General features: G+C 45.2%; 17 protein-coding genes across 31 annotated transcripts in view; 8 read left to right on the top strand and 9 right to left on the bottom strand.

Moving 5' to 3' along the window:
• Positions 1-50,833, top strand: part of LOC134036407 (receptor-type tyrosine-protein phosphatase mu-like) — a 102,023-nt gene extending 51,190 nt beyond the window's left edge. Inside the window, exons 8-34 of one of the 3 annotated variants that reach the window (XM_062481344.1) lie at positions 960-1,268; positions 2,188-2,297; positions 5,060-5,261; positions 5,444-5,546; positions 12,669-12,942; positions 14,966-15,002; positions 15,935-16,009; positions 17,791-17,926; positions 19,309-19,338; positions 24,960-25,177; positions 25,759-25,836; positions 26,255-26,281; positions 29,435-29,628; positions 34,200-34,287; positions 34,790-34,866; positions 37,091-37,127; positions 41,018-41,115; positions 43,516-43,632; positions 44,024-44,178; positions 44,376-44,511; positions 46,146-46,295; positions 46,625-46,798; positions 47,038-47,169; positions 48,698-48,823; positions 49,146-49,309; positions 49,612-49,747; positions 49,912-50,833. In XM_062481344.1, the coding sequence (XP_062337328.1) occupies positions 960-1,268; positions 2,188-2,297; positions 5,060-5,261; positions 5,444-5,546; positions 12,669-12,942; positions 14,966-15,002; positions 15,935-16,009; positions 17,791-17,926; positions 19,309-19,338; positions 24,960-25,177; positions 25,759-25,836; positions 26,255-26,281; positions 29,435-29,628; positions 34,200-34,287; positions 34,790-34,866; positions 37,091-37,127; positions 41,018-41,115; positions 43,516-43,632; positions 44,024-44,178; positions 44,376-44,511; positions 46,146-46,295; positions 46,625-46,798; positions 47,038-47,169; positions 48,698-48,823; positions 49,146-49,309; positions 49,612-49,747; positions 49,912-49,965 (3,437 nt within the window). In that variant the 3' untranslated portion in view covers positions 49,966-50,833. The remainder of the gene's footprint in view (positions 1-959; positions 1,269-2,187; positions 2,298-5,059; positions 5,262-5,443; positions 5,547-12,668; positions 12,943-14,965; positions 15,003-15,934; positions 16,010-17,790; positions 17,927-19,308; positions 19,339-24,959; positions 25,178-25,758; positions 25,837-26,254; positions 26,282-29,434; positions 29,629-34,199; positions 34,288-34,789; positions 34,867-37,090; positions 37,128-41,017; positions 41,116-43,515; positions 43,633-44,023; positions 44,179-44,375; positions 44,512-46,145; positions 46,296-46,624; positions 46,799-47,037; positions 47,170-48,697; positions 48,824-49,145; positions 49,310-49,611; positions 49,748-49,911) is intronic. The other 2 variants (XM_062481346.1, XM_062481345.1) reach the window with 2 other exon arrangements.
• Positions 50,834-60,409: 9,576 nt separating this feature from the next.
• On the top strand, positions 60,410-64,637 carry LOC134036422 (transmembrane protein 200C). The gene is made up of 2 exons (XM_062481370.1): positions 60,410-60,506; positions 62,472-64,637. Exon 2 carries the CDS (start codon positions 62,500-62,502, stop codon positions 64,036-64,038), a length of 1,539 nt encoding a protein of 512 aa, XP_062337354.1. The 5' UTR covers positions 60,410-60,506; positions 62,472-62,499; the 3' UTR covers positions 64,039-64,637.
• A 940-nt stretch (positions 64,638-65,577) lies between these two features.
• Positions 65,578-94,341, top strand: LOC134036872 (band 4.1-like protein 3). Of its 5 annotated transcripts, XM_062482023.1 has the most exons (27): positions 70,116-70,256; positions 74,482-74,660; positions 75,787-75,930; positions 77,977-78,081; positions 78,240-78,282; positions 78,378-78,453; positions 78,714-78,932; positions 79,134-79,221; positions 80,409-80,561; positions 80,672-80,769; positions 80,898-81,073; positions 81,960-82,165; positions 82,718-83,305; positions 84,533-84,586; positions 84,976-85,011; positions 85,530-85,595; positions 86,097-86,282; positions 86,781-86,843; positions 87,445-88,164; positions 89,119-89,166; positions 89,391-89,769; positions 90,121-91,505; positions 92,012-92,104; positions 92,227-92,325; positions 92,441-92,521; positions 92,895-93,010; positions 94,125-94,341. In XM_062482023.1, exons 2-26 carry the CDS (start codon positions 74,493-74,495, stop codon positions 93,003-93,005), a joined length of 5,385 nt encoding a protein of 1,794 aa, XP_062338007.1. In that variant the 5' UTR covers positions 70,116-70,256; positions 74,482-74,492; the 3' UTR covers positions 93,006-93,010; positions 94,125-94,341. The 5 variants fall into 5 exon arrangements, with proteins under 5 accessions (XP_062338009.1, XP_062338010.1, XP_062338008.1 ...); XM_062482024.1 differs by lacking the exons at positions 70,116-70,256; positions 82,718-83,305 and adding an exon at positions 65,583-65,710; XM_062482025.1 differs by lacking the exons at positions 70,116-70,256; positions 82,718-83,305; positions 84,533-84,586; positions 84,976-85,011 and adding an exon at positions 65,578-65,710.
• A 1,094-nt stretch (positions 94,342-95,435) lies between these two features.
• Positions 95,436-98,322, top strand: LOC134036547 (zinc finger and BTB domain-containing protein 14-like). The gene has a single exon (XM_062481539.1). It carries the CDS (start codon positions 96,208-96,210, stop codon positions 97,381-97,383), a length of 1,176 nt encoding a protein of 391 aa, XP_062337523.1. The 5' UTR covers positions 95,436-96,207; the 3' UTR covers positions 97,384-98,322.
• A 14,131-nt stretch (positions 98,323-112,453) lies between these two features.
• LOC134036716 (protein APCDD1-like) lies at positions 112,454-120,923 on the top strand. The gene is made up of 5 exons (XM_062481770.1): positions 112,454-112,939; positions 116,631-116,814; positions 116,940-117,471; positions 119,640-119,961; positions 120,096-120,923. Exons 1-5 carry the CDS (start codon positions 112,900-112,902, stop codon positions 120,557-120,559), a joined length of 1,542 nt encoding a protein of 513 aa, XP_062337754.1. The 5' UTR covers positions 112,454-112,899; the 3' UTR covers positions 120,560-120,923.
• A 3,358-nt stretch (positions 120,924-124,281) lies between these two features.
• On the bottom strand, positions 124,282-132,801 carry vapal (VAMP (vesicle-associated membrane protein)-associated protein A, like). 2 transcript variants are annotated; one of them, XM_062481161.1, is made up of 7 exons: positions 132,640-132,801; positions 127,763-127,915; positions 127,070-127,173; positions 126,460-126,540; positions 126,003-126,287; positions 125,428-125,607; positions 124,282-125,226 (listed from the first exon to the last, which is right to left on the bottom strand). In XM_062481161.1, exons 1-7 carry the CDS (start codon positions 132,695-132,697, stop codon positions 125,065-125,067), a joined length of 1,023 nt encoding a protein of 340 aa, XP_062337145.1. In that variant the 5' UTR covers positions 132,698-132,801; the 3' UTR covers positions 124,282-125,064. The 2 variants fall into 2 exon arrangements, with proteins under 2 accessions (XP_062337145.1, XP_062337146.1); XM_062481162.1 differs by lacking the exon at positions 126,003-126,287 and having other exon boundaries at positions 132,640-132,799.
• A 1,174-nt stretch (positions 132,802-133,975) lies between these two features.
• rab31 (RAB31, member RAS oncogene family) lies at positions 133,976-137,856 on the bottom strand. The gene is made up of 7 exons (XM_062481890.1): positions 137,672-137,856; positions 136,973-137,052; positions 136,605-136,686; positions 136,169-136,240; positions 135,914-136,020; positions 135,526-135,635; positions 133,976-135,400 (listed from the first exon to the last, which is right to left on the bottom strand). Exons 1-7 carry the CDS (start codon positions 137,705-137,707, stop codon positions 135,303-135,305), a joined length of 585 nt encoding a protein of 194 aa, XP_062337874.1. The 5' UTR covers positions 137,708-137,856; the 3' UTR covers positions 133,976-135,302.
• A 1,293-nt stretch (positions 137,857-139,149) lies between these two features.
• ralbp1 (ralA binding protein 1) lies at positions 139,150-144,861 on the bottom strand. The gene is made up of 10 exons (XM_062481042.1): positions 144,787-144,861; positions 143,277-143,579; positions 142,127-142,558; positions 141,490-141,839; positions 140,939-141,100; positions 140,629-140,760; positions 140,344-140,454; positions 140,064-140,185; positions 139,840-139,960; positions 139,150-139,701 (listed from the first exon to the last, which is right to left on the bottom strand). Exons 2-10 carry the CDS (start codon positions 143,521-143,523, stop codon positions 139,402-139,404), a joined length of 1,977 nt encoding a protein of 658 aa, XP_062337026.1. The 5' UTR covers positions 143,524-143,579; positions 144,787-144,861; the 3' UTR covers positions 139,150-139,401.
• Positions 144,862-145,414: 553 nt separating this feature from the next.
• twsg1a (twisted gastrulation BMP signaling modulator 1a) lies at positions 145,415-152,380 on the bottom strand. Its single transcript, XM_062481893.1, has 5 exons — positions 151,896-152,380; positions 151,250-151,406; positions 147,939-148,038; positions 146,359-146,619; positions 145,415-145,886 (listed from the first exon to the last, which is right to left on the bottom strand). Exons 2-5 carry the CDS (start codon positions 151,373-151,375, stop codon positions 145,705-145,707), a joined length of 669 nt encoding a protein of 222 aa, XP_062337877.1. The 5' UTR covers positions 151,376-151,406; positions 151,896-152,380; the 3' UTR covers positions 145,415-145,704.
• A 1,483-nt stretch (positions 152,381-153,863) lies between these two features.
• Positions 153,864-172,699, bottom strand: ankrd12 (ankyrin repeat domain 12). Of its 5 annotated transcripts, none has more exons than XM_062481156.1 (13): positions 172,511-172,699; positions 163,579-163,692; positions 162,594-162,744; positions 161,425-161,496; positions 160,869-161,018; positions 160,394-160,597; positions 160,137-160,279; positions 159,607-159,823; positions 154,896-159,463; positions 154,689-154,787; positions 154,434-154,581; positions 154,223-154,314; positions 153,864-154,126 (listed from the first exon to the last, which is right to left on the bottom strand). In XM_062481156.1, exons 2-13 carry the CDS (start codon positions 163,636-163,638, stop codon positions 153,941-153,943), a joined length of 6,090 nt encoding a protein of 2,029 aa, XP_062337140.1. In that variant the 5' UTR covers positions 163,639-163,692; positions 172,511-172,699; the 3' UTR covers positions 153,864-153,940. The 5 variants fall into 5 exon arrangements, with proteins under 5 accessions (XP_062337140.1, XP_062337144.1, XP_062337141.1 ...); XM_062481160.1 differs by having other exon boundaries at positions 159,676-159,823; positions 172,511-172,698; XM_062481157.1 differs by having other exon boundaries at positions 154,223-154,318; positions 154,405-154,581; positions 159,676-159,823; positions 172,511-172,697.
• A 1,253-nt stretch (positions 172,700-173,952) lies between these two features.
• On the bottom strand, positions 173,953-177,092 carry ndufv2 (NADH:ubiquinone oxidoreductase core subunit V2). Its single transcript, XM_062481165.1, has 8 exons — positions 176,935-177,092; positions 176,326-176,388; positions 175,629-175,691; positions 175,300-175,416; positions 174,958-175,126; positions 174,471-174,580; positions 174,300-174,376; positions 173,953-174,122 (listed from the first exon to the last, which is right to left on the bottom strand). The coding sequence occupies exons 1-8, from the start codon at positions 176,974-176,976 to the stop codon at positions 174,029-174,031; spliced, it is 735 nt and encodes a 244-aa protein (XP_062337149.1). The 5' UTR covers positions 176,977-177,092; the 3' UTR covers positions 173,953-174,028.
• A 495-nt stretch (positions 177,093-177,587) lies between these two features.
• Positions 177,588-185,281, top strand: acss2l (acyl-CoA synthetase short chain family member 2 like). The gene is made up of 17 exons (XM_062481915.1): positions 177,588-177,862; positions 177,961-178,156; positions 179,611-179,702; positions 179,861-179,964; positions 180,690-180,762; positions 181,145-181,220; positions 181,732-181,954; positions 182,090-182,260; positions 182,422-182,555; positions 182,925-183,057; positions 183,278-183,334; positions 183,623-183,703; positions 183,839-183,947; positions 184,077-184,145; positions 184,239-184,415; positions 184,517-184,591; positions 184,678-185,281. The coding sequence occupies exons 1-17, from the start codon at positions 177,730-177,732 to the stop codon at positions 184,803-184,805; spliced, it is 2,031 nt and encodes a 676-aa protein (XP_062337899.1). The 5' UTR covers positions 177,588-177,729; the 3' UTR covers positions 184,806-185,281.
• A 4,601-nt stretch (positions 185,282-189,882) lies between these two features.
• Positions 189,883-223,934, bottom strand: LOC134037055 (microtubule cross-linking factor 1). Of its 4 annotated transcripts, XM_062482348.1 has the most exons (16): positions 222,598-223,934; positions 220,653-220,877; positions 220,302-220,460; positions 206,494-206,553; positions 204,987-206,390; positions 202,538-202,672; positions 200,980-201,084; positions 200,478-200,702; positions 200,155-200,322; positions 198,915-199,082; positions 197,201-197,491; positions 196,432-196,779; positions 196,230-196,306; positions 194,127-195,750; positions 193,929-193,952; positions 191,043-191,182 (listed from the first exon to the last, which is right to left on the bottom strand). In XM_062482348.1, exons 1-15 carry the CDS (start codon positions 223,459-223,461, stop codon positions 193,935-193,937), a joined length of 5,871 nt encoding a protein of 1,956 aa, XP_062338332.1. In that variant the 5' UTR covers positions 223,462-223,934; the 3' UTR covers positions 191,043-191,182; positions 193,929-193,934. The 4 variants fall into 4 exon arrangements, with proteins under 4 accessions (XP_062338329.1, XP_062338330.1, XP_062338331.1 ...); XM_062482345.1 differs by lacking the exon at positions 193,929-193,952 and having other exon boundaries at positions 189,883-191,182; XM_062482346.1 differs by lacking the exon at positions 193,929-193,952 and having other exon boundaries at positions 189,883-191,182; positions 194,127-195,714.
• Positions 223,935-224,218: 284 nt separating this feature from the next.
• Positions 224,219-230,765, bottom strand: rab12 (RAB12, member RAS oncogene family). The gene is made up of 6 exons (XM_062482349.1): positions 230,181-230,765; positions 228,927-228,987; positions 227,502-227,640; positions 227,266-227,355; positions 226,810-226,914; positions 224,219-226,555 (listed from the first exon to the last, which is right to left on the bottom strand). Exons 1-6 carry the CDS (start codon positions 230,398-230,400, stop codon positions 226,448-226,450), a joined length of 723 nt encoding a protein of 240 aa, XP_062338333.1. The 5' UTR covers positions 230,401-230,765; the 3' UTR covers positions 224,219-226,447.
• Positions 230,766-231,068: 303 nt separating this feature from the next.
• On the top strand, positions 231,069-234,571 carry napgb (N-ethylmaleimide-sensitive factor attachment protein, gamma b). The gene is made up of 12 exons (XM_062481163.1): positions 231,069-231,251; positions 231,623-231,690; positions 231,775-231,859; positions 231,963-231,980; positions 232,070-232,100; positions 232,255-232,364; positions 232,576-232,642; positions 232,727-232,797; positions 232,902-232,980; positions 233,116-233,195; positions 233,368-233,497; positions 233,637-234,571. Exons 1-12 carry the CDS (start codon positions 231,196-231,198, stop codon positions 233,772-233,774), a joined length of 933 nt encoding a protein of 310 aa, XP_062337147.1. The 5' UTR covers positions 231,069-231,195; the 3' UTR covers positions 233,775-234,571.
• A 1,477-nt stretch (positions 234,572-236,048) lies between these two features.
• On the bottom strand, positions 236,049-276,700 carry LOC134036489 (piezo-type mechanosensitive ion channel component 2). Its single transcript, XM_062481471.1, has 54 exons — positions 276,058-276,700; positions 271,265-271,360; positions 268,353-268,478; positions 264,513-264,555; positions 261,590-261,755; positions 260,658-260,919; positions 260,275-260,488; positions 257,904-258,072; positions 257,199-257,318; positions 256,315-256,350; positions 256,005-256,137; positions 255,702-255,904; positions 255,321-255,551; positions 254,877-255,000; positions 254,425-254,615; positions 254,002-254,150; positions 253,446-253,619; positions 251,476-251,732; positions 251,143-251,303; positions 250,784-250,960; positions 250,547-250,660; positions 250,217-250,417; positions 249,788-249,992; positions 249,590-249,691; positions 249,312-249,477; positions 247,865-248,108; positions 247,520-247,637; positions 247,188-247,344; positions 246,699-246,788; positions 246,166-246,290; positions 245,864-245,932; positions 244,370-244,473; positions 244,090-244,188; positions 243,382-243,502; positions 243,217-243,294; positions 242,815-242,981; positions 242,431-242,624; positions 242,096-242,269; positions 241,318-241,860; positions 240,961-241,219; positions 240,683-240,865; positions 240,303-240,600; positions 239,999-240,131; positions 239,739-239,886; positions 239,340-239,554; positions 239,080-239,238; positions 238,848-238,995; positions 238,389-238,577; positions 238,183-238,278; positions 237,911-238,080; positions 237,702-237,827; positions 237,429-237,517; positions 237,143-237,353; positions 236,049-236,922 (listed from the first exon to the last, which is right to left on the bottom strand). Exons 1-54 carry the CDS (start codon positions 276,119-276,121, stop codon positions 236,670-236,672), a joined length of 8,844 nt encoding a protein of 2,947 aa, XP_062337455.1. The 5' UTR covers positions 276,122-276,700; the 3' UTR covers positions 236,049-236,669.
• Positions 276,701-280,790: 4,090 nt separating this feature from the next.
• Positions 280,791-283,213, top strand: LOC134036888 (cathepsin Z). Its single transcript, XM_062482054.1, has 6 exons — positions 280,791-280,951; positions 281,119-281,282; positions 281,514-281,693; positions 281,807-281,957; positions 282,124-282,289; positions 282,391-283,213. The coding sequence occupies exons 1-6, from the start codon at positions 280,812-280,814 to the stop codon at positions 282,502-282,504; spliced, it is 915 nt and encodes a 304-aa protein (XP_062338038.1). The 5' UTR covers positions 280,791-280,811; the 3' UTR covers positions 282,505-283,213.
• The last annotated feature ends 208 nt before the right edge of the window (positions 283,214-283,421 follow it).

Below are 283,421 nucleotides of genomic sequence, written 5' to 3'. Positions count from 1 at the left end.
CACAAAACAGTTATATACATAAGTTTGCAGGTTATAAATTATTGCTCACCAAAACACACTTCAAAACGTATAGTTCAGACAGCCCCAGTCTACACCAGTCACCTCCAGTCTTCCTTCAGTCTCTGTCCAGTTCCTCCCCCAGTGTGCCCCTGTGTGTCCCCAGTCTCCCCTCGTCCCCTCCTGCACCTCCAGAATGTTAAACATAGCGACCGCCGCTGCCTCCGAATTTCTGTATCTCCTGGGGAACGGGGGGAAATTGAGCTCTGGCTGTTCCTAATAGGTGGTAAAGTGTTAAGTTCCAGAGAAATGGACTGCGAATTTAACCTGGAATGGAAATTGATCCCATTACCTCGTGGCTCCGGCTGCTCTCCTCCCGTAGGAGCAAGGGAGAGAGGGCCAGAGAGAGGGCGAGAGAGAGCGAGAGAGACAGAGGCCGAGAGACAGAGGCGGCCGAGAGAGAGGGGGCGAGGAGGCAGGGAGAGACGGAGCGTATGTGATTAGAGGTGATAGGATGGCAGTGGGGGTTGTGGCCTGCCTGGACAGACAGGAAGCTTGACTGTGTATCAGGGTGGAGCTGATAGCTGCCCGGGACCGACTGGGATGGGAAAGGAAGGGAGGAGGAATGGAAAGGAAAAGGGGGAAGCATAGAAAGACATGCTCTGAAAGGATGACATGCCTCCCACTGTGACAGCTGCACCAGCAGGGCTGGGACGACGGGGGTTGTGATTGTGGTGCCTGCAACGGTGACAGGCCGCTGGCTGCTTCTCTGTCAAACTGGCCCTTTGAAAAACGGACTTATCACCCTACAGCATTGGCCACAACAAAGGGTTTCAGTCCAATCCATTGTCGAATAGATTCCCCTTTCGATTCCACCACATGGCCGGCCCTAAAGAGGAGACAGATGATCGATGGTGATTGTCCCGGGGTCTCCTCACGCTGCCCCCCTGTCCTCCCCACAGAGCCCATGCACGGCCCCAGGAAGCTGGAGGTGGTGGACATCCAGTCCAAGCAGGTGACGGTGCGCTGGGAGCCGCTGGGCTACAACGTGACGCGCTGCCACAGCTACAACCTGACGGCGCAGTACCGCTCCAGGGTGGGCGGCAAGGAGGAGACCCACGAGGAGACGTGCTACGCCACCCAGGGCCGGGATCCCCAGCACACCATCCTCAACCTGACCCCCTACACCAACCTCAGCGTCAAACTGGTGCTGCGCAACCAGGAGGGGGTCAAGGAGAGCCAGGAGATCGAGGTGCAAACCGACGAGGACGGTGAGCTGGATCAAGTACTTGTGGTCATGACGACGTGTTGATAACATGTTTATAACAGGTCATTAGTATGGAATAAAGTAAGGCATTGTTGTCATTGTCATTGTCAGCCAAGATGGTACTAAGCTTTCCATTGTTATCGAAGAGAAGATGACTAGAAGAGAACGGATGCAGCTATTTTCTTGCGTTTCCCTCCTTTCTTCAAAGATCAAATGGGAACTAGTGTGCCTCTACAGACTTAGGAAATGAACCGGCATAACTCTCAAGGAACCCTGTGCCAAATAACAAGAAGGTTTTACTGTCGAAAAAAAGAGTGTTGCCATGTCAACCTCAGATAGGTTTGTAAGAAATCATGAAAGGGGCGCCTGTGTGTTCGCTATCAGACTTGTACGGGGGATAGAGTGTGTTTAGGCTCCCTGTGGAATTTAGGAACAGACTCAGTGTAGCTGTAACTTGTCTGTTCCCAGAGATAGCTCCCTATGACAACAGAAAACACCAACTCATTCCGTTTCTTTTAAGGAGTAGAAGCAATTCACATCGGGGTGAAAGGTCCAGACCTCTTTGGCAGCCTCTAAGAACATGTAAACAGTGTGGAGAGATTGACATGCCCGATATTTCCCCGGGGGGGGGGGGGGTGCAACTTTCTTCCACAGGTCTAAGCTCAGCGGGGCCAGTTCCAGTTTGGTTTGGTGAAGATTTGTATACTCTATGTGAAAATGCTGTTCCTTCTCTCTGTCCAAAAGCAACCTATCAGTATGCTGTGTCTGGATTAAAATAGATGGACTCCAATGTTATAGTAATAAGAGTTTGAGAGGATCATTTGAGCCTGTGAAAGGCCCTTTGACCACTCACCGTGTGGTGTCACCTGTGGGCCGATGCTTTATGTGTGCGTCTGATATCTTTCTGCTTGTTTGTCCATCAGTGCCTGGGGCAGTTCCTCTGGAGTCGATCCAGGGCAGCGCCTATGAGGAGAAGATCATCCTGAAGTGGAGAGAACCAGCTCAGACGTACGGTGTCATCACTCAGTACGAGGTGAGCGTGGCTGGCATGAGATCGTTTTAGACAGTTCAAAACAATGTCACACTGTAAAATACAGCTTGCAGCGGGACGGAACTCTTACCTGACTTTGTTAAGCTCACCAGCCCTAACGGATCAGAAACACTGTACGGAATCCTCCTATCACAGTGAGAGAAGATTTGCTTCACATACATGTTCAGTACAGTCTTCTACCATTCCCCATGCAGCTGTTGACATAACAGCCTCCATAGCGTGATGTACATTCATCTCCACAAGCGTTAGGTGGAAGTCATCCTCCAACCTTTCCCCAGCTATCGATTCTCCATTGTTTATTTTTGCTGTTGTCCCCATTTGCTCATGCTTGGCATTTTGACTGGGTTAGCATTCATCCACAGAGCTGTTTGGGTCATGAGGAGGCAGAGATTGAATGGTCGGGGTAATACAATCAGGCACAGCAGCATAGGTCGCTCTGTCTGCAGACGCTCTATCTGTGGAGCAATGGTACTAGAAATAATGAGATATTATCTCTTCAGCTCCAGAACATCTCAATCATAGCTGGAAAGACCTTAACAACAGTTGATGTCAACAATACTATCAGACACATATTTATATAGAGATGAAGACGCTGCAACCTGCCCATTCACACACTCCAGCCTTCACCTCCCTCTCTCTTTGTGGAGCTACAGTACAGTAACACTACCGTTTCCCCATGCATGCAGCTAACAGTGCAGGGAAACGGTGGACATTTGAAAAGCAGACCAACACCGTATAGATATTCTTTACCACAGTTGAATTTACTATCTGAAAATCGAAGGTCGAATTTAATACTATTCACATCCCCTGGACTGAATCCGTACTAATGCAGGTCAAGAAAATGCAGCAAGTTGACCTCGGTGTGTGCGTCTTACTCCTCTGCAGTCTGTGCTTAGCAGACACCTAGTCCTGCTCTGTATCTACCTTGTCAGTGTTCTCATGATGTCGGTTCCTTAAAGTCAGGAAATGTCTTTGATTTGACACTATCAAAGGGCTCAAAGTGAGATTCTTCTGACAGGCTGGAATATCAAAAAGACACCTCATCTCCTTTTCCGAGCGACCAAGTGGTACTGTATGGATTTGGCATGGGCAATTCCCCCTCGCTACCAGGTCTAGACTGCCTCTATCCCGCTCAGACAGGACCATACTGCCTCTATCCCGCTCAGACAGGTCCAGACTGCCTCTATCCCGGTAAGACAGGACCAGACTGCCTCTATCCCGCTCAGACAGGTCCAGACTGCCTCTATCCCACTCAGACAGGACCAGACTGCCTCTATCCCGCTCAGACAGGTCCAGACTGCCACTATCCCGCTCAGACAGGACCAGACTGCCTCTATCCCGCTCAGACAGGACCAAACTGCCTCTATCCCGCTCAGACAGAACCAGACTGCCTCTATCCCACTCAGACAGGACAATTTTTACAACAAAGATAAAGGGAACAATGAGCCCCTAAAAATCCATCTAAACACGGTGTGTCCCAAATATCACAAAGAGCTCATTGGACAGTTCAAAAACGAACCAATAATAAGAGCCTTTATCTGAACAATTAATCACAGTTTTTCCCCATCAGTTGAATTGTAATACCCCCAAAATTGTCCAAATGCCCAGTGTTGACGAGCCATTTGTAATTCCCTCTCCCTGGAATGTATGATATAGTATTTGGCATTGCAGAGTCATTTCTTAGACAAAGAAGAAAGGAAAAAGCCTCTAGCCATTTCAAACTTGATGGACAGAAATTATGCAGCACTCCAAACTCCCTTTGTGTTCTTTAATTGGAATTATAATGGGAGCTTTGTGTTATGAGCAGAGGCATTTTCTTAAATGGGCTTCACAGATATTTAAAATGAGTATTAAGAAAAACACTCACCTTAATGCTTCACTCTAGAGCTGCTAGGTATATTCATGAAGGATGAATACATTAACCGTTTTCATCAGCAACATCCAGTACAAAATGTGTGATGTGTATGTGATGAAAGATAAGCACTGTTGTCCATTCAGCAGATCTCATACCTGGTTACTATACCTGGTGTAACTGTATTTTTACAGAGCCATCACATTCAATGTCGGAGAATTTCCCTCAAAACCAGCTAAAAAGATAATCTCATAGAGCATATTGCTGTGATTGTTTGTCAGCTGACAAAGGCCTTAGGAGTAGGGTGGTATCACCAAAGCCCTTTCCCCAGAAGCTAGTAATGATTAGCTAGTGCTGCATAGATCTCCACAGTTACAGTTTGTTTAGTAACACTGTGTTGTTGTTGGAAATTTTTTGTTTGAATTTTTTTTGAAAGTTTTTTATTTTGTATTTTAAAATTGGACAAAAGCTCGTAACTTTTTGTAAATGAGCCAAACACTCTCGGGCGGTTGCCGAGCAACTTGCTGAGTAGAGGCAGGACATTGCATCTTGGGCCTTGATGTTTGTCAGATATTAAAAAGATAGGATGAACCAAGGATAGGAGATTCAGCATTTTACCAATTATTTAAGAAAAATAAAAATGTATTACATTATTAAAAACTCAGTTTCTAAATTGTGCATGAATAATGTATAAAGTATATACTGTATATGCTCTGCCCGGTTAGAGGTTTCGTTAGGCACTCCCAGTCATCCATCAAGTTAAGGGAAGTAGTCCGACATGTTTGAAAAGTGTTTGGGTACTGGAGCGGATACTATTCATGAGACGAGCTCCCATTGCAGACGACGTGCTTGTTATCTAATGTCAGCTGTGATTGACACATCCCTTTCTCAGATCTCCTACAAGGCGGTGAGCTCCTTTGACCCGGAGATGGACCTGTCCAACCAGAGTGGAAAGGTGCTGAAGTTAGGCAATGAAACGACCCACATGTTCACGGGCCTCTACCCCGGCTCCACATACTCCTTCACCCTGCGAGCCAGCACAGCCAAGGGCTACGGCCTGCCCATCATCACCCAGTTCACCACCAAGATCTCAGGTCAGCACTGGGACACTCGACCGGCAGTCTGCCAGGGCTGGAAACTGTCACTAGTGTCATTCGTATTATAGCTAAGTGGTTTGATTTAGCTTGCCATCGCGAGAGGCTCAATAACATGGCCTTTCTGTTGAACGGTGGAAGCGTCTAATGTGTCGTATGTCTTGGTTGACGTGTGTTTTCAGCTCCCTCCATGCCAGCCTACGACCTGGAGACCTCCCTCAACCAGACTGACAGTACAGTGACTGTCCTGCTCAAGCCTGCCCAGAGCAGAGGAGCGCCAGTCAGGTGGGCTTGGACACACACACATGCGCACACACGCGAATGCACACACTCGCGCGTACACACAATGAGGAATATTTAAATGGATTCTCTGGAAAGGCTAAAGCAAACAGTGATCACAGAATGTGTCATCGTCAGTGCATTGCACACAAAGCATCAACATGTAAGCAGTGGGATTTCAGTGGGCTACCTTATTTTACATTTAGTCATTTAGCAGACGCTCTTATCCAGAGCGACTTACAGTAAGTACAGGGACATTCCCCCCGAGGCAAGTAGGGTGAAGTGCCTTGCCCAAGGACACAACATCAGTTGGCACGGCTGGGAATCGAACTGGCAACCGTAAGATTACTAGCCCGACTCCCTCACCGCTCAGCCATCTGACTCCCACCTTATATATCTCATTTTCACAAACTTTATTTGTTTGTTTGATTTTGATCCTGCGTAGGAAGACTTTGCCTTTGAAGGAGACTACAAAGCCTTATACTTCCTTTAACATGTCTTTGTTGTACTGGGTTTCTCACCCCAAGCCACCAGGCTGCTGGGAAACACTGGAATTCTCCCTGCTGGACCTTTCCATTCGTTAGTCAGTATTACAGTTGCTAGGTTGTGGCTCAGCTTTAAACTGTTTTTCAGTTCAGAGCCAACTGCCCATCTGAAGGAAAACCCAATCGGTCATTTTGTACCTTCCTGGCTTGATGTGTGCATTGGCCGTGTCATGCGGTTGCAGTAATGTATTGCCTGTACACATCGCCCACAAGACTTTAACACAGGACTGCATGAAGATGAGAATGAGAAAGACAGACAGAGAGTCTCCATGTGTGCCCTCATTTGAGGGTGAATAAATGCTGCTGCTTGGTGTTAAACTGGATTGTACATTTTATCAGCTCATCTGAGCCCTTTAAAGATTACAGCTAGACGTGTTTTAGTCAGGCTTGTCAACTCGTGTTTACAGTGTGTGTAGCTGCCCAGTTCAATGCCTGTGGGAAAAAAACTAAGATGCCTGAACAGAAAAGACAGGCCGATCTGTTTTTAATCTTCTTGCAGGTACAATTCCAAAGGCCTTATTCAGCCTGCCATTCTTTCAGAGGGCTAATTACAAAGCGCTAATTATAATTAACACAGCAGCATGATTCAGAGCTTCCATTAATTAGCATGCTGAGTTACTCTTTTGTTTACCGTTAGAAGGCCTGCTCACCCCACTAGAGATGAAAGACTCAAATTTGTCTTTTGAGATATGAACTTGAGTTTGGGGCCCACTTCATCCTCTTTGCATTAGCTAAAGCATAATTGTACTCTAATTTCTTACAACATAAGTCCTGCATATGAATATTGTAATCTAATTTGTTTTACATGGATACAATCATATCAATAGTGCAATTTCATGGTGTTTGCTGTTAGAGAGATAATTTGTGTTTTGATATAGAAAGTTGATATTTTGAGGGACAAATTAAAGAGTCTTAAAAGAGACTTGAAAGCATGCAAAGAATATTAATACTCTAATTGTTAATAAGGTACAATTAATGTTTACTCACTATTGCTTATGGTGAAAGTAATTTATTGAACCATCAATTGATACCACCATAGAAACTCTGTAAACAGTTTACAAACGTTCCAGTTCTGTCAACTCTCTTTTGACGACAAGGCAAGAAAGGCCCCTTCATCTGTGCAGCCGATGTCCAGGAAATATGAATTTATAAAGAAACGGATAAAAGTGAAAGATAGCAAAGAGGGGGAGTCAGGATGCTGGAGCCAGACAGATAACTACTGGCTGCTGAAGGGGTTTCCTCTACCTCAGGTGACACAGGGGAGCTTTAAAAGATTCAGATGACTGGGAAGCAGCTTGTATTCACAAAATATTGAACAATATTGTTTTTTTTTTTTACTTATGTGTATTTACTTTATCTATTAAATACATAAACAGTCATTTCAGTGTGACATCGTAGCATCAGGTTGCATGGCTGGGTGACGTTTCCTAGGGCTGATGTAAAATTAGTTTTAAAGTCCCCTATATTTGACAGGAGAGTGGAGCGAGCAAGCGAGCAGCACACCACAGCAGTGTGAGGCATGATTTGATAACGCAATCTTCCACACTGATTGGATATGGGAGGTAGTATAGCTCCAGACGTTTGAATTTTAAATAGCAGATGTTTTGCTGTGATAGAGGAAGGGTTGGAAGCAAGGAACATCAAACGATGGCATCAGTTCATAAAAACCCAAGACATGTTGGACCACATGTCAGGTTTGCTTCAATGTACTGTAGTGGAGTTAAATCTGAGATACTGTATATCTCCTCCAACGTTGTCAGACATATTTAATATATTTGTGTAATTACTAATCTTTATAAAAAAAAAAAATCCCAAGTTGGATTTGAAGACTAATCTCAACATCCGTAACTCGGAACAATTTTTACCAGAGGGGACGCTGTTCCTTTAAGAGGATTAGAGATCTGTCTATCAGTCATTTTGTGTTAAACTAATGTTTGAAATGGCCCCTCATCGGGGCCAGAAGACGCCTCCTCACTGCAGAGCATCCAAATAAATGTTTACATGCCTCGCTGGAATGAAAATGATTTGTGATGCTTGCCACGCTCCTCCATCGCACCCTGTTCCCCTCTCTTCCGTCACCTTTGCCTTGAGCTAGAACCAGAGCTCACACACGTACAGAGAGAGAGCGCTCCCACTTGCATACACATTCTTTTACGACCTCATTCACACCTTTTTCAAGTGAAAGTAAGTGGAGTTTCCACAGCAATTTCTGCCCTGTAGCATCACATTATCTTTTCCCAGCTATAGCCTTGAATCAGTTAACTGATTTTCTACAGTACTAAAATAGGCCCTAATTTTCTTTGATCCTGGCATCACAGGCACTAATGGCAGGGTATAAACGCAGCACGCAATGCAGTTTACAATTTAGTTGCGAGTGTAATCTATGGCCCCCACTAATTTGTTTGCTTGAATGCTTTATGGACACAGGGGATAGATAAAGCATTAGAGGACAGGTGCATGCAAGGAGGATGCTGGGTCAGGAGATAGGTGTTACTTACGACCCCTCTTAAATCAGACAGATATAGGGCTTCCATAGCACCTCTCACTGGTTCAATAACATGAAACTGGCTGCTAGGTAAGGCGATTAGCATTAAAGAGAAAGATGGAGGGAAAGAGTGGGAGAGGAAGTGGGATGGGAAGAGAGAAGGGGGGGGGGGAGTGAGGAGAGGGGGGCGGGGGGGTGATTGAAATGCTCCCCATGCCGTTCCTTCATCTGCTCAAACAGCCTGGAGTTCTCCCCCTATCAACCCACATGAAAAATAAATCTGAGTTTCAGGTCACAATTCAGTCGATGCCAAGTCAATCCGCTCTAATTGGTTGGCGTCACATGGCGGCGGGGCTGAAATCTATCGGGCAGTCGGTCTGGAGGAGGCCTAATTGGTGTCAGCTCAGGTTGCAGTAATGCTGCAGGAATACAGGTCCACCCTGCTGGTCCCAATGGCGGACCACTTTTAACAGCTTATTCCATTCTTCTGAGACTACTTTCCCTCGATTGCTCTATCTTCCCCCTTCCCACCATTTTTTGTTTTGCTCTGGGGGAGAGATGATGTGGGATTGCATCCATCTTGAATTATCTGCAATTATGTGATTCAGAGGGAGTCGTGGTGTCAGCGCTGGGGTTCTTCACTACAAGGCACAGTTTACTTGTGGAAAGTTAGGGTCTGAAAGCAGTGTCTCTAAAGATTGATCTGAGAGGACTGTGGCAACAATCAGCAGTCTATGACAAGAAATTCTTGTCCAGCATTAAACTGTGCCTAGAAACACTGTTATAGATGGCCTCAGTAGTGTAGTGTAGTTTCTCATGAGGTGCTCGGAGATTTAATATTTGTAGTGTCTTAAAGATCCCATTTTTGGATGCTTTTATATAGGCCTTAGTGGTCCCCTAATACTGTATCTGAAGTTTCTTTCCCGAAATTCAGCCTTGGTGCAGAATTACAGCCACTACGAGCAGTCCCACATTGAGCTTTCCTCAGGACGTGCTGTTTCTGTGTCTGTAGCCATGCCAATTGACGTTGTGTCCTTGGGCAAGGCACTTCACCCTACTTGCCTCGGGGCAATGTCCCTGTACTTACTGTAAGTCGCTCTGGATAAGAGCGTCTGCTAAATGACTAAATGTAAATGTAAATGCTATGAGGAAGAAAGAGGCGGGGCTAACTGCCATGCTTCGGTCGTTTGCAAGCCATGACGTCTCGAGGAAAACCAATATCGCGTTCGCACGGTCGTAGCTCATTTTCTCATTGGTGGGCCAAATTCTCTGCGGGAAAAGCAGAGAAAGGGGAGGTAACCTTCGGTTTTATGACGTCATAAAACCAGCATTTTCAAAACCGAGCGTTTCAGCTTTCATTTTCTCAAAGGGGGAGAAGAATACCCAGGGCTTGGTTTACACCTATCGAAATTTCTAGCCACTGGGGGACCAAAGGTAGGCTAGGGGAACTCATTAATGTTAAATAAACTCCGAAAGTGAACATTTCATGGATGTCATGGGACCTATAAGAAATTGCAATTTCTAAAGGTCTTCACTCGACGTACAGCGTATAGGCATAGTATCAGATCAGCTGTGGAGTTTGAGGTCTTGCTTTCCTTTTCTTTCCTTTCCTTATAATCTTTTTGTTTTTGTTTGTTTATTCGTTTTTCATTAATGTCATGCTAAATCAAGCATAAGACTAAATGACTTGGGCCTGTCAAAGTGACTCATAATGTAAATTGTGAACTCAGCATGTGGTGACAAGGTGTCAGCTGCTCAAAAGGACATTAACATGACAGCAGTAATTACACAAGAATTATCATACCGAATCAAGATAGCCTTAATTAGTTACAGCAATTGTCAGCCCAAATTGCACTGTACCAAAACTAAAGGTGAAGATTGTAACTCAAAAGTTCCATCTTCCTACCACTTTGCACACCACACACTGCAGTCATTCGGCACGAATCGTTAAAATTCATCATTTTCAATTAAACAAAACATTCTGCAGGGCTGAATTTGGACTATACTGCATTCAATATTTGTGTGAAAAGATTAGTGATTTCTACATTACAAGTGTGCCTCAGCCTTGGAGCCTCATAGCCTTCGGCACTCACTATCTAGCCTGAGGAAAGAAAAGCAAAACTATTCATTGTGTTTCTATCATTAGGTCACACCAGAGCCACATCATCACATCATAAGGAGCTTCTCTGGGGGAGGCATCTTTTGTTCTCATTTAAGCAAACTCTGATTGATGGAAAGTTCTCTGGCAACACAAACTGATTAAAAACATCAATCAAGGCATGGATGCATTTGGACAAGACCAAATGACCATAGGTGAGGTAAAAAGTCCTCCCACAGAACTAATGATTCAACAAGCTTTTGGAGCTTCAGTTGAAGCCCCCCTACTGGATCTCACACCGGCCCTATGAAATGGAGTCAAATTCCTATCCACGACACATCTTTCATTTCTGTCGCTACTTAAGTGGCCCATGCGTACTGACTCGTTTTGCCCCTTGACCCTCGGTTTGGATAGGGAACAGTAATTAAGGTCTAATCTTTCCTGCAGACTCTCAGTAGGATTAAATATTTCATCACTTCCGATGTCATCACCACATAGGGAAGCTCTGTGGAACTGAGACACACCCACCCAGAGATCCAGTGCGGGGGATTCTATAATGACTTGACAAGCACCCAGTGATAAAGTACGGGCTAAAGAGCACATACTGTACCATACATTGGAGACATTTAATCACCGTCCTCCAACCATGTGAAACAATGGATCTGCTGTGAGGGGCTTTCGACTATTGGAGACTGTTGCTGAGTCCTCTGCCTAGGTTTGAGACTTTCTGTTTTAATAATGAGAGTTGGGGAGAAAGGCCAGCGGAGGCAGTCCTGCTAATGCAGACTTATGTAATTTAATTAACTATATTTATACATCCTGCACTTTCTTTTCTCAGATAACCTTTTCATATGGCCTCATACAAAACTGGAACAGAATTTATTGCAGATTAGCAAATCCAAAGGTCAGATTAACATTAGTCAACAACATTCATCTTCATGGTTGGGTCGTTGCATGTCACAAGCTCACGGCAGTCATCTGATCAAAAGGAAATATAATTCATGTTCCAGCATTAGTTTCTAGCTCTGTAAATCTATAAATCCGCCTTATACATCAACAAACCTTAATGTGTATTTAAGCACAGTGTGTTAAGGAGAGTAGAATGGAAATTAACTTTGGATGTCTAATTATTTTAAAGAACGCAAAGATTAGTCTCAACACTGCAATCTGTTTCTGTGTAATTCAAACACGACTAATTAACATTTCTAAACAAGCCGATTACATTTTGTCTACTTTCCTTGATGAGAGGTGCACTGTGCGGGGCACACAGGTAGACGGAATAGTCACGCCTCAACTCTCAATCAGTCAGACGTGACTCGGAGGTGGCTCCACTGTTAAGTTTCTGATGGAAGATGTTTATTGTATTTTGGAAGGTATCTTTGGTAAATTAATGTAACACAAGCCTCCAATCAAGGCTAGTAATTCTCCATGTCTGCCCCAAACGGCCTCCCTGTCAGTTGGTAACTCAATAGATTTAGCAGGCGGATGTGAGGTGAATACTAATGATGCTGTCAGTGAGAGAGGCCCTCTCTCCCACCACCACGGTGGACAGTCTGAGACAGACTCATCTCTGTCAGAAAGGCAGAGCTTGTGATTGGACTCCAAGTAGGACTCAGACAGAGGAAATGAAAAGAGGTGTTGACCTTTTGCGATTTTGAATAATAAAGGAGGAGATAAGAGTGGAGCCCTGTGCTGTGATCTGCTTATTTGTCTGGCGAAGAGGCGAGGCAGCGGGGCACGGAAAGGCAACACCAACACGGCCTTTGGTCCGTAGAATCCCTTTCATACAACGAATCATGTTCAAAGGGCCCCATTACTTAGCTTGATGAGAAAAGCAAACAACAAGTTTGACTTATTCCTTTCGGCTCAGTTCTCAGTGAGTCAGACTGCGGTTTAGGGTTCCATTAGATCAACTTTCTTTTGAATCATACATGTATGTGTGAGTACCCTCTCACCCCCTCTCTGTGGCCCCTGTGTGTGTATGCCGTGCGTGTGTGCAGTGCCTACCAGGTGGTGGTGGAGGAGGAGCGGCCCAGACGAGCCCGAGGCACAGCTGAGATCCTGCGCTGCTACCCGGTGCCCATTCACTTTCAGAACGCCACGCTGCTCAACTCCCAGTACTACTTCACTGCCCAGTTCCCCGCCAGCGGCATCCACGGGCCTCAGCCCTTCACTGTGGGAGACAACAAGACCTACAGTGGCTACTGGAACGCCCCTCTGCTACCCCAGAAGAGCTACAGCATCTACTACCAGGCTGTCAGCACAGCCAATGGGGTGGGTGCTTCTGGAGACTCGTTTTAGTCGTAGAACAAGCGTTAGTTTAAAATGTTATATTATGAAACGTTTGCTTTTTTTTGTACAGCCCCGGTTGAAACGCATTTACTCTGCAGGGGCATTTTTACATTTGCTTCTGAGTGCATCAATCAAACATTGCTTAATATGATGTTGCCGTTAAACTGGCAGGCTGAAGTGGGATGCTCAAAGAACTTTCCGTGGCCAAACTTGTGGCTCGCCCTGCCCTCTACTGCACAAATACACACACACACACACACACACACACAAATAGACAGACACACACTAATGGACGTGGCAGTGCTGTGGTCGGTGCTCCAGCGGGCCTGTCTGCACCCTAATGGACTGTTGCACGGCTGTGCTGGGAACACAGCCTCCATGACTTGACTCTTCCCACCCCCCCCCCTGGAATACTGAGCCTGCTTGCTTGCCTTTTCCAATGCAGCTTTACACCAAACGCCCGACATGCCTTTGATCAAGTCCGTTTAAGATACAAGGCCGACCCGGTCGCGGGGAAGTGTGGGAGGCAGGCAACAATAACAGGCTCAGCGATCGTTCAGGGTTCAGCCTCTGTCATCCAGTGGCACTCGGCCTGGCCCTTCCTCCCAGAGACGGTTCAATGGTGACTTGAAGAGCACTTTCATTGTGGTCTGGAATGAGAATAGCCGTAAACAGGCTCCATTAATAACTCCAGCACGTCTTAAAAGGAGTGAAAACAATGTGTGAGAAAGGACAGAATACAATTAAAGGGTTTTCTCCTCTAGGCCAAAGTAAACTTTTCAGGGTGAATCAAAGTTAGTCCTCTCCATGGTGCAACAGTATTGCACGAACGCTACAATATGAAAGACGGCCATCTGTCCATGAAGAGTCTAAACCTTGTGCTCTTTAAAAGTGTACTTCAGTGTAGTTAATTTTTTTGTCTGTTTGAAGGCTCGTGTTTTGATGAACAGAGGTCCTGCCCCCAGTGAGCCATTACGCAGCTATTGTCAATGTATGTTTTCGGGTTTGAACGGACAGGCTAATTGATGCTTTAGTCATTTGTTTTGGACATTTCAAAAGAAATGAGCACTTAGTGAACCAATCCAATTGTGAACCAGTCCAAATGAAACACACTATTTGGGTTTGCTATTCAATTAAGTGGTCACATATGACATGTTTTAATGCACCCAAGCTATTACAGTGTGTTTGTGTTGGTAGCTTGAAGCCACAGTTCCATAAACACACATGCATACACACACACGCATATGAATGTTACATATGACATATATAACCATATCACTCTTTGTATTTTCTCTTCTTTGTTGTGTCCCATGGCCTCCAACGCCTCTTATTCTATTCTACTCTCTGGGCCATGCTGTACAATAAACAGGGACACCACACTCAGGTCTTTTATGGTCGCTTTCTTCTTAAGCTGCACTGCTGTCCTTGCACCATCCCTTCAGGAGGTCACCGCGGATAGCTAAGTTTCCGCCAAGTAACTTGTACTCGAGGGATTAGAATGCCCAGGGTTGCTGCCAGGACTCCAGCTCACCATTATTGAATTGGAGGCGGCGCTAATGCTGGCTGTTGTTCTGGAGGCCTTCTGCAGAGAGGAGCCAGTTGTGTTCTCTGGTGTCACTGCCAGTGTTGTTGTTTCCCCACAGTGACTTACTGTAGATCCCGCAGACAGAGATGGGCTTTTTTTTTTGAAGACCACTTATCTGTGGTACAGCTTCTATCAATCCACCAGCCGACTTTGTGTCACAGTCCATGAGTCCCTCTGATGATAGGTTACAGTATGTAGGCCCGGGCCTTAACCTGTTCAGCCATGGATTCTCCTGGTTTTGTGTGTGTGTGTGCACCATACTAGCACTGATGCTTTTTCTCTCTCTCCCTGTCTCTCTCTCTCCCTGTCTCTCTCTCTCCCTGTCTCTCTCTCTCACTCTCTCTCTCTCTCGCTCTCTCACTCTCTCTCTCTGTCTCTCTCTCTCTCACGCTGTCTCCCCCTTTCTGTCTTGCTACACAGGAGACCAAAATCGACTGTGTCCGAGTCGCCACCAAAGGTAAGCTCCCGCCAGCCAGCTCTCCCCCTCCGTCTGAGTGGTCCACCGGGGACGTTAGCCGACACCGCTGAAACAACACGGCCGTATCTAACGTCATCTTTCGGAACTAACAGCGCATTAACGTGTTTTGAACACGGGCCCCCTCACTAGAAGAAGGAACAGGGCAGCCTCGCCACAGGCAGAGGAGGGCAGTGTTGGGCTCTGTCTCAGGAGACAGAGACCACGTGCCGGAGCAGCCCTCATGGCCACTTAGTTATTCCTCCTAGCCTGTCATGCTCCGGACATTAAGGTGAAGCATGCTAAATGAAGCACTATCGATCAGGAGCAGGATTGATAAGACCTGGGAGAGTCCTAGTCACACTCTGTGCTCTGCTCCGCCGGGCCCCGGCTCATCATCACACCGTCCTGTATGAACTCACATGCTGGCCCGCCATAGATTTCCAATGAAAAGTTCCTATCGAACATATCTCCATCTTCCACCGTGCCTGGATGAAGTACTGAGCCTGGGCACTGATTGGGTTTTTGGATTCTAATGACAGTAATGTTGTATTGAACCAAATTGAACAGACAAAACCTGTATAAACTCCTACAGTCCAATTATTGGCAATACTTTACAGCAAGGTTACATGAACTGCATAGCAATACCTATAGTAAAAACACCACCATCAGAACACTCAGTTGAATTTAAATAGAAAAAGTCATCCAATAGATGACTTCACACTTCAGTCACCAAGCCAGGCCAGCCTGATAACCTCTCTAATAATGCCTCAGTATTGCATGGTGACTGGGGGCAACATCTGTGTGGCCGTGTTACGCTTCGGTGTGGACTCTCATTCTGTCTCTCTCTCTGTCTCTCGTTTTCTTTCTCTCGCTCTCGTTCTCTGTGTCCTGTCTCTGCTGCATGCTCTCCTGGACCCACTGACCTCACTCAGCCGCCATACTTGTGACTCAGCTCACCACCCCCTACGTCCGTATCGCACCTGCGGCTGGTGACAACCAACTAACAGGTCAGACCCTTATCCCCTCGCCACTCTCCCTGTCCCCACTCAGCCCACTCACATTACTCTGCCTTGTACTAGCTATTGTCTAGGCACCAGGGGCATAACTCACTTCCCTTAAAGGGACATTCAGTGCGTTTGCATGTGAATGGGTGTGTCGTTTGCTGTGTGTGTGTTTTATAGCCTCAATAAACTCGTAAGTGCAGACTCTATGATCATAATGCACCTTCCCAGCTTTGGACATGAAAGCTTGTTTGAGGTCCGACTGAATATGTTGAAGTTGAAGATTTACGGCAGGAGATTAGTCCCTTTCATGAATATTTCTCATTATTTCCTGGAGGTAAAGTGATTGATCTTATGGATATAACAATACAAACACCAAATTGCATTTTTTGAGTGTTCATCATAGATGTAGAAACACTCGTTAGAAATGGCATATTTCAAAAGATATCCTTGGATCTGCTCGAGCACGCATCCCACTGTCCATATGTCTGCTTGGAAATGGAGAGGCCATATGGGTCTTGTCGGTTCCAGCAAACATATGAGAATTCTCAATTGCTGCAGGATTTCTTTCCAAGCGCCCCATCCAAACTAGGCAAAAGGAAAGCATCATTCCGCAGAGGGAATCCAATGTGCCTGTAGTGGGTAAGCTCCTAAAGCATTGTTCAATTCCACCAGTGTGAGTTTAACGCAGCTATCTAAACAGAGGCCTGCTGTCTGATACAGCGTGTCAGAGCTAGGGACAATACGTCTCTGCCTGCCTGGATGGATATCCACTGTTTGATAGGGAGACAGAGGCACAAGTGAAGAGAATAGATCTAGTCAAGCACATTTGTGTGTGACATAACAATTTGTCATTCTAAATTTACCCATCGCTGACAGGGAGTAATGTATTTTTTTCAAGTGGGCAGTTGAGATGCTGGAAACGTCCTGCTGCTTATAGTGCTGCTTATCGCAAACGGGAGAGAGAGAGAGAGGTAGAGGGAGGGAGGGAGGGAGAGGGAGGGAGGGAGGGAGGGAGGGAGCGAGAGAGAGAGAGAGAGAGAGAGAGAGAGAGAGAGAGAGAGAGAGAGAGAGAGAGAGAGAGAGAGAGAGAGAGAGAGAGAGGGAGCGAGCGAGCGAGCGTTGTTAAAACAAGCAGCTTTCCTCAGCGTTCCGGCTATCTCTCCCCTGAGCTGATACTTAATGTTTTGGTTATTTCTGGGTGTTTTATCTCTGAGGGTATTATCACAAGCGCCTCACACTCACGGTGTTTCCACAGCCCAACACACATTTGACTCTGGCGTGATTAGCCAAGGGTAAAGACGTGGCCTGCTTATCTCCCTCAGCACTTTGAACAGTCCACAGCTTGCTAATGTAAAGTCCACTGTGTATGATACTGGAGTGTTGCCTCTCTGAGAGGACAGTGACTTGCTGAAAGTAGGCCGACCCTGGTTGTGGGCCGTGCATGACAAGTTCAGCACTCTCTCTGGCTTTTTTTCATTTACCTTGTTATGTATTGGAGATCCTTTTCCATTCAATAACACAGACGACTAATCGTGGTCATAACCTGCTCTACCGCCATAGTAATTCAGCCTGTCACAATATTGACAGTCAACCCTAATCAGTCTCCCCCAAAACATTCAATATAGTCAATAAGCAAATTTGGTGCAGAACAGACAGGATATAGACAGAACATGTGTCTGTGTGTGTGAGAGGCTAGGGGAGGACAGGGGTACTGTACTTTACGTGTCTGTGATAACCTTGTGCCTTGACTGCTGTTTGCTCCGTTGACTGCGTGGGCGATGCAGGGGCAGCCACCCACAAGCCTGATGCGGTGGAACCGGAGAAACAGACCGACCACACGGTCAAGATTGCCGGGGTCATCGCCGGCATCCTCCTCTTTGTCATCATCTTCTTAGGAGTGGTGCTCCTCATGAAGAAAAGGTAAGCCCTTGTTATTCACACCTACATGTTAGAGCTGGACGCATGAACAAGTACTGTAGTCCAACCGTCAGACAGAAGTTCATTGGAATGTCGCTGAAATGTTGAAACACTAGGCGTGTTATCGTTATTGGGACTGTACGCGTAAGGAAAAGCTGTTGTTCCTCTATTTTGTAACTTCCCTCTCAATAGGCTGCATAGTCAGTGCAATACTAAATAATTCATTTGATTATGTTGTACCCCCACTATTAAGCCTGTTTACAGCAATGAGACACAGCGTAGCATGAAAAATGAATGCCCCTCCATGACAACCTCGAGCAAACGACATTGGAATGACATTGGAACGGGAATAAGGAGGATCTTTTTAAGGCCTATTTTAACAGAGGAAGACGGGAGATAAGAGGGGAACTGTGAGAGATAGAGGTTCCAAGGGAGATGGCTATGACCACATAGCTGCAGGCAAGGTTTACATTAGATCCAGACCACATACTGGAGGAAGGCCTCTGTACGTCTCCTGGCAACCTGAGGAGCTAAAGCTCAGCAAATATCAAACCTCTTTTGTAAACACGGAGGCCTGAAATAATACCAAGTCAGTTTCTTTAGGTTTGCTCAAGATTAGTTTGGTTGGCTCTGGGTTGCTTGAATCGGTACTGTATCTCCACTGAGGACGAGAAGGGCAGCTGAAGGGAAAATGCCTTGACAACTCCACGGAGCAAACTTTTCAATAAAAATTTCATTACTTGTAGTTTCCATTCGGCTGTTCTCTTTCGACAGATTATTGGAATATTAAGTTAAGGTCGAAGAGGTTGTGTGGGAAGGTGCAGTTGCTCGGTAATATAATCAGTACGACTTAACTTATTCAATATTTATTTTTCCAGTAATATAACATTTATCATTTTTCGTGCCAACCCTGGAATTTATTTTCTTGAACAGTGTTGGGAAATGATTATGCAGACACTGTTCTGACAAATTGAATTGTTTTCAATTTGACTTAATCAAGTGAGAGTGGGCTATGATTTCATTGGATGTAAATGTTCTGATTAACAGTTACAGAGAAAGCATTGGAAGTGTGTTTAGACTCCCTAACTTCTCATTTACAGTCACCCCTACAGGTTACAAACGTTAATTGCCTTATATCTATAGACACAGGCAGAAAGCTAATACCTGGTGCGACGAAACAAGTGTGTACAGAGGCTCACGCATGACATGACTCCAAGTAATCACCAGCCCTCACGATCACAAGTTACCTTCACGTATGCCACCATATCTACTTTTGTTCATTTTACTCCTTTTTCAAAACATTAATATATTTTTTACTTTTTCTTTCCTTTCATTCCATTTCCCCCCCTCCACTGCTTATATTCTACCACCACCCCACTCGGCAGAAGAACCTATCACTCCTACACTTACTACCTGTAAGTAACCACTTTGTGTAATGTTAGTGCCATGCTTCTCACCCATGCATTGAGTGTTCCATGCATGAGAAGAACCATGTCATCCTCCTGCCTGCAGCTATTAGCAAGGGGTCTTCCATCTCTGTTAGCAGAGATGGAAGACCCCACAACTAATACATTTCCACATGATAATTACATTGATGTCACCTCTCAAACCTCTGCACGACTTCTTATGGACGGGCGCTGCAGCTAGACAGGCCATCTAGGGTACCACAACAGCAGTAGCAGCAGTCAGAGACTACTGTATAATGCATATTCTGTGACAGAATTTACATCCATTTGACTTTGAAATTGTCTTCTATTTACCCGATGATACACTAAAATGTCTTCATGTTAGTTTGGCTTCAAAACATCTTGTGGATTTTTTTTTTAATCAACAGATATAGTTGTTTGTGCAATTTTATTCAGTGTGGAATTTCATGTTGCCTCCAATAATTTTCTCTCTCTGGGTTTTCAGAGTAAGATTTTGAAATGCCTTCATTGCCAGATATTCCATATTATATTATATTTGTTTTCCAAAAACTAAAGCAATCAGCAAAAAAAACATACTGTATGTTGACCATCATACTGAGAGAAAAGCTCATTAAAGTATTTGCATTTAAAAAAAACAAGGCAAGAAATTATGCCATTACCTATCCAGAGGCAAAAGCATGTGATAAAAGAGGAACCTTCTCCTGCGCTGTGCACAGCCCTGCACCATCCATTCCTCCACATCCTCATCCCTCCATCCGCTCATTCTCTCGTCACGCCACATGACCTTTCGGGCTCTGGCACCCCTGTCATCACACGCATGGTGCGGCTATATTGCATGTGAGATCTGCCTTCCATGCAGCGGCGGTGGTGGTGGAGTCTGACCGGCTGCCCTGCCTGACCTGACAAGGCTTCCGCATCTCCATCACACCAGACAGACACCGAGTCACCACCACTGTTAATATTAGTCTGAGCATTATAAAATAAGAATCTAAATCACCATTAAATCCCATTGTCCAATTTCTCTGAGATCCTGAATATGTGCCTTGGTACAGTACAGGAAAGAGGCTTAGTCCTCCCCATGCTGGGGCTTGTAGTCTCTGTGACGGATGCTACAGCAGCTAATCTGTCTTTAGATGAGTGAGATCAGGGACTACAAGGGGAACCAGGCACACTTCAAAGTAGACCCCTGAGTACACCTTGAAATAATAATGCACAGAATGTCAGTCAGAGCATGCCAGAGCCTGGCTGTCTGAAGCTGGAGAGTGAATGATGAAGCGGCCCAGCGTCGGGCTATGATCTTTACATGTGAACATACGGTGTGTGTGTGTGTGTGTGTGTGGGGGGGGGGGGGGTTGTGTGTGGGGGTTGTTGATGATAACATATTGTACTCTTTTTTTTTTTAAACAACCCTGCTGCTGATAAGGTGGTGAAGCCTTTGTAGCTGACGGTATTTATGAGAACCTTGTTGACAGGATCTGGCTCATCGATGATGGATGGAGCCCATTAATGCTTTTATGTATTCATCAAACACATTTAAGGCTGTACAGCCTATTATGGGCTGCCAGAATATGAGGTTTAGGTAGACTGCCGGGGGTAGAGCTCTGAGTTCACACACACACATCAGTCAACAGTGTTCAGGGATGCAGTTGCATGTGTGAGTAAATATGTGAGCTCAGTTCTTTAATCAGACGTACTTGGGCTTTGGAATGCTGCAGTTAGATGTGGCAGGGTTGGCCATGTGGCAGGGTCGGGCTTGGGCTAGGTCTGTTCCCATGACAATCTTAATGATCGAGTGAGATCTCATGAGAGTCTATCTGATTTCATCAGATAGACTCTCATCACTCTCTGACTGACTTGTCAGTCACTGTTCTCCTTTCTCCCTGCGGGAGTGATACGTGATCTTGAATCTATGTATTTCCTGTGGATACACAAAGACAGGCAAACTATATGTAGCTCTCAGTCTGGATGTGAATAGGGGAATGATTGATTGACACATGCAGAGTGTCGGGAGGATTCCGAAACAGTGAGAGCTCAGCTGTGAGATATCCTGGTGTTGCTAGGAGGCTAGGAGTACTGGCTGTGTTGTCATGTCATCAATACCAAGGACATACTGTACTGTGTGTCAGACTCTTATTACTAAACCTGTCAATGCACACCATTAGAATGTACCCTCCAAGGGCATATTTGAGACAGAGAAAGAGCAAGGAGGAGAGTAAATAGGTTCGCAAAGGCTCCAAGTTGGAATTTCTGCTTGAGTTCAACATAATAAAAAAATAAAAAATAAAACAGCTAGCTAAGCTGGATGAAAAGTTCCAGAAAGACTTCTGCAGGAGAACAGAGAAGGGAGGAAATAAGTTGTCTGCCGTTTTTTTCTCTGCTGCGTGGGCATCGCCCCCCAAACCCCCCCCCCCCACCCCCCCAGCCCGTCTCCTCCTGTCTCATCCCAGATAATAAATCACAACCGTCATGGCAGTCTCCGCTCCACCCAGTGTCAGAGCTCGGCGAGCGCCGGGCCTCGCTAAACCCACAGCATTTAACGGAATGTGCTGAGTGCACAAACACCTTCATTAAACCTTACAAGGCTGCCTGAACGTGGAGCAAGAATCACATTAATTGGAACAAGCAATGCACATGTGTTGCTGTGACGGGGCCTGCATTCGGATGAGGGCGGGGGGGGGGGGGGGAGCTGGAATCAGCGGGACGGATGTTACCCTGGACTCCAGTGGTTCTGACGAGGATGTACCTGTCACTGCATGTATACAAACAGTTGTGTTATCACTAGTATCACCCTTCAGGGCAATATTTTCTAGAGTCTTACCTCACCATCTAATCTGGGTCCCAGTGGAACCATAAACTGCTTTAGTTTTTTACTGTACCGTCCAAATTTGAAAGATATTGATCTAATGGCCAATCACTTTGTTCACATTGTGTGGTGTTGTATGGCTGTGCAGTAGAAAAGAGACCATCTTAATCGTCATCTCTCTCTCTACAACTTCTATCTGACAATTCATTGACCTCCTCTGACAGAACCACAGAAATGAACACTGTGTTCATGGTTGCTCTTGATTTTGGAACATGATGGTCAGTGCATTATAGCCATTTCATTGCGCACAACTAAATTGAGCTCATACTGTCATTCCCTGTGGCCTCATACCATAAAAATCAGGGTTTCGGAAGTGGATGAATGGATAGAACAATGGATTGATGGATAGATGGAAAAGATAAGATCAAATAAAACTTGTTGTTTTTAAAATAAACTTTTTTTTTTTTTTATAAAACTGTTTTTGCGTTACAGCATTCGATAGAAAGATAGAGATATTGAAGTTACAAAAAATGCAACTAACAAATATTAAACCCATCGGGAATACTGTGGCCTGCTGGTGAGGTTGTGTGTAATCCAGGCCATCATGTCGTTGCCTGGGCCCATTGCTTTGTTGATTCGGAGCTTAGACAGCTCTCGTCTCACCTGGCTGGATGTGATGAATGAGCTGGTGGAGTGGGAGGGGGTCGTTACGAGGTCCTCTGGTGTTAGGGACAGCCTGTGGGGGGAGGTGTCAGTCATGAGGTTGTCTCTGGTGGCAGTCGGGGAGGAGCGGGAGGGGGAGGGATGTGGGGCCTTCTGGATTGTCTTCAGTAGCAGAGGGGGGTCATGGAGAGGGGGGGGGGTACAGCTGAGGTGTGGATTGGGGCAGCAGGGGTCTTGATTGGGGTGGCAGTGGAAGGAGACCCAGACTGTCCTGTTGAAATCCTGTGTGTGGGGGGGGGGGGGGTTAAAAAACAAGTTGAGCTAATTTGCACATTCCTGCACATTGGTGGATGGATGGAATGATATGGATAGGTGGATGGATGAGTGGACAGATAGAGGGATTTTATGAGCCTACTGTAAAATCCCACCAGTCTATTCAAAGCTTTTAGTGCATTCCTTCTGCTTTTGGTGTCAGCAAGTCATTTGACACGCAAGGCACAGCAGACAGACACACAAAAACACGCCATTCTCTGCGTGTGAATCGTCCTAATGAACGCTTCTTTGTCCTCGTGTCCCGAGGTTGATGTTCAGCCGCCACCACGCTGAGCGCGAGGTTTTGAAGTTCTGTTTCAGATGTTCTGGCAGCCTTACCTCCCCCAGACACTCTGACAACACGCATGCTAGGCACTGTTTCACTCAGTTTGTCTTGTGTTGAACCTAAAGCTGTAATCAGAGTTACCATATATAGTCCCCTGGAGGGTTGGTTCTATCTTTACCTTCTACTTGATCAGCCAGTCAACCTCTTCTACTTCGTAGGTTGTCGCAGTTCGACACGTGGCGGGGCAAAAACGGGATATTGTAGCGCGACTAAATAGACAGATGAAGTGTTTTCTGTGAATAGAGGACTCTTAGAGGGCTAACTATTGAGGATTATGATGAATGGTCACATTCATCAACACGCACAAACACTTATACTGCACACATGCTCGCACTGTCTCTCTCAGCACATCATAGTCTCTTGGTAATATAGCAATCTATCACTGCTTTCCCGCCTCTTACAAATGAGAGGAAAATGGCACGACGATTAATCTTCATAAAACACCCCACCGTGCCTAGAAAACATCCCCATGCTGGCATACTGGCAACCAAGTATCCCACATCACCTCCAAATCCTGCGCTTAGCAGAAATGTCTGACTAGCCCCCCAAAATAGGGTGAGACACTGATACAGTATTAAAGATGGATTAAGAGTGTTTTTAAATTGGTTCCTCAAGAACGGATCCTAGACTGCTGTACTCACCACATCCTAATACTGTCACAGTCGAAAAACTTTGCTCTCCTCTCTCAGTCTGTTATGAAACTATACGGGAGAAAAAATGACAGGATTGCCATTTTGTTCTCCACTCTAATTGCAGATTAAAGACAAAAAGGGCCCAGCAGATGAAAATGTCACTACTTTGTCACTCAGACAAGGAAGAACAGTTCCACTATTAGCCTCACGTCGGGGCCTTCACAGCAAATGACTGTTTGAAGGCAGCAGGGGCATGTCGCCATATGGCACGAGACAGCGGCGAAATTGAATAAACAGGGGAGTCTCGCGAAAACAAAGCAGCAGGGGGGGGGGGGTCATTAGCCCAGCGTTGTCCGCTAGAGAGGGCTCCGTTCACATCCGTGGACGAGGACTCGCAGTGGGTTCCAAAGTGGAGCAAGCTCTGTGGAGACCGCCGTCGCTCATTCTTAACGCAGACGCAGTCCTTCACGCCCTCGAGGTACAGCAACAACCAGCAGCGGTAGCTACAGTACTACACCACATTCACTCTGGCTGTTTGACAGCGGTTTTTGTGCCAAGGAAATTCAGTTGAAGAAGGATGTAGTAACGGCAGCTGGAATCCTTCCTGTGGATAGGAGGCCTCTGCAAGGTCAATTGCAAAAGAAAAAGAAAAATGAAAAAAAAAAGAAGATGAATTCAAACACTTACGGCCGACGTAAAAGAAAACGAGCGTAGCGCCACTTATCGACTGCTGCCTTTTCTCTTTCTTTGTCTGTCATCCGGCGCACGCGTGCACCAGCCTGCCCACGTTCCTCACACATCTGTTTCAGGCGCAGTCATTGTGTCCTTGCTCTGTCTTTGTCTCCTAATGAAGGAAGCTGGCCAAGAAGCGCAAGGAGACCCTGAGCAGCACGCGCCAGGAGATGACGGTGATGGTCAACTCCATGGACAAGAGCTACACAGAGCAGGGCACCAACTGCGACGAGGCCCTGTCCTTCATGGACACTCACAGCCACACCCTCAACACCAGGAGCGAGTGCGCCCTCACCCTAAACGGCCGGAGCGAGTGCGCCCTCACCCTCAACGGCAGAAGTAAGTCTTCACAGGTCCTGCTCGTGAGACCACGTGATACTGTATACTGACCATGTGATACTGTATACTGACCATGTGATACTGTATACTGACCACGTGATACTGTATACTGACCATGTGATACTGTATACTGTCCATGTGATACTGTATACTGACCCCCCCCCCCCGCCCCCGCCATTTGTGACCAATAGGATTATTTGTGGGTTAGAGATCAGGTGTCAGGTGTTTGTAGTCTGACCAGGCAGCTGCCTTCCAGCTGTCTAATCTAATCCACAACATGGTTAGTCAGACGTCTTTTTGTCTGGGCAGTTGGGCTCAGTCTATGTCCTGGATTTGACCCAGTCTTATCTGAGCCAAACTGAGAGATTAAGGCTGCTCTGTCGTCTGTGTCCCTCTGTTTCTGCAGTCGACCAGACTGTGGCTGATATTCAATTGTTATCAGTTTGTGAATCTCCTAATACCCCAAAGCCTTGCTCCTTATCTGGTCATCCACTGGTGTTCAGACCCTTGTATCTTGGTTAAGTGTAGAGCTTGTGAAACTTAACAGAGACACTGTTAATGAGATTTCTTGTTTCCTCCAGCTGCCTCCTCGCCCTCATCCTTTACCCTGACTAAAAGCAACACTCTGAGTACATCCATCCCCAACTCCTACTACCCAGGTAAACGACCACCCTAACCCCTCCTCTTTACCTCAGCAGTCACACACAGATATCACAATGGACAATATTTGTGAGTGGAGAATACCAGAAATATAAATATGATCATATGTGTACTTATGTAACTTATACCTAAGTGTATGCGCTTCCAAAAGCTACTGTCGCCTTTTATCTACACTGCACACCACCACATACTAAGTCATTTCCTGAATATCTGTTCCAATGGTCCAATGGCGAGCTGAATATTCTTCTTCTTTTGTGTGAGGTTTAATGGACCCCATTCCCCTCGCTGTGGGACTTTCTCTCTAATCACATTACAGGGCTGTTGCTTTGTTATTGGGGTCCGTCCTTATCTTACTGCTTTTTATCTCCTGTGATTCTCTTTCCCCGTCCTCTGCTCTTGTTTGGGCTGTATGAGCAGATCCCTTTGTGCCCACTGCTATCTTAGGTGAGACCAATATTCTTTTTCCACTTACCCTCTTCTGCTGTTGACTTTATTATCGCTCACCCTCCTCAGATGTGCACTGTGCATATACACACATACAGTATATATTATATATTCGTGTGAACGTTAAGCACATGGAGTGAATAGTGAGACCAAAGACAGTTTATTTCTCCATGTTGGTTTGGGTTGCTCTGTCACTGAAGATGGCTCTCTCACCTCCATACCTGCCTGCTGCTTCCCTACCCCCCCCACCCCCCTCTCCTCTCCCCCCCCCCCCCCCCCCCCCCCCCCGTCCAGCGTGGGGCTCCCCTGGGCTGAGGCTGGCTTCACTCCATCCCATCCGCATTGCGTGTCGTGCGTGTGATGTCACATACGTGTTTGACCTCTCATATGCATGGACGGACATGTGGACTGGATGTGGGGGAGTGACTATAGGGGGGAGGGGGGCGGCTGTGGGCGTGGCAGCTCACCCCATTGCCATGGCCACTGTACTGCAGATCCAGCCACAGCAGCCACAGTACAATATACCGTCTGCACCGAGAAACAACATAGATCAACCACGTGCTGACAGGGAGAGATACTAGCAACTGCTTTTCTCTCTCTCGCACACACAGACCTCCCATGCTTAAAGCTGGATATGTTTGGCCTGAAATTTTAAAGATGCAATTAGATATGCCCCCCCCCACCAGCACCAACACCCTCCCCTGATCCTCTCGACACATTTGACTACCCCCCCCCCCCTTCCTCCCAACAACAACCTTTTCTATTATTCTTTTTAATGTTCCTCCCCTGCCGGCTAACTGCTAGTGACCTACTTGTTTTTGTTTTTGTTTCGCCAGTGTTTATTCATCCTGTTCAATGATAAAATAGAATAATAAAAACATTTTGTTTTCACATTAATAATGACTGGCCTTTGTCGAACGTGCAAAGCAGCCTGGAGTACACACCGTTTATATCACTCTATACTTTTTACTCAACCTTCTTTAGAAAACATTGCTTCCACAGTATGTGGGGCACCAGAATTATAATAATTAAACTTACTTATGCAGTAAAGCACCACCCCATTAACTTGGCATAAAGTTTACCTCAGAGATAATGTAAACAATAATACAATCCACTACGGAATATACAATGCACAAATTGCGGTAAAGTCTAGGATGAATGACATCTAAACATCTCAAAAGGTTTACAGATGTGCGGTTTTAGCATAGTATAGTATAGTAATACTACACTGTAATTGTTGAGTTTAAAGATCGTCAATAAGTAAAACAAGCGACATATGTTTTTCATTTCACAACAGTCTCATTTTGCATCAATTAGACTCACTTTAAAACTTTGATTGTTCAATTGTTAAATAGATTCAGAAATGGACATATATCATATCTCAAGCCATAAGCATATATAAACCATGACCAGTTTTGCTCCCAAATTTGCTGTCGTGAAGTTTCTCCCTTTTTCTGTTTTGTTTTACAGTAAATCCTGTCTTGCACTGTTGTAATAGCCCAATTTAATTTGATCCATCCACTAAACATTCCCAGCATAGGCTTTACCAGTGCCAGAGAAAAGGCATGTGATCTTGCCTAGCCTAGATCTAAACTCACTGTACAGGTACTCATGCTGTATTGTTGCTTATCCCCTCTCTTCCTCTCCTCCTCTCTCTCTCTCTCCTCTCTTTCTCTCTCTTCACATACTTAACCTCTTATGTATCTGCTTAAAAAGTGCCCATTAATGGTAAGTTCCCAAGTGGGCCCTGGGTTGTGGGGAGGAGGTGGTGCCGCTCAGACGGCAGGCTGACAGTGCCTGCCAGGCTGCTTCTGACATGGACATTCTGACATTGCATGGCCAGTGGACATGTTGTTAGCATCTCACCACCTTCCGTATCCACCACAAAGCCATTAGCTTAGCATGACCACGTTCAGTGCCTTACCCCCCCCCCCCCCAACCCCACCCCCCCATCGCAAGCATCGCCTCATGCATTCGACTTCCCATCACCGCTTTTGTCCTTCCCCAGTCTCGTATTTTCTTTTTTTTTTGGGGGGGGGGGGGGGTTATGAGTTGTGATTTCATTTGAGGTACCGATTCAAGACGTGTGATGCTTGATCGGTGCCTGCAGGCTGGGACACACTCACCTCGGCCCTCACACCCTCCTCCTCCATGTTTCTGGGCATCCTCATCTGTGCTCCCCGGCACCTCACAGCATCAGCATCTGGGCCTCAGGAGGGCACTGGTGGGATCACAGCGGGAATGACTCAAAGTGGACTCCATATTTTAATCAACCCCCCCCCCACAGAATTACTACTCTCTAATTGAATGTCTAGAAGCATACCGCGGTGGACACGCGCACATGTTTTGTTTTCTTGCCACCTATTCCTGATGCGTGCGAGCATCCTCAGTACTGTTCCTCACAGTGTGAGGCCAGGTCACGCCACGAGTCTGCATCTCCACTCTCAGTTCAGTCCCGATAGCGTCTCTTCCTCTGACAAAGGCCCCCACATTGGGAACTAGTACACTGGAAGTGCGCTAGAAGGGGGATCTCAAGGGAGAGTTGGGGCCAGACACACACACATCTCACGTAGGCCGTCTCTCCCCCCCGTGTTCTCCACGCGCCACACTGAGACAGATGGATCCGAACCACCCCGCCGCACTCACTCACCATCCGGATCGAATGACGTTGAGTTGTGACCGTTCATCACAGACACATTGCTGCAGACGGCTGTGTTACCACTCTCTTTTGGGTCATACCATTTAGCTGGAGGAGGGGGGATGTCAGCCCCCCCCCCCCCCCCCCCCCCCGTGGGATAATTTAACAAATTGGACATAGACAAAGTGATTGGGGCGACGGCAGTCACGGTATAACAATGTGATATGTACAGGCATAACCTGGTTATGATGCATGAACGTCAGCATTCATTGTCACCATCTCATGCCTCATAGTACCTCAGACACACAAGTAGCTATGTCTAATAGACTGTCATGAACTGCCCATCATCATTTAGTACATGACAGGCGCTATGTCACCCTTACGACAGCTTATTGCAGCCTAACAGTATCATGATCTGATATTGATCAATCAAGTACAACCAGGGGGGGGGGGGACCTCCATGCTACTGTGTAGTGACCTGCTGGCCCTGGTCTCTCCTTCTACATGCGTTCCAGATGAGAGCCAGACGATGGGCAGTGACACCAGCAGCCTGGTGCAGTCTCACACCCACTCCCTGAGGAAGAGGGAGGGGGTGGACGTGCCCTACCAGACGGGCCAGCTCCACCCCGCCATCCGCGTGGCCGACCTCCTCCAGCACATCACCCAGATGAAGTGCGCCGAGGGCTACGGCTTCAAGGAGGAGTACGAGGTGAGACTACCTCTGCTGCTGCCGCACCGCCGCTTCCAGCGTGTGCGCGTGTCTGTACGTGTGTGTGTGTTGTTTGTGTGTGTGTGTGTGTGTGTGCGTGTGTGTGTGTGGGGGGGGGGGGTCTTGTCGGTGGTTCGGCACCCCAAAACGGTAGTCCTGTGTCACGAGGTGAACTGTCACTCGTCCACAGTTCACGCGTAGCTCTCCTGTCCCTGTCTGTGGATGGCGTGGCTAGTCATGTTGCTCATTCGTTGCTGCCCGTGTTACATGTCGAGACTGAACTCGACATTTCTGTGTCGTGTGTGTACATGCGTGTGTCAAACCACTTTGTCCCAGGAACTACATTCCAACTCCCCTCGCAGTCACGCGCTTAACTGGAACTATAAATCAGCTTCAAAAAATCCAAAACACATCTGTGTGAGCGACGTGTGTGTGAGTGTCGCATCCTCTGAATCCGCTCCGAGGACTCTCCTACCGCCTGGCTCTCTGCTTCGGCTCCCCCCGAGGAGAGCCTTGTCACAGAGCGGCGTTCCGCCTCTCGCCGGCCAGCGGTAATCTGACACGGCGCCTCTCACTGACAACCAAACAAAAGATTCTGGGCGGCGCACCGGGCATCACTCTCACATCCTCTCATTAAGCTAACGTCTGCTGGAGCTTGGCTCGGCTCCAGTCTCTCTCGATGTCCCTCAGCTGCCAGTCAGGCAGACTAGGTTAGGCTAGGCTAGGTTAAATCAGGCTTGGCCAGACAAGGAAAGGCTAGGTTCGGACAGAATAAACTAAACCAGACAAGGCTAAGCTAGATTATCCCAGAAGAGCGCCATGGTGATAGAGGAGTCCTACTTGATGACCACCACCACACCCTCCTCTCTCAGCTCTCAGTGCTCCGGCCGTTAAAGCAGCTGGGTTTGTCCCCCTCAGTCCTTGCTCTCTCCTCATCTCCCCCTCAGTCCTTGCTCTCTCCTCATCTCCTCCTCAGTCCTTGCTCTCTCCTCATCTCCTCCTCAGTCCTTGCTCTCTCCTCATCTCCTCCTCAGTCCTTGCTCTCTCCTCATCTCCTCCTCAGTCCTTGCTCTCTCCTCATCTCCTCCTCAGTCCTTGCTCTCTCCTCACCTCCTCCTCAGTCCTTGCTCTCTCCTCACCTCCTCCCCCTTTGACTTATTTCCTTTGCACACGCTCACTCTCTTTTTTTTCTCCGCTTACCTCTGTGTAGAAGACATTTAGGACTAATTCGATTATTTTTTTTACCCCCGATGCTGAAAATCAGAAGACTTAAATAATGTGGCCCCTTGAAGCTACCTGCAACAGCTTGTGGAAGGTTCTAGGGGTTTGGGACGAACCCCCTGGCCTAATCCATTATGGATCAAAGTGTTGCGGGCCCATGTGGCACACACCACAGAGACCACTCTCCCGTCACAAGCCCAGTGACAGAATTACTGATTGCCCCCTACTCTACTGCCATCAAACTGTCCACTGACGATTCCTAAAAGCCCGAGGACAAGTGGGTGGTGTGAAGGAGCTCATTCTCTCTTGGCTGGAGCAATTCATTTGTATGTTGTGTTCCGATGCTGTCTCTTCTATGATCAATCTGTGTCAGGTTAATGCCCTTTCTACTTTTGGAAGATGAGATTGTAGCCCAGTGAACTTCTAAACTGTTGACTTATACTGTACTATATCTCTCTCTGATCCATGCTTCTTGTTATTCTGTACGTTTACTTTGGAACAGATAAACGAGGTAAGACGATATTTTTGGTTATTTGTGCGTTTCTAGACATGTATAGATAGTTTTGAGTCTGAGTGATGGTGCTTGCCGGCTATGGTTTTGGCCTTGAACAGTAGGATAGCAACACCTTAGGTCGTTTTATTATAATCTGATGAGGGCCTTCGCCAGCAGTATGAAGTACGTATGTATAGTTGTAAAAGCATTTGACAGTACACAGATTTTTTACATAGATAATCTGATATATATCATTCTAACAAGACACCGAAAGACTTTGGAACCAGTTATTTACTGCAAGTTTAGTGGCACTGTGAGTTCATGTTGTACCCCTGAGAATGTGACTGTGAAATGTTTTCTGTTTGGGGCATTGTTTCAACACATACTCTACCAAACATTCATGTGGCTTTGTAAGGCATCTGCCAAGCATACATACAAAGGTAATAGGAGTAAAATGAGGCTAGCACAAAACAAATCATTTCGCAAAACCTCTAGTTTCCAACCCTGCGCCAGTGCCATAAGAAGTATGTCCTTACATCGTGTCCAGCTGGCTCAGTGGGCAGGCACAAGGTTAGTGTCATATGCAAATGATCCCTCTGATCATGTGGCCCTCACGGTGGTGCCATGCTGGTTATTGATGACGTCCCAGTAAGCAGGAAGAACCCAATCTTACACATGATACTAAACATCATGCTGTGACTCATGCTGGACAGGACGCTTCATTAATATACTAAGTTAAGGCCTCTTTCTTGGGAACTGGGTATGTATGCTTGACAAAGGCTTTATGAAGTGATGTTTGATATTGAGTGTGACAGAGTAAGTATTGCATGCCCAAACTGTTCTGCACGCGTCACACAGTGTGTCGGCACCTTTGATGGGGTTGGAAGGATACCAGGGCAGGTTTATTCAGGCCAAATTCTTGTCTGCGCCAAAACTTTTATTGATTAGTTTGGTTTTAGAATTCATTGTCTAGGATAGGTGTGTTGTATCATGTGAGTAATCAATTCCAAAAATATATAATAATATACTTTGACATTTTCACAGCTCATCGGAAACCACAAATGAATTCTAGTCAACTTGAATGAGTCCCTCTTTCTTAAGATGTGAATTATTAATCAAAAGTGGGAAATTATTCTGCTTCTCTGTTCTCACATCCCTTTTTATCTTGTTTACATTCCAGTATTCTGTTGTAACGTTTCTAGTGCTGTTAGAACATCCTTTTTCTTTTATCCACTCTCTCATTGCCCAAACTGAAGGAGCAAGGACAAAACTGAGCTATAGCTTGAATTGTACATATATTTAGCAATTAAAAGTATATCTAGTCAGTATATACTGTAGGCACACAGAGAGTATCTATGAACAAAAGCTCTCTGCAGGAGCCTTGGTTGGTGTTCTTTTTCTTGATAATTCTAGTATCTGCCCTCTGTGTCATCCCTCTTTCCCTAACCACTCTATTATCACCAGGCTGTTATTAGGAAGCCATAATTCAAACAACTTTCAAGTGAATTGTCTTTCCATTCAGAATGCACTTCTAAAACACTGTGAACAATGCATTCTGTCTTTAAGTGTTGAATATTAGACCTTCATACCCACTGCTTCAGACTGAAAGTGAGAATGACATTGGCCAACGCATTCTCCTGACAGACTACTGGGTGAAAAGCTCACGTAATACATCCACGAGACACATTTCCATCTTGGTTTAACGGAGGGACAGCTTTTTAGCATATTAAAGCTGTTTCTCAGAGAGAACGCTTCCCTAATCCCCAGGACTTAATACATAGAAGTATGTCCTTGTGTGCTGTCTGAAAGGCCTCCATTTTCCAGACAAACTGCCGCTGCTTGGGGCTGAGATGAATGAAGGCGTCTTGCACAGCAACATTGAAGATTGATCAAGACTTTGTTATCACCCTTTATATACCCGCAAAGTGTGTCAGGCTTATGACACATAAAGGGAACTCTTCCAAAATGATATACGCATTCGAATTGCTCTTGAGTCTATATTTGAAGATTAGTACGTGGTCTGAGTCTTAATGCTTTGGTGTAATTTCCCGATAACCATTGTTGATTACCCCAAAATGAACAATAACATGCTTTTGTATAGAGCCAATCTGCTGAGAGCCACCCCACCCAGGCCTTTGAACATCAGTGAGCTGGTGGAAATGTATTTTCATAATTTGGCTTAATTGTGCCTGGTGTGCCGTCAGAATGGAAATCTCCCTAGCGAGAGGTGATCCATATTTCATGAGGGTAATCTGAGCCCATTTTTGGAGGGGTAAGAGAGTACTTTAGAATAGGTTGACTGACAGAAATGTTGGCAGACGGACAGACAGACAGACAGACAGACAGGCAGGCAGGCAGAGAGACAGGCAGGCAGAGACAGACAGATATACAGACAGGCAGGCAGGCAGGCAGAGACAGACAGATATACAGACAGGCAGGCAGGCAGAGACAGACAGATATACTGACAGGCAGGCAGGCAGGCAGAGACAGACAGACAGATATACAGACAGACAGGCAGGTAGGCTGTGCAGACAGACGGGCGGGCAGACATGCAGACACTGTGGGACCAGTTTGAGCGCAACACACACAGCCTGTGCCCTAATGGTCTCTCTGTTTGACATCCCTCCCAGGGACCCTATCCTCACTGCGTTTCATGTCTAATAATGATGGGGGTACATCTCTCCATTTCTGCTTCTCTTTCTCTCTCTTTCTCTTACAGTATATCGCTCTAGTGTCTTTCCTTTTTGAGCTTAAAGAGAGGATTCTATTCTTTACTTTGTCATTGAAAGAGCTGACACATGACACCCCTTTTCATCTTCCTCTTCTATCTGTTTCTTTCTCTTTCCTCTCTTTTCAGAGTTTTTTTGAAGGGCAGTCTGCACCCTGGGACTCTGCCAAGAAGGATGAAAACCGTATGAAGAACCGATATGGGAATATCATCGCATGTGTGTACAACATCTCTCCTCTCTACTCAGGAATCTATACATGTCATTGTCTACTAAATGATTTATTGAGTCTGCCTGACACCTTGGTTGGCTGATAGCTCTTCAAAGACAGTGTTACTGTATGATCAGTTATCTAGATAACTTGGACCTTTGTGCTCTTTCACGCGTGTCTTCTTGAAGTTATCTGGCTGTAGGAATTGCACTATAGCATTAGTTCTCCCAAGGATTCCAAAACATTGTTGTAGAATCCCAAACATCACCTCAACTAGCCTTGGTCAGGCCTAATCCTCTAAGCCTCTAGTTACCACGTTTCATCTGTCTATCTATCTCCAGCTGTAGTAGCAACCAGGTCTGGGCCTTCTGCTGTCCTGCTGTTGCACTACGATGATGACATTGTGCCCCAGCCTCTCCCAGCTTCCTCCTTCCTTCCTCCAAATCTCCCTGTGCCCTCGTTAATATGATTAATTCAGCGCTGGTTTCTTTTTTCCCCTCTCTCTTCCAGATGATCACTCCCGTGTCAGGCTGCAGGCCCTGGAGGGGGAACAGAGCTCCGATTACATTAATGCAAATTACGTTGATGTAAGTACACACACCAGCCAGAGCCTCCGACGTAAAGGTCACCGCGCTCGCTCTCCGAACGGAAAGGGTGCTGGTGCCGTCATCGCCGGGGGCCCTGAGGGGGCGACCCCACCCCCCGTCCCACCCGCTACCCACTCGCACACACACACACACACACACACGCTTGCCTTCTTTTTTTCACTTCGGAGGAATGCGGTTTTCTTGAAGAGGATGTGTTGCCTGAAATGAACGTCAGCGTTTGTCAGCGTTGGGATAGAGGAGGTTAGACGAGTGTGGGGCAAGCTGAGGTTGGGGGTTTTTTTCAATAAAGGGATGAAAGGAGGAATGGGAGGCGTATCAAAGACCGTTGTCAGGCTAATGTAAGAGAAAGGAACTGCTTTTTCGCGGGTACTCTGGGTAATAGCACGAGTGGCGACTGTTAGCTCCCACGATACAATGGTTGTTCACACTTAGGCTCTATCCTCTCTGACCTGATTTGCTGATAATAGTAGTGTTAGTAACAGGACGCGACCAATCAGGGCAACCCGACAGCCTCTTTTAGCCAACATTTCTACCTCAACGCCCATCGTAACGGCTCGCTGATGTACCTGACTCCCTAAGTGGGTTTCCACTCAGGAGGACTACTGCCTTACCCCCCTCTTCTCCTTCTCCCTCCGACCCTCTAATGTGGTCATTTGTAATCTCTTGTTACGCCTTAAAACGTAAATTCATAATGCAAGGTGGGCCACTGGAAATGCAGAGGGCTTAAATTATTTACTTCTCCCACCATTCAGTTTATGGTCCATTATGTTGAGAGTGCTGCAGAGAGGGCTCCCACAATGGCAGGGCCCCATTATAAGATAAGAATACATGCATATTAAAGAGTGCCCTGATTGAAAAGGATTTTCCCTAGCACTGTGGGCTTCATTGGAAATGTACTTAGCAGCAATGCAGACAGATGGATAATGATGTTTCTGCTCTTCAGAAAAGCTTTTTAACCCATCTACAAGCTTGTCCTGGCTAATAAACTCTTATGTTTGGAATATTTCCTACAATGCTTATTGTTCTGTTGTATAACTCTAGCAATTATTCACAACTCACAACGCAGGACCTTCAGGACATCTTTGCTCTGCCAGGAATTGATGGTTCTTAGCTATTATTCTTAACTCTCAAGGTAAACAGCATAATGGCCTGTTGCCAACATTTATATCAACTAGTGTTTGTGTGTGTGTGTGTGTGACTGTTTCAAATACCACAGGCATACCTCTATTTAGTACCACCTACATTTTATACTACAGAAAGTAGCTGATGGTGGCCATACCTTCTTAATTATTATTTTCCACAGCACTTTACCAAATGTCTCTATTGTCCTCGTCCCCTTTATAATAACACACTTCCTTAATGTGAAGGGACTGTTCTAGAAAATTGTGTTCATAGAACCCCTACCCATCCGGAAGTCCCTGTCAAAAGATCCCCTTTCCTCTTTAATCCACTCCTGTGCTAGCCGGCTCCCCTGTTTGACAGAATGCACATGAAAGCACAAACAAATCTCCTCTCAGTCCAGAGATAAAGAAGTCATTAAAAATGGAAGACAACTGAATAGCTGAAAGAAGTCAGTGGATGAGAGAGGAAGAAAATGTTCTTTGTGTCTCTTCCCTTGGTTGAGGAACCGTTAATCACAGTCCAAGTTCAATTGAATATGACGGAGATAAGACAGTGGCGAGAGCGAGGAAACAATCAGGAGGAGGCAGGGATGGGAAGAGCTTTTAAGTCCTAATGTTTTGTTTCCTGCCTCCTATCTCAGGAGAGAATACAAGGAATTGGACAAATAAAACTTGAGGGGATTAGACTAATCCCTGGGAGTAGAGGCCTATTGTGGGGATCAGTGCAGCTAGTTGTATCTGAGGGATTATCAACACTTTGGCAGTGTTTGTGGAGGTGTGTACCGTACAGTACGTGTGCTTGTGTTTACACATGCAGTGGGTTTTCTTTTGCTATCCGGTGATATGACATCTACGGTATCTTGCGTAAAGTTATGTGCGTGCATGTAAAAGACGGTCCATTTCCATGGGTTAGTTACTATTTAAAAATGAATCGGAGTGTTACAGTCCCAGTGCCTTTACAGTCACAAAGCAGTTCTGTCCAGCTAGACATTTCACACTTGTGATGCTATGTATTGAGCATTCATAGTGATCTGCTGTGATTCTCAACATTCTTTCGTTCTCTTTTTCACTTTTTGTTTCAGGGCTATCACAGACCAAACCACTACATTGCCACCCAAGGTAAGAAAGATGCCTCATGCCATCTTGTGTTTCCACGCGTCTCTGAAGTCTGTGTGGGTGTGTTTTCTTTTTTAAAGCTGTCTGTCTCTGTTTGTAAATGAGCACATTTGCAGGTGCGCTCGGAAATCGCAACGTGTATCGTATCATTGTTTACAGATTCTCCTGAGATACTCTTTGATGCTCAGTCAAGTGTGTGTTCAGGGAATCTGGTACCGCTCACTGTGAGCGCACATACGCTCGCATGCACACACTATCCCACCTCTCTGAGCTCGCTGAGCACAGGTTCTCTCTACCTCGCTCCTCCTCTCTTTCTCTCTCTCTCCCTCTCTCTCTCTCTCTCTCTCTCTCTCTCTCTCTCTGAGTCTCTCCTGCTCTCCCCTCCCTCCCTCTACCTCCCTCACTTTCTCTGGTGGGGGAACGATTAATCAGTCATTCAGGGAGAAAGCTGAATAAATAAATGGATTAGCCGGCATGTACAGGCACATTTTGTCACTGTGTTAATCTGTCCGGCAGATTCGTGGGGCGAGGAGCACTTACCATGACCCCAGAGGTTAAGTCTGATTGATGGTTAATTGTTATGAATTTCGTAGAGAACCCCACTCCCACACATCACAGTGCCTGCACAGGGATTTCAGCTCAACATTACAGGGGGGAAAAAAGTAAAAGGGGAAGAGGCGTACGCAATGAGGCCGTAATGGATTCACAATCTGCTTTGGTGGAGCTGGGACTTGCATAATTACCTGTTTATTAGAGCATTGCCTCCCATCCTCGGTGTCTCAATTAAAACAGCCCTCTGCCAGCTCTTACTCCAGTAACAGATAGCATACCAATCAGGGGACTGTCTGTGTGTCTGCCTGCCTGTCAATCTGTTGGCGTGGCTGGCCCTGTTTCTGTTGGTCTGTTGTGTTCCTCTGTTATGTCCAGTCTCACAGTGGAACACGTATCAGGTCCTCATCCCTCTTGAGTGTCTTTAGGACACTACGAGCCAGCCTTGGTACAGATTATATTCAGCCTATAGTTGAGTTACTTTTAAAAGATGATCAGGATTTGTATGGAGCTAGCCTTTGTTTTAGGAGAATTCCATAGAGTATCCTTGCTCTTTTCTCATCCAAGACATTAGCATGCAGAGAGAGCCGCATTCAAAGAAATATCGCAGATGGACGCCCGTCTTTAAGATGAAAAGTGGGTGAAACTGCGTTCGCTCCACTCAAGATAATTAGCCTCTTTCTCATTTGCTGTGTATAAGTAGACATTTGTTATGAAGCACAGGAAGTGACTTCCACTGGGCTGAGCTTTACAGGAGAAGCGGTGTGAAAACATCTGTATTCTGGCAAAGCAGAGCGCGCCTCGGATGCTTCATAATTTATCATCATCCTCAGGAGGAGTGTGACAGGAGGAAGGAGCCGTCTGCTCCTAAAGCAGAGAGCTGGAGATGATAGCACCCACACACCAACCTGTCTCCTCCAATCAGCCAGGCTGCATGTAGCAGCATCACCTGAGAAGTACACCTGGGCATTGCACAGTTGTTTCAAATGAGTCACCCCCCCCCCCCTTGCTATATTTCGCTAAATTGTTCGAGCGAGCACAGGAACCCAATGGGAATGGCAAGCTCAGCAGCAAATTATAGGGTCCATGTAGTGGGAGGGGGGGGGGGGGGCGGGTCGTAAATGTGGCCTTTCGATAAGTCTTTTTCTAAGTGACAGCGTGTGGGACAACACTGGCACCGTCCCATGCACTATAAACCACGCCAGCACGGTGTAGACCCCCTGTTTATTGGCGAGTCTCTTTGCTGTTCCAAGGTGGCGGGGACAGGTAAAGCAGCTGTCAGTCTATAAAAGCCTCGTCACCAGAGCCTTAGTCCTCATTATCTAGGTCATTCTCTCATCACGGCTCCTGAACAAAACAGGTCAGACACACTTTTAATTCAGCCCCCCCCCCACCCCCCCGCTCACCACATAGTGAGCAAGGTAAGCTGATTGAGGTTTAGAAACCAGCGTAAACCCGTTTTGCATCATGCGAATTGCTTCCCTGAGCACGGCACGTATATGATCTCAAACCTTTCAGATGTTTTTTTAATGACAGCAGGGTGGGTCTGACCCCCCTGATATTCTCTGGAAACGCCCCTAGCGATGAAGGAAATATTCACAAAACAGGAAAGGCTCAATTTCATCCAGCCAGCCAGACTGACGCCCTCCCCGCACCCCACAGCAGACCCGGTCGCCAAATGTCACCAGTTTTATAATTTACAGGTAACATTGCAAAGCCCACCGGGGGCGAGAAAGAGAGAGAGCACCGCAAATCAATGATGAGTGAGTGTACATAATGCCAGAGTCTGCTACATGTAATATTAATAGGGTGAGCAGGGAGAGAGCGGAGGCTGGCGGTGCGTTGATCAGGAGTTTGATGGCGTCTGGCGCTGGCTGGGGGAATTCTACAGCTGTCACACTCCTACTTCAGAGTGGAGAACTGAGGGCTGAATGTCAGCAGCAGCAGTATTGCTGTGACAGCTGGAAGTTGGGCTCCTCTCCTTCTGAAGAGGCTTCTCCAAACTCCTCCAACTACTAAGCTTCACACACACACACAATACAGCACACTGCTCCAACTTTGCCGTGCTGTGTTGAGACTCCTCCTGCGTGAGACTCTTAGACCCTCCAGCCCTGCTAACCTGGGTACAGTATAGAGCCCCCCATACACCGGCCCACTGCTAACCTGGGTGCAGTATAGAGCCCCCCATACACCAGCTACGGTGCTCTGCACTGCCCCCTCACAGCTAGACCGTTCTGGGTCTGATTCCAGCGTGGGACACTGTTGGCATTGGGGGGCATAATTCTCCCCCAGGCCTGTGGGTGCTCAGATGGGTATCTCCAGGTGTTTCTTTGTGGAGTTGGCATGTTCTGCCCTTCCTTCTGCGTGTTATATGTTTGAGTTTGGAACGTGGGCTATTCAGTACTCTCTTTTGCCGTCTGTTGTACATTGTATTCCCGTCTCTTGCAATTCTCTTCCCTATACTATATCCATTCTACATCGAGGATTGAGTCAAATCGAGCTTTCAGTCTGTATTCCACTTGGCATGGCTCTTCAGTTGGATCGTTTTACCATAGTAGTGTACCAAGTATAATTGTGTTTTTTTGGAAAAAAAACCTACACACCAGATGTCCCGTTCAGCTCAAAAAACGACCCCCCAAACTCCTCAATAGTCGGTATGATCCCACAGGGAGGAGTGTGGGAGGGACTGGAGTGGGAGGGCGAATCAGTTGGAGGAGTCAAGGAAACGAGAGGAGGTTTAAAAGGGAGATTGTGTGTCTGCATGGAGATGGAGCCTCACAACATGGCTGAGCCCGCGCCCTGGGAGAGGAGAGGGAGGATGAGAGGGTAGTCAGGTGGAGGCTTACTGAGTTTTACCTCTCCACACAGCAGCTGTGTAATGACATTTTTATGAGTGGGGCCCAGTGCGCTTTACCCTGTGTGTATGTGCGGGAGTGTGTGTGTGTATGTGTCTTTGTGATGCTGTTCTCAACGTAATTTGCTGTGGCTCCAGGTAATTCGCATTAACTATGGAGGATGCACAGGGATTTGCACTCACTAATTAATTTGTCAGAAGTAAAAAAAATTCCAGTTGGCGGTTGATTAAAAACAATGTTAATTTGAATTAACTATATTCATAATTGTATTCCTATCACTTCACAATTATTGTTTAGTCAAGTTTCAAATATGCGACAGCCTGGAAGCCTCCTGATTTGATACACAGGTCTGGAGTCCGGAAAGCTGAGGAAAAGGGAGAAAAATCTTTTGAACGGCTTTTCTGTTCTAATGGATGTTTCATCTCTCTATCCCGCTCTCTCTCTCTCTCTTCCTCTCTCTTCCTCTCTCTTCCTCTCTCTTCCTCTCAGGTCCCATGCAGGAGACGGTCTTTGACTTCTGGAGGATGGTGTGGCAGGAAAACACAGCTGCCATCGTCATGGTCACCAACCTGGTGGAAGTGGGAAGGGTGGGTACTCTGTCACTTGAACTGTTCCTCCCGTCCAGGACCGGACCTGACCTAGGGCAGCCCCACACTGAGCTGTCTATGGAAAACGAGACCAAAACATATATGATCCATGGGACAGCATCAAACCCCTGTTTGTGCATTTCACGACTGTGACCTCCTGCTGTCGGAGGACTCAGTGAGCCGTGGGTCCTGTGTGCTGGCAAACACTCTCTATCTGATCCATTTGAAGTGAGAGGAAACTGATTGATGGCCTTCATTACGAGGGAGACTGACTACTGTTACATCTGAGTGGATCCATGAAAGGGGGATTATCCAGACCTGGCACCCAGCCTTGACTTAGCTCCTGCTGTAGACAGCGGTGCTTTTGACTTTCCTCTAGAAACCACCATCATTTGGTGTTTGTATTGTACGCAACCCAGTCCTACTCTTAGGGCCACGCTCAATTGTACCTGTCTTTGTCCAACATCTTTGTGGCACTGTGGTAGAGTTCTGTACTGGTTCAGGCCAACAGCCTGGTGTGTTACGTCAGTCCATTACAGCACACTAAAACGTCCACCTCCAGCAATCTATCCAGCCCATTCCCTCTGATTGTTCCACCACCAGCACACCTTGACGTGCTGATCTGCATTTCTCTTCTAAATGTACCACAGCAAATGATGATTCATGGCACCTATCTCTGGGCACCTCATTACCTTGTTCCCCTCCAGCGTCCTCCCCCGCCCCGCCCCCCCCACCTTCTCCACACCTGCTTAGCTGCTGTGCCCCTCTCTGAGGGGCAGGACCCTCGATTATATGATCCTTATCCAATGGCAGGCGGCACAGTTGGTCGCAGTGGCGGAGGCTCCGCAGAGGGGCCGATAAAATCAGCCCGCCGTATCACAGCGGGCCATCTGCTCGGCCTCGGCTCGCTGATGAACTCTGGGAGATCCTGGCACGCGCTCCCGTCGAACCGCCAGACCCCTGGGGGCGGAGCGATGCTTTGATGTACGAGGGGTTTGGTTTGTCAGGTGGCGCGTCAAGTGGGGTGATGTGCACGGGACTGTGTGTGTGTGTGTGTGTGGATAATCTTGTGGGTGTATGCAGGTAGGAGGTGTGTGTGGGTGGGTAATCTTGTGGGTGTATGCAGGTAGGAGGTGTGTGTGGGTGGGTAATCTTGTGGGTGTATGCAGGTAGGAGGTGTGTGTGGGTGGGTAATCTTGTGGGTGTATGCAGGTAGGAGGTGTGTGTGGGTGGGTAATCTTGTGGGTGTATGCAGGTAGGAGGTGTGTGTGGGTGGGTAATCTTGTGGGTGTATGCAGGTAGGAGGTGTGTGTGGGTGGGTAATCTTGTGGGTGTATGCAGGTAGGAGGCGTGTTTTGTACAGTATTTTGTGCGTATCTGCCTGTCTGCCTTATCCCCACATCTCTGCATATAGACATCATATCGCCGAGGACTAATTCTCCAAACCGAGGCGGTGATTTGAAGTGATCAAATAATGTAATGGGTTTTGCTAAATTGAATCACGGTGGAAACGGTGGATCTGTGATTGTCATCAGGGGTTAGTCATCAGCGGTGTCATAGAGTGGGACCTGAAGTTCTCCTCTGTCGCCACCCCAGAGTGTCACTCCATACTGAAATCTCATTTCAGCCCTAATGACAGCATAGACTGGTGGACCAAAATTGAATCTGGTTGCCGACTCGCATTTGTCCCTCATGAAAATGATCATTCTGTGTTACACCTCCACCCGTCTCCACGGTTTCAGACGCCTTCTCTTGCCTAACTGATTCAACAGTTTAATTGAATATTGGGTAATTCTGCACTCTGATGAAGCCTGATATATGAGATGTATCCAGAGGAGTGCTTTAGCTTTACCATGGGGAAATCTATATTTAACAGTTGATGCTTTGATATCATTTTTGGTATTGTCATTATGACTTGCTCATGAAACCATGCTAGACAGTTTTTCGTGTTTTGTCCTATTTCTTCACCCAGAGCGACGTTAAGGTGGAGACAACCTACAGCTCTGAGGACCACATCCCCTCATGTTCTCACAAACAGAGTCCTGTCCAGTCTACCATTAGACATGAACTCATTAACACGTTATCAATGTGCGAATGAGAAAAGCAATAACGTGATAATTAGCTCTCCATCGATACACAAGATTCCCATTTGCAGCTGAGAGGAATCCAAAATGAACCTCATTTTTTCTTTAGAGAAATTCTTTAGAAATAAAAGTCCTTGAAGAAAATATGATACAGTGCCATGCTGCCGCATGTGACCATTTGCCAATGAAGGGATCCTACTCGAATATTGTACCTTCAGGTGCACATAACGCCAATGTACAGTACAGGACGGTCCATGTGTGTAGGTAAGATGTGTGTTTTAATTGACTGCCATTCTGTTTTTGTGTGTGCTCACAGGTGAAGTGCTGTAAGTACTGGCCAGATGACACAGACATTTACAGAGATATCAAAGTCACACTGATAGAAACACAGCTACTCTCTGAGTACGTTATCAGGACTTTCGCCGTGGAGAAGGTAAGCTACTTTCATATCTCCGCAACATTACGAGACCTTTAATCACACGAGAAATACTGTTGTCAATGTTGTTGACTTTCGGTGTGACGTTTGAATGTTTCTATTCTTAGTCAAAGCTATTGTTACTAATCAACCACCAGCCAAGTAAAGTAGACACTTCTTTTTCTTGGAAACTGATCCTGTGATTAGGCTGTAACCATGATTGCTGTTTTAAATCGGAAATATAACCAACAACATATAGTTTTGGCACAGTGGAAGAACTTTCCTCCTCAAACTCAACCACTCCATGTTTTTCTACCGCAGCGTTTCTCTGCTATATCATGAATACTGTCCATTCTGTTCACCTCCTCTTCGCTCCCCTTCATGATGGTTGATTGGTATGTGTCCACAGAGGGGGGCCCATGAGATCCGGGAAATCCGCCAGTTCCACTTCACAGGCTGGCCAGACCACGGGGTGCCCTACCACGCCACAGGCCTGCTGGGCTTCATCAGGAGGGTCAAGGCCAAGACCCTCACCAACGCTGGGCCTATGGTGGTCCACTGCAGGTAGAACAGGGCAGCACTTGGCTCCTTACCTCTTGGGGCTGAATATGGATTAACTTGTTTACATGCCCCAATCATGTTACGATAGCATACAGCATGACCTGTATTGGTTACGTGCCTTGTTAATCTGTAATCCTGTATCGGATTGGCTTTTGCTTCTCCGTGACTCCTTACTGGTCTCTGACTGCTTCCTCCTACAGTGCCGGTGCGGGCCGAACTGGCTGCTTCATTGTGATTGACATCATGCTGGACATGGCGGAGAGAGAGGGCGTGGTGGACATCTATAATTGTGTGCGGGAGCTGCGCTCACGCAGAGTCAACATGGTGCAGACCGAGGTACGCTAGCCACGCCATGTTAACCTCCTAGCTAGCCACGCCACGTTAGCCTCCTAGCTAGCCACTGCGGACGAGCTCCCCATGGAAACCGACCAACCCCCCCCGAACATGCAACTAGGCTGTGTCACAGGCAGGCCAATAGCCATCAACTGTCTCCAATAGCAGGATTCATTTTAGGAGCAGGCTTTATTGTCATCTGCTCTGCTGTGGTATTCTTTCATTCATGACACATTCACGTTTTACCATGTTCATCTAATAAGTTGTTTATCTGAGAGTACACCCCGGCTATTTCCGAGGCAGCCATGCTGTATGTTCGGCAGAAGTTGGACAATGCAATAAAAAAAAAACATTTGAGGCTTGTAAATGAGCACATTTTTCTCAGGTTTAGGATGAAAACATCCCCAGCTCCTCCTGCCAGCTCTATGTGCCAGCTCCGGTACGGAAGGACTTTGTGCTTTTTTGAACATGGACCATCTGGATGCATCCATTGTCTCGCTGAATGCATCATTTCACTGTAATTCCTTTTAAATCACAAGCATCATTGGATTTAATGGGCAAATGTTTCATTGCCGACGTGCAAATTGGGATTTGACTATCTGGTGACCAAATGTTGTTCCCTGAGTCACTCTCCTCAAGTTCAGTGACCTTCAAAGTGTGTGTATGTGTGTGTGTGCGTTTCTCCCTTGCAGGTGTTTTGGGTTTTTGACAGAACTCCGCACCCTACAGCCGTGCGTTACCTCTCCAATGCTGTGCTGTCAAAATTGCAGACAAAATGTACTTCTTTGAATTTGTGCTTTCTGTGCCAGTTGACCAGTTCAGAGTAGTCCTGAAGCAGCAGGTTAGCAGTACAACGTTGTGGGGCCAGGCAGACACATTAAACGACAGCACCGTGACCTGATCTGTAAATCACTGAACTCACGAGTGTCACAGGATTTGGTTTAAAGTGACAAGGAAACGTCAGCGCAAAATGTCACTTCAGAATGAATTTACGTCAAGCCTTGAGCCACCTCTGGCTGTCTGACTGGCTGGCTGGCTGATCTGCTGACTGGTTGGCTGGCTGAGTGATGTGGAGTGAACATAACTCCCCCACCCCCCACCTGATTCTCAGTCACTTTTAGGAGAGAAGAGGATCATGCTTGATATTGAGAGCATTAAGGACTCCATTTCCGTCATATGTGAGAAGGATCGAGGATGTCTGGCTTAGTGGTAGCATCCAAAACTGTTGCCACAACACAAGTGCAATATCATCGGCAAAACTTTTATTAGGTCCTAACAGTAGATTCATTTTCAACTGATATCGATGGAATCAGTTTTTGTTTTTTTTCGGTGTGTGGGTGGATATTACATTTACATTTACGTTTAGTCATTTTGGCAGACGCTCTTATCCAGAGCGACTTACAGTAAGTACAGGGACATTACCCCGAGGCAAGTAGGGTGAAGTGCCTTGCCCAAGGACACAACGTCATCTGGCACGGCCGGGAATAGAACTGGCAACCTTCTGATTACAAGCCCGTTTCCCTAACCGCTCAGCCACCTGACTCCCTTATATAGTTGATATTGCACCTTACAGCTGATAGTCTCTCCATTCTAACCGTGTCAGTGGGTTCCAGTCTAACCAGTCGTGATTCTCCTAGGAGCAGTACGTCTTCATCCATGACGCCATCCTGGAGGCGTGTCTCTGTGGGGACACCACTATTCCAGCCAATCAGCTTCGATCGGTCTACTACGACATGAACCGCCTGGATCCCCAGACCAACTCCAGCCAGATCAAAGAGGAATTCAGGGTGAGAGACCGAATCCACGGCCACAACTCTCTCATGACTGCGCACACCACCCTGCACTGTGGTCAGTGACATGACACACACCACCCTGCACTGTGGTCAGTGACATCACACACACCACCCTGCACTGTGGTCAGTGACATCACACACACCACCCTGCACTATGGTCAGTGACATCCTACCTATTCTCCCCATCTCATATTGATGGACACATGCTCTGCCGCTCATCGCTACAGTTGAAATCAGTGTCCCCTTGTAATCAATGGGGATTGCCTGACACTTGTTGGCCAGCGCGCTAAGAGCTGGTGTGTGTGTGTGTGTGTTCTCGTCAGACCCTGAACATGGTGACTCCCACACTGAGGGTGGAGGACTGCAGCATCGCCCTGCTGCCGCGCAACCACGAGAAGAACCGCTGCATGGACATCCTCCCCCCAGACCGCTGCCTGCCCTTCCTCATCACCATCGACGGAGAGAGCTCCAACTACATCAACGCTGCCCTCATGGACGTAAGCTCGCCTGCCGCTCCCCGCAATGCCCCCACGTAGCACCAGGCAGGGTCTAGGCTCCACTTTTGCTTTTCATCCTCAGTAGGATGGACAGGGCCTCCGCAGACAGTAGGATGTACTGTATAGAGTAGAATATTTATAAATGGGACACATTTTTGCACTCAGTGCCAAATTGGCTCACTCTCACTCTCTCTGGTTCTTTCACTTTTTCTTTTTTCTTTGTCCATCCTCCTTTTCAGAGTTACAAGCAACCTTCGGCGTTCATTGTTACCCAGCATCCTTTGCCAAACACAGTAAAAGACTTCTGGAGATTGGTTTTGGACTACCACTGCACCTCCATAGTGATGCTCAACGATGTGGACCCTGCCCAGGTAGGCCTTGTGACACACACCGACACATTTCCGATATTGGTATGGATACTGTATGGGATAGACTGTACACTCTTTCAATAGAAACATATATGTCAATGAGACACCACGTGAATTACATTCCCATAGAGAGCAAAACATTGCTTTGTGTGCGCCCGTCTCATGGATAAATCGCCATGCCTACACAGACACGCAAGGACAGAAGTGCGAAACTAAACAAAGAGAGATATCCGCAAGGAGCTATGCAGGTGGAATGAGAAAGGACTCTCCATGAAAGCAAGCCCAGGGTGGAAAGAGATGGATAGGCAGGTGCGTGGAGGGAGCTATCCGGGTGCACCAGCCTGAGGCCTTGTCATAACACCCAGGGATCAAAGCCTGGAGCTGGGCTCCTAGCTCTCCCCAATCCCCTTCCCTGGGTGACTGACTGACTGGCTGGCCGGACCTTTCATTCAATATTCTCATTGTAGCCAAGGCAGCACTAGGTGGAGGGGGAGGGTGGAAGAGAGGAGGAGAGGGGAAAGAGATAGATGTTTTACTCATCATCTCACCATCGTTGTCTTAGTTTTTGCATCGGGTGAATTTCTCGAGTTTTGATAAGGTCTCACGGGAGGCAAAAATTTGATGTTTTTGTTTCTGATTTTATACGTGTACGTGAGAAACTTGGCATGCTGCTGAGGTATTTGTTTTGTACACAATAATTTGTGCGCATGTGAGCCTGCATGTTTGTATTTGTATTTGCCTTGAACCTTTTGGTGTATGTGTGTGGACGTGTGTTTTGTGTGTGTGTGTGTGTGTGAGCATTTATATGTATGAGTGTGTATATGTGTGCACGTGAGTGTGTGTCTAGTGTCAGCCTTGGAGTATGCAGGTGCATGTTTCAAACGTAGCTGTCTCCCTAGAGAGGTGAATCGGGGCGATTTGTGTGCTTTCATGAGATTGTCCCAAGAGCTCACTTTTCTGTGCAGTTCAAAAATGATGCCAAAGCAAAAAGTCAATAATCCACTGTAGATGGGAATGAAAGCATTTGACGAACAAAAAAAATATCCTTTTTTCCTTTCTCTTTTTTTAAGCCCAGGCTTGATTTCATTGGTTGAAAGAAATGACTTGTATAAGTACTTGGATCTTAAGTACTTGGAACAGGGTAACTCTAGGTCTAGAATGAAATGATATTTTCAAGGTTATGGGTTGACCCACCTCACAGTACTGCTCCAGTCAATAATCACTCCTCATCAGTCCTCAGTTCTATTCAAGATATCCTGGTTCAATTGTTCCTGATGTTTGTATGGTGAGGCTGTCGCTCCATTCACTCTAAGGGATGTCGATTTTGGTGCCGAAACTATTTAATAATTATTCATGTAGTTTGTGGATTTGTTGCACCTATTCATTTAGTGTATAGTGATGTTTTATAACAGGCAGTCTCAATAGGGTTCTGTACCTAACTCTTCTGAGGAAACTAACCTTCGTTTTCATCCCTCTGCTGTTCTGTGTGTGTGTGTGTGCGTGTGCGTGTGTGCACGTGCGTGTGTCTAAGCTGTGCCCTCAGTACTGGCCAGAAAACGGTGTCCACCGCCATGGGCCAATCCAGGTGGAGTTTGTGTCAGCTGACCTGGAGGAGGACATCATCAGTAGAATTTTCCGGATCTACAATGCCGCACGGGTAAACTGACTGACCCACTAAAACTGACCTAGTCGCCCTGCTCACCTGCTAACAGGACCTTGAGCAGGCTCACCTACACTTACCCCCTAAGCTCCTTAGAAGTATATCTGTCTCAGATACACAGGCTGGAGGGCTGGCTGCCATGAGAGCCTGTCGCCAGCAGGGGGCTTCGCACACACTGACTACAGATTGACGATACACAAATCATTAGTACACTCCTCACTATCTACATCATGACCTAAGTCTGAATATGTGTGTTTACCTGTGTTTACCTGCGTTAACCTGTGTTAACCTGTGTTTGTGTGCTTGGTGGTGCCGGCAGCCCCAGGACGGCTACAGGATGGTGCAGCAGTTTCAGTTCCTGGGCTGGCCCATGTACCGAGACACGCCCATGTCCAAGCGCTCCTTCCTCAAGCTCATCCGACAGGTGGACAAGTGGCAGGAGGAGTATGACGGAGGAGAGGGCCGGACGGTGGTCCACTGCCTGTAAGTCAGTCATTCCCTGGGGCACAGCTCACCTGAAGATGTGCTGCGCTAACTGTAGGCATTAGAGGAGAAACATCCCCACCTACTGGCTGGACTGGGGAACTGCATCAGACTGCTTTTTTCCTCTGTATTCAGAAAGAATGTAGCTTTGTCTTGGTATAACTTGTTTATCCTTCTCCCTCTCTCTCTCTCTGCTCTCTATCTCTGTCTCTGTGTGTGTGCGTGCGTGCGTGCGTGCGTGCGTGCGTGCGTGTGTGTGTGTGTGTGTGTGTGTGCGTGCGTGTGTGTGTGTGCGTGTGTAGGAACGGAGGAGGGCGCAGTGGGACGTTCTGTGCCATCAGCATCGTGTGTGAGATGCTGCAGCACCAGCGCTCTGTGGACGTGTTCCACGCCGTCAAGACACTGAGGAACAACAAACCCAACATGGTGGACCTACTGGTGAGCACAGAGCTAGCACTATCACCATCTTGTTACAGCGATGTCATGTTGAGGTCGACATGTCCATCTTCCATTTTAGGGTTTACAGGTGGATGAGAATGATGGTGTAGCACATGAACCCTACATGGTGAATAACAACACATTTGTTCTGGTGTGTTTTCCAGGATCAGTACAAGTTCTGTTACGAAGTGGCTCTAGAGTACCTGAACTTGGGCTAACGGGTGTCAAAGTTGTCCACCCAGAAATAGATCACAGACTGAAGGTTTGGGACAATACAGTCAACTGCAGTTCGGGTGTGTGTACAGTGATCAGACACTCTCTTCACACAATCTGTTTGAGCATCTCTTCTGCTTTCTGTCATGGAAAGGAAAAAGTACTGGCGTGTACAGTATTGATAATGCAGCCAGCCAGTGTCTGTCTGTCTGTCCCGGCATTGTGTCTGGAACAACACAGAAGCACAAACATGTCCTCCTGCAGTCTTTCACTTTTTTGGATCTCTCTCTCTGTCTCTCTCTCTGTCTTGCTATTTCTTTCCTACTCTCTCTCTTTCTCTCTCTTTCTTTTGATTTGTCTCTCGCTCGCCTGTGGTCCCGTGGTTGTTGCCTTGATCCTCCTCGGATGACAAACATCATACTTTCCAGCTTTTCCGTGGAATGCGATATAAACTGTACGTAATGTAACGTGTTCATTTGATCTCTCCAGTCATGTTTTTTGCTCAAAGCTAAATAATGTCATGATTCAAGTCATTAAGCAGGAATAAAATGCCTAAATGTTACTAAGTGTCCTGTAAATTATGGCATATAGATGATTATTATTGCATTAAATGGGGTGGAGGGAAAGTGGGCACAATATCCATTGGCTTACCCTATTTCCTGTACAGGGATCCAAAGCTTGATTTGCACTTCCATTTCCTTATTGCTGTGCATATTGTACATATTTCTGTAGATTATTTATTCATGGTATGTACTTTTTGTGACTTGCAGTAAGTGACAATCATGATTTATGGGTTTGTCGGTTTTATTGGTTGTATTGAGTGCTCTTTTTGATCTGTTGGTCAAATCAATTCCATTGTAAAAAAAAAAAGAAGAAGAATAAAAAGTGTAAATGTACCTATAATGCACATTTTGTAATTTGTCCTTTTTTGATCAAGGAGGGCAGGTAAAGTTGTCATGCCGCCACTCAAGGAACTTCCTCAAAACTGAAATATGAGGTTGTAGTGACATCTACTGGAGAGAAAGAGAACAGAAAATGTCCACGTAACCAATAAGACACATCCTCACGTTTCATTCAGGAATGAACTGTGGACGGAGTTCTCTCTAATATCAATCCCTTACCGAGCACAGCACAAACACATTTCTTTAAAGTCCTTCGGTTGTTATGCGCTTAGAAAATGGACAAGTGGCGTGACAAACCAGATTATTGATTCTCTCCTGTGCACCCACGTAAACAAGCTGCTCACTAAAAGCAGCAGCGTTCCTCGCAGAGCACTCGGTGCCTGGCAGCTGCTACCTCTTTATTCACTTAGCTAGTTTGCTCCTGTCGTCTGCAGCAGGGCCTCTTGGACCAAGGACAGGAAGTGCTGGCACATCATCACGACTGCCTTCCCTTCCAGAACCCTCCAGCTGGTCAGGACCGCAGGCTCGGAGGTGCCGCTGGAGCTGTTCTCGTCTCACTGTCTTATCCTGTCAGATGATTCCTCTCCTCACCTTCCAGGGAGGGGGGGGGGGGAGGGGGGGGGTTGTGCTACTGGGGGGAGGGGGTCCATTCCAGATGTTACTTAGGGGGCCCATATCCAGGCATACACACAGACATGCATACACGCACACGCACATACATGTTTGGTATAGTGAAGCATGTTGCACTGTTTGCAGGCTATAGTGTTATTATTGGCGCTTTGGAGAATGAGATACCAATATGTATGTATGTACCAATACAGACCAAGATAATGCAATTAAATTATACTTTTTCGTACAGGGTGCAAAGATATTACAAATCCACCAGATGGCACCATAGATGTAGAAACGCTCTGTTTCACAGTAACAGTGTTACCATTGACTGCCACAGGGGGGTGCTCTCCCATCACCTTCAATTCAGTTTCATATTTTCTTACTGGGATTTATGTGTGGTCTTCACAGTGTTCTAAAGGTAAATCCTCTGAAGTTATATTAAATACCATAAGAGAAACTTGAAATTTTGAAAAGTGACATTATAATGTGGACAGTGTTGAGCTGTACTGTACAGTACTGCACAGTGCAATGTGTTGTATCTACAGCCAGACTCCCTCTCTCTCTCTCACGCTCTCTATTTGTCTCACGCTCTCTCACACACACATACACTATCTCTGTCTTTCTCACCTCTCTCTCACACACTCTCTGTCAGATGTTATTGTGTCCTCTTCAGGTGCTATCTTTCTTTCTCTCTGTCTCTTTTTCTCTCTTTCTTCTCTCTCTCTTTCTCTCTCTGTCTCTCCAACTCTCTACAGACAACAGACCAGACTGCAGAGAACAGAGGAAGCATCCCATCCCCCCAGGTCCTAATGAGTCGTTTTCCATTATAACACCTTAGTTATTGGCCTGGCTACATGGGGAAGGCTTTATGGGTCTGTTTGTAATGGAAAATTGTCTTGTATTCCCTCCATTCCGAATATATAGGCCTTTGTCGTTTATAACTACATTGGGCTATTTCTTACATCAGCATTACACGTTTCCCCTAAGTAATTACAGTGTCACAAGGATTGGCTTGAGTTCAGAGCTCAGATGATTCGGGCACAAGTCGTATTTGCTCCTGGCTGCAGTCTACCATCGAGCGTTTGCCAAGGGAGCAAGAGATCAATCAATGGAGCAGCTTGACACACACAAGCACCCCTGTTGAGCTCTCACATCAGCCACTGATCCATATCTCATCTTTGTTTCTTCTTCATGCATATGAAAGAGAGGCGAGACAGAGAGAGAGAGAGAGAGAGAGAGAGAGAGAGAGAGAGAGAGAGAGAGAGAGAGAGAGAGAGAGAGAGAGAGAAAGGAAGAGAGACCGAGAGAGAGAGACCGAGAGAGAGGAGCAGACAGATATAGAAAGGGAGAGATGTCTGTCTTCAGAATTACAGTTATTCTCCCTATGTCATTTAATTATCAGAGTGCACGATCACAGTGTTTCTAATCAAGTAGCTGTCAATTGGATTTAATAGACTGATTATACATAGTGTGAAAAAGATCCAGCTAGTTCTATTGAATGAGAATAGATTATAGAGAATAGCAACGGTCAAAGATGGCATCTCAACCATAGAAAAGACTTCTTCTTGTGAAAAGTCCACTGGAGGCAGTTTGTCCAAATGATACAAAAGCACACATTTCCTCTTCCACGGTCTCATGTGATAAAGCCACACACCACTCCTGCCCGGCCAAGCTCATATCCAACCACACATGGGCACACCAGGACTGAACTATCTTTGGAAATCAGCCGGAGGTCAAGTTCTCATCAAAGTCAATCTAATTTCCTCCCAGTCCTCTTGCTAACTAACGGCTTGGCCCCACGTTGCCGTGGCAGCAACAGCCCCTCTCTGCATATGATCAGTCTGTTGCCATAGCAGCCCCGCGGAGCTTTCCTGCCAGTCAGAGGAGAAGCGGAGCAAACCAGCGGTGCCCTCTTTCAGAGAGGCCTGCACGTCTTCATCTGTTGCCATGGCGCCGTAATAGCGTTGTGGATGGCAAGTGCTGGGTAGTCAGTGCCTCTATCTCCCTCACCTCCCACCACTCAGTATTGAGCTGTAGTAGCAGCATGTGTTCACCGCCTCTCTATGGCAGACAGGAGTCGGATGCCAGACACGGATGAACGAGAGATAGTAGTTCTGTGTCAGCAGCTCAACAGCAGATCGGCAGCACTTGGCGTCTCAGCCCTGAGGATAGGACACTGCTCAAACAACGTCCATTTCCTCAACCGTTCATCCGATGAACAGTAAATGTCATTAAAAGATTCAAACCGGACCGTTTCAAGTTGACAGTCTGCCCGAGCATGCCGTCGTTGGCATTGTATCCTGATATGGGTCTCCGTAGCGTGGCTTTCCAGCAGTTTCCCCGCTGCACAATCAACCTCTATGACCACCTGTTGGGTCAGGCAGTGATAAGAACGAGCGATCGACAGCAGATACGGGCGGCAATGTACGAGCAGGCTCCGTCCTCTCCGTCTCTATGGTCACTACACAAGGCCCCAATGTCAACATGGGCAGTGTTGAGCATGTGTGCAGCAAACACAGCGACGCCAGAGAGCTAACAATGTCAATACGGTTAACTGAAAACCAATGGTGTATCATGGGTGAGCTACGCGGACAGCACAAGAGTATTCATTACATTAATACAAATGGTCCCCTGGGAGCTCATAAACAATGTGGGTGTCCCTCTGGTATCACTAATAATGCAGGGAAAAACAAAGGAATCGCTCTGTCACTGTCTTCTCCCTCTTCACTGCTCCGAGTGTGTTTTGGGGGAAAAGAGCTGACGAAGCATTTTTGGTGGCCAATCTGGACAGAAGCCAACATCAGACTCTCTGAAGAGGAGCAAGGTGATAACAGGTTCCTCTCAGCGACGACGACAACATGCACGGGCTGTCCTGCTGGATGCGACTGCTGCTTGGCAGGTCACAGTGTTTATGGAGATAATCAGTATTGTGCACTTGCAGCATTAAGCTACTGTTGTGTGGGTGTGCTTGGTAAGGGGTTTAGGAAGAAGACGATGTATGGCAGTGTTTATCACATCGTTTTCTCGGATCAATATTGACATCATTAAAATTCATGTCAACGTTTTTTTTTAATGTTTTATCAATGGTTGGCCTGCGGGGCCTACTGGAGGAGAGGAGCAGGATCAATACTTGCTAGATGGTTAGATTACAGTGAATGTGTTTATGAAAATGAACATCACAATCTCTGTACAGTGCCTTGCTATGTTGAGTGGGCTTGAGAGTTGGCGGATGTGACACACATGGGTCGTAATGTTCCCTGTCAGAAATGTGGAGGAAGATGGCTGGTCAGTACCACTCTGTTATCACAAGGCAGATGACAACTCCTTTTATTCAAGATGGAAACATACTAATGTGACTGAAGCCAGACAGTGGTGATTCTGGCCTGTCCTGTCCTTCCTCCAGCGAAGGTTAATTTGCCTGATAACACAAATGAGTCTGAGGCCCTCAGAGGCTTAATTCGTTGGAAAATGTTGATTAACACATTAGCATATGAAAAGCAGAATGACCGCAAAGACATTGATGATAAAGGGTATCAGAAATGGAGACAGTGTAAGGTTGAGGATCAAAATGAGAAACTTTTAATGGAAAAAGCCCATTTTGTTTACTCTGCTAACATGAAATGTTAATGAAGATGATGATAATAATACACTTTGAATAAGTTATGTACGGATTAATTTTGAATTGTAGAACGTGGCAATTATTCTGTTGCAACCAAGCTGAAATTGTACAGTCTAATCAACCAATAAAACAAATGTAGTACCCATAAAATGGAAAATAGCTTTTTTCTTTTACTTCTTGAGATAATTTAGTTTCTTCACTGTGAAGAAAAAAGAAACCTATTTTCTCTATGATTAAGAGTTCTTACAGTGAGAACACCACAGGGACACTTAAACAACACCTATAAAATGCCTAGATAACACATAAGGAGATTCATCTCTTAAATTAGCAAGAATGAGCAAAAGAACTATGTGAAAATAAACTAGTCCAGGCATCACAAGCAAGTGACGAAAGGAGTGGGTTGATGTTATTGAACATATCTCTATGAGAATGAATGTCACTGTACAATACTCCATTTACTGGTAAAGCACCTGCACATTTTCTAACGCAGGCATCTATGATGTTTATCGAACTGCACAATTCTTTGTTTGTCTTAATCATGCATCCAGCTGTCCACTGTTGGCTATCAACAATTGAAACAAATCAACCGTGGCATCCAAGGCCAACAGCCTCCCTTTCCTCTCAGTCATCCCTGTGCTCCTGTGCTGCAGAATAGCAGTCTGAAGGTCACAGAGACAGGTCCACGTGTAGACAGACCTTGTTCCTTCCACTTTGTTTACCTGCTCAGGTAATGCTGGCTGACTGCTGCTGTAACCGTGGCGATGGACCCCTGCAAGTGCTCAAAGCCCGAGCTACTCTGACTGGCTGATTAGCATGCATGGATGGTCGCTGATTGGTCCTGTCAGTTCCTGGCATGAGTTCCTCCACACCCCTGCAGAAGACTCATCTGGCTAAATGCCCTCCCAATCTCGCTTGTGTCTGCCTGCCTGCCTCCCTGCTTGCTGCCTGCTGACCTGCCTGCTTGCTGCCTGTCTGCATGCCTTCTGCCTGTCTGTTGACCTGCCTGCTTGCTGCCTGCTGGCCTGCCTGCTGATTTCCACATGACTGAGTGTGTTCTGCAGGACTCCAAGCCCTTGTACAGTGGGAACACAGTTGCCTCGCTCACCCATCTTTACCTTAGTTTAGACCATACTATGCTCAGCTGTGCAGACACATTTCTGTTTCGGTTTTAAAGCATTGTAAATCATCTGGGTGGGCATTAATTGTTGCCTCAGTAATTCCTTTAGCCTCTTTGCCTTTGGTCTGTTGTTTTCTCCTTGATTACTGAACCCTGCCATCCTTACATGCTGATCTCTCTAGTCTCATCGTTGTTGGGTTTCATCAATACCCTGCTGTCAATAAGCCAGGACAGAGATCATGTCTACTGTAATATATTTCATTGAGTGCTTGTCTTCTCTACGGGGCTCTTATCTGAGTCATTCTGCACTGCCTTGTCTCCCATCCACTCCAGATAAAAAACAGCCTCTTCCAAGGTGTTTCATGATGCATTATGGAACTGTTGCCATGGCTACCCTGTCTGAAGGGGCTGCACACACAACAGAATGGGAAATAACAGGTTCAATATTTTACGTTTCAAAGTTATTTTATTCCTGATGATGTGACGTGGACCTTCGGGTTAATAATGCCAAAGATCTAGCCAAGGTAAAGGTCTGGGAAACTGCGTTTGAAGGGCTTTTAGTTTCTTGTTTGTGCTTCACACAGAGGTGAATTGAATGGTATTTTCCACCTCATTGGTTCTTTGTTGTTTCTCCCTGAAGAGATGACCTATATTATCAAGAATGGGAGATCAAAGCTGGCTGTTCCCTCAGTAATACCATAGTCTCCATTGCTTAGAGTCTACAGGGCCAGGAGATAGGAGCTGGCCATACAGAACTGTCTGGCTGACGGCTACAGATCACTGTTGCAGTGAACATCTGGGAAGACAAGCACTTTGTTGCAGCACTTAAAGGCTTTGTAGCCCAGGGGGTGTATGAGACAAGGGGGGTTATGGACGTTCATATGGATCTTCCCCGCAGAACTTTCTGATCTCCACATGTGCTTTGTCCTGATCAGCGGAGCAGCTACAGCCCTGTTCGAATGTGTGCTCCTCATAGTGGTAGCAGCCACCGCAGCCCAGCCTTGTGGCCATCCACCAGGAAGAAACAAGGTCACCTGTGGAGAGCACTTCCCTGCAGGAACAAGTGTGCACCAGCGGCTCCCCTACCCAACCCTGCTCCTCTCCTCCACCCCTCGGAATGCCCTCCTCCCCCAGCTGGCAGCCTGACTGGAGCGCTCCTCCATCTTCTGGTCCTTATAGCTCTCTCTTCCATTTCCTGTGCTGTGGAGGATGTCAGAGACACATTGATTCTGAACATAGAAACGTAAAGTCGCAGAGACCCCCATAAGTCTCAGTGACCTGCATTGGTCGCCACTTGGTTATGCATCTCATTAAGACAAACACAAGCGGCAGATGGACCAAAGTAATCATTCATCAAAAGGACCTTCTTAGAACTAAAGAAAAAAAAAAGGTTCTTTCATATACAGGTTCAGCGCTTGTTTTCCTTATAGGAACTGATTAAATACTGGTCTCGTTCTGGGTTACCCGTCTGGAGTAGATTCCCTCAGCATTGCTTCTTTAGCTCCATTATTTGGATGTTGTTTTAACTCTACCCCCTATTAAACAGCACCTAGGCTAAGGATATAGCATTGCAGCACAGGAGCTGGCAGTAGACCTCAGACACCCTAATGAGCACAATACAGTACTTTGCACGCATTTACATCTTTAGCTCTGAATTCGCAAACCTTTCAGTGTCAGTTTAGTATTTACATAGTACTCAGGCACAGAGATACATGGATATTCAATAATTGAGTTATGCACGTTCCTTTCTAAATGTTTAATTTATTGTCCCAGCATCTACACAGATCTCTAAATGCTCTTAGCACTGAGTGCTCCCTCCCAGAGATCTTTAAAAGAAATGTTGCTTTTATCTTCGGTCCTGCGACTTCCACAGCAATTACAGCTGTGGTTGCTTTCCTCCAGGGTTTGAACCGGAGGCAATCCACCAATTCCCTACATTCCCAATTACACAACCCCCTAAACCCGGGTAAGGAGAGCCCCAGTAGATCTGGAAGGCTGTAAGCTTCCAGATGGTACCCCTTTATTTTCAGCCATTAAACAGAGGAAGGGATCATGTTTCACAGAGCAAGTACCAAAAGAGCTGGAAGACAAAGCAAACTGACACGTTTGTTAGTTTTATAACCATGCTGGGTTGAGACAAAGACAAAAGACCCAAAGTGAGAGCAGAGAATGTTGGTGTTAACCCTCCACACATGTTCTGACCTTCACCGAGTCTTCTTCTGGTATGGTATTTCCTCTGAACAGATAGCGACACCGTACTGGGACTGCGCTGTGGACAGTCTGTGGTCGATCCATTTTGGATATGGATGGTATCAGAATGGTAGGAGCACATCAGATGTCACCTCCACAGAATACCTTTTAAAGGTCCTGTCAGTCACGTGTGGATTCACCTGGGAACGAGAGGACCTCACTGCAGTGTGTTCTCACACACCCAGGACACATATGATACCCAACAGAAATCTAACATTTGCCACGTCACCACAATTGAAAATATGTGTGGAATACGTTCGAGGCAAAATAGAAACGTACAAACATGTTCGCTCTACTATCTCTCTTTGCGTCAATTTTATTTTTAATCCCTATAGGTGGCAACTCCTATAATTCATCAACAGGCACTGATAATGAATGGTTCATTGTGGAAGAGAGTAAAGTCATTAAGACAAGCTGGGGATTGGGGGTTAACCATTTGTTGTTTTTGTAAGATCCTCTCCTCATTACACTACTGTACAGTCCTGTACTTTATCACGATACAATACTATACTATATATGATACTGTACTATACGTCACTGTCTCGCTTTCGGTCTGACACACATACTTTGGGTACAAGCCAAGTCATTGAAATAAAAGGCGACAGGAGCTAACCTGAAGATTTCCTGTGTACCCTACATGGTGCATGGAGGAATGAGTTTCACTTTCCCTCCTCTTCGATGTATCGGCTTAATTAAGTGGAACAGGCGCCAGGTAGCCTTTGCCATAGAGCACATTTGCAAATGTCAACCGTGAGACATGGGGCGGCACACGTCTAGTCCCACACCTCATTTGTAGGGTGGTGAAGTGAAACTCGACTTTGTTTGAATTAGAGATTAGACCCAGAGGAAGACACCGTCAGCACCTGTGGTAATTACAGAGCAGGATAGATTGAAATCAGTGACTGGAGCAGCTATAACCACTTTAAAGATGTCTGTCCGGGGAACAGGAGATGCACATTGGCCCTCCCAAGCTATACACTTATCTGTGGGATTGTATCTGAGGCTGAACATCTTGTACAGAGCTAATGTTGGACCCTTCTGTCACATCTGTTGAGTGTCAGTTTTGTTGGGGAAGCTTTGGAGCTTAAATCTGTATAGAGGCTTGTTCAGTAGTGGGTTGGTAAATCCTGTTTGTTACACTATTGATTACAGAGAAGAGATGTCTTAAAACCTAATTTGTCGTTTATGCATACTATTGAATGAAGCGTAGTGTGTGAGATCTGGAGCTGCTGAACTTATCCAACCAGTAATTTGATCATAAACAAGACACATTTCTGGGTCACAGCTTCACACTCAAACCTCTGGAGTATCAACACAAGCCTTTGTTATTCATGTTCTTCCTGCCCAATGTATCTCCATCTCCGAAGTTAGCACAAACACTCAGACACATACTATATCTGGAACCTGTCAAATGTGAAGACTCTAAACCGTCGTTATGAAGAATGACAGTGTTGTCTGAAAACCAGGCAGAGAGGAACTCATACTTGCATTTCTGTTGTACTGTATATCGCCAGTATCAGCAATGCTTTTAAATAAAATCGTTATTTTTTATCTTTCTTTTCATTTTAAATTGCTAAAGCTTTTCTGTTTTACATGCCACGTAGAAATACCTCTTAATCATTGCATGAGAGTCTGTCATGAAGCATTAGGAGGCAAAAGACATGACCTTAACCTCTTTGACCAGATGCAACATGTGTCACTGCCCTTCAACCTCGAACACATACTTTAATCCTGGTAAATTAATCTAAAGTTTCACATGTATAACCCAATTCAAGCAACTTGACTAGAAAATAAAATTTCATTAAAAAAAACGTTTTACAATCTTTTCATCATTTTGACGAGTAGAATAGATTTTACAGTTGCCCAATTATCGCCAATAGTTGCCCCGCCCCTTGTGGCCGGATATATTGTTAATCCTTGTTCAAATGATAATCACTCTTCCAGTTTGGTACCAAAGTGGCGCACCAAGGGAAGCTCTCGAAGCCTATTGACCACAAAGACGGTACATGCTTTTAAAGATGGTTAATCTTCAGAAAGCTGTTTCTGGTAAGATTTGATCAAATGTCAGCGTTTTATTATCATGAATGTCATTTAAAACTTACAGCGCAATAGTCTTGGTAATATCGTTTGAATAGTCGTATTTCATTTAATCAACTGCAATGGTACGAAGGTAGACATAATTTAACCCATTCCAAATGGTACGGTGTAATAAAATAGCCTATATAAATTATATTTATGATAGATAAACGAGTCCACAAATGTGTTTCGAATTCGTTTGATGCGTCTTTCAGTGAGGTCTGCGCTCCATGTCTTTTTAACCTAATCACTGTGCAGTGGAAAATGGTTGAGGTTATTTTCGGTGTGTAGTAATAATATTCAAGATATATTTGAGTGAATAGTCCTTAAGTTATTTTTTCGTGAATTTGCGTCCGATGTGGACTGCTGTGTAATGTAGACTGAGGTAGGCGAAATGTTTCTGGGGGCTTTTTAATAAGATATCTGTTCCAAAAACTATATAAAGGTTCTTTGCAATTCTTGTTCCATTGTCTTCCTTTGCTTTTATATTGATTAATCCCAGACTCCACTTTCGTCTTTATTCATAGAATTGTTTCTTTAGCGGTCTGAAGTTATTCGACTTAATAAAATAAAGACAGCAGGCTATGCAAAGATACCAGCAGCACAATTTAATGTAGTCTACATTCCGCATTTTGGAATTTTGTAGAAATAAAATAACTTAGCAGGCTATGTACTGAAATTAGATGTCGATATGCATGTTGATATAGCCTAACTCCGTTCTGAAGGTAACACGAAAAATAAAGTGCTCCAGGTTGTGTATCTTAGACCGTTTTACAAGTTTGCTTCTGGACAGCATCAGTTGAGATCCAGCTGTACCATTGACCTCAGAGCCACTGTCAACTGTCTCCTTGGCTCTGGGTCGCAAAGAAAAGGAAACCCTACTTGATAACAATAATTATTCACATCACTGAGTACAAAAGTATGCTTTCTCACGATTTTAAAAACATGTTCTCCAATGTCTCTAAACTTTAATGCCAGAGTTTAGAGCATTACATCTCTCAGAACCTTGAACAAATACCCTGAATACAATGCTTTTTCCCATTAAAAACAAATAGATATGCCCACAGTTTCTCTCTTTAGTGCAGATTGACTTGACTTTCCAAAGGTCCCAGGAGACATTTGAGTGCTTGTCTGATGTGACTGAATAGAATATAGTACAAACTGACAAGAGTAAAGCGTCCATAACGATCCATGTCAACTTGTTGCAACAATAGCTTGATTCCAATGCATTTTGTTATCCAGACACATCACTGTAGAGCCGTCTGCCATTATCTATTGAAATAGTGACAACTTGCCAATCATACTATTCTGAAAAAGAGTGTTATAATTGCTGCTCAGAAATAATTTGTGAAATGACTTATTCATGAATCTAAGCCCTAAGTCATACATAATTAGGAGTGATTAGTCAAATTAAATACCTACCGGCACAGTCAGGTTAAATCATGCATGAGGCTATCTCTGTAATTAAGAAGTCGTATCCTCACATCAATATTCACTCTTTTTTGGGACGTATCAGGAAATGGCTGCAATCACTGTAGGTCTTGAACCCTCCCCTGGACTCTCCTGTGCTGGAGACAAAAAAACATGGGTCTAAAACATTTTGGATATTATTATGCATTTGGAGTTCAAGAGGGAAAAAGTAGTGAGACGGAGAGAAACAGAGAGAAAATGCTGTCATAGTGCATTATAGTCCTGGACCCACAACTGAAAATAGATTAATGTCACTGTCTGTTCCCAACTGTCATATTCTTTATCTCATTTCATGAAGTAGCAGGATGCCGAAAGGCAGCAGTGACAGATGGGCATGATTTATTTGGTATTTTTAATCTATTAAATCAATTTACATTTCATGCCTGACCTTCTGAGAAGGTCACCTTCTAAATATTTAGCATTGTTTCAGTATAACCCTTATTGTGTTTACTGTCTGTGTCTCAGATTGAGTGACTGTTGTCCAGCCGTCACCATGATAGCCACGGGCGGCCTGCTGCGTATGAACAGGCGCCAGGACTCGATCCACTCCAAGAACCGAGCAGAGAACAAGAGGAAGAGGAAAGCCAAGAAGAGGAAGAAAAACGACGTGGTGGTGGTGAAGGGCAAACTCAACCTGTGCTCTCCTGCAGGTCTGGTGGCTGCTGTGGGAGTTGTAGTTCTTCTAGTAGGGGTAGCCATGGCTGTGTTGGGTTACTGGCCCCACCATGACAACCAGGTGTATGTCCAGAAGCTGAGGGAACAAACGAATGGCAAGATAAGCTACTCTAAGAGCCCACCAACCACTTTGAATCGAACAAGCAATAAAACCACTTCAGAGCAGAGAGAGTTGGTAAACCAGAGCAATGGTAACAGCAGTACTAAGCCTCCTTCTTCCTCGGGGTTCCTGAATGACTTCCTAGCCAACTACCTGTACTCAGACAATCTGAAAGTGTTTGGCCCTTTAGTGATGGGCATCGGCATCTTCTTCTTCATCTGTGCAAATGCAGTACTGCACGAAAACAGAGACAAAAAGACCAAAATCATCAACCTCAGAGACATCTACTCCACAGTCATCGATTTACATCACATACGGACAAAAGACTACTCGCCGATCAATGGCTTGGTGAATTACTCGCAGACCTCCAGGGGTGTGGATATGACATCCGGCTTGTACAATACCAGCGCTACCCTGACACGGAGCTCCTGGCCGTCAACAACATTGGGCCATCAGGGAGAATCGGGGATCAGCGAACTGTTTCGACGGCCATCCTTAGCCTGCAGGCCTCGCAGCTGGTCCCGAGAGGTCCAGAGCTTCACGGAGACGGTCTACAGCATCTACAAAGACCACACCAGGAGCTCCGAGGAGACACCACAGCCCAGAGAGTGGGAGACCACCTCCATTGTCACCTCCTCCGTTAACGCTTTCACCCTCCCTGTCATCAAGCTCAATAACTGTGAGGTGGAGGAGGCTGAGAGGACGGATGCAGAGGAACACAGAGAGGAGACTGCTGGCATACATATTGGAACGGACGGTGCCGGGGAGACGCAGGCAAGCCCTGACCATAGCTGCAGCACCATCTCGGGCACCAAAAAGAAGGTTTCTTCGACGATGGACTTGCATCTTCCCCAGGAAAGCCAGAAGGTAGCTACCAGTGAACCCCAGGGGGTGCTGATGGCCCTGCCCCAGGGGGCCCAGATGCAACTGCTCCCTCCTTCCCCTGTTGCCAGGGCAATGGGGTCGCGATTGTCACTCAACTCCCTGTCTGATCAACCCAGGTCTGCTCGGCGCTGCAGCCTCTCTGTGTCAGGCTGTCGCCAGGGCGATGGAGCTAGGCGGTTAAGCTGCCCCCGTCTGGAGCGTTCTAACAGTAAGGGGTACATCAAACTGACAGACCTGGGGGGAGAGTCTTTCGAGGCACCTGAAGTGGACACGTCCTCATTCGTCACGGACCAGGAAGTAGCAACAACAGCTGCAGAAGGTCAGGGTGCAGAAGTTTTAGTCACAGCACCCAGCACTTCAGCAGAACAATAGACTGGGGGTCTTCTGACTGGAGGGTGTCTTCTCCTGAACTCTTCAAAGGCTTCTTCTCCTTGTAGTTACACACCCCCACCTTTGTTTTCTCTTAGTGGTCACGAAGGAAAAAGAAGCAAGGAAAGGTAGTCGTTCCCAACTATTGAGACGCAGCCATGGAAATCAATAAAGACACTTATGGCATCGTTGACTACAAAATCATCCACACAATTCAATATTCAGATAATGACGGTTCTATTTTTTCATTGTAGCAACAGCAATACTACCATAAATATTAGCTGTCAATTTAATTCTAGGGTTGATTGAAAATATGCTTATTAACTTTTGTATGACGTAGGTAACCTGTAGATTCAAACTATAGGTTTAGGTTGTAAAATGAGTCGTCATAAAGTAACACATGATAGTGTAGCTATAACTGTGCCACAGAACATTTAAGTGTAGGTTGTTTCTCTAAATGTTATGTGGAATTACCAGACATGGAATCTCAGGTAGAAAAGTTCTGTTTAGCAATGCGACCTTGAGAATTAGGTCTAACATGTGCACTCTTGTCTAAATACTAAGTAGTTGAATGGCTGAATAAACTTAACTGTAACACTTAAGATTTAACATGATGTATTATCTTCTGTTGTCTGATACTACTGGTTTATCTTAAGCAAATCTGTTATGTGAGTTTTTTCCTAACTCATTCATTCTACAATCTTTAAAATATATATGATTAGTTTTAACATGGACAAAACGTGCCCTGGACAACGTCGAATTGTTCTGGCGACATAAATATTAGTGTATTTCGTGTACATTTCAGTGACACTTTTGTGTCTTGACTAACACTGCCATCTAATGGTCATACATACCAGTTTTGTCTTCTGGCAACCTCGGGGTGGCAGTCTCCCCTATTGGAACTTAGCTGTCTGATTATATTGCGCCTCCCTTTACGATGTGGAGTCACTACGTTGATGAGCATGTTTAACTAATGGGCGTAGCCTACTTACAAACACGGACCAATGAGAAACAACAGAGGCGGGTACATTCAGCCGCGGTAGAAGCTATCGGGAGCAGGACGAAAGTGGAACTTCTCAGGTGGCAAGTTTCTGTGAAAATTCTTATCCCTCAGTGACGGTTTAGTTCGGTTTGGCATGTGACAGGTTTGTACGGGGATTTCTTTCGACGCTGTCAAGACAGGTAAAGTGCTGTTTAGTGGGTCGTTCATATTCCTTTTAGTATATAAAAACTAAGCCTGTTACAAATGTGTTGAGTATTTTGTAGTCGTGCTGTGAATTAGATTATTTTAGAGGTAGACCACTAAAACACTGCTAAATAACGAAGTTAGCCACGATACTCCAGCGAATTTAGACTAGGCTATCCCAGGCAATGTTGCCTCTGTTTCTCAACAGTTCTCACATGGTCCACACACAGATTGATGTTTAGCAGAACATTGGTCATTATTTAGCATTTGTATAATTATTTCAATCTTGATTTTACATTAGAAATATTAAGGAAAATAATCAACGTATGTCCTATGTTTTAATTCAGCGGAGAGACGTATTTATGAGAATACAAAATATGAATGACCATAATACATTTTTGTTTCATGTTCTCACTGACACGTTGGACACCGTGGTCCTTTTGAAAATGTTTGGACCTTGTCAACTGGCGTCCTTGGAAATTATTAATGGTGAGTACTTAAGCAGACAGTAAGAAAAACTGCAGTTATTGCTCTGAAGTACTGTTTCAGCATTATGAATGCATCCAACTGACAAGCTATTTGTCCAAGATGCAGACAGGTCAATCATTAGGGTAAAAAAAAAGAAGGATGTGTTTATCAGAGCGTGTGAAGTTGTTGATCATTGTCAGCACTTGTCAAATTTCTTCAAGTGAGCACATCACTTAAGTGCGGAATCAGGCTGAAAGTTTCCCTCTCAAAAGCTCATTTGACTAGTCTGAAAGGGGGAAGCTCTCAAAGCGCGTTTCCTTTTGCTGATGGAAGACGGTGGAAGAGGGGGTCAGTGAACTTGGTGCTGTCTCTACTCTTGTGTGTGTGTGTGTATGCGCGCTAATGTCATTGCAGTTTTGCTTTTAAGCAGCTGCTAATGGCAGCGTAAGTTAGCGGCGCCTGTGTTGCTTTGTTCCAGTGTATCTCGCCCTCTCACTATGTGTAGACCCACTGTTTAGTACTTTGTAAAGGGTTCATCAAGTTGAATGTACAGCTAAAGAACCAGTGTTCCTGACAACACTATGGGACTAGTTTATGGATGATAGGAGAGGGTAAAGGCCATATGAAGGAACATTTATTGCCTAATGGTAGTTGGGCCTTTTCTCGTCATTGTGGCCTAGTATAAGCCCATAAAAAGAAACAGTTACAGACGCCAGTGATATAAAATTAAGTCCTAAATTGCCTGTTCCAGACTACTGGAAGTATTTGAATGATGGGAATATGCAGGGATTTTGCATGGCCCGTTGTCAGTTTGCACATAAGAAAGCCACACTGTGCTGGGACGGTTCTCTTATGTGGTCGGACCATGTGTGGGAGACACAGAGACACAGACTGGGGCTGAAGGTCTGAAGAGAGGCTCTGTAAACTACTGTCTCAATCATGATCTGAAGATAACGCTGCGCAAAGGTTGAGCCAGAACGCCTCCATGGACGTTCTTAAGGACAAAGGGAAGGAGGGAGGAGTCCTAATTAGCTACTCTAGTACATCATACCCGCCACAACTGGTATTGCCATCAGAAACCTGGGCCATCAGCGCAGACTTTCGACCCCTTGTCCAGCTTCCTGTGCCCCCCCCCCGCTGTGCATGACTAGTGTGGCTTGAACATGCACGTGACGATTGTGCGTAGGTTAGCAAAATCCTCATGCGTGGGTGAGATAACGGGTCTGGGCCAATCTTAGTGTGTTGAGTAATAAGTATGTTAGGATACGGTTATCTCGACTTTGCTGATCACTTGACCGGGGTATGCTTTGCCTTATAAAGCCATGGTATTAGAGATGGCACCTCACTTATCGAAGGTTATTTATAGTGGAGAGTAGGGGACTGGGGCTTTCTTTGAAGTTCTTTTGAAGTGTGCCATTGTGAGGTCTCTTTATTTCCTGCCAAGAGCTATGTCGGACAAGTCTTTGATTTCTTTTAGCCTCACTTTGGATAGAAGGACATTGTGTGTAGCATAATCCTCTGGAAAATATTATCTCTGGTGAACGTAGCACTTAGGAGGCTGAGAAATGCTCATGCACAGCATAAGGCTAGTGTCATTTATGTGTGCTTATTTAAGACGCTACACATACTCCCATAGTCTCTCAATGCTTTTCTGTGTAATCGCAAGCCCAAAGAGGGACACAATCCTTAGCCTGGCGCTTTCCAAAGGTTAGAAATCCACACATTTATGAGACGCAGTCACAAGGATATGGTGTGCTGTTAGCATGTGCAAGGTCACACTGTCTCCTGCAAAGATGGCAAATCTTCTTATCTTATCCCATGAAGAGCATACGATTCTGGTAAATGACTAATATCCCCATTTAGTTTTTGAACACTATTCTGTAGCCCAACTTTGTGGCTTCCACCTTAGTGGGTAAGGAACATTAGTCTACTGCATGCAGAGAGAATCAGGCAGTCATTTGGCATGTGGTCTTGGCCTGCTCTCTGAACAGAGGCCCCTGAGACTCCAGCTGTAGAAGAGGGAACAGTCAGCAGGGTCCTGGGCTCACACAGGCCCATTGCCAAAGTAGAGCTTCATCAGATATTGAGTCTGGCTCCCATTCGTTTCCAAGTGCTATCTCTGATACTGTGTGCAGACTATCAAAACTACTACATGAAAGTTGTTTGCTGTTTGTGTACTTCTCTTCTCAGTCAACAGTGTCCCCCCATGCTCTTTGAAGTGCTCCGAAACCTGAATTGATTTACTTGGGCAGTTTGCCTTTTGTCATTGAACTTCAAACGTGAATGTGGCATAATTAAATGCCAGATTTCTGTATACACTGTACTTCTTATTAGTCTTCACAAAGTTATTGATTTGGGGAATAGGCTCTTAAATAATTGTCTTTGCTTTACATAATAATATAGATTATTATGCAGTTGTTATGTTAGTTGCTAGTGTTCTCAGTGTGTTCTTGAGTCATTTGAACCCCGCCTGGCCCCCGCCTATATATCATCATCGAGGTCAACTCAAGTTCACCTTTAATGTTTTATTCGCTCAACCTAGGAAGTCCATTAAAAGTCAAGAGTGGCATAATATTATCAAAGAATTTGAAATGGAATTGCAGTTACCATTACCCAAACCTGTGACCTATTGAGGTCAACTCAATCTGGTTTCCCAAAGTTACACAAAGGTCATATCGAAGGTCAACTGTCATAGGAGTTTACTCCTGAGTCACACACGCTACAAGTCTTCAGGAGCCAGAAAAGATGAGACGCAGGAATCCAGAAATCACATGATGTCTGTCTGCTGTTAGTCATTGCGCTGACAGAGTTGTTCCATTCGGAGAGACACTCACAAGATCACAGTCCTTCCTTCTCTAAGCTACGGAAACAACTGCACAAGCTGCCATGTCTAGGGCTGCTGATTGGGAGCATTATTTCTTCTTCTCTTTCGCTATTCTAACAGACATCTGTTGGCTTTTCTTCAGTTACAGTAGCTTTATCATCAGTAATCGATGGCTGTCTCAAAATTCAATGTTCGCTCCAGGCTCAAGTTTCACTGTTACTTTACAGGAAGGCTTTACATTGGCATTATACGAGTCATAATGTACACAGTGTAGTTCATGGATCATTTTCATAGAAGTTTGATCACGACACATTAATTTGGTCTGATTGGATTGAGTTTTGCCTCATTAGTGTAGGTTGTATTTGTAGCCTCTATAGGTGATACTCATCACCCTCAATCGTGTCCCTTTACCTCTTCAGTGTGTGTGTGTAAATGCCAGTGACTCAAGGAGGAGTTATGTCAGGGCTTTGAGCTACGTAGAGCTGCCAAGAATTTGTCTGGAGGTGCAGACAGAGAGGCTATTTCTTATCTTAAAGACAGGACAGTCTCACTCCTACTTCCCATGTTTTAAGTTGGTGTGTTCCAGGGATAATCACACACATTCTAGACCTGAGACAGGCAAGGTCTAAGACATAAAAACACCAGCCTGTTATAGATAGAATGAATGTTTTGTTATGGGAATGTTCACCCACCCAACACTCAATTTATGTTTATATTTTGTGTAACTCTATTTTAGTGTAATGTTGTCAAGGTTTATATGGGGTTATTAGAGGAAAGAGCTTCATGCAGTGTTATTACGGGAAAACATGTATTTTGCTCTGGAAATTCTTAAACCTTCCAGAAAGGATATACATTACCAACACTACACTTGACTTGTGAGACTAGCTTTTTAACCTAAATGGTACTCTAGCTATTACAAGTCTCTATTTGAATGTACTGAATATCCCGCTGTGATAAATTAAAGGGTTGTGTGCTTTCTGTCTGCCTGGATACATGTGTTCTTATATACTCTGCGGCATGAAAGCAATTAGATTGGATTAAAGTCGAGATTGACCAGGCTGTGCCAGAAAAGTAGGGTCAAAATCCCACTGGGAGGAAGAAGAACAACCCCACAAATCCCTTGAGAGGGCAGCCCAAACACTCATTAAAAACCTGTGTGCTTCTTTAGTATGTAGATGCATGTTTGTGTGTAGTGTGCAGTGTGTTGGTGTTTGTGTCGTTGTGATGGGAGGGATATAGGATTAAGTGGTTGCCCCTAAATAGATAGCCCTACAGTGGGTTCAGGCACAGGAATGTGCTGCTGCACACTGTAAATCCTGGAGGACTCCACATGGAAGAACATGGTGTGTATGTGAATGACAGTGAGAAGGGTGGGGGATACATTTAGTTATTTCAGTTTTGATTGTCTCAGTATAGGAGTTTGTCAGATTTATTGTGGTTGCTCCCTCTCAATAACTAATTTGATAACAATTTGCATATTAAAGTGATTCATATAATACACAGACTGATGGAGAAGTCACATGAATAGACTATGAGTGCCCTGCTGGGGCAGGGGTGGCTAAAATAACGCCCTGGCTGTCCTGCTATCCCACAATGCTGCACTTAACAGCGTAACTAACAGTAGAGTGTGATAGGCTGGTCGAAAAGAGAACTGCAACCGAGCTCCACTTCTGACAGGAAATACTACAGTACATATTTAGGCTACCACACGCATACCGATCTGAAGGAGAGGGCATTTCACCGGTAATAACATTATATATATATTTTTGAAATATTCTAGTATGTAGGCTTTCTGAGAGAATGTCGTGCGTGCTGTCTGGAATGTTGGTTGCAGTGATTATTTGAAGACGGGGTCGTCTGATCACCCTCGGCCGGTGACAGATAATTGGCTTGAAAATACATTTCTGCTTGTTTATTCAGTGATGCGGCAAAGTGACATTGGCATGCTAGATGATTCTTTGCATGCCAGCCATGGCTCATCGCGTGGGTCTGTTATCAAACCTTATTTGCGAAACATTGTAACGTATTTAATCAAGTCTTCCCTAAAATATTGGTCGAGGACTGACTGTAAATTGAAATGTCTTTGAACAGCTTATGTGAAATCACCATTGCACTAAAACGCTCTTAAAACAGTCGTTTTCGCCACAGTTGCAGACTGAATTGTGATATTCGAAATATGGTTTGTCATGGACGTCAAATGAATGACGTCAAACTAACCTTGTGTTTTGGTTGCGTGTTGCTTCTCTTGAGCAAATTATATTGCCGGTAGGATATTCACTATTTATGATATTCTTTTCTCTTTTTTTTTTACCGTAGGCTTACGGTACAGATCAATTGTGTTTTTGATCTGCAGTGCGGTAGGCGTGGTTTAATGCATGTTATTTGTTCCTGTGTATCCTCACACCACTGGCTTTTGTATCCTGTCTGTACTTCATCTTTAAAAAGATGTTGGAAGCGGTCTGGTGTACAGTTATTCTACAGTAGGCCTACGACACCTGAAAAGAGTCCATCAGCCTGTTTTTAATTAACCCGACATATCTTAGGTCACTCCTCGTATGTTATCTAAAGTTATGTTATTGTTGAGATATTTTGCACTGTCCACAATAGTTATGACTAGGCTATACTGGTACGTAGCATTGATAGATTAGTAGGAGGTGCCATGTAACGTCATGCTGTGCTGCAGACATGACTGGGAATCGAGTCACAGCTGATTTAGTGATTAGCCATAGCTAAGCTCATAAGACGGTTTAAACCATCTGCACTCTGTTAAATCCACGTCTCAGCCTCCATAAGCAGACATTAGCACTTCACTGGGTTTACAGTGTTTGGGGCTAATATTCTTCTTTATAAAGTTATCTCCGATATGTTTCAGGTCACTGGTGACTGCATGCTATAGGCTGATGTCACAAGTTGCAACACAAACACTCTGAAGTGGACAATCAGGACAATCCTGTTGAGATAATGGCTGGATGGACTGTGGACTGACTCGGGTGGAGTAGAGGCTTGTGAGGAACAGTAATTACAGGAATGTAAATGCCAAGATATTCCAGAGGTCAGAGTCTTATTTGCATCTTATAGGTGAGTCTGTGTTTTTATCTCAGATAGTTGGTAGTGTTCTGTTTTCCTTAATAGGGTGTAGGTATGAGACTGTGGGCTCAGAGGCCTGTCTCTACCAGCAGAGGTGCTTGTACAGAAGGCCCAAGCCAGCAATGATGTATCCTGTTACAGCATCTCTATGAGTGCCAGCTGTCCACCCCTCCAGCCCTGGAGAGGGGCCTCAGATGGGCCGGGGGCCTCAGATGGGCCCGGGATGGCTCTGGTGGTGTCAGAAGTGGTCATGCAGTCATCTCTGTGTAACCCTCCTAAGCCCCTGGGGGTCGGGGAAGGGCAGTGGGGCCAGCTGTGGCACATTCTGGGGAATGGCACTCAGCACAGATGGCATCTCCCCATCCCCACCCCCTGGCTCTCTGTGTGCAGGCCCTGATCCTGTGGTGTGCATTGCGATCATAAATGGGCCCGAACATCAGCCGAGATATTCTGAGCACGGCCGGTGGTAATGTTGGGAGTGCAGCGGCAATATATTCAGTGGTTGACTGTTAGGTCATTGAGCTTAATAGTTATCAAGTTATCACACACTGATGTGGGAGTCAGGTGGCTGAGCGGTTAGGGAATCGGGCTAGTAATCAGAAGGTTGCTAGTTCGATTCCCGGCAGTGCCAAATGACGTTGTGTCCTTGGGCAAGGCACTTCACCCTACATGCCTCGGGGGAATGTCCCTGTACTTACTGTAAATCGCTCTGGATAAGAGCGTCTGCTAAATGACTAAATGATGTTGACCGTCATCAAACCTGGCTCATGGTTTGTATCTGGACTGTCTCTTCTCATCTGACTATCAACATTCTCATCCTCTTTTCTCCTGTGACTTTTAGTGAAACCAGATTTGTATTGGTGCTCTTCAAATGACATACATTTGGGCACATTAGTGCAAGTAGCTGAGATTGCCTCTGTGCAGACACTCGTGCCCATGTTAGGTTAAGCTCCTCCCCTCGTCAAAGGTCTGCCCACTGACTGTGGTGTTAGGAGTGTCTGTGAAGCAAGGTAGCTGTTTGGATAGAAGGTGCCATTTATCATAGAGGGCATTGGAACAAGGAACTCCCCATGATGCTATGAACACAGTATAATACTTCAGTTGTCCTCCTTCTGTTTTAATAGACTAGGATTTATTCTAAAAACCAAACTCATTGGTTTTGTTATGTCTTCACAGTATGTAAGACGGCATTTAGAATGGACAATGTTTGTGCCTGGCCATAGTGTTGGTGGCACAGAGGGCTACTGTGGGCTGTTGTATCACTCTGTGAGGAAAGCCTGTCTTGCCTCCATCGACAAGCTTCAGTACCAACAACAGAGTATTCTTGTTCCTATTTCAATGGTGCCAAGATGTTCCTGTTAGACACCCCCCCCCAACTGCCCCAGTCAGTAAAGAGCATCAGAGGTTAGTAAAGATGCGCCGTGTTTTTGCTTCAGTCTCTGACCTCGCAGTAGGTCTGCGCTGACCCACGTGCTGGTGAGTGACTCATGAGGAGGAGACTGAGAGGACTTGACAGGACCTTGCCTGAATCCCCCCTCTCCCCCAGCGGTGATTTACAACTTAACTACGTTCCATTACTAGCATTACCTTGGATATGTTCTGGAGATCCTCCAAAACGGCAACAACATCACAGGGGCTCATGGCTGTCTGTAGGTTCCTATCATTTCTAGATAAAGTCTGGAAAAGACTTTGGTGTTCTCGTGTGGGCTTTGTTACTTGGCAAAGCATGATTTAGTCTGGCATTGCTTTTATTTAACATTTATAAATAAAGCAATCACATCCATAAGAGAACCAACCGTATATATAACCGTAGTCATGCATTACCTCTGGTTGGTAAGCATACATTACATTAGGCTGTCATGTTATGTGAAATGGCAGTACGGCCCCCTCTCCCCAGGAGTGTACTGTACTATCTGCATGGCTACTCCTCCCAGAGGTGGCGTATTCTCTGGGGTCCTGGAGGGCTGTTGTCTCTGCCACAGCAAACAGTCTGGAGCCCCCTCTCTGACCCCACCCGCCCCAGGGTAAACACCACACTATAAATACCCCCCGTGCGAGGGAGAGGCCTAGACCAGAATGACAGGCATCCATACTACTAACCCTAGACACTCAACATGAGCCCGCCGCTCCACTTCCCCACACTGGTTTGAAGGGGCCCCAGAGAGCAACAGGATCCTTCATCTCTGTTGGACCAATAGACAATTAGATGATTCCTTTCATTACCATGTTTTTCCACTTGAAGGATATGTTTTTGCTGCGGTGGTCGATGGAAAAGGGGTTTGGTTAAAGTGTGCATGTATCCATTTGAGTTTTAAACGTATGACAGCTTTGTATCTTTGAACAAAGAGGACTTCCACCGTTTCTTTTCAATGGGGGGGATCATCCTGAACACAAAGTGGCTTTGAGACCTTACAGCTCACTCTCTGTTTAGTCGCTGAACGCTTTTTGGACACGAGGTAGACCAGTGTTCAGGTTCATGTGGCTATAATTCACAGTCTACTACTAAAGAGTTGTTTTTTTGTGATTATCATTACAAATGAGAGATTAGATGATGATACGAAGGACCCGTTTTGACCAGATAAGCTTCAGTCTTAATCCTTTCGATACCAATGAGCTAGTGAAGTAGAAGAAACCAGAAGACTTTGCCCTTTTTGACAATAAACTATGGATGGCCCTGAGATTAGAAGGAGACCGGATGGAACTGGAAATGTGAATGATGATACATAGGAATATGAATGTGTTTGTGTGTGTGTGTGTGTGTGTTCCTCTGCATGCCGTGCATACTGTAAATCCTGCTTTTGATGTCCTGATGGGTTTACATCTGTGAATCCAAGGCCTCCTGAATGAGGTTGGTTGACTCATCTCATTCCTCCCCCCCCAGTATGATCTGCCATGACGACTGAATCAGGCGCAGACTCCGACCCGAAGCAGCCGGAGAAGGGGAAGGAGAAAGGGAAGAGTGGACAGCCTTGTCAAGTGCCACCAGCAGCCACATCCTCGCCCCAGTCCTCGCCACTTCCTGCTGCCGCCGGACACAGCACGCCTGTCAGGAAGGAACAGGTGACCCACCTCACACGCTTCTGTTCCATCCTCGTTCTTAAAGATGCAGTACGTGATCCCTGAAGGGGAACAGAAGGGCTTGTGCTTAAAGATGCAGTACGTGATCCCTGAAGGGGAACAGAAGGGCTCGTTCTTAAAGATTGCCCTTAGTGCCAATCCGACGGACTTGGATTTTGAAAATCATCCTGAATCCCAAACAATGAGAGATGTCCTCCTCACCCATGATTCTAGAGCTTGGTGGAGAGGGAGTGCCCAGCCAGACATATGAGATGATTTGTGGCTGTGAATGTGAGGATTAGAACTAGAGCCCGTAGTGTCTTCTGCTGCTCAGAAGATCCCCATGACTATGTTTGCACTGGCTTTGTTGTCATGTTCTCTAAATATGAGCTCAAACAGGAAACCCAGAACTGTGTGTTTTCTCTCATTATGTGCAAAAAGGAAGTATGGAAATGGGTTGTTGGCCTGCAAGAGGAAATGGGAGCATAAAATGATTCTGATGCATTGTGGGTTTGAGGTGAGGGAGGAGGGTGGAGGACAGGCTGGGAATGATGGATGGATCTTTTCTCCACTGTGAGAAAGGTGACATCAGGCGCAGAGCTGAATGAAACCATACCTGTTTTCTCTGAGGCCTGAGCTCCACTCCTGCTTAGACAAAACCTTGATCCAGGCTTTTATGCAAGTCATATAAGCACAGTGTTGAGAGCCTGACTGTTGGTGGTGTTCATAGCCTGACTGATCGAGCTAGCACAGGAACATCTATATTGAAATCAGTTCAAGGAAGGACTTCAAACATCCTGGAGCCAAAGCACTTTGCATAAAAACATTTAGAAGCAGTGCTTTGTTTTCAGTGAACTGGAAAATTGGATTTTCTCTTAAAGACAAAATGGCGGTGTGCCTTGACAGTCAGGTCATGAAGTGGACTCCATCTTGTGTAATGTGGGACTATTGTTTACCACCCATGTACTTTCAAATAACACAACAACAAATGAACAATGACCGTTGTTACTTCCAATGAAAACGTGCTCCATGTCTACTTGTTGCGGTGCATCCATCCAGTTTGTTGTGCAGAATGTTTTCTGTGCTCTGAAAGCAGTCAGCGCCCTGACAGATGTTGTGGTTCCCTCAGGGGCAGATTGAGGAGGACCAAGCATCCCACCAGTCGTCCACCAGTCGCCTCTCCAGGTCTCCTCTGAAGGGAGGGAAGAAGGTGAAGATCATGCAGTGTAAGATCACCCTCCTGGACGGCTCCGACTACACCATCACGGTGGAGGTGAGACTGGGGGGTGTTGGCGCTCATGGGTGGGCACTGGCTGCGCGGGGTGGGGGAGGGGGCATGGGTGTACTGGGGGAAATCATACAAACAGGCTTGTCTGTGTTTGAGTAATCCTAATTTGTGTTAAGGGATATCATTTCATTTCGGTTTGTTTGAAATGAATCTGAAGTTGGATCAGTTGAACAGGAGTTCATTCTGTGATACGTTTTGTTCACAGAATGAACAAAAGTTTTGTTTTGGTCGAGTCAAGTTGAAGATTGAACAGTGACTCAGACCAGAATCCTTGCTAACCGGATTGCTCTCCACTCAGGGATTTGGCCCGGGGATTAGCCGGGTGTTTGAGTGAGACTGAGAAATAAGAGCACTTGTGTGGAGGGAATAAGTGTCACACAATTGGTTTGTCGTTACAATTACTGGCCAGCTTGATCTCCCACTGTGACCAGTCAGGACCCGTAAGGACACAAGACCAGGTTAGTTTGCAAACTGGACACGTGGTCATGCCGACTGGTCATGTCCATCAGCATGGAGTTCCATGTCTATTGGACTGATGGAGTAGACCATCAGTCAGACAACAAACACTGTTTTCTGTTGTCTTTTAAAGAGTGTCAGTATATGTGGTTAGTCAGCACAGTGCTGCAGGTTAGGCCACACTATCCTGGTGTTGTGGCTGTAGTGTGGAGGAGGAAGAGAGCCCCCTGAGATATCCCCCTGGCCTGGCCATCTGTGTCCAGCCCTGCCCCAGCCCAGACACCCTGCTGCTCAGCCCTGAGCCACCAGGACTGGGGGGGGGGGGGGGGACTCCTAGCTGACCTTGGGTCAGCATCTAGGTGTAACCTGAGCCCTCCTCATGCCAGGACCTCATCCTGTCCCAGGGAAACGTAGATTCTTTTTTCTTTTTTACATCGGGCAGTTTTAAGGGCACCTAAACAGCCAAGTATTTCCTTGACTGTCTAGTTTGAACACTGTATAGGCGACTCTCCCTCCCTGCAGGGAAAAAATGCTTTTGTAGCTATTCATCAGTCTGTGTGACATAAACCCTCTCCCTCCCTCAGCCGGTATCTTCACCTCCTCCGGGCTTGTTACTCAAGCTTGGTTGTTTTACTGCGCACCCAAAAAGAAAAATCCCTCTCAATGTCCTAACAATGTTCGTGTATACCTTACCTCCCAGTTTAATTTGATTATTATCTTTTCGTAATCGGTGCTAATATCCTGTGTTCCTATTTCTGTTTGTTTACTCTCCCAGCGTCTCATAGAGCTCCATAAGCCTCTGTTATGTTTTGGGACCCACAGTACATTTACAATCATTTGGCAAGGAAGAGCCGCATCCAGTATATAACTTGTGATGGATCTACCAGTATGGGCTCAGTCCCTGAGGCAGCATCACTGAGACAAGACTCTGCTAATTCTCCTGGAGATGTTCCTGCTGGATTAACTACTCTGACTGCATGTCTTGATGGGCTTGTAAATCATACAAAAGCATGTCAGATCTACCCTGAATAATTAAGAGGTGTGTGTGTGTACACTTGTGTATTATGTGTGTTTGTGTGTGTGCGCGCTTGTCTGAGTCTGTCACACTCGGGGGAGATTAGGAGGCTGTGTGTTTGGGTGGAGGGGGGGGCAGGGAAGCTGGGGGGGCTGGAGGATTTGTTCTCCTGAGGAGGAGGAGGAGGGAGGAGGAGGAGGAAGAGGAGGAGGAGGAGGAGGAGGAGGAAGAGGAGGAGGAGGGGGGACATGGTAACACCAACCCCTCTGTGAAGCAATCCAAACGAGTCTCCAGAATGAACTCCAGCACAGGCCCCGCTGGGAGATGATGGGGCGGAAGCCAACCGCCACGCTGTGTATACATGACTCTCACTGGTCTGTGAATCGATTCAAGCCTTTTGATCCCCACTGATGGTCATCGCTCACCAATGGCACGTGCCAACCACGGACTGATACTCCTGTCAGTCTGCTCCTTCCACAGAAACCTCCCGCCATGTGACACTTGCCCTCTGACCTCTTGTTAAGAAACTGTTTGATTGTTTGTTTGTTTTTGGTCTGCAGAAGCGAGCCAAGGGCCAGCTACTGTTTGACAAGATGTGCGACCATCTCAACCTGCTGGAGAAGGACTACTTTGGCATCACATACAGGGATGTGGAGAACCAGAAGGTACTGGAGGAAGAACCTGATGTGGGAAGCAAAATCCGCTGCGTCACTCAGTGATCAGTCAGACTTCTACTTTCTAAATCACGACTGTTCACTGTTTTCTCTCTCTTTATTTCCTTTTATATAGGAGCAGTGATTAATTACTTTTTCTCTTTTCTTAGAATTGGTTGGATTCTGCCAAAGAGTTGAAAAAGCAGATCAGGGGTGAGTAAACCAATAGGGGCATCCCAACACTCATTTATTTACGTACTGTCTCCATTTAGAAGAGTTCTATTCTGATGTACCTTGTTGACTTCCAGCCGGCCCTTGGAACTTTGCCTTCAACGTGAAGTTCTACCCTCCAGATCCCGCCCAGTTGTCCGAGGACATTACTAGGTAAAGGTGGCCGACACATTTAGAACGGCTGAATATGCAGGGAATTCCTGGCCAGCACACCGTGTGACGACGACACGGAGACTCCCTCCGCCTGTCTCACATCCACACGAGCAAACATTCCCGTCTCTCACGTTCTCACCCTCGCCAACAAACCTTCTCTCTCTCTCCCCCCCCCCCCCCCTCTTTCTTGCTCTCTCTCCTCTGTCTCGTTTTCTCTCGTACTTTGATTTTTTCTCTCTCTTTCTCTCCCCCCCCCCCAGGTACTACCTGTGCCTGCAGCTGAGGGATGACGTGGTTTCGGGGCGTCTGCCCTGCTCCTTCGCCACCCACACGGTGCTGGGCGCCTACACCGCCCAGTCTGAGCTGGGGGACTCGGACCCCGAGGAGCTGGGCAGCGACTACATCAGCGAGCTGCGCTTCGCCCCCAACCAGACCAAGGAGCTGGAGGAGAACGTCATAGACCTGCACAAGAACCACAAGTCAGTCCTCCGCGGGTCTCTCTCTCTCTCTCCAGATCCTCTTACTGTCTCCTCGTAGATCAGCTCTGTGGGATATGGACTCGATTTAATAGACCCTTTCGTGCCCCTGGTGTTGCAAGCACCGTGTTCCAGGCAGATGGGTCATTCAGGAGCTTCCTGCTCCTGTGTGTGATCAGTGTGTTTGTGTTCCTGTGCGCTCAGGGGGATGACACCAGCTGAAGCGGAAATGCGCTTCCTGGAGAACGCCAAGAAGCTGTCTATGTACGGAGTGGACCTCCACCACGCCAAGGTACACGCACACACACACACGTGTGTTGTCATCCTGCTTTAACAATAAAGACTAGATTGTGTGTTCATGTCTTGTAAATACCCAGTGAAGGTGAACTGGATTTGCTGTGTGTTGCTGTGTGCCAAACGAACCTCACTGTGTGGCGGCTCTGATGCTTGCCCCCGCGCTGCTTAAAACATCACCACCCGCTGCCACCTTAATGTCACGCTTCACATGCCGGCATGCCACCAGCCGAGGACACCTCTTGATGCATCTGTGGCCCGGGCGCCCCGTGGCCACGCTGGTGGTACTCGGATCCTCCGGCGGATGAGATCACACGCAGCGGTAGAGCGGCAGGGAGACGAGGATGGACGGCAGCAGTTGCCCGCCGTCAGCCGAGCGAGTCCCAGACATCACTCCCCTCGTGGGAAATTAGAACGGCCGTTATCGGAGTGGCCTTGAACAAGTCAGCCCCCTACGAAGGGAGATAGAGAGAGATAGAGTCCATTAGGTCTGTGGTCACTGTGGTGCTGAGATTTGGACGTCCTTGATCCCTTTCCGGAGCTGAATCAGATCGTACGTTGTGTTTTCTCTCCTCTCTCGCTGAATGGCCTAGTTGGTAGGAAACCTATTTGAGTGCTTGGCTCCAGCCAAAGGGGAGGTAAGAGGCCGCATTCCATCCATGCACATCCATACCTGTAGATGTGTGTGTCTGTCTCCCTCTGCATGGTAGTGTGTGTAGTGCGTTTCAGACCCTCTTGATCTACCTGCACAGGTTGCCACCCCCCCCCCCCCCCCCCACGCCTACCTCTCGTTGGCTCAGTTCAATGGGCCATGTTCCCGCTTGCTTTCAGAGAAGAGCCAGTTGACCTCCGCCTACTTCATCACGTCCCCCCCACACCCACCTGGGGGGGCTGCTGCGGTTGCTGTGCTCGCACCGCACCGGTCATCACCCCCCCTCCTCCCCGCGCTCTGCTCATGTAGAATTATAATACCAAGCGCCTGATTCCATGATCCATCTGCCTGCTTTACAACCTTGCTCCGTTTACAGACGCCTGACTGAAAGGGTTAGGTACTAGGCACTGGAATGTATGGTATACGAGCCTATTGAGGGGATCTATTGAAAATGTTCCTGCTTGTGTTCCTCGGAGCAGTAGATGGAGGTGTTGATGCGAGGGTGTATATGTGTGTGTGTGTGTGTTGTCTAGGACTCTGAGGGTGTGGAGATCATGCTGGGGGTGTGTGCCAGCGGGCTGCTCATCTACAGAGACAGGCTGCGCATCAACAGGTTCGCCTGGCCCAAGGTCCTCAAGATCTCCTACAAGAGGAACAACTTCTACATCAAGATCCGGCCAGGGGAGGTGCGCATGAGGCCCACTCACGGGAACGACCTGGGCTCTCCGATGAAAGGGGGTCATCATGTGCTCGTACGGAGATGCAGCATGTGCTTGTTTTGTGCTCTTCTGTGCAGTTTGAGCAGTTCGAGAGCACGATTGGTTTCAAGCTGCCTAATCACCGCGCCGCCAAGAGGCTGTGGAAGGTGTGTGTGGAGCACCACACGTTCTTCAGGTGAGCCGTCCCAGCCTCTCCGGTGGATAATGCAGTCCTGGCTGCAGCTCGGCCCTGGGCCTTGGGAACAGACGCTCCCCGCAGACGTCCGGCTCGGCCTCATGAGTGATTCTTGTTCCCCGGGGCAGGTTGGTGTCCCCTGAGGCTCCCTCGAAGAAGTTCCTGGGCCTGGGTTCTAAGTTCCGCTACAGCGGGAGAACGCAGGCCCAGACCCGCCGGGCGAGCTCTCAGATCATCCGACCGGCACCTCTGTTTGAACGCTCCTCCAGCAAGCGCTACACCATGTCCCGGAGCCTGGATGGAGGTATGGCCCGCCGTGCCCATCCCACATCTCTGAGCTTGATGTGGGATACCGCACTGCACCTGTCTGCCTCCACATTCCCTCAGGTTCTAAAGCTGTGCTAAGGGAGACAGTGCGACTGTGTGTCGTCTGCCCGCCGTCTATGTGAAAAGGGTAGGACTAGTCTAGACGCTGGCTTAAGGTCAGTCTGGGATGGGAGCCATCAAAGGTTAATGGTAGTGCTTTGGCAAGCTAAGATGATGCCAAATGTCCGCCTGTCCGACGGCATTGGCTCTAAATGCATCTCATTAATCACTTCCGCTGAGACTCACTAACCCCCTGCTCGGCTGTGCTAATAGACAAGTTTGACTAATTTAGTCCATTGCTATTTGATTCATTATAGACAAAACTGTGCAGAAAGACTTCCTTTCCTCCTTCAATAAACAATGATGCCACCTGTGCTTTGGAGGGAAGGATATCTTCAACCTTTTGGCCGTTTTTGCTCAGAAATGCAAATGAATGCCTTGTTCTCATGCTCATTTACATAAGGCTCTTTCTGTTGAGACAAAGGAGCAGCTTTTCACCCCCTTTCCCAGAAAGCTGTAAGCTGCTGTTTCTGGAGTAAACATGAGCTCAGATCAGACCGCAACAGTGACCATGATAACTGAGCGCAACATCCAGAGAAATAGTGACTAAATTGCTACTTTTAGAACACAAAGGAAAATAGCAGTAGATTGAGGTTATATATTTTCCCCTCTAGTGGGGGACTTTTTGCGGAGGACTCTGTTCTGATTTCCCCTCTGTTGTCCTCTCTAGAAGCATCTCTGCTTTAAGGTCACACTGAGGTCATTAGCACTGTCTCGTTTCCCGTCTGACCACCCTTCCCCCCCCCCCCCCCCCCGCCCTCCAGCCCCCATCACAGAGAACCACGACACCCTCATGAAGGACGCCTCTGTCGACGGGCTGGTCAAGGCCGGCGCCAAGGGAGACCTGATTACCACGGTGACGCCCGAGAAGAAGGCGGAGGAGGAGCTGGCAGAGCAGGAGGAGGCCCAGGCCAATGGCCCCGAGCCCCCGGAGCCCTCCCCCTCCACCCCGCTCAGACACCACGATAAGGTAACCCCGCCCCTCTCTCACCTCCCCCCGTCTGAGAGGAACGGAGTTTGAGAGAGAACGTAGTGCTATGACAGGTCTCCTGTCATGCAGAACATTAGCCTGCGTAGCAGAACATTAGTCAAGTGTCCATGAGCTGGAAAAACGGTGGAACTTTTATGTTTTGAGTTCCTGCGCTCGACAGAGCAAGGGCCTGTAACTGTCAGTTTTATCCTGGAGGTATCTCATGTGTGGAGAACACCAGAGGGCTGCAAGGTTTGTCTGGGTCTCCAGCGCCTATTTCGAGTAAACATTTGATTTACTTGAATACATCCCGTAAAATAAATAAATGTTGTTTGACTGCAATATGAAAGATGGGCTGAGCTTACCCACTGCTTCAGAATAGACTTGACATGCTTTTTGTCTGGAGTACGCTTAACTAATTCGCTTTTCTTTTCTCGTCCTTCATCTGACCCTTACACTACACTCGTGTGTGCTCATGCGTTTTGCCCCCCCCACTCCCCCCCCTCCCCCCCCCGGTCCCCTCGTCCACATCACGCTCCTCAACCCCATCAGCGCTCCCCCTGTCTCTACTCCACTGACCCCCTCGGCTCCGAGCTCTCCCTCCCCTCCTCCCCTGTGTCGTCCACCAAAGTGCGACGGCGGCGCAGGGAGAACTCGCGCAGGCGGGCGGCGTCCGTCAGCCCGGCCAAGAGCGGCGCGGGCTGCCGGCGGCGGCAGGCCCGCGCCGACCGCAGGGCGGCCCTGCTGGAGGAGCGAGCCCTGCTGCTGTCGGCCCGCAAGCAGCGGCTGGAGGGGGGCAAGGCCCGCGGCGGCACCCTCTTCTCCTTCTCCCTGCACCTGCCCGACCTCGCCTCTTTCCTGGACGACGACGGCTACATCACCTTCCCCGACCTGTCGGAGCTGCGCTTCCTGCCCGAGAGCGTGCAGCACTTCCTGCCCATCAAGTCCCCCTCGCTCATCCCCTGCTTCCTCTTCATCTTCTTCTTCCTGCTCTCCACCTCCTTCTCCGTCCCCTACGCCCTCACCCTGTCCTTCCCCCTGGCTCTGTGTCTCTGCTACCTGGAGCCCAAGGCGGCCTCCCTGACGGCATCCATAGCCCAGGGCCTCCATGACCATGACAGTTCAGAGGAAGAGGAGGAGGTGTGTGTGTTCTTTGTTACTCTGGCCCGTTCTATAGTAGACCCACTGGGGTTAGCTGACCACCTGACCTGGTTCAGACCACGTGACTGACTATGTCAGGGCTCCCCACTTTCAGAACCTCATCTCGCCACTCGCTCATCCTTAGACGGCATCGTCACATCGACATCGCAGCGATGCTCATGCAAGTCCCACCATCTCTCTCTGGTCTGCAGAGCACGTGCGCCACGTCCACAAGCTTGCTGTCCACTCCATCTGGGTTGAGAGGGTTAGACACAAATCTATACGAATGTTAACTCGCAGCAGTCACACAGCCCACGGCGCTACGCTGTACCACTAACGAGGCATGGCCACGGCGACCATCCGTCAGTTCTGAAGATAGCTTTGTGCCTAACCCATCTCAGCTGTCATCTGTAGTCCATTTCCCGCCGTACAGTTTTCGCCGCACGAATAGGCGTCGCACACATTTTCCTCACTCCTTCGACCCGGAGTCTCTCTGCGTAGCGCCACGCCTCAAGCGAGGCCGTTTAGACGTCACCATAACAACAGAAGGAGCATTGCAGCCGAGTGCTAGAGCTTTTCAGCTGATTAATAGGAATGCAGCTGAGGAGTGCTTAGTCATGATTCCAGGCAGGCCCTGTGTTCCAGGTAGAGAGGACGCCCCATAGACAATGAAGTCCCACATATTGAGTTACAGTAATGCCGAGAGGCTGACTGCACAGCACTCCCACCACATGCCTTGTATCATCTTGCACATGGATGGCGAAGAGGGGGGGCCTGAAAGTCAGCTTACTGTTTCACCAGCCTAATTAGCCCAGCCTGTGCTACCTGGAAAGACATGGAGCATCCAAAATGTGGAGGAGGCGACAAGTCCAACTGATTTCACGCAGCCTCGCTGTCATGTTTTAATCGAGTTTTCGGTCCTTCTCTGAAGTAGCAAGGACAGCCTTGAAAACCTTTTTAAAGGTTCAAACTTCCTCTGAGTCTGTATGCTAATTCTGCTTGCTTCCGTCTTCCTTAGTTTCCTGCCTTTTTCGCTCTGCCTTTGTCTGTGTGACTGACTATATTTTGAGTCTTTTGCTCGTGAGATGATCTGTGCATTCCCATACTCTCCATCCGTGTTTGTGAAGAATCTGTATTGAGGCCTGTTGTGCATCCCAGAGTTCACAAGATGGCTTCTCTTTCATTTCCTGCTTCCCGATGGGATGGTTTGTCTGTGGACCCAAACAGACGGACAGTGAGCAAACTGACTTTAACGTGGACGGGGAGACGACCGCCACAGAGGTTTGTAGAGATCCCCGGAGGCTCTGGAAACGTGTCGAATCTCACACGAGTGAGAGGCACATTGAAGCTGTCCTCTCTTAGTATTCCTCGCCTGTTTATAGAACAGCGGGAGTATTTACGATAGGGATGCTTGTGTCTACTGTGTATACAGGGCTGCACTATTTTTGGCATGCATTGATAATCATACCCATGACTGATATTTGATAGGAATCTAGATTCTGCACTGTGTAATCTCTGTAGCCTCACTCTAACATCCTTCTTTCTGCCCTGCCCTCACACACTGTCTCTCCTTCGACCTGTCCCCCCCCCCCCCTAACTGCTGTCCCCCTTTCCCTGTACATGTCTCACCCCTCCCTCCCTCTCTCCCCCCTCCCTCTCTCTGCTGTCAGTCGGAGCCAGAGGAGGACTCTGAGATGAGGACTCAGGTACTCCAGGCTCCATTCTCTGTGCAGCTCTCTGCATACCAGCACCTAGTCTCTAGGTCCTAGTGCACTGAGCTGCCCCTGTAGATGGTCACCCTGTGCTGTCTGCTTCTGCCAATGCTGCTGCTGCCACTGCTGCTGCCGTCGCACACTTGTCGTCACCTCACCTTTTGACGTTTCGAGTTAACCCTCGAGTTGACCGTTCAGACTGGCGCCGAAACGTCACAGATGTACCCTTTTTGTTGATTTTCGTTGTCCTGATTTTTCCGTTTGAGTCGGTGCAGTCCCATTCATGTTCTGTTGCTGCTCCGCGTTTCTGTTGTGTTGAGGGACCCTTCAGGAGGGGAGACCCGTTTACGGTGTCTGGGGTGGGGGAGCCGTCACTGTTACCCTCCTGACGAGTCGACTGGAACCATTGTGTCATCCACAGGACAAAACTCCCTACCTCTCTCCACATAAAGCTTCAACGATCTTGTGTCAAATGTCCCTCTGAATCTCTATCTCTCCCCTTGTCTTTCCAGTATAGTTTCATAAGACGAGTAAAGGGGGAGAACGTTTTTATCAAGCATAGTAACCTGATGTTAGAGGTTGGTACAAAGACCCAAGTGCATGATGCCAGTATGCATGGAGGGACTTTGGTGTGAAGAGTCCCTAACTGGAGATCACATGAAGCCTGACTTTGTTAGCAGTTAGTTTATTCTTGACAATTACGTCAGTGTGACAACATCTACTAATGTAATAGCAGTACTTACTGTTGCAACTTGACTTAGCCCTGAGGGACACTTTTGTGAAATAATACAATAACAACAGATTATTGGATTAGTGTGACGGTTTCATGAATCCCTGAATCCTAACGAGAAGTGGGAGTGTTGTACTAAACTCATTAAGCTATGCACGAAGCTTGACGTTTTCATTCCAGTCAGCTGGACTTAAATGCATTTGGAGCATTTAAGTACCTGCTACTGTCATCTGCTCAAAACACCACACACATTATTTTCTTGGACATGGACAAACGCATTGGCTTATTATTTCCGCCGACACCGCCGGACACCTCCAATTCCATGTGTCCTGATTGGCTGGTCTCCCAGGACACGGAGCCCCCGGAGGAGCTGGTGAAACACCAGAGCAACATCAGCGAGCTGAAGCGCTCCTTCCTGGAGACGGGCAGCAGCGCCCCCGGGATGACCGAGTGGGAGAAGAGGCTGTCTGCGTCCCCGGCCCACTCCCCCAAGACGGATGATGCCCCCATGATCGAGCCCCTCCTCAGCCAGGATGTAAGCTGGAGGGCTGGAGGGCAGACTAACAGCATGGTTAGCACAGTGGGGAAGCACGACCAGGAGACCAGACCTGCCACACATGCTAGGACATGTCACAATCCAGGATAAGAGTAGAACGTAGATCAATATTGCAGGTTTTCTCTAAAGGCAGACACATTTATACGTTGTTATTATTTTCATCCAAGTTTTGGATATATTTTCTCTGAATTAAACATATGTATAGGAGAGTATATTTTGTATTTTTGTATGTTAATTAAACTGCATGTTGCTCTGTATTTTACAATGTGTGTTCTGTATCTTTTATTTTTTGTTGTCCTTTTTAAAATGTAGTTGACTAATCATTGGTTTGAAATAAAATATGGGTGTGTGCTTTCTTAAAATGTCTCTTTGTTTTGCGGCAAACACTACTCGTGTGTTCTGCATGACCCTAACTCATGTTCTGCATGTCCTGTCCACTGGGTGGTCATCACATCTGACTGTTCTTCTCCTCCGCAGGATAACGAGCAGGTACACGAGGGGGAGCAGGAGAAGCAGGTGGTAGCAGCCGGTGCCTCTGAGGTAAGGCCCCTCCCCCTTTACATGTGTGCTCACTCTTTCAAAGCTGTGTGTGTGTGTGTGTCTCTTTGTCTCTGTGTTTGTGGTTCCTGGTCATGACATCAAAGGGTTGACCCCTATGAAGACTGCAGACGGTGCATGTTAAGAGACATGTTTAGACGGGCGTTCTCCACCATGCTAAGCCCTAACGAGAACACAGCTCTGATCCATGAGGGTTGTTGTGTGAACTTGTGTCGGCTGTGTCCTTCACCTCCGCCATTTCAGATGTACACTACACCGGTTCCGGAATGGGGAGCAGCCATTTTGAGATCATAAATCGAATGAGAGTCGAGTTAACTGGCCAAATTAAATTCCCCCCATACAGAGGTGTTCTTTTCAGGTTATTTTTAAGCGAGGTGAGACCTAGCCCTCACAGCTTGCATTGTTTTCTCAGACATGTCTAGTTAAGAATTGGCGTTCCATCTATTAAAACCAGATGTGTCTAGCTAACTAGATGTGCTGTGTCTGTCAAGGTCACCTGCTCTGTTGTGTTGAAGCATTAGACCTTGCTCTGTCTGCCTGTGTGTTTAACTCTGAGCAAGTCCCAGTAAGCGGTGTCTTCCAGACTGCAGACAAAGGTGTGACAGAAGGCTGTGTAGAGGCTGCCGCGCTGGGGGGGGATCTGTCTGCCACATTGGAGGACGTCCGAGGCAGCTTATCCTCGGAGCACGAGGAGAGGAGCCCAGAGCCCCAGGAAGAGGTGAAGATCAGCCCGGGGTCTGTCAGACAGGAGGTCACCCAGGCCATCATCACCAAGAGAGGAACCCTCATCATCCTGAAGGAGCTGGGATCTGAAGACCAGGGGGACAGTGACGGCACCTACATGGAGATAGACAGGGGGGACAGTGACGGCACCTACATGGAGATAGATGGCGTGAACGGATATCGTCCTGCTCCCGACGAGGCTCGAGAAAACCAGATGGATTCTCTTCCCTGCGAAGAGAACGAGGCTCAGAGTACCTTGGAAGAAGATGAAGTTAGCAAGAGAGAATCTCTGACCACCTGTATGGAGGTCAAAGACGAGACGGAGGCTCCCCTCGGCGCGAAGGAGGTCGAGACCGATGGCATGGAGAGCATTACATCTCCTAAGAAGGCCAAGGCTCCGTGGTTGTCTGAGATCATAGAAACAGAAGAGGTAACCATGGTCACCAAGCGCTCTTATGAGGAAGTGAAAGAGCTGAGCACCACCGAAGAGGAGCTGGGGAAAGGCCGGATTGAGCAATCCCAGCTGAGCCTCACCGCCACTTGCTCTGTAACTGAATCGTCAGCAGCCTCTTTAGCAGTGGTACCGTATGAATATCCACTATAGCTGCTCCCTCATCCCCCATCCCCTGCCCCCCACATGCCTATCTCCACCTACCTGCCCTCAAGCAGTGCTCCAACCAGTCTAACCACATAGTAACTGCAGCTCTAACCACTCTGCATGGCTGTTGTGCCAAGCAAACAATTATCATCTTTTGACCTGGCAACCTCAAGGTTTCCGTTGCTCCTAAACTGCTTTGCTTGTTGTTGTTGTTTTTTAACAACTGCTTCGATTTTCTTTTGGGGTTGGGAGGCTGTGCAAGTCAACAGAGCCGTAAGGGGGGTGGGTCTTTTTTTCTGTTTTGACAGTTGGACTTAAAACCATTTTTGCTAGCTGTGTTATCGGTCCCCAAGCAGTGAGTTCATCCCCTGGCCCCATGCCACAGCTCCCCACAATCCCTCCTCAGCTCCCCCCCCCATCCCACACTCCCTCCTCAGCTCCCCCCCCCATCCCACACTCCCTCCTCAGCTCCCCCCCCATCCCACACTCCCTCCTCAGCTCCCCCCCCCATCCCACACTCCCTCCTCAGCTCCCCCCCCATCCCACACTCCCTCCTCAGCTCCCCCCCCATCTCACACTCCCTCCTCAGCTCCCTGCTGGCTTCTCCTGCAGCTCCAGAGCACCACAAACATTGTATGGGTCTCATGTAAGAGAGTCAGGCTTCTAGAACGGCTGTGTGTTCCAGCGCAGACACGTGATGCCCTTTTGTCGCCGCTCATCACGATTGAACGATTCCAAGCAAGACTATACACAATGTCAAGACCATACAATAGTTTCGCTTTACTCTCCTCTTAAATATTCCCGACTAAAGCTTTCCTCTTTTTTCTTTTCTCTGTGTGTTGTTTCTGTTTTTGCTTTCTGGAATTGTGACTGTCCCCTCTCTTTCTCTCTGTCCACCTGTCTGTGTTCCTCTCTGTTCCTCCCTCCGTCCTTCAGTCTCCACTTGGATGGGCCTCCTCCTCTCTGAGTCCCATCTTACACAAGGTGACCCCTCTCATCTGGTTGTTATAGACACAGTCTCAGCAGTCATTTTCTGTTCAGTCACATTAGAATGTTTCAAACGGCTCCATTGTCTGTTCCACTGCACACAGGTGCTCGTGTGATTTGCAATCCTTTTTCTTCTGACGGGTGTTACTCAAACTGTCTGTTGAATACCTCCACTGTGCTGCGCCGACTGCATTGTAAAGTGACTCTCTTGTCTTTCACAGACGGAGGAGGGCGTATCCGAGGCGACGAAGGCAGAACCAGCGGAGTCGTCAGGGCCTACGGTGAATATTCCCTCAGAAGCTGCAGAGGCAGGGCCAGCACATGCTGCAGAGCAGCTCCCTCCTGTAGAGGACACAGAGCCCACTGTCAGCACACACACTGAGCTAGACCACCCAGCAGGGGCAGGGCTTACATTGATGCCACCAGACACCAACACAGCAGCAGCTGTCAGTGAGAGCCCCTCAGAGCCACCAGGTAGTCCTGCTGATATTGAGGCCTTTGAAGACAGAAGAGAGAGGCCTTCCACTCTGGAGGCAGGTCTGCCTGAAGAAACAGAGGCAGGTCTGTGTGAAGGACCTGAGGCAGGTTTACCAGAGGCAGGTCTGTGTGAGGGACCAGAGGCGGGTTTACCAGAGGCAGGTCTGTGTGAGGGACCAGAGGCGGGTTTACCAGAGGCAGGTCTGTGTGAGGGACCTGAGGCAGGTTTACGAGAGGCAGGTCTGTGTGAGGGACCAGAGGCGGGTTTATCAGAGGCAGGTCTGTGTGAGGGACCAGAGGCAGGTTTACCAGAGGCAGGTCTGTGTGAGGGACCAGAGGCAGGTTTACCAGAGGCAGGTCTGTGTGAGGGACCAGAGGCAGGTTTACCAGAGGCAGGTCTGTGTGAGGGACCAGAGGCAGGTTTACCAGAGGCAGGTCTGTGTGAGGGACCAGAGGCAGGTTTACCAGAGGCAGGTCTGTGTGAGGGACCTGAGGCAGGTTTACCAGAGGCAGGTCTGTGTGAGGGACCAGAGGCAGGTTTACCAGAGGCAGGTCTGTGTGAGGGACCAGAGGCAGGTTTACCAGAGGCAGGTCTGTGTGAGGGACCAGAGGCAGGTTTACCAGAGGCAGGTCTGTGTGAGGGACCAGAGGCAGGTTTACCAGAGGCAGGTCTGTGTGAGGGACCAGAGGCAGGTTTACCAGAGGCAGGTCTGTGTGAGGGACCAGAGGCAGGTTTACCAGAGGCAGGTCTGTGTGAGGGACCAGAGGCAGGTTTATCAGAGGCAGGTCTGTGTGAGGGACCAGAGGCAGGTTTACCAGAGGCAGGTCTGTGTGAGGGACCAGAGGCAGGTTTACCAGAGGCAGGTCTGTGTGAGGGACCAGAGGCAGGTTTACCAGAGGCAGGTCTGTGTGAGGGACCAGAGGCAGGTTTATCAGAGGCAGGTCTGTGTGAGGGACCAGAGGCAGGTTTACCAGAGGCAGGTCTGTGTGAGGGGGCAGGGGGGGAGACACAGATGCCAGAATGTAAGGAAAGCTTCAGCCAATCAGAGAGTTCTGCAGATATAGCATTGCTGCAGACTGAGTCTACTACACCAGCCTCCACAACATGGGTGGAGGACGATGATGATGATGATGATGATGGGGTTGGTGAAGAAATAAAGGAGCAGGAGGTTGAAAGGGAGGATGGTACATGGAGAGGGGTGGAGGGAGAGATTGAGGGTGACGAATCGGTCAGCCTGTCGAACCCAAGAGAACCATTCAAGTATGAGCCGTCAGCAGGGGAAGAGGGTGGTCGCTGTGAAGAAGAGGACCACTGTGAGATGTTTCTGGAAGAGTCAGGAAATGACGTGGCCACCATAAAACCTCCGGTCCTGACCACTGAGAAGAAGGTGAAGTTCTCAGAGGTAGACCATGTTATGGTGTGTCCCATGGATGAAGAAGAGGAGGATGATGACGGTTCAGAAGAAGCCGTGGAAAGCCACGACGGTGACATGGAGAGCTGTGCAGACGTGGAGGCCTCCGCAGATGCTCATGATGAGACGGGCTCGGAAGGTTCCGGGGAGGTGGAAGATGACATGGAGGAGAAGAGCAGAGACGGCCAGGATGCAGAAGGATCTATCGAGGACCAGACCAGTGACATGGACCTCTCTGGGGCGTCAGACCAGTCCAGCTCTAAAGACACGGAGGAGAAAGAGAAAAGTGAGAATGAAGAAGAAGAAGATGATCAGAATGAAGAGTGGAATGTTGAAGAGGACGTTGGGGAAGACTACGGGAAATCCAGCCCTCGTGAAATAGATCAGACTGAGGAGGACCCAGGAGCCCCTAGCACACACGCACCTCCAGCCATGCCTCTGTCTGAGGTAACCCTACCCCACCCCGGTGGCCCCAGACTGGGCCCTAACCCCACCGCTGCCCCCTCCCTCTGGCTGGCACAATCTGCCGCTATTAATCAAGGGCAACACAGAGCATGGACCTCCATCTCCACTTTCTTACCACACTGATGAATGGAGTTGATCAGGGAATGTATGAACTGGCACACACCTGACAGGAGCCATGTGATTTGCATTCGCCGTGTCGTATCCACTATATTTCCACACGGAATCCACTTTTCACTGAGTAGCGTTTTCTGATGCATGTCTGCATGACATTTCAGTTAGCAGTTACTCTGTCTACCAGCATGCAGCACGTATTTGGTGAATTTGATCGTAATTATGTTGGTGTTTTGAGTTTAGGATTCACTAAACTGTGATAAATGGGTTTGAACAGAGCACACACAAACACAAACTCCCCAGAGACTGAACACGAGATCTATGTGAGTCGTCCTGTCTGACTGTGTTCTCTGGCACCTGCCTGCCCGTGTTCCCAGGAGTCGGAGGCTGTCCTGCAGGAGGAGCTGCCCTCCAAGGAGGCGCCTGTGGTCCACACCGAGACCAAAACCATCACGTACGAGTCATCCGAGGTACGTGCGCACTCGCGTCAGGTCCGAAGGGAGGGGGGCAGAGGAGGGAGCCATGTTGAGCAGTTTTTACAGCTCAGCTGGTGACGTTGAAGCTCACGGGACGCCTGTGTGAATGTCCACAGGCCGACACCAACGGCGACGGCGACCCGGGGGTCTTGATGAGCGCCCAAACCATCACCTCGGAAACGACGAGCACCACCACGACCACGCACATCACTAAGGTCAGGGGGGTCGTGGGCTGTCCTTTCAGACCAGGGGGTTTCGTCTGCTCGACACGTGCGTTCACAGGCATGCTGCGGTGATGACAGAGACTTGTGCCCGTTTCCCACTGAGCAGACGGTGAAAGGGGGCGTGTCGGAGACGAGGATCGAGAAACGGATCGTCATCACGGGAGACACAGACATCGACCATGATCAGGTCTCTTAGTCTCTCTCTTCCTCCCTCTTCCTCAGCGCCCCACTCTAGATTCCCGTGCTTTTACTCCTGCGCTTCATTTCTTCTGTCAGTGATTTTGTAGAACAGATGATAATTGCCGATGTCTCCCCAAACTCCTAACCGCGCTCTCTCTCTCTCAATCAGTGATCCAGCTTCACCAAAAAATGTTTTGATGAATGAATCTTTTAACATGTGACGTGACTTACCCTGAATTGTCCAGTTGATATAACCAGTAGAAGCTTTTGGCGTAAACACTGACACCTGTCCCTCCTCCCTCCCTCCCCCCCTGCCTCCCTCCCCTCTCTGTCTCCACCTGGTGGCGTCTCATGGTGTTGCGTCTGTGTTGTGGCTCTAGGCTCTGGCTCAGGCCATAAAGGAAGCCAAAGAGCAGCACCCTGACATGTCAGTGACCAAAGTAGTGGTACATAAAGAGACAGAAATCACGCCCGAGGAGGGGGAGGACTGACCCAGGTAAGGAAAGGATGTCATGCAGCGCCGATCCGGTTTGGTCTGGGTTTGGCGTGGCCTGGTTTTGGGTCAGCTGGGCTTGCGAGCTGGTCTTCATTTCGGGCATGTGGCTGCTCCTCCATCAACACTCCTCACTAGCACAGAGCGCCGCTTCTGAGGCACTAACAGGAAATGCGTAGTTTTTGTTTCTGTTACCGTAACAAGTGCACAGTACAACTCCACTGTAACTCAGGCTGATGAAGCTCCACACCTCCCAGGTCACCCATGTGATTGTATGAGACTGAGCAGCATTCAAGCACAAAAGCCATTTGACTGCAACGCTCCCTTCTCCCGCTAAGGCTGCCAGTCTGAGGCCTACTAACTCATCTGTGCACTGATCACTGACCTACATACACAGGACTAGATGTGCCCTACACTGGAGGTCTGTCCATCATGTCTGACCCGCTGATTGGAATAGAATACTTAACAATCCAAACATGCAAATAATAATTTTTTAAAAACTGTGCAGTTCCATCGTCTTCCCCTTACGTTTGAGTGGACCCAGGTGAGCACATCCAGTCTGCTGTGTGTAGTTCAGAGATTCATCATCCGCGCTGGTTGCAGCATTGCCAACTTGGGTTTCAGGTTTATCTTGATTGATGGAGCCTCATTCCACCCCATCAACATTCCTCTGTCTTTCGGATATCTTCTAACCCTCTGATATTTTCTTTTGAGCATCTCTTCATTGGACATTTTCTCATTATTGATATTTTTTTATTGCTTTGTACTTTTTTCATCAGATTCAGACTTGCATAACCTTATTCGACCTGTGTGTGTGTGTGTGTGTGGGGGGGGGGGGGGGGTGTAGGTGTTGGGGGTGAGCTTATGTGACTCACCAGAAGGGAATGACTGTGGGTTTGCCTTCAGCCCTTTGTGCTGTGCTGTGCTGTGTTCTGCTGTGAGTCTGCCTGTCAAAAGGAGGGTGTAATGTTGCTATATTGTTAACCTCTCCAATGTGTGTATTGTGGGATGCCTGGCTCTCAACAATACATAGAATGTGTCCGTGTCATGGGTTGTCTACTGTTGTTATGATATAAATCTACTGTAACTAAAACACTCTCAATTTCCTGTATTCAAGGAATAAACCTGAGGACTGTTTTCTATCACCTGCCAAGACTCAACCTCCCAACATGCAACGCCCACATCATGCACTACATTACTGTGCTGGGACATGGAAACCTGCCTCTTTCTTCCATCTCTGCTCTCAATCAGTCCCCTCCGTCACTGGCAAATGCATATTGCATGAGACAGACACAATTGTGCATTATTCAAGAATGACAAGATAAAACATATACCGGTGTATTTGGACAGTTGTATAACTGTCCAAATACACCGGTTCTTGATCCATCTGCACGCTGACTGTGCAACAGGCACAAGTATTATTTCACTGCCTTTAGAATTTGATAAATAGGCTATTGCGTATTATGAAAATTATTGTAGCATCATTTTATTTATGAAATAAAGCCATCACTAAAACTAAAGTGCTGTAGGCTGTACATGTTAAAGCGCACAGTTATATAACCTTGCCCTGTAAGTGCAAACTTCATACCAATAAGCATCTCCTCAGTGACTTTCAGTAATATGGGCCGTAACCAAATCAAGCTTTACAAATTCATCATGATCATGAACTGTACAAAGCCTACATAGCTGTACTTTCCTAGACAAAGGCTAATTATATCTTTAACAAACAGTTGAATGCCTTGAAAAAATATTATTCCTTACCAAATGATTCCACCCTTACACAGAATTTGAGGCTGGGAAAATACTATGTCTGTTTACTCTGAAATACAGAAAAACTTTTTCATTTTAGGAAGGTTCTGTTTAAGTTACAAGCAAGCCTTTGATTGATGTTGGTTATGGTTGTGTCCATGTCTGGACCAGAGCTACCAGTACTCTGTATGCAGGCCAAAGACTCAGACTGGACAACTGTGTACTGGTGGATGCAAAAGCCAACAGTTCCTCAGATATCTGACCATGTCTCATCTGTGTTCCAGTATCAAATGAGTTCCATTCATGTACAGTGGTTTCCTCAACAGTTAAATAAAAGCGGCATAGCCTATGCATTTATTTTGTTTTGTTTAGTCTCGTTTTTGAATAAACTATGGATTATCTTATTCAATATCTTCATTGTGAGAGTTTAAATATTAAACGCGATGGGGGGGGGGGGTCTGTTCAATTCTGTCAGTGAATAGAGCTGTGTAAACCTTAATTAAAACTTTTAATAATATTAGCTACGGGCGTTAATAATGAGGAAGTACACTTTTAATATTCACTGGTGGACAACAGTTAAAGCTGGCTCTGGAGGTCATATAAAAGGACATTGTTGTTAGAGGGGATCATGTTGCGAAAAAGCCCCAATGCTATAGGTGGCAGCAATACAACAACAGCGTTTCCTCTTGAGCTCCACAGTCACAACAACTGAAGGAAGAGGAAGAGCGACATCCTGGATCGTCGTCGACTGCCTTGCGTGACAACACCAGGATCGCGTTCAAGCTTTGGGAATCGCCTTTTTCTCGACAATATATTGTTTTATAAGGGGAAAGTAAATACCTTACTACATTGTATGGTTCGTAATTGTGGTGGGTTCTTTTCTGATTCCCGACGTGGATAAAGTCACGGAAACATGCTAATGGAGCTTTGCTGAGCAAAATGGCTGGGCGCAGTGAAATGTGAAACATTATAAGGTTATCCTCATACACGAAACAACTCGCACGCAACGAGATCAAGCCAGTGATTTCTACTTGCGTTTTGAACCTCACCTTCATCTCAACATAGTAGTGAGTTGGGAAATGTTTTATCTCTTTTGCAACTGCGTTTTGTCAAGATATTCGGTATTTTTCAAGGGTTTTCTGCATGACTGATTCGGCCACTTTTGTTGTTTACTGGCAGTGATTTTCGACGTTGAACCTCCGTCAACAGTCAAATTAACAGCCAGGAGTTTGTATAACATTCCTGGGTGGCCTCTGCTGTCGTGTTTACTTGTCTTGATTGGATGTCGCATACTACGTAATCTGTTCAGATAATCATCAAGATATTCAGTCTTTACCGTAGTTGGGTCAAAACTCCAACCGTGTCAAGTTTTCTGGACACAATAACGTCATATTACAAAGAACAAAGTTTACTGTTACGGATTATATTAGTATCGCGAATCGACCAGAACCATGTCAGAATTACTGAAATACATTGATTATGACCACAAAAACACCTTCCTGAAGATGCTCAATCAGCAACGAATGGAGGGAGACCACTGTGATGTTATAGTGGTTGTGGAAAACATAGAGTTCCGGGCTCACCGCTGTGTCTTGGCAGCATGTAGTTTATACTTCAAAAAGCTCTTCAAGAAACAAAGTGATGAGGATAACTCCATCGTAGAGCTGGATTTCATCCGCTCCGACATCTTCGAAGAGGTGCTGAACTACATGTACACTGCCAGGCTGGCTGTCAGGAAGAAGGACATCAACATGATGATGTCCTCAGGACAGATTCTGGGCATCAACTTCCTGGACAACCTCTGCTCCCAGAAACGAGAGCTGACCAGTATGAAGACCAGGGAGAACCAGGACCCGGGGGCCTCTGTGGATGACCGTGGAGTCAACCGTGTCCAGGACGCCATCCTCAAAGAGCTGGCCATGGAGGAGGTGAGGAAGAACAGCTTCTACGACCAAGGTATGGAGGCCATGGGCTCAGGGCTCAAAGACATGGGCCCGCACGGTGCTCAGCCCCACAACTACAGTACCAACATGGTCAAAGACCCCCATGGCCACGGCTGGACCTCCTCCTCATCCTCCTCCAGCGACATGAAGCTGGAGTACCTGCTGTATGGCCACCGTGAGCACGGGGCCTGCCAGTCTGGTGGCAAGCCTGTTCCCGTGGACAACATACGGAATAAAGACAAGCTCCAGTCTGCCCAGAGGCCCTTTGCCTGCGAGCATTGCCCAAAAGCCTTCACCACCCAGGCCCATCTTAAGGAGCACCTGAAAATCCACACAGGCTTCAAGCCACACCGCTGCCTGGTCTGTGGCAAGGCTTTCATAAGAGGGCCCGATCTCAAGAGGCATGAGAGGGTCCATAGCAACGAGAGGCCCTTCGCCTGTCAGATGTGTGAAAAGGCCTTCAAGCACAAGTCCCACCTGAAGGACCACGAGAGGCAGCACCGAGGCGAGAGGCCCTTCAACTGCGGCTCGTGCGACAAGGCCTTCATCAAAGCGTCCGACCTGAAGCGCCACTGGAACACCATGCACAGCCAGCGCACACGACAGATGTCGCCCGCCGCTGCCCAGCAAGGAGACTCCTCTGACCAGAGGGACTGGAAGCTAGAGACTGGGCCGCATTCCTGAGTCGTCTGACTGTACCACAGACACACCCACATACACATATGTGCACACAGACACACACACGTACACGGTCCTGTGATATTGGTCATTTGCCTGTCACATGGACAATGATGAGTGATGGCAAGAGGTGGGCCTGAGGTCACATGACTGGACTGAATTGAAAGAAATTGTCTAACGATTGTTCTTTTCCCGCTTGTAAAATCATGTAAATGTTTTAGTTCACTCTACTATAAGAATATTTTCCACACAAAAAAAACCATCTTTGCTATTTAGACTTGGGTCTTCATAACTTTATTTCTCTTTACTTTATGGAATATGTAACATTTAAATGTTTTGTTTAACCTAACTGGATTCTAAGAAAAAATGAGATTTTTTTCTGCATAACATTTGTTGCGTTGAATATATTCATGTTGGTGTTTTAATGGATGTTTAGTTGTATTGATTGATATTACACTGTAAGAGTAAGTCACCGTTCTGCATTTGACACAGATTATACCAAAGTCTTGGGACTTTGATTGACAGCCCGAGGGGCTTTGTTACCCAAGCATAAGTCCAACTAGATTTACTGTTATACAGTATAACTGTCATCAAACTATCATCGGTAATAAAAGATGTCTGTATATACTGTAGCTTAGTTTGTTGCACAGTAAAATTATTAGAACACAATTATGAGAGATGCATCTATAACATTGTTCTCCTACACTTTGACAATAAACTCCATTTGATGAGTGGATTTTTATTGTGTTGATGTGATTTATGTCCTTCATTTAATGCTAGGCTTTTCATCTCAGTATGTGTCTAGCATAGGTAAGGATATCCACTGTATAACGGAAAACTGTGTTTTTATGAAAGTATGTTTATCATTGGGTTTGGCACTGTAACTATGCTGTTATAAATAGCTCTCTGAGTCAGAAATTTGTTTAATAAAAAAATATAATTTCATTTGATTCAACATAATACTTTAGTCATATAACACATTAGTCACATTTGCTTTCCCAATGTTGTCAAATTTGAACACTGAATTATCAAACATTTAATGGAACAAGCCATCAAATATAACCTGTTGTGATCACAGGATACAAAATATCACAGTTGTATTATATAATTTCATAGAAATGCTTGAGAGAAATAGTGTCAGCCAGCTGACTGACATGGTGTCAGACACTAGATGGTGCCATGCTCACAGCAACTAAGGGGTGTGCACCTCATCAATTTGTACAGCTTGTGTTCTTGTCCTGGTCAAGCTAACCACAAATTAAAGTAGGCATGCAAACGTTTGATTTGATTTGACAGTATTGTTTTCAGGTGAAGCAGATGACACACTTTTGGTGTATGTGAGCATACAAATGTATTGTGGATTCCTTTTGAATCCTACATATTCTGAAGGTTGGACAGACATACTCATCTGTCAGTTGTGCTGTCAGTCTGCATAGACAAGACCATTTAACAAATGTTGAATTGAATATCTTGCTAGATCGTCATGCTATCCAGAGGAAACAATCCCCCTTTATAAACACTCAAGCCAGAACTGCATGTAATATATAAGATAGATCTATTCTTAACTGCAAACAGAGGAAGGGTTTGATCTCCTATAATTTGGGGTGAAATGGCTTTGTGGAAAAAATGACGTCAACTGCTAATGGAAAAGGAGGGCCTTGCCTCACTGGTGTCGGTGGATGCCCAATATCTGTTTTCTGCATTTTCTGGCCCTGGTGTGTGAGCATTAAGCCTGGAGGATAATACAGACTGGGTTTGGTATCAGAGTGTTTATGAGGCTGATTGGTCTGTATAAACATGAGTGGATGTAGTGAATGTGTTAGTTTTTCTGTGTCCCCATGTTTGGAGATTATATACAGAATATGAACAATAGATATTTGTGGAGGATTCTTTTTGTGTGTTTTGTTGTGCGTGCGTGCGTGCATCCATGCATGAGTGTGCGAAGCGTTCTTTTGTAAGGGATGGGGGGGGCGTGTGCGCCTGCGTGTGGGTCCATGCATGCGTGAAAGCATCCATGCATGTGCGTGCAATGTGCAACTGCATTGTGACGGATGTGTGTGTGTTGTGAGCACCCGGTTTCCATTACCACGGCATGGTTCCCTCAGCCAGACCACAAACCTCCTGTCTCCACTCTGACTCCACCCAGTGCTGCCACAGGCTTCCCAGAAAAGAGCAGGGTCTAATTAAAAAAAAACTTTAATTACATTCATCTCATCATACATATTGGGGGGGGGGGGAGAAGCAACTATACACAAACAATTTCATAAGAAGGAATGGCTAATCCGACACGTTTTTCCTGATGTAATGGTTTTAATCAAATCTGCTCACATTCATAAACCATATAGTCTCCCATGGTGTCGTCCTCACGAACAACATCTGGATTTGTAGAGCTGCCTGGTGAGGACCTAATGTTTGTACCATGGGGTTCCACATCCTAATACCATCATAAAATGATCCTAAATAAGAACTTTGATGAGCCTTTTCAGATCTCACAATGTAAAATACAGATTAAGTCCAAATGTTCATTTAAAAACCTTCAAGTGAATGTCATAGTAATGAAAGAAAAACATGGACCTCTCAGCAAAATTTCAAAGGCTTTCTGCTATCATGTTTTGCATAGGAACTACTATCTGTCTGGCTTCCTTCTTTCTCATCAGACCATGTAGCAGCACTTTTATTAACCATGACCTGCCAGTGTAGCCACAGACAAGGTATGCCTTTGTTGAGCAGCATGGAGGTGACCTCAGAAGTCTGCCTTAGTTAAAGGATCTCCCTTTGACCAGCCTCCCCCCTGTTGGAGCTGGGGGTTATCAGGCCATCTCTCCGAGCCTGAGAGCGGGCCTAGCGCCTCGGCCAGCCACGACCTGCTATCTGGACCCTCCATTGTCCAGGTTTGGACCAGATGTTCCAGCTGAGAGATTAGAATCGCATCACTCCTGCTGGCCAGGGTGCCTCTCCACCCAGACTGACTAGCCCCTTGCCATCCTGCAGAGATAATGAGCAGGGGCTGTCCCTGGTTAAACACAGCTAGCACTGTTATCCTCCCTCCCTCCCCCCTCCCACCCTCCCTCCCTCCCCCCTCCCCCCTCCTCCCTCCCCCCTCCCTCCCTCCCTCCCCCCTCCCCCCTCCCTCCCTCCCTCCCCCCTCCCTCCCTCCCTCCTCCCTCGTTCCCTCCCTTCCTCTGGCCATAGCTGTTATCATGTTCACTCATGCAAGTCTCACCCTAATGAAATTCCCTGTGTGATCGAGTTGAGGGATCTAAAGCCCAAAGTTCTAATTTGGCAGTGCATAGTTTTATGAGGGACATGTATTGTTCGACCTGAAATTCTATTTAGCTGGGACTTTCTTACGTATGTACACTGTGCACGTCATGAGGATCCGCTTTTCTTGCATTGTTTCGGTTGCTGAAGGAAAATTATTATGCTTTCCTCTTTCACACTGAAGAATCAGTCTCAAAGGATTCTCCTGCTTTGTGTAGGCAACTCTGAGTAACTTTCCTGACACACGCAATTATCTTAATGACGTTTTACTTGAAACTTTCTTGGAAGAGTCTGATCAAGAGCACGGATAATGGACTCCAGACCTACCCTGGAGGAAGCTCGACCCCTTCACCCTGCCTCTGCTGTTTCTGTATCATCCTCAGTCAGTGCCCACAACATTACAAAAGAAATCCTCTGAGATACAACATAATGACATGTTTGTTATAACACTTGTTACAGGCTAGATGGCAGCTCTCGCCCAAGGACTCTGCCATTGTTATCATAACAGTCTGTCAATAAAGATATGGGATGGCCGAGATTCTTTCAGAGTGGAAGACACAGAATAATAAATGAATCGTTGGCTACATGGTTGTCAGAGTCAACAGTGTGAACAATGAAGGTTGCCGTTGCCGTGGCGCTCCTCTCCATTGGACAAAATCCAAACAAGCCGAAGTTCAGAAGCTTTGCTTTCCATACCTCAGCAGGTGTTCAAATATCAATTAAAGGAGGCTTGTTTCTTCAATCTCTGATTCCAGGGGTGTCTTGTGTTTTCATGTTTAATCTGAAGACATTTCTGTCTCACTCCCCTGCTGAAGGAAAATAAATGATAAAAGGTATCAGTTCTGCCTCGCCGCCGCTCAGCCTGTCTGACTCCCGTCTGTCTCGGAACACGGAGGTGACCTTTGAAGTGGTGCGGACGGGCTCTGGGTTTCATGAGAGGGGCCTCTGTTCCCTCCAGCCAGACATACACAGGTCCACATGACCCCTCCGTGTGCACACAAGACGACTGGGGAGTCCTCGCAAATATTGAAGAATCGTTTGAGGCATTTGTCATGTGGAATGTGATTCAGAGCCGGAGGCCTGTATTTCGCAAATTTTCTGGATTAAATGAAAAACGTAATCTCTTCTCTATTTTTGTCTTTATGAGGTAGAAGTATTTCTTTATTTCTCTCTGCCTCTCTCCCTTTCCCTCTTTTCTCTCTCTTTTGTTTTGTCATCGTTTAAGACATACAGTCGCCATGACATTGCTGTGGTGACTGCAGCCTCGACACACAAAGCCAGGTCTCAGTGGCCCCCTGAACAAAAGGCATGGAAGAGGAGTTTACATTTCTTTATCGTACTCTCGCACAATCTAGGGTTTCAAAACGAGGCTTAGCCATCGAGGGGCTGGAGCTGAGGAATGACTGGCCTGTTTTTACATTAGAGTCTGGTCGGGGGGGGGGGGGGGGGGTCACATAGCTCAAGAGCCTACAACACAACCTTCAGTCATAAACACCTCATAAGAAGAAGGTCAGCGGCCTGCTTTCAGAGGCCTTCACTCTTGTCCAGCCCAGCAGTTGAACGGGATAGATATGGAGGCTGCAGAGAGAACAGGTGTGATCACACCACGCTGAGCTGGATCGCTGCCATCCTAAACACGATCACGTATATGGGCAAGTTGGAATATAGCAATGGCTATATGGCTATATGGCTATAGCAAATATCGGTGTGACTTTGCACATACTTTATTCTTGAAAATTACTACAGAATGTTATTAGCTAATGCCGGGGAGTGTGCAAATGTAAACAGGATATGGTGTTGACTCTCCGTCTATACAAACGCTCACTTAGAGCATGCCTTTCCCTTAAATGTACACACACCTATGACACGACCCTGTTAGCTGTCAGGCTGGCGTTTGGAGAGCTATAGAAACCAGAATGATTAAATGCTTCTGTCTGTGAATAATTGGCCAGCTTGATAAGTGGATTTAGATAGAGACTGAAGGGTGACCTAAGTGATGAAAAGAAAAAGTGTAATCCTGCACACACACACACTCACACAAGTTAAACATGTGAATAAATGGGTCGCAAAAACGATCCATATTTGGGGTATTTTAAATGTGCCCATATGCGATAGCAGGCCTCTGATCTTAAGTGTTTCCTGTCTTGTGTCGACATAGGTGATGATTTATTTTTGACCCCACCATGCCTCTCCACACCGACACCTACACAGGCCCAAATGTTAGCCTGCTTTTTCTTCCTCAGGCAAGGCCACAGAAACCGCCAGTCTGGAGATGATTGCATCAAATCTACTGACTTATTCAAAGATGTTTTCAAGCCCCATGGGAAGAAGGCCTGTCATGACCCTGAAATATCCCGGCTCTGCCTGTGGTGCTGTGTCAGGCTACTGACCATCACAGTCAGCCTCAGAAGCTGTCTTTTATGCAGTGTACTGAGAGGAAAACTATCCAGAATTGTATGGAGCCCTGACAAAACCCAGAATAATAATAGACTTGGTGAACATTGAAAAGAGGCTTGACAGCCACAAGTTTTCCCACTGGGGGAAGAATGGATCAGCCTTTTCTGATGTATTTCTTCCAATTCTCTGTCGATTAAGGCTGTTCAATGTGATGTTTAAATCTTATAATGCATCCCGTTACATTTGTAGTTCAACCTACTCCTTGGACATGCTGAAAACATTATGGACTGAGTCCTTTTTAGTTTCATTTTTCGGAAAAGAGTATGAAAGCCACTCCAGTCTGAATTTGTGGCCAACTGGTTCACATAGAGCTCTTGCTCTTTAATGAGAAGCATTCCTGACGAGGAGCGGAATAGATGGCTGCCTCACAGTCCTTTAATTTTCATTATATGTGCTTTAGATTTTGGCCTTCCCCCTAATCGCTGCTTTCAAGCGACACCAGGTTGTCAGTGCCTGTGTGTGTGTGTGTGTGTGGGGGGGGGGGGTGAATGTCTGTGTGTGTGTGGATGTGGGTGTGTGTGTGGGTGAATGTGTGTGTGTGTGTGTAGATGTGGGTGTGTGTGTGGGTGAATGTGGAGAGGGGGGAAGGGGGATTCACACATGTGGTTTGGAGTAGTGTTCAAGGGCAAGCCACATGTTTCACGGCTACTATCTGCCTGGCAAGCTGGTGCAAGAGATGAAACGTGATCGTCAATGTTTTTATGCCTCTGCCCTGCTCCTAGGAATGCAGCCAGTGTTTGACTGGCGAGCTTTGCACTTGTGAAGAAGTGGTTGTGATTTGAAAGTACCATAATCATCACATCTTGACTGTGTAGTGTACTTTAAACTGATTTCCTTAGTAGTTTCCAAGTCTTATACAGCTACATTGACATACATACTTTAAATCTTGTAATACTTTTTCATTACATTACTATTACTATCCAACTATTGGATAGATGTGAATTCTGTAGACATACTGTATGTATGTCTTTACCAGTATTTTTTGAACTTGTCATGGAGGAGTGTGTGTGAGTTGTGTGAGTGTGTGTGTGTGTTTAGAATTACTTTTCCATTTTGGTTGCAATACACTATAATTTGTTAGCTTGACAGCTCTCGATTGCTTTCTCATAAACTCCAGAATTGGAGTTCAAGAGAGAACATTCAATGACCTGTCTCTCTACGTGACTCTCTCTCTCTCTCTCTCTCTGTCTCTCTCAGTCTGTCTCTCCATGTGGCTTTGTCAACTACATTTAAAATAGGCTTTGCATCCAGATATTCAGAATCAATACATTTGAAAACCAATTGGCTTGTGTGTGTTTGCATTCATTGCTTGTTGTAGTGGCCATTGGAGGGAGACGGCATCAGGTCTAAAGTCCCGGAGCTGTGGGACAGATGGACGCGATTAACTCAAGCTACTTCAGATTAGTTGCCTTTTGAAGTTCAAGTTCCTTTTTTGTGACAGTGTCTTTTGGAGACTGGCGATGTCGTGTAACCCGAGACTTTGGGCGGTCTGAGGGAGAGGGGCGTGGGGGTCTTTTTGGGTGGTCCCCCTAGAATAAGGAATGCAGGATCATGTCACACAGCATCTGATAGGCTCCCTGAAGAATCCCTCTCACTGCCTCTGAACTTCAGTATTTCCTGGCCTCTGATCTGATGCTCCAATAGACACAATTATCTTACAATAGAAATATGTGATGTGATGAAAAAAAAAGAAATAATAATGGGAAAATGAAATGTTCTGTTTGATATAAGATGAACTATACTGTGATAGGATGGTGGACTATTGTTGATCAGAAGTATGACATGTCCTTGGTAGAACCACAATGCATCCCTCAGGGGCCCCCTCCCCCCCACACTCTCCCCAGGCTAATCCCCTCCCTTCACAAGTCCCTTTGGTGGAGAAACTTCCACGAGCTGATGACAAACACCCCTGAAATATGACATGTTTAATCCAAGATTGGACTGTATTGAATATCTGGAGCCACACAGCCATCAGTCTGTGCTTCCAGGGCCCTGGGCTGCATAAGAGCTACTCTGAGAGTCCTTCTCTGAGTCCTTCTGTACTCTACAATGTTATCACCAGGACGTCAGCACCAGTGTCTCACACGCAGCCAAAATACCTCAACCTCATGTCTGCATGTTTCCAAAAGAAAAAGGTTCTGGACGGTTGAAAAACTGGAATTTCTCCTTTAGCTTGCCATGTACTCTCATAGAATGGTTTATGGAATTGGAAGCATCATTAGGGGAGTTAGTATTTGCATGTGGAGTGTTCCATCTCTACCTGTCCACACTGGTCTAGAAGACTGGTTTACAATGAGATAGAGGAAGGAAAATTCGGAATTAAATGCCGTATGTCAGAATATCCTAAAGTTAGCCAATAATGTGTCTCTTTGTTAAGCAGCAAGTCATAAAGTATGCTGGGGTAAGGTGTAGTGTTAAGCCAAGTAAGAAAGACAGATTGCTGGTGAGACGAGCTAAAGACTCCTTGGTCGTAAATAAAAGTATGTATTGCATTTTGAAAATGACAGCTAAATGTTTATTGTAGATGAATTATTGCATTGTCACCGTCAGTTGCAGAAAGTTCCTCTCCCCCTCAGAGTGAATACAGAATAATCTTGTCATTCTAAACAAAGTTTGCTTCTGCACCTGCATGATAAGGTACAAGAATCCTAAACTGAGGAATGAGCAACCTTAGAAAAAGAGGAAAAGATATGAATGGAAACAACCACGAAGAACTAAAGGAATATTCCCATTGAACACTGCTGAATAATGAGGAGGATTCTACAAGGAGACATGCATCGGAGATTAGAGTTCATCACTGTGATAATGTGGTTGTTTTTCCATGGTCATCAAACATCTGTTTCAAACCTGCAGGATCTCTAGACAGGAAGAGCTCTGCGAGGAGATGGAGTCAATGTTTGAAAATATGTTTCCTCACAACTCATCAGTAATGAAGTGTTTAAACAGTGTGGGTGCTGGGGGCCAAGGGAGGCCGTCTTCCCTGCAGATCAAAACATCTCCTCTGTTTCTAATGGTTTAAAATGTCACAAAACACTCAGGCCTGACAATTTATTATCTTAGACAGATGCCTGTTGGACACATACCTTGATGGATGTTTTTTGAAGATCTAATGTGTGACTGACTGGCAAGCATGAATATCTTAAAAAGGGTATTTGCCTTTGAACCTCAAGTCATTTTTTGCCTGGCAGGCTTTAGGAACCAGCATAGGCCAGATTTCACATCTTGCACCATCATTCATCAAACTATCTCCACCTTGTAACACACTCACATGAATTGTATCTACTTCATCAATTGTCTCTGGCCTTAAAACAGTCGCTTTTGTTGTGAAAGCAAGAGTGACTTAACCTTGACTAAATTGGCTTTCTGGCATTAGGACCCCGGGGAAAATGATCTGTCAAGATTTTGTCCTAATGTACTGCAGCTGATCCTCCCCCTGCTTTCTCAAGCTCATTCCATCTCTCCATAGCAAGTTCAGAAGAGATTCTTAATGAGACACAGGCCCGACATTCCTCCTGTAAATAAAAATCTGTGGGCTCCAAAACGTATTGTTAATATTCAAGAAGAAACATTTTTTTGCAGGATGACAACTGTCTTGTGACTGAGGGGAGCAGAAGAGCACGCACACTGTTCTCATCAAAAGATGGCCAGGAGGAGGATGGATGGTTCTGCATGCTGGGACAGAGGAGCTGTGACTGAGTTAGGCTTGGTGTTTGGGAGGGGGGGGGGCATGATCTGGGAGTCTGGGTAGTGACAGGACAGTGTCGTTTATGAGGCTGTCTATATGATCTTAGTGCTTTGTTCATACTGAGATAGTGGAGGCTTTGGAATTCGTCCAAATGGCAGTTCAATTAAAGTTAGGAGATGAGGGAGGATGTTGTTCTAAAAGACAGGCAGACAGGCAGACAGGCAGACAGGCAGGCAGGCAGGCAGGCAGGTAGGTAGGCAGGCAGGCAGGCAGGCAGGCAGGCAGACAAACAGACAGATAGAGGGAGGAAGTTGTGTGGGATTGTGTTTCACACACCCACACACAGTGACCTCTGTGGGTAAATCAGACACTGATGAGTGGTCACATTGTTGATGACAAGAGTCCAAGACAGGCCTCCCATCAAAGATCATGTTGTCATGGAGACAGTCGAGGCCCAGTCGAATACATTACCCAGACCACCCTTTGATCCTTTAGAGACGATAGGGTCATGTATCCGCCACATGAAATAAGCCACTTACATGAGCACTTGAGTTATTTAGGCAGAAACTTTCAATGTTGATCATTAAGCACAAATGAAAAAGAATCATTTTTAAAACCTAGTTTAGAAACATGTTGTGTGTTTGTGATTGCTCTGATTGTTAGCTTCACCCTGACTAAACTCAACCGGTCTGATTGTTTGTGAATAGGTTATGTTATTGATTTGATCGTCAAGGCAAGACTGTTGCCCCACGGTTTACAAATGCCGTAAACATCCCTCTACATCTCTCTCACATGGTCATGGAAACACTGACATCATCCCAAGCTCACACAGATGAGCTAACAGCCAGCCTCTGTCAGACAGATAGCATGGCATGGGACAGAGAGGGGGACCCAGCTGGGACACTTTGAAGTTGACAGAGAGGGCCGGACCTGCTTTTGTGGGAGTCCCAGTGGGTCCAGCGGTGGTGCTCCTCACCTCAGCGCGCCCAGAGAAACAGTCTTAATGTAGGTCTTCATGTTTCTGTGGTCAGACTACCAGGGATGGAGCTCTAGGCTTCCTGCTGAGAGCCAGACCCTACAGTGTCACGTGAGGGACATAAATCAAGCCCTAATGGGGTTTCAGAATGGTGCACTACCAAGGGCATGGTTTATTAATGTCTGAGATGAGATGTTTCTGGCTTGGTCTGATGTGTTTCTGTTGTTTTCTGCTGCACAATATGGGCCTAGCTGCCACATTACAATCCTAACATGAGACTATTAGACGTAAAGTTATATATTTCCAGAATACAGAGGGCTCCTTATGACAATGTTTTCACGAGCTTCGGGAGAATAACAGCACAACAGAGGAGAACTTGTTGCCCGTGGAAGCTGCTGACGAGAGATGAAAGATGATGCAGATAGCAGAACTGTGGCTGTTCTGTTTCCCCGGTGCCGTGTAAAATCTCTCAGGAAGAAGACACCCATGTCTGTCGGCTTCAGTGAGGGAGAACTTTCAATTCAACTTGGCTGGCATGGCGGCAGTGGTCCCCCACCCCCATCGGGTTATTTATATATGCCTCTCAGCCACAAGCCGGTCCTAACAGCATCTGGTTCTTCTTGGGCCTGCGGTCACAACACTGAGAGAGAGCCACATCAAAGCCTCCATCCAGCTAGCCCACAGAGGAGACAGGGGGAGGAAAGGACGGCAGAGATCTGGGACAAATTCTATTTCTCACAGACTTACCACAATCTGACTTAGCTCGCGGAAAGATTGCAGTGCACATCATTTAGGTCGCATTGAGAATCGATGAATCTTCAGCCCTGACCGCTTTGCTTGAAGAACTTTCCGGTTATAGCTCTCTTCCCTCACTAAGGGCTCTTGCAGCTATTTGTAAGCTGTTCTGCTCATCTGCATTGTAAACGAGTAACAAACACACACACTAATGTGCACACACGCACGCAAACGTGCACACACACACACACACACATAGTATATGCCACAGATCAAAATAGTTGGGGGGTGGGCCCTTGTGTTGTGAAATGTGACTCCACAGTCATTTTCCTTTCAATCAAGTATACTGCAGCTCTAACATGAGAGAACATGCCCTCTGGCCCTTCCAGTGAACGCTTATTTCAATACATAGACTTTGCAGGGAACAGTAGAACGAAGAAGATTACCATTAGAGATTAGGAACTACTGTTTGCCATGCAGGCAAATGGTGTGCGGTTGGATTATTTCTGGTGTTGTCGAACCTCGGTGTGTTCCTCAAGAAGCCCAGGCTGTCAGCAGGAAACAGGAGCCACCTGTCCATCTTCAGGGCGATGATATCAGCAGGGTCCGAGCCACAGAAGGTGGATTCCAGCCAACAAGTCTGTCTACAAGCCCTCGGGGAGAAACTCCCTTAAATACCTATGGATAGCCTACATTCTAAAGCCCTCCTAAAACATGCTGTACACAAAAACGATGGATTTTCTACTGGGAACAGACAATTAATTGGCACAGATATCGCCACAATTAGTGAACAAAGCTTTTTTAAACACAACCAATTTGAAAAACATTCCTGTGTCATGTACTTAGAACGGGTGATTTGTTTGTATGCATTCTGTGAATGCCATTCTTTGGTGGCATGAAAATCATTGAGTTTTAGAGACAGTTCTCGAGCCATGCTCTTGACACTTGAGTGTAGAATGTCCTGGAAGGCTGGGGAACGTTTCACAGCTAACTGTTGCCCGTCAGTCGTGGCGTGCCTCAGTGTTTGATCCCTGCAGCTATCTGCCTCACCCAGTGGGGAAAACCCAGGAAAAGACAGAAAGGAAAACCTTGACGGTGGACAGATGGATCAAAGCTTTATGACAATATTCATTTCAATGAATTGATGGATATTCTAAAGGGATTCAAATAAAGCTGTACTTTTGAACTGACTCCCCTTCAGTCACTTTGGGGAGTTGGTTTTATTTGGATTGTAGAATATGTCCTGTTTGTTGACTGTGGCGTTGTTATTGTGTGTCTCCTCTGTTGTGGCTGGGGGAATGAGACTTACAGTAAGACCTCAACTTCCTGCCCCTTGAGTGTAGTAAGAGAGGATCTTAGAAGTAGCCGAGCCGTGAGTTCACCCAGCAGCTGGTACTGCAGTGTACAAGGAGGGCCTTTTGTATGGGGCTTGGGAGGGTTGCATGGAACAGCAGCCACACCACAAAGATTCCAGTTCTGGCACCAGTGACAAATGGCAGCCTCTGCCTCAGCCTTGGCCCACATCCTCTCATGGCCCAACTCTGGCACTGGTAGAGGAGGAGGGGGTCAACTGAACACCACCAAGTACACCAAGTACTTTCTCTCACTCTCTCTATAGTTCTCTCTCTCTAAAGTTTCTCTTTATCTCTCGACCAGCCTTTTCCGGTCTCTTAGTCCATCTCGCTCTCTCCTCACTCTCCATCTCTTTCTCTCCTTATTTCTTTCTCTCTCTCACTCTCTTTCTGTCTGATGATAAAAGCTGAGAACAGGGTCTCTGTGTTCCCCTCCATTGTTTGTGTTTCTGTGGTGGATGAGTTCTGTTGTTTCCGTCCCAGTACTGGGGTTCGGGGGAAGATTTCTTTAATCACCAAACAGGGCTTCATAGCATGCCTTGCTAACATCAGAGGGATTTCACACAAAGGGGCCTCTTATTGCACATGGGAGTATTTACCAATGCAACATGGCCAAGCAGAGTTTCTGCCCCTCCTCTCGGCTCTCCCCAATCTGGATTGATTTAACTGTGCCGCTGCCATTGTCTATACAGCAGATGCCGGCCATATTGACACAGAGCTTTGGCACAGCAAAGACTATGCTAGACTGCCTCATCCGTGTGACTCATTATTTGGCTGAGGACATTGTTTCTGGTAGCAAAGTAGAACGGTGAGAGGAGGTACAGGGTCTGCATCAGAGTCAGCTAGATTGCAATCTGTAGATGCAGAGGGAATGTGGGTAGAGTAGTGATGATGCAATTCAAAATGATAGAAGGGTATCTTCTACAGCACACATGATGTTGTTAGCAGGCTGTTGTCGTGCACCACACCCTTCTTCAATCTCTTACTTTATTGCTCTCCAGAAATTACACAAATGTCTAAAGGGACATACGGAAAGAACACAAGGAGAACAGCACATCCAGAAAATTATTTTCAACATGTCTTTAATCAGATCCAGAAAGACAACAACTTTGAAATGTCCCTCACATCATCCATCTCTGCTGACATGTTAGGGGACGCAAGCAGTAAACTTTAATTCGAAAAATATGTTTGTACCCTTCTGTCATGTTCTAAATATATAAGGGAAATGTCTATTTGTACCTGTGAATTTTTGTAGTAAACAAACTTTGGAAAGTTCTCAATGGTCAAGAAAACCTCCCTGATGAAATTACATTTCACGGGCACTTATAGATTCCACTGATTCACAAGAGACTGGACTTTGTGACTATTTCAATTTCAATTTCAGAACAATGCTCATGTTCACCCCTATCTCCCTCTCATCTAGCTAACACAAAGGAGGTGCAGTGAGCCTTTGATTAGCCACATAGGACAACACAAGGGTCAACGCACCATAACAGCCCTCTGCTCAACTCCCTGTTCCTGTTCTAGCTCAATGGGATCCCTCCAGCTAATATGCCTCTCTCTTTCCTGGACCCACCAAATCCTGTCGCTTCTAGGGTGTTTGTCCGGATATAACACAGGGCCTTTCCGGAACGATAGAACAGGGGGAATAAAAGAAGGAGGGCTGGAGTCATTCTCCCAGAGCACAGATCCAGGATTAGAGGAGGGAGACCAGATTCCATGGTGACTACCAGGGAAACCTAGTGATGAGGCCAAGCTGTCAGACAATAGAGATTACTGAGAGCCTTGCCTGGACACTGATCTCCTGGTGAATGCTACTGTTATTCGAGGTCAAGGATTGAAGTATTCTAAACAATCTTAACTGAGGATTGTGTTTGCACATACTGCATGTGGCTGTTCACAGACATAATTCTGCTATTCTTCTTGTTTCCCTGATGCCTTTGAAAATGTGACTGAACAAGAAAACAAAAAAACCAAGTTGAACATTTCAGTTAAAATCTTGTAAAAATGCCTTGCCCATCTGTGCTAGCTGGATCACAAGGGTTGAGGAGTAGAGGTTGAGATGAGGAAGGTGTTAGTGTGTCCCCCGAGGGTCAATAGGATTAGAGAGGAACGCAAAGCCTGCAGTTCAAAGAAACAGGAGGTCAAAGTCAATAGGCCAAATCTTTCACGGCAGTTTGGGTCCCCCCCATTCTAGATTTTGCTCTATATGCAGGTGTTTGTCTGCCTTTCTTTGATATTTTTCCCTTCAAGCACATACAGATAAAAAGACAAAGTATGTACGTGCCAGAGTCAAAGACAAATGTGCAGCGATAATCACATCAGTTATGAATTGTAATCTGTAATTGCTTTGTGTTCAAACTACGCATGTTTTGGCCATATTGGGCTTGATCCATAAAAGACAGAGACACGAAGACTAGAGGCTCAGTATTACACCTGCTATACAAGGTTGTAAACTCTAAGATATGCATTTCAAATATTAAGTTTAATTAAATCATTCAGTTATTGCATACATTTTGTCAAAAAGCAGGGCTAAATCTTATGCACTTAGACTACTGAGTTGTATCATACCACGCCCCTAACAATCCATCACAGGCGGGGGCGTAAAGTTGCTCCAGACTTTCCACACGAGGAACGCGCTGCGCGTTGAGGACGTGCGCAAAAATGCCGTGGTCGATTACTATATTGAAGTAAGACAAGTTTTTGTTCTCAAGGTTCATAACCGACGAAGATCGTATGCACATTACATCTGTAGGTCTATAGCTTTGTTCACAATTTGGAAACCTAGTCATGCTGCGGACTTGAATAGTTTGGCGATTTAGTCGAACTTGAACTTTGGATGGATCAGGTGCTCTGTTTTGCTCCCTTTTACCTATATGGACGAAGATGTTTTTATCACTTGATTTAAGTTGCATCAACAGCAATAGGCATGGTGTTTGAATATAAATCATTCACCCACACTGGATAAATCATGTCGAAATTCGTCTCGGAAATAAGGACGGAGGGCTGATCATTCTATAGACAAGTGAAGTTGAACTGTTCAACAGTTTGCAGAAATGGAGTCACCTATAGTATTGCTTCTAATTGTCCTTTTAGGTAAGACCTTATCACGTCTGCTTGATTTTTATATTGTTCTGTATTTCTAAAGAATATCAATTGAAATGTGTAAAACGAACGGGTCAGAATTCAAATCAATTCTGGCAATTGATGAAGAGTTAATATTCTACAGTTGGTTGTAGATCAACAGATTCAAAAATATATCTCGTTATTGGTACATGGTGTATGAAAAGCCCCTAAAAATGATTGCCTGCCCTACAGGTCTGCTGTGCGTCGATCCAGAATATAGGCATAGAAGCACAGTAGAAACCTGGCTGAAGCGGGACTTTCAATTGCTTTAACGAGTAGCTTACACCTGTTTACACCGCTACCGCTTATTAGTGTGTGTGTGTGTGTGTGTGTGTGTGTGTGTGTGTGTGTGTGTGTGTGTGTGTGTGTGTGTGTGTGTGCGCATGCAATATAAATTACTAAATATCAGCAGTGAGATATAGACCTGATAATAAGTATAATTTTTTCTGCAAATACAATTTGGGGAATTAGTCTTCAACAGGTTATTCACCAGAACTATGGCTGTTTTGCCTCATTGATGTACGTTATTGAAAGACAGAAGCAATAAAGGGTATCGGCTGGATAAAAGCATTGGGAGAGTTAAGACCTTTCAAGTTTAAACTATTCTATCCGGCCGAAAAACCACAGAATTGGCAGATTACTGGACTGGAGTTGACCTGTTCCATCTGGTGGCAATAACAGTGGAAGCAGCCTTTTGGCTACAACTTCAGATGAACTGTGAGATTAAAAGTATATATTTTAGAAACCACTTGCTCTTAAGTGTGTTTAAGTGTATCTAACATGTAATCAATATTGTTAGATGCGATTAAACCACTGTCAAGGTTAATTAGTGTGTGCTGTAAATTTATAGGGAAAAGATTTCAGAGGATAGTCTGTTGCAGCGAGTTCATGGAGAAAATAGAGTTCTTGAAAATGCTCACATCAAAATTTCTATTCAGTATAGTCGATTTAACCCACACATAATCAAATTTAGACAGACAAAAAAAGGATCACGTGGTGGATTAAAAATACATTTTAGGCAGACTATAAAATTATCACGTGGTGGATTAAAATTAAATATTTAAATGGGTGATATGTTTAGAGATTAATGAGAAAACATTCCCCAAAAATCCAGCCATAATGCCATTGGAGCTCTATGAATAATTCTACTTAATATAGAAAGCATACTAATGTATAAGGTTTATCTGAGTATGAAACTACATGCAGTCCTAGTTGATGATGTGCTATTGGAACGGTTCTGCTTTTTCTGTTCCCAAAATGATCTGGAATACTTCAGTCAGGGGTCCCAAAATTGTTACCTCACTGGTAGGAGCTTGCCAACTGGAAATGTTCTCTGTGGTTTAGAGCTTTGGGAGTTTTGTGGGCTCTTTGATTTAGATAGAGGGCAATGGTTTAGGAAAATGGTGAGGGACCAGAAAGTCTTGGGTCTGTTTGTTGGCCTCGGTTGTGTGAGGCTTAAAGATATGACAACTGAAGGGTTAAAGACAGTAAGTTGAGGAGACTCCCAGCCATCACCCATGCAGCAGTCTAACTGCTGGTTTGCACACCCATGGGTGAGTGCTGGGATCATTGATCAGCTTTAGATTATTTTTGAAACTGATATTAGGGTTTTTCAGAACATGCATTCTAGATACACATAGCAGGACAACGTACTCTCTTAACCATGTGCGTGGTTTGACATAATCAGGTGTCTAAGGCACTATGTTAACATGATGGATGTTAATGCAAAACTTGTAAGAAACAGAATAGCCTGCTGTCTCACCAGTGGTGTTATCCAGTCCAGCTGACTGTATTTTGTATCAGGTGTACTGTTATTCAGCATGGCTCAATGCTCAGGAATTTGTTTTATGTTTGGCATGGGAAAGTGATATCCTTACCTCAGTGTAAATCTACGTTTTCAAGAGCTATCTTTCCTTCATGTCTAGTGTAAATCCTGACCACAATTGTGAATTAGTATGTGTGTATGTACACTGTTTGTGTGGGGAGGTCCTAACCTGAGATTCAACCTGCTATTAAACCAGTGGTCCGGTGTGACCAGCAGTGGAGTAAAGAGTATGTTTACATAACACATCTCTCCAGGAAGTTCACACCAGTGGTTTCTGGTTTCCTCAGTTTTAAAACAAGATCTTGGCAGCCGCTGAGGGTCTGTCCTCTGGACAAGGCCAAGCTGCAGGTGCAAACAGTCTAGAAAGATCCACAGAGCAAACTGAAAAGCAATCTCTTTGATATGCGTACAGCTCCCGCCAGCACTTCAGCATTACTAATGATACCAGCTGAGTCCTGAGATCATGTGCGCTCACTCTTCTACTGAGAAATACTATCATGTGATAGTTCAAATCTTTGATATCTGATATTGAGTAGATACACTTAACCCTTGTGTTATCTTCGGGTCGTTCTGACCCATCAGTCATTGTGACCCACCGTCGTATTGCGACAACTTTACCGCATACAAAAACAAAGTGAAGCATTTTCTTTTAACCGTTGGGCTGTCTCAGACCCCCCACATTGCAAAGGTTAAAAGAAAATTATTTTTATTTGTTTTTGTATTGGGTAAAATTGGGTAAACACAACGATGGTTCGTTATGAACCTTTGGGTCATGTGACCCGAAGGCAGCACAAGGGTTAATGGGCTAAAACAGTCAGATTCATGTTTGGTAATTTAATTTAACAATTTCCTTAATTCTTTATTTACCCAACAGTAGTAGTTTCAAATCAAATACAAACTTAGAATAGAGTTAATACTATTACGCCATCATTTCAAGTGGTCAAGTGATATTGCATTGCAAAACATGTAGAAAGAATTTAAAGCCAAGTCTTTATTTCAAGGAAGATTTTGATGAAATTATAGCAATACATGTAAGGCTTTTGAAGGCTTTTGGATGCTCAGCTGTTCTTTGCCTCAGGCTTTGAAAATACTTTAATTTCCACATTTCATCCTCTTAAGCCTGGCCCATTGTTAAAGGTTTTGTTATTTCATGTGGTGGCCAGCAGCACACTAATGAAACTGAAGGTTTTGAATACTTTTTGGATTGCTCAGCAACTTTAGAGTCTGAGTAGGTAAAAATATAATGAAAAGAAATAACTAAATATAAACTGTGTTTTCATCACAAATTATTTTTATCGTGAGAGTCATCTACAGTATACTGACTGATGACATACCTGGTGTAACAGGTCATTGATCCTCTCTAGTTAATCCCTAAGTGATGACAAGGTTTAAATTGACTACCTTAAACCTCTTATTACTTCAAAGATGCTCAGTCGAATGAAGCACAGCAAACCCCTGGCCCACACATCAGAGTAAAAGTTGATTGATGACATTTTGCTCAAAGCTAAATCCAGACAAATTCGTAAATGTTGTACTGTAAAGCATTTGAAGAAAACTTTAGAATTGCTGTGGGAGACTACTGATCTTTTTCTTGTGACTTAAAATTCATCCCCACTGGTTTGTAAGCATGGACATTCATTTCTTTGACAACATTATTTGTCAGGTGCTTTTGGGGCAGTTTAAAACAGGAATGTTTTTTCAATGTGGAATTTGTGTAGGCCAGACAAGGGATTCAAGATTACATTTGACCAAACTCACAATAGCATATAGCCAAACATTCTTTGACAAAATATTGTTACGTTTAAATGTTTCTGCTGTTGTTGTTTTTCTGCGCAGGTTGGAGTGAAGGTTCCTCTCTGCATTACTCCGACGGCAGGACCAACCATTTCTCCCTAGAGAAAACTTTTGGTAGGCCAGTCAAGGACTCCCAGTGCCACCATATGCTCAAGCATCTGCACAACGGTGCCCGCATCACAGTGCAGATGCCACCCAACATAGAGGGTCATTGGGTGTCAACCAGGTGAGTTGTCTGTCTGGAGTATGAACATAAATCCCTTTCGTCCACTTTTGAGAAGAAACAAAAACTGTATTCACTTGATCTCCGTTTGGAATGAAAAGTCACCTCCGTCCTCTTCTTTGTGTCAGCTGTGAGGTGAGACCTGGCCCTGAGTTCCTCACTCGCTCCTACCAGTTCTACCCAAACAACACCTTCCGGGCCCACCAGTTCTACTACGGGGACAACCACTGCACCACCCCCACCTACACCCTGGTGGTGAGAGGGAGGCTGCGCCTACGCCAAGCCTCCTGGATCATCCGGGGGGGCACCGAGGCCGACTACCAGCTCCACCGCACCCAGCTGGTGTGCCACAGTGCGGCTGTGGCCAAAGACCTGAGCCAGAGGCTCAACCGCAGCTGCCGTGGGGCCGTGAGGGGCAAGGGGCCCTGGAAGCCCAACGTGAGCTACGAGCTGTGGAGCGAGGAGGGCGGCTGTGACTGCTCGCAGGAGCTCAACTTTGCCATGCACGAGCTGCAGCTGCTGCGGGTGGAGAAGCAGTACCTGCACCACAACCTGGACAATCTGGTGGAGGAGCTGTTCCTGGGAGACATCCACACAGAGCCGGCCCAGAGGATGTACTACCGGCCTTCCAGCTACCAGGCGGCACTGCAGAACGCCAAGGTCAGTGGGTGTTAGTGTGTGTTAATGGGTGTTAATGGTTGTTAGAGTTGTTGTCACATGAGGTTTTACAGTGCTTGTTGTCACAGTTGGTTTTTCGATGGTGGTTAGTGGTTATTAGACTGTCACAAAGGGGTGTTACAGGGGTGGGTAGAGCATTCCAGTGATTACCCTTGCACAGTAAGTCATCCTTTTCTCAGGACATGTTTTATCAAAATGTTGCCTGTTGAAGAGGGGAGTCAGTTGGCTGAGCGGTGAGGGAATCGGGCTAGTAATCCGAAGGTTGCCAGTTCGATTCCCGGTCATGCCAACTGACGTTGTGTCCTTGGGCAAGGCACTTCACCCTACTTGCCTCGGTGGAATGTCCCCGTACTTACTGTAAGTCGCTCTGGATAAGAGCGTCTGCTAAATGACTAAATGTAAATGAAGAGTTGCGTGTCCAGTTGTACTGGGGAGATGGGTCAGTGTGTCTTAATACTGTCACAAGAAAGCCAATTAATTCAGCGTCCACAAAGGAAGTCATTTCAAGTTTTTACATCACAGAGCAGCAGTTCCCTCTCTGTGAAACCCAATATCAATGCACCAACTGTCACCCTTTTAGGTGGATTACTTTGAAATCCTTTCTAGTCTCCTGTCTAAACAAACACGCATTTGTCCTGAGATGATAGGGCTTGGTATCGTTGATCTCAATGTAAACAGTGCACGGGTGAGGAGCTGTGATCAGACAAACTCCCCCGTGGCTCTTTAAATGACCAGTGTAGTGCTCTTAAGCTCCACTGGGCTCCAGAGAAGAAACGTGAAACTCGACCTGGTTGATCTCTGGGAGTGATCAACATGTGGTATTCCTAGAATCTGGTATCATGCGTCCTTGGGAATTATTCCGCCCAGCGCATAGCAGGTCTGATTTCATACATGCCTGAGGCCATATCAAAACGTTAGCATGCATTTTTCTCCTCCTCTCTTTTTTTTATCCTTTCTTTCTATTTTCTAGGCTGCAGTTTGTATCGACCATATTTCATTGCAGCTGGCTTTAACTCAACACCAGTATGAATCATCTGTACTTTGTTTGCAAACAGTTCAGCTTATACCAGTAAATGGAGTAGATGTTGTAATGGAGGCATCTGCATGGAGCCTGATGCTCGGAGAACTACCTTAGTCCTTCTTTTAAGAAAACATAAAAATAAAATCATCAGACCATCTAGTGAGGCTGTAACAGTTATTCTGTTGCCATGGTGACTGTCCAATCCATTAATCTGAAGTGGCATGATTAGGTCTGGTCTGAGTCCAGTCCATTATGCAATGCTACCATAATGTTCCTTTGAGGGTATTGGATAGATTCTCCGCAGTTATGCAAGAGCAAGACATCGTTTGTTTTTACTTTAATCCGTGTTGCTAATTTTGATGTAACTCAAAAAGCATGCTCTTCCAGACTAATGTTTTGCCCAGTGGTACGGAAACACAATTTGTGACCAAAATCTGTATTATGACAGTAGATGAATCTATCCCATGCAGCACTATTTGAAGTCACCATAAGTTTGTAGACAGGTAAGGCAAGGGGGATACAGGGTGTCAGGAATGAGCCCAGCAGTAAGGAAGCCTGTGTTTTATGAGCTGAGGGTACTTTTAGAGGCTGGAACATATTTTACTCACATGCAATCTCTCTCTTCTCTCTTTCTTATATATTCCTCTCTCCCATGATCTTTATCGTCCCCTTCATACATGGAACAGTACCCACGAGAGGCCACTGCTTCAGTGGTCCTGTCAACCCCTTTACACTGAGCAGCTTGTGGACTGCACCAATGTGGTTTTAGCCCAGCAAAGGGTTGAAAAGTCTGCTTTTCTTTCTGGTGATTTATTGTCCCTTTCCTGCCTTAAATCTTATAAAATCATAACGTTGTCTGTGAAGGAACTGGACTTAATAGTGTGTTACCACAAAATATTGAATTCTTGTCAAGTTGTCTTGATTTGTCCCTATGGAAGGGTGTCTGTAGAACCTATAAGATGTAGACGGCATAGGTGTCCATGATGGAACCTTTTTCTAGTCTTAACAGGATGTCTGCTTTAGGAATTTGGCAAAGCAAACATGACATGCAATAAATGAGATAAATGGCCTAGTCTACGATACCTTTGACCCTTCTATCCATAATCCCATCGGTGTCATTCATTCTTAGAACCATGACCACGGCTGCATAGCCTGTCGCATCATCTACCGCTCCGACGAGTTCCACCCGCCCATCCTACCTCCACGGGCGGACATGACGGTGGGTCTGTACGGCCAGTGGGTGAGCCAGCGCTGTGAGGTCCGGCCAGAGGTCCTGTTCCTCACCCGCCACTTTGTCTTCCATGACAACAACCACACTTGGGAAGGCTACTACTACCACTACTCTGACCCCATCTGCAAACACCCCACCTTCAGCATCTACGCCCGCGGGCGCTACAGCCGAGGGGTGCACTCCACCGATGTTATGGGTGGCACTGAGTTTGTCTTCAAAGGTGACTATGCCATTGTTTGTGTTGTGCATGCGAGTGGGTGGACTGTTGAGACATGTATGGTTAAACACAGGGTAAGGATGTTGGAATGAGAACTGAAAATGATGAATTGCCTCCTCTCTCTCTCCCCTCTCCAGTGAACCACATGAGAGTGAGGCCTATGGATTTGGCGACCACCTCCTTGCTCAACGTGTTCAACGGGAACGAATGTGGAGCCGAGGGCTCCTGGCAGGTGGGGGTCGAGCAGGACGTCACCCTGACCAATGGCTGCGTGGCACTGGGCATCCGGCTGCCCCACACTGAGTATGAGCTGTTCCGTATGGATCAGGACGCCCACGGACGCTACCTGCTCTACAACGGCCAACGGCCCAGTGACGGCTCCAGTCCTGACCGGCCCGACAAGCGTGCCACGTCCTACCAGATGCCTCTAGTCCAGTGCTCTGCCAGCAGCCAGCACTCAGAGGCCGGCGCAGAGGACAACGACCGGCCCCTGAGGCTTAGCAACAGCTGTGAAACGTGTCACAGAGGCCAGCACCGGGACGTCCCACTGCTTCTGGCTTTATTGGTGACTCTTCTGTTCCCTTGGGGCTGCAGCTTCTAAACTGTTTGGCTGAACCCGAGAGCCAATGATGAAAGGAGTGGCACAAGCACCAGGAAAGAACTGACAAGAAGACTGCTTGTTAACTTGACACACTTGAACTTTTTTTCTCTGCTCTTTCCAAGACTATGGAAGCTGGGGTCACCAAGGTGGAGAGCAAGTTGAGACTTGTTCTTTTGATACCTGTTTTTTAAACTCCTTACCAATTACCAAAGACTTGACACTGCTGCACCAGAGAAACTGCACTTTAGTAGAGAAGATGAAAAGTCGATGTACTAACAGACAGGACTGTGTCTGTGATTCATGAGTTTAACTTGAGATGCTATGTTTTTTGGTACTACAAGCAGATAAAATACTATTAAGACAATGTGGTCTCTTGTTTTATAAAGAAAAATACAGATTTTCAGGATGCAGGGTAAAAGGGAAATACAGTACAATGTATTTTCCCTGACAAATTGTATATACTGTGTGACTAGAGGCTTTTGTCCTCAATTGGATTTTAAAACCAGGGTTCCTGCAGGTTTTAGTAAGTCATATTTAAGACCTTTTAAGATATTTTAAGACCATAAAGATTGAAATTTAAGACGTACTCGATGCATTACCAAAATAAATTCTGAAAAAATCTATGTTATTTCAATGAATTCAGTCATTGAAAAAGCATTAACTTAATTTACAGATAAAGCAATCACATTAGTAACCTAATTAAATATTTTTTGGGAAAAGTTAGCAGTGAGCCTTGTACCTGGAGCTGGGTACCGCTTGTAACCAACAGCGGAAATCGCTGTGATCTAGCCATGTCTCGTTGAAAGTACACTTTCCCATTTTCCACACGTAGCCAAACTTTAACAAGCTCTGAGGAGACGCACACATATTTTACGGGCAGGTATTGCATTTATCACGGGAGTTGATTTTGTTTTATCACTGCGTACGTACCAACACCAAGTCTTTCCTCAGTGACGGTAGCGGTATATGTCTTCCTGGTGTGTGTCTTCCTGGTGTGTGTGTGTACGTACTGTACATGGTGTGTGTGTCTGCTCTCCGTACTGGCTGGTGGAGGAGGAGACCAGGCCGGGCTGGCTGCGGGTGGCTCGACCTGCTGCAGCCACACCTGACCAAGTGACTTATCCATTTCATTCAATTAGCAGATACTTTTATCCAAAGCAACGTACTAATGGTGCACTTGTAGGGGAAAGCTAGATAGGTGTAAATACGAGACTAGGAAGCGTTCATCTATGAGTGCTTGTATCTCCCTTGCGCCAGTGATTTCTTTCTCTCTGTGACCTGTGTGTTGTCGGCCGCCTCTGCCAGGGAGAGCTGGAAGAGGAACGAGGCTCTGAAGTACATGTTTGCCTGGGTGCTGCTCCAGATCAGGGCAGCTGTGGGTCCGACCACCTGGACAGGCTCTCCCCCCCCCCCCCCTCCTCATGTCTGACGACTACTCCTCCGACAACAAGCTGCTGGGGGTCCGCTGCCTCCACCGTCATGTGGTGAGGCGAGGGGCTGAGTAAGGCAGGGCCTCGGTGTGAAGGATGAAAAGAGGAGGCCCATCTTCAGAGTATGGGCAGAAATGTGTCACAAGAAACAGAATTTGGATCATTTGAATGGTTGAACTTGAATAATAAAAGAAATAAAAACTGAGTCTTAATCACATCATTTGATGTTGTATTGTCTCTTTACCCTGTTGCCTTCTGGCAGGCGCTACCAAAGCATTCGGTCTCGCACAAGCAGACTGGACAACAGTTTCTATCCAAGGGCCATCAGGCTTCTGAATGGACATGATACATTTTTCACTAGCCACTTTACACACTGTCACTTTCAGGTACTGGTTGCACTATCAGCAATATTGCACTAACTGTACCCCACTTGTCTTAGGTTAGTATAGGTCTACAAGGTTAGTATAGGTTATCATGTGTATATTGAGGTTTAGTTACTGTATTGTATATAGTATACTATTTTGAATATTTAGGTTTATTATATATTATATATAACTGATATCAGTTAAGTAATATATATGTTATTTCCAAATATATAGAAAGGGGACCCATGGTGTAGTGGGTTGAAAACAGGACCTGCCAAACACATCCCTGGGCCCAGACCCCTGTGACCGCAGCACACTGTCCAGTTCCCCTCTTCCAACTGTCTTTCCAGGTACCCAACTGTCCCACCAGGAAAGGCTCAACCATGAGTATAAAAATAAACTTTTTATTTAGAAGTCAAAGAGCAAAATTTAAGCTGTAAGAAGATCCTTCAGCCAGGTTTGAACACAAGACCTCTCACACAGTAGTCCACATCCTTAACCACTGCGCTATCAGGGATCACAGCAAACTTCACTCAACATTTGAATTTGACATTGAACTATCTAGTTGTAACAACCTGCAGGGTTGGGGTGTCAGAAAACCAGAAGAAAGCAGGGCCTGGGTTCAAATCCAGCCTTCACCCTTTTCTTTACTTCAATTAACTGTCCAATTACAGCATGTCAAATACAATCCACAACTCAATAAACTAAGGGAAACAGCTTGTCTTTAAAGTTTTTTTTTTTTTATGATCTCATTTAAATGATATCACCAATAGAAAGGGGTTTGATTCATGTAGCCTTCAGTCCTATTGGCTGGGCCACATGACCTTTGACCCCCTAATGGAGAGAGATGACTGCCTGCTGAACCGTGAATGGGTGTGTGTGTGTGTGGTGTGGTGACAAACCCGACTACATCCAACCAGAGATGGTATAACAGGGTTGTAGTGTAAAAGATGATGATGAAGAGATGGTATAACAGGGTTGTAGTGTAAAAGATGAGCGCGTACAGGGGGTGTTTTTTAGGCCGGAATTGCTCAGGAGGCGGGCGGGGGTTCAGCAGATTATTACAGCTGGCTGTGTCCATGTCCTAAATGAATCAAAGAACAGGAACGGAGAGACTGTTCAAAAAACAGACCAGAAAATAACAATAACAATGTCAAACTAAGTGTCAATTAACAATATTTATAAAGAGGAAGACCATATATGAACAATGTTAATAACGTTGTCATTTATAATCTTAATATTTGCACTATGTTCAAGACGACATTAAATCCCAATTATTAACAATATTTTCAAAGATGAAGGCCATATTTACCTCAAATCACTGACATCGCTCTCATCCACAGATTAGCCTAAACGACAAGGTGAGTAGCTCCTTGATGCGAACAGGCCATTTTCCGAACGTCCTGCTGTTCCAGAGCCTTGTCAAATGCGTTGATGGGGAAGTTGTAGATGTCTCATAATAATAACTATAGTATACTATACATACTTAAATTATATTATAAATCAACTAAATAATAAATATTTATATTTAGTATACTTGACTAATAACTCAAGTGTGAACATGTATTTTATTTTCCTTCACCTATATACTTCCACACCAAAATTTAACTACTCAGTTATGGAGCACAAGTGTAGCTTATTTGGTCTTTTACTATTCATCTTAAATGAGAAAGAACCTGGTTATGATTATCTCATAATCCATACTATAGTAGCAAAGCTGGCCAGTTCTCATAAAGTTGTAGTGCTCCTCCATTCCCATGTCTTCACCTGGGTTTGAAACCAGGACGTCAAACGAGATAACTTGGCGAGGTAGCCGAAAAATGACAAACATTCAAAACAATAAAAACACCTCTTCGATATTAATAGAACTGTTAGTGTGTAGATGATCCAAGTATACTTTAAGGGAGACATGAAATACTATCAAAACCACATTTTTTTCTGTTTTATTTTCTTCAATGCTTAATACCATGGGACAGGATTTAATAATGGAGACCTTATTTTCAGTCAACATTTGCCTCATAAAAGGGATATATGATTTGTATTGAGAAAAAAAAAACAATAATAATATTAATAATAATATAAAGTCTGCATTGGTATTGTCAGGGATAGGAAAGGACAGAAATGTACAAGAAAGGAGGCACCTATATCCCCAGCTGGACTCAAAACATTCCCCAAGAGAAAGTAGAAATTACAAACTGAACAAATTAAGTTGATTTCAGAGGCAATCCAGCAACAGGTAGCAAGGTCTTATTGATGGAAGTTCTTTCCTTTTGTTAAAAGGATTAAAATAACATTTACAAGACACTTAACATTCCATTCAACTCCTATTAAAACGACAGAGAGAGAGAAAACGATTATTTTATTTGACTGCTTCTCACCAAGGTCACTCTAGGTGCATAGCAACAGTCCTTCATGTTGATTGATAGTGTACACCTTTCTTCAAAACCTCCACAAACCTGTCCATCTATCTATCAAAAACAGAAAAGAAAAAAGGAGCACTCTTTTTCATTCTTTCTCCTTTCTGCATGTGTTCTAACCGTGTGAGAGATTGTAAAAAGGCGATGCCCTCATATGATGCTGTACAGACGTGTTCACTGTAGGCCGCACTACCAATGATATGGCAAAGTCAACAAACAAGACTTCTTGGTTAATCCAGGCCTTTGGGTTCCGGAGCCAGGGTGGGGGATACAGCAGGCATGCGTCTCCCAGTCTACAAGATGAACTTCCCTAGGAAGAATCCGATGAAGATGGCTGCTATGACAACGAGGAGGGAAGGAAGTGAGGCGGTGCTTGTTTCTCGGCCAAGGAAGGTGGTAGCGTTTGATGTCATGTGGTCGGAGCGTGGGGCCTTTCTCATTCTAATACCATCATCCTGATAAGAGACAGGAGTTAGAGACATGAGTTGGAAAAGATCAAACTTTTTAAACACAACCCCCCCCCCCCCCACACACACACACACACACACACACAAAATGTATACTGCTCAAACTCTAAATAAATATGATTCAGACAACAACAAAAAACTCATGTATACAGATGAATGATTCCCAGTATGCCTAGCGGTACGTCTCACCTTGAGTTGCCGGTTGTCCTCGGCCAGTTTCCCCATCTCAGACTGCAGCCTCTTGCACTCCTCCAGCAGCTTCTTCATCTCCGTGTCGTCCAGCGAGGCGCTGACAGGCTTGGCCGTCGCCGCCGCCACCAAGGGCCCTTCAGCCTTGGCAGAGTTCACCACGGGGGCGTCCACATCATTCTGCAGACACAAACCACGTAAGTGAAATGCAGCCTGGCCTGGGGACGAGTTGGGGACGTTAACCGCCCCCCCAGAGCCTTGTCTGGAGGCTGAAGCGGAGGGCAGGCACCAGCCACTGAGAACAGATGGGGCTTTGATCTAGATGGGTCAATGTGACGTCATAGAATTACAGGAGGTGTGATAAGAAATCCACCCAGTGGGGCACACTGGCAAACTACTGAGGAGGGTTGTTCAGATACTGTTTGTACACATTCATTCGGTCACCTGTCGTCCGTGCAAGGTTGTTGGCACCATTTGTGAATGCACCAGTAACATTAATTACCACTACTCTGCTGTTCTCCCCCCACTGTCTGCCGGTCAGTGCCTACCTCTGGGTCTTGCCTACCCTCACAAACCTGCATCCTGCTCCTCACTTTAACCTCAGAGCTGGGGGCTGTCCTGAATCCCTGCAGGTCACTCCTGTTGCTAACGCTGCACGGGGTGGGGGGCAGGCCTGACCTGCTGCTGAAGGGGGTGCGGAATTCAGAGCCAGGAGTGGCTCTGGGGGGCAGACGAGAGCCCCCCTCATAGCCTGGCTCCCCAGAGAACATGGAGGCCTGCCTGTCTGCCTGCCTCGGGGTGGCTAACCCCCAGCCAGCTTTAGACAAGGATCTACCCTCCCCAGTCTCTGAGCTGCTGACCTGAGGGAACCACAGCCATGACAGGATGAGCACACACACACACACACACACTCTGCACCGCTGTCACATGAACACGTTTGACTGCAATGGAAATAGATGTAGAATAGAGGTGGAATGCAGAGCCTTGGTGTTACATGTTGAGGGTGGACTGTACGGGGGCCGCAGGTCTTACCACTTTATCGTTTTCAGAAGGCAGTTCAAAGACACATCTCAGCTTGGAATCCATGAGGTCATCGGTTTTTGCATCTTTCCACTGGAGATGAAGAAGGCATGTTATTCATCAAGCTCAACTGGCAGCAGCTGAATCCCGTCCACACAGTACACACACACATCGACACTACTGTAACTCAGCCTGCACCTCCTCGCACGCACAAAAGGGATTAAACAAGCTGGTGCATGCATAACCATTGTAGCATCACTGTAATTCAAGCTTCAAAGGAAAAAAATGTAAATCAGTCAGCAACCCAGCGTTAGATTATTGAGGGGGGAAATGGCTTTCCAGTGGTTTTCAAGTCTTATTCAGACTGGGAGCATTGTACATGACTTTCTCCTAGTGTTCTCAGTTGTAACCAGAGGAGGCAGACTACAAGGAAATGTGTAGGCCCACTGATTTGGTGGTTGATGCCCTCTGCTGGACATGAATGCAATCCACCACAACTGAACCTGACTCAAGACAGGGAGGCTGGCTAATATTGCTAAGCCAACAAAGGTGACTAAGATACGATAGACAGAGATGCATACATCAAATCCGCTGATTAATGTCTGTGCAAAAAATGACTCACCATTGAATCCATGTCAGATGAGTTTGTAGGAGCAAAGATTGTTTGCACCATGAATTTGTGTTTACTTTTCTCATTCGGGTCATAGTCAAAGGGCTGGAGCATTACTGCAATATAAAACACAAATACATTTCAGCAAATACCTAAGATAAGTCAATGCATTTCTAGCTTTGAAATATCCCAACTTCATTAGTCATGGCCTTCATCTTTTCACCATTATGTTTTGCAGGTGCCCTTTCAGCATCATCTACACAGAGCATCATTCATTCAAACTAAATGGCGTTTTTCTCTGCAAGTCTTGAATAAGCGGCTCATTATCCCTTCTAGGTCTGGCCTGCGTGCGGCTCATTATCCCTTCTAGGTCTGGCCTGCGTGCGAAAACACACTGACCTGCTTTTCCCTTAATGTTGGGTCAAGTTTCCATCCAACCGTAAATTAATCATGCTCACTTTATCTGATATTAATTATGAATAGATGAACACAACACATACGCAGAATCATGTGTCAGAGATGACCAGTAATAACCCATTAGTCCCTCCATTTAATATCCAGCCCAATACATTTAGTCTAAAGTGAAATGGAGTCACCATTTTGCAATCCTATTGGCTTCCCATAGTCCCACCAGCTGAGGGGGGCGGGGCTCCTGTCCCCTCACCATGTCCTCCCAGTTCAGACTGGGTTTCCTTTGTGACTCACCAGATATTGTGACGGTGGCCCCGGCGTCGATGATGCCACTGTTTGGCCGTACGCAGTACCTGCGTGGCGCTGTTGTCTTCACTTTGAAACATACTCTCCTATCAGACGGGTTCTTCAGTTTCAGGTTGGTGGTGACTACATCTGTAAAGGGCCCTGGACAGAGACACGACACAGAAAGCAGTTATTTATTTTATGTTTTAAGCATCTCCCCTGGTTAAAATATATGACAACAATCTGATGTGTTACAATGTGTCTTCTGAAGCCAGGTGAGTGTGAGAAAGTTTCGATATCGCTAATCAGTTGATTGATTTGGAGAGATCTTGGGAGAGGTCTCTGCACACTGGCCCTCTAATGAAGCAGGGAGGAACTGAGAGGACCAGAAGCAGGGAGGAACTGAGAGGTCCAGAAGCAGGGAGGAACTGAGAGGACCAGAAGCAGGGAGGAACTGAGAGGACCAGAAGCAGGGAGGAACTGAGAGGACCAGAAGCATTACATTTACATGTATTCATTTAGCAGACGCTTTTATCCAAAGTGACTTCCAAGAGAGAGCTTTACAAAAGTGCATAGGTCAATGATCATAAACAACGAGATAGCCCAAAAACATGAAGCATACATTGTGAAAAGCAAATAAGTGCCAATGGGAAGAAGCAGGGAGGAACTGAGAGGACCAGACATTCCCAGGGAGAAGATCCTAGAAGACCCAATCAGGAACTTCAAAACAGTTTAAATGCCATCACGCAGTTCCTCTGTCCTCAATTAGGAGTTAAATTAAATAACTCAGAACGCCAAGTTCCAAGGCTAAATGACTAGATCCTGATATGACAGTGGGGGGGGGGGGGGGCTTGCTGTTCCTTTACTTATCGAGTTTCCCCCTCAGCTTTCACCAGAACATTGCATGAACACACTGCTATGAATTCCTCAAGCCAATCAAATAAATACATTTTGCCTACATAGTTCTTTAGCTAGGTAAACACATCAAAGAGCAGTGATTAAATCAAGAAGACACAGAACTGACCCCCAACATGAAGTAGGCTACAGAAACACAAAAGATCATTTTAGTCATTGGATCATATTGTAATGTGGATCACTACAGACCTAATGTCACTTCAATCCTGAATGTATCCCAATGTTCGCAGTAAGCATGGTCAGCAATTCTACTGGGGGAAAACCCTTCTCCATAAGACCAGAATTTGAGTTACTTTCACATGGACGTCCCATGTCTGTCTGGATGAAGGCTCCTAAGGTCATATATGGAGAGACCATTAGTCCGGTCTCCATCTTGTGACAAGGTTGTTTGCCCCAAATTAGAACCTTAATGACTGTTCACATGGTCCAGCTTTGATGACCATACTGTAAACACAGCTGTATGCCAAAGTGAAAGTCAACCAAACTCAATCAGAGCAATTAGACTGTCAGGACCGAATGAACCATCTTATTGTAGCTACCTGGTTTCATGCTGATAAGTCTGAAAGTAGGTCCAGTGCTTTCCCATACCTGTGTTAAATCATAACTTGTCAGGCACAGTATTTAAATAGGCCATGTGCTAAGACTTGGACTGTCCTTCACATATTATGTGGCACCCTTTCTTTTCATGGTGTTGGTAAAGTTTAGTTGAAAGTAGTGACCGAAGAACTACAAAGGAATACAATACACATCCATTTTCAAATGAAAATAAGCTGAAACGATAAGCCAAAACATGCGCAAGGAGAATCATTCTTCCAATTGCAGTATTGCATCAAGTTCAAATTCAGTTTATTGGCTGTAATGACATAAACAACTAAATCAAATGTCGGTCTACATTACATTATCTATGAAAACTGAGGCTGCAACCCATGACACATCGTCTGACTTCAGTAGCTGGTAAAACAGCTCAGTGACAGTGTATATCTAGTTCCGGAACAATGAGTACTCCCTCCACACAGCCCACCACTCAAAATGTTCATGCTAGACTACAGGATCTGTGGCAGAGCACTGGAGGGCAGAAATACTGCTGAACACAACAAAGAGCATCCCTGGGAGACCAACTTAATGTTACACTCAACTGTGAAATACTGGGTACACCAATGACAGTATGCTTGCCTGGCTACAGTGGTTGTTGCAATACCAAGCAGGGTAGAAACTGGCCTGCTTGGAAAACTGACTTAGAAGCTGACTGACACACAACAAACAAATTAGGCTAGTTGTTTACAACCATTCCTGGTGTACAGTTTTAAACACCAACTGCCACACACTGAAGTTTCAACTACTGGAGTAGATGGCAGAGTTGAGATCATTGCTAAGCCTTGTCTATTTGAGTTTTACATAGACTTTATCATGCTCCCTAAATGCAACAAGAATTTAAACAAACACATTTAGCCCATTTAAAAACCTTCAGCCCTATTTCCAGTTGGCTTTGTCCAGCATGATTGTACACTCTTTGAACTGAGAAGATAGGATACTATGCATGATAAGACTGAGTGGGCTTGGGACATCATGAAAGGTGAAACATGGACCACTGATTAAAATGTCCTTCTACAAACCAGCAAACCCTAAAGCTGGGCTTCATCAGACAGTATTTTAGTGCCAAAGGTCAATTTCACTTCCATATTCCCTGTCATTTACATTTAGTCATTTAGCAGACGCTCTTATCCAGAGCGACTTACAGTAAGTACAGGGACATTTTCCGAGGAAAGTAGGGTGAAGTGCCTTGCCCAAGGACACAACGTCATTTGGCACAGCCGGGAATCGATCCGGCAACCTTCTGATTGATAGCCCGATTCCCTAACCACTCAGCCATCTGACCCCCAACACTGTCACTGCAGGCTCTATGATCTAGATCTACTTGCAACAACATGGTTTTTAGGTCTACTGAAAAGAGCAGGCTTCCACTTCTGAACAAAAACCTCCACTCACTGAGAACAAATTATAATATACAGACACATGAAAACATACATCAGTCCCCTTTTTGGAGTGCTACTGCCCAAGCACTACTCTAATGTTTGGATGTTTACTTAGGTAGGCCCCCTGGCTTGCTTAATGCTAAAAATACAAGCAGAGGAAAGGAGGGCTGTCCCCTCTAGCTTGCTGGAGAAATCCCAGCAGAGTCTCTAAACCAGAGCAGCCCCAGGATCCACAGACATATTTAGCTCAGTCTGTGTGACAAGCAGGAGCAAGGGCCATCTTACCTCACACAGTAATCACAATCACCCATGAAAGATGCTAACCCACTCTTAAAATCATGAGACATTGCAAATGTGGTGCCACCAAGAAATAACCAAACGGGAAAGAATAACGTGAAACTGAAAACAATATAATAGTGCTTTGAAATGTTGGACAATGTCAGATACATTTACGTCATTAGCATAGTATTGACAATGTTTGCAACAAATGCCAAAACACAAAAGTGCAGATTTGCATTACGTGCATGCAAAAAAAATTGAGGTGCCATGATGGTTCTATGAAACTTGACATTGTGGCTTCAGAAAAAGGCATGACATCATTTCTCAAACTAGTCAGATTAATAATCTAACTGGTCAAATTAATGTGTACCAAAGATAATCAATATTAGTTGTCAAATCATTTTAATTAACTAAATGGGACAAATGTTTAATCTGAAGACGGATAATATAAACCTCATGGTTTAACCAGATGTCAGTCTTAAAATCTAAATGAGGGGCATCCACATTAACTGTATAATATGGGGAGTTGAAAACCATTACGACCAGACTATTCAACCTTCATTAGGCATAGCTCTACCTTTATCGACCAATGTATTTTTGTGTGGAGGAAACCCTACATTAACCCTCAAACACAGTATTTCTTTCAGACGTGCATTGGCAGGAAGGCCCATAACTAGTTTGCTCAATCTCCGAATTACACAAGCAACATGTGAGCATGCACTCCCAGCAGTACTGCCATTGCAATGTCAACGTGAAAATCAGACGGTCTAGATAAGACAATTGCTAGTTTACTAAGTAAATGTTCCGCTTTCTGTGATCAGAGAGAGGGTTGCTATCTAATCAGTTGGCTGGGTAAAGGTGACTAACTAGCTATTCGCCTACTGTATTTAGCACTAACGATATACTGTACTGCTGCTTGTCTACCGTTAGTTCTCGAGACCGAGAGAAATAACTTGTATGGCTATCTAGACAAATCTTCAGAGTAGCTAATAGGAAGTTTAATAGAGTTGTTTGGCTTGCCAATTCAGCTGTTACAGTATGCTTTTGAATCCCCATCTAGCTTGTTAGCTATCTAGCTCGGTTACAACAAGAACAGGTTTGGTCAAGTAGCTAATTTAGCACTAAGTCAGCTGACTAAACCGGCTAACCCTGACTGCCACCCGGCATTGACATAGCTATACTCTTAGCTAACTGTAGATGAGTGGTCAGAGAGCTTTACTATACTAATATGACATTTATAGACTACCGACTGCATAACTAAAGCGCCACTGAATTCTCACGCAAGTGTAGAGCTAGCTAGCCCACATCGTTTAGCTTGCGCCTTCAAGTCGTTGCCATATCCATGGTGGACTTGACCACGATTAAACAAGCTACCTGGTAGCTATCACTGCTTATTAACACTATATATTATTACAAACGTAGACTGCCTAAACGCATGACGGCATACGACCATTCAGAACGGATGCATTCATTAGATTTTTTACAGTACGATTTCATTACAAGTTCCCAAACACTATGCCACGCCGGTTTTCCACGTCACTACAGTCCGGGGCTTTGCAGTTTTGCAACAGCGGCCCGACTCTCCCCAACGCAAAATGGCGGAAATGCTAACTGGTAGTTAGCTAGCAAAACTCATTGGTGGGAGTGTGAAGTCATTTTGTTTGACAATTCCGGAGTTCTCTCGGTTTGTCTAAATTCTCAGCGATTAAATGCACTTACCTTTAAATCTGAGGTCAGACGAAGGGTCAAGAACAAGGATCTGCTCCAACTTTGACATTTTCGATGGGGAGTCACACTTGATAGCGACGCCAGAGAGTCACTGACAAGTAGAAATCCTAGATCCCTACTACTGACTGAGTCAATCGCTGACTGGGCGCTGAGAACGAGCATGCGGGTGCAAATATTTGTACGCGCGAGTGCGCGACTTGGTTGCGCGCTCACGTGATACACGTCCACCAGGTGATTTGTTTCTAACTTTGCCTTAAGTGCCATGTATTTAACCTCCTTGAAAATATGCTTGTCAAATATTATGTTTGCACTTCGGTGAAAGGGATTTTCACTCCGATTGAGTTAACTTAAATCATTTGACACACACGCCACACAAACACACACAGAGATGCTTTTAAATTCTCCAATCTTATTTACCCAAATGTAGGCTATCCATAAATAGATTACCAGTCCTTGCTAAATGTAATATGTACTACATATGGATGTGGAAATCAATGCATACTCTGCATTCCTTCCCATTGAACCAATTACATCCTTTGCAGGCTGCAGTCTCTTCTATCATTCTCTAGCTTGTGGCATTCTGAGTGTCTTGAGTGTCACTGTTAACTAGACTCAATCCCTGTATTTTTATTGCAATTCCTAAATAGACTGAATCTGTTGACTATCTTGGCCATGGTTAAGTCCATCTTTGTGTTAAGTAGTGCAACATACCCCCTTCAGAATATGCAAGCTGTTGACAAGGTAATCCAGTGCACGACTGAAACAGAGCCTGTGGAATCCTGTACTCTCCATCTCATTTGCTCTATTTACAGCATTTCAAAAGGTCACACAAGCACACATTGACTGAATAGAACAAACACATTGAACCATTGATAGAGAAGTAGGCAATAAGGAGTGCCAGACCTGGACATTTGTATACCATTATACATGATTTAACAGTGATAAAACTTCAGGGCTTTGAGATAACAATGAAAATAAAAGGGTGGATAACAGTTCTATTATCTGACTGCAGCCCCACTTCAAGGTGGGGTAGTTTTGCATTTCATGTATATGTACAGCCAATGTGTCTTTACAATGGCCAACGAGTGAGTAGAGACAAAGTATTGTTTACAAACGCCCATTCCAACTGACACTCGATCATTTTGCACTTCCTAGATTCTTAAATAGCAACCTCTTCTCCAGTCAAAATCTTTAAATTACATAAGTGTTAGGTGTTATATTTAATAACGAAACTGAAAGAAAACCTTTGATCTGAGGCTTAGATGGCATTTGGACAAAACTGATCCAGGTAATGATGATCATAATTATATTGTAATACAAGAACAACTAAAGAAAAAAAATACTTTATTGTCATAAAAGAGAATATAAAAAGTATATGTAGTCTGTCATGTAGTCTGGATGAAATGGGAATAAATCACTTAAGCACATCACATACTGTGAAAATGTATACAGGCCTACCATATTTAACATTTAAAGGGTGGTCTGGCATGTCTAAACATTGCATGTATTATTTATTACTAACAATCAAGCATGAAACTAGTAGTATGTCCTACTCATCTGTGTAATATGATTTATTTACATAAGTAAAAAGTAAAGACAAAAGGCACTTGTCATCTTACAATAAAAAGCAATCAAATGTTTTGCAAAATTATCTCAGTCAGAATTGTCAAGTCAGATGATAAACCTGCATCTGAGTATTAATTGATCACATGCAAAATGTCACTTCTAGAATTGTGTTACAACAATCAGTAACTAGAAAAAAACACATTATAAAATACATTTGAGTAAAAAGTGTAAACATTTGAATAAAAAAGCAATGCTGAACCTCAAATATTTCAATTTTAAGTGTACTCTACTTACCAAAAAAAGTATTCTAAAGTTGTAAAGTGCCAGATAAACAAATTGAGCCTCCTCTCCGAGTGGTCAAATCCAATTGACATGTACCTCATTTACTGGGAATGTATTTTTCAGAATTCACAACCACTGCATGTATTACAAACTTAAAAGTTTGAGTTGTGATTCCATTGTAACAAAAGTCCCTTTCACTACTCACCTTAAGCATCTTTTACACTCAAAGTACATGAGCTGTGCTTTATAGACTAATATGTATCACTTTTTGCACTTGATCAGAGAAAGATATCTGCAAAGACCAAATTAATGTGAGTAATGTCTTGAACCACAGTGCAATCATTTGATCTACACTGCTTAAGACTAAAAACATATTCCGGACATAAATGTGTACACAATCGTAACCAATTTTGACCAAATCAAAGTAGTCTTGTTAAATCCATTTAAAATACAATTATTTTTGAGCAACTTTTTGCTAAAGTCATAATTTGAGAATTTGGAGAATGTGATTAAGACTAACTACTCATGTCACTGTATGCATGGTTATAATACAGCCTCTGAAACGCAGAAATATTAAAATTGTATTTAAGGATAACCTCTTGCTCTACCCTCCAACACTAGAGGGAGACAAATAGCACTACATAAAGTTGGTCAATCAAATAGTAAAATATTTCAATCAGGTACAGGTCTTAGTCTCCAATCCCTCTAGGGGTCACTGCAGACACAGTCGATCTTGTTTCAAAGTGAAGAGGAAGACATGTTTCTGAAGCCAGACGTTAACGTCTCACTGGCCATTCCTGGTTTTACTAGCAACAGCGCTTTGTTGAGGAAGGAGGTGGTCGGCTCAGTTTAAAGGATTCGTTACTGTCTACCTCAGGATTCTCCAGGGGAGGGATCTGTCGACCTGAAATCATTGAGAAAGTAGAACATATTGTATATTGCTGTTTTATATGCAACTACTATTTGTTAGGGTTACATATTATGTAATGGTCACATTGTTGAAACACAGAATTTACTAGAAACACTTACTGATTTTCTGAAAGAGTTCCTCGACATTAATAGCATTTCTGGCACTAGTCTCGATGAAAATTGCTGCAATTGACTCAGCAAAGTCCTTGGCTTCCTTCATAGGGACTTCCCTGTTGTAGGACAATATAATGAGCTATAGCATTATCAAAATCCCTGTGTAACTAAACTTGCGTCCACACAGATCACTTTCGTGATAATTTTATATTTCTTATTTCAAATTCTTGTATTTCTCAATAGAGAAATACATTTGGGACTATAGTTGAACTCTTGTGCCAAGCTTTGAATCGTCTTTTTTATGTGAACAGAATGACATCACATCCTGAATTCTGGTGCTTGTGTATTGTACTGCAATTCAAGATGGTAAAGCCCTACAGAAGAAACCTCATACCTGATGTCTCCCAGATCATTTTTGTTCCCTGCTATCGCTACAACAATGTCCTCAGGACCATGCTCCTTCAGCTCCTTCACCCATTTCTTCAGTGTCTGGAAAGAGTCCTGCAAGGCAGAGCCAGGCCACAAACAAAAGTGTAAATCTATTAGGTATCTGTTACTTTTGTGGAGATCTGTAATTAGGATTGATTTATGATTTGTTAAAATTGAATCAGCCTTGTCACCTCTTTTCTAAGGAAATAAATATCAATACCAGTTTGGTGATGTCATAGACAATGACAGCAGCAGCTGAACCTCTGTAGTACATTGGGGCCAGTGAGTGAAACTGGTAACAAAGAATAGAACAAAATACACAAACATAAGCAAAACAAGAATATACAAAAAATACAAAAACCTACTTCCCAGTTTATAAACAGAAGTGATATTTTCCAATAGCTATATTCAAGTTACTGTTTCTTCTGTCACACATTTTAGCATACACCCTGTGAATCACTGAACAGAACTAGCACTAAAAATAGTAGCTAAGTGAATTCATGTCATGGGGTCACATGAGAAGAGAATGAGAAGACAGGGTGACTAAGAAACCGTGTCCCAGTTTTGTGCTTATTTCAACAAAAAGTATCACTCAAAAGTATTAGAAATAAATATGTGATAAGAAGACGTAGAATGAATTATGTGGATGTACACACCCTTTCCTGTCCTGCTGTGTCCCAGATAAGGAATTTGTGAAGTTCATTTCCACATGGCACCGTTTTCGTTAAAAATGATGCCCTGTGTATGACAAAAAGCATACACCAAAACAAATGAGCCTCATAGAGAAAGCAGTGTTTCATCACATTTCTGCAACTTTGTATTGGAAAATCCAGGTTGAGATGTTATACATAAAACATGTATTCCAAGACGGACTGACAGGACACTTTGCTTTGTGTTATCCTCTATGGACATCAGTGGATCTCAAGGCGAGTCATGTGCAGGTATGTTTCATTTGGTTTTCAATTAAATTACTTTGAGCTCCGATAACAAAACAATCTTAATAATTAAATTTTTATGAACTTACCCTATTGTTGGACTTATGTTGTGGCTAAAATGATCTTGAACAAAACGACATACAATACTGGACTTTCCCACTCCTGTATCCTGGGAAACAATATAAATTGATTAGTCCCAATACTCTTAGCATCATACATTGCGCTGAGACAAGGAAGTTGGGTTAAATCTCCTTTTTGCACCCCATAAGATATGTTTACAATACTAAGCCATCTGGGAGTTGAAGACTATACAGTCTACAAATGCACGTCATTGGGCTGCAAAATTGGTCGAAAAACTACCGCAAGAAATATAGAAGCTAACTGGTTACTTCAGGTGATGACGTAATGGCTGGTATTTAATTGTCAGAGTAATTCCACAAATACAAAAATATGCCCCCCTTTTAAATAGAACACAAAAAAAACAGTCAATGACAAAATAACATACATTTTGACATTGAATATAATCTAGCGGCCTATTTTACCGGCTAGAAAGTTTTTTCATGGGCGAATGGTAGCGTTTTTTTCCAAGGGGTTGTTATTTTCGACAAAGTGGGATAACATGTAGCTAAATTACATTTCGGTCAGTAAAATATTGTGTACGCTTCCTGGATTAAAACACCTTTGTTACTGTCAAGTATAATATCTGTTCTCTTTTCCATGTTTCAGTGCTGTCGATACAGAACGGACAGCGGACAGATTTTTTTTGAGTCAACAAGAAGTACACTTACCCCTAAAAGACAGACTTTAAGTTCCCTTATTGCCATTTTAGAAGCCTACTGCTACTCACATATCTCTTCAATATATTTTCAAAACTTTTGTCTCCACATGCTTACAGCTGAAATATGTTTTTACAAAAGGAGACACCCAAACTCTACGACAGACTGATCATCATTCCAACCATAACGGAAACCAGTTGAAGACAACCGAATCACTAGTCACGTGGTGTTTCCATCTTTCGCTATGAACATAATTTTTGAACAAATCGCATTGGTAAACAGATAAAAACTGATATAACGTGTCTTTAAAGTGTATTGATTGTAAAGATAGAAGATGCGTGAACATTTACATAGGGTATAATCAGAAGTATTTTCATAAACTTAATAGGCCTAGCTTTTAAATTACACATTGGACAACTATATGTAAGACGCAAACTCAGAGATACAATCTTTATTTTTTTTAAGATTGACACTTTATTTTCACAGCATTATTTCGTCTGCAACAATACAAGCTACAAAAGCCTTTAATAATATGAAAATAATTTTATGAGAAGGAAAGATTATGAGCCACATCTAGCAGTAATCCATTACAATCACTTTAGGTTAATCAACTATATAATTTGGGGTGTCCTATCATCAGATTGCTTTGATTTGCCATATTCAAATGCAGTCCCACACATACAAAGTTCCTCCATTTAGAGCAATAAAATAAAAAATAACATATGGAAAAAACAGCTGAAAATACAGCACATTTCCAATTTTACAATAATGTACATGCACAATATGCTGTGCCTTTGTTTTACCCATCACAGAGAAACTGTAATGATGGTAGATGGGTAGCACATTGTAATTGGAAAAGATCATATACTATAGAGTCTGAAATGATTGACTTAAAATCTTGGCTTGTACTCATAACAGACATCAATAGGGTCATAAGTCATGACCCTATTGCGTTAAGAGATGAAAATGCAATTTGAGTACATAATGCACAGGTCAGTTACCAGGCACGGTCCACCAGTTCTCATGTTTGTACATCTGCAGTTCTCACAAACAAAAGGTTGTGCCAAATATATATATATGGCATGTCATTTCAAATCAACATATTTGCATAATTATGTAAATATATATAATATATAGAGACCCATCATAAATTCTTCATATTTCAAAGAGCATCTGTCCTAGTGGTTCTATTGTGCAACTCGTCCAGTCTTGCAGCTTCAGTTATGGCACAGTGGTTGCATTCCAAACAGGTTGTTCCATCTGAGACTGACTGGGAGAGGGGGTCATTATAGGGGGTGAATAAATTGGTCTAATCTTGTCCTTAAGGTCTAAAAGCAGGATCTTCTCAAACTTAAAAGGTAGGGTGCCTCCCTCACACTTCCAATACTACCCTTTCCCTTCAGTTCCTCCAGCTCTCGCCCTCCCTAACACAAAGGCTTGGCACTAGGGAGCATTCTATTCTGAAGTATGGTCCCTCCTATTTTCTCATGTTGGCCTCAATTCCATTGACGTGTCAGCTATAGGCAATTTCATTATGCACTGGTTATTTACCAAATGCCATGGGTAAATAACAAGTTCATAACTTTGGTCAGTTTTCAACCTTATGTGGAGTTAGCATGCACTGACTTGCCTAATTGTGGACCGATAGAAGACATGTGGCTGTTGACTTCCTAGGGCTTTGAACAGCTGGAAATGTAAAGCAGTATGTATGTAGGCTAAATGGGAACAGAGATGAGCAGACTTCACAGGTTGGTCTCCCTCCTATCTTTACTTGGCGAAGGTTTAGCGGCATCCTTGCAGGGCTTGCCATTGGTGGAGGCAGGTTGTTCTGTAACGGTTGTCACAGGAGCCATGGAGCGCTTGGTCTGCTCCTCATTCCTGGCCTCTGGGCTGGGCTGTGTGGGTGGAGCCTGCTCCGAGGGAGGCGGGACTGTCAGTTCCTGCTGCAGCTTGTGGCTCTGCAGGAGACGGAGCTGGACACGCAGCTCCAAGATGGCTTCCTGCTCCTCGTGGATAGCCTGATTCAGGTGGGTGTTCTTGTTCTGCAGGTCAACCAATCACAACATTAGCAGGTTAGAACTCTTACTGTCACCAACCATATTCCAACACCTCAAAAATAATACAAACAAAAAAGGGGCAAAAGTAATAGAAAAACCTTATACTATAAGTCTGTCTCTCACCTCCAGTTCTTCATTCTGCTTTTGTAGGTCTTCGAGGATCAGCTGCAGCTCTTCTTCATCCTCACTCTCGCTCTCGCTGTCTGAGGAGTACTCCTCGGTCTCACTGCGGCCTTGCTGCCGACTGGAGAAAACACACACCCAGCGTAGTGGTAAATCAAACGGTAACTGGGTCATTACCCCAAGTGAATTTTCATCCTATGATGTCTATTTGTGAGCACTTTTACCTCTGTATGTCAGCAATTTCAGCCCGCAGCCTCTCAATCTCCTCCTTCTCAGTGGCTATCTGCCGGCGCAGCACCTGCTCTAGAGAGATCAGCTCCTCTTGCTCTGTCAGGATCTCATTCTCCTGCACAGGGGGGCGGGAGGAAAAGTGGAACAATAGGGGGAACATTGTAGAATGTAAGGGGACATCCATACTTGTATTGTACTGTTCCCATATTTGTATTAGCCCTTTTAAAAACACCACAGTCTCACAATGCAGGTGTGCCTGTGCGTGAGTCTTACCTGTGCTAGCAGGATGTTGACCACCTCTTCCTCATTCTCAGTCATTTCCTCTTTGGAAACGTCCTCTTTGGAGAGGCTTGCTATCTCCTGAGCGATCTTACTCTCACACTCCTGACAGGTCACAGGGGAGGGAGGCATGGAGGAATTACATTACGCAGGCATATCACGAGAGATATACTGGATTGTGGCTAGTAAAAACGTTTTTTTTTGTCATTACTGTACCAAGTTTTAATGACACAGAACCTACAGTTCCATGACCATTAAAGAGGTATGTGTTTTACTAGCCTGCCGTTTGGCTTCTCTCAGTTTGCGTTTGAGAGCAGTGAGGATGCGCTGCACCTCCCACAGTCTCTCCTCTTTAGACAGGTCTTTCACCCCTGCCTGGAGGTCCCTGTGCAAGCAGTTCAGCAGGAACTCCTGGGGAACATCACACATATACGTCACACAAATGCAAGACCAGTATTCAATAACATCTCATCAGTTCTGTGCTAGCTAGCTAGCAGCAGTGGTCGAATACTGCGGCGTCCCTGTGCTTAGTGAATGGCAAAGCTGAATGGGGCTAAACTGGGAGGACAGAAGGGAGGAGTCCACCCACCTGTCTGCGTATCTCCTCCTTGATGCTCTCCTGGGTCTCAGGCAGCGCCGGCATGGCGGCCATGTTGGACCAGCGCAGGGGGCGCACCACAGGCTTCAGCACCACTTCTCCAAACAGCTCCCTCACGTGCGTGAAGAACACGTAGAGAACCCGGTTCCCGATCTAAATCAGGATGGGAACGGGGGGAGGGAGGGGATGGGGTGTGCTGAAAGTCATTCGTCTACATGGCTGTCTGTGGGATGATGGATGCTGTGCTACCGCTGGATCATCGAAAGTGGAACAGCCACAGAAGCAGTTCTCCTGAGAATAAATTAGCTGCTTGGAAGTAGGGCATGCTTTCTCCACCCCCCCCCCATTTTGTTTTTTAAATAACTGTCTTCCTGTCTGACAAAAAGCAAGGAATTGTTTCAATGGGCTGAATGTATAATATGTTTACAACTACTTCTTTTATAGGTGTTATTTGCCCAAATCCCTCTAACCAGTAACTTTTGAAACCCCTTCTATTCTCTCCTCTTCTCACACTCATCCTCCTGTCCCTCTTCATCTCTGACCTGAACGGTGGGGTTGAGGACTATGGAGATGTTCTGGATGTTCATCTTGGTGTCAGCCTCCCTGGCGATGACATGGTCCATGTGGGTGACCAGCCAGGACAGAATGAGCCTGCAGCCAGGGGACATTTCTGTCAGAAGCCGCTGGAACTCGGTGACCTTCTCCGCCTCGCCCTGTCTACTGCAGGCGTCCTCAAAGCGCTGGGCCAGCTCTCGGCCCAGCAGGTTCTCCGGCAGCTCACGGAGGTACTGCTTCAGCAGGCTGGCCACCGTGTGGGGGTCGTACTCTTCCAGACAAGGACACTCCTCGCGGTCGTAGGCGGCTTTCAACTCGTCCACCTTGGACTTCATACCTGGGAGGAAGGAGGGGACAGGGAGGTGTGGGCATAATAGGTTGGAAGTCAAAATGCTGTTATGGATATTTAATGTAAGGAGAGATATTAACAGAAGATATTGTACATATTGTATGTTGCTGTGACTAACATTGCCACACTGCATTAACGGGAAGATATATGTTAATACATTTAACAACTGTGCAGACGTAACAAAACATGTTTTCACGCATTAATGTGGTCAACAAAAGTCAACTCCTCAAAATGATAACAGTCTCACCAAGGTTCAAATCTGAAGGAACTCCTACCTGACACGCGGTAGATCCCTTCGCACTTCATGCCGTAGCTCTCTATGTAGTCTATGCACTCCCTGAAAACGGCTGGCAGCTGGAGGCCATCGTAGAGGGCTGTTCTTTTCACAGCCTCGGCAAGAGGGGCCCCGAAGATGGGCCTGAGGGTGGGGGTCTCCACGGGAACCGGCTCGGCCTCTGCGGTGGGCTTTTTCTTCTTCTTCTTCTCCTTCCACTGTTTGACCACGTCCGCAGCCGTCAGGTCCTTGGACTTCTTGTCCTTGGCCTTGTCCTCCTTGGGGCCCTTCTCCTTCACCTTGAAGTCTTTCTCCTTCTTCTTGGAGAAGCTGGGCTTCTTGAACACGTGGATGCCCTTGGATCGCTTCATCTTGGACGGGCTCTCCGCTTCGTCTGCCGAGCTGTCCTCCTGGAAGGCGGCGTAGCCCTCCGCTGAATGACGGAGCAGAGGCAAAAGGAGAGGGAAAAGACGAGAGAGGGTGAGAGTTACGGTAAACCCCTTAATCCCCTCTTTCTCTCTCTGCTACCACACACCCCTCGATCACCATGTTTTGAGACAGAGGCGAGAAGAGAGGACAGAACAGGAGGGGGAGAATGGGGACTGAAAAAGAGGTCAGCCACCAATTTAGCACAATTCCCACTGCATCTTGCCAGTTTCCTTTCCTGAACAAGCTTTAGAATTGTGATTCGGTGCTTCCTCTGAGCAAAATGCAACCAACTAGAGTCAACCTGCATTAAAGCTCCGCTCACAGTTTGTTGTCTCCTTTAATCAGTGCCACTATAGTATGTATTCCCAAGTAAAAACACTCTTTATCAACTTGTGGCCCAAGACACACCTTCACCAGGTATTGGGTGTGCCCTCAAACTGTCTTTCTCTTCCTTTCTCTCACTGTGCCCTGGGATGGCTACATTTAACTGCAGGATAACAACAACAAAAAAGATACAGTCATGTGGAAAAATGTATCTAATGCTCTAGTAACATTTAAAAAGATTGAGAAAGGTTAACACTCAAATGGTTTGACCCAAAACTAGGTCTGGTACAGGCAAACTGGTGAGGCAAACTTATTCTCAGACACATAAGATCTGACACGTCTTTGTTGTTTTAAACTACACACCATGTACATTTTAGAATGTAAAGAAGCTTTCATACTTCTCTTTTCTTTTTTCTTAAACTTGTTCTTCTTCTTGCTGTGTTCCTTGTCGTCGTCTGAGACGGCATCAGGGGGCTCGTGGTGGTGTCCATCGTGGGGGGGTGACGGTTCGCCCGTGCGGTAGAGACCAGGGAACTTGGTGGGGCTGATCTCTTCAGAGCTCGGGGTGCGGGCCACACCCCCTGGGTGCTCTGCCCTGCGCTGCTCCGCAGGACTGCTGCTGGGGGGCAGGAAGCACTCCGTCATGGCTGCACTGCCCTGGTCAGTACTCTGGCCTCAGACACCTTTCCACTCCATCACACCTGCAGGGGGCAGCTGTCTTAGTTAGTAACGCCACGGTATTGTCTTTGCCTCGTTAACCACCTGTTAAGGTTGAACTTCCTTATAGCACCTCTTAGATTCATTCGATGAGTCCCTTAAACTTAATTTGACACCACAGGAGTCGAATACTAATTCAAAGTTTGTTTATTACTAATTCTGGTTTATGATGCAACTTATTTTTCTTATGAAAGAACAACTTTTACAACCGCTGCAGAAACAAAGTATACCCACCAGATGGGGCTCTATTGTAGAAAAGGTATATTTTGGATTATGCCAAACCCACACAAACCCATAGCCTTCCAACAGAAGGCAATGTCACACCCCTATCTATCCACTGTTATGCCAATACGATGGCATTCTACGAAGGTCAAACAAATGAAGTCACTCGTATTGGTACTGTAAAAATGCTTGGATCCCTTGCTGTGTAGTACTAGACCCTTGTATGGTGAAGCTTTGACAAGTTCCTTTCTCAGATTAACCAGGTAGGCCTACCTATAGCAGCACTATTAAAAATCTAAGTAGCACTGAATATCAGAGCTTGTCTAATAAATAATGGGTCCCATTATCTGCCAAACATCTTTCTCATGTCATGATATTGCTTAAGCAGGGAACCTTGACATGCGCCCCATTCAAACACTACCAAAGTCGACGACATACAGTAAAAGATAACTGGAGCTAACATTTTTAAAGACAGTAAATTCTAATCGTTTAACAAATCAAACTATGGAGATTACAGACCAAGAAAACTAGCTAGCAAAAGAAAATCCTGTCATCTAACCATCCTGGTTGTGGAGGATTATCCTTTCAAAACTGGCTTGACTTCTGGAATACCGATTCAACAGAGATAAACGGGCAGTAATGGTAGCTAAGCATTTTCTAACTCTCCTTTTTCCTGCCAGAGCACCACCTGTAAGCTAACTAGCATTATTAATGACTCTGATTACATTTAACGAAGGCCTATATGCTAGTTTTGCTAGCTAGCGTTAGTAGCGTTAGTACAGTAACCAGTTTACTGTGCTCAAGTAAGCCATGTAGCTAGCTTGCTAACGTCACAGCAAAGCTATTCTCTTATTCTGTCCACTCAACGAACCATTAAGATCATATAAGTAAATCAACACATATTAACCATGTTACACATTTGTAGTGAGGTTAACTCAGAAGAAAATATGAGGAAGTTTAGAAACTAACCTTCCGGACAATTTTGAGCTGAGCTTCCTGCTGCCCGTTTGTATACCAAATAAACCGACGTGAGTCTGCGCTGTATGACCAGATGCATGTTAGGAATTGTAGTTTAATGGCTAGAGGAGAAACTACAACCTTTTTTCTACTGAACTGGCTCAGTCTATTCCAAGGCTCACAGCTGCTCTTTGCTGAAATGAGGTCACGTAAATGAATATCATAAAAAGACTCATTGTCTTTCTGGGACATTTGTCTTCACTAACTGCTTGCCAACTGGGCACAGCATCAGTGATAAGCACCCTACCGCCTTTGAAAACCTGTTGGCACTACAGAGGAGTTTTGTAGCAGTAAAAGATTGGCAACAGTTAACACTCTCTTTCCCTCATTTGCAGAAGATGCTTTGCTTGCACTGGGACACCTGTGAACTATAATGACACCTTTGTTTCCCCAGGAAATTATGCACTTCCTGACTGTGTGAAACTAAGGTAAGATTGCATGGGGAGTGAACAGGAATGAAGGCTGTTGTAGCAAATTACTGTTTTCCCATGCTGCAATTTCTGCATTATAAATAGTGACAAAACAATAAAGACAATTTCATTTGTTGTTTTTTGATTCTTGAACTACAAACCAAAGACAATTTCACCAACATTTTCTTTATTTGGTGTGCAATGGGGATTCAGTGGATCATTACTGTAAAAAATACATTATTTATACACCTCTAGTTAAAAAAAACAACAACACTATTGAGAACATATCTAAAATATACAGTGAAAATATCAGCAGAATAAAAAACTTTTTTGAAAAGGGGTGGGAAATATCTTACAACCTAGATCAGGCATGTGAACACATTATCGGTGACAGATTCCTATGCCCGCAGTCCTCGCTCTGGTCAAGTCTTGACATGTGGTGCCAGCATGTGCCCACACTTCAGAAGAGACAGTTCATGCACTTCACAGCCTTGCTGCCATAGTCCAGACACTCTGGGCCAATACACTGACAGCAGGCGTTATGAAACCAGCGGTATTTCGATCCTCCCATTGACTCGCAGTATATTTTACACTGCCGGATGGACAAGCAATCATCGAAGTAGACCACTGTACACATGTTGTCTAAGAGAAAAGAGATGGAGATAAGGGAGATCTTAAGTCAGTAAGCCAATAAACACATCTTCAAAACATAGTAAAGGTTGCCTGCTAAAAGCGCGATATGTGAACCTCCCATGTTTTGTTGAGTTCTTTTTACAGCCATAAAAAATGAAGTTAGTGTGACCATATGTTTTTGGTGGATCTAATGAGTTAACGGTTCAGTTCTGTGGGAACACTCTCTCAAGAGTGTCTTTTTATAGTAAATAAGCCTGGGTCAGAGGTTCAGAGCCAAACTGGCCACAGAAGAATGAGAAGGGAGGATGAGGCAGAGAACCACCTCAGTCCATTCTTTTTATGTAGGACATTTTGTTCTAGTAAAAAGATCTGTTACTAACAGGGTGGTACAAGTATAATTTACAAGTGTAAACAACTAGGATGTTGTTGCTTTACATGTTATTTTCCTTTACAGCGGACCTGCCACAAGTGTTTACACTACCTTGAGTGTCATAGCTTGCATGAATGCTGTTGCCAGGCAGAGATACATTTTGGTGCTGGTCATCAAGTGTCTCTAGAAAAGAGACCAGGTTTTCATGGTGAGAGAGTTCCTCTGCGACGGGGAAGGACACCACCATCATGTTGATTGGAGCCTCTCCTTCTGTAAGAGCTCGGAACAGTGAGGGGATTGGTCGGTGTAGCTCCTCCACTGTGCTCTTGGAGGTGGCGGGAGTGTCACTGTAGTTCTTTGGATTACACATGCCTGACAGACAGGTACAGACAGTGGCAGAGAGATTGAGTGATTATATTTGATAAAAAACGTGCAAAAAGGTTTCAAAGATCACAGTCTTATCTTAATTTAATCCTACTACTTTAATTTCCAAATACAGCAGTAATCGCTTCACAAGTCATTGCCTCCTCAGAATTGATTTGACCTTAACTTATAAATAAACACAAAGTGAATTAGACCTAATTGGTAAATTATGTTATGAAGAGAGGAGTTGGACAGAGGAATTGGAGTTCAAACCAATATTAAAAGCAAAGCCAAAACAGATGTTTTCAATAAGGGATACACATGGGTCCACCGTCCCTCATTCCCTGCCCTTTTCTAATACAAACTGTACTTTTGTGACCATTTCTGCACATCAAAGCAGGTGCTGTTGGCACCAAATACATGCTTTGCATGGAAACTTGGTCATATGACAGTCATAAAATAACATACAAAAGAGAAATATATACTGGCTAGTGGCTGCAATCTATTCTAGATATGTTGTAAAGGCCTATCCTTGTGGGATAGTCCATGGACAAAACATCTGTACAACAGTGGTCTCTCTGCTCTTACATAGCCACATGCTTTCATTTGTCATTCACATAAAAGATTAATAAAATATTGGTTGTCAACACCTACAACAACATCTGTCTTTCAAAACAGGCTAACACATCTCTCCTGAAAGCACAGGGAGGAGAGACATACTATCCAGTTTGAACTTAATGGCATACCTGATCATACAATAATATTCTGATCATTCTATAATCGGCTGTATTTATTTTCTTATGAGACACCACCCCCTCCACTGTTCCTCGGTTAACAAGAAAGGTCAAAGTTCACTTGAGAAAGGTTAACCCTGTTTCTCTCGACTGACTCTTGAAACCTTTGATGCTCTGAACCTCCTCTGGACTTCCTGTCCATGTGGTGGGCCCTAAATTGAGACTTTATTCCCTTCATTTCCTGAAGTCTAATAGAGTCCTCCCTTCACCTCTCCTCATACCAGGCTGTGAGAGGAATACTTTCTCATTCCAGTGGGCCCTTTTGTGTCTGGTTTCACTCACCTCACACTCACCTCATATCAGAACTACACCACTAAAAAGACTAATGCTTTCTAAAAACATGCCAAAATAGACAAGAGCACTATTAAAACACATACAAGTACCAAGACACACCAAGTACTGTGTCTACTATACACACACATTTGACATAAAATATAGTCCATAACCTAGGTTTCATGAGCAACATCTTGGCTGATTTAGAGGGCATCCAAATATAAGATATATCAACTTGAATTAATGGGATATAACACTCACCCACACAGTCACAACACTCCTCCCATAGGGTCCCCAGACACAGCATGCACTCTTTACAGCAGGAACAGTTCCCATCAGAGGGACGACACTGACACAGCTCCTGTTGCACACAAACACACAGGCATCAGCAACATTACTTCAAAAGTGCTAAGAAGAACACATATCCTTTGTACAAGGTACCTGTGAACAGGGAGAACACACAGGTAAATAAAAAAAATGGTACAGATTTGGCTCTGACAGCCACATGGTTTGAGTAGAGAATAACAGATTCCAGAACAGAAGACATCAACACTAACACACAAGAAACATTCAATTAAAAAGGCAGTTCAACAGCAGGTTTTTGTTCCGGACATCAACTCCATCAGACAGGAACAATTACAGGTCAGTGCAACTGCACAGTAACGTGGAATGTACAATGTGGTATCATAGAATGTAAGCGCGTGTCATACAGCCGCAATAATAACTTCTTGGTTGTGTATTGGTTGTGGTGAATCAACATGAGTTTATATGGACGTACCTGTTCTGGCATGTCTAAAGAACAGTAATACAAACACAAACAACAGATTTCCCACAACTATTGCACTGTAATTGATGCTTTCAAATATTACAGTAAGGTGCACTGTCTGAATAGAGATAAAGAGAATGTCTGTGTGTGTGTTCTTGCTAAGCAAGGGGATATAGTTTCACATCTTTATTACAAGGAAAGTTTGGGACAAGATAGAAAGCATTAAGCAGAGTTCCTTTTGATCAAAGTGTATCAAAAGTGTACTACACTACAAAGTGTAGTAATTGTAAACAAGACGTCCTTGCAAAAAATGTTTCCATGTCTATGTTTACCCTTACACAAGCAAAATGAAGACCAAACAAAGAAACACTCATAAGCATGTACATTCGTTCAACAAATGTCAACAACATGTTGGCATGGATACTACCGAACCTGTGGGCAAGGACTAATGGTGATTTAGACTGGCATAGTGTTCCTCTGTTTCTAGCACTTCTCCTGACACAGAACACAGAGCACATTCCACAAAGTCAAGGTCACTGCAATGAAGGAGGGGCGGAAGAGGAAGAGAGAGAGACAGAGAGAGAGAGAGAGACAGAGAGCTGTGAGAAGAAAACACCTGGTGCACAGAACATGGCTGCTCCCCCCACAACAGGCTCTCTCAGTCTCTCTCTTTTGTTTGCTTTCATTCCCTCGATCTTGTTCCTTCTCTCCTAACCCGATAACTTGTTGTTCGTTCTTTACCTCTTTTGATTTTTTCTCTTTCTCAATCCCTCCTCTTTCCCCTTACGTTCTCTGAGAAACCATCTCTGAAGCATTTACGAATGCAGTTGCAAAGGACGGCCTCTGACTCAACAGCATATCATTTCACAACCACATAGAGAGCTCTCTCTACCTCCCAGCATGCTTGATCTGATGATAGGGCTAAGGGTTTGTTATGGTTACTCTTCATGAAGAATGTCTTCCTGTATCTCCAGTAAACAGTAAATGGAGACTGCTTAGAAAATGAGGTTTGTAACAAAAGACGGAGGCAGCTTAGAACCTTAGTTACTGTAACTAAACATGACCTGACCTGGTTGACTAAACACCACTCAGTACTGTAGCAATGAGTGGTTGATCCAGAATCCTGCACTTCCATCTAGAGAATGAAGAAGATGGGGTGAAGGCGAAAGTGTGTTCAGACACAGAACGTGTGCTGCCTTGTCCTGCAAAGCACTCGTGTTACTTTGAAATTGCTGCCCCACCCTACTAACGGCTGGGTTTGGACAAAGCTGGCTGCAAGCTACCCTGAAGCAGCCCTAGAACTCACTGTGTGAGTGTGTGTGTGTGTCTGACTGCACACTTCCAGGCTCCAGGGCAGTATGTTATCCCCCCCTCTACACACACACCTCCTTCTGACCCTACCGTTCCCTGTCTCCCCTAGCCCCCTCCGCCCCTTCCGTCTCCCCCCTAGGGGGCTTTGGGAATTCAGACAAATGACTTTGGATAGAAGCAAAGACTGATAGAGCATCAGACATATCCCACTAATCACCAGCAGCATGCAGCTTCCACAGGGGGAGGAGGTCGTTTTCTCTTTCACTCCACACTGCCAAATCTGACAGCAAGTTAGCATGTTAGCATTTTGAAGGTTCAGGGAACTAAGTCTGCTGGAAAGGTTGTCCTGTCAGTATCAATTTGAGCAGTAATCCATCTGGTTATGAATCTAGGGTGTTACAAAAATACCGGACAACTAGATTTAATTATGCCAGAGAATAAAGAGGCACCAAAAGAACACTTTGTAAAGCATTGCCAGATTCTATTTAGGGGGCCTGAGCACAAAAATAAATGAATGATAAATAACACAGTAAACTTTGACACTACAGTGCGAGAGCACACTCCTCAAACACCACAAGCGAGTGTTGGACACTAATGAACCCTTTTGTCAGACAGAAAGTGAGGTCAGACGGATTAGGAGGAACTGGTCACTGAGGTTAACAGTGCAACATAAAGAAATAGTGGGCTGGGCAGTCCCACTAAATACAGACTGGCTCAAAGCAGACCAACCGCCAAAGGCTGACAAGAGCTCTGAAGGAGAGAGAGATAATTCAGAGAAAAAGAAAGAGGGGGAGCGAGCTAGCGAGGGAGAAAAAAAGAAAGAGAAAGACGGAGAGAAGAGAAAGACAGAACAAAAATTGACAGAGAGAAGAGACAGAGAGAGCACAGAGAACACAATGCTAACATATTAGCAAATAATCACAGGGAAGTTGTGGGATCAAACACAAAACTCAAGCACAAATATGGAATCTATCTTATGTCATTTTATAGCTCTGACTATACGTATGTCATGTCAACATTAGTTGGAACGTTTGTTAAGTTATTTCAATGGATGAGTTATTTAGTGAACCAGTCAAACAGCCAAAAAAAACAGACAAGATGAATTGTCTTCTACTACCATCAGCGACCTGTTCTGGGAACGTTTTCAGGATTTTGTTCAGCTTATTGAAGGAATGCATCTGCATTCCTTTTCACAGTCACATTTCTTCTTCATTCCTTCAGTTGGAAAACAACAGTCACCATTTTCATAGTACAGGAATGTTTCATTTCACTCTTGCAATGAAGAAAAGCAGCCTCCATATTATTTCAGCATACAAATGTATAAGGAAAACCTTCACGTTGTGTACGTAACCAGAATAAAAATATATGAATCTACGTTTTCAATAATTATACTAGTGATGCATTTGAGTACAGTTTTGGGATCAATCACACAAGCAGTGTTCATCTAACAGTAATGAGTTCCTGGGCTTAAAGCAAGGGTTTCAGTCACTCTTACCTGTATGAGGCACTTGCTAACATCGCTGGCACAGAGTGCTTTGTTACAGGCCATGCTCAGAGACATTCCCGACAAGAGAAAGAGAAGTGCAGCCGTGGCTGGAATCATCAGCTGACCCGGCCTCATCCTGGTGGCTCAACAGCAAGTCACTGTCCACCTGGATCAACACACAGCAGCAACCATGTCAGAGTGGGTGGCACAGAACAGTGTTCATTCGTTTAGGATATTCTAACTCGATTCTAAATGTAGTCAAATTAGTATTTCATTATTGCATTTATTAAGAAGTTTCTTTCATTCCTCCGTTTTAGGGTATTGTGACCACTTACCAGTATGTTTAGACTGCAACAAGTGAACATTTTAAACATCTGGCAACATCAGCTTTAATCTTTAACTTGAATGCAAGGAAACTACTCATCATGGTGAGATGCTTCTTCAAGATTGCCATAGAAAAGTTGTTTTTATTTCCATTTTAAATAATGAGATGCTTGAGAGAAAACCATTTTAGACAGTTATTTTAAACTTTTCGTTTGTATTAATAGGCTACATTTGTTCTTATTGCTCGATACATTTAACTCGCATGCACAACAAATCGTGAGCAGACACTGATTCGTGCCAGAATATCAATCAAAAGACATGAAAAACTTACCAAAGTAAGTTAAGAAGGTCCTGGACTTTTCCTTTGACTGGTAGTTTTATTCACTTTGAACCCGTCCACTTTCCAGGATGGAATTATGCCGCTAATGTGTCCAGAGGGCGTCAGTTTCTCCGCAACACAAAGCGACAGGCAGTCGGGCGCCTTAAAGACACACAGCCCATTTTGAAATCCAAGAGTTGCAAAAGAGCCCAAGCCAGGTGAGATGAGAAATATGTTGCGGCCGAGATAACAGAATGCTAAATTGTAGGCAAACACACGGTGTCTTCATACACGCCGAATGTGTAAAGAACATACGTTAAAGTTAAAGTGGGCACGTTAAATCCATGGGACCTTGTGAGTTAGCCACTCTTTGCATTGTTTGACTCTCGTCTTGCAGCCATAAAACCCCCATTATAAAATTCTTTGTCTCCGTTCTAATCAAGAATGCGATGAATAGGTGGCCACGAGTACCTCATTAGCAGTGAAAGAGCCATTCGGAAGCCATCGTGATCATGTGGGGGCAGTTTGCTTCGACGGGGCGTGCTACTACCGATAAAACGTGACAAGTATCCCATTGCAACCTGATATACCTCCATAGCCGATTTACACCACGGATATGTTCACCTAAAATCTTAATGGTATAAATCCGAATATTAATTTACTAGGACAAAAACAGTCCAGTTTAGCAGACCAGTATAGCGTTTATTAATATGCAATTTAAAAAAGGAATTCGATTTTGTTTTGGTAATGCTTAAGGCAAGCAGGTTATTCACCATTAATTTCATTGGACACTGCTCATTGAACAAGTTATGAGAATTGTTGCCACCTACTGTTTGAACACTATTCTACAACAGAGAGCATTTACCAGCTCCTCACTTGGCAAATGACCATAAACAGTATAACAAAGCGTTCGCGGGATATAGATGACTAGTCAATGTTTAATTTCACAACCAATAAAATTTATTCAATTATATATTACAAATATGTACATGTCATGTAACAAGTAAATATTAAAATAGACATTTTTAGAACTATCATTCAAAAGGCCATATGTTGAAAAAATAGGTTTGTTGTGATCTCACATTGAAACTGTAAAAGTATGTTTTTCCTAGAAGCCACAACAAACATTTTAATGTGCGCAAGACACAACAGACAACACAAGGAGTGAGGCTGCACAAAGTGTTGCAAAAGGACAGAACACAATGTCGCAAAAGCTGGAACACCAGTAAACCTCACAATAATAATCATCAGTACAGCTTTTCGGAAAAAGTACAAACCTGCAATGCATGCACAGCATTGAAATCACAAGTCAAAAAACACCAGCTGTGTTATGGAACGCCAGATGAGGAAAGAAGAAACTGAGTAAAATAAAAACAAAAAAATCCAACACATGCTTAAGATTAAGCCAACAACAACAACAACTAACATCAACAATTTGGACACAATATAAAAAAACAACAACTTTGGTCCATCAAAACATTAGACAAAACAAAGTTTACAATCAAAATATCTATCACTTATTTTTTTTACAAGTTTAAAACAATAATTACATGGCTATTTACAAATGCACAATCTGTATGTATAAAATAAGTTAAAAAAAATTAAGAGCACAGTCTGTACATTTTGTATGAACACTCACTTAAAAACAAAGAAGAATTGAAATCTCTATTTGTAACCCTGCTTGGTGAGTAGTGGCATGTGGTGGTTTCCATGCTTCTCTTCTCTCCAGGAACTCTACCAGACAGCAGCTCCCAGCGCTGCCTGCCCCAGCCTCTGGCCCGTGGGCTAAGTGTGGGTCTGGGCCTTGGTGACCACAGCCTCTGCTCTGCACGCAATACACAATATGCAGTCTGTCACTTTTGGGCAGGGCATCTTGGTGTGGGGGGGTGTTGTTCGTTTCCACCATAAGAGCTCTGGTGTACAATGCTCATGTGTAAGTGCTTTCTGGCAAAAACCCATGGCCTGACTAAGTGCTTCACGTTTTTCTTTCTTGAACATATGAGCGTCCCCTTGCTGGTCAGTGATGAATGACAGGTGATCATCCTCTGGCCAATGGATCATATTGGTGTGAGGTCAAAGTCGTCGTTGACCTCCACAAGGGGGATATGGAACTCTGAGATCTCAAAGATGCTGGTGGACTTGTAAGTGGCAGGGTCCAGCTCCTGCAGTTTGAGTTGCCACTCCAGACGCTGCACTGCGTTAAGAGCTGCAGCCTCATGCTGCTGCCTCATCAAAAGACAAGTCTAGGGAGAAGGAAAATGGTTGATTTAGCTTAAGACATAATCCTGTGCCAGACAAATACATTTTAAAGGCAGTTTAAAAAGCAGAAAATACTGTACCTTTAGTTTATCAAATTTGTCGTCCACATCTTGCAACCAGGACATGAACTGCCTTGCATTGAACCGATCTCTTACTGAGGTTTTGCCATCGTCTCCCTGAGAACCAAACAAAACATGAAACTCATTTCCCAGGCCCAGCACACAGACTTTTCGAATTCTTTATTGTCAAGTGCTAAACTTACTGATTCTAAAGAATGTGACATCATGCCACTTGCCTGGACATCCTGAGGCATATTATACACTTCAGCATCCAGAAGGACTGTGCAGGCACTGAAAGGAAGCGTCTGATTGGCTAGTGTTCTTGCTGCCCGGTAATGGACTCGTAACACCTCTTGCTCATTAGAAACAATCAATTTTTCCTAAAAGAAAAAAGGCAAAAATAATATAAAACATTTGAGGGTGATGAGAAGTGTTGTGTTTTATATGAAATTAAAAGATAAGACAGGAACAAATTTAAAACACACACCCTCTCAATGCTGTGTTGCAAGCGCAGCTTCATGCGGACAACCTCTTGTTGTTTGAACATCTCTTTCAATTGGTCAGGTAAAGAAGGAGGCGGGGTTATCTGTCCAAAGACAAAGATAATGAGTTAATCAAATGTAAACAAATTACAGCTCATCCATTTGATTAATTCCCATATGGTCCCCAAAGTCAGAAAACCGTTCCTACTCACTGTAGGAATACAGAGCTTGCTGAGTGGGTTTCCATCTAGGAGGTAGGACCCATTGAAAGTCACATATTCATCGTAATACTGCGGGGGCTGGGGGATGACGCTGCACAGTACTTTACGCTTCTCTTCGATCTTCTTGCGAATGTGAAGGAAATCATAGTAGGGGTTGGCCCTCTCTGTCTGGTATGGCTGGATCTCCTCCAACTTCACAGAGTCCACTATAGCTGCCAGAGACTGCTGTGACTTGTCCTTCCCCTGTTGTGTGGTGGGGCAGGCCTGGGAGGAGGAGGAGGAGGACGACAGCGACATTCTGGGCATCTTCCTCTTGCGGGGATGGGTCACCTGCATGTCCATCTCTTCATCCAGCGAGCGTACTTTGGCTTTGGCTCCGGAGGAATCCGAGTCTCGGTCTCCAGACTGGGGAGAGGAGCTCCCGGAGGCACTGCTGCCGCTCAGGTCAGTGTGAGCCGCATGCTGCCCGCCGCTCTGACTCTGCTCTCCTCCACCTGAGGGTTCTGGCCGCTCTTCTGCAGCGGACACCTCCATTGGCTCTGGACACGGCGGCTCGGCTCTTTCGGGGCCACTCTCGGGGATGAAGAGGCCTTCTTCTGAAGAGTTCTCCTTCTCGGATGTCGTTACCTCAGCGTTTCTGCTCCTGCTCTCCATAGACTGCGCATCCGAGTCGGTCATTTCCTCGGTCTTGTGTTCAGGGCTAACACAACTAGACAAACAGGAAGATGGAGGACGGACATGTTCACCGTTATCGACCTGGGGATTGCTGCAAGGCCCTGCCACATCACTGGAGTCTCTTGATGTCTTACAATCATGGCTGTCCATTTCCATGTCCTCTTGAGCATGTGTCGGCTCAACAGTGGTTTTGCTGGGAGAGGATTCCTCAGATCTAGCACCTTGCATCTGGGTGCTCGTGGAAGGCAGCGGACTGCTCATCCTCTCGGTTCTGCAGCCAGCTGGTACACTCTCCATGAGCTCTTGTACTTCTCTGCTGTCAGCACTGTTGGTTCCACCCTCGGGAGGAGTGTCGTCTTTCTGGTCAAGACCAGGAAGGTCTACATCAGCTTCGGCTGGCAGAAACATCTCAACACTGGCATTAAGAGTGGCTTCATTCTGTTGCCTAGACAACTGTGCAGATGTTTTAGTGTTAGACGACGGTGGAGTCTGGGAAGATAGAGATGCTGCTGATACCAGGGGCACGTCCACAGAGGGCGGGTCCTTTAGAGAGCACTCTCCATCAACAGAGCCGTCTGTAGGGACACACTTGACCACCTGCACTTGAAGGTGGTCAGTTGGAGGAGACCCTTTGTGTTCTACAACTGGCTGTGGAACGTCAGACTGTGAGAAGCTGATCAGAGGAAGTAGCGGCTCCTTCACGTCTCTGAAGGCGGACGCCTGCGGGGGAAGAACACCTGGAATGTTTACTTCACTTTCAGAGTTGGCATCGACATCTGATTTTGCACTTAGTATATTAGGGGGTGTCAAATTGTGACCACTATGACTCTCCTCTGTGTCGGCAGAGATTTCTGAAGTGTGAGGCTCCTCATTTGTGTGACCAGGTACAATGGCCTTTGGCAGACTTTCAAACGGTTTACCCTCCACTGATGCAGAGTTGGCATCCTCGTCAAGAATAGCCCTAAGGTACGGGGATGTGTGTCTGCTGGGCAGCGGAGTTCGGTGACATTGAGTCGCGTCAGGAAGACTGATGTCTTTGTCTTGGACGACAGGTGATCGGGTGGCCTGCAAGACGAGGGAAGACTGTAGGAAAGGCGGCTGGGAGTCGGAGGCTTCAAGGGTGAGATCCGAATCATACTCTACCGGTCTTGGTGTTAGCGTGGTAGCCTGACAGGAGTCTTCAGAGCTGGCAACCGAGACCATGGACACAGATCTGGACATGAGGCCTGATCGCTCGCTCTCAGGCCTGGGCGACCTGCTTAGGCTGTTCTCCATACCAGCTATGATCTTCCCGCTAACTGCAGAGAGGCTCTTGCCATCTAATGAGAGGGTCCTGGAAGTGGCGCTGTCCTTGAGGGGCTTCTCTCTGCCGTGGGGCTCGGAGCTCTCGGAACTCTTTGAGCGCAGCAGCTCTTTACTCATGCACGGTTCCGTCTTTGCCTTGTCTTTGCTCTTGACCTTTCCTGGATCCGTCGTCGAGGGACGTTGCTTCATCCTCTCGCGCTCCTTCTGCTTGATCTTCTCAAGGTGCTTCCGGTGCCACTGCTCGATCTCCTGGTCCTTGAGGCTGAGCATGCGCTCAAAGCTGGTCTGCATCAGATCGTCGTTGACGAGCCTCTTTTCTTTTGGCCGGGAGTCCCTGGTTGCGGGGGAGGATTTGGACTTGGCCCTGTCTCCCTCGGCCTCGTTGGGTTTGCTCTTGCTAACCTTCCCTGGCTGAGAACGATCTCTGTGTCTCTCTTTGTCCCGATCTCGGTGTCTTTCAGAGTCTTTCTCCCGGTCCCGATCTCTTCGGTCCCGTTCTTTCTCTGGAGTTCTTATAACCTCCTCCTTGGTTTTCGTTGAAACAGACCTGCCACTCTCAGACACGTATCCCTTTTTCTCCTCCAGGAGCAACTTCAAGTTGGAGCTTGAGGATGAAGAGCTTTCCTTCATTTTGTCTTTCCTCTTTTTCTCACACTCTTTTTCTTTGGAACGGTCAGATTTGATGTGATCTATTGTCTTCTCTGGAGGTTTTCCCCTCTTGTCCGAGCTCGTCCGGTCTTTTTCTCTGTGTTCCCCCGCACTGTACTCTCTCTCTTGCCTCTCCCTGTCACTCTTTCTATCCTTGTCCTTTATTTTCTTGCTTTCGTCGTGCTTCTTTGGAATAGACCTAAGCTTTTCACTTTCCCTATGATTTTTATCTCCAGGTAAGTGGGACAAGCTGCCTGCAATTCTCTCCTTTTCCTTCAGGCGATCCATTACATTTTGTGGTTCCGATTTTTCAGAGTGCTCGACTTTGACCTTCTTCTCCTTGTCAGGATGCCTTTTCTCAAACTTCTCAGCTTCCTTTTCCTTTACAGGGAGCCTTTTGTCATATTTCTCACGTGAGCCTTTTTCTGAGGATTCCAGCTGGTCTTGATCAGCTGTGATCCCAGTTATGGGTTTGTCTTCCGGCTCCTCTTTCATACTCGTGTTATGCAGCGACTCCTCAGGAATCCGCCCTGAGCCGTGGCAGTCCGGCCTCTCGTCACGCTCGCTCTGCCTCGCGTCCTTTCCCCTCTCCTCTTTACCGGCGAATTCCTTTCGCTCTTTTTTCAGAGCTTTGTCTTTTTCCTCCCTCGGCCTCTTGTCCTTGCCGCCACCGGAGTGCTTGTCTTTCGGCCCCCGCTCTTCCTTAACAGGAGAGGCGTCCAAGGTCTTCTGAGGAGAGCCGCCACCGTCCGGCTCCTTTTTCACTGGCAGAGGTTCATCGTTCTCGTCGCTTTTGAAAAAGTTCTCTTTCCAAAACTCCCTGTCAAACTCCAGATTCCTGTGGCCGTCCTTCCTGCCCTCTTTCTGTCTGTGGCGACTCCTTTCGGCCTCATATTCCCTCCTATGCTTGTCCTTCTCCTTGTATTTGATTTTATGCTTTTTGACCACTTTGCCGTCTTTGTCGGTCTTCCGTAAGGCACCGTCGCCGCTGTCTACGCTGTTGCTCATGCCGACTTCTTTATATGGACTGGAGCCTCCATCTTCCCCGTCCACATTCAAGTCTTTCTGATGATGCTTGCTCTTCTCCTTGTGTTTGCATCCTTTACTGCTGGTGCTTTCCGTGCAGTAGTCCTGCTCCGTGTAGTGGTTATATTTGACGGCGTCCACTTGACAGGGGCCTTCCCCAATGGCGAGACACATTTTAGCATTTTCCTGTTTGAGAGGCGTGGACTGTTTGTCGATCAGGCTGTGGTTCACTTTGGGAGATTTCACCGATGACAGATGGAAGAGATGAACGGAGGAATCATCCTTGGGGCTGAAGGACATCTTGAAGGAGTCTTCGTCCCGGCTCTTGTCTGTGCTTTCTGTCACCGTGGCGACGGAGAACACAAGGGCTTTGCTGTTCTCTTTGCCATCCTCTTGATTTTCCTTATTTTTGCTGAGGCTTTTACTCTTCCTCTTCATTTTGCCCTTGTCTCTCTGTTCAGCTGGAAGGCTTAGGTTGTCCTTTTTACTCCTGGCGTCGGAGCTTTGGGAGCAGGCAGGGGAGCTCCTCCTCTCTGAAGGGTTCTCCATCTCATCACTAGAGCTGTCCGAGCTGCAGCACAGCACGCGCTGCGTCCTCTGCTTCTTGGACTTGCTGGACTGACCAGAAGCGTCGCCTTTGCTGCTCTGCTTGGCCGTGAAATGGTTCCTCTCCTTCTCCTTTTCCCTCTGCCGCAGCTCCCTCCTCAGGATGTGCCGGTCATTGAGGGCCTTGCTCAGGTCCTCCTCCTCTTCCTCGTCCTTGAACTCGTACTCATCCAGCCCTGACATGGAAGACGAGGCCTTGACGGTGGTCTGTTTGTCATCGGAGTCTTTATCGGCGTCAGAGTCCTCCATGATGTCGTCATCCACACTGGAGGGGTTTACAGAGGGAGGATCCTCAGACTCTGTTGTGATGGGGGGGAAAAAGTACAAATTACAAAATTTGACAGGTTTTACATGTTTAATCTTAAGAAAACAATGTCAACAATTCTCAATAGTTTCAAATGAGGAAATTGTATTTCGAGGCACAGGTGTCAAGTACTAAAACCTTTTTTCTGTGGAAGAGATGAAGAGATGAAGCAGGACAGGTCCAGAGCCCTTCTTGTTTCCTGCTTACCTGAGGAGCTGTCCTCCGAGTCGGACAGGGGGACCTCTCCCTTCAGCAGCTGCTCCAGCTCCAGGGAGTCTGCCACGTCCACCGGCCGCTCCCCACGCTTGTTGGCCTGGAACGCATTGCCCCCGTGGCGGAGCAGCAGCTTCAAGATCTAGATGAAACATTATGGAGTCAGTGGTTCGTTTATGGAACCCCTGCCAGTGTAAACATTGTGGGTGGAGGAACTGGAAGTTGTGTTTTGAAAGTAGGACAAAATTATGTTTTGTGGAAAAAGGAGATTATAAAGAGATGTCTCTTCTGAAGTGTCTGGATTGCATACTGGAATTTGCTTCTTTGAGGAAATCCTCCAGGCATGTATTATGTATGGAAGCATTTTAAAGTAATATGATTGTAGCCGCAGGGAAAATAAAAGTGTAATCCTCCACGTTGTGCATTTTGCAGGAACTTTCATGTTCGACCCTTACATTTTTGTGTCCGCTGCTAGAGGCATCATGGAGGGGTGTGTCATCATCCAGACCCTGGGTGTTGACCTCCGCGCCTGCCGCAAGAAGAACCTTTGCCACATCATAGTAACCAAGGTTACACGCTTCATGAAGGGGAGTCCAGCCTGTATGTAGAAAAAATGGAAGCATGAATACAAAGCAGTATGTAATGCATGTCCAAGAGTGGTTGAATTTCTCTCATGAACTCATTGGAGGCCAAAGCTTTTTTGTCTTTTTACCTGCGAAGTCCTTGACGTTGACATCTGCGCCCAGGCTAATGAGCTCTTTGACCTGCTTGGCGTCGCCGCGGATGGCAGCCATGTGCAGGGGCGTCTCCCCGCGCTCGTTCCTCTTGTTGACCTTGTCCTTCTGTCTGGACGTGGTGCTGCTGGGGGCCTTCTTCTGCACTGGGGGGGTCTGGGAGGGGTGACTCGGAGTGGAGTCTGGGAGAGAGGGGGTCAAAAAAGACAGACTACTTGAGCATTCAACAAAGCAGAGCGAGGGAAGAAAAACCAGACTCACAAAAATATGATGGGATCAAAATGTTGGGGAGTCATTAACATGAATTTCATAGGACCTGCCAGGTTAAATTTGAACTAAATCTGTCCAAATTGTCTGTTCAATTAAAAGTAAGTCATAATTTCCAAGCTTTCTTAATATAGCAATCGAACATCTTGAAAAGTTGAGAAAAGTGAAGAGAGCGTGGAGTTAGACCTGGGCTGTTGTCTCTCGCAGTCATTTGCATCAGGAGGGCCATCTGCTTGCGCTCTGACAGAGGGTAGCCAAACAATAAGTTGGCGGAAGCTGACGACTTCTTACTTCCAGACTCCTTCTTCACCTTCTTCTTGTCAGGCCCATCTTTATCTACAATAGATTCAGAACATGCAATATTCAGACAGTCATCAATATTTCCCCTAAGCAGCCAGATCACGCCGTGTTCTCTTTGTTCCTTTTAAACTAAATTGAAAGACAAGTTTCACGCACAAACAAAAAAAAGGTACAGGTTTAGCATGACGTCAATTTGGGGGGGAGGGGGGGAGGAAAGGAAAAAAGTAGCCAGCCAAGTGCATCCAGCGCTCGTCGGGTCTGCGCTCCATCAGAACGCTAACCGCAAACATGCGTGAGCCACTGAGGAGTGGAGGCAGTTGGAGACACGTGTGTGTGTGTGTGTGTGTGTGTGTGCGCGCGCTTGTATGTGTGTGTGTGTGTTTTACAGCGTTGCAGGAAAAGCGACTTGACTAAGGAGGACTGGGCTGGCTGCAGCAGTTACCTGCGTATATCCTGCAGGGAGGCACTAATCTCTCTCCCCAGGTCTCACTCGACTGGCCTGGGTCTGAGTCATCTACAGTGCAAAGCAGAGAGGATGGGGAGGGGTAGAGGAGGGAGGGGGGGAAGGGAGAGCAGGGGAAAGCACTGCATTAACGCCTGCGCTCGCTCTCTCGCTCTCTCTCGCTTTCCCCTCACACACACACACACAGAAAGACAAGCACACAAACACTTAAACAAAAGAACTGGCAGACACAAGGCACGCACACAGATTTGGGTATGAGTCATCAGAACATGAGACAGTACAGATCCAAGGTGGGCTGTGGAGCCGTAGCCTGTCCTTGTCCGACAGGAAATGAACACCCGAGAGGCACTGTTGACTGTAGTATTTAGGCGCAGCAAAGCTATGTATGTCCCAATATTACATCTAGTATTGTTTAAGGTTCCATTATCAAAAAAGAATTGGTGAGCGAATATAACTCCATCCAATGTTATCAAACCTGACATATTAGACAGAAGATCAGAGAGCAATTTGGTCTACAAGTAATCAGTCAACGTTGTCAAGATGCAGGAAGGGTGGGTATGAAAGCATTTGAGGTCCACTGCAATATGATCTCAGATCAGTACGAGCTGAAATAGAGTACGAAAATAATCCTCAAAGCTTCCCTTTCACAGATGACATAACAGATCTTAATTAGATACCTTTCGATCTGACTTTTATGAAGTAGAAAAAGTGAATAACCTTACCACACTGTGTGACTTAAACGATTGTCATAAATAGGGTTTAGGGTCCAATAACCCTGGCATGATGTCTGGCCCACCACAGAAACTCATCTTAAAGGATATCTTTTAAGAAATCCAATAATCAACACATATTTTACTTATTTGAAATACAAATGAACAAGTGTGTGCCGAAACCCAGCAATGATTTCATTATCGTGTTATTAACAGCTAATACAGCATTGTCGAGGCTGCAAACAAATCTTCTCATCCTGTTACAAATATTATTAAGCATCAAGTCATCAGAGTAACTGGTCTCTGCAGATAAAACCCTGTTTTACATCAGCAAGGGGAGATCCTGGGTTCTACTGCTGGCCACCAGGGGGCAGTGGGGAGCCATGGCTGCAAGCCAGCAGTGCTAGAAGGGCGGCCAGAGGCAGGAGCAGCTCTTACCGGTGTCGGAGTCTCGCTCCTCCGCTCGGGGCGGACTGGCAGTGAAGGAGAGCTTGCGCTTCATGGAAGACTTGGGTTTGCCCTCCTTCCCCAGAACTTCGCTCCGATCCAGCTTCGGAGTCTTGGTGAAGGGGGATATCTTATCTTTGCTCTGGAATACAAAGAATCATTTTCATTTGAAATGTACCAACTTCAGCAATGATGGAGTCTTCAACAGTAGACCTATTAATACAACTCTGTAAACTTCCATACTGACAAACTACAATGGGTAGGGTTCAACATGAGGTAAGATCATGGATGGAACTATAGCGGCATAAAAGGTGTCCAGATACTGTACTCACACGTACAGTGTAACACACACCAAACTGTTACAACCGGGAATGTCACAATTCCCCTCGGAAGTCAATATTCCTTCGGTAATTCGAGCTACTATGTGGGGTTAAGGTCAACAGAAACCCTATTGGGTGCTCTGAGGTTTCCACCGTGGCTGAGCCGGAGACAGCGTGGCAGACAGTGAGGCGTGGTGGGTGTGTGAGGCGTGGTGGGTGTGTGGCGTGGTGGGTGTGTGGCGTGGTGGGTGTGTGGCGTGGTGGGTGTGTGGCGTGGTGGGTGTGAGGCGTGGTGGGTGTGAGGCGTGGTGGGTGTGTGAGGCGTGGTGGGTGTGTGAGGCGTGGTGGGTGTGTGAGGCGTGGTGGGTGTGAGGCGTGGTGGTGTGTGAGGCGTGGTGGGTGTGAGGCGTGGTGGTGTGTGAGGCGTGGTGGGTGTGTGAGGCGTGGTGGGTGTGTGAGGCGTGGTGGGTGTGAGGCGTGGTGGGTGTGAGGCGTGGTGGGTGTGAGGCGTGGTGGTGTGTGAGGCGTGGTGGGTGTGAGGTGTGGTGGTGTGTGAGGCGTGGTGGGTGTGAGGCGTGGTGGGTGTGAGGCGTGGTGGTGTGTGAGGCGTGGTGGTGTGTGAGGCGTGGTGGGTGTGTGGGAGAGAGAAGACCTACCTTCTTCCCCGCCTGTTTGTCCACCATGGCTCCATCGCGGTCGCTCCCAGGTTTGGCCATGGTGCGGCGCGTGACTAGCTGAGGCAGAGCTGCTGCAGTGGGTTCATCATGCACCTGCAACACAGAGGACAGGGCCAGATAAGCATCTCTGTGTTAGCTAAGTGGTTCAGTGGCCCGGCCGCCTTTCTGAGGCTCTGTAAACAGAGGGGGCAAAACAGAAAGCAAGGGATGAAATGACGCTTTAGATAATCTACTGGCATTTAAATACGCAAGTCGCCTCAAATCTGTGGCCTGCCCAGAAAAGAAATGCAGCAAACAAAAACATGCATTTTTGGTTAAATAGCATTCAGATTATAGGCCTACTCTTTGTGCACAATAGACCACTTTAACAGTGCTCAGTGTGTGGTCTGAAGTGAGTGAGCAATGATACTGTTAATAAGACATGACTAGTTCAGTATTACAGAGGGGAAATCGAAGACATTTCCATGACTCTTGAAACTACTGTGTACAGCCAGCTCACGGGAGAAAACGAGAACATGAATCATGGGTTTAGGGGCTCTCTACAGATCCTGTATGCAAAGAAACCTCCCACCTTCACACAAGCCCACTCATCCGCCTGGCCAGAAGTCCTTGTGATGTGGTCAATGCTTCTAGATTATGGTCGTCTAACCTCTCGTATGAATAGACCTACTGTGGGGCTAGTCCCTTCCACCCTGTCACAGAGCAGCACGGAATTCTTTTTAAATTCATCCTCAGAGAGGAACACTGCTGTAGCCAGCCACCTCTGCGTGCCTGGAGCACATGAAGCTGATTCTCCTTACGTCAGTCCGACATAGAAATTGTGCCGAGAATCATTTTAGGTTCACTAGGCTATGCCCATCCAGGGCTTTACAGAGTAAAGGCACCCAAAAAATCTGTACTCCAAAGTCAAACCATACCACAAATAATTGTGTTTGAAATGGCATTACAAACTAAAAGAATAGTCTACATTCTGAAAACAATTCAACCATGGCCCGACCCAGCTCAACACCAACATGCTTATAAGTTTATATATGTAGGCAGACAGTCATGACACAGGCCTTTTCCTCAATCAGCTCGGCCAGCACGAGCGGAATCATTAGTCAGCAGATATGCAGCATTGTCATTCAGACAGCTGATGGGGAGAATGAGCAGGCCCAGGCCACAGGGAATGAGAGTGAGAGGGTGGTTTCTGCGTGAGTGTGTGTAAAGCCAGTGTACCAGCGTATTAAAAGTGGCACGGATGCCATGGGATGAGCCCAGAAAACAAACGCTGACATGACTCCAATCTGGCCCAGTGATGAGCGAGGAGGCTGGGACTATAATCACAGAGGTATTTGAGCAGTGGCCAGCTTGGCATTCACATCCCTTGAGCGCTACTCTCACGAGCGGCTACGGTCTGCATACTCCTCTGTGAGCAGCACTGCCATTGACCTTGAGCTGTTGGAAGATCAAATCATGTCTTGAGGCCTCCCACAACATACAGAGAGAGTTGTTTGGGGTGACAGTAGGTGATGATATCAGAGGGTGTTCCGTGTGTTGCTTATTCCCCATTGTACATGAACTCAACAAGCTAAATAAGAAAAAGGTCATAATGGACTTTGGACAGTGAACTTTGGTTTAGTCATAATAGGCCCATATATTTTTTATATGAAAGTTAATGAGTCTGTGGCACGTTTTAGAGAAAACACACCTCTACCTATTATGGATTCAGTAGTAGGCTATTGCAATTCACTGCATGCCCTTGTTCATGCTTCCATCACATGATCAGTTCATTCTTACATCACATGTACTGGACACAGTTCTTAGCATCTCTAAGCCCGCAGTCAGCCCAATGAGCACAAGCATTCAGGAAGTTTGGATTGTATAACTGGGGTGAATGTGTCCACGTCTAAGGTTAAGAACAGTACTAGAATAACTAGCAAATACTAAAATAATATTGGCCCATTAACTAAATATGTATCTTGGCTAGTATGTAACTTTGCTAGCTCAGTCGGAAGCTAGCTAGCTAGACTAGCTAAATGTTTCACTGCTACTTACTGAAGCAAGCCATTTTTTTTATTTTAGTCATAATATAGGTTGTAGCTAAATTCAACATATTTTTGGGAGACTGTTCAATGTCAATTACCAGAATTTTAAGTTCTCTAAATACAAATAAGAATTCCCATGGAAACTTTCAACCAATTTGCAACCTTAGATACAGTTCTGTCACCATTAAAGAATATCAAAGAAAGCATGGGTATAGAAACAGGCCAGGCCTCGACAGCATGCCAGAAATGTCATTCTAAACATACTGAATGTATGGCTGCAAAGTGCATGCAGGAGAAGGTGAACTGTGCCAAAGTCTTCTGGTTGAATGAGGCAGGGAAGGAGACGTGATGTGAAGTAGGCAACACAAGGGACAGTTCCCTCGGCCTCTTCTTGAACGGTCTGGTGAATCATTTAACAGTTAGACCAGCATGCTCAAAGAAACATCTGAAGGTATTTCTAAGCAAAGAAAACCGTTGCTAAGAAGAGAAGATTTTATGCAGCCTGGTGTTTCACTGCTCTAACCGAAACAATAACACCCATTTCCCTGCACCATTGAAACAATCTGGTAATCAGAACAGAGGGCACCAGAGACTGAGTGTGTGTGTGTGTGTGTGCGCACGTGTGTCCCGTTGCGTGAGCAGCAGTTGTGCGAGGAGGTTGGTGACGAGGATGTGTGGAGCCGAGGGAGATGGAACTGCACTCAGAGTACGGTAACCTGATCCACTGACTGCAGAGGGGACAGGGGGGGCAGAGGACTAAGAATAGCCAGCCTGATACAGCACAGAGTACACCACCACCACTCCTGCCTCCAAGAATACAGTCTGCTGCTCCCAGACCATGTGGGAACTACATGTGATCTCTGTTGGCCCTCCATGTGGCTGCTGTACAAGTAGACAGAAGCACTCTCCTACTCACATTTGTAAAGCAAATTAACCACAAACAATATCCGTTTCTAATATAATTTTTTTAAGCAGCCCCAATCCGACAAAATCCCATACGCTACTCGAGGAATCAGAATACGCCGCATGCGACAGTAAACACCAGGTCACGTGCTGGCAGTCCTGTGTGCAGCCTGGCTGAATGATGGGGGAGGTCTCTTCCAGCGCTCCCCACCCCCACCGCCTGACTCCTCCTTCCCAGACCCCCTAATGAGCGGTAGGACAAAGCCAGGAGCCAAAGCCTGATTATGGAGTATGGAGAAGGGCAGAGAAACAATACCCAGCCATGGCTGAGCCGTCACCAAAGCACTCACACAACACACGTCACGCCCACACACACACACGTTGATACGCCCACATTCATGTACGCTGAATCTGCTTCCTGCCCCAGAACTGTCCCATTCAATTATTTTTTACGCTGGAGAAAAGGAGGGGGGGGTCCTATGCTTTATGTGGTCAGTAATCATCACGTAGGCTACACGTACCATTTAAGTGAGACAAATATCACAAGTGGTCATGTGTAGCATGACCCCTATGTTACTATAACACATCACAGGACCAAGGCTAGATACAAACAAATGCAGAGACATGTGTGTTGATATTGAAGCTCCATGACTAACTGAATTGAAAAAAAAAAGATTAATCACTTCAAACTGCGAAAAAACTCAGAGCTCCTTCCCTGTCTGCCACCACAAAGAATAACCAAGACCGGGCCACATGAATAGACGTTTATTTCAACATGAGCAAACAAACAAAAAGTGATACAGAATGCCCCAAGGCGTCTGTTCACCTCTCACCACCCTTACCAGGAACAGACTAAACATGCTTCGTCCAATCACTCAGTCTGGGCTGAGTTCAGCCACGTCACACGTGTTGCCCACTCTGCCACTGAGAGGATGTCCAACTTACATCTGAAGCACTAGCTTTATGCAGGGTTTTTTTGTGTGTGTGTGCTCAGTCTACAAAATGTAATGTGCAGGGAATAGGCCAACAGCTGACATTAAATACAAAGTAAATAGGACAGTAAGGCAAGTGGACAGAACCACCAAACCATTGGATTAATTCATAATACTCCAAGCATTAAGCCTCTCTAAGACCCAGACATCCAATGTGTTATTATGTAAGGAGAGGGCCTTTAGAATTGTTTCAGATCTAACAACACTACAGATTGTAGGTCAATTCCCTATACCATTAAGCTTGGCCTGTTTTATCTTTGCCAGCTTACCACCACCACGTAGTTTACAGGGACTTTACAATATAGGATAATGTGATAAATATGATCAATACACTTTAGGACATGACACAGACTAAGCCAAAACCTGGATGGAACAGACTCACTGCTCATTTAAAGCATTCTGAGAAACATGATTTTAGGGGGCATATTAAAAGGTGTTACTGGCATCCAAGCAGATCCTGCCAGACAAACCTAATAATGTTTGTAGCTGAATAAGTATAGCTAAGGATTTCGTATAAATGAGTAGTGAAGTCTGCGGTTTTTGCTTCAAACCTAATCTAGCACACCTGATTCTAACAATCAGCCAGTTAAGAAGCAAAAGCAGGTAGGCTAACCACTGAGTTTGCCGTCCACATGAAGTCCTACTGGAATGTGATTTGTTTTACTGGTTAATGTAATTATCACCACAGCAATTATTACCAGAGGAATGCAGTCACGTGCAAAGTCATTTTAGTCATTTTTAGGCCTGCACATGGCTGTGACTTTCAAATTCTTCATCACCTTCCTGTTTCTACATAAATAAAAATGAGAGGCATAGTTTGTAGCATCTTTAGCTATGAGTCAATTATTCAACAGATGCTGCAAAAGCAGCAGCAATATAAATGTGTTTACTAGCATGAAGAAATTTAGAAAATCTGGCCAGTGTGAAAGAATCTGCCAAAGTAGTTTTTGTGGCCACATGCCCAAACAATCAGTGTGAAATGAGCATAAGACTATGCGCCACTGGTATCCTTCTTGCATACCCAGGACACAGCACCAGGCCATGTGAGAACAGAGTCTCCCAGGAAGAAACAGGGTTAACTTTACTGGCCACTAAATGAGGCTCAGCCCAGACCTTGACACATTGAAGATCTCCCATTAAGCTGGTCAGAGCAGTGTCTGTGAGAGCCTTAAGAAGCCTGCCACTGCAGCTCTAACATGTAGGTTAATGATCACAGATACCCGCAACGGATGAGAACAATTAACCATTTACTGACTGCTTATGGGTTAAATAAGGAAGAGGGGGATTGGGACGAAGGTTAGAAGCACAGGGGCAATGCTGTTTCTACACAGTCAAACTTATAACTTGCCCACAGCATTGACTAGTCGTGTTGCCTTAGTAGTCTTGCAGAATGTCAAGGCTATTGTGTGTACATTGTCAGACATTGAAGGCTTTAATCTGATCTGTACAGCCATAATTATTGATTTACTATACATTTGGGACACAAAATTAAAAAGGAGCCAGCTATTAGGTCCCATATGGGAAAAAGGGCACTTTTGAAGCAGGTTATGGTTCACTGGATAATACACTTTTCATTGAGACATGCAGACATGACTGTATCTATGCACCTGCCACATCCTATCACGAATGAGTCTGTCAATCCGATCACAGGCTTTGTGTTGTCTTTGCAACTGGTATTAAAACATTGACAGAAACAATGTTTCAAACAGGGTTCAGTCACTAGTTCAATTTCCCCTTACATTACTCATGGCTTAGTTCGTAGTTATTGTTGCACATCTTCACTCGGGATCAATCAAACACGCATAGGTAAATTTCACATTTTAAAAGAGCTATGTTTTCACCTGCACATTTTTTACTCCACTTGCCAAAATTCTACAACTCAGAAGTAATCGGCCAATGCAATATTATTTTTACTATCAGATCTCTTCTTTTACAGCTTACATTGACTACGGTCCTCTTCAGGACACCTTGATTTAGGGATGGACCTCCATAGCCTGCTGTGTCATTCTCTGATGGTAAATGATATTTACAGCTGCACTGGGTACTAGGCTATGGGGAAAAGGAAAGCAATTATATTCTAATGTACAAACAAAAACTAGCCTACATATTTTACTCATGTGCACGCTTTCCCTTTTTCAGCTGAGTCTTTGTGCAAATAAATGATCCAAACTAACAAGCACAGGCACTCTAGGTCCTCCTAAACTCTATAGTCGACATCATGACCTGGAGCCATAAGACACTAGCACACTCGACAAGAGACACTACTACCAAACAAAAACAACGTATTCTACTGTTGGTGAGGCAGGCACATGTTGTGTAATCAGTAGATTCCACCCACTCCACACACACACTGATACATACACACACACAAACACACTGCACTTAGGCCTTTGAGACAGATCCAGATACTCACCTGCAAAAGCTAACCACAGATCATACACTTAATATCATGAATGACTATTTTGCTTGCACAAGCTCTGACATTCAGAATACAGTTTCAAGGCAGCTGGCTATAGAACAGTTTTTTAGAAGTTTCTTATCAGTACTGAAGAAAGATTTTACAACATTCATAAGCTACTTTCAAATATGCAAAATTAAAAGGGACTTTAACAGTTGAACAGATTTAACACCAAGATTGTATTTGCTTTGACCTTACTCGAGCGGTAGTAAACAAGAGCTGATTTTGTATTTGAAGGGGCTTTCCCAGTCCAAGGTCTTATCCATTCAAGTCACAGAAAAGAGGAACTCAACATGAAGTGCTGCATGTCAATAGGTCAGGGGTAGGGGTTGGGTATTGAGAAACACATTTCCAACAACCATAGATTCAATAAGATGCGCTTTTTCGATTTCGACATTATTCCAAAGGGTATTACGATCCATTGGGGGTATTTTTCCGTACATAAAATATCTAATTTCCAAGAGGTTTCATCTGCACTGTGGCTTGAGCCCTTCACATGGCTACAGGCTGATGGGTTGACTTACAGCTCAAAGGTTTCTAGCCTAGTGCCTCTCCATTGAATAACACCCTACAAAAAGAAACAAACTGGCAGAGTGGGGCACAAAAAAGGCAAATTTGCTAATACTTCAGAAAGCTCCAAGATATTTTGTGGCGAAATATGGCCAATAGAAATGGATGGATGTTGAGGATTAGAGCGTAGCTGTCGCCACAGACAATCTTCATAATCTTCATGTCATAATTTGACATCAACTTTGGATGCTTTTTGTAGTTATATAGTGTAGTAGCCTACAGGATAAGATAATAATCCTACAAATGTTGAATAAATACAGAAAGCAGTTTTTCACAGAAATATCAATGGATATTCTCCTGTGTCTATTTGCACATCAGAATCAGAGCTAGCTAACAGAACATCATATTCTTATATTTTTTCTCTCCAAAAACATCGGAACCAGGATTCAATAAGAACCATATTCGAAAACCGGAATCGATAAAATTGAAACAGTATCCAACAACTTGTTACTTTACATTTCATAAAGCACAGTTCAATGAGGGGATAATGACCAACATCCTAGTGATGAGTGAACCAATAGCCAAATGATTACAGTAGTATGAGCATCAGCCATCCACTAGCCTATTTCAGTGAGGCTAGTGGATGGCTAGTCACATTAGGGTAGTTTGGTTACCTCTGTACCCTGTGTTCTCCAAGTAAATGTATTCCAATTCTAACACAGAGAGGGCTTTTACTGGGAATAGAGTATATTCAACTATGTACTTGCATACTCTACTTTATTCCAATGAAAAATCGAAAATATGCCATTGCCATCTGTGGTATAAAACAGCCAGTAGCCAATCTGTATAAAACAGCCAGTAGCCAACCTGTGGTTGCTGATATAGTATCAGTTAAGTTAAAGAGTCAATGTATATCGCCCATGTTCACTGGTATTGAAAATTGGTTCACAAAAAAGGTCAAACTAGGGTTAATCAAACTTCTCACAGTACTGCATGCATCTTATGACGCCAGCCTGCTTCAAGTATCTTCATTATTAGAACAGATTAATATTGTCAGTCAAGGTTTATAAAACCTCACCTTCAATTAAACATTTAATTCACTTTCAGATGTGTTGTCCAGACCATGAAACAGCAAATTTAATTTTTCTCTCACGTTGACACCAGATATTTTACCTTCTTAACTTTAAACAATATTCAATATGATGGATCCAATACTGACCATACAGGGCATCACACCCACCAAGGGTTCAATGACACAGTCATTGAATCCGACCTGACTTTATTTGGTAGATATCCCACAATATAGTACATCACTCCTATTTCACTAGCTATCTGGTCAACACGCATAGTGGAGTGAACAACACGCATCTGCTAACCTTTGCTAACAGTGTAGCATAGCTGCGTTACTTGGGCGCTCAAATTCTGAGCTAACATTATAGCTCATGCGACCTAGCTCACTGTCAAACGTCACCTCCCGTGCAGGGGGAAAGGTTGTCAGTTGGACGTGTTTAGAAACGTAGCAATAGCTAGGTATTTGACTGAAAATTTACAACAAACAACACTTTTTATTTATGCAGTCAGAGAACAAAACAATACCGTGTAGACAAAGCCTTCTGACCGCCCTATCACCGTCCCCCTCCCCAGTCGCTACTTGCTAACTAGCTAGCTTAGCAATGCAAGCGCTGTCCGCAACCAGTAGAATCTAGCTAGCCAGTTGTCACTCAGCTCGCCCTCGTTGAAACGCGCACATAAACTACAATTCACAACGTCTTTCGTTTTAAATGAACTTTGCCACAATACTAACAAACCATTAGCACTAAAGAACATTTCCACACAAACATGTATTACACACGTGGCAAACAACTAAAAACCCACACATTGGCAAAACATTCAATTTTCGCACGCAGTTACGTCAAAGTTAGCTAGCTGGCTAGCCATCCAACTAGCCAGATGGCTAACTAACTGGGGTTTTTCCTATGATCCCATGGAATAAAAAGACATATACTTTGCTTAAAGCTCACCTTTCCAATGCTGTGTTTCGTTCCGCTTATTCATTCGGTTTAAAACATAAACGTGTATTACGCTATATAAATCTATATTTCCTAAATATTAAACGTTAACCGTAGCCTACGGCTGTGTGACGTTTCTTTCCAGTTTATTGCTGGTTTGAAAACATCCCCAGTCGTCCGTAGTCTCCAAGAAAAGCCCAGCATAACACTCAAACGTCGCTTTCATTGGCCGAGATCAGTCATATGGTCGCTTGAGCCCCACCGAGCTTAAAAAGGTCTAGCTACGTCTGCTGGATATAAATGGGTATGTCAAGCGGTTTCTGTTATATTTTGATTCCATTACTATTTGAATGTTCACAATTGATGCAAAGTTTGTATCACGGAGACACACGCATTTTTAAGCGACATATTCATTTTATAATTTGTGAGTTTATGAAGAATAGTTGTCAGGAACTTTGGGCATTGGGTATGCACGTTTTGTTGTACAGGGATGACCGATTGTTGATCCGGTGGACGGAATTTGCAATTCCTAAAATAAATCTACCTCTATGTTATACAATAAACAATCTGCATATGCGTGATAACAAAATTATTTTGGAAGTTGTGAGGTCGACAACAAAACCATAATGCAAGTGCGTGCTGGAATCCAATATCCGCAGATAAAACACTGTCCTTTCTCGCCGCATTCTTTCGTTGGTAATAGCTGTAGTTCAAAACGTGCAGACCCATTAAACAGAAGGGTGAGGTGACGCTCAGCACTTGACGTAATCTTTTCCGTTCTACTCTGCGGCCAGTAGGAACATTCTCGAAGATGTTGGGAGAAGAAAATAAGAGGTATTGCACGTTTTAAGACAGTGTGTGCATTATATGACAAACGTTCTCCATTATCTGGTAAATATGCTAAGTTAAATATAATTCAGGGTGTTGCATCATGCTTTTTTTTATGTCTCCCTTAGTTGTGGCGCAGTGACATTTGCATTATGTAGGAATGGCAGCGCATGCGCAATAACACATAATATTATGTTGCAGAACAAGGGTAAAATCACGAGGAAATCGATGTGGGGGAGGGGCACTGGCTAGACATGAGACGAGTACCACTAGTACCATAAAGACAGTTGTAACAAGGGTGCAGTTGTGCGGAAAATCAACATAATTATGTTAATCACGGAGGTGTCTAAAGTATGTCCTCTTTATTTTAGAAATTATGCATTATTGGGCAATTGCTGTAAATTCTTCTTGAGCTGTAAATGTCAAGGTTTGATTAAACTACTGACCAGTCTTTATTCAAATAGAGTTCCTAAGTTTAATATGACTTACAATAGCTTGGCAGTTAAGTATTTATTCAGTTGGGTACTAAACATTGCAATGCAAAACTGTGAGTGTGTGTGTAAACACTGTAGCCATTGCACTAGGCTTGTGTCATCTGTCAAACACAGACACAACGCAACGCAACGATACATGTATATTTTATTTACACATTACTACTTTTCACTTTAGACATAGTTCAGTAAGATCAGAGTGCCCCAGTCTTTACAGGTCTGCTCTCACACCAAAGCCAGGCCCTGGAGGGGGTTCTGTCAGGCATGTCAGTCCACCTGCTGGCTCACAGGAGAAACGCCCATTCCTGCAAGAAATAAAATAGTTTTACAATATTAACAATCAGTAATTGACAGATATGTATTATGTTTAATATACTCGTAATGACTAAAAGTAATGATGTAGAAATATGATTTTTGAGATCCTAATAAAAAAAGATTGCTTAGTAGTTTATGTGACAAATGAATCCGAAGGATATTCTTACCTGGGGCCAGGTGCTGGGATGGTCCCAGCTTTGAGTTCATCAATGATCTCCTCTATGTCCTTGGGACTAAGGTCCTCCTGAAGACAAGAGGACAGCAACACATTATCCTTCTATGCATCTGTGGCCTGTTTCATTCCTTACATAGTGCATGCAGTGTATCTAAAAACTCACATAATAGTTGTCATTGATCTGGACCATGGGGGCATTTACACAAGCACCAAGGCATTCCACTTCTATTAGTGAGAACATCTTGTCTGGTGTGGTTTCTCCAACCTTGATGCCTGTGGGAAATTATTAAAGATAGCTTTAGCCTAATATAATTTTGATGATGCATCATCCACCAGGCAGAAGCAAAAACAGCCAATCATGAAACACTTTTAAACAGACTACATGTATTTATTATCTTGCTCTAATTGAAAGTCTACATATACTGTATACATACATATTTACATATACCACTCTGGATAAGAGCGTCTGCTAAATGACTAAATGTATAGACTTAGTAAACATTTGAATGCCAGCAAGTCCTTTATAGTCCTCTACTTTATATGTTTGCTCCTCATCTTTGTTTATCCTTAATATACATATTAAAATGTTATTCCTCTAATTGCATGTATTTTACTGGGACCCAATGTGAACAGCATGGTTGCTTTCTTACCCAGTTTGTTTTTAATGGCTTCCAGGATGCTGTCAGAGTTACAGAGCATGCAGGGTGTTGTGGTACAGATCTGAATGTGATATTTTCCCACAGGTTGACGAAGGAACATGGTGTAGAACGTTGCTACTTCATACACTCTCATCGGAGGGACTTCAAGAACCTCTGCAACCTAAAATAACATTTTAAAGTAATTAAATACAAAAGTACAAACAAAACTTGACAAATGTAGGAGTGTGTGTGGTTGGCTACAAATCTGATGAGTCATAATACTGTCATGGTTGACATAATATTCAAGACATAATCTCCTTTTAACTTAAATCCGGAGTAGTCAATTCTGGGTACCTTGTTCATTGCTGATATCGGGAGCCATCCATTCTGTCTCTGGGCCAGATCCAACACAGGAATGGTGGCAGCTTGCTTGTGTCCTTCTGGGTACATGGAAATAATCGCTTCAATCCGCTAAGGAAGAAAGAAACAAAACTGCTTGTAAACAATTGTGGCGTTGAGAATAGGAAAATAGATAATATGTCCATAGAGTATAATAAGAGGTCATAACATAATTATTTCACATTTCTACTTTGCAAACAAAATAGCAATAGGCAAAATAAACAGATAACATGTACTTTGCATGAACCAATTCTTTGAACAATTGCTTCTAATAAAAAACTCACCTTCTTATTCTCATCAGTAAATTCAAATGGAGTATCTGGGTTGTTATCTGGGGTGTCCCTATGCTGAAACAGAAATGACAAAGTATCAGAACAGGTCACTTTCATCAGCCTAAGTACATCCAAAACAAGCATTTCAATGTATCAGTGTATCTAGCAATAGAAAATTAGTTTATTTATAAAAGTAACCTCTGACCATACTGCCCCCTTGTGAACAGGAGAAAGATACAAGTTAGTAGCTCATACTGACAATAACCTACTGCCTCCAGATAATGAGGGGCTCCAAATGATCACACTAATGAGGCATCACTTTTACCAGGGGACTGTTACCATGCCATAGTTCCGCTACCTGCCACACACATGCATGTGAATTTTCCGCTGACACAATATGGTTTTGAAAAAGCAGCAGACCAGAAGGCAGCTAAATCAACAATTGAATTCACCAGGGATTTGAATCGAAAGCATCTATGTTGTGTCCAGTCAGAGTGGCTTGGCTTTGCTGCTTGTCTTCTGCACAACACTGAATTCGGCCAGCACCCAATGTATATACTTGGTAATTACTTAAATACTTTTTAAGTATTTTCATATTTTCTAGTATCTGGTGATGGAAGGAGAGCAGACAACTCTAAAGTGGCCACGGTATGCTGCATTTAAAAAAACTAACAAATGTCATCAGCAACACTGAACATAATACACTTACCACAAAGATGCCCCCAGCTCCAGCACGTGCTGCGGACCTGTGTAGGCTCCGCACCTGTCTTGCCTGTGATCGAGGAGATAGGACAAGGTGAGTTTCATACATTTTACGAACTCATTCAATCGTACAACATGAACCTCTTGGCGTAACAATATTTGGCTTACATGTACCAGTACATTGATTGGCTTGGTCATCCGGTGCGTGATGTAGGCTCTAGCTAACTACACGGCTTTAATGTGTGGCACTTGTCCGAGATCATACATATCACCACCACCACCACAGGCAGCACACATGTATGTTGACATCCATAAGTAACTTAGCATGCACAGCATTAACAGCTGTCGAACATGCAGCGTACACAGGGGCATGTCCAATTACCAAATCAAATTCCAGTCTGACTATACCAAATACAAGATACAAAAAAGCCCTATCCGATTATATAGTAATGGTAGATGTGGACTGCCTCGGTTTGAACTGACGTTAGCTTGCTAGCTAATCACTACTAGGCCGCTACAACTTGCCCTTGTGAAGTGTCATGACATGTAATACGGTGTTTAAGAAAACAAACATCTACATAGTTTACTCAAAATATGCACCCTTTAATATACTTACCGTCTGCGATACAGCAGAACGAATAGCCGAAGATAAAAACATTCTCAGATAGCTTGTTTGTCCCGTTCCAGTTTGCCGACACCTACAGGACAGCAATGGCCGACATCAACACAAGTCGATCATCGATTAGGAGGGTCTGATTTACGCAACGTCTGCAGTCTACGCAATCGACAACAAAGCATTAAACTTTCGGGAATAAAAATGCATGTATCCTAACTTGATAACATGTTTGCTTCTCTTTTGTGCAGTATATATTATTATAACCATTAACTATTGTTTCAATTGTATTTTTTACAATATCGAAATAATGAAACAATACTAATACCATTACATTTAGTAAACTAAATAGAGCGAGAAAATATAACCATATCACTTATGGATGAGTGGGGCACAGAAATTCAGTGCTAATGGACCGCGAACGAGTTTTTTTTTTCTAGGAATACACTACACTCTCTGTACCACCGCTCGGCGTAAATACACAGTATACCGACTACATTCCTCCCACAGAGATTCCTCCTCCTGCTAGCTAAATAATACGATCAACAGACCAGGGTACACCCAACCAATGAAAAGGTGGGAGTGCCAGTGTAAGAATTTCGATTGGTTGCCTGGGAACTAAGCAAACTGGAAGTGACACAAACCATGGGATTAGGGTTGGGCTCTAGACAGACTGCAACTGTTCCTATACTGAGGCCTTGTCGTGCATTTATCTCTGGAGGATAGTCAGATCAGCAGGGTTTCTGGGTTGACCCATTTACCTGTTACTCAAATAAGTTCTACATCTGTCTGTTAACAATGGTTGTCCCTGGATCTCATCATAGAGAGGACAAAATATATCATCCTCCTGAAGACCTGAAAAAGGATGCACATGTGCCTGATTTCTACTCTTATCTTGCACTATACAAAAAGTCAGTTGATGAGCCAGAGGGTAAGTTAGATTACTTGCAAATACTGTGAATCTGCGTTGTGTGTGCATATGTGTGCTTGTGTGTGTGTGCAATCAAAAATGTATTTTCTAAATCACAGTGTTCTGGAGGGAAGTTGCTGCAGAGTTCTATTGGAAAAAACCTGCAACAGGACCAATTCTTCAATATAATTTTGATGTTACTAAAGGAAATATTTATGTCAAATGTATGGAGGGGGCCAAAACCAACATGTGCTACAATGTCCTGGACAGAAATGTGAAAGACAGAAATCTTGGAGAAAAAGTTGCATATTACTGGTAAGTCAGCATGTCTCAACCCAGGGGAAATGACTGTGCACAGCTATGTGAGGCATTTCAGCCATTGTCACTAGCCATAGATCCCAAATAGTGCCCCTTTAAAAGAGAACAGGGCTTACAGGTCTGAGCTCCAGAGAGAAACTGTGATGAGACTGATACAGCATTGCAAAGTACTGGTTTTCCCTCCTACAAGGGGTGAGTGTTTACACATAGCAAACCAGTAGGTTAAACAGGATAGAAAACTCCATAAGTAGGCCTAATTACAGTACAAAATATCAGTAATCAAAATATTTGCTACACACCATTAAAAGACAATGATATATTGTCTTTAATTTCAAATACCAGTAGTGTTTCATTCAGCTTCACATCTGGGTTGAATGATCATCGAATCAAAGGTGTGTCTGGTCTCATGCAGATTACCCTACACTCAAAGAGGTGTACAAATTGGTACAATGCAAGTACACTAATTGTTTTGCCACAGTGGTTTTGACAATAGCATACAGATTACAACAACAGAGCTCACAGTGGAGAACCGTATAAAACAGTTCAAAGGATCTTTTCAGTAAGCATGTCCAGCCTGATGGACTTGATTGTTCAGTTTGTTGCAATAGCCCACTGGGGTTGTCCAAACCTGTCAATCTCAAGCAGTTACAATATAAACATTTATTTTCAATAATGAGATGCATTTGATAAAATAATTTGCTTAAATCAGTAGACAATTCGTTTTTACAGTTATTGTGGCAATCTTAGTAGAAAAGTAATCCTCTCCTTCCTGCCAAGTAAAATAAGTTAGATCAAATGATTAAAGGAAATAGAGCATTTATATTGCTCATAGCATACAAACAAAGATGTTTAAGAAAGTGTGTAGAACTCTTGGTAATCCCCCCAATGACAAATGATAGTATCGATGGCAGGTAATGAATAATGTGTCTCAGATACTTTTGTGGTTCTGGACTAAAGATACTATCTTGTCAGTAGCCTGTCAGCACTTTGCTTAAAACATGGTGCCAGGTGCAGTGGCTGATAGACTAAGAGCAAAGGGATTTTCCCTGTGTTGATAGCAGAAATATCCCATGATGTTAAGACTAATTCCATATTAGGTAATACAGACATATTTCACAAACAAATTAAAATCAGATCCTGAATTTTAATCCTGATTAAAATCCAGTTTTAAATACTTTCCCAGACCAGAATCAAGGTTTGACCAGGCACACTGCCATGGTTACTTGGTTATTACTGTGTATTGTGCAATTTAGTGCTACATTGCTTATCAAGAAGTTTCCTGACTGGCATCCAAACACAATATAGATAGAGACAATGGCAAGGACCATGCTGCCATGACCATGCCTTAGAAATAATAACTGATTGAAAGTACAATGTACCATAAGGGGAGTTAAGTCTTACATGAAAAAAAGTGTAGTAGATTAAGTTTGATATATTTATTGATTTTTCAGGGAAGGGAACTCTCCTGATCACAGCATGGCTATTACGTACAGTCAGCTGTTAAGTCAGGTGTGCAGGTGTGCCAACGTCCTGAAACAGATGGGTAAGACTTATATCTTTATCAGTGTTGTATAACAAAATTAAATAAATGAAAAACTATAATTCTCACCATATGTTTCTGAACATTCAAAGCCATGATATTTGTATTTGCCAATGGCATACTAAACCTCTTATAATGAGCCTGTATATGTTTTTTTACAGGAGTCAAGAAAGGAGACAGGGTGGCCATTTACATGCCTATGATCCCAGAGCTGGTCTACACAATGCTGGCCTGTGCCAGGATAGGAGCAGTGCACTCCATTGTAGTAAGTTGCATATTTGAACCTCCTCAACTTCTATTGCATGGGTTTGGAAGATTCACCTGAGTTTCGTGTAGTTTCTATAGCCTATTTTAGCCCTGGAAAAACCTAGCTGTCCAATTGTTCTCCACTTGCTCCTACTGTATCAGCTGTTCATGGCCTGTGAAAATCAACTGGGACTGCACCTGTACAGAAGAGGGACTCTCATTCTTCCCAGGGTCCTTCTCCTCCTGCCAAGGGTTTAAATATGGGTCAGACTATAACTGCCCTCATGCAATTTGAGATGGGATCATTGTAAGCGTGATTCCAGTGAGCCAAATACTATTTTTGTCACTCAAGCTCTTGTATCCATGTGGAGAAGTGTTGCAGTTGCAGAGACCATCTGGGAACCTTCAGAGTTAATTTTGATCCAGTATGTGAGGCTATTTTTGTCTGAAGGAATATGACTGACCCCATTACTCCTTGTCCATTGTTCATTTGTGATCCAAAGAATGTCAGATGTCCATCACTGACATCAAACTGAAATGACAAAACTCGTCAAAGTTTGTTGAAGTTCAAAGTTCCACACACAGTGGGACTTGTGATGTTATTAAAGTGAGACTCTGCCTTTTTGGAAACCAAGTACTACTCTAATGAACAGTACAGTAATCTGTAGAAGGACCTGGTTAAATTCTGTATGTGTTTTACAGATTGAGCTGAAATGATGTGTGTGTGTGTGTGTGTGTGCTTAGTTTGCAGGCTACTCCTCTGAGTCCCTGTGTGAGAGGATCCTGGATGCCCAGTGTTGTATCGTAGTGACGGCAGGTAATACAGAACGTGGGCCAGGATAATGCTGGCACCACCCAGCCAGTAGCATGTGGACCTTCCCCCCAACTTCCTCACACCACAGTTTTGATAAACCACATTTGAAGCTGTAAAGAGGTTCCTCTGGTGTAACGTGGCCCACTGTTGCAAACAGACCCTCCCAGATGAGGTGATCTCACCTCTCTCTCTCTCTCTCTCTCTCTCTCTCTCTCTCTCTCTCTCTCTCTCTCTCTCTCTCTCTCTCTCTCTCTCTCTCTCTCTCTCTCTCTCTCTCTCTCTCTCTCTCTCTCTCTCTCTCTCTCTCTCTCTCTCTCTCTCTCTCTCTCTCTCTCTCTCTCTCTCTCTCTCTCTCTCTCTCTCTTGCTCTCTCTCTCTGTCACAGACGGAGTATACAGAGGGCAGAAGCTCATAAACCTGAAACAGATAGTGGAAGAGGCACTGGAGAAGAGCCGGGACAAGTAAGTTCTACAGCCTTTGCTATCTTCCGTGTCTTTACAACAGCTTGTGTTTACCACAGCCACCTAACCCTGGCAATGTGAGTCATAGACTCGCCACGCACACACACACATGCCTCAGTGCTTATCAGCTATTATCTGGGCTGTTGAGGAAAAGGATGGTCTGGTCTCCAAGCTGTGTGGGGTTGCTGGGCAACACGGCGGCATCAGGGAAGTCCCATCTGTTTATTGCCCGTAGCGATGTGTGAAATAACACGTATGTCCATTTCAGAAGAAATACAAGAGGATAAACACCCGTAATGTACCCCGTAGCATTCTCCACTATTAGCACTATAAATCAGTAGGGGTTCATCAGTCAGAAATGAGAGATGTCCTAAAATAAGAGTGAACAGGTTATTTTGAACCACATTCTAAAAGATGGTTGATTGACAGGTGTCAGTAGAAACAAGGACTAAAACAGCATTTTATTTTTGTCTGAAATCGCCACTTACGGTTCACTTCTTTTCCCCCATAGAGTGTCCCCTACTGTTACCAGATGCCTGGTTGTGAAAAACCACTCGCTGAGGACAAAGAGCGGAGAAGCCTCAAACAAGCTGCAGATCCCCTGGGATGCGGAGCGTGATGTGTGGTGGGATGAGGTCATGGCAGATGTTTCGGACGACTGTGAGCCTGAGTGGCTGGATGCAGAGGACCCCCTATTCATTCTCTACACCAGCGGTTCCACCGGCAAGCCGAAGGTAAAAACATACAGACACACGCACGCGCACACGCACGCACACATACCAATCAGCCCATTTGGGAGTGGCGTCTTGTTAATGTTGACTGAGGCTCTTCAATGCCAGTGATTATGTTCCTGTGTGTGTACTGTACAGGGCGTTCTCCACACAGTGGCAGGGTACATGCTCTACACCTCACTGACCTTCAAGTACGTTTTCGATCATCACCATGACGACGTGTATTGGTGTACGGCAGATATTGGCTGGATCACAGGACACTCTTACATCACCTACGGCCCTCTCGCCAACGGGGCGACTGGTGTTCTCGTGAGTAGAACGGAGGCTTATTGCTGCTGTTTATTAGACCTTCTCACTGGTCAAATGCTGTGTCAAAGTACACCTCTGATATCATAACCAACATGTCCACATGATGAGGTGAGGTGCGATGATGTTGATTGACGTCATGTGTGTTTGTGTGCGTGTCGCAGTTTGAGGGCTTGCCAGTCTACCCTCATGTGGGCAGGTTCTGGGAGATCATTGAAAAGTACAAAGTGACCAAGTTTTACACAGCACCCACAGCCATACGCCTGTTGATGAAGTATGGAAAAGAACCAGTGCAGAAGTAAGAAAACACACTCACACACCACACACACACACACACACACCGATACATACATAAATGCACACACATACTGAACATTTTAACAATACTGCACATGGTTACGCAACCACACACACACACACACACACACACACACACACACACAGTGAAACATAATTAGCCCATAGGTGCCATCTGTTGGACAAAAGTAAAATAACACTCTTTCTTTACTGTTTTCTTTTCAATAAGCTTTTTTTTGGTGCTTGTCGGGTAGTATATTAGAGTTGTTCCTTAGCCCTAACATACAGGCATATTTATAAAATGTTGTAATTAAGTAATGTACAACATTAAATAGTAAAGGTTGACATAATCAATCCTTGAATCTAATAGGTACAATCTGTCGAGCCTGAGGATTCTGGGTACAGTTGGTGAACCCATCAACCCAGAAGCATGGCTCTGGTACTATGAGGTGGTGGGCCAGAGCAGGTGCCCCGTGGTCGACACGTTTTGGCAGACAGAGACAGTGAGTATTGAGCAACATCCCTCTGCAAACAAGGCCAGGACCCTGTTTCTCAATATGCTCATTTTGGCCAATGATTCAGCAAATTCAGGCCTCATCTGGTGTAGCTTGTTAATGAAGCTAGTTTTCTTCTGTACAAAGTAGTCTTCCACCTGCTCACGGTGTGTTGGCCGTGCAACGCTGTGAGCTGGTGGCCTGATCTCTTGTGTAATCATACCTGCAGGGTGGCCATGTTCTGACTCCTCTCCCCGCTGCCACGCCTCTCAAACCTGGCTCTGCTGTAAGTGACAACAACTCTCCTCTCTTCTCTGTTTACATAGGCGCTCCTTGTGCTATTTATACCTACACATAAAGATTGGATGTATCGATGATACATACAGTGATTGCATGACTACAGAGCCAGGGGGAGAAGCTGTTATATGCTTGGGTTATTTCACATGTTCCTGATGTACAGACTTGCCTGGTCAGGTCTTTAGTATTGGATTTGAAGAAACAGTCAATGCTTCAATCCCATAAAATGAAGGTGTATAAAGTCTGTATCAAAGTGTTTTTTTTTTTGATCTCTCAGACATTTCCTTTCTTTGGGGTGGAGCCCACCATTTTGAATGAGCATGGGGAGGAGCTGGAGGGGGAGGCTGAGGGCTACCTGGTCAGTACAGTTTTGTTTTCATTCAGGAGCACCATCCTACCATTTTTAATTATGACACAGTCTTTCTTAATGAGAGTCTTTCAATATTCCTACAGCTCAGTGTTTGTGTATAAAGTTGTCCTTGTGGCCCTGCAGGTGTTCAGGCGACCCTGGCCTGGTATTATGCGTACTGTGTATGGAAACCAAGAGCGGTTTGAGAACCAATACTTCAAGAAATTTCCAGGGTTTTATGTAACTGGCGATGGTAGGTCTCTTTAGCCACTTCTGATAAACAACTTTATCTGTTCATCAGACACTTTCTTTTTTATTGAATAGGCAAATTTCAGACTAAATTTACTCATGTTTTTGCATGCCACTGTTTGTTCTTTGACAGGTTGCAGACGGGATAAGGATGGCTACTACTGGATCACAGGCAGAATAGATGACATGCTAAATGTGTCAGGTAAACCTCAGGCGGTGAGCCTTCTAGTGAGAGTCGACTATCTACTACAGTGCGAGTCTGTGTGTCAACCCAGTGGCGTGTTTTTCCCTCCAGGCCACCTGATGAGCACAGCGGAGGTGGAGGCAGCCCTGACCAAGCACGCGGCTGTGGCGGAGGCTGCCGTAGTCAGCCGGCCTCATGTGGTAAAGGGCGAGTGTCTCTACTGCTTCGTCACCCTCAAAGACAGCAGGGAGTTCAACCACAAACTGGTGGAGGAGCTGAAGGGACTAGGTAACTAGGAGTTACACTTGATTAAAGATGACGAGTTGGCGTTGACTTTTAAGACGCCGGACATGCTTTCATATTGTCGCCTGCTTCATTTTTTATTTCAGTGAGAGAGAGAATTGGGCCCATCGCCACACCAGACTTCATTCAGAATGCTCCAGGGCTCCCAAAGACTCGCTCTGGTAAGTGGCCAACAACAAGAGGAAACAAGACATCTCCCTCGCTGAGTATCAGCCTTGTCGTTTATCGGGACCTTGTTTGTCAACAGGTAAGATCATGAGGCGAGTCCTGAGGCAGATCGCCCGGAACGAGAAGGATCTTGGCGACCTTTCAACCCTGGCGGATCCCAAGGTAGTGGAGGTACTCTTCAGTCAGCGCTGCGAGGCAGCAGCGTGAGGCATCAACACAGACCCTCGCTCTGCTCTGGTGCTGATGGATAGATTTCCCTTTGTGCCGGTCCCAGATCAGCCTCAGGGTTGTTGTATGCAGACAATATGCAGACAATGTTATTGAGGGATGGGGTCTGGGCTGGAGATCAGGGGTAGGTTCATCTATGTAGGAAAGCCAATGGAATACTAGTGCAATGAGGAAGCTGTTGAGAATCAAATCCCAGCTCAGGTTGTGCATTCTGTTTCCTACTGTTTTAACTGTCAGACCCTTAGTAAATGAGATCTGTTGATAGGAAGATGTCAATGCCAGATCATTATTAACAACACAATGTGGATTCACATGGTAGACAAGCTGCTTTGCACAGTTCCGTATATAGTTTGTATTTTAAATGTTGATGTATATTTACAGTTGGTTTCTGTGACCTAAAAATTAAATTGTATAACAAATGATCTATTCTAGGTAATAAAATAATCATAAACACTTTTGACGTCAGAAAGAGGCTGATTTGATTTTAGAATCTCAAAGATGCCCCCTTGTGGTTAAACCAGTGCTGTTATCGACCAGTACAGTGGAAGCGTCTGTCTCTCTGTTGTCTGCAGTGGAGGAACATCTGGCTTTGATAATCTGACCAGGCCTGTAGGGAGTAACTATTAGAAGGAGAGGAAAAGAGATACAAGAGAGGGAGACAAATACCTTATCTCAATGCATCCTGGATTTGTTGGAGCTGAAATCACAAGCCTTTGTTTTTGAGATGACATCATAGAGCCACAGAAGTTACTTAGGTCATTATTTCTCTTGTTTTATCTCGCAAACCCAGACCAACAAACACACACACATCGTCCCACTGAGATGTGAAGATCCGCACTCTCTGCAGTGTTGTTGTCACGAGCGACACGGGGAGGGGACAGCAACACCGTGTTATGTCATCGCCTCATGAGGTGTGGTTGCTACGACGATGGTCGCCTTGTCACCCCTCTCCAGTCCTTACTAAAGTCTGCCAGAGGTTTCCTCTGGGAGGATTGTGCACCATCCGTGTTAGTGGCCGCAGGATCAGCTGTCATGTTCTCCTCTCTGTCCCCCCGGGGGGCTGCGTTCCAAACACCTGCAGCACAGAACGTTGCGCAATCAAGTCTCATGACATGTTGTGTTATTGGCCTTTTAAAAAAAGAAGGTGATGACTGATTTATGGGAAATATATGTGGAATCTCTGAGTTGGTTGATTGAATCAGGGATTCACCCGGCACAAGGCGCAACAACCAGGATATAAAGCCACATTGATGATCCAGTGCTTGTGTCAGGTTGGGGTGATTTCAAGAAATAAACAGTTCCGTATATTCTTCAAGGCTTTAGTATATCAGTTTGTTTACTGCGTGCAGCCCTTTTCGTTTTGACAGTGCACACCATATCATAGTGTATATATTATGGATGAGAGACAGCCTGGCCACAGGGGTTGTTTGAAGTGCCCTCTATTGGTGTAAAAACCTCCTGTGTTCCTCAGCCAGCTGATTGTCACTCTACGAGATCAAGAACAACGCAAAAAAACTCCTTGTTTCACTTGACATGAGCTATTTCAAATTCAAGAGTTTGTGTAATCAAGCCAGCCAATCAAGCCAATCACAAACAAAGCTTGCCCATGCTGACATGTTTGTCATTCAGGGAGATCCTAAAAAATAATAGCTGATCACCTATTTTGTGCAATACCTGAGAACATCATGACAGCAAAGCTATTTATCTACATCTTCATACAAGTAAAGCTACATATTGTATTCACTGTCAAGCAAAAAGAAGGAGAGACTCAGCTTTATCCTGTAAAGCATCCTTACCCCACCTCCCCACGCCCCAACCAGCCCAGCACCCAAAGGATTATGGACCCAAATCCTTCGCATTGTGTATGATATGTCACAGGCTCAGAGATAGAGCCCCTGTCTTTCTCCTTCAGCCTCCATCAGCTGCGCTGGGACCTGCTCCGCAACGCCTTGCCCGGGCATAAGACCCGCTGTCTGGGAGGGAATGATTGTATGCGTGTGTGTCTGTAGGTGTGTGTGTGAGGGCTTGGTGAACTTTGGGCAGCACATTCACAGCTAATTAGCTGCACTAGCTACACAAAGGGCAAGTCAAAGGAGGTAGCAAATGGATGGGCTTTGTAAGTCAGTTTGAGTTTTTTCCTTTCAAAAGGTGGCAGATGGCATAACTGAAATCCACAGTCACAGTGAGCCACTTGATCTTATTTCTTGAATGTTTACTTTCATGTAACGAATGTATAGTATTCAGAACCATCTTCAATACCTTTTGTGTGACATTGATTTTTAATACACATAAACAAATATTTGCTTTTCCCAAAAATGACATCTGCTTGTAGGAGCAGAAACATTTGTCTGGTGAACAGGCCAGCTTCTGTCTACAACAGTTTAAGCCATCTCTCCTCTTTTACAATGGAGCTCTCTGTTTTGTCATACAATTGCATCTTTCTTATGAAGTGAAAATCCCAAAACTTGACACCCGGCCCTTGCCATGCTCTCTTCATACAAACACCGTACACAAGTTTCAGGACAGAACCAAGGGAGCTTTTCTACACAGAATGACACAAGTGAAGTGCAGGGGACCCAGAGGGCCTCCAGGCAAAGTCTTCTCTCAAAAGGAATTCTCATCAACCCCAATCTCTGCCTCCTGGATGGAGCCTGAGCTTTTTGTGGTGTTGGCATGACAACCCCTCAGCTAATCACATAGCCAAAGCGGTTGTGTTGTTTTGTCAGTTGGAGTTTTTTTGCACACAGCTGCAGGGTGGTTTGTGCGTTCTTTTTGAGCTATTTTGACAAAAGGTTCATTCAACACAAAAGCTCGAAACCGTTAAACATTCTACAAATCCATAATGAGACAGACCGAATTGGAAGAAAACTGAAATAGAAACAAAAACGACAAAATACATGCACACTTATACAATGTGATTGTAAACAGTGAACAACAAATTGTCTTTTATCACAGATCCCGGCGGTGTCTTCAGACTACAATGGTAAACCCCTTTCACACGATGGAAACAAAAAATAGGCCTCATATGTCACCTGAAACCAACAGAGATTTGGAAACATGGTGTATCTAACTGTACCATTTGGAAGAAAAGATGTCAAGACCACTATGTTGCATTATGCATCACTTTGAGACAAGAGGAAATGTTTTACATTTTTCAATATGTTTTAAAGTTAGAGAAGATGTCTTCACAAATGCTCCCTGTCATTTACACATACTTCTGCACGGTTCTAATCCAATATCTCAAGCAATAATCATGACTGCATTTAAAATCTGGAAACACATCTAAATCCCTCTTGATCTATTTGTTAAACAATTTTTTCGGATAGTTTAATATCAACATAAGTCACAGACTGAAATAAAATGAATTAGATAGTGTTACCAGGGGCTAATGTGATGTATTCAGTGAGTGGCACATTCCTATTTCATGCTGTCATCTTAGTAACTGCTGAAAGAGATGTGTCTGTAGCTGGGAATGTTCGTGTCGCTCAATCGTAATTACAGGGCAGAAGGAATAATCCTATGAACAGCAAACCAAGAAAAATGGTTGCTGTTAAATAACAACCAGTTATAGATTAGCATCTTTATTTATCTAATCATGAACTGAAAAGACACAGGGTCTGAGGACAAGTGGCCTAATTCACTTTTTGCTTCTTATCTTTTAATGGGGTCTTACTAAAGTGGATTTGGCTTCGCAAATCAGTATTTAATTTATGGGATTAAATATGTAAAGTAGAAATGAATGTTGTTGGAAATAAATCGAAATGAAGCTTAATCGCATTTTATGTGGTAGTTTAGAGTTGGTTAGTTTGTCTGTTCAGCTATTTGCTTTCAGTTTTGCATTAAAAAATGCCACCAACTCTGCAGAGGGGCAAAATGAATGACTAATTTTGAGACAGAATTATATTTCAGTGAGCTCAGTTAGAGAACTAGATGATTTGAAATGAGTGCGGGTCATTTCAATTTTAGGTTTGTCAATTGATGGAGTAAATTAATTAAATTCAGTGAACTTGTTTTCCAACATCTGAATGTCAAATCATTTACAGAACAGACCAAAGCCTTTCTTTTTGAAAAAGTGACCAAAGTGACACCAAACTCTCAAAATGACCTTCAAAATCAGCCCTTCTGTCAGCAATATTGAGAAAGGTGACAGGTAGTGTGTCATCTCTCCCAATACAAAGTCCTCCATAGCCTGCAGTAGATATAGATCCAGATTCACCCCACCCCAGTAACGGTATAGATTTAGTTCAATCCTGTCTGACCTTGTAGAAATGGTGAAGAGGAAACCTTCCTGATTCCTGTGCGCTCCCTGGTGTGCTGTGAGCGTTCTAGACCAATCATGTGCTGTGTGATGTGATAGGAGGGCAGCCTGAGAGCTCTGTCTATCCATCGGTCTGAGCACAGATTCACCGCTCGGTAAATTATTCAGATGCTGCTTCCTGCTCTCCCTCCATGTTCCTTGGGTTGACCTGCTCGGAGCCATCAGCATCTCAGCTGGAGACACATCAATTATTAACCCTAATAACTCCAGGAAAGGTAACCCCTGCAGCTCTCTGTCTTCTTTCTGTCTGCCTCTCTATTTCTCAGACACACTCCCTTTGGTGGCTTCATGTTCACCAATGAAAAGTCACAAGTACTAGACGTGAAATCAATCATCCCTAGCAGTCCTATTGATTTCTGGAATAGGCATGGCGATGGTAGGACCCTCTTTGGTGAGGAATTTTTAGAGTCATAATATATAATGAGTCGAACGTGAAAGTGTACTTCACACTCTCCATTCTCCTATTCCACCCTTGGTGAGGTATGTGCAGCATGTCAGGCATACACTGTAATCCACACACACACAAAACATCCCACAGACCTTTTAAACCATCCCCCAAACTAAAACCTGTAGGATTGTCTTTGGAGCTTTATGATATAGTGCTGTTGACGTACAACATTTCCATGTGGAACTCTAAGCCAGTCTTACCCTGTTATTTCTTTCCATTTAATCTTTTATCTAACAAACTTGCCTGCTCGGAGATGGTACAAAACAAATGTCAGAGCAAGACTTGTAAATACACATTCATGTTTATTACCAATTAGACTATTGACTTAGACTTTTAACATAGACTCTTGTTTAAAACATTTATTTTTTTACAATCCCGTTTTTCTTTGTTAAAGAAAAACCTGATCCTATTACATAGTGACAACTGTACAAAGACAGTATAATAGATTGATAATTTAAAAATGGGTGTTTTTACTTTAGTCAATGCAAATTAAAGGACAACAAAAGGATAAATCAAGTGTACATTCACAATGTTCTTTTTTTCTTCATACATTGAGCTCAGTGATGATCAGTAACGACAGCATTTCTGTACATGCACTAAAGTGCTAGTTCAAAAGGCATGCAAATATTTTACAGATATTTGTACAACTGCCTTCCAAATATGCATAAGGTTATTCAGTTGTAATTTTCCCTTATCTAAGTGTTTGTACAGTTTAACATTCATTTGAACAAATAAATAAATAAACACATCAACATCTTAATTGACATCATGTGTCCCTGCTTCCGTAGAAAGAGTCTTGTCTCCTCAAGATACAACTGAATACTCTTCATTCAAGCTTCAAAGGCTGGGAAAAGCAATTAAGGTAACATGTTCAACGTAAGAAAATAGCATTAATATGGATTGTTGGCAGAATAAACTAGTGCATTGTACTAAATGTCCAAATAAACAAAAAGAAAGATAACGTGTAAACAGACAAAAACTGTGTAAACCTTTATGTTTGGACAAGTACAGGATCAGATCTATAGTTTTCCTTTAGAGTATCCTGAAAAATAGTTGTACAGTAATTGAAATACACTTCCTGCATACATGTATTGCATACATATATACACACACATACAGGCCTATGAATAACTGTGTGTACAGGCACCTCTTATGGATTTTGTTGTTGTTGTCATTGTTGTTACAGTACATTCCAGGTTCTCCACAAAGAAAGTTCTGGGTTCTTTGTCCTCATTGGTCAGCTGGTGCTACTGGATCTCAACCCCTTCCTGTCCCTCCTGAGTCTTCCCGAGTGGGATCTGAGGTAAGAGGTCTGTTTAGGCTCCGACAGGAGAGCAGGTAGAGGAGGAGACCCGTCAGAGGAGGACCTGGCGGTCATGCTGGAGAGTTGTCCGCTCCTGGCTCCTCCAGTTCCAGTATTGTCTTACTGGTCTCTGGGAAGGTGAACCTCCGCTCTGCGCCCTCAGACCACCGGGGGGAGGAGGAGGGGGAGTGGGCCGCCCAGCGGGAGGGAGGGCGGCGGTTGGCAGGTCGAGCAGGTCTCAGGAAGCAGGACTCCAGGGGCGGGGCCACAGGAGAGCGGGGTAGGTCCTTCCAAGGAGAAGTTTCCGTGTTAGATAAGAGGAGACAGAGACATCTTGAATTCAATCATCCATTTTACCCATTTTGAAGACAGTAGATGCATATATTAATATAAAAAATATTTATCGAGATGTAAGATAAGAAACAAAAGTGAAACAGAGGACAGGAACATAACCAATTCTAAGGATGAGAAAAATGAATAGGAACATAAATAATGGGCCAAAGCACAATAAGATGTGACAGAACATAGTAGATGAGGCAGTGTCATTCTGTCCCTCACATAGTGATGTCACAGTGTGACTGGGTGAACGATCACACGGCAAACACTCCATCGCCCCAGTTTAAAATTAGTTCATTTTCTCCAGGCATCAGATTTCATTGGAGGGTTGGGGGAAATCAAATCTAGTTCCTCTAAAAATACACAGTTACAGTAAGAGTAGCGAGGGAGGATTGGCTTGAGAAAGCTGGAACTTGGAGAATGGAAAGGCAGAAAAAAGAAAAAGGTGTTCTAGACGAATGACCTGCAGTGATGAAGCCTTTGTTTCCAATTGTAAACAAGCAATAACTGTTAATACCAAGTGATGTCATTAAGTGTCAAAATCCATGCACCATTCATGTAGACTACGACGAGACAACATCCAGTTAGGTATCCCTCTGAAAACAGCACATGACCAAACCATGATGCTGCTTTCATCTCCCTGATTAACCCCTAGCTACGCATGCAGCCATGTTAAGTCTGAAACACTTAAACATTCAGTTAACCCATTTCACAACAGCCCACAGAGGTGAGATCAGTAAAGGCAGACGAGGAATGGGAGGTGTTAGCTCAGTCTTCACCAGTCTGGCTGGAAGGTTTGTTAGTGTGTGAGGAGGAGGAGGAGGAGGGTTGGGGAAAGAACTGTAAAAGGGGGAGGAGAAAAGCACACACTGTAGCCACATACACGCTATGCGAGAAACCTTACAGTCTGTACATTAGCAAACACAGAGACAGAGCAGCCAGTGGAACCTACTAGAAACACAGTGGGGGTCATGTTAGAGGTTGAAAGTCTGGCGATGCACACCACCCCTGAAAGGACAACCACCTTTCATGAGGAGTGTGCTGCTCCAAATGTGAAAGACTGTCCTAAAGAGTCATCTCCCTTTGTGATACTTTTTATTTTATTTGAAAGAACGTTTTTTTTTTTTTTTCCCCATTACCATTCAAATATCTTTTAGAAGATATTGATACAGTTGCATCATTAAAATGTAGGAAATATGGTAAGAATCCCTAGCACACAAATGAGTGACTCTTTGGGTCTCGTAAGCTGAGTTTGTGATCTTGAAAAGAAGATGATCAATACACAATAAATCAAGCATGCATTAAAACATTAACACAAACAAATGTATGACCATCACAACGATACACATTTAGACCACCCTCTATGGCTTCACACACTGTCTGTTGTCATCCTGTGAGGCATGCACTGATGAGGGGGTGACGTGAGAGTTCCATGTGACCTGTGAGCCCACACCTGAGGGTCAAAGGTCATATAGGACAAGAGGAAGAGGAACTTACATCACGGAGACAAGCAGAACTAGAGTCCCCAGGGAGCAGTTAGTATGACAGTGTGGTTCTAGATTAGAACAAACAGACCGTGGTAGAAAGAGAAAGACAGAGCAAGATGGAGAGAGAGAGCCCAGAGAAGAGGAAGAGGAGGAGAGGAGAGGGGAAGAGAGTTAGAAATGTTTATCAGCGGGATAGAGAAGGGAGAAGAGAGGAAAACAGGATAAGGCCGGTATCTTACAGACAGGGAGAGTCATTTAGCTTTAAGGCCATTGACCACAGCTGGCAGGCCACACACAAGGCAATACATCTACAGTGGTCCCCTTCACTGTTAACATAGAACAAAGAAAAATGGTGACCTCACCTCACTACCTATTAAAGAGGAATCAATTCAACGGCATTCATTTCCACCCCCCTCTGAATGCTCATGTCGATTGTTCAGGAGAATCACGATCTGTTGCTCTCCAACTAATCAAAGGCTAAACTCAAACAACCCTTTCACACCCATTCAACCCTAATCCAGACTAATCTAATCCCACACTGCCATCTCACCAGATGGAGAAGCAGCTCAGCTACAGCTCTCTTTACATTCAAACAATCGACATACTGCACAGTCATAATATAATGTCATGTTTTCATTGAGCAGATGCTTTTATCAGAAGCGACATTCAGCACAGGGGGATTTGAACCTGTAACCTCCTGAGCTGTAGGCAAGTGGTCTAAAAACTGGTTCCACATACCCTTTAAATGTACTGTACCATCATAACCCCTTATTATTATTATGATACCACATGACTCTTAACCTGCTTGCTGGACAACCTAATCCATCTATTGACTTCTGCTTTAAAGGAACGATGCAAGATTAAACCCAACACTATTTCTCTCAGTCCAACCATAGAAGGTCCCTCTATCCTGGTAATGCATGTGCTGCATAACTCGTAACATTCCTCCATCAATCAATCAGCACTAGAAAAACGATTAGCTACGTGGGTCCGTCCAGGCGTTCATCCATCATAGGTCATCAATAACCACAGTGATTCTACGAGGTCAGCTGAACGGGAGGTGGGTGATAGCTGCAGTATGGTAGTCATAGAAGGAGCATCGGTAAGAGTTCCAGCTATGGTTAGCACGCTACCGTGAGCACAGAGATAGAAAAAAAAGATATAGAGTGTACTGTAAGGAAAAACGTGATAAAAAATATTATAACGTTACCAGAGGTCACTCAGTGTTTTCGATCTGAGAAAACAAACATGAGGATGGGGTTACGCTTCACACATTGACACCGCCTTGCTGTGGATAAGGTCTTGAATCTGGTATGTTGGTTTAAGAACACTCTTTTCAGCCCATTGGATGTCTCTAACCAATACTTGAAGCAATTTGAGTATTTGGCTCAAACATGAAGTATTTTACCTCAATACATCCAGCTTGTCCTCTGTCCGGCTCTCCCTGCTTGGCATCTCTGCTGAGGCTGCCGCCCTGGAGCTTCTTGTCCTCCTTGAAGCTCTGCTCCAGCAGCTTCTTGTTGAGGATGCGCGCCGTGTTCTCTGCCAGCGTGTAGCCCGGAGGGGCCGACAGGTCCTGGCGCACGCTCACCACCTCGGGGGTCCTCTCCCCCTGCGTCTCCACAACCAGCTGCACGGGGCTGGGGGAGCGTCCCCTCACTGTCCTCAGGAACTCCTGCACTGCCCCCAGGGACCTGGCCTCTGCGGGGCCCCCAGGACCACCTGGAGGGCCGGGTTCAGCTGGCCTGGAACGGCTAGGGGACTTGGTGAACTTCGGCGGGGGGTCGTAGGCCACCGGGGTGTGGTCGATGATGTTGAAGAGGCTGGAGAGGCCGTCGTTGATGCTGGTGTGGACGGGGCTGTCTCTAGTGGTGGTGGAGCGCGCCCAGGCGGACTCGCTGTTGCCCTTCTGGGGGGTGGTGGGGGTGGGCGAGCGTGCGGTCGTGGGCAGGTCTGCCTTGCTGGAAGTGGAGAGCTTGCGCTGGAGCTTGGGGGAGCCCCACTTGGGGGAGCAGCAGGGCCTCTCGAACTTGTTCTGGACCACGGGGGAGTACTGGATCTTCCTCAGGCTGCGGGAGGGCGAGGAGATGGGCGTGGAGCCGCCCCCCTTGGGCGTGAGGCAGCGGTGGGGGCTGCTGGTCAGGTTCCTCAGCACGTCCGTCTGCAGGCCCACGCTGATGGTCTGGGTGGTCTGGGTGCCTCGTGTGGTGAAGCCGTTGGTCTGGCACGCCGTGTCGCGCACCTGCCGCGTCTCCGGGCGCTCGGGGCCCGGGCTGGAGCGGATGGCGTTCCGCACGGAGTACGCCACCTCCTTCATGTCGTCGCTCAGGTTTCGAGACAGCTGCAGCTCCAGAGAGGAGGCATAGCTCACTGTGGGGCACAGCGGGGGGCGGTCTGCAGGGGGCCGCAGACCCCCTGCCTCCAGGAGCTCTTTGTGATGCCGGGGGAGCTCACAGGGCCACCTCCCACTGCCAAACACCTCGTCGGGCCCCCCTGCCCCAGGCTCGCCCGCACCTCTGCCTTTTGTCCCTTTAGCGTAGAGGAAGTCCGACTCGGGGGTTGCAGGACGGTGGGCGGCGCCTGGTCTGGTGGGGCTGTGGAGGACGTGGACCCCATGGTGATCGCTCCCTGCAGCCCCCGCTCCATTACCACGGATGGGGGACCTTTGGCAGTGCTCGGGGCTGCTCAGGGTGTTGGTGGTCAGGGTGGCGCTGGTGGTGAGGAACCAGGAGGCTGGCTGGAATGGTTCCGAAGGAGGCTCTCCCACCCGGCCCTCCCCTGGCCTCTCTCCCCAGGCCTCCAGGGCAGAGGGGGAGGGAGCCGAGGGGAAGTCCCAGCCCTTGCTGTTAAACTCCTCAATGTACTTGAGGTCGTCAGGGGACAAAGGAGGGGTGACGTCGTCCTGGCCACTGTCACCGTGGCGACTCTTGTCAGGGAGGAAGGGAGAACTGTCCATCAGGCGCTGGAAATCACTCATGGAGCAGACAGACTTGGCCCTGTATGGAGACACGAGAGACACAGCAGCTTTACAGCTGGGTCATCACACACAGACGTGTGAATATTATTAGGTTCTACTATTGTGGTGCTCTCTCACCACATTACAGATATTAAACTGACTGTGAGCAGCTCGGGATACAGTATGTCACAAGGCTTTTGTCTGGTCGAATAAAGAAACTGAAACAGATGTTAAATCATGTCTGCTTTCAAAATGCATAGTAATACATTTCATGAGGGATCAGGATCACTTTAAACCGATTGAATAATTCAACGGCAGGTTGAGTTTACTTAGATTACAGCCCCTCCAAAAAGAGAAGCTTTCACAAAGATCCCCAGGGAGTTTCAAGTCCCTTCTAGCAATAACCAACACAAGCCAACCTTTTACCCAAAGGAGTCACACAGTATGTACTACAAAAAGGGAGCATTGTACTACAGCCCCAAATGCTATATTACACTTAACACATAATCAATTCTCAGAACACAAAGTTGCTGTATGAATGATGGCCACACTCACCTGAGGAGGCTTCCAGAGCCTATATCTTCCTCCTCAAAGGCAGACTGAGCCTCCATGTCTGATATCTCATTAAGGGCCTGCTCAGAGGATCAAACACAAACACCATTACAGCCAAACACTGGACAATCCTCCCGACCTCAATCCTAATTCTCACTGTGTCATGCTATGCTGCAGTCCAGCAGTGTTACAGACCAAGCCTCACCTCTTTCACACAGGGGAACCTCTTCTCACTCTCCAGTCTGGAGGGTAGGGGGACCTCCAGCCCACTCAGGGGGTCCAGCGACAGAGCATCCAGGAAGAGGTTCTCCGTGGGCCCTTTCAGCCTCACCACAGCCCCCTGCTCCCCCAGCACGGCCTCCGAGTCCGAGTGGGATCGCGTGGGTATGACAGGGGCAGGGCCGGTGGCCGGACAGGGGGAGCGAGGGGAGTGGGGTGACCGGGGGGGCTTACAGGGGCTGTCCTGGGGTGAGAACAGGCCCCTGTGGCCCACCCCATCTTTGACATCAGCGGGTGAGCCCTCGGTACGGCGGACATTCACCTCTCTCTGTAACTGTGAGAGAGATGAGACCAGAGGAGAGGTAGCAAGGACAGGAAGGGTAGACGGTTAACAACTTCATTATTCTCTTCACAATCTCGAAATGCCATAACGCTCCTGTGAATGTGCATACTAAGGTACTGTTCATCCGCAGTTGGCTGTATTAATTCTACATTCAAAGGGAGCTTGTGTTCCAAAGAATCCTTTCAGCGGATCTTCCACTGCCATGAGCATCCTTAATCATCTCCCTCCCACTTCAACGATCAGCGAGAAGTCCTAGACTGAGCCAAACTGCTACTCCTTCATCATCATTAATATTAATTATGATTGTGTGCCTGTGAGCTTCGACTGTGAGAACGAACTCGTCAAAATGTGCTGACATTTGCCTCGGGGCCCTCCATCTCTGTCTCTCCTTCCCCTCTCCTGAGTGTCTCACCCTGTCCATCTTGCGATGCATGTCCCTCATGCTGCCATCCCACTCCTGCCTCTCGCGGTCGAAGCGCTCCAGGAGCTCCGCCCTCTCCCGGCCCCACCTCTTCTCGCTGTGCTGCAGCTTCCAGCGCAGGTCCAGGGAGGTGCTGTGGCTGTCTGCCAGGAGTTGCCGGTGCTCCTCCCTCTCCCGCTGGAAGGCCCAGTCCGGCTCTCCTCCTCCTCCTCCTCCATCCCCGCCCCGAGCTCCAGCTCCGCCCTGGGCCTCCCCTCTCACCTCCGCCCGTGTCGCCTCCAGCTAGTCAAACATAACAGGCAGCAAACCCAAATATCAGTACAATGAACACTGATACCAGTAAAGTGAAGCATCATTGTCACACAACCCATCATGTTCAGGAACTGCCTGATGAGATAAGAATTCAGATCTTGTTAACAAATGTATTTCCATCAATGCTCAGCAGGAATAGGAGCTGGTTTTCCGTTCCCAAATTTGTACTTCAAACTACATATACTCATGGGGGAAGCCTGAACTCTAGTTTTGGATGTACTGCAGAAACTTCAAAGGAGTTGAGCGAGATAGGGAAGTCGTTGAGGTCTCCCTTCTCCTTTGCAGTGTAGAGAGCTTTGTTATCTGCACGCTGCCTTTGATCACACAACGTCATAGTACAAAGCAGAGCAAGCAACACGTATCTGCCTCTCACACTGTGGGAAATGTGCATCCCAAAGTCTTTAAACATCCTTAGTTTACATAATTCTCATTCAAACATCTAATATCCCTTCAAAGGGGCTTTTAACAGTCATTTAATGGCGTACTCAGATTTACTCAGATTTACTTTACATGTGTGTAGCTTCTTTTAATAGCATGTGATGACTAAATTTCAAAGTCAGTTTGGAGCTGTGTAAATATAGAGAGATATTTTGGAAGCGACACGGTATCAGTGACCAACAGAAAAGTCCACATGGGTTGTCAGACGAGCAGGCCATGTCATCTAACATCTAACATGTCCATACAAAGGACATGTTTTAAAGCAGAATATATCATTTAATAAGTAACTACAGATAAAAAAATAATGTCAAGTCGACTCACTGTTGCTATATATGAACCATATATGATCCCAGAACATATTGTAAGAGGATTCAAATATTTACATTTACATTTAGTAGACGCTCTTATCCAGAGCAACTTACAGTAAGTACAGGGACATTCCCCCCAAGGCAAGTAGGGTGAAGTGCCTTGCTCAAGGACACAACGTCATTTGGCACGCCGGGAATCGAACCAACAACCTTCTGATTACTAGCCCGACTCCCTAACCGCTCAGCCACCTGACCCCCTCTCCTGTATATATATATATATATATATATATATATATATATATAATTTAAATGAGCACACTCTGCTCTGAGTAAAAATATGAGCTTCCACACCACACATGCAGTAGTCTACAAACACAAGGATAAACGGTGCAGATCCCAAATGTTGCCGCATCTGACCCTAATCAGTGACATATTGTACTTTTCAAGCTAGCCATACCCATGCTGGAGATCGATGCAGGACTGGCAAGAGCCATCACCCTGTCTGTCCCTGTCAAATGAATGACTTCTCTCCTCAGAGTTCACCATCATGGTGTTTTATACCAAGTTGAAGCGTTAGTTCTGTTCTAGCCTCTTGGGGGTAACCCTAATCCTTCAAGGCAGGCAGCAGGACATGACATCATACGTACCTGTGCAACGTGGCACTTCATCTCTGCCCACTTCACCTCCCAGGAGGCCTTCTCGTTGGCGTAGCTCTGCTGCAGCTGGCACCGCCTGGTCTCCTCCTCCCTCAGCTCAGTCCGGAACTCCTCCAGCAACATCCGCAGGGCATGCAGCACCCGACGGTTCTCCCCCACCTATTGGGGGGCGGGGGGGGGGGGAGAGCGAGAGGAGGAAGAGTACTGAATCCATGTCACATTCACAGTTGACACATTTGAGCTGCCATGCCGATATTCTCCACGGAACAGGTGATCGAAACAATCCTTGTTTTGTTCTCTGCCTGCCAGTATTTGCGGTTGGAGAAGTCAAGTTATGTTCTGAAAGTGCTCCTGAAAACTCTTAGCTTCATGCATCGTCTATGCTGAGAGCCCTGAGCCAACAATAGACCCTGGCAAGGGCTTTGTGTAACAGAGAAGTGGTGTGTGTACAACATACAGCCAGGTAATGGCGAAGAGAAGAAGAGACACTTCTTGTGTTGAGGCTTGTGTGAGACAAGCCAACAAGGAGTTCAAACTAGAAATAACAAACACTCCCATGATGGAGCTCATGAAATAATATCCAAACAATTATTTTATTAGATAATATTCAAAATATATAATTATTTTATGCTAGCTAGGGTTTATCTTCAGTGCAACTCTTGTTTTCTGCTGAGGTGTGAACAAATGCGAGTTTGTGAGTTTTCCCCCACATACTCAATTCTAAATATAGTCTACCAGGCATGTATACCTGTTAATCCACGAATGCGATATTGTTGGGGCTGAAACAAAAATGCCAGATCACTTTACAAACCAGTTTCTTAAAGTTAGGGAAAATCTAAACGGTGCACAAAACAGAGCACTAACAGCTACTGAATAATGCATGTCTGCCAGAGTACTGTTAGACACATTCCTTTAACTGGCACAAAACTGTACCACATGCATTTGAACAGACTGCTCTGTTTGTCTCCTTTGTGTCTGACAGTGGATACATGTTTTCATGTCAACATGCAAAGTTATGCAGTCATAACAATTGCTATAACCATCCAGCTATCTAGGTCATCATTCTCATTTGCATACTGTGCTAAGTAGTTACAATAAATGGTTGCCAAAAACAGAACACACAAAAAATGACTAAGTATGTTCTGAAGGGAAATCTTTTAGGCTATGGGTCAAATACAAATGACAGTTTGAGGCTCAATCTAGCAGCCTCGACACAGACACGGCTCTCTACCTGTCTCTGGTGCTGCAGATGTTCAGGGGAATGGAGCACAACCATAGGTCCATGGTCTGGGGTGTCCCCTGGGGTTTGAGGGATGGAGGACCTCTCCTCTCTCTCCATCTCCCCCTCCCCTTGCTCCATGATAATTGCCAGCTCTGGAATGTTCTCCAACTTCTCATACTGGAACAGATAGAACAGAACTGAGAGACAGTGCAGCATCCTCTTCCTCAGGAACAAAGGCCTCAAAGACAGTGTTGATCCAGTACATGTTGACACTATATGTCTACTTGAATAAGGTTCAGTATATCAGACATGCCCCGCGCCGGCCTGCTGACCTCAGAGTGCCCGGCCTCGTCCCCCTGGTCGGCCCGGCGGCCCAGCCTCCAGTGCGTGAGGATCCACCGCAGCTTCATGTAGAAGAGGATGGTGTTGTGGCGAAACAGGCCCACCTCGTGCTGCAGCAGGGCTCTCTCCTGGAGCCAGGGGGCCTCGTGGGGCTGCTGCAGCCCCTGCAGCTCCAGACCCCCCCGACGCACCTCCAGACGCCTCCGCTCCTCCTCCTGGGGGGGGGGGGGGGGGGGGGGGGGAGGTTGGACATATGATCAACAACTACAACTGCAGCGATGGAGATGAGTGAATGGATATTGTCCTATGAATACAATATACCGTTCTTCTTGCTGTCTCCTCAGTGCTTAAATAACGCATGTGACAATGTCTGATTGGGCTGGTTTTCCCGGTCCAATACTAGGGAGCCTCTTCAAAGCCCGTTTGTCACAGAAAGCTTGATGTTCTCAGATTTGAAAAACCTTAACAATAAGGGTTCCACGGTTGTCCTACCTGTGTCATAGGACCAAAGATGACCTCGCGGTCGTCCGGCCCAGCTCTCAGCCTGCGTTCATGATCCAGACGGAACTGGGCCTCAGCGCCAGCCGTGTCGCGGAGCTGAACCCACAAGCCCAAAAACCCAACACACAGTTCATGTCAGGGCTCTGGAGAAAAGACGTTTCCTTGGGTTTTCTAGACCAACATCAATTGCTATTACATGCGGCAGGATGAGAAACATTAGCTTTATTCATTCATTCATTACTAAGGGCACTATTCACTCACCAGACGGAACCTGTCTCCTGCATTCTTGTAAGGTTAAAACTGTTGACTAAATATCTTACATCACATGAAAGGATCATTGCTATAATGCCATGAATCACTTACAGTTAGGCGTTAGGGCCATCGCTGTAAAATGGGACATAACACATAATGGGAGGTCGCTCTTTGCTCTATGGAGCAGTTCAGTTGGTGAAAGCATTTCCCTGGTTCACCTCTCTCTCTCTCTGTCTCTCTCTCTGTCTCTCTCTCTGTCTCTCTCTCTGTCTCTCTCTCTGTCTCTCTCTCTGTCTCTCTCTCTCTCTCTCTCTCTCTCTCTCTCTCTCTCTCTCTCTCTCTCTCTCTCTCTCTCTCTCTCTCTCTCTCTCTCTCTCTCTCTCTCTCTCTCTCTCTCCCTCTGCCCAATGTCAAATGCAAATCGCATACACTCCTAATCCTGCCATGGCCAAGCTGCTCCCTCATTCATTCCTAGATTCATTTTATCTCACAGATTATGTTGGGTGGTTATCCAAACCAACTGTGCCTTAACTCTAACGATAGTTTAGAAAAGTATCCTCTCCATCTGCATGGAGTATAGTCGAAGCATTGTCAGCATGTTGTTGCTGGCTTTTACAAAGAGAAAAGCCAGCAACTACATATTGACAATGCTGAATCTATTTCTTAGTCAAATAACAATTCACGTTACTTAAACAAATCACTGCTGCACATTGTGCAGACTCAGACATTAGGCTGTATGCAGGTCTAAGCAGTATAGGTTATGTATACAGCAATACGTGGCTGCTATCACATACCCTTTTTTTCTATCTCATCCATACATTAGCATAAATTCAATAGATGTGTTTTTACATCAATAACAGCTGAAGGGGATTTTCAGTTGCAGTTTCTAGTTGATTCAGAGGACCGCTGTAAGTCAAGGATTTCAAAACCTGTTTGGTTGTGAGTCAGTAAAACATCCAGGGGTATATTATAGCATCATTTAAAAAGCAAGAAATTAAATTAAAAAACTAAAATCTGTGAGTGGGAGTGGTATATTTAGTGAAGAGAACTGAATTGAAAGTTGAGAAAGTGAATGAGATGAAATCTTGTTCAGAATATAAAAACGAGAAAGGCTGGAGTCAGTGTCACCACTGCCAATAACAGTCTCCTTAACTGTAGATGTTCACCCTCCTGCCCCCTCGTCAACAACCCCAGCCTATAGAGTGCAGCATCACCATTCCAGGCCACCTGTGGACTCTGGCGGTGCCTGTCTCCCTGCTCAGTCCTACAGGTGAAGGGAAACAGAGGAGGCACTGACCTCTGCTCTTAAAGCCAGGGGCCTGTGGTATTTACTGTGTCCCGACGCTCCCCTGCTCTGGGCCGGGCCTTGGCCCTGGGGCTCCACGACTCGCTCCTGTCCTAGACGCCACTCCAGCTCATCCCTCTGACCGGACTGTGAGTGGGGGGGGGGGGGGGGGGAGGGGGTCAGGGGTAGTGAAGGGGTAGTGGTTGAATGGAGGGTGAGGGGGTGGGGTAGTGGGGGCGGATGAGTTGGGTGAAGGGAGGGCGGGGTATGCGTGAAGCGGATTGTGGGCCAACGGACAAAAACGACAAACAAGAGGGAGGGGTAAAGAAGGCCAAAACGACAAAAACAAAAGCGAAAAATGGGTAAAGAGACAGAGCAGGGGGAAAAAATCAACTAAAAAGCTACACAGCGTGGAGAAGGACGAACGGACTACAGTACGAAGAAAAGCGCAAAGAGAAAGACCAACTTAAAGACGACGGCATATGAGAGAGATGAGAAGAGAACTAGTATGAGGATGAACAAAATCATGGGCTGAAACATCTGCAGGGAACACAAAGAGGAAAAAAGAGAGGGTTCGGGGGGGAAAAAAGAATGCAAAACACTGGTTATGAAGCGCATGCGATGAGGGATACATGAGTCCAAACCAACAGCTGATAGAGAACCAGGGCAAACTGCAGAGCGCCAGGTAAGCACGCCAGTTGCTAAACAGTAAACACGTGCCTGTAAACAGCCATGCGTCAGAAGCAGTGAGCTAAGAGAGCCTGGACCTTGACAACAACAATCCACCGTCAACATTCTACATTCCTGGTTACCTCGATTTGACCTCAGCCTTTATTCAGTATCTCTCTGAAGTGTTGAAATTGTATTCTACTGTCCTTCAATGGGGGCAGTGCGAGGGTTTTTCCGCTTTGTTTTTGTTGACTGTTAGTAAAAAAGTGTGGCCACCACACCCAACCAGCCTGATTGCAAGCTTGTACAGGCAGAGGGTTGAAGCAGGGAATATGAGCCGTTTCAACACAAATATATTATTTTGAGAATCGAAAAGAGCTGTTTTTTCAAATGATCTGGTTTATAGATTTCCAATAACAATGCTTAGTGTCGATAAGAACAATCTTGTTTTGAGGAGCACAGTGTATTTTGACTCATATTAGGCAGCAGGTTCAATGAAACAAGGACAGAAAGCAGGTTTCAAGCCAGCAGGGTTCTTCCATTGGCAACTCACAGTAGAGAGAATCTAGGCCGCAGCTCTGTTCAGGAGTCATCTTCTACACAGCCCAAGAATGATGCTGTTCATGGCATTACAGGTAACACCATGAACCAACTTTTCAGGTGTGTGTAATGATGAGAGCTGACAAACATGCCAGTCAATGGCTGCAATGATGGCAGTGCATCATGTAGTAAGCCTGTAGAGATGTATTCTCAAGACAACTAGACCTGTTGCTGTTCAAAGAAGCCAAATGGAAGAAGCTGCCTTACTGGGAGGGCCCCCCCCAACCCTCTCCAGCACCATCCCTAGAGCCGGCTGATGGGAGACGGGCGGCTGCAGGAGGGAGGAGAGCACGGATGGAGGCAGGCAGGCAGGCAGGCAGGGCCGCGCGGGGGGTGGGTGTGCATGGGTATGCGGATGCAGCAGAGAGCGGCAGTGCCAAGCAATGGGGGTGGAGGGTACAGTGGGTGGGGGGGGGGGGGGGTGTTGGTGGGTGCCGGTGTGGCTGAGCTGGGTGGCTCGTGTGGGCAGGGGCTGCTGTGTGTCCCCCTAGGTTGGGCCTGAGGGTGGCTATGCACGGTCTCTCACCATCCCCCCCTGCTAATCCAGAGGGGCTGTAGGCCTACTATTGATTGTATTTATGAACTGCCTACCGTTGTGTGGGGGGAGACTAGAGGGTATCTGGAGGGTAGCCTTGTTAACTAAACCAACTCCTTCACACGCTGTCTTTGCTGCATTAGGATCACGTTTAGTACAAGTGACTGCTCACTTGGATGAGTTTAAACCGATCAGGAATAATGGCAACCTTTAAAAAGAGGCCCTTGGGTTTTCTAGCGCTGATGAATCTGGACTGGCCAAACAGTTTAACATGACTTTGCAAACCAACCCTTTTTTACTGCCATTCTAAAGTCTCACCAGACTATTATGTCAACTTTAGGTTCACTGCCAGTTTGTCAATAGTACATCTTGGATGTATTGGCTCTATAGAAACAATGTGAACATATTTTGAGGCTAATGTAAACCAATACCTTATAATGCATGCTTTCCAAAAAACGTCCTTTCTGCTACAGTCATGGGAATATCTACACAGTAATGTTAGATCCTAATGGCTTGCTGCCATACTGGCAGGGCTTCTACCTTCATGATATATTTCGCAAAATAAAAAAGCAGCCAAAGTTGTATATCTGGATGTAGCAGGTGACAGCATACAGTACGGGATTAGGGGAGAAGGGCGACGGAAATTCTGGAGGTTACCTGGAAGTCCGTGACAAGGTCCCTTCCTAGGGTTCCGATGGGAGAGTCCCGCGACATGGAGGTGACCCCAGACAGGAAACTGCTGGACTCTGTGAGGTTGGGCATGGGCGAGAGGTCCTCCACCCTGTCCCTCATGCCCTCCCCCAGGTGGTCCACCTTCTCCATGAAGATGTGCAGCTCCGTGCGGAAGGACTTCATACGAGAGTTGATGGTGTCCAGGACTTGGGAGTCGGATTTGGCCCCGCCCCCTGCAGAGTGATCCCCGCCCCTGAAGGCCCCGCCCTCCAGGCTCTCTGCGCCAGTCACAATCAGCTTGCCGTCATAGATCAGACTGTCGGTGTCTGTGATCAGCCGGTCCACCGTCTTCCCCAGACGCTCCGCCTCCCGCTTCACGTTGTTGAACGTCTCGCGCTCCTCTCTCCTGCGATTGGCCAGCTCGGCGGCGCTGAGCTCGCTGCCGTCGGAGGGCTTGACGCTGGCGAACCCCGAGGTGGTGGCCGTCTTCTCGAACAGGTCCTCCGAGTCGCTCTCGCCGCCCACGGGCCCCTCCCGCTTGGGGTGCAGGAGGAGCATCCGGCCCGCCTCCTCGTCCTCTGTGGCCTCCCGGCGCCCGGCGTCGCTCTCGGCGTCGCCGTCGTGAGGGCTGCCCGTCCGCAGGCCCAGGTGAGCGGCGAGGTCGTAGCGCTGCACGTTTGACATCAGGACGCGGTTCTCGTACTGCAGCTTCATCACCTTGCCGCTCAGCTCGTTGATCTGCATCCGGGCAGCCTTCAGCTCCTCCATCAGCACCCCGCTCCCGCCGTTACCGTTGCCGGGCTTGTAGAGGCCCGCCTCTCCGCCCGCCGCCTCCTCGCCCCCGGCCGAGCCCACGCCGGGGCCGAACTTGAAGCGGTTGAGCTCGGAGGTCAGCTGCTTGTTGTGGTCCTCGATCTCGGAGATGGAGCGCCGCAGCAGCTCCGCCTCCTCCTCCACGAACTGCAGGTGGCGCCGCAGCTCGCTGGCCGAGTCGAGCGCGTCGCCGCCGTACGGCGAGGAGGGCACGCTGGAGAAGGGCTCGCGGCCGAAGCAGTCCCTCTCGTACTGGCAGCGGATGTCGTCGTTCTCCGAGCGCAGGCTCCGGTTCTCCACCTCCAGCTCCACGATCTTCCTGCCCAGGATGTTGGCCTCCTCCTCCACCAGCTTCAGCCTGAGGCGGAGCTCGGCCTCCCGGGTGCTGTGGGGCCCCCCGCCGGGGCAGTCGGCCAGGGGCAGGGGGCTGTCCACGTCCCCGTACACGGACTTGTACTTCTGCAGCTCCTGCTCCAGCTCATCCTTCTCCCGGCCCAGCTTGGCCATCTTCTTCCTCATCAAGGTGGACTCCTCCTTGGAGAACTGGAGCTGACACCGGAGGTCTGCACTGTCCTCCTGCACGAGGAGAGAGAGAGAGGACAGAGAGGGACTGAATTGTTTCGCGTGAAGCCGTTTGAACACACACACACACGGCGTTACATTGGAGGGAAGAGCCTACCTGGTTAATGGATTTCTTGTCCTTGAATGCTTCTCTGCTCCCTCTCCTCCTTAAAGCAGTCTGGAAAGAACACAAAAGAAATGTGAAGGACTCATTATCGCACGAAAGAAATTAGTCAACTACACCACGAAGAGATTACAGGTGAGCAGGTTTCCATTCAGAATGCTGTTTTTTCAAAAGTGAAGTAGCAGATCCAGAACACTACTGATGACACTACGATGTACAATAAGATCATGGCAGCTGCAATAATGAAACATAATTACGCAATTAATCCTGATGGTCCCTATATGACTTAGTACATTTTACATGGATACATGCAATTACTAATGAATTATGGAATAACTCTACAGGCTGAGGGACACTGCATAAATTCACATGGCCGCTAATCTAATGTGGATGCGTTACATAATGTTCTCATCGTCAAGTCAAAGGCCAAATCTAATAAGGAAGCATTTTTACTAATGCAGATCACATGACACGGCATGATGGCAGTCTCTGATAAATGCACAGAGAGGCGTCTTCATGAAGGCTGTTCCATCCAACCCATCTGGTCGTCATGGAAAGCTTCCTGCGCAACTGAGTCAGTGGGTCAGAGGAGGGAAGTCCCATCATCTAGATTGCACTGCGGCGTAACTATGGTACAACCGTGTTTCATAAACCCTACAAAACACATGACCAACACACCAAGGTTCCAGTCACCAGAATATTCCAAGCTGACAAGATGAAGACAAGCAGTTCAACTCGTCTCAACCAGTCAATGAAGTCTCTGCAGACCCGTGCTTAACTGCAGTGCTCTGCTCCTGGGATGTGTTCAGAGGGTAGAGAGCATAGAGCAGTGTGCCGCGTGCAGTGCCATGCTACATCCTGCTATGTTAAAGATGCAGTATGGAGCAACAGTTCCACCCACAACCAAGAGTGACAGGCGTCTTATCCCAGCTCAGATTCAGCGGTTCAGAACGTATCAACAATACTGGCTGCTAAGCATCTGCCTGTCCAATGGGGAAATGCGTCCTAATACTGGAGGCTGCACGCAAAGCCTGGATCAAAAGTGTCCTTCCGCACGCTATCTTAGGGGTTTAACTGACGTATTTTCAAATATAATCATTCAATTGGAGCTAGCCCGCTGCTTTTCTTGTGACACAGGCATGATGAGCGTAGAAGGAAGAGCACTGTCATGTGCACTCACATCATGCACACACTCACAGAGAGAGACCGACGGGGAGAGTGAAAGTGAGAGGCAATCCTCTATGAATATATTGAGCTTCTCAGTGTGAACCTTATTCCCAGGTCCAGATGGCTGGTGAGGGTATTTCAAGGTCCAGATGATCTATGTGACAGCTATGTTGCTAGGCACCCCCGCCTGCTGACATGTGTGACCACACCCACTCAGGACATACATGGTCCTGCAGTGTCCTGCAACTTCAACTTCATGACCGCTAGAATTATTTAGACCTAAAATGCTATAAAGCATGAATAATTTTACCTCCATGTAGACAACAGCTTGTTCTGTTGAATGTTAACCTAACGTTAATGTCATCTTTTCCACATCTGACATCTGAGGGAACTCCACAATCCTGTAAAAGTCCCCTTAAATAGTCCTACCGGCCAGCTTGAATCATTTATGGCCTGACACATGGAAAATGTGAGGTTGACCTTGTTCCGCCCAGAGATGGACGTTGACTCACTCCCTGGCTGGGTTACAAGTAGGGAAAGCCCACTTAGATACGGCACCAAAACACGGGTCCTAACACAGGGAGGAGGGTGGGAGACAGGGTGTAGGCTAAAAACACGTACATTCACACACATTCTGTATTCTCTGTGAGTCTGAGGTGAGCTTCGACCCACAGTCATGCCTCGAGGAGCCTCCAGACTTTCGGCACTCCAGTCTGATTCCTCATCCATAGCTTTAAGCTTCTGTGTCCTGTCTGAAGAAGTGAATGGTGGGAGGGTATTCAGTAGATTTGATTTCACAAACGCTAATGGGAGGTGATTGGCCTCTGAATACTTGATAATTCTGTGTGTATATGAAAGGCAGCATTGCTTTAAGCAAGCAACTGGTCCGATACTTACGATACAGCAGAGTCATATTTGCAATAAAAACCCTTAGCATCTCCTTCTCTGTCTGCGCTCTCTCTCTCTCTCTCTCTCTCTCTCTCTCTGTCTCTCTCTTTCTCTCTCTCTCTCTCGCTCTCTCTCTCTCTCTCTCTCTCTCTCTCTCTCTCTCTCTCTCTCTCTCTCTCTCTCTCTCTCTCTCTCTGTCTCTCTCCCTCTCTTTGCATTGAGAGAAAGAAGGAACACTTTTATCATGTGAAAGAGAGAGATACTTTCATTGCTTACACCTCTTCAGTTGCAAGCCTGCCAGCAGTGTGGAGTAGAACAGATCAGCCCACGCACCTTAAGGTGAGACAGAGACAGGTGCCTAGTATGCCAAGAGAAGAGACCATCAGTTCCATCACACTGAAACTAGTGAGAGATATAGCCACGCAGCGCTAGCTGGTATTATCCCCCGCTAAACGTAACAGTCCAATGTGTCCCCACCCCCAGCCAATCAGATGGCCTGCCGGAAGCTGAGGTCTCAGTGAGGGCTGGGATCCCTGACACTGACCCTTAATTCCTGCTCTGGGCTAATCTCTCCTGGGAGACACCGGATTAAAGCATCTCCCTGAAAGCTCTAAAGGCCCAGGCTATGACTCCCAGGGTTCCCTTTGGCTGCTGTACCCAGATTCACAGCCAGACACAAGAGGAGAACAGGAGAGAACGCTGAACACTTCCACATCCCCAAATGGGTGGGGTCAAACGTGAAATGGAGAGGATCCCAGAGGATATGTGTGAGATGAAGATTTATCTTTAGATAAGAAGGCCTTGCCATTGCATCCTAATTGGAGAGATTAAACACATTTTCACCATAAAATTGATCAACAAAGTGTGCTGAGGGAAAACATTCTGTCTAATCAACCAACAGCACAACCTAAGTAGAAAAACATGGTGCGGTCCCTCCACTTGCACATAATGGGTTTCAAAATGTCAATAATAAAATGTGTTTGGTTTACGTTTACAAATACTCACAAAATATTATCCATTTGAAGTGATTATAAATATAGAGGAATCTCGCTTTACTGATATACTATGTAGCTATTATAGTTCTACAACATTGTAATTATTATAATTGTTGACTCAGCAAAACAAGCAACAGAGACCATAAAATACATGAAAATTCCTGCCCACAAGCCCCTACTGTAACAACTTAACTGAGACGGTGACTGAGCATTGAATGGTGTGAATGAACACACAGCCATCATTAACAATGCTCCTATCACTGGTGGGCAGACTGGCCCCTCAGGTCATCTGCTGTTCCTGATCAATCTGCTGTCTGTTACCAACACAACACAAACACACACAGCCCATTCCCCCACCCTCCTGATGACTTTGATGAGCCATGTGTGAGACTGGGACAAGAAAGGGTGAAGAAGATGAGAGGTGGGGGGGGGGGGGGCTGTGACATACAGAAAGCCCACAGTGCCTGTTCATTGAGTCCTGTGGTAATCGCTGTATAACTACAGTCTGTTAATCCACCAGTCTGGCTAGGGCCCAGGGGACTGTAACCAGCCTCACCAGACAACCACCCTGCACCAGCTGGGCCTGCCTGCCTGCCTGCCTTCAAGCCTGCCTGCTTTTCTGCCTGCATGGCAACAGAAAGAAGAGTGTGTGTTTGTGCGTGTGTGTGCGTGCGTGTGTGTGTGTGTGTGTGTGTGAGAGAGAGAGTCAGCATGTGTGTACGTGTGCACAAGGCTGGGCTAACGTGGAGGATTCACTTTTTCAAACAAAGACACCACTTTATTACAGAGCTGTCAAAGCTGCATTCAGGTTGGTTGAATTGCCAAACCATCCATGGGTGTAAAGCTAGGACCCAGGGGACACACTCCTGCAACACGAAGCATGTGCTTCAGGTTCAGCAGACTACTGCAGAAACAGTCCAACACTGCACCAGTTCAAACATTCTCTTCCATGGATGTGCTGGCCCTTCAATGGTTTTACCAGATAGTTTTTCTCATCTAGCCTCTCAAGAGTCTTACATTAGGCTTTGATGCATCCTGAAAAATATGGCCAAGTCACATCCTGCTGTGACATCACAAGAAAAACATCCAGGGAATCCAACGTGGGAGGGACAGAAAGGAAAGAAAGGAAGCAAAGTTTATTTATTTGTTATGAGATTGAACAGCTTGACCTATGAGTTTGTTTACAGCAAGGTGTGTGGAGGGTAAAATAGAGCGTCTGCTGCCAGTAATGAGATTATACAGGAAGTGCGGTGTGACCAGCGAGGGTGACATCACACACAAAAGGAAGTGTTGCGACTCCTCGGGTGGGACTCGGACGGTTATTTACATCACTGACAAAGCCTTGATTTATAATTGCAGCACAACCATATATTTACCAGCAATAGAGCGTGGAAGGATAAGACCATATAAAAACGTTCACACAGATATTATACAAGCAAGAATGACCTGAGAAAATAGCCTCGCTAGACAAGCCGGTAAAGTAGCACTCCATAACTTTCCTTATGACCACGTGTGAGAGCAAGTGATGCTCTCTCCTTAATCACATTATCACACCAGAGTGGACTATTACTACAGACATACACGGCAACATGCCGTGTGTGTATCTATGGAAACATGGCCTCTTACAACTTCACACTACACAGTGATATGTCAGCACGCTTTGCTATTTTTACATTCGCTATCAATCTTTAGCACCAGCATCGGCCTATAGTGTAAATGGGCCTATACTGCAAACGGATAAACTGTCCAGGGCAGACCTGGCATCCCCAGTGTACTGAACTCCCCTGTTGGATAGGGCACCGTTGGGCTACAAAATGCTCTGGCTGAAGCAGATCACAGCCTCTGAAAATAGCAGCGACAGGGGTATTTCAAAAATACCTAAACCAGTCAAAGCTAACTGAATTAAATTAATCCAGTAAAGTGTGTGCATCAGATGTTCTGTGAGTGGTGTGTGTGTGCCTGTGTGTGTGTTGTGTGTGTGATGTGTGTGTGTGTGCATGTGTGTAAAGTGTTTAGCAGCGAGACAGCCTGGAAGCAGCACATGGAGGTCACCGCAATGTCAGGCAATACCCAGCGGACGTGAGCATCTTATAAACAGACACAGCATGGCACCTAGCTCGACACTACCCTGCAGAACCCTGAAAACCAAAGTATGTTGGTTGTAAAAATAAAAACCTTATCAATAAAAAATACAGACCTTTCCCTTGATGTAGACACATTTTTTCGGCTACACATAAACAGCATTCTGTTTAAATGTTCACGTTTCCTTTGTTGCTCCAAGGCACAAACTTCTTGGTAGATGTGGATGAATGTGGAATGTGGTCATGTATACAGAATGCTTATTGTCATACTTGTATATATTCTTCATATGTTAATCCCAGTCAATAGTATGGCGGTATTAGTATCACTTTGGCACATCTACCGTGTTGCTCACATGCTCTAATGCTTGTATAACTTGTTTCCCTGACGTCCACATGTTGTCGCAAGAGTTAATTAGTTTAATGTGAAACTCAGAGTACAATCTTTTTACTTTCACAATCTGTCTGAAATATATTTGCTACATGTCTTCCCTACAGTATATCTTCCTAAATTATGTTTTCTTCTCTATCAATAACAGGATGTTCTCTGGCCTTCAGAGACTTTGCAAAAGCCACCAGGAGACTGCTGTCAGATTTCCCCCTGATTCTTTATAAATCTCACTCTGTTAATATGAGAGTGGATATTATTGCTTCAAATCAAGAACCCGGGTAGATGCCATACTGTTGATGTATATGGACATTTCTTCCAGACAACCGTTCCCATTGGACCACACCCTGTGACACATTCTTGTGTGGTTGCAGCAATTAAACAGCAGACTTTATAGCTTGGTGTGTGTGCACATGAGTGTGTGTGTGTGCATGTGAGTGTGTGTGTGTGGGTCGCACGCACAGTGTTCTTCTCTGCTGAGCTTGCTCGGACGTCAGTCTGATCGTCACACTGCTTCCCCTCACATTCGACCAAACCTCCTTACAACTCCGGCATGGCGTGGAGCTCTCCGAAACAACACTGCCTCGTAAGTGTCCTATCTGGCCTCAGTTCGATACAGCCATGCCAACTGGCAAGGGACATAATACACACACGCACCCCTACCTCCCCAAACCATCAGAATATACTTGTTAATCACTGTTTAGGGAAATAAGAACATGAAAGTAATTTGCAATGAAGTGCAAATTGCATACAAATCCTTTTGCAGTCTACCAAGCATGTAATGACTCTAAATTAAACAGTTCAAAACAAAAGGTATAATTAGCCACTTTTGAATACCTCACCCTGTGACAAGGACTGAAATGCACGCACGCTCCTCCTATAGCCTCCTCGTTATTCCTACCAAGATAAAAAGAACCTGCACGTCGTATCATGTAGCATGTAGTATCAGTTACTTTCTTATGATAGACCGGTATGTGTGAATGTGTGTGTAATCTTGAATACTCATTTGGCTGAAAGTCTTAAGTGCTATGATCAGCATGTCCCCTTGTAAGAGGACAGAGAGAGAGAGAGAGAGAGAGAGAGAGAGAGAGAGAGAGAGAGAGAGAGAGAGAGAGAGAGACATGGGGGTACAGTGGAAGCAGCCACCATCAGCAGGCCTGCCACCACAGACGGATGTGCAGCTACTGTAAATGCTGTCTTTGTTACTGTAGCCAGCTCCTGTGTCTGCTGTGTCTACACAACACAGGGGCGGAGCTGCCCTGGCACCTGCACACCGCTCTCATCCCTTCAAGTCCGCACATTTGTATGCACAACAAACACACATTTGTGCCGGTATGTGCCTTTGCATGTGAACACACACACACACACATACACACACAGACACACACACACACACACACACACACACACACACATACACACACAGACACACACTTCAGTAACAAACACACAGATCAGTAACAGTAGCCAGCCAGTGAACAGTAATAAAGCCAGCCAGCCAACCCTCTAAGCCTCACAGTAACTAATGACTCAACGCCTGACTGAGCTGCCCATCACTGGCTGCCATGGTTATGGGACTGTTAGAGAGAGGGAGGTAGAAGGACTGGACACTGGGGACATAAGATGAACAGCTGGCCAAAATAGGCCTGTCTGATTCTAAATATCCATTAACCTATTATTGAGCTGAGGCTGAGAGCCTGAGGTGATTAGTTATTGAACGGGTGGGCTTCTTGAAACATCAGAGCCTTTTATTTGACCATACTGTATACTCTCCTGTTCTAACAAATGATCTGTTCAAAGCCTGATAGAGCCATTTATGTAATGTAAAGCGGCCTTAACAACCTGTGTCACCTTCTGATGAGAAGGATAAGGAGAGTGAAACTGGCAACCTCCCGGAGAGCTGCTTCTGGTGAGGCCCAATGGGAGAGAGGGAGCGGGACTAATTGGATGACGCTGCTATAAAAAGAAGGGGCACAGGATGCCCCGCCCTCAGTGACCACTCTTTTTTTCTGTTAAATGACACACAGCCATCTCATTCACAATCCATGGATGTAGGCCAGCTACATCTGTGTATGTCGGTTTATGTCGAGTTTGCTGAGCAACAGTAACCGCTACAAATGATATCACGGCACAGACAGCCCTGGAGGAGGGGGAAAGTTGCCATCTGTCATCTGTCGACAAGTTACTCAGCAGGTCCACCGAGTATTCTGGGATGGCAGTTGGCATGGTGCCAGCGGGCCGCAGTACTGCTCTAACATGGAGAACCATGTAAAGGGAGAGAGATGGAGGAGAACATCATCCCTTGTTCTTCATGCCAGGGAAGGAGACAGTCACCTCTGACTCCAGCCCTCAGGAAAATAACGCTGCAACTCAGAAACAGGGAAAGCATTCAACATTTGTCATACTGTTGCTGCCATAACACCTGTGCATCTGTAAGCGACCAGGAAGCTCCTCTAAACTCTGTCACTGAAAGACTCAAGGATTATCTAATCAGGTCTTATTAGAAGTAGGCAGGTATTGAAAGTCACCGCTGCATCGAGTGATGTGTCAGATGTTTCTATATTTACCTTGTAGATTCTCTTCATCGGTTATGTTTTTGCATACAGTAACAGTCTGGATAGTAATGTATTTCGATGGACTGTCGGCCAAACCAACAACATAAAATAATAAATAAAGCCATAAAAGGTCCCAATGTAAAATAAACACAACGCCCGGGTCTGTGACTGCATGCTGCATGCTGCCATTTATGTTCCCTAAAGGGGGAGGCCTAGACCTTCATAAAACACACCTGCGTGATCACATGAGATGTCAGCTGATGACATGACACGCAGGATGCCTGAACTAGCTTTGCCCATTACTACATAATAATACCCATTCTTTTTGTAAACATCTTTCTGTTGATTCAAATATCTTAATTGAGAACTTATCAGCAACTAATTACCCTCAGCCTATGATTAACACAGAATTAAGTATTCAAGCTACTTAAAGGACAACAGGGGGCCCAGTAAATCATTCATAATTACCATGTGTCCTGTTGTTTCAAGAGCCCTCCTCCTAAGCCAGTGACCATTAACCACATGTCTAAAGTGATAAAGCCTATACTATATCTACAAATCTAAATCTACAACTCTATTAGTATATCAATATAAATGTTTGTGTATCTTTGTTTCTCCTGCTCCACACAGCCAGCCCAGGACTCTCTTCCCCTCTGGGATCAGACAGGCCTCTTCTCCCACTAATGGGCACCAGCCAGACAATGTACCCTCATTCCTATCTGCCAGATTGGTGTGTGTGAGAGTGTGTGTGTGTATGGGGGGGGGGGGGGGGGGGATGCGGAGAGAAGAGGGGGTCCAGCTGGTTCATAATGAGCCCCTCCTTTCCCCGCACCCCTCCCCTCATCTCTCTCACTCCTCCTCTGTGTCAAAAGGGTCACAATGGCTCAGTAATGAGCAGGAGGGGCTGAGGGCTCCACACACAGGGGCTGCTTTGAGGTGCCCAGGCGGGAGGAAGGAGGCCAGCGGAGAGCTGTTTGAATTATATGGTACCATCCCCGAGGACCACTGTCACAACCAACACCCAGACCTCAGGTGGCAGCACCTCTCCGCTTTCCTCCAGAGAGCCTCTCCGTGGGCTCGTCAGCCCAGATGGTGGCCCACATCCTGGGCTGGAACCTGCTTAAGTGGATGTTCCTAGTGGATGTGGGACAGTGGGCAGTCCTCAGGGCTGTATTGATCAGGCTTCTTGTGACGTGTGAGGAGGAGTCCAGAGCACTGAGACAGATGGCTTAGACGCTCCTCCAGACCCAAGCTGCCTGCTCAGGTGGCTCAGGAGGGGTTAGAGCCACGGGGAGATATGGGTCAGTGGGACAGGAGATGGCTTGGCACATATGGTTCTAATGACTTGTAAGCAGAAAAACAGTTTAGTAAATAAGGGTAATCAGGTTCAATGTCAGTTGTTGGATTAACTCTGTTAAACAAGTGGGGCAATACTGACCATGACCTTATCTACTGTTGTTTACTTCTGAATATTCTGTGTTGTTTGGAAAGTCTATCTGATCTATATTCAGTGAGACTGTAGTTGTGGAGCATTCAACCAGGGAGGCATGTCTATTATTGCTGAAGTCGTTATTAAATGATGGCTTCTTGATTGCAACAAAACAAGCCTAGAAAACACTGAGCACACATCTGCTCTGCCAGTCCTCTGTACATGATGACCAACTCTGACAGAGAACAAGCTGCAGTCCATCCTTTGATCTCTGTTCCGTGAGGGAATCTGTATGGATCAGACAATGAGACGCAGACAATGTACAGTCTGCTCAAAACGAATGATCAGCTCTCCTGAAAGGTACAGTACACTTCCACACCCTGTTTGCACTGTGCTACAGGAGAAGACATGCAAGAACACTTTGTTTCAGTGGAAGCTGGAACTCTGCGTTCCTCGCCCTGGCTTCTTCCTGGTCTCTGAGGAGCATTTCCCCTGGCCCTCGCTGACCAGAGCACAGAGACAGCCCTTCTGCGCTAGCTCCTGCCCAGTCAGACGATGCATTGTCCTCATCCACACAGTTTAAGCTGGCCCCTCCATCTGACCATGTCCCGCAGTGTCGTCGAGCACGTCCTTATCCGAGCACATCCTTATCCGAGCACACCGCTTTTTTGACTACGCTTCACTGGGAAAGAGCTGGGAAACACAGCGACTCAGGGCAGACAAGTGTCTGCCAAGATGCTGTCACCACTCCTGCATATGACTCTAATCCGTTTAGAGACACCATAGGATATCTGCGGACTGCGGTTATAGAAACATTGGCAGGAGAGGAGGATCTGTGATGGGGGGAAAACGGCAAGGAATTTGTCCACTCCTCTTCCAGTGGGTTTGACCTGGGTGAAACCCACTTCCAGTGGGTTTTGATTACATCTTTTCAGACCAGATTAAACGCTCGTATTCCATTCATCTTTTTTTTCTGCTTGGCTTGGGTGTCCACCTTGGAGCAAATCTGATGGATTATCCAAGGCTGGTTGAGGATTTATTTAATTTAGAACCATAAACATCTGCTCTGGGGATCCAAAAAGGCAGCTTGACATTTCACACTTCTGGCATAGAGGTTGGGCAGAGGAGTCTGGGACAGATGTGTTTAACTGAGAACAGATTCGTCTCATCCCCTAAACCGCTGGAGTGGGTTCGGGGATTAGACTGAGGTCTGTTTCATTGATAAAGAGAGGGAATATGAGTCAGTGTTGTTGAGGTTGCATGCGATAGCGTGTTCATCCACTTCTAAAAATTCATGCAAAATATTCAAATCGATTTTTTCTCAAAGGTTTTTTCACATCAAAGGACACATAAATCCTTATATGGACACGACTGGGTTCATACAGAATGGATTAGGCCAAATCCCTTTCTTTGTCATTTGTCCTGAGCTAGGTGCTCTGTGTATATATGACAGTGTCCATCCCACCAGAGTCACTAGAGAATACAGTCTTGTCAGCAGGGACTTCTTCACAGCTTCCTATGGATGTGTGTCACTGCAGTAAATTCTTACAGTAGCAGAGTCCCTACGCTGCTCTCGCCCTCCTCTCCTCCCCTCGCTCTCTCCTCTCTCTTCCTCCACTGGTGGAGTCAGAGAAAAGACATTAACTAGGTCAATGAGATTCTTTGCTATCCTTCTAGCAGCAGAGAGGAACCAGGATCTGCTGAGACACCAAACTCCATCTACTCTACTCAATCTGGACGTGAAGGAACACAGGAGTGTGGGTCACTGCTATCGAGCAAAGCAGCCAAGAGTCATTCTCCCTCTCTATCGATGTTGTCACTGCAGTAACTGTATGTCACACGCTAGCGTTTCCTGGTGTTGGTGCAGCCATGCTGACCGACTGGCGCCGACACACAATGAGCAGGACAGTTTGCTGAAGCTGTAGTAGACTCTTTGAATTCTGATAACAAGTATTCAATCATCTGAATCTCTTAGTGATATGACTTCACATCAGTGATGCTTCATTAAACGCATCATCGGCAAGGCTTTCTTGAAAGGCCAAAGACATGATTTAAACCACTCCACCATCCTCTCCTTCCCTGTTTCCTGTGTTCACCTCCACCACGCGGAGACAGCAGCTGCAACATGCCCAGCTACTCACTACAACAGACGGTCGTGGCCACCGGCTCTCCTAAACTGTTTATGAAAGGCTGGTAAGCTGTGGCTGTATCCCAGGCCGACAGGCCGCCACAGCCATCTGACTGCACGCCTGTCCTCCTCTCCCCCCCCCCCCCCCCCCCAAGCGTCCGGCTCTGAAACATGCCAGGCCGTTTCATAACCAGGCCTTCTTGTTGGATTAATCCAAGCCAGGGTGCCAATCCCTCAGCCAGAGTCCCACTGTGCTCCCTCAGATAGCACACGGGCAGGGACAGGGTGGGGAGTTACTGTAGCATAATGCACCAGCTAGCATATGGCCCACAGTCCAGTTTAGCTCTCTCTCTTTTAGCTCTCTCTCTCTCTTAGCTCTCTCTCTCTCTTAGCTCTCTCTCTCTTAGCTCTGTCTCTCTTAGCTGTCTCTCTCTCTCTTATCTCGTTCTCTCTACTCTACTCACCATATTCACTGGTATATTGTAGCTCACTTTGATATTTTATTTCAACACATAAATATGGGATTTCTACGTAAGGCTTTCTAACTTCTTGAACTTCTCTACCTCATGAACCATTTTAGTCGAGCGTTTCAAAATAGAGGAGACTGAGTCCAAATGAAATGCATGGATTCCAGCTACTTGGTTAATGAGGAAGTAGTAAGCTCTTCGTCCGGTTCCACAACATTCTTCTTAAGAACATGCTTCTTATCAGCTGTGTGTGCTCCTCTCCATGAGAAAGATTGTGTGTGATGCATCTTTTTAAATCACACTTTAGAATCAGGCATTTGACATTTTCTGGCAAGTAAATTTATAATACTCGGCCTTATGAATTTTGCGGGAATGAAACAAAATATGCAACAGCCAGAAGCATACATTATTAAATCCTCTCTGAGAAAAAAAAGGAAGAATCCCTCACACCAGGAAAATCTTTATGAGCCTAAAGAATGAGCTTTTCCCCTTACATAAGGAAAATAATTATAAGAGCCTTTGTCCTGCTTAATTAGAGAATGTTGGACAATGCACAGAATATCAACACCTCTGGTGAGGAAGTGGAGCGGTGGTCACATGACGTGTAGAGCGCAGATCCAGACGCTGCCAGTGTTTTTCTGGGGCAAACCTCAGGGGAGTGGAGGAGAAACTGCAATCACTCAGTGCACTAGAACAGCTCTGCCTTTCTGTGTCTCTCCCTCCCCTTCTCTCTCCGTCCATCCCTCCATCCCTCAGAGCTTCCTGTGGTCCCGGTGTCAGTTTGCCAGGCTCTCGCTCTGGTCGCTGTCCCTCCGAGTTAACTTGAAGTACAGATTAAGGCCACCACGTAGAGGGTGCCACCTACTCACTACACCCACAGGGTGGCCTATCCACACTACTCACAAACCACTGAAAAGGTCAATAACGTCCAACAGCAGTCAGGAGAAATTAATCCTTGCTGCATCAGCAAACCAAACCTAGACATGTCCTTGCAAGGTCAGACACCGGCAGGTCAGGTGGACCTTTTATAAGCTGAAAAATCTTGCTTCAGTGAATAGGAACATGTCGAGCCCTATGGTGAGATATAGTAACAATGCTATTGACTGTCACCACACACTGAACGTGTGTGTATCTCTGCCCTAGTTCCCCTGTGTTCCCAGGCAGCACTATACCTGCATATGTCACAGTTCATTAGCTTAAGCAAGGAGATAAACCCAATCACCAAGAATAGCTTCTCCACATCTTCTTTTCCTTCACGTCTCTTAACCAGGCACAGACACTCTAATGAGCTACATCAAACACACGATGGAGTGTTGACACGTACACTAGCCGTATAATAAACAAAAGTAAAAAAGGTCTGGGGCTCAGTGTCTACACATTAAACCATTTTCTAATATTTGTGATAGATACCCAGACTTTGTATTTGATCAAACTCTACCCTGAAGGGCTTAGGGAACCATGTAATGATTAATGGAGATGATTAACTCCAGTGACCCTCATTGCTCTGGGCAATGATCTCCATTGATTTGAAACAGACAGAATACTACCCTATACACAAACATAGGCTCACATAACAGCTGAAAGCTGTTTGGAGTACAGCAGACTTCTGAATGGCCAGTTATATGATGCCGGTTCTTCTCATTAGCTTCATCATCCTCATCATCATCATCATCCTCATCCTCGTCACAGACCGCATTACCATCGTACCTCTTTGGCCCTCTCCAGCTCGTTGTGCAGTGCCTGTTTGGAGATCTCCACCTCGATGATCTTCTGCCTGAGGAGCTCGTTCTCGTCCTCCGCTCTGGTGCGCTTGTCCTCCACGCTCTCCAGCTCGTTGTGTAAACGCACCGACACGTCTTTCGCCACCTGGGGGGTCACGTGGGCATGACGCACATAACACAAAAACCAATAATACATCGACAGACAGGTGTGTACGAGGGGATATGAGTATGCACCCGTTGCACACACACACACACACATGCAAACGCTTGTGTACGCTTGTGTAAACTGACACAGAGCCCCCCACCCACACACACTCCCATACACACACACACAGACCTTCAGGTCCTGCTCCAGGTTGCGGAGCAGCTCCCCGTCCACGTGGCCGGTCTGGGCCACCCGCAGGCTCCTCTGCTCAGCCTTGCGCAGGCGGTACTGCAGGATGCGGCAGTTCTTGTTGGAGCGGTCCAGCTCGCGGCGCAACTCCTGCAGCTGGTACACCTCCTCCTCCAGGTAGCTGTCCCGCACCTCCTCCATCTCTGCCCGCAGCTCGTCCACTTCATCCTGGCCAGCACACAGGGGTGAGGACAGCTCAACGGTCAGGTGCAGTTAGGACGTGAGTATGGTATAGCAATGCGATAAGCAGTCACGAAGCAGGGACAGTGCGCTTCCTGTGCATCTTAGTCACGATGTAACAGTAAGGCTTTCGTTGACACATTTGTCTCTCTGAACTGGTGTTATACCCCCAGCTAAAACGAGCTGGAAAACACATGTGTCTGTGAATATGTTTCATTGAGAGATAACAGAAGCCTGGCCAGGATGAGGAGAGTGTACAGGCAGTTGGTTTCGAGTCTCTAGGGTAGAGCAGTTGACCTCTATCCTGATAGCTGACCCTGCTCGTTCTGTTCACTGCAATTCCCCTGAGGACAGAGCACACGGCTTGACTGACACGTGAACAAAAACCCAGGCAGAGATCAGAGGCAGGGAAACACCTGGGAATGACGATGAGAACTGAATCTGTCTGACCTTGTGTTGTTCTGTGCACCTGACAATAAAGCTTGAAACTTGAATCTATATTTATTCCAAATGAATGAAAATCCCAATTGTCACAATTGTGGGGGAGCTGATGACAATTTAGTTTTAGCCAAATCAATAAGCAGGTTAAAAGCAAAGGGTCAGCCTGAGTGTGTCAAACAGGACTCTTAATAAAGGGTGTCATGCTTGTTGATTAGAGTGTGTCTCTATTTCCCCCTCCAAGAAAACATATCCTATTGAGTCTTATGAGCTGTGACACTCTGTGCAGCTCTGAGCTGATGTGTCCAATCAAAGAATTAACAGTGTCTGAGGAACTGAATTGTGGAAGGACAGGGACGGGGAATATCTGGATAACTGATTGGTGCTATGAGTGTAGCTTTAACCTGACAAGACTAGTACAAAAAGTATCTAGATTCTGCTCTGTATCAGAAAGGGATGAGTTAAGTTTGCTTGTGTGGAGGATAAAGACTGTGGATATGTATCTGGCTTACAGACAGACACGGAGGCATGCATTTGAACCCTAAACACATGGGATAAAGGACTGTTATCAAGTCCTGGGGGAAACAGCCATTATGACTAGAGGCAGTAAAGCTGATTAATTCTCTTGTCTTCCCAGAGAGCTGCAGAGACAGAGCTGTGATCAAGTTAGGAGAATCCCATGGTGACATGCATATGAATCCATCTTTGCACATCTGAAACATTATGGCAAATACTTTGCCGCATCAGCTCCTCTTCTATTCCCCTCCATCAAACTTGATCAAATAGCCTCATTTGTTTGAATAAGTTTCATTTATGTACAGGAGGTACTTTGTAATGTTCATGATGTCATTAGATCCTGGGGACAGATGTATCCCCATAATCTAGAAACTACAACATTGTCAAGGGAAAATATCCTGAAACTGGGATTGCTGTGGTTAAGAATACCTTGATGGCACTATTGGTACTATAACTGTAATGTAGGTAGCCTACAAATCAGTCAAGTTTGCCTCCAGTGTCCATCAAACCGAAAGTGGAATCTAACTGGTGGACAACTAATAAAATCCAAACGCTAAATACTGCAAAATCCCAAAAGGATATTGATGATACTCAATTGTACATTCCATGTTCTGCAATGGGTGATGCAGACGATATAGCCTATGCTTAATCAAATTGACATGCATTTCATGGTCACAATTGTCAATTTTGAGGAAACTATGCATAGGCTACACAATATTATGACAAACTTCAGATAAATAGATATGGTTTATACCTTGAGGTAGTCGTTTTCTGAACGAAGATCTTCAATCTCCCTTAGCAAATCCTCCTCAATTAAATACTTGCTTCCTTCCTGTTTAAATTGTGCGCTTGTTGATGGATTCTCCTGTTTACATTTCTCTCCGTGTGCACCTGTGCTGTGCTGAGCATGAGACATGCTTCCCTTCGCCTGAGAAGCCGCCGCCGCGCCAGTCTCCACTACGCGCAATGGAGCAACAGCCCCTCCGGTTGCTTCTGAGGATGATGCTGCCTGCAGCGGATTATCCGCTCCCACCTGATCCCGGTCACTGCCAGAGCCGGTGCCCGACTCTGCATCGCTACTAGCAACCGGAACGAGCTTCTGCTCGTCGGACAACGGTTCCGAAGGACAATCTGATAAATCTGAGCTGCTGTCAGTTTGACTAACCCTGCCGAGGGTAGCACCAGTTGGAACACGTATTGGAGAACCATGGCTGAACGGACTATGAGATAGTGGGGCTAATTTTCCCTTCTTGCCTTTGACGAGGATAGGACTGCTGCTGTCCACTTTGCTGGCGATTTTAGGTTCAAGTGCTGCATGTTGGGTGACCTTTATAATCTTTTTTGTGATAGAGGACTTGATGTTACTTTTTACCGTTGCTGGTTTGTCTTTCGCTCCAGTTATGGTGCGTCTGGAGCTGCGATTGGTTAAGGGCACTGTGGATGATTGCTGCTTATTCAATTTGGGGGATTTTGGTACAACTGCAGGTGGTTTAGGCGACCGGGAGTGGACATCCTTCAGAAAAGGTCTTGCCGGGGAAGGTGCTCTGTTCAACCGTTTCTTTTCCAACTGGTGGTTTTGCGGTTTGGTTTCACTGCCAGAGCCATTGGAGCTCTCCATTATATTCCAACACCAAGGGGAGGATGATGGAGAAATAGATCGATCCTCAGCACAGCAAAATACTCTGGACAGGCAACACCACAAATACAGTCTTGTTTCCCTGTTTTGCTATTCATCACTTCGGGTTGGTGATGCGCATACTGCGTTTTCGCGCTGCTTTATTTAATCCAATTGTATACATTCACCAGGTTGTCATTGTGCTCCCCTCTAGCCCGGCTCCGTGCTGTCTCCTTGAAGGAATCCCTGTAATACATGGATTTATCAGAAGGAAAATGATGAACCAGATTGCAGTCACTGCTCGCAAAGCTTAGTCGGAATAAAATAAATGCAGACTTCTCTTTATCCCCGATTTGAATACCCCATTCTTCGGTTTCGTCACCTCTTGGGCCCCTGTTCGTCCGCTCCCCGTCTCTTGCCCTTTCACACTTCTATCTGACATGTAAAATCTGCAATCGCTGCGGTCTGAGACTTGACGCCCGTAGTTCTGCGCAAGGCGCATGCGCTCGTCTCCCACAAACACCGAAACACACCCCTCGTTTTTGGTACCAGGTCAGACACGCCTTCGTGCGCATGTCCTTCCTCACACTATGTCTCTCACTCTCCCTTTTTCCCTCTCCCTCTCTCCCACACACACACACACACACACACACACACACACACACACACACACACACACACACACACACACACACACACACACACAGTACGAAAAACATGTGCCCCACATGTCACCCCTCAGGAAGTTTAGGACAAATAGTGTGAGACAGCTTTTAGGGTAATAAATACATACTTTATTTGCACATCATTAGTTTGAGAATGCCACTAGTTATAAATACCACAAATCCTTGCAAACTTCAACTGTTTCCAAATATCTGAAACTGGTTTAATAAAAAGTGCAGTCTTTCATCTTGTATGGTTTAATGTGGTGCGGAGAAACTTATATTTATGATATAAGTTTGTATCCAGAAACTGCTTGTTTGTAAAACAGATTATATAGAATGATACATCTTATTTTTCTCAATGGGAGTACATCAATACAAATTTCAGCCCAACAAACTTGAGAAAACATTTAACACAAACCATTAAAACAAGTGATGAATGAATTAATGAACAAACACAAACTGTTGCATAAGAACACAGAGGTTTAAACATATTTGACCTAGGTCCTTCAGAGGGCTCCAGCACATTTGAAAAGAAGGGAAACAAATACTTCTCTAGTTTTTGAAGTTAATATACACTTTTCATACTTGGCTACGGACAGACATTCGGTTATTGGAGGTCCTTCTGTCAAGCAATAATGTTTTGGGATAGAATAACTAACCACTGCTTAGTTGACAGTTATAAGTATCAGGCATACCGTATTACTTGAAAAATCACAATGTGAAATAATTAGTCAAAGCACAGTTTAGAACTTACAAAAAAAGACAAAGTTAAAGTCCCTGTTTTTAAATTACTTATATTCAGTTGATGTGAGCTGTGGTTGTTTGCTCAAATAATAATAAAGTAACATGCACATATTAGGGGCAGACTGTGCTGTAGGACATCCCATGCTGTTCCCAACAAAACATAACCCTGTATTTTTCAAATAGGCTCTGAATACATCCAGAAAATTCTAGAATTGTGATTTGACGTTTTCTTTGCACTTGCTTTAATTTAGGGGTCTCAGGAAAAAGTCTGGATTAAGATTACTTGCAATAAATGTGGACCGTGTTAAACAGTAGCTCTGAATGTTCCAAAAATAAGATGGGGGGGGGGACGGACGACGACTAAGGACTGTTCACAGTGGCTTCTAAAAATAGCATAACCAAAATGATCAACTGGACAATATTAGTTTAGAAACAAAAAGTGTACTCCTCCACCAACATGATGTTTGCAGTCTGTATACAGGATTCCCTGTGTGCAGTATTATGGACCTATTCTATATCTGAGCACAGCCACAATGCCCCCTAATCACTACACGACCCATCTGCACCTGCACTTGTTTGCCCAAAATGAAGGGACTCAAAAGGTCCAACATTTAAACAAGGTTTGTTTTCATTAGCTACCTAGACTAAGTAATACTGTAATTATTTTTACACTGTCTGCTAAACAGTTGAGCATGTCAGCTTAACTAGCTATAATGGATTGTAGTGCAAAACATTACAATTGATACAAATGTGACATGAACCATTCCAGCCACTAATACTGTAAGGCAAAAGGATGCAACTGACAACCACTTCAAGGCTATTTCTTATTGGCCAGTAATATACACACGTAAAAATTCAGCACACAAACCTCTTCAATGGAATCCAGCCAAAATCAGCTGGGCTATCTAGCAATATATTTACATTATTTCTTCAATCACAAAAAAACAACAACTGCACGTTATCTTGCCCTATTCCAAGCAGTCACTGTTTGTTTAATAACTCTTAAAGGGTGAAATCTCTGTATCTACAAGCAGTCCAATAACCTGCTCTCAGAGATGTGCGTTATGAGCATCCTTTTCCATACCCCCAGAACTGTAGAGATCAGAGACATGAGTTACTCAAAGTCTAACGTAGTGTATGTGCTTTTCAATCATTTTTACGGCGTAGGAAGAGAAGCAGCCCTAGTCCCTCTATAAGGAGTCCATGTTTCCTGTCTCTATGGCCCCCCATGTGTGTGGCTGTGCAGTGGGTACCAAGGGCTCTCTACCTGGAAGGCACCTGGGAGGCCCAGCTAGCTGAACAGTCCTGGGCTTGAGGTAGTCAGGAGCAAGGATGGACAGTGGAGGTGGTGGGTGAGGTCTATGTGTTAGTGTGTGTTGTCTGTTGTACATGCTATAGAGTTCAGCTACAGAAAACAGAGGTGAATTAGGAGGGCAAATCAAGTGGAGACACTGAGCCTCTTGCAGCAGCCACTGACTCTCACAATTCCAGACAGCTGCTCGATGCTACCCTCTGGTGGCCAGAATGGTTCACTGCATGTGCAGGTAGAATGGAGGGGGGGGGTCAATGGGGGGGTCCACTCAACAGCAGCGCATGCGGGGAGGGGTGAGCTCTGGAGGCACTTCCGGTTCAGGCTGCAGAGACAGGATGCTGTTGGAAAGCTCATTGTTGGTCATTTCCAGCGGCATCTGTTGAAAATAGCACAGAGGACGAGGAAAGCGTAGGTTAATGGTGTCGTCAATCTATTGAACAGCAGCAGAAACTATACAGGGTACAGAGTCATGATTACATGAGTGGAAGCAGTTATGAAGAACTATATTACATTATAAAATGTAAAGTAATTCCTCCTTAGCCTGTGCATAGCGTGCATAAAATTAAGCAACAGAAAGTTTTGTACCAAGTTATAGCCAGATCAAAATAGAGAGCCCCGTGAGCTACCAACCTTGCTAAGAATGTCATCCACCAGTTTTAGAAAGATCTCATCCACATTAAAGTTATCCTTGGCGCTAGACTCACAAAAGCGCATCCCGGAAATTCGCGAGGCAAACTGTATATGAGAAAGGACATCTTGTTTTAGTTACCGAACAACAATAAGCCTGATTCTTATTTTCGACAGTGCCTGCATAAACATTCAAATCGGACCAGTAGAAAAAAAGATTATGGTAACCAAAGAATTTAGTAAACTTCTTAAATAAATCTTAATGACTTTTTTTCTGTAATGAAGGCCATCAATAGGAATGTAGACTGGCATCTGAGGCATTATCACACTCTCTTGTTTATTGACCTCGCATGTGAGCTCGCCGAAAGACACAAGGCTGCTTTGGACAAGATAAGCAGCGAATCTTTGGACGAAAGTTACCCGGCGACTCCTCCTGTATGTTCTAAGGTCAGGGCTCACCCTCTCAGCCTGCTGTCGAGTGATGATGCGGTCAGTCTCACAGTCCAGCTTGTTCCCCACGAGCAGGAGCTCGGCCTCCTCTGATGCATACTGACACCCATCAACAGAGAGGGAAAGACCCATGAAGAGAGCTTGTCACACTGGGAGTACACAAACACTTCATGCTACCCCCCCCCCCCCCCCCGCCCATAAAACAACATTGATCGAAACAGTTATTTGGCTGAGGAACAAGTCACCTTGTCTATCATCTTCATCCACTTGGGCAAGTCATCAAAGGTTTCCTGCTTGGTGATGTCGTAGACGAGCACGATTCCCTTGGCCCCTCTGTAGTAAGCTGAGGTGATGCTGTTGAATCTCTCCTGACCAGCAGTATCCCTGGGTGGAAAGGGGGAACACTCAGAGATCTGCATGCATTAGAAATGACACTTTACATTAGGGTGCTCGTTGTGATAAATGTTCCTATCGATCATCTGCAATGTTATTACACTGATAAGGAGCCTTGTACTGTAAAGAAGAGTCCTACTGGTCCTACCCAGAACAAACCTAGGTAAATCAGAGCTTCATAGAACTATTATCATTAGACCAAATTAACTGATCTGCTATAAGCAAGAAGAACATTTTAACTCACAACACAAGAAAAGCCATTTCCTGATTACATCCTTATGACAACTGTAAACTGTGTCACAATATTGCCAGGTTCTCTACAAATGTGTATGAATCAAACCCCTCCATTTCTAATATCAACAAATCTACCCAGAATGACAAGACTGCCTATTGCCAAGAAGGGACAGATCTCCTAGCTACCGTAACTTTTGCGGACCAGGTTAGCGACATGCCTAGAGGTTAAGCTACATTCATATGAGTTCATGTACTGTACCTTGGGCCTGCTAGCCTGTCCCTTTCCAGTGTGAGTCAGAGTCAGGCTACGAGTAGCAGCAGTCAGACACAGGCGTCACATGGCGGAGGAGGGTTAGGGCTGACAGTGATGAAGCAGCCCAGGCTGCAGGACAGTGAGATGTGAGCTGCTCAACACGAGACACGAGACACATTCAGGACAGCCATCCTGAATAGACTGTGATGGTGAGGGTGGAGAGGAGTGGTAGAAAGGTTGGAGTGGAGTTGGGTGAGAAATAGGAAATGTAGGGGATGTTTATGGGGGTGAAGTGAATGAGGTCAGGAAGGTGGAGTTTGGGGGGTAGAATTGGATGAACGGGTTAGTGAACAGGATGAATGTGTTATTTAGGGAGACACGTATGCATTTCAGCCAAGCACAATGACACACCAAGCGAGCTCACGTACGGAGGTGTGTCTGTTTTGGCATGCAGTAGTTATTCAAAGCAGTAGATGTCTCTGCAGTTGAACAACACAAAATCATCCATTTCCAAAAATGGAATATTGCTTCAACATGTCTTGTTGACAACAACTGAAATGAATGAAGAATTCATGATGAGGATCTTTTTTGTTTAAAATTCAACATGCCTGACTACATAGAAAGGTGCATTTTAGCACTTGTCAAGTACAAGTACATGTGTTTCTGTCCAGGACAAATTAAGGAAAGGAAGCAATTCTAGACCACTGAGATGCACCCATAGACAGTCTGTTGGAGACAGTGAGATGGTGGAAGGCATCCAGTGGTCTCCGTCTTCCTCCTGTCCACTCACCATATCTGCAGCCGGATCTTCTTCCCTCTCAGCTCAACTGTTTTGATTTTAAAATCTACTCCTGCAGAGGAACACATAAGATACTGAAAATGTATATAAGGTGGATAACAAACCAACTTACCAAGCAAGTGCACATATTATTAAATGCATGCTACTTCATATGTGACAAAAGGCTTCTTCATAAACAAAGGTACACTGGAATGTCACTATCCACTGAGACATTTAGGCCTAGTTGTCAATGAATCCAGTGGCACAGGGTACTCTATCTTAGGATCCTGTTAAAAAAAAGTAGCTGTTTACTTTGAATACATTTTGATCAACGGGATAGGAGAGTCACCATGGGGCACAGCTCAAAGTGGAGCTCAAGTAACCTGCATAGCTGTGTCACAAGTATGACAAGGCACAAAATGGTTGCTTGCCAAAGCAGCTGCTTGAGTTTGACTATTTTGGGACTATGGCAGGCCTGTCAGTTGTGTTGGTCATATTGAGAGCAGTGTTCCCCCTTCAACACATTAAATGGCTGTGTACCATAGACACTATAAAGAAGAATTAGACTACAAATATTGTGCTTTTTTACACTTTCAGTGAAAATGTAGTGATTAAGCTAGCTGGATAACTTATTGATGAGTTAAGACAAGTGCTTAAAACACTAATAAAAAAGGTAATAAAGAAGGCCCTGCCTTTCCAATCTTTAGTTGTATCCAAGATAATAGTACTTGTTTAACGTAACTGCTCTTTAGAAGTACTGTACAACGACATTTGGGACAACATGGTTTACTGTAGCCTACCTGTCTGAACACAAATAGGAAATCTATAGATTGTTATATTAAACATGACATTAGATTTAGACACGGAAGCTAAGCTACAGTAAAACAAATAATAACACAGGATACGTATTTAAATCTATATTGAATCTAAATTCAATCTAAATGAATATAAAATACATTTGACATCATTGAGATTAATAGACCTGCTCTGTTTGACAGGCCTTGAGTGAACAACTTAAACCGCAACCGCATCAATCAATCAATGCACTGACTCAAGTGGCAATGAAAATCAAATGAAAAACCAATAGATCAATAGAATAGAACCAATAGAACAGATCTACAGAGAATTGCTTCCGTTATTGTTATACAGGCTGGCTACTACGGATACTGTACCCGATAGCAAATGTGCAGGAAAACAATGCTAGCTCTAGCTGCATAAACAATCACCGTTATGGCATGGCTATAGGAAAAGTTGTCTAACTCTTACCAACGGTTGACTTGCATGCTTCGCAAAAGGTATCGTCGGTAAATCTTTCCATGAGGCTTGTTTTGCCAACACCACGGCTGCCGATAATGATGATTTGAAGTTTATAATCAGCGGGTCTGGGTGGCATTTTTCTACGGCGAGACTGAGCCCCCAGAGCGGGGGACGCATTAGCAGAGCCCCCGCCACCGACCCTCCGCTGGATTTCGTACCTCGAATCCATCAATAATACCACATTTGTACACCTAAACACACTTTGATAAAGACACGTATGGGTGAGAATAGTTGAAATACGTTTCTTTCGTCTTACTATTAAAGTTTACTAAAGTTTTCACTCTTCAACTGTTGTTGACCAACCGACTTGGACTGTCAGGAGCTTTTACATTACGTCACCGCGCATCTTTCCGCTTCCGTCGCATTCCTTTGGAGTTGCATTCATGCTTTCATTGGAAACTCGGCAGTTTAAGTCTCCAGTATGTCACAATTAAAAACATTTGTACTTTATAGTGTCCCCTCAGCAAATTCGTACGATAAAAAAGAAAGATGTAGATGGATTTAGATTGTAATGGAGGAATTTCAGAAGTTGTCAGTTCCCTGTTTCCTTCACACTATGCTGTATTTTCTGTCCTGCCAGTCTCAAACATATGCCCTTGCTACTGAACGCAAATCTACAATTCCACAAGACACAAGCTAACAAGAGATTCTAGATGTATTTGCACTCTAAAACACTCTAAAACGGCATCCCTGTGTAGAGAATGGCCCCAAGAAGTATAGTGTAGCCTTGTCCTGCCTTTATGTACTGGCAGATAAGTAGGTGAAGTAGAACTTCTACTGTAGCAACTAGTAATACTGATGGTGCATTGCGCCCATCCGGGCATCCGTAGTGTAGCGATCTGTGACGTAGAAACGGGGCAGGTCTTTTTAATCCAAACACCTACGACATCTAGGCTATCTATTTATCGTTATTCAGTATTTTCAAGTACATATATCCTTAACTGTAAACGACGACGGCAACACCATGGCCGCACAGAAAATAAACGAAGCTCATGAGCACATCGCAAAAGCGGAGAAATGGTATGACAAGCCACAGTGTTTTCATTCAGATAGACAGGCTGCTCGCTAGCCAGCATAGCTACTGTACTCATTGATTTGGCCCATCTAGTAGCTTCTGCGGTTTAGACAGTAGCTAGCTATTGCATAAAAATAAAACGATTATGCATGTCAGTAACATGGACTGTACCTAGCATGCTTGCCAAGTTTTTTGTAGTTAATACAAATCCTAAATTACAGTAGATGCTCTGATGTTTACTAGCTGTACCAATACATTCGCATAGCCTACTACAGTATATTCACACTGTTACTGTATCATAGTTTCGTCCTAATCTAGTTAACATCAAATATAGTGACTTGATTGTGATGCAATGTTACAATTTTTCACATGGCAGTTTAAAAACAAATCTAACCAAGTGGAAGCCAGATTATGACACTGCTGCGTCCGAGTATGCCAAAGCTGGTAAGGGCTGAATCATAGTCTTATTTACTGGAGTAAGGCCTATAACAGAATTGTATATGAAAATACCGGGTTTTGCATCTCCAGCTGTGTGTTTCAAGAATGCCAAACAGTTTGAGCAAGCAAAGGATGCCTACCTGAAGGAGGCAGAATATCACACAGAAAATAAAACGTATCCTTTTTTATGGGACTGTCAGTTTCTCAGTTTCTTTTCAACTGAATCCAGACTAGATAATGTAACAATGTCTTGTGATTTCCTCAACCTAAATCCCCAGACTATTTCATGCTGCGAAGTAAGTAACACTCACTGGACAAACATTCAATTACATAGAAGGAAATATAGGCTGGCAGACCTACTTTGTAACATGTTTTTTTCCCCCAGAGCAATTGAGCAAGCTGGGATGATGATGAAGGTGAGCTCTAACTCATTCTAACTCACTAATGCATAATACCTGTACGACCACATTAATGACTATGGTAGACGTACAGTACAGTGAAGAGGAGAGAGAAGAGTTTGTGTTAGCCATGTCACTTAAGACACCATGGACTCTCTCTTCCCTGTAAAAGGACATGAAGAAGATGCCAGAGGCTATCGAATACATAGAAAAAGCCAGCATGATGTATGTGGAGAATGGAACTCCTGACACAGCAGCAATGGCTTTGGACAGGGCTGGCAAGTAAGTTCTGATCCTATCTCTTGTAGCTTAGCATCAGATAATCTGTAATACACCATGCAGCAGTGACCCCGTCACACCAAGGGATGCACATTCTCAAAAATATGTATATTTTGTTTTAGTGTGTGATTGAGTGCAATAGGCATTATTAACAAGTTATCTGACTGAATTCAGTTTTCTTTCTTTTTTTTATCGTCATTCTTTTTGTGATCAGACTCATTGAACCTATGAGCTTGGAGAAAGCTGTGGACTTGTATCAGAAGGCAGCATCTGTTTTTGAAGTAAGGATGATGGAATGCTGTATATTTTGGATCAGATACCCCCTCAAAGTAAGTTCCTGATTCACCCACACTGTCTCCCTGTAGAATGAGGACCGTCTTCGTCAAGCAGCTGAACTTTTGGGGAAAGCCTCCAGACTCCTGGTCCGGTTGCGCAGGTAAGAGCACACTTTTACTGGGTCCATATCCCTACTACTACTGTTGGAATGTCATAATCTTTGATATGACTCTATTTGAACACAAACACTATATTTCTATACAGGCTTGATGAAGCTGCAGTGGCTCTTCAGAAAGAGAAGAACATGTACAAAGATATTGAAAACTATCCAATGTGCTTTAAGGTACTATACATTCTTGGTCGTATGCAAGCGTCAAGTACTCATGCTGAGATGGTGTTCATATTACAGTACTAATGCTGTATATTGAGTTATATGCTGCATGTGTTCTTGGTCTGTGATTTTATCTCAAATGTCTAGAAAACAACTGCACAAGTGCTGGTACATCTTCACCGAGTGGACTTTGTGGCTGCAGATAAATGTGTCAGAGACACTTACAGGTAAAGTCATGCTTCTTATGAAACCTTCACTTTACTTCATCCACCGTACATACCCGTGTTATGCATATCTACAGCTACAGTTCCAGTTTATTCTGGAATGTTCATCGTAGAATACTCACAACCAGCTACTGTGTAAATGATTGTGAAACTGCAATGTGTGATTGGCTTGCAGTTTACCTGGGTACGATACAAGTGAAGATGCCATTGCCATGAATACACTACTGGCGGGGTATGATGATCAGGATGAGGATGTAGTCCACTACATTTGTAACTTACCTTTACTGAAGTACATGGACAATGATGTGAGTAAGATGCATCAGATGCAATGCAGTTTCTCCAGCAATTTTTATCCTCATGTCAATGAGGTCAATTTGGGAACTTTGGGCACCCCAAAACATATTTTATACCATTCATCTGTTTCCTCTTCCTTTCTGTCCCCAGTATGCCAAGTTGGCCATATCCTTGAGGGTGCCTGGAGGTGGAGTGAAGAAGAAGAAGACCCCTGCTGCACCACAAGGGGGCGCCAGTGGGGAGGTCGCACCAGAGGAGGACGACGACTATGAGGGAGGCTTGTGTTAAGCCTCGAGGTACACAACACGATGGTTGAATATTTGTTCACTACACAGTCTCGTATTCCATACACAATAACAGTGTGATATGTGGGTTCATATCAGGTGAAAAGTAGACCTTTCCCCATATATGGGTACAGTTTCTGAGCTCCCAGATTCTCCCTGTCTGTGAAAACAATGAAAAATTCCGTTAGCCGTTATAAATCAGAGCTAAATCTACTGATACATAAATATAGTATATATATATATATATCCAGATCGCATATTCGTGTATGTGTACAGTTTTTGAGGTGGATCCTCAATTAAATAAGACATCACTTATATGTTGAGAAATTGTGTCCTATTGAAATTGTAATGTTCTGTCATAATATACATTTGTTGGTGTCAATCATTGAAGTTCATTGAAATTGTAAATGTGGTCGTCATTGTAGATTGTGTGTACAATTGAATTCAAATTCTATTCTATTATTTATTAAGTCATTATACTTTGTCCAGGGACAATATTATTGTGTATAATGTGAATTTATTGTTGTGTAGATATCTCAGAGATAATTTATTAAGTGTTACTATACGTACATTGTTCAAGTCAAATAACTGGTGAAATATTTTAAAAGCATTCAGTGTCTTTTCAATAGTGGATGTGTACAAGATAAGTTATTTAAAAATAATTTGATCTAACATAGGAAAGTTGATTTGCTCTCACATAATGATTTTAGACAGTTATGTGTCTCAAGGTTTAGCATATCTTTGCACTGTAGAGGGTGTGACTGGACCAAAAGTATATCATTATCTGGTATGTAACTGATAGACTGAGGTAGAGAAAATAAAACAAGAACAAGAGGGAAAAGAAATGTAGTGGAATTGTTCAGATTCTTTACTATGCTATTAATGTTTAAATTCTAATAATATATACACAAAACCTTCCTACTCAATGTCAAATTGTTCTATACGTCTAATGCATCTAATTGTTGTTCATAGAACAAGTGAAAACATGGTAAAGGCTGCACATAAAATCAAAATCAATTACATCATGTAAATAATTCCACATTGGTGAAATTGCAAAAACAAAAGTTTCCATTACATAAAGCTGTACTGTATTAGATGGAAACAAACACTGCTATGTGTGTTATTTGTGCATTTCCTGTGCATTCCCTAAATATTCAGATCCTTCCTTTACGGCATCATGAAATAAACAAATTATTTGATGTATTTGGTGGTGGTCATTTCGCATACTGTCAATTTTATCCAACAACAATAATAAATGTCTGGCTGACCGTGTTTAAAATGTGGGAGAAGCAGGACCTAGTGGTACAAAACAGTTACTTGGAAAAAGGTCAGGTAATGGATGCAAAGCTTTTTAAAGTCCTGATTTATTTTTGATGAGTGTAGCGTTTGTCTAATGCTCTCTACCTGCTACGCAATGTCCCTACTTGTCTTAATGCACCCTGTCACAGCTTTTTGATGTTTTTCCCAATAACTTATGATGTATTTGTGCATTAGAGAGATCAAAGCTGTACATCAATGTTGCCATCAGTGAAAATCAAAATTCTAAACCTCTTGTGTCTCATACCTGCCAATGGGCAGCTAATATATAGACATACACACAAAAAAAAACTGCCATGCGGTAATTCACAATGGGTAAACGGAAAAAAACGTTTCCATGATAGCAAATTTCCTTTAATCATACACGTACACTTTCACATTGCATTGTCCACACTATCATCCATAAAATGCCATGTACATGTAATGAAAATGACTTTATTATAGTTTTTTCATGCTACAATGTCTTCTAATGCATAGTTTGGACCACAGGGTATGTGTATGCCACTTGTGTCAATGGGTACTTGTCTCATCCACCTCCATTTTAGTGGCATAACCAATTTTACTGTTGTGGATGTAAGAATGTAAATGAGGTTGACATTTGAATAACTGTAAAAGGTGATGCACGACAGTCTACCGGTTGATGCACGAGTAGCTTCTTTATACCCTGATTAAAAAATAGCCCCCCCTTGGATTGAGCTCTAATAAAACTGGACAAAGAAGCTATTAGATTTTCTATCACATTCACTGTGAACATATCCAAAAACTGTCCCTTGCCCATCAATCTCCCCAGAACTCAATCACATTTTCCCTTGACCTGTAACATGTCATGCCTTTTAATATTTGACCACCTTTTTTAGAATGCAAATCCATATTTTTCTGGCTATGTCATCCTTCAAGCGTTAATAATATAAACACGTTTATTTTCTGAACCGACAATGGAATAACTGAACCCCTTCTTGGGATGTTTTTTCCTGAGAGATATATTTGATAACTAAAACACTTTTAGTTTCTCACACTAACAAAGTAAGGCAAGTATAGATTGTGTAATAACTGTATTTTGTTTTTCAAAACTGGCTCGTCTCAGTCTCAGACATGACAGAGTGCCTTTTTAGGGGTTTTCTGTATCTTGGCCAGAACAGAAGCTGCCTCTAGATTCTGTCCTCCTTCGTAATAGGCTGCCTTGGAGGCTGAGAGTTATGTATTGCACAACCCCACAATCCAGGAACTCCATTTGGAAACCGTCTGAAAAGTGAGCTGCAGAATTGTGAGCACACATTGGATCTATATGGTCATTATCCATGAATGGGAAGCCCTTGGTTAACACTGTCCTGTATCCACACTGCTGTTTGAGCAGCCTGCTTTTCCAGGGGCAGAGACAGAGTCGGTCATCCCATGTCGTTCTTCCGTGGGAAAGCAGGGACAGTAATCCACACACACCACAAGAGCTCTTAAACCACTGCTCAGTGCCAGATACACCCCACTCGAAGCGTGAGAGAAGTCCCCGCCTCAAAGGCCTGTGCCAGTCACTGTGCCATGGTCACTTCTCATGTCACTAGTGTTCTTGTGGTGGGCATGGTGAGGCTCACTGGGTCTTCTCCCTGGTCCACTTGATCATAGTCTCTGGGGAGCGATAGAGGAAGATGAGTTTGGCGTACATGTCCTCCTCCAGGTCCAGCTCTCCCGTCTCTCGGACCAGGAAGATGTCCGTGCACAGCTTCAGGATGCGGTCCACGTTGGGCAGCTCCTCGAACATGATGGTGTGGGAGATTCCGCTGAAGAACTCACGAACAAACTTTCCAATGACCAGCACCACGGACGCGTACAGCCCCATAATCCTGCAAGGCAAAGGAGAGAAAATACTTTTAACAAGCAGCTGTGTGGTCGGGAGGGTCACACCTAGGTGTGTCAAGACAAACTGCAACTCACTTTGTTCCGAGAAATCCGCTTTGTACTTTTCGAAACGAGACACAACAAAAGCAAAAGGATATTGAACGTGCCAAATGTGAGTTTGGATCATTCCACCACAGGGCCTGTTTGTTTTCTGTGTGTCCTCACCCGTATCCAGCCAGGAATCCCAGGCTCGGAGGGCTGACCTGGTCGCTGAACACATAGAGCTCCAGGCCTGCTGAATACTGGTTCTTGGAGCTCCTGATTTTCAATGGGGCTGCTTCCGTCTGGTTGACAATCCACCACTCCTGCGTCTTCCCTGTGTCGTTGTTGGTTCTCTTCAGGGTCAAGGTGATGTTAAACCACACGGGGTCTTCCTCTGAAGAGAGATAGAGTTGGATAGAACCCGAGTACATACATATGGAAAAGATGACAGAATGGAAAACAGACTTACTGGCATCACGTTTGTAAAGCTGGTCTATGGGCTTGGATTCAGAGTCACTCGGAGCTCGGAGATAACGAGGCAAAACATGTTGAATAACCCTGCAGGGGAAGAGAAGGGAGCACAGCTGCCTGTTATCGGGGAGCACGGATCAGTCACTTATGCAAGAGCCACAGAAAGCAAAAAAAAAAAAGACATCAATATAAAGGTGGATGAACTTCAGAACACCGTGACACTACAGAACGACCACTGAACACGACAGAACAACCGAGCGGATGTGCTCACACTGTCTTTGTGCTGCTAGGGTTTACGTCCAGTAACAACTCCACAAGCTCCTGCTTGGTCTCGTCGTCCAGATTTGTAACGTGCTTTCCTGTCGCCGTCTCAGCCTTAGCCCCCAGAGTCAAGTTCCTGAGAGAGAGAGGGAGAAGATAGTCAATACCCGTACTTGTACTTGTAGCTATTATTCACCTTTCAAGACTCTCAAGTCTTACCTTTGAATGGACCAGGCTACAGTAATGGGGAACTCTTCAGAGTCGTTCAGAACCTTGATGAGGTTATTCCTACTGGGGGGACTGATGGTCCATAGGGAGTTGGAACTCCCCTCCAGCTCAGCAATGGTCAGGTCCTCTGGTGTGTAGCCCTCCAGCCACTGCAGGGCCTCCTGCATAGAGGCAAACAACCACACAACCTCAGGACTTGGTGGAAAATGTATCTCACGAATCTGCAGAGGAAGAGAATCTCATCAACGGTTTATTCCACGTACATCATTGCCGTAGTACGACTTCATGAATTGGCCCATAAAGTTTGACTCGGAGACCTCCTTCAGTTGGTTCTGCTGAGCACTCATGGTAAATATTGGCTGTAAAGCGAGCACAATATCTCAAGTTAGTACACAACATCAATGGGAGAGCCAAGTCTAAGGTCTTTTTAACTATAGTCAGCAGTACAGTGTAATTCATTGTCAGGAACCTGAAAGCCAGCCAAGGTGATGGTAAAAGACACATCCAGGGGTTTGTTGACCACCCCTGCCACGGACTTGACCAAGGACATGAAGAGGAGGGGGAACCACACGATGCAGATGAGCAGGGCCACAATCATCCCTCCCATGCCGTATTTCACCACCTTCTTCTTCTTCTGTCCCCGGGGCTGCGGGTAGCGCTGTGGGGAAAGAGCAGGGACCTTTGATCATGTTTGGCCTTTAATGTGGATCTGTACCCTTCATGGACCTGTTTATGGTGTAGTTTGTAACCCAGTCTGAGCCCAGGCCCTTTCAGAGGTCTGGAAACAGGCTGGTCCTGTGTTAATGGTTGTTTAGAAACGTACGTCTCGTCCCTAGAGAGGCACGCCGTCTTTCTACGCTCGTTAGACAAAACCATCTCCCATCCGCCAGATGACCAAGACAATCCTTTCATGCAAGATGGACCAAACCTTCTCTGACTCCCTCCAGCACTTGAGCACAAATATGTGCGCGTAGATGTCCTCCACGCAGATCCAGCTGGACAGGCTGAGCGTGGTGTCCGTCCAGACCCAGTCCATCACCGCTCGCAGCTCTGTTAGGAACGGCACCAGGCGGAACCTTAGGAAAACACAACACGCCACACGCAGTTAGCTGGAACCCACCTCCATCCACCCCCCCCCCCCCCCCAAACCACAAACCCACCCTTGGAAAAGGAAGAGGTTAGCGTAGTTGTAGCTCTTGGTGAGGAAGTTGCCCAGCACACGTGTAGGGTAGCCACAGCGGATCTGATAGGCCGACAGACTAAAGTAGAAGCACTTCACAAAGTACCACATCTGAGCCACGTAGTTCTCACTGAAACGTCTGAAAGCAGCACAAAGGTCAAACCCGTTATCGGCTAACTAGCTTTCATACACAGGGATAAAAAAATAAAATAAAAAGTTCTTCATATTGTGAGGTCTCACTTGTCTGTGACTCCGGGAAGAATAAAGAACATCCAGAAGTGGATGCCAAACACCAGGATGACCTGAAACACACATTTCCCCATGACCGTCTTCCTCAGGTAGAGGGCCCGGTCCACCACCATGGTCCCAAATTGTATCAGAACCATGACCAGGAAGGGCCCAGGCACCTGGTCCTCGGACAGCGATGAGGTTATGTCTGCTCCTGCTGAGTGTTTCTGCAAAGGACCAGATTTTTTTTCTCTCACATAAACACAATTCTGTAGAGGTATATATGCACTTGTAAGCAAGTGAACACGTTAAAGAGCTCCACTCTATTTTTTTATGATTGTTGAGTTATTCTTCTTACTTTAAACTCTTTAGAAACAAAATAACAACAATTTCACAAAAGAGATGAGATACCCCAAAAGCCCAGAATCCAAAAACGATAATGATGAAGTCAACGGTATCAGCAAGAAACATCAGCACGTAGACGTCCGTCACTGCGCTGTACTCGGGGTGAATCAGGTTGTAGAAAAACTGACGAATGGGCGAGTAGATCTCAAGAGCCCTGGAAAGAAAAAAAATTGTCATGAGAGCCAAGTTTGGTTTGAGTTCTGCAAGAAAGTGGATACTCCACACACACACACACACACACACATTCACAGACAAAGAGGACTGACCATTTCATGATGAAAACCCTGGCTTTGATCAGCTGCTCCCTGATCTTCTCCATGATCAGCTGCTTGCGGGTCTTGGGCTGGACGCTGGCCTCACTGCCGTCCTTACGGCTGCTGTTCCGGGTGCTCGTGCTACCTGTCAATTCAAAAACCACGCCAACGCACATCCGCTTCAGTCGAGCTTGAGCGCGTTCTATCCGGAAAGGACACATCGAAACCCCTCGACTGACCTCGGCTCCGTTCACCAGACAGCAGTGTATGCCGGGTGTGAAAGTGAGGCAGATGTCCCCTAAGCCCCTCCCCCTACCTCTCTTGGATCGTGCTGAGTGGCTGGAGCGATGGGAGATGTGGGACGCCCCGCTGGAGCTCTTGCGGCGTTGGTAGGTCTGCTGTTGGGGGCAGTGCATCTGTACGTGCACAGAGTCCGTTGAGGTTCCCAGGTTGATGGACTTCAGGGTGTGGGTGGAGCTTCTCCTGCCCTGGACGGCTGGTGGGACGGCCTCCTTCTCTTTCTCCTTTTCCTGGCCCTCGTCCTCTGATTCGGCGCGCTGTTGCGGGTCCTTCTTAGTCTCCTTGGGATCATCCTCGTCCCACAGGCCATGGCACTGGGATTTGGAGTAGAGTCATGGTCAACAACCAGTTATGGAACACAAAAAGGCAGCTGAAGTACTGACAGCACAGAAGTACCTTTAATATGGATCTGTGAAAGAAGAGGGCCAGGAGCTGAATCAGGTCGTAGTGGACGTAGCCATCCTTCTTCTCCACACCGATGATGTTAGGAGGGTGGTAAGGTTTGTTCTTGTCAATCTTCTGGTTCTGGTTGAAGGGGAAGAATCCAAACTGGAAGAAGTACTTGATGACTATGGTGACCTGGGAAGAGACAAACAGTGACCAGAGTTACAGGGTCGTAACAGGGTCGGTAGTCATGACCTAGCACCTGTCACTCAAGCTGACATATTCAGTACCTCTGTGTAGACGATAGCTGTCATCCAGAAGCGTTTGCTGGGCCGCGGCACAGAGAGCATGGCCCAGAGGAAGATGAGGATGGGCAGCACCAGGGTGGTACAGTTGGCAGACACCATGTGGTTGATGATGATGACCAGGTAGCAGACCATCTCAGAGTGAGCCACCAGCATGTTGTACAGGGCATAGCACAGCTGCAACACCAGAGGCTGGCTGTTGTAGAACTTCTCCGAGTTCTCCAGCTCTTCGTCATAGAACATTCTGGAAGGGAGAAAGAAGAAGAGATTAGAAGGGAGAGTAAGAAAGAATGTGTTCAGAGAGCACGTTACTGCTTGCGTTTGTTCAGCGTGTCCCCTCACTTGTTGAGCAGCAGTTCGCTGGCGGTCAACTCCGTGGTCGCAGAGGGCAACAGGGGGTCGGACAGGCAGTCCGACCTGCTGTCCGGGGTCATCGCCATCAACCTTCTGTCTTCCAGGTCACTGTCGTCATCGCTGACCTCCAGGCGGTCGAAGCTGACCGCTTTGCTGTAACTGGGCGGCACGTCCGCGTCCGAGGTGTTGGGAGCGTCGGTGTTGGGGGTGTGCAGCTGTCGCGCACGCCCGTCTGTCTGCATGTACTCCTGCCTGCCTCCCCCCTCGTCGCTCTCAGTGGTGTAGTCCTGGCCGGACAGGGCTGCCGAGGGGTCGTCTGCAGGACCCGCGGAGCTCCACAGACGCTCCTGCCTGCACCGGCCCTCCTCTCCCTCCTCCCCGGACTCCGCCCCCTCCCAGGGGCCGCCCTCTGCTCCGTCAGCCCCCTCCCTACGGGGCCCGTGCTGGCCCTGGTCCTGCTCGTCCTCCACCTCGTCTATGGTGTCCGCCGTGCCCTGTCTGGAGTAGAGTGTGACGCACTGGGTGGCTTCGCTGCAGGACAGACACAGGAGAAGACATTAGAGCACAGTGTCACGCTGGTTATGAGCAAGAAACGTTGCGAAAAATACACGCAAACGTGTATTTTTCTAAAAACAGCTAAAGAAACCAGAAAGCGCAAACTGCACGTCGACAACGGTGAAGCACAGAAGCAATGTTTCGTTGACCAATGAATGATGGCGGGGGATGTGTGAGGTGAGGGGGGGGAGGAATGCCGAGGCCGGGGCACCTGGACACGGCGCTGCTGCCGCTGTCAGCCGAGGAGTAGGAGGCGTCCAGGCCGTACATTTTGCGCAGCTTGGGGCGGGCACGCTCGCTGGTTTTGGGAATGCACTCTGGCATTCCGTCCAGGTCGTCCAGCGTGGACTGACGGGAGATCAGCATGGTGGCCTCAGTGTAGGCACTGATGGATGGAGAGATGGAGATGGAGTGATCAGAGATGAGAGGATTGGCCCTGACAGCATGAGGCGAGATCAGGCAAAAGACAGGGGGTCTCATTATGTTGACTATGATCAGCCATCCTACTGTTGGATGGTTGCCCTGGCGACAGGCCCAGCAGTGTACCTGGAGAGGCTGTCCCTGGACGCCATGCTGTCCTGGCTCTCCATCCTGTAGCCTCCGCGCTTCCTGCGGGCCCTGCGGGAGCCCGACGCCGAGCCGTCCTCGCTGAGGCGCTCCAGGCTGGACTCCCGGGACATGTTGATCCTCATCTGCTTCTGGTAGTACACCTGGATGCTACCTCGCGAAGGCACGTTCCCCTGCATGGAAGAGGGCTCCGTGATGTCACTCATTCTCTTGGGTCATTCACAATCTGATGTTGACCTGATGCTAATACCCTGGATATTCGATCTCGGGGAGCCTTCCACGGTTCAATTAAGAGACACGGATCAGAGCGAAAACGATGAGAGGAACAGAAACTGTATGAAGATAGGAGAGAGGGGGGGTTACCTTTTTGACCTCCCGGGTGAGCATGCAGCGTTCTATGCGCAGCACGGTGGAGATGTCGATGTGCTCCCTGCACATGTCGTTCATCCACTTGGTGAAGCTGTCCACCATGGTCAGGAACAGCACCCAGGTGAACTTGATGATGTTGAAGACGCGCTTGAGGATGTTGTCTATGAAGACACGGGGGAAATGGGAGAGGTCATTGTACAACAGTCCCTGTGTATGTGTTTGTTCCTGCCCAGTCCCTCCCTCTTGTCCAGTGCTACGACGATGCACTGTTGTGCGCAGGTGAGGTCGAGCGGTTGCTCGTCAGAAGTGTCCAGACCTGTGCGGTAGTAAACAAGCGGTGAAGCTATTTTGAGGTGATAGTGCTTCCTCGATCCAGAGGGGACGGATCAGACCAACCTGGGCCGGCAGACTTCTTCTTCTCCTCCTCTGTCTCCTGACCCTCCTCCACCTCTCCCACTTCGATAGCCACGTGGCCTGAGCACACACACAAGCACACGTTTGACAAACATTACGAAGACTTGTGTTCTTTTTTTTTCTTTTCTTAAACTGCTCCCCTCTTACCTTCCTTCTTGTCTCTCTTGTGTTTTTCTCCTCTTGTGTATCTCTTCCAGAATTTACGCTTCTCTCTGCTTCGTTCCTTCATGGCGGTTTTGGAATCTGTGATCCACGCATGGTAAAGAAACTGGGGGGATATAAGACAACAGCCAATTCACCTTTGGACATATTCAATTGATGGAAGAAGTCGTTTAACAACTGCGAGACATGACATGACGCCAAGCCTTTTAAACCCCGAACAAACAAATGAAGAGCACAACAAAATGCCACTGACACAGCAGTTTTGCTCTACTGAAATATAATTGAATTGTGTGTCACTCTATTATTTCATACTGGCTGATATCCTAGATCAATGGAGCAAAACATTTAACGTACAAAGGGCAAAACACATCAATGCAGATGCATCACTGGCACTAGTTTAAAAAAGTCCCAGTTCATGCAAAGTGGAACAGTGCAGTTCAGAACATTTAGACAACATGACAGAAGGACAAAGGATGAAAGTCCAAGGCCACTGCGTCTCCATTCCATATCATCCAGTACATGTTGCAGACAACCCAAATTTACAATAGGTACTGTCCAATGGTCGTATTCAAATGAAGAATTTAATTATTGACATGGGATGGACAGGCAGTTTGGTGATGCATAAGTCTTCAATGACATGGCAAGGCTCCACAGCAACAGGAAACAAATCAAGTTTAATTTCTCTAGGAATACCTTGCCTGCCCTGACAATATACTGCAGTATAGTTTTGGGCAGTTTAATGATAGACCTTGGCAAAGCCAAGAGAGCTGAGGCAAACTTTCCAATAGCTCTCTATAGAGAAAGGACAAAGTGCGGCAGAGTTAGTGGAAACAGTGTTAGTAGATACGAGAGAAATAGACACAATGTTTTAGAGAGTAGACTACATGTTCCTGTGCATTTCATCACAATTGACAAGTATTGTGTGACATATTGGCGTTCCAACACAATACTGCTTGCTGGTTCTGGTGCTCACCTGAAACGCTGACTTCTTAGGTGGTTCCTCTTCTTTTTTCTCCTCCTCCTCCTCACTGTCCTCACTGTCAGTTTCAAACAAGTAATAATCTCCACTTCTAACCACTGAGGATTGAGAGGAAGGCCCAGTTAAACCAGTTGGCATATTTCATCACAGCTGACACAAAACGTTTAATGGCATGGGGCAAACGTCAGCCAAGCACAGTTGAGGTTGAAGAAGGATCACACATGTTCTCTGGAGGGCTCCTTAGAGAGAGCCAAGGAAAGGAAGAAAATGGCCTGGGTTGGTATAAAAATGCCACTAGTAAAAACATATATACTATCTTAGACAGACAATTTCAAACACACACTGTTAACAGAAACACAGCTGGGAGAGAATGAAAATACAGAAAGTTAGGAATAACATGAGTGACTATAGAACGTTTCCAAAGGATGTTGCTGTTAGCAGAACAGACAATTTAGTAGCTCAGTATAAATATTAAAAAAAGAAACACAAGCTAAAATGTTTAAATATCATTAGTACACGAGAACTGCTACATTGTGGTTTATAGAACTAATAAATCCAATCCAGCCTCAAAGAAGCATTTGGGAGATAGGAGAAGCATTGATATAGACAAAGCTGATTTATGTCCTTGAACAGAAAGACTACAATGGGGGGGCAAGGGAGGATGCTGGGAAATATGGATATGAGGTGTGACAAAGCATGGGAAAAACAGAAATCATAAACAGAAATCATAAACATGGAAAGTGAAATCAGTTCAACATGTGTTGAATTGATATCAAAGTGATATCAGTTCAACAAGAAGACTGGTCACCTCAGAGAATAACTGATGCAAATGTATGTAAAATGCACTGTAGAACACAGTAAGAAGTGACTAGTCGAATTTTACATTTGCCCAGCAAATGTACATGTGACCAAAAATGTATTGCTCAAGCTTGTTGCATTGCTCAGTTTTCTCCAGGGCCCAAACCTGATGTTGATCATGATGGTCCTTTACCCTGGTTCTCAAGATATGAGAAAGGGTGAAGGATTTCAAGTCTTGATAATGGAAATTTTCTGAGAGAAACAACTGAGAGATTGTCTACTGTGGGCTCCGAGGACAAAGCCATGAGTATGGTCACAGACGTGTGTCAGACAACCTTAGTTGTCAATATGACCATGTGAACCACAAACATCCGGGCATTAGTCATTTTCCTTTGTTTCATGGCAAATTTCTGCTATTTAAGGTGACCCTTGCTGCGACTAATAACATGCATAGACTATTCTTTTATAATTTTATCAACATAACCGAGGCAGACATATTTTTTGTGCTTCACATAGAGGGTTGTATGTATGAAGGGTCCTTAAATATAGATGAAATAGGACTAAGGTCTGAAAGGAGACATGTGGTTGGTTTGGGTCCTCTGGAGCCCAGGAGAGTATGGGAATCTGCTGAGTTCTGGTCAAGGACACAACAGCCAATCAGAGTGGAGAGAGCATAAGGGGTCAACCTACTGGACGCATGGTCAACCCAAGGCCTCCACCACTGCTTTTTTGTGGTCTTGGCTTTCTGTCGCTCTGCTCCTAAAATAATATAATAAAACAATTTACACATAAATCAATTATATACGAATGCATAATATCTTTTTCAGAGCTTTTTTTTTAAAGCAGATATCTTCCTTTTAAAAATAAAGTTTCTAAAATCAAATACAAAATACTTTGAAAAGTGATCATTCATTTAAGCTTGACTATTCCAGTGCCGTGTATATAACTTGAGTTGGCACATTTGTTTAAACGAAACTTTGTTCCTACAGTACCATCATCCTCCTCCTCCTCCTCAGGCTGAATGAGCTGGGGTCCTTCCCCAGACTCCTGGGCCAGGATGAGCATCTTCTCCTTCCCCCTCTTAAACTTCTGCTGCCTCTCCTTGATACGGTCCATCCTGATTAGATCAGAGGGGCAGAGAGAGGGGGGGAGGGAGAGAGGCGCGGGGACGGAGGTGGAGAGGAAGGGAAGGAGAGTGTTTTAAAGAGGGGAGAGCCACACTGCGTATCGACGGGCCGCCTCGCCGCCCATCACTCTGACCCCTCCTGTAGACATGTGAGGTCATTATCATTATCGGGGTATGGTGGAGGGCTTATGTGGAATCAGCGGTCTTGCATCAGAGAAAAGTGCTCATTAGAGCTCCTATCTACTGAGATAGGGGAAAAATAGAGGAGGGTTATCAGATGAGTAACACAGCTGAGAAGTGTTTAGAACATCACGTAAAGTGAATTCGATACAGGATGTATCTACCGTGTATGGCACCATCCAACTAACTTGCAGATAAAATAGTAGGTGCGTGTCTCACTGTCTCTTCAGCTGCTCCATGGACCTGTTCTCCTCCTCCAGTCGAGCTCGGACTGCCTTCACTATGGTGGCCTGAAACAGCTCAGCTCCTCTGAAACACACAGTCCCAAGAACACGCCATGTAGAAGAAGCTGCCGTGGTGCCCTACTCGCTGACCCAAGATCAGTTTTGAGGGGAACTCCTGAGCATCGACAGGGTTATGAAGTGAGAAGAGTGAGCCGACTACCCCCAGGCCTGTGTGTGGGGCTGCTGAGAGCAGGGGGACTAGGGGGCTGCTGAGAGCAGGGGGACTAGGGGGCTGCTGAGAGCAGGGGGACTAGGGGGCTGCTGAGAGCAGGGGGACTAGGGGGCTGCTGAGAGCAGGGGGACCAGGGGGGCTGCTGAGAGCAGGGGGACCAGGGGGGCTGCTGAGAGCAGGGGGACTAGGGGGCTGCTGAGAGCAGGGGGACTAGGGGGCTGCTGAGAGCAGGGGGACCAGGGGGGCTGTTACCTGGATGCCAGGATCTGGGAGGCGCGGATGTCTGCCACCACGTGCAGGAAATAGTAGCTCATGAAGACACGTCTCTGCAGCAGCAGGAAGGCAAAGCAGATGCTGTCCCAGATGATCCCAGCTTCATCACTGGGAAGCTCGCACTTCTTATCAGGACCTGCAGGCACACACACACACGCACACAAACCACACACACACAGGCGCACACACACAAACAAACAGACCACGTTCCATTGAACCCACGCACATAAATGCACCATTTCACGCGAAACGTGTGAAATATCACTTGTTTGGCAATTCAACAGATCGAGAGTGAAACTTATAGTGCTTACTAAGGAAGTCCTGGTTGGTGTTGATATTGTATTCTTTGATGGTGCAGGCCAGACTGCACAGCTGGATCAGCCAGCAGTGGTTCACCATCAGGGAGTTGATGTACCCACACGCAAGGATCTGAACACAGCAAAACAACGACCATCACGACTACAACTCAGTAACATACCGCATTGCGTGTGTAATCACTGAATCATGTATAATCATTGAATCATGTATAATCACTGAATCATGTATAATCATTGAATCATGCTATCATGTAAACCTGTCCGACAGGAAGCCTTAGCTCATCAATAAACTCTGACACGTCTCAGAGGAACACATGGAGCGTATAAGGGCCCACTCACTGACATGATGTTCTTCATAGTGATGACGAATATATTGTAGGCGATCAGGAAGTCCCAGTAGTGCAGGATCTTTTTGATTGGCTTGAGCAGCAGTTGGCCCCCGAAAAGCAGGAAGTAGAAGCAGGCCACCAGGTAGCCCATACAGAAGACACTGATGCGCGTGGTCCCGGTGATGAAGATGATGGTGAGGACGAACCAGAACAGGTAGCTGAACATGATCACTTTCAGCATGTCCAGGTACGACCTGCCGGGACAGGAGGGGTCGGAATCGATGGAAAGCATAGTTCTACTACATACAGTAGGTGGCTGCCAATAGCTAATAGCACGTTGAGTGCATGGAAGTCTTCAAAACAACGCCATAGACCACAACGGTACACACAGCACACACATCAATCATATCAACAGGATCTATTAGTGACAGGATTACAGTAAGAGTCAGATAGTGTAAGATCAATGGCTGGCAACTGGGGCTGAAACCCTAGCCATGTCACTCAGACGCACAGGTATGTGAGACAGACAGACGGCACAGCACCGTAAAAGCATGATTACTGGACGCCACGGTGATCCCGTTAGTGCCCTCTTGACACTGGCCTCCATTACTGTGATGGGTCAAGTGAAGGCAGACGAGGACTTCCACCACACCGGCATGCAGCACTGTTGGGGCCGGGGGCTGATGAAATGGAAGATGTCTTGATATGTCCATGTGCGATGGGCCGGAATAGGTGAACGTCTGTCTTCATCAAGCGAAATCATGTTAGGGAGGGGGGAAACGTATTTTCCGTACTTAAAAGCTATTTATTGAGTTAGAGTACAGGCAAAAGCGCCTGAGTTGGAAGAGTGGGTCTGAGTGATAGACAGAGGGTTTTTTGTGGATTATGGATTCTGTCCGCCGGTATCCGTAATGTGATCCTCAGGAAAACAATGGAATAAGTGCAGGCCGGGAGCGCAGCATGGACAACATGGCTGCCCTCTTCACTAGACTTGTTGATGGACAAAGAGTGCGTTAATAAAAGAGTTCTCCACTTTGCACATCAAAACAGTGGAATGCGATAAGCACATAATCAATGGCTGTGGACAGATTAGGATGCTCTATCCTCTCTCTCTATCTGTCTCCCTTTTCACTTCCTCCCCTCCTCTCTCTTCTTGTCTGTCCTAGTCCAGTGAAAGAAACAGGCAGCTCGAGGCTTTTAGGGTTCCCTAAATTGAGATGGGAACATTTACTTGAATCATCACCAATAATATCTCTCAGAAATCTATAGTTCATTTGTTCTGTGTGATGAGGTTAGTATCTGTGGTCCAGACTTTCCGACAGTGCATGAGAGTCTGGGACAACAGAACTAACTAAATGGCCTTTGTTGACTTATGTATATTGAGATGCGGAGATCTCACTATAATCCCAGATTTCCTAGTAGAAGAGTCTGGGACAGTGTAGTGTTGATGTGGGTACCTGCAGTGGATGAAGTCTGGGGCAGGGTTGTGAACGCTGAACGAGGCAGCGTCCAGGTCTCGGCAGATCTCCACGTTGTCGCCAGCCATGAGACGAACGGCGGCCTGGTTTTCCTCGTCAAAGATCTGCCTCTGGAGGGACGCACACAGCAGCAGCATGAAGTCATCTGTAGGAGAGGAGAGACGAGGAGATGAGACACGGATCGAGCCCTGAGGGAAACACACTGTTCAGAAAGTGGACACAAGAACAAGATATCCAACAAGTCCATGTCGACATACAGACAAGGAACATTGGGTTGGGCTTGGTGTAGAAGTCAGGAATATAGAGCCACTTGATCACATTGGAGTCCACGGTAGAGCTAGGGAACCTCCATGGGTACTCTGAGGGAAACAAAGAGTTGTGAGAAAAATTCACTAACCGCCAACACAGCTTGAAAACACACACATCCAGTAAACACCCACGTTATGAAAACAGACCTGTACAAGCTGCAGGTGGGATTCCAATGCAGACCAAGTACTGAAAGGTGAGCATACAGGCCAAGAAGCAGCAGTACTTTGGCCAGACTTCAGCGATGGCCTTCCTCCTGCGTCTGTACATGACGGCTATCAAAGCAAAGGCATGCAGCATGGCATAGAAGTCCATACGCTGACCTATCACATTCACCACCAGCAGGAAGCATGTCTGTCAGTGGCAGAGAAGATTGTCTTGATTAAAATGGTGAGAAATGGTTAGAAAAAAATGCTCTCGCAAACTTGTTTGTAGCTAAAAACCATTGTATAGAAATATGTACTGTAATAATTCATATTTTAGAACAGCTAATTGTATGACGTGTTATTGTCATACTACTTAGCCAAGAACAGTAATAACATTACTGTGTTCTATTTTTGTTTTTTCTTTTATCTCACCTCCAGTCCAAATTTATAAAAGAAGTAGTTAATGAAGTATTTGACAAAGTTGACTAGGCCCATGTCCAGGTGTTGTCGTGTGATGTTGTGGAAGATGATCCTAGCAGCAGGGGCTGTGAGCTTGTTCCTCAGCCGGTAGTACTCCTGGTGACGGTAGATGGTCACCTCAAACGCCAGAATGGCTAACATCAGCAGGTTGTTCTGCAGACAGAAGAAGTAAGACAGGAGGACATATCTGGGATTTGTTTGGATGTGTATTTTAAGCTCGAGTTTCAGTTCATGGACGTATGCTAGACTGAGTGTCTGCGGGCGCCTCTGTGTCGTTCTCACCCTCAGGTTCTCCAGCAGAGGGTCGAACTTCTCCAGGCCCACCCAGTTAGCTGGGTCCACCAGCTCCTTATGGAACAGAGACTTCTCTTCCTCCTGGTCTGTGAAGTTCAAAGTCTTGGGGAAGAAAACAGATCAAAAGAAGTTAGTCAGGCTAAGCCGTCATTTTGTTCACACGGGTGTCAACTGAGTATTTTTATTTAAAAAATTCAGGTCAAGTTGTAGATGAAGAGGAAGCACCATGGAGCAGTTTTTGGAGTATGAGGGTGGGTCTATAGACTCCAACTGGTACAACATTTTGCAGATGATGATGACGCAGATCCAGACTGTGCAGACACTGGAAGCCAGTGGGCGAAACTGGCTGTAGGGCATAGCAAAGGCCCAGGAGGCCAGGAAAACATAGTTGAACAGGGACACCTGCAGAAGACACAAGCCAAGATTTATCGGGGATCAATCTGAATGGTCAGGCGGAGAAAATATCAGCATGTCACGCACGTGGATTGGCACATTTATTATCTCCAAATGATCAATTGAGTATCAAAGTCAAAGTGTTGATGGCCTTCTGGCCATCTGCTTGGGAAACCATGAGATGTTCTCACCTCTTTGACAGACACCAGGATGATGTAAGAGGACACTATTTTGATGATGTGGATCTCCAACAGCCACCAGACGAAGAGCTGCAGCTTGTGGAAATACTCGAGGAACTTGAGGAAGAGCACAGTCAGTCGGTCCACCACCAGGTGCCACTTGTTCTTCAGATCTGAGACAAAGACAAGAGGAGGCAGAGTTTTCTCAGAACCGTCTGTGGCACTTTAATGGCTAAATAAAACGAGTACATTACTGTATACGGTCCAGTGGGGCACTTATAGCCTTCGACAACACACAGTGAACGGAGTCTGATAGACTGTCCGCCGAATCCCCGTCTCCAGTACCTGAGGTCTGTTCTGATGGGGGTTCAGGGTCTGGCTCGGTCCCCACGCTGGTGTGACGGCTCTCCTCGGTGCTGGATTGGCGGGGGTCTGAGGCCACGGAGCGCTTCTGCTGCTTCTCCACCTCCATGTCATCCATCACCACCACCAAGGCCTGCTCCTTGTCTTTCTCTCTGTCCTCGTCCCTCGGCGTCCCTCCGTCCATGGAGGACGTACTGAGCATGGCGATATCAGCCAGGCTGCCGTCCTGGGTCACCAGTCTGAGAATAGGGAATCTTAGTCAGCTTCACCAAATGCATGAACACGCATGCACACAAACACACATGCACACACACACACATACACATACACACAGATAGACTATCCCCCTCATTGGCTGAACTTCATCCCTCATCCTCTTAGGTTCCCCAAGTAATGCTAGGAGGATGGGAATCAGCACTGTGTCTTTTAACGTACGGGAACATAGCGACATTGTGAAGCATTATGATCGATAAGCAGTGCACATTCCAGTATACTTCCTTCAGTAATTCAAGGGTCTTCCTTTAGCATAAGGTAAAGGTCAATGGGAGAAAGGCAGCATTAACCCTTTACACTCTGGAGATTCTTCTCAGGCAATGGAGAAGGGTTAGAGGTTGGGATTGGCTTGCATGAAATGGCTGCATGTCAAGGCAAGATTTTCACGTCTGAAACTTACTTGCTCTGTGGAGAAGGGATTTTTTGCTTGATGCTGCTCAGACAATAAAGTTACACAGAAGACAAATCAACATGGGAGAGAGACAGACCGACAGAAGATTTGATTGGTTGACACGAGTTAGATCCATACTATTGGTTGGTGCTACAACACTAGAGAGAAAGTTAGGGAGAGTGCAGTAAGTAACTACAGTTAAAGGAAAACAGGGTCTTCTCATGGCAGTGCTCAGGGCATGCTTGGAGGACAGGGGAAAGAGGTATCTTGACAGGAAGGTTTGGGGATGTTTGGTTACTGTGGTCTAGGTGGATCAGCAGAGTGGGTAAAAGGTCCAGAGAAGAGGTAAATGAAGGGGCTCAGGCAGAAAAAAACTGAAAAATGTTGATGGAAAAAAACTAAACAGCATGATCAATTGTCGGTCAAAGAAAATGATGTAATGGTCAGTACAAAAATATATATTCCTTTGAGAGTTAGTAGTTGGGGAGGCTGCCTATGTGTGGGACAGGGGGATACATTAGGGGGGGAGGGTGTGGAGGCCACAGACAGGTGCAGGTACCCACCTGTTCATGATCAGATAGACACGGCCATTAACTTTAGCGTGGCTGAGAGAGAGAGGGGTGAAGGATGACAGAGGAGTGATGGGAGATGGAAGCAGGTTACAGAGGTAAGCAGAGAGGGATGGAGGTGAGCCATGATCAGTAACACAGAAAGAACGATGAGCCTTGAGAATATGAACTGGAAAACACAAAACATAAAGATGACACGCACCAGAAAAGTAAAAAAAATAGAATGAGGAACGAATGATGACTGTAAACACAGATTGGTGATGCGAACAACCTTGAAAGCATTTGTGTTTATTCCACCCCCCCCCCCCCCCCCCCCCCCCCACTGAAGAAGTACAAATATTTCCATCGGCATGAATTCACAGTATCGTCCAGAAAACGAGTACAGAGCCAGTCTAATGTGAGGAGTTTCATATACTCATAAGGTGCGTCCATCCTATACATTACATTTACATTTGGTCATTTAGCAGTCGCTCTTATCCAGAGCGACTTACAGTAAGTACAGGGACATTCCCCCGAGGCAAGTAGGGTGAAGTGCCTTGCCCAAGGACACAACTCATTTGACACGGCGGAAAATCGAACCAGCAACTTTCTGATTAATAGCCCGATTCCCTAACCGCTCAGCCAACTGAGCCCCTTAAGTGTCAAAACATCGGAGGATTGCTGACGGAACGGTCCGCCTACTGGACGAACCCAGTCCCCTGGGTGTCAGAGCGGCTCACCTGTAGATGCTGCTGTCCTGCTTGGCAGCCACAGCCTTCAGGTCAGTGAGCTCCAGGAAACGGTCGTGGAAGTAGTGCAGGTGTAGGATGCACACCAGCAGGAAGGAAGTGGGGATGAAGATCCTGGTGAAGAGCTCGGGGACAGAGAACCGCTTCAGACCAAGGTCCTCCAGCCTGGAGACATGGAGGCAGAGAGAGGGAGAGGGAGAGGGAGAGAGGGAGGGAGAGAGGGAGGGAGGGAGGGAGGGAGGGAGGGAGAGAGAGAGAGAGAGAGAGAGAGAGAGAGAGAGAGAGAGAGAGAGAGAGAGAGAGAGAGAGAGAGTAGGGAGTGGGAGGGCGATGACAGAGTGAGTAAAAGAGATAGGTTTGGGGGTTTAAAGTAAACATTGCAGAACATCTTATAAATCATTCCTGAGTACAGGGTTATGGAGCCCTCATCAGATGTCTAGTCTGACTGGTTCAGTACAGCTGGGAACAGATGTTCCGAGCTGCATGAATTTACATTGCATTACTATCAGGGTATCACTGCTACATTGTTAAGAGGCCCACTGCTCACTTTTCCTTGCTCATGCCCGTCAAGTTAATCCAGAAGAGCAGAGAAGAATCAAACTGGAAGGTGTAGACCAGGATGAGGACCAGCATGGTGTACATCACCACTGACATCCAGAAGTACTTCAGGATCTTCCTCCAGTACTCATAGTGCACCTGGGGACAGAGAATAGAGGTGGCTGAGATGGTGAAGGGCAAGTTTTTCTGCAGACATAAAACGGTGACTTATTCTTAATTACATTGTAGGTTTTGTGGTTGTACTCCACAAACTTTATGACATTGTAAAAGAATTGGCACTCCCTTTTATCTACGGAATGTACACTCGGAATATGTTAACACTGTGTGTGTGTGTGTGTGTGTGTGTGTGTGTGTGTACACAAGTGTGTGTGTGGGTATGCCCTTGTGTGTGTGTATGTGCCTGCATGTGTACCTGATAGAGTGCCACACAGAAGAGGAAGAGCATCATGTAGATGATCTTGTACATGACGATGCGTCCCTCGAAGCTGACGAAGAAGAACATGCCTCCGCAGATGTAGATCCAGTACTTGACCAGCAGAGCCATGAGCATGTTCCCCAGGACCTGCATGATATCTGGCTCGCCCGCATCTTCACTCTCCTCCTCTGCTTACACGAACCAGGTGAGACAAACGAGAGAGAAGGGAAAGAGGAGGGAAACTGCATGAACAGCCGGCTGTGAGACTGGATATAACATATCTGTGCATGCTGCCATCGAGAATTCCGTTTTTCAACCCCCTTAAAAAACAACCCAGTTCTTATTTATTGTGAGGTGCCCTTCCTTCAATACAAAGTGGCAGTGGAAATGCGGATGTGCTTGGTGTTAGTAGGGATTGTTCAGTGGTGTTCCTGCAGGTGAGTCCTGACCCTTGTCTTTCTTCTGGTCGTCCACTTGGACGTCGGTGAGGACAGCCGCCTCCTCCTTCTGCTTGTCCATCCGCTCCGTCAGAGTCTGTCTCAGCAGCAGCCAGAAACTGAGCAGACACAGGACCTACACACACACACACACACACACACACACACTTAAATACAGATATCCTTACTTGACCTCATAAACACACACCAAAAAAAAAAACGGTTTGGATTTGAAGAACCACAGGACCTAAGATAAAGAAAACATAACAGTCTTTCTCTGGAACACAGGATGCAGATTTGGGACGTCCTAAAAACCAATCAAACACAGGCTCAGAAAGAACCCCGTTTCACACAAACACTCCCAAGCGGTCATGCTCTGAAGGAGGACTCGTAACTGGGCCTACTGGATAAGCAGCACTGCTTTTTTTACTTCCAGAAAAGCCTTCCCGAGCCTACCTTGGAGCCCAGCTCGCTGAAGGGCACCTTCTTCTTGAGGAAGAGGTCGGGGATGGGCTCCAGGATCTCGAAGCTCCAGATGTACTGCAGCACGAGCAGCAGGTCCCCATACAGCACCATGAAGGGGGAGGTCAGCATTGCGTAGCGCCGCCGGTCCCTCACCATCCACAACGTGCACGACCAGATCAGGAAGACGAACGTCAGCCAGCTCACGTAGGTGATGCTCCACGCCTGGGGGGGAACAGGAACGTCACACACACACACACACACACACACACACACACGCACACACTGTCGGTGTGGTTTGGAGAGCTCCATGTTCAGAATCGGAGAGCACAACGGTTTGGCCCTGTATGGGGGACAGGCACGGGCCCCACTCACCATCATGGCGATGAGAGCGCAGATGTAGCTTTGCTTCATGATGAACCTGAAGACGGTGACGGCAGAGCTGATCTTGCCTGGCTCCTTCTCATCCTCCGCCTCCTCCTCTTCCCACTCCTCCTCTTTCTGCTCCTCTGCTCCCTCCACCATCAGGATCTCCCCCGGACCCTGCCCCACCTCATACACACCCACATCCCTCTTTTCTGGACGGACACAGAGACGCACGCCGTTGAGAACACACACCGTTATAAAAGGCACCCACAGCGCACAATATTCTTACAGGAGGCAGGATGTAAGAATAACCTGTGATGGCGTGGGACTTGTCCATTTTGTACAGGGGGGTGGAGTACAGGTCCAGACAGGGTGGTCCATTCTCAGTGGAGTTGATGGTGGGCATGTAGTCCACAGATGTCCCATTGGAAGTAACCACGAGACCCTGATGTATTACCAATGAATACAGAACTGCTGAGTTTGAACTTTTCCCTTATTATTACAGTTTGCCTGCAGCATGCAGCAACAATAAATGTTCTCTGCTCTATAAATCGGGTGCATTGACAGTAGCTAGAAAGGTTCAGGTGTGTTCTGTATGCGTGTTTCCAGGCTTGGTGCTCACCTCTGAGGTGCTGAAGCCGCCTTGCGTAGAGAGGAGCTAGGGCGGGAGGAAAATAGCAAAGTAGGCAAGGTGGGGTTATTGATGACTTCCAGGACTCAGAGGCCTCTCTGGACCATCTAGTGCCTGATAAGAAGGACCAAAGCCCGGCAGCACTACTGTTTAAATCGAGTCTATAAATCGTCAGGGTCTAAAAGCTTTTCAACCTCAGGAGTCAGACAATGGGAGCATGGCTGCAGTGAATGCGTCTGTGTGCATGTGTGTCTGTGTGCATGTGTGTCTGTGTGCATGTGTGTCTGTGTGCATGTGTGTCTGTGTGCATGTGTGTCTGTGTGCATGTGTGTCTGAGTGCATGTGTGTCTGAGTGCATGTGTGTCTGTGTGCATGTGTGTCTGTGTGCATGTGTGTCTGTGTGCATGTGTGTCTGTGTGCATGTGTGTCTGAGTGCATGTGTGTCTGAGTGCATGTGTGTCTGTGTGCATGTGTGTCTGTGTGCATGTGTGTCTGAGTGCATGTGTGTCTGTGTGCATGTGTGTCTGAGTGCATGTGTGTCTGTGTGCATGTGTGTCTGTGTGCTTGTGTTTGTATGTAGGTGTGTTTGTGTGTAATTTGAAGCCTGACTTTGGGCTAAAACCCTTTCTAGATTGATAGGATGTTATCAACAATTGTAAGGTACATACAGTATAATTGTATTACTTTGTTTTACGTATCAAATCACAGTGCATTGTGTGTTGGAAATGGCATGATATGAAATTGCTGAACCGAGGAATGCTGGTAAATAACTTTAGTCCCAATCAATTCTTTATAATAAATAGTTCTGTGCTTATTACTGCATAGGGTACTTCACTTAATAAGCCTGTATGAAAATGCTGAAGTGAAGATATTACGTTTCTGTCCTCGGTTTTTTGATGTGCCTTCCACCAGCGCTGCCTTTTCTTGTCGGCTGAATTATTGGTGCCATTCACAATAACCTCCTCCTCTTCATGTATATCATCCTCCTCTTCCTCCTGCAAAAACAGTCAGTAAAATGAAGTTGATGACACGGATTTCCACCAGGGTTTGAATGGCATGTACATAACAATTCAAATCTGGTCTCTACATGATTAACCATATAACCACAAAAAAATATATTGTTCTATTGATCATAACTGTCAACAGCAGATTGACCCTGTGATCATGTTTTATTATTAGCACCTAAAGAGTGAGAGAGAGAAAGCACCATGCAAGAGATCAATATGTGCTAGAGGCCACAAGGTTTACACTGAGGAATCGACCTCTCGATAAAATGCTAATCTATAACTCCATTAAAGAAAAGAAAAGCTTAGAGTCGAGGTCTGAGATAGGGAAGGCACAGGAGAAAGAGAGAGGGAGACCAAGAGTGAGAAAGAAGAGACAGGTTATTCTCGTGACCTGACGGCTCAGGGTCACCTTTGTACGGAAGGACAGCGGTCCTCGTAAAAGACACTTCCCAGCTCACTGAGCTGTATGTAAGGCTCTCTAACTCTCTAACTAATGGAGGCCATTTTGAAAAATGTCCTTCCAACCAAGTCCATCCTACATATGAGTGTTCCTCTGTATTTCAATGTTCTCACCGTGTCCAGGGGTTCCTGCAGCCACAGGCGGATCAGGGTGGCCAGGGTGTAGTACAGCAGCAGCAGCATGATGGGGTTGACAAAGTGGTGCCACTTGAGTTGAGGGTTCACTATGAGTTTCCATGTCTGAGAGCAGTCGCTCTGCACGATGGACGAGACACCAAACAGGCTGCGGAGGAGGGAGACATCGTGAGGAAGGACATATTCAGATTAAGATAAAACATAGCATTAGATTAGAACAAATATAATAGCAACTGTGCTCAAATCAAATGGAGAGGATATAGAATTCACATATTTAACACTAATTATGAAGCAGGACAAGGCTGGTAACAGTGAGTACTTAATGCAAGAATTCAGTGAACAAGCTTCCAAAGGGAGCAATATTTTAGATAAACAAACACTGGATTCAACATTTTTGCCTTGAGGTAAATCCATTATATTTAACTGAAAGATACGTGTCTTCTTTAGGTCTGAATTTTGCAATGTGAATTTAAATGACCGGTATACAGGGAGTCAGATGGCTGTGCGGTAAGGGAGTCGGGCTAGTAATCTGAAGGTTACCGGTTCGATTCCTGGCTGTGCCAAATGACGTTGTGTCCTTGGGCAAGGCACTTCACCCTACTTGTCTCAGGGGGAATGTCCCTGTACTTACTGTAAGTCGCTCTGGATAAGAGCGTCTGCTAAATGACTAAATGTAAATGTAAATACATTTTATGATGCATAAAATTTGCATAGGATTTTTGTTAATGTGCACTATATTATGTAATTGACTTTTGAGTTTTTTTTACTCAGTTAAGGCATTTGAACACTCCAGTTAGGATAGCATCAACCTCTATCTATGCCATGTCCTGCCCCCTATGCTACTTCCTGAACACGGACTTCCTGCAGATGGGAATGGCAAGGTCACATGACAGAGGTCATCTATTGTGAGGCCAGGAGGCAGGAAGCAGAGTGGAAGTCGGGCCTCTCAACACTCTCATTCAACACCAACACACAGCAAGGCCAGCGCACTGTCAACAACCACAATTAGGGGAACCAATGAGACCTGGCTTATTCCAATAGGGACATCACGTATTTATGGACTATGAGTTTCCTTCTGCGGAGCTGAGCTACAGTATAGATTAAAAAGCTGGGCAATTCTTTTATCAACAAGCTAGGTCAAGGTTTTCACACAGTATTTTTAACACTGTGGAAAGTCAACAAGTGTGAACAAGAGGACAAAACTGAACAAAAGCAACATCACAAAATGAAAGTTAAGATGCACAAAAGAGATGATCATTGAGGGAGCCTTTATCGATTTGTGCGCAACTGAATAGACCTTATATACTATATAATGACATATTTTCTGATTTCACAATGTATTTGTTTGTTTGAGGCTATATTCACCATGGCTATAACTCCAACTGTTATCAAAGGCGATTCTCCGTGGCTGAAGCCAGCTAATTCGAATGAGTTTGTTTGGCACAGAGCAGCATGTCAATACACCATAATAACCAGCCCTTATCTGCTCCACGACTGAGCCAAATAAATGGAGGGAAATGGAGTTGACCCAAGGTGAGGCAAGCTATACATAGCCATAAAGGCCCAGGTCCTGACACAATGCTACACAACATTCAGATTAAAGCCCCTCCAATCAATAGCCTCCAGAAACAAGCAAGGACAAGAGGACAGCCACCAGGGTGAAATAAGTAGCTTCAAAAATCATCATGGTGGACCACTGCGCTACCATTCCCACATAATATGGGATGGAGTTCTAGATCTTTTGGGAGTCTATGTCATATGTCTTGTTTGTGTAATTCCATCATAAAAACAGATGGGAAGACTGAAAACATTTATATCCTGTTCCATATAGTCAACTGATATATAAAAAGGGTATGATAATGTATGAAGAAAATAATATGAACCAATTCCGTATTATTCAGAGACACAGTTTGGCTAAGAGGTGCAGAAATGTGGCTTACCATGGCTAAACCGCATCTTAACACAAACAACAAACTGTCTCACTGCTCATGCATAATACATGATGACATTGGTTTGAGGTGAAAGCTCACAGGCTGACTCTCTCTCTCTCAAATACATACAGTGCACTGAGTAGAACAAGTCTTCCCCCCCACTGTGTTAGTCTTTGATGTGGGAAAATACAATCCTGAACGTTATTTGCGTATACTGAACAGCAACTGCATAGGTTCAACGTAAATGCATAATGCACTTGACGCAAGCAAATGTGACGAGTGAAGGCAGAAGGCCTGACGTGTACCACTGTTGATAGCACCAAACAAGCCGTCAAAAGCAGGTTTGTTTCTCTAAGTTGCACATGAAAACTACTCTGGAATCTCCCGCTCTACTGTTGCCTGTGCCCTCTCGGTCTGACCTGATGAAGCTGTCCCGTGGAGGAATGACCTCCTGGAAGAACTGGAACTGGTAAAGGTAGAGCACGATGAGGTGTCCGGCACTGAAGATGGCCATGAGCACGCACATGCAGCTGAATATGAGCGTGTCGAACGTCTTGCAGAAGGACCACCAGGTGCACAGGCCCAGGAAGACAAAGAAGTAGACTGCTGAGGTCAGCGAGGGGAGCATGATACCTGGGAACACACAGAGGTACAGGGGAGGCACAATGTGTAGGACGGAGTGGCAGAGGACATAGCTGGTGACGTCCTGAATGATTGGAGAGATGTCGGAGGAAATGTCCTGTAAATGACGGTTGTAAAACCACCGGAAAAGGTTCTGACGCCAGATCAGCGAAACACAGACCTGTCAAGCCGAGCAGGATAGTGACGACCACTTTCCCTGCTGTGGTGATCAGGTTGCCGATGATTTCCTTCACTTTGGACGCCGTTCCCGCCACGCGGCGCAGGATCTTCATCTTGGTGCTCTCTTCGACCTCCTCTTCGTCCTCCTCTTCCTCCCCCTCCCCGCGCTCCTCGTCCTCTTCCTCTTCCTCTGCCTCGTACCCCGCCTCAAAGTCTTCCTCAAACAAGACGTTGTCTTCCAGGCTCAGCTTCTCCTCTTCCTCCTTGGGGAAACGGAATAAAAACAGAACATGAACAGAAAGTCAGTCAAAGCTGAAGAGGTTGTGGAAGGATGATGAAAAGAGCTGTCCATGGTTCTGAACCCACAGTGCTGCACTGGTAAATCAATCCGTTTTCCTGTCAACACCTGAATGTTGTCAGTAGATTTTGTAAACACATGATAATACCTTAAATTACTTGAGATGAACCATCTATTCCGGTTAGCAAATTACAAAAAAAAAGGCTTTGGTGATTCCTTATAAGATCTATTCGTGTGGACTTACCATCTGTTAAGGTCTGATTGGCATACTCTGAATTTAATTAATACCGAGTCATAAAGAAAGGCTAGAATGTGCCATGGACGGGGGGCGGGGGGGCGGAGCTCCAACTCCTCACCACTCCAAAGAACGCTCACAGGGAACTCTTTCCTAAACTCGTATTCTACGCTCCCCAACTTTTATGAACCATGGGAGAGTTTGGAGCTGGAGATAAGCCATGGAACACTGCCTGCCATGCAGTAAAAAGAGAGATAGAGAAAAGAGAGTATGTGGGGAGTGTGTGTGGGGAAAGAGAGAGACAGCTAAACACAGTTGCAGCTGTACACAGAGACAAAGAAACATAGTTCTACTAAAATGCTTCTGGAGTAAACACATCTCTGTGCGGTTAGTGACCCACCTGGTCCTCAGGTTCGTATTCTGCGTTGTCCTGGGCCATTTCCTCAGGAGGCCTCTTCTGCTGTACCAGACTGCGACACAGCAGCCAGGTGGCCAGACCAGCCATGAACATCCCAATGTCAGGGATGAACACACGGATGCCATTCCCTGCATCAGCCCCAACCACACTAGAACAGAGAGCAATAGAGAGGGCACTGGGTTACAGCCTGGCAATATAGGAGCTTTTTATTTGAACTCAATACAGTTTGCAAAGATGTTGTCAGTGAATGTCATTGACATCACAAACCTTTGACCCAAAGCTACTAAATAGAATAAGATTCTGAGCCTCCTGTTACTGTAGGTGTACCACCACCTGTTGGTGCCTGGGAATCAAGTTGTATTTCAGTTTATTGGATGTGAATGTTCCTTGAACTTTTGTTGTATGCTTCAGTAGTCAGGTTTTATAGGGAGTTCCACCCAGTAATTAAATTAGACTTGCCCCATAGTAAATATAATCTCATTAAATGTGAAAATCCATCAAAACAACACTGTAACAACTATGATGAAAAGAGGTATTTAAATGCAACAATGAAACTGGAACTTTGCAAAACATGTTTATTAAGACAGGATAATTCCGTCATTATCTTTGTTTATCTGGCCTGAACACATTTTACTCGGTCAAATGGACAGCTGGATGTTAACACACTACTTTAAAATAACAATTCACAGATCATTTTTGAGTAATAGTGAGTTTATTATATTGCAGATCATCTTTTATAAATATTGGCCAGATGTGTGTAAATGTTCTATAGCAGCTGTCCTTTATAAATGATCTTAAATAGGTCAGCTTGAATTTTGCTATTGTACATGTTCATACAAAGTGTTTGGACATTGCATGGACTACACAGCAGTGAGATACTTTGGTTGGGCAGAGAGGTTCACCAACAGCACTCACAGAAGTTCACCAATAGTATCAATATTTGCCAAGCCAGCTGCAGTGGTAACATGTTTGAAATAATTAAATCCAGGGTTTATGATGTGCTATAAGAAGCAAAGGAGTTTGATTTCACATGCAATCGCAGGGAATACAATTTCCCTTGAAACTAATGACAGATTTGCTTTTAAAATAACAAATGTGGAGTTTAAACTTGTTTTACAGAATTTTCATTACATCCTGTTTTCTGCAAAAGTTTTGTCTTTTCATGGCAAAGTGAGTCAAAAGCAGTTTTTTTTTGTTACAATAAACAAAGCTGTGCTGTCGTACAGGTTATATAGTCAAAAAGAGGTGCCATTAACAACCGCCTGCCTTCAAAAGACTTGCAGCACCCAAGCACGTCCTGGTTTGGCCCTGTGTGGATATATATCATCCTCATAAAAGTTAACAAGTTGAAAACCAAGAGCTAATCAACACAATGGAAAATGCACACTCAGATGAATGGCCTGCTCCTTGGCTCCTGCAGGCTAGATGAACCCAATCAAGCCTGCTCGTTTCCATACAGTGGCTGCTTTATTGTTCTGAACCTCAAGTTGTTTCTCTCAAAAATGGAAGAAAGAGATGGAAACACCCAAGTCCAGGCCAAACAGACATTACTTAACCCTTATCCCCCCCCCCCTCACTGAGGTTTTACAGCAACGTTATAGCAAGTGACAGGGCCTGTCCCCACTTTCTAAAAGACAGTGATTCATAAAATAATCAAAACCACTGACTCTCTCCATAGTAAGAGAGCAAGAAAACTTCTACTATAAATGGCCTGCAACAAGACAACAGTTTTCGGTTACAAAGATCTATATTTGAAGCTTTCACAAATAGCCGCATTAAAGCCTCTCTTCAGAATCATCACACTCAGACCATGGCAGCCATTCCGAAAATAATATGTCTCACAGGATGGAGGAAGGAGAGGCATCAGGTCACAGTGCACAGCTGTTATGTAGCAGAAAAATGGGCCCCTCAAAGCAGACAAGTAAATTGAGAGGACAAATTGGATAAGGCTTAGCTTTTGCCACTCAGAGTTCGCTATCCAGGCAAGGCCTCAAAGTCCTGGAAACGTCAGAGAGTCGGTGAGTTTGTACATTCCTGTACTTAGGAAACCACATCTAATAGGATCTCCAGGAGGAGAGTGGACAGATATGGCGGGAAAGGGTTTGAAAATGTTGTCTGTCGGCAAATTATCAGACGTAATCAGGTTGAGCATTCATCAAGGAAACCGCATGTTGACAGGGGACAGGTTGGGAGCATTTCACGTTGTTGTCAGAAGACAGCCATGCATAAGTGGTGTTTAATGTTATTGTGGGATGAAGATTTAGTGCATGTCGGAGAGGTAGACTATTGTTGAGACATTCATGCAATTTTCCTTTGCTCGTCATCCACAAAAGGTTGTGAACATGTCACAAAGGAATATGTGATTCCGAACAAAGTACATTTTGTGATTAGTAAAACATTTATGATACGCATCCATACTATGATCCTGTAAGCTCCCCGGTCCGAGAGTATCGTTTTGCAGTGTTGCAAGTGATTTCTTTGTGAGTTTGGAGCTACTGCTTCACACAAGAGAAACATTGTTTCTGTCATCTGGGCAGTTACACTGCAGCGCTGACTTTGCTTGTATCTACCCATGAGCACTCGGGTGAGACTCATCAGTCCCTGGAAATGGCGAAGGCTCAGAATTGCTCTGCTGGGGAAAGCTTTCATGCTCAATTGACCAAAATCCACAGTTCTATATTTCAAGCTGCCTGATACTGTAGCCGCAGGGGAATTCATTTTGCAGACATCCTCTTTGTAACAGAGATGATGCTCTGTTCAACGCAAACCTTGGTTGTCTTGTTCAGATCCAAAATATTATCCATAGCTTTGATCAAATTATCGAATGGAAAAATCCAACATATCTATTGTTATCTATTTCATTCATAAATATAAGACAGAAACACACAGAGACAGTTTGCCATACCTCTCAAAGCCAATTTGTCTTATGGATTTCTCCCACATGGAACCTGAAAATAAACAAAAACAACTTTGTATTATATACCATTCACTTCAAATTACATAAAGAATTACATGTTTTTACCATAATATTTCAGTATTATAAATGAGAGCTGTTACTGATAGTCTTGCCAAAAACATTTATTTATTTAAGGAACTATGACAGCAACCTTCAGACAACTATAGAGTTTTAACACTAGACTAAAGTGATGACAAAATCCAACCATATAATGGATATGGACAATAGACCTTACAACTTCATTGGTCATAGTGTTCCTGAACGTCATTCCAATGTTAAGAGATTCATTTCCAGGTATTCTATTCTCCCAACCCATTGCTGATTTGGCTTTTGTTCCAGTGCCAAGGAAAGCATAGCATCACTCTTCGACTTGAGAATCTAAGCGAATGACAAATCAATATGGCGGTGTGTTTTGGCAGTTTGTTAGGCCAGCAATTTGTTAGGCCAGCAATTTATTAGGCGTTGAATTGCTCCACTGATGGAGGCTGTTTTCAATGTCATTTGAAAAGGTTGATACAAGCTGAACTTGACACTAACATTCATCATCACTTCATCCATCAACCTACATGTATACTATATAATGCTGCTAGAACATGTCCCAACAAGAGTAAAACCTTCCAGTTCATACAGAATATTGTTTTAAGAAACACATCTCAGCCTTTTCTCATACCTACCTAATACATTTACATTTACATTTAGTCATTTAGCAGACGCTCTTATCCAGAGCGACTTACAGTAAGTACAGGGACATTCCCCCGAGGCAAGTAAGGTGAAGTGCCTTGCCCAAGGACACAACGTCAGTTGGCATGACCGGGAATCGAACTAGCAACCTTCGGATTACTAGCCCGATTCCCTCACCGCTCAGCCACCTGACTCCAATAAATCTTCTAAATTCCCATAAAAGGGGATCAATGTAGGACAGGCAGATACAATAAGTTAAGATTTGTTTGTTAAAGCATTGATCATCACTGCTAACAACCACAGGTAACTGGAAATGAGTATATGGCTTCCGCAACACTGTATAAAATCAGCAACAGTAGCAGTAACAGTAACAGTAAGATAATGCCAGAGTTTAGTGTATAGTAACAGGGCTTTTCAAAATTAATGGCTGGGCTATTCTTGTCTCAAACCAAAAACAGTCTTCTTGTGTGGTTCAGAATAATGAATGAAGGAATGTCTTCAAAAAGAAAACATCAAGTCGCTGAAACATCCCTGGGCTAGAGAGTTATTTTAGGAATGCCCATGTCCAAACATTTGAAACACCTAACTTCACCCAGCCCAAACGCAGCCTACAGGTGCATGAGCAGTCTATAGCTCTCCCTGCACTTGTGTACTGTAAAATAACACGCTGATCAAGCCATTGTTGTAAATGTGCTAGTGACTCTAGGGGACCAGATAATTTTGGGCAGTCAATAATGTTAGACCTTCAGTGGAGGACATGACTTACCTATTTAAGATATAATGTTGAGCTTATGTAGAAAGTGAACTGATTTAGCAGAGACACCCTGGAGAGCCATGCCATACTGGGTATGATGGGAAGGTGAGGGGGTGATGAATGGAGGCCAGGAATAACACAATGAACGTGTGCATGTGAATATCAGGTAGTAGGCCAGGTTATAGTAAATCGTTTACGAATATAAAAGTACTTGTCCAACAACTTTATTTCAACATCATCAAAGCTATGTTCTTTGTTCCCCCTGATGTGTCTTATGAATAATTCTGCCCTATTTCATTGAGTTTCATTGTTTATTCCTTTCCTCTGTCTTTTTTAAGTACTGGCTGCCCTTTCCACAAAGACAGATCATTTGCTATGGACACCTTCAACAAAGTCACTTTAATCTGGTTGACTATCTGCAAATGGGAATGATAAGTCATATTTGAGAAACTTTGATGATTTTATGTGTTCCTAGAGTTCTGCAGTGTTGTAAATGTCAGCATGAAGTTAGGGCACTGAGGCAGGACATAAGTGGAGACAAGAGGGCCAACTTGACCCGGCTCATCTAAAGACTTAGCTGAGATGGTAGCTTTCTGAGAGAGTTAGCCCATTCATGCTTAACTCGGTTTACAGCTCTAATGGCTTATTTGGCTCTGGCGAATACAGACAGAGAGGAAATGGTATATATTATAAGCTTAACTGGCTCAGAATGAGGTGGGGGCATGGGGGAGGAGGGGATCTTGTTTATATTTGGTCATCCAAAAGGAAAGGGTGTGAAGGGGATCGGAGATCAGATAGAGACCCAGGAGTGACAGTGCTTGAGATTCTCCTGAGACGCCAGACAGCGTAATAGTGATCCGGACGGTAATGTAAGACATCCTGTGTGTACAATCTGCACCAAAAATAACTCCATATGGAATGGGGGAGCAGACAGGAAAATAGAACAGAATTCTAAATACAACTCACTATTCCTTTGGGAGATAGTAAATCACACAATTGCGACTTAGTTGAAAGTATCCACAGCAAATTTTCTGGGCAGCCAGTTTGGATGTATGGTAGAATCAATGAAACTATAAAAAGGGGCCTTATTAAAATGTACTGTAAGTGCATTTAAACACAAACAGTAAGATTCTGTGTTGCTTACAGTGCTTTTATGAAATGTTCTGTATTTTCTCATCTACAATAATGTAATACACATAGACACACCTGTTCATTTGTTCAGATCTGCTTCTGTATATAAGAACAAATACCCAATACCTCTCATAAAACATGGGATTCAAAGGCAGTTAAAATATGCTGAGTAGCCTTGTTAAATGATGCACAATGCACATAATTAAAAAAGACGCCAGACATTCCTTCTATTTTAAACTGCAGAGCTGCGTGCTAGCATAAATGTGCTGAGAGGAGAGGATGATGTATCACCCAACATAAACTGAAGTGTTGTTTTAAGGCATACACAGAAACATGTGAAAAGGAATTTCCACTTTGTCTACAATACAACAATAACAATCCACATCCATTTACTAAAATAGTCTTTATCCTGTTAACCCAGTAGCCTGTAATAAATACTTCATTGATCTTATTTAAAATAGTTAACTTATATGTTCTGGTTAGTGTTTGTGGTGTTTGTTCCTAGAGATATGGAATTATTTTACTATCACAAAGGTTGGCTGTGTGTCCGTCCTCGTGTCCGCGTCCTGGAACATTTATTCAGCCTCTATTAAAATGACGAAATCATTACAACACAGGGGTCAAGATCTGCCCTGTCTAGACGAGACGGAGTTTCATAGTTTGATATATAATTTCATGAGCAACACAGGGCCATTAATCACACCTTCCAAGTGGCCTGAAAGTTATTAAGTTTATACAAATTCTTCTACCAATCTAGGGACAGTATAAAAGAAACAATTAGCACATGCTGTTGATCACACGGTTTAACCCTTTAAATGAAAGGATATTTCTACAAAGGTTTGGTTGTTCTATTCAGTGTACCGCTCTCTTGTAGAAGGCATATCCTGACTTCACAACTACTGGAAACTCCCCCTGAGACCAGAGAGCTGCTTGCCAACTCTGCTACACCTTTTCTACAGGTCGGGGTTCAGTTAGGAATCCACGTCTGTGATGAATGGGACCCAAGAATGAACATGAGCTGTCAACATAGTAGGGATGACGCTGGTACACAGAGCTCCTCTTTTTGAAAGAGAAGCTCTTTTGATGCTGTGCTGAAGTCATTGCATATCAATGTTATTTATATTGTGGAAAAGAACATTGGGAGCACAATACATGCATTGTTTTCATATTCCACTACATTTCAACATACAGTACAGAAGTGGTGAGTGTCGTTTTTAACTCACAATTGAAGCCAGGGTCGATGGAGTTGGCTGCCAGCAGGCTGTTGACGGTGATCTGATAGATGATGTGAAAAAGTAGGAATGTCATACTTGTGAAACACAGCGACATGAGCAGACGCCCGGTGTGGCCTGGAGAAACAAACAAACAAACAAACAAACAAACAAACAAGGAGTTAGAACTTCAACACAGGGGGGGGGTTAAGAAATGTAGTGTTTTTCAAGCTGTTTGGACCTCCGTTGTCCTGAATGAGGAGGATGAGAGCGGAATCAGCAGATTGAGAAGCGCTCACAGCTGCTCAACACATGGGCTTTTATTGCACACCTACAGGTATTTGGGATAATTTCAGGAGTTGTTATGGTGATAATTCGATTCAGTAGGATTAAGGACCCCCTTTAAGCAAGGAGAATAGCACTCTCATCCTCAGGGCCCACTCATTTATATAAAACACAGACACTTTGTTTGATCAAAAGTGGCAGGCGTAAGAGAATTAAAGAGGCTTCAGTATGTTATTGTCTCTTAATTTCCAAGGGGACATTCAAAAACAAAGTTTGGTCGGATGGACATTTAGTGCTTTGTGATGGGACAACAACTCCACTGTTCCCGCCCTTAGCCTCGTTAACTTTACTACATCCTTGCAGGGAACACTTACAGCAAGACTTCACGATGGCACAGAACCATATCCTGGCCATAGTGGGAGGCTCTAGCTGCGCTAGCATGGAGCAGCAGGTCATCATATGCTAACCTTATCAAATGCTCAACAACAGAAATTCATGCCAGACTTATTAAACTTTGAAGTGAAAACAATTTGTGCTAATCTCCTATAGTATTTCCCCAGACAGTAATAAGGAGGAATAAGAATGCTTGTTAATGCTGGGTTGGAGAGGCTGTTTGTGAGCTGCAGGGTCCAGATGGGTCCTTAAGCTCTGGACAATGCCCATACTCTGGCTATGTTCCCTTCTTTCCTCCTCATAATATTTCAGAATTCTTTTATTGTTTCACTGACTTCCAACTTGGGGCATTTAAAACAGCATGCAAATGTACCAGTTTTACAAACAGTTTTATCCTGAGATAGTCACAAAAGATATAAAACTACGAAGTTAGAAACATAGACTAATCATTCTTATGAATTCCGAGAAACCAATCAAACTTGATAAACTAAATATTACAATTAAATGTTAATGTACTGTACCGTCTACAGGATATACATTTGGGGGTTTGCTAGAACTACTTCCTCTGCAAAGGAGATACAGTATAAAATAGCAGACAGACATTTTCATGAAGGCATTAGAGGTTCAACTGCCCATAAGAGTTCTGGTCCATTAAAAAAACGTTTAGCTTCAATCCCACAGTATCATCCAAACTGTCCTAAAGCACCACCTGGAGATTATGCCTCTGATCTTCTTATTTGAATCCCTATTTACATATATAAGAGGTTAGAAAATGTACAGTACTCTAAACAGTAGTTAAGCAGACACACAACAGGTACACAGAGATGTTGTTAAAACAATGGTAAAATATGAATCACACCTGCTACAAGTATGTGTGGCCTCTGTTTCAAAATACATAAACAATGCTTCATTAACGGCAATTTGGACAGAATCTTCATCCTTCAAATGCCAAAACACAGAATTTTAGGTAGCATTGTACTACTTAATGTAATTTGTAAGTTAGTCTGTAGATGTGGTCATGAAGTGTATTTTGTTATATCCTTCTATCCTTTGTCAGACTCCCAGAACAGACCATCGGGGAGACAGACAGATGGTACATGTTCTGACTAGCTGCCCACTGAAAAAAGAATGACGAGATCAAATACCATCCTACGCCTGCGGCCATTCATCTTTTTCATCCTTCAGTTTTATTTGTTTACACAGACTAAACAATGTGTGCCGTGGCTATAGAAATATCAGCAACTGTAAACCAACCAAGTCCAACATCTACACCTCCTATGTTCTGTGGTGACTCCTGGATTAAAACAGTTGTCTAAGGGCTGTGGGAACCTAAATAAATGAAACATATAATATCTTATAGTCAAATTTGGTCTAAATAGCTGTGTGGTTCCTCAGAATAAAAGTGCTAAAGCATCACTATATCAAACTGATAAAGTGAAGTGAACTGCTATCCGTGACAGAATGTACTGTACTCTATTTAACTATTGATGAGAGTGTAAGTGTTCCACTCTCAGGACTCTCCCTCTTCTCCTTTATTTCCTGTTCTATGTGCAGGAGACTGACAGAGACAGCTCCCTCGCTGGATGCACCTATATCGCTTGATGTATTATTAAAGACAACATGTGGTCCACTAAAGAAGAAGTGTTTAGGCGACGCGAGGTGAGATTCCTTCTGTTAACTGCTTGTGGTGAAGGAAGTGCCTGGCGAGTCAGAAACCTCTCCTGGCTCAACTCTTCCCAACCACAACCACAGGTAGACAGACTGGTGACCTTCGTAGGGTCGCTGAGTCTGACCTTCCCTCAAGTGTTGTTGTGAGGGCTCTATGAGGTTACTCCAATATCCAGAGTGCTGAGAAATAAAAACTACCACCTTCCTGTCCTTATTATACTTATACTTTATGTATCGGATACATATTTGAAACATATCAATTACCAACCGACTCCTGATTTGGACATTTCCATTGTACTAATTATTAGGCCATATTTCTAGCTTAGACTACAACAACTCAATATCAGTAGCGAAGTTCAGAACTCAACGTAGCTGCTCTAAACTATTTCTGAAAATACCCTCAGCAAGGCCTTATCCTCATCGACGCTTGAGATGTCACTGACATATAGGAAAAAACAATTACATTACCGAGAACCAGTGGCTATTCAAAAATAGGAAAGCTTTCTAGAACAAAGTGATTATTAACGTTGCACCATTGAATATGTGACACTTAAGTAAGAATTAGTGAGCGGAATTACCCTGCATGGTTGTGCTCGTAGGTTCTGCGAAGAGCGGAATGAGCAGGAGATAGATGAGGTAGACAAAGGACAGGCCGTTGTACCTGAAGAAGCAAGCTGTAGACACAACAAAACACTGGTTCATCAACAATTCAAATCAACAAACAAACAAAACAATATCGTACAAAAAAGTACACAACTGCAATTCATTAATCCTGCTTACAATTACACTTATTTGACAAGTATTGAGATTACAATTAATATTGATTTTAGATTTTAAAAACATAATAACTGCTGAATCACATCAACACGTGCAATATAGGCCAAACATCTTTCAGTGCCAGTGTTGTGCAAGGTAACAATTAATAGATTTATTATGTCAATAAATCGAATTCATACAGTACAGGCTGTGGCTAAAGGCTGTTGAATAAGATGCCTGCAATGCAGCTACAGTGCAGTCTTGTGTGAGAGCCTTTCACTGTTTAGTGATAACAGTTATGTGGACAGCCGCCCTCCGTTTTCTCAACTGTGAAAAACAACCACCTTTACCCTGTAACTCGAGAGGAAAGCTAACCTTTTGCTGTTCAGAGAGGATGAATTGCACTCAAGCACCAGGATGAGCAAAACGGTAAGTCTAAAGAGCGGCATCCGGTGGTTCTACCTGCCTGAGGCAAGGTGTTGATCACAGACTCTCATCTTGCCGTACTGAGTGCATTGGTCTAAAGCGTATTTTGGTCAAGCTTCTGCAGTCGATTCCCCCGGGACTTTAACATTCTCTTTGTAGCTTAACATCTTGTTGAAAGCTATTTAGTCCTTTTAAGTGGACACATGACTAACAAAATGTTAATTGATCTATTTAACTTTACATGTATGTCATTCTGTCCCTTTTAGCAGATAATGGAGACCAGCATTACTAATTACCAGGCAGTCCTAAATATGACATATTTACGCTACATAAGGATATAAATTACTAAAACCCTATGAGAGAGAGTGAACAGTATAGTATGTTTATAGAAATTTGAACATAGTTTTACCAGCTGTTTGGGATACAGGCCATATAAAAAATAAGCGGACTTGGACTTCCGAAAAGCTACACTTAACTGCTGAAAATGATGTATACTGTATACTTGTCATTGCACAGTCCATACTTTACACACTTGTCTCCCTGTATGTTTATCTTGCTGGTATATAGGGCCTAAACCTACTGTACCTCTCTCTCTTTATCTCCCTCACTCTCTCACAATCTCTCTCTCAATTTGTCTCTCTCTCTCTCTTCCTCTCTCTTCCTCTGTCTCTCTTTCTCTTTCTCTCCCTCTCCATGCTTACTGTACACAGGCCGATACAAACTACAAAAGCTGGTCAATTAGGGAAACGTAGAGACGTGGCTGGGCGTGTGTCCCAGGGCTGTTCACAGCCTGACTGGGCGTGTGTCCCAGGGCTGTTCACAGCCTGGCTGGGCGTGTGTCCCAGGGCTGTTCAGAGCCTGGCTGGGCGTGTGTCCCAGGGCTGTTCACAGCCTGGCTGGGCGTGTGTCCCAGGGCTGTTCAGAGCCTGGCTGGGCGTGTGTCCCAGGGCTGTTCACAGCCTGGCTGGGCGTGTGTCCCAGGGCTGTTCAGAGCCTGGCTGGGCGTGTGTCCCAGGGCTGTTCAGAGCCTGGCTGGGCGTGTGTCCCAGGGCTGTTCACAGCCTGGCTGGGCGTGTGTCCCAGGGCTGTTCAGAGCCTGGCTGGGCGTGTGTCCTAGGGCTGTTCAGAGCCTGGCTGGGTGTGTGTCCCAGGAATGTTCAGAGCCTGGCTGGGTGTGTGTCCCAGGGATGTTCAGAGCCTGGCTGGGTGTGTGTCCCAGGGCTGTTCAGAGCCTGGCTGGGCGTGTGTCCCAGGGATGTTCAGAGCCTGGCTGGGTGTGTGTCCCAGGGCTGTTCAGAGCCTGGCTGGGTGTGTGTCCCAGGGCTGTTCAGAGCCTGTCTCGTAACATGTCTGTGTTTCCCCCATTATTCATCCTCTGGATGTTTCATAGTCTTTTTCTATCTCCTTCTGGTAGTCCACAATACCACCCAGACAGACACTACCACAGTCTGGTCTGACCATTTGGTTTCATGAGTCATGATCTAAGGATTCATACACAAGGAATTAAAATAAACCCCAGTGTTTCTGAGACACTGGACTACTGAAAAGTCCCTTTTCACCCGTGAATCAAGTCTTTGTCTTTAAAAGACAAACCTTATTATTACAGCAGACGAAAAACCAGCTCTCCAAAATTGGAAAGAAAGACACTAAATCTGGAATCGAAAACCAGTCAAGCTGATTTAAAAATGTGGTGTGGGAGTATAAATGTTATGATAACAGATGGGAAGAAGCAAGGTCGGGCTGACCAGGAAAGCGATAACAGCTGAAAGTCCTATAACCACCACAATAGAGGTTACACTTGGCTTTACTAACTTCCCTGAAGAGATTTACCTTTTTAATAAAATCGTTGTCTGGAGCTAAATCCAATGGTGCCATATAATGTAGAGATAGCACAGAGAATTAGAGTCGGTGAAGCAAGATACTAGAAGCCATACCAGCATAGTGGATCTACATGGACCAGTGATCCACACCTGGGAGACATTCATGTGCACATCATTTGACACCAGCCAAGCCACCCTGCCAGCACAACTGTCGGCAAAGGCAAACAGTCAGCCAGTCAGCCAGACAATAATCCGGACAGTCAGTCTTCCAGCCAGTCATCCTCAACATCAACCTGCTGCCACCACCCCCCCCCCCCCCCCTCCAGCTGGGCTCTCAATGTCTCCATCACAGGAAATATTTGACATTAGATAGCTCTTAACTGCTCAAACTATTTGAACAAGATGCAAAGCTCCAGAAGAAAAGCATAAAAATGAGATGAAGTCCAATGTATGTCCCCCCTACTGGATATTAGACCCACATTGCTGCTCATCATAGGCCCCCCTTATCTATGTGTAATAACTGGATGCTCATTTATCCGGACACAAGGGTCATATTCCAGTATTCGCCACATATTTCATCAGACAAATTCAGGTTGAATGTGGTTATAGGGCTATCACTGTGTACACATGGGCCAGGCAGACCTCTGCTTCTCAATAGAGGTGATGTCAGACGAGCAACAGGGAACACAGGAGAAGCAACGTCACTTCTCTCTCTCTCCCTTTCTCTTTTGCTCTCTGCCTCTTTCACAGTACCTGGGGGAAGAGGCTCTCACTGCATCACCGGACACTCTTTCTTTCTCTCTGTCTCTGTCTCTCTGACACACACACACCCTCAAACACACACACACATGCATAAAAGAGCTGAGTGATGACTGTCACCTAACAACACCTGTTGTGGTGTTTCACATTCAAAACCGGACAGGAACTCTGAAACTCATCTTGCATTTTGATGTCATAACTAATATTAATTATTATATTTACACTCACGTGAAATAACATCCAAATGGCATAAAACTTGACTTTTTGTTATCAATAAGGGTGTATCAATACGAACAATCTCATATGTAATGGACAATCTCATCCCATATGTTGCAAAACCGACTGCTCTGTCTTTAATTTCAACAACTGTTAGATCTTCTTGTGACTGACTCCTGCTTATTGGCACTTTGAAAAAACATAAAATATTAAAGACGTGTTTACGATAACGGGAAGGCAATTCTTCTCCCCCTTACAACTGCATTATTAATTCATACTGTTAAAACGACTTTCCACGAATTAATGGAGACTCTGCATAGCCTCACAATTGCTTCTAGAAAAGAAGGCTGAACTCAGACTGTCAAGTGATGCATTATGGTCATACTGACCGGGGCTTATCTCCAGCAAGCACCCTGGTGCAGCTCAGCCACAGCTTACACTCACCATGGTGAAACCTCATTATTGGTTATGCGTTAATACTGTTTCATCGTGGCTTACCGCAGTACAACTTGATCCTGACACATAGGGTAAACCTCTGTGAATGTAACCACTGACATTACATACTAATAGCATGCTTAATAGCAAGATTAACCTTTGTATTAATTGATAAATAAATATAGTTTCACAATCACAGCCCAACAGGGATCCAACATGGATCTATTTACAACATAACAATTTAAGACACACATGATCAATAGGGATTACAAATGCTATCAAATCAGTCTAAAGGCTAAGTACATGCAGCAGATCAATATTTTTAAATTACCATATGTATCAGTAGCAAAACATGTCCCTAAGGCTGGGTGTTAACAAAGACTTTACTAAGCTTCTCACCCTCAGGGTGTCAATTATTACACCCACATTTAAGAGAAACACATTTTATGAATAATTAAATGTTAACTCCAGTGAGACACTGTAAAGCCAGGATACAATCATGGATACAATCATGAGAAACTGTATGCTTGTCTGCCAGACGAATAGAAAGTAAAGTTTAAAATTATATCAAATAAATATATAGTGTTGTTTCAAGGATACAAACACGCAAATGAAGTCTTCAGCTAGATTCTTAGGCTAGAATTGTAGTACAGGCTTTAGTACAGGAAATAGGAAAGTGCATGTAAAATAAAAATAATTATGGGTAAATTATGTAGGAGAAATGTGATTACAATCGTTGTTGTTGTTTTTTAATAACTTCATAGCAATTGAACACAACATCTACATACAATAATACTACAACACAATAAATAAAATGGAGACTTCTAAGTATAATTGGCCCAATACTGTCACAACTTTACAAGCAACCTGGATGGGGGAGTTTGTAGCTGATTTAGCCACTACCTTGATTTTGGCCATTTTCAGCCGATATGCATAACCTGGTGACAAGATCAACTTACCTGAAGCTAGACATACTGGAAGGAGCAATCTGAAGATCAGTCCACACACCACTTCGGAAGCCATCTCTTTGGAAAGCGTTTATTGTAACCAAGTAAACTTGGAAAGGGTAGTCTCACGCACTGGTTTCTGGCTTCCCTGTTAAAAAGTCCCCTTCTCTCTTAAAACCCATGCATGACGGCATTATGCAGGTGCATTTAGTAGAGCCTTCCAGACTAGTGGTCCATACGGCAACATCTGTCCACCGGTTGTCTTGACAATCTTCTCAACTATTCCAAATGTAGAAGCGTTACCTTTATCAAGCGTCTCCACACCAGCAATTTTATCGGACTGCATGATTAAATTAGTGCTTTCATAAATCAACTGTTCCCACAGTTGAAAACTTAATGTTTCTAATTCACAACATGGTCAGACTATACATACATTATCTCCTGCCTCAGGTGCGCGCACAGTAGTAACAGTGCGCGAGCTATATCACAACAGGCTATCTCCAAAGTCAGTCAACAAGTTTTCAAGGTAGTGTGGGTATATTAGCTGGTTTACCCCAAAAAAGGAACTGTGGTTCATAAGAATCCTAACAAAAAGTCCATCTTCCCCGGTCTTTGGTTTTGACGCACTGGAGAAATGTGACTTTCCGACTTCTGGTTTAACTGTGGACCACCTTCTGACTGACAGCTGTGGTAGCCATTCAGAGGTTTACAGTGAGTAAACGGTTTGCTCTCTGATAATTAGGAGCAAGAGGTGGGACCCTTTCCTGTAACTCCCCACGATAACTCCATCCCAAGAACCGCTAGAAGCCCAATACGTCAAAGACATAAGGAGTCAGGGAGTAGATCAGTTCCCATGCATCTGATTCAGAAATATATTACAATATTGTTGTTATTGTTAAAGAGTGATTCGTTTGTGTTAATTGAAACATACAGCTATGCAGTGTAGCAGGTGTTTAAAACGTTTCTAGATTTCTTATATGAAATGTATAATGGATATAAGATTTGAGTTTAATCTTCTTTGTATTTTATTATTATTTTTGGTGCAAAGTTACATTCTATTATTTGAAATTCCAGTAACGGTGTAAACCCCAGTATTACAAAGAGTAAAGACAGCGACACCTATGGTTGCAGCTTTGTAGTGAATATGAGTTTACTAAGTAGTAAAAACATTCCAGCAAAACAAGCTCTGATTTTGTCTTGTCATTATATCACCACTGATGATTGGCGCATAAATTAACAAACAAATAGCACATGTGGGGAATATATAGCGAACATTTTTTTTTATACGTAGCCTACGTTGTTGACAGTTGGTTTAGTAAACCTGCACCTGTAAAACGGGGATTCTGTGTAAATTAGTCTTACGCTGAGTCACTTTTAATGTACATGAATTATTTGCATGTGTAGCCTACTTACTTATTGACATGGTGATACATATTCTGGTATATCCTCCGAGGTGCATTAGACCATTAGGTCTATAAATGCATCATAGGAGGGCCTTTTAGACCCCAGCGATAAATATCTAAAACAGAACACAGAAATGAGCACCTGTAGAGCATTTAACTTTACAACATGTTGCACCATGAATAATCACTATTATATACGTGTATTAAACAAATACAAATGGTAATGGGGAAGTTATCATTTGTATAGTTGGGGGTTGATTCCCAGTTCAAAGCTAAGATGGTTCATTTAACCCTTGTGTTATCTTCGGGTCATTCTGACCCATCAGTCATTGTGACCCACCGTCGTATTGCGACAACTTTACCGCATACCAAAACAAAGTGAATCATTTTCTTTTAACCGTTGGGCTGTCTCAGACCCCCCACATTGCGATGGTTAAAAGAAAATTATTTTTATTTGTTTTTGTATTGGGTAAAATTGGGTAAACACAACGATGGTTCGTTATGAACCTTTGGGTCATGTGACCCGAAGGCAGCACAAGGGTTAAAATGACATTGATGTCCAGGGAGTTTCAAGTCATTCTACATTGTGCTTGAGCAGCATCCTCCTAATCAATACTTCAAAAATGTTAGACATTGATTTTGTTTCTATTGTTTGAAGATCCAGCCTTATTCTCATTCTCAGTCTATCAAATAGATGGATATCTTAAGCAACCATTTGCTTTGATCCATTATTCATCAATTCCTTAAGAGGGAGTTATTGAGCCAGAGGGGGCAGCTTCAGGTACTCAGTCCTGGTCGGAATGTGAAACATCCTGTCTCTGTATTTTTCTCCAATGCACATCCAGATAAAGCATATACATGTCGGAGGATATACGTAAGTCTCCTTGAGAACACGTCATCAGGCAGGGAAATTTACAGCAAAATAAACATATAAAATTAGATTTTAACTTGTGGCAAAGGTAAAGGTGCGGGATAACTGGCTTCATTTATATTGAATCTAGAGCTCTCTGTGACATGAATAGTTTATGGTTTGTATGTCTCAGGCATCTGAGTGAAATCCTGTTCGCCCATTACTGATCAAATCCAATGTTAGGAAATGTTTTTAACAGCAACAAATCTCAGAATTGTTGAAAGGTCAAGATGGTCTCAAAGGAAACACCTCCAAAGAAAATAAAAACATCAGTGCATGATGTGGGTGTTAATCAGAAGTTCCCAAGTTAGGATAAGTAATACAATTCCTAATGACTCACATTTCACTGTGGGACCTTATTTTGCTAGTTTACGACTCATGGTGTACCACTCTTTGACCAGGAAACTTATGTACCAAAGGAAGTCACAGATGCAAAAATAATTACCACTTGGAGACAAAGTGTGTGGGATCTGCAACTGTGTTCAATTAAACATGGATCCATTTGACATACACTTTGCACACCCTAAGCTAAAGGTTCACATCCTGAGAGATGTCAGACATCAACTCTCAATCCATCTAATCTCGTCAACACTTAACTATGGCTTTAAATCATAAAACGAATATTATTCAAATCAAAATGTCAACAAGCAGTCGATCTCACTTGGTGTATATTGATTAACACAATATTGCATTGCATAACTTTTGCATATGACTGATGTCTATTGTATAGTTATAGTTATTGATCTGAATATACTACTCTTTTCTTATGTTTATGTAGACTTCTGAAAATCTAAATCGATTGATGGATGATGCAGAGTCTTAATCGATAAAGCAATTACGCGTCAAGGTATATTGTCGCAACTCAGTCATAAACTTCCTGTTAATGCATCCAGTTAGTTCAGGATGTTTACCCTATCATCAAGTATGGCTATTTAAAAGCAGCCTATGTTGAGTAAAACAACATCATATCTTAAAACATTTACTACGTTTAGATTTATCATGGGACTGGGTTGGCATTTAAAGTCCTGCATTATTGAAGCTTGTTTGTGTATCTTAGCAAGTTCCTGTTCAGAGTGTTCAGTAGTCATAGCTCTCAGCACAGCACCCAGAGACCAAGGGTCATCTACATTGAACCCCCCAGCCCTGCCAACCTTGAGGTTGTTGTTTAGTTGCAGGGACATTTTTACAACATCAATATATTGTTGCAATACATACACTGATCATAGCATAGTCATTTGTATCTTCCCTCTTGTATTTAAGGTTGTCAATTGCATAGATACCTTTAAATTCATGTAATATTATGATGTGCATGGTGTTTTATAGTTACTAGTTGCAAAGTAAATATCTAAATATCAAAATGAACCATCATGTAAAGACAAACAATAAAACGATACAAAATACTACATGACATTTTAATAATTAGTGTTATACTCCTGTAGTGTTCATTACCTACCTAATGTACATGCAATTTGATTATAGGCTATTTGTCATTAATAGAACTTCCAACATCACAAATCCTTAAGTGGGGATGGGTTTCTCATTTAACTCCGCCGTAAGAGCTGTACATTGTTCATGAAGACCTCAACTGGTCACTTTAATATAGTTAACAATTACCTAGGACATCCAAGCCTTCCAGTTTAATTGTAGATTAGGAAATGCACTCTGTTGTTCATAGGGTTTGGATATGGTTTTACAAGTTTCATGTTGAGTATGGAAAATCTATTCATGACTGCGTTTGTCTGTGCAAGAGTTTTGAGGTACTCTGTATGCTGGATATTGGATGTAAAAGAAACACACACATAAAGGAAGTGAACGAGGAAGCAGAACGAGTGGGGCCATTGTATTCCTACACAAACTGCAGACTGTGAGCAAGCAGAACTAAACGTCTTAAAAACACTTACATTACAACCAGGGGCGTCGTCAGACTCTTTTTACTGGGGCTCGTGCCCCAGTAAAAAGAATCAGAATTCTTTTTTGGCCTATTGTCAGAATTGTCAGAATTGAGGTAGGCTAAGAAAAGAATTACAAAACTAAAGATAGTTTCTAAATGATAGGCCTACCATTCATCTTATTTTGACTAAAACATAAAAACAATATAACATGAAGCATGCAAAAAAAATGCACGCTTGCATTAGCTATTGATGTCCTTGCCAAAGCTGATATCAAACTTGCGTCCCTGAACTGTTGTATAGTGGGTTAAGCCAGGGGGAGTTTCTATAGACTAGTAGTGCATTGTGCACAGCAAGCTTGAAAGAAAAAAGGGATATGAAGTAGGGGCCGGTGCACCCCAGTAGTTTTATGTCTGACAACGCCTCTGATTACAACTATAATGGATCTGATCAGCTGGAATCACAGCAGCCAAACCTCATGAGCTGTTGTTCGGCTGTCTATTGATAGAGGGCAGTGTCTGCAAGTCTGGATTCAGACTTCTGCCAAAGAAGACACGGGGAAACATGGCGTCGCCTATCACATTGTTGTTGTTGTCTTTTTTACAAGGTTTTTTATTTTTAAAGGTTGTGGTTGGGAATGACATGAACAAACTCTCCGAATCATGTTACAAACCCATCAGGGACAATAGGCCAAGCAATGTAAAGTAAGCATTGTTCAACTAGAATTGTGACAAAATTCCAACCATATATTGTGGTATTTTCTTCCACTTTATTGTTCCTGGCCCCAACTGAAGTATTCATTGATTGTCAAAAAAAGGAGTGCCTAGGATGCGTCATACATTATTAATAGACTACATGGTTTCATTTGCAGGACATACCCCCGACCTCACGAGTATGTGAACATCTCCGATCTCCCATTAACTTGGGACTGGAGAAGCATCGATGGCAAAAATTATGTGAGCATCACGCGCAACCAACATATTCCACAGTATTGCGGTTCGTGCTGGGCCATGGGAGCAACCAGTGCCCTCGCAGGTACCACTGTCACCATAAAATCACTAATAAACCAAGTCGTGTGTCTCCCTGCCACAATTTGCGAAGTGTAACTTTTCCAACAGTTAACTTTTGTGACGCATCAAGAATATTAGTAACGTGAAAATAAACACGTAAAATTGTTGCCAGTTGGACAGAAATAAGATGTGTATGTTATGAGTAACATAAGGCGATATCAAGCGCATTGTTTTGTGTTCTTCATTTCTATTCAAGACCGAATAAACATCAAACGAAAAGGAACCTGGCCGTCTGCATACCTGTCAGTCCAGAATGTGATTGACTGTGGAAGGGCAGGATCCTGCTACGGAGGGGATCATCTGGGAGTGTACGCCTACGCGCACGAGAAAGGAATCCCTGATGAAACGTGCAATAACTACCAGGCCAAAAATCAGAGTATCTTATCTCTATATATATTCCTATCAAATCATGTTATAGCTTTGTTTGTTCTTAAATCTATTGCTTTGACATATTAATGAAATAGGAAACATCATGTCACCGACTAACAGAATGTGAGCTGTTCAACCAGTGTGGCACATGCTCTTTCTTTGAGTCATGTGACATTGTGAAGAACTACACACTATGGAAAGTAGGAGACTATGGAGAAGTGTCTGGCCGGGACAAGATGAAAGCAGAGATCTACACTAATGGGCCCATCAGGCAAGCCTCCTCCTTTAGCAATACAATGAAAGCTATATATTTGACTTTGTACTAAATATATAAAAATACTATATGATACTGTATGCTCTTAAATGATTTCAGAAAAATCCCAATTGTGATTTATGCATTGTGCCACATTACATTTAGACTGTATCTTGTCTCTTAGCTGTGGAGTAATGGCCACTGCTGGCTTGGAGGCGTACACCGGAGGGCTATTTGCAGAATTCCACGCTCTTTCACTCATGAACCACATAATATCTGTGGCGGGCTGGGGTGTGACTGAGGATGGGACAGAGTACTGGGTCGTCAGGAACTCATGGGGAGAACCTTGGGTGAGTCTCCCCGGCATCTCCCAGATCTGTTCACCATCCTTGGGGGCATTCAGCTTGTGCTTGTACTTAAAGGGTACATGTGTTTGTTTTTTTACTTTCAGGGAGAATATGGATGGGCAAGAATCGTCACTAGTGCCTACAAGGGAGGAAAAGGCAACTTTTACAACCTGGCAGTTGAAAAGAAATGTGCATATGGAGACCCCATCATAACATAGTGGAAGGCAAATCAGTCTACAAAATTGTACATTAAAAATCCTTAAGCAAAGGGACTTTTTTCATATAAATTCACAATTTAAGGAAATAAACTATCCACTGGTAATGGGGAATTGTTTCATTATTGCATGAGAAGGAAGAAACTTTCCCCTCATCCAAATGTTAACACTGGAACACAAAACACTTAAGCTAAACAACTCACTGTAAACACAGGATCATGGTCACATAGTTGTTCAAATCCACCATTTAGTTTTACTGCAGATTTTTTACAAGACCTTTACTGAAAGAAATCAAATGATATTGTTTACAATATGTTTGTTTGTATATGTCATGCAGTTTGCAACCTTCTTCACTGAACTGCCAATGCAAGAGGAAGCCCAAGCCTTCTTTGCATGAAGGCTCTGATATTCTACATAAACAAATAACCAACTGTTGCTCCTAATACTGTTCATTAAAAGGCAAAAAGGAAAACATAGAAAGAGATAGGACATAGTCACCTAATTGCACAGAAAATGTAAAATGTAAGACTATTAGAAAAATGTGAACAGGGCTGCAAAGCAATATTGTACATTTTCTGGTTAGCTGTAACTCCTGGAATCTGTTTACTGGTAAGCCATGTGGTAGTAAGATAATCTTGATTATCTCTGTCTGAATAATTTAAAGGCTAATACCACCACTCTGCTCAAATAAATCCTTGGTTAAATCCCCAAATTTTCTTTGATCTAAGGCATCTAATTTTGTCACCAAATCTGAAAAACCTGATTTCAGCCTCTAACCATCAAATTACTTGCTTGATTGGTCATTATATTTATATATTTAGTAAGTTTAAGGCATGTGACACTTCCATAGTCAGTGCTAGCAGGCGGTGCATTTCATGGCAAGAAAGAATACAAGCCTGCCATGAAATGCACCCCCCTCT

Source organism: Osmerus eperlanus, chromosome 16, assembly GCF_963692335.1.
Source record: "Osmerus eperlanus chromosome 16, fOsmEpe2.1, whole genome shotgun sequence".
NCBI classification, from domain to species: domain Eukaryota; kingdom Metazoa; phylum Chordata; class Actinopteri; order Osmeriformes; family Osmeridae; genus Osmerus; species Osmerus eperlanus.
This window is presented reverse-complemented; position numbering and strand designations above follow the sequence as displayed.

Bases quoted from the DNA above. Each gene is read 5' to 3' on its own strand.
- ndufv2 (XM_062481165.1), bottom strand. From the start codon at position 176,976: ATGTTTTTATCTTCGGCTATTCGTTCTGCTGTATCGCAGACG. The intron at 175,417-175,628 runs GTGAGTTTTTTA...TTTCTTCCTTAG, and splicing joins TTACTGATGAGAATAAGAAG to CGGATTGAAGCGATTATTTC. The intron at 175,127-175,299 runs GTACCCAGAATT...ATGTTATTTTAG, and splicing joins CGATATCAGCAATGAACAAG to GTTGCAGAGGTTCTTGAAGT.
- LOC134036888 (XM_062482054.1), top strand. From the start codon at position 280,812: ATGGCGTCGCCTATCACATTGTTGTTGTTGTCTTTTTTACAAGGTTTT. The intron at 280,952-281,118 runs GTAAGCATTGTT...TTTCATTTGCAG, and splicing joins AATAGGCCAAGCAATGTAAA to GACATACCCCCGACCTCACG. The intron at 281,958-282,123 runs GCAAGCCTCCTC...CTTGTCTCTTAG, and splicing joins TACACTAATGGGCCCATCAG to CTGTGGAGTAATGGCCACTG.
- LOC134036489 (XM_062481471.1), bottom strand. From the start codon at position 276,121: ATGGCTTCCGAAGTGGTGTGTGGACTGATCTTCAGATTGCTCCTTCCA. The intron at 247,638-247,864 runs GTGAGTGGGCCC...TGCTGTGTTCAG, and splicing joins CTATGAAGAACATCATGTCA to ATCCTTGCGTGTGGGTACAT. The intron at 245,933-246,165 runs GTACTGTAGGAA...ATATTATTTTAG, and splicing joins GGAGGAGGAGGAGGATGATG to GAGCAGAGCGACAGAAAGCC.
- napgb (XM_062481163.1), top strand. From the start codon at position 231,196: ATGGCCGCACAGAAAATAAACGAAGCTCATGAGCACATCGCAAAAGCG. The intron at 232,798-232,901 runs GTAAGAGCACAC...ATTTCTATACAG, and splicing joins CTCCTGGTCCGGTTGCGCAG to GCTTGATGAAGCTGCAGTGG. The intron at 233,196-233,367 runs GTAAAGTCATGC...ATTGGCTTGCAG, and splicing joins TGTGTCAGAGACACTTACAG to TTTACCTGGGTACGATACAA.
- LOC134036547 (XM_062481539.1), top strand. From the start codon at position 96,208: ATGTCAGAATTACTGAAATACATTGATTATGACCACAAAAACACCTTC.
- LOC134036422 (XM_062481370.1), top strand. From the start codon at position 62,500: ATGATAGCCACGGGCGGCCTGCTGCGTATGAACAGGCGCCAGGACTCG.
- LOC134036716 (XM_062481770.1), top strand. From the start codon at position 112,900: ATGGAGTCACCTATAGTATTGCTTCTAATTGTCCTTTTAG. The intron at 116,815-116,939 runs GTGAGTTGTCTG...TCTTTGTGTCAG, and splicing joins GGTCATTGGGTGTCAACCAG to CTGTGAGGTGAGACCTGGCC. The intron at 119,962-120,095 runs GTGACTATGCCA...TCCCCTCTCCAG, and splicing joins CACTGAGTTTGTCTTCAAAG to TGAACCACATGAGAGTGAGG.
- rab12 (XM_062482349.1), bottom strand. From the start codon at position 230,400: ATGGATTCGAGGTACGAAATCCAGCGGAGGGTCGGTGGCGGGGGCTCT. The intron at 227,356-227,501 runs GTGACTTGTTCC...GATGGGTGTCAG, and splicing joins GGATGAAGATGATAGACAAG to TATGCATCAGAGGAGGCCGA. The intron at 226,556-226,809 runs GTTGGTAGCTCA...TATTTTCAACAG, and splicing joins TGGATGACATTCTTAGCAAG to ATGCCGCTGGAAATGACCAA.
- acss2l (XM_062481915.1), top strand. From the start codon at position 177,730: ATGGTTGTCCCTGGATCTCATCATAGAGAGGACAAAATATATCATCCT. The intron at 178,157-179,610 runs GTAAGTCAGCAT...TTGATTTTTCAG, and splicing joins GAAAAAGTTGCATATTACTG to GGAAGGGAACTCTCCTGATC. The intron at 184,416-184,516 runs GTAACTAGGAGT...TTTTTATTTCAG, and splicing joins GGAGGAGCTGAAGGGACTAG to TGAGAGAGAGAATTGGGCCC.
- rab31 (XM_062481890.1), bottom strand. From the start codon at position 137,707: ATGGCAATAAGGGAACTTAAAGTCTGTCTTTTAGGG. The intron at 137,053-137,671 runs GTAAGTGTACTT...ATTGTTTCCCAG, and splicing joins TTAAAGTCTGTCTTTTAGGG to GATACAGGAGTGGGAAAGTC. The intron at 136,021-136,168 runs GTATTGATATTT...TCTGCCTTGCAG, and splicing joins TCTATGACATCACCAAACTG to GACTCTTTCCAGACACTGAA.
- LOC134037055 (XM_062482345.1), bottom strand. From the start codon at position 223,461: ATGGAGAGCTCCAATGGCTCTGGCAGTGAAACCAAACCGCAAAACCAC. The intron at 206,391-206,493 runs GTAGGCTCTTCC...CTCCTCGTGCAG, and splicing joins ACAAGAAATCCATTAACCAG to GAGGACAGTGCAGACCTCCG. The intron at 196,780-197,200 runs GTGAGACACTCA...TCTCTCTCACAG, and splicing joins TGCATCGCAAGATGGACAGG to TTACAGAGAGAGGTGAATGT.
- vapal (XM_062481161.1), bottom strand. From the start codon at position 132,697: ATGTCAAAGTTGGAGCAGATCCTTGTTCTTGACCCTTCGTCTGACCTC. The intron at 127,174-127,762 runs GTGAGTCACAAA...TTTATATTGCAG, and splicing joins GGCCACCGTCACAATATCTG to TAATGCTCCAGCCCTTTGAC. The intron at 125,608-126,002 runs GTTTGTGAGGGT...TTGTGTCTGCAG, and splicing joins AAGTGAGGAGCAGGATGCAG to AATGATGTGGACGCCCCCGT.
- LOC134036872 (XM_062482023.1), top strand. From the start codon at position 74,493: ATGACGACTGAATCAGGCGCAGACTCCGACCCGAAGCAGCCGGAGAAG. The intron at 86,283-86,780 runs GTAAGCTGGAGG...TCTCCTCCGCAG, and splicing joins AGCCCCTCCTCAGCCAGGAT to GATAACGAGCAGGTACACGA. The intron at 91,506-92,011 runs GTAACCCTACCC...CCGTGTTCCCAG, and splicing joins CAGCCATGCCTCTGTCTGAG to GAGTCGGAGGCTGTCCTGCA.
- ankrd12 (XM_062481156.1), bottom strand. From the start codon at position 163,638: ATGGCCAAACCTGGGAGCGACCGCGATGGAGCCATGGTGGACAAACAG. The intron at 159,464-159,606 runs GTTTTAGTACTT...CCATCACAACAG, and splicing joins ATCTCTTCCACAGAAAAAAG to AGTCTGAGGATCCTCCCTCT. The intron at 154,127-154,222 runs GTACAGTATTTT...CCTTCTCCCTAG, and splicing joins ACAAATTTGATAAACTAAAG to ACTTGTCTTTTGATGAGGCA.
- ralbp1 (XM_062481042.1), bottom strand. From the start codon at position 143,523: ATGACGGAGTGCTTCCTGCCCCCCAGCAGCAGTCCTGCGGAGCAGCGC. The intron at 142,559-143,276 runs GTATGAAAGCTT...TCCGTCATTCAG, and splicing joins TAAGAAAAAAGAAAAGAGAA to CGGAGGGCTACGCCGCCTTC. The intron at 141,840-142,126 runs GTAGGAGTTCCT...CCTTCCTCCCAG, and splicing joins AGGGATCTACCGCGTGTCAG to GTATGAAGTCCAAGGTGGAC.
- twsg1a (XM_062481893.1), bottom strand. From the start codon at position 151,375: ATGAGGCCGGGTCAGCTGATGATTCCAGCCACGGCTGCACTTCTCTTT. The intron at 146,620-147,938 runs GTGAGTGTTATA...CCTGTCTGTCAG, and splicing joins GGAGTGTTGTGACTGTGTGG to GCATGTGTAATCCAAAGAAC. The intron at 145,887-146,358 runs GTAGTGTAAACA...CTTTTCTCTTAG, and splicing joins TGCAAGCTATGACACTCAAG to ACAACATGTGTACAGTGGTC.